Below are 288358 nucleotides of genomic sequence, written 5' to 3'. Positions count from 1 at the left end.
AGGTGGGGAGTGACCACAGCAGAGTATAAGGGAATAATTACCTCTCTTGATCTAAATTCAATGCTTGTCTTGATACATCCCAGAATTTTGATAGCCTTTTAGCTGCAGCACCACACTGTTGGCTTAGGTTGAATCTATGATTTACTATTCAACATGAGCCAACAGTATGATGGTAGTCCAGCTAAAAAGGCTAACAAATTTCCTAGATGCCTCTAATACACTAACCCTTCTCCAGCAGCTCTCCCAACACGAATTGCACTTAAGAATGGTATTATTAGAGGATACAATACACTTGAATTATCCCTGAAATAGACGTTTGTCTTAACGTAGCAGCAGTAAGGAATGTAAGGCAATAATCCCTTCCTTAATACCTCTATTACACTATCTCTTCTCTACCAGCTCTTCCTTCACTAATTGCAGCTAAGAGTGGTATTATTGGAGAATAGAATAGATTTGAATTGGCCCTGAAAAGGTCTTTGGGTTACATAGCAGCAGCAAGGTCTGTAAGGGCATAATCCCTTGCCTACATGACTCTAATACACTGCCCCTTCTCCAGCAGCTTACCCTATACTAAATGCAAATAAGAGCGGTATTATTATAGAATAGAATAGATTTTTTTATGTTGCAGCAGCAAGGTCTGTAAGGCTAGAATCCCTGCCAACATGCCTCTAATACATTATCCTTTCTCCATCAGCTTGCCCTACACTAAATGCAAATAAGAGTGGTATTATGGAATAGGATAGATTTTTTACGTTGCAGCAGCAAGGACTGTAAAGCCTGCTTTACATGAGACGATAGATTGTGCGATAGCACAATCGATCGTACCCGCCCCCGTCGTTTTTGCGTCACGGGCAATTAGTTACCCATGGCGCACAAACTCGTTTACCCCCCGTCACACGTACTTACCTTCCGGACGACCTCGCTGTGGGCGACGAACATCCACTTCCTGGAGTGGGCGGGATGTTTGGCGTCACAGCGACGTCACACGGCAGGCGGCCAATAGAAGCGGAGGGGCGGAGATGAGCGGGATGTAAACATCCCGCCCACCTCCTTCCTTCCATTAAGCCGTCGGGTGCCGCGGGAGGCAGGTAAAGCTGTTGTTCATCGTTCCCATGGTGTCACACGGAGCAACGTGTGATGCTACGTCAACGATGAACAACCATTTTAATTAAACAATTTTATGAAACCTAGCGACGAGTACACGACTCACGATTTGTGAGCGTTACTGCATCGCTAGGAGGTGTCACACGAGACGACGTCGTGCGGTATGCCAGATGTGCGTCACGAAAACCGTGACCCTGTTGACATATCGCACAATTTATTGCCTCGTGTAAAGCCCGCTTAAGGCTAGAATCACTCTAATACACTATCTCTTCTTCGTCAGCTCTAGCTACACTATTTCCTGGGTAGAGTGAGCCGAGCGATGCGTCACTAGGTCTTATATAGACCCAATGATGCGATGCGGCTGGCCAGTCACAGATATGCCAATAGCCAACATGGCTACGACATTACTGTCATTGACAGGCAATCCCCTCATGTTTAGTGGCTGTAAACAGCATCGAAACATGTGTGACAGGAACTCAAGCATGGTGCCCGAGCACAAGGATACTTGATCGAGTACCGAGCGTGTCGAGCACCCTGATGCTCAATCAAGTGCTGAGAATGCTCGCTCATCACTATACACAATATATCTTTGCCACTAGTATATACCCATTGACAAGATATTTTTTTATCCATGCTATCTCTACTCATAGCCAAATTGCATAAAATGTGTTTTATTTGTTCTAACATAGAATTTAAGATACAACATAAAAACAATATTCCCAAGATAACAATGGTAATCAGAAGGAACCGATTCTGTGCCCACATCCCTTCATCTCTGCTGAGTCACATTAGCTCAGGAAGCAAACGAGCTGTTTCTTGATTACTGTAATTGCAGATTTTGCATGATGAAGCTGGGAGCAATTGTCTGTAATCTGAGCTTTTTGCATGCTCCTTTGGGACTCTTTGGTGATGATCCTTTGTTACTTTCTTCACAGAAATGTATGTAGCAACTAAGGGAACCTGACAGGTCCTACATGCCCTCCAATCCGCTAGCAATTGTCTATTCCTTTAGAAATACCCTGCAGAAGAAAACCTTTGTAGTGTTAGACATATTAACAGATCTTTCAAAAAAGTATTTTTACAGTCCATTTTTAATATTCAAATTAACTATTTTACTAGTCGATGGGGCGTTTGTTTCCCCAGGCGTTGTCGTCCCCCTCAACATGTTATCATGCCCCTGTCAGCGTGATAACATGATTTTCAAGAGCCAGCATTATCACCAGCTCTCTGAACATCTTGCGTATGCCGGTGGTTTTCTTTCCCACAGGTCATTGCACCTCTGAAGCTGAGTGTTGAAGTCAAGCTTCTTCTTGGCTTCCAAATATGCACAGTGTGTCACTGAAGCCAGGTAGCGTACACTCGGCTTCAGAGGTGCAATGATCTGTGGGGAGGAAAGTCACAGGCATGCACAAGGTTCTCAGATAGCTGTCGATGACGTTCCAGATGCAACACTGCTAATTATGTGTACTCTTTTTTTTTTTTTTGTTTTGTTTCAACGCGGTTTTAGTGGCAAAACAGGTTTTCGTGATTTTTGTTTGTTTCTTTGTTGCGTTTTTTTTTATTTACATATTTTTTTACACTTTTTTAACTTTCCCTTAGTGTCTACTTAGTGGGCATGAATATTTTTCCCTTTGATGGGTGGTCCCATGCACTGCTGTACTTGTGTACAGCAGCATATGAGATCTGTCAGTGATTCACTTATACAGCCTGTAAGACCCTGCTTATTGCTGAATCTTACAGCACAGTGACCCTGAGGTCATCAGATGACCTCAGGGTACCATGGCAACAAATGGCACTAATGATTACCATCGCAGGGGGCCAATGCTGCCAAAGGAGGTCTTTTAACTCCCTTTTAACCTCTTAGGTACAGCTGTCGCAATTGACCGTGGTATTTAAGGTTAATCAGCCCCAATTGGTTCCAAAACCAGTCAAGGCCAATGCTCATGGGTGTCATCTGTCATGTACAACTGTCACCTATAGGATTTTCACCCACGTGTCAACACTATTTTCTTATTCCTTAGTGCCATATTAAAACGACGGTAAGGAATAAGCATACGCTGTTTTAAAATGTATTGGCAGTCGTTAAGGGGTTAAACATCTTTTAATTCCAAAAGCTATAACTTTTTTATTTTTTGATATACATCTGTGAGGGCTTGATTTTTTCGGGATGAGTTTGGAAAGACACCGTTATATCATATAATGTAATGATAAGTTGGAACAAAAATCCCAGTTTGGCAAAATAGGAAAAAAAAAGTGAAATTCTGCTATTGTGTTTTGTTTTAGTTCTTTTTTTGTTTTGTTTTTTTTCGGGTGTTAGTTATCTTCAGAGTTGATTTCACCATAAAACTTTCCTGGCAGTATGATTCTACAGTTCGGTACGAGTACGTAGATACCAAACATGTATCGTTTTTGTTTTATTTAGATGGTGAAAAAAGTGTCTAATGTCGCGACATTCTGAGAGCTCTAAATGTTTGGATATAGAGCTCTGTGGGGGGCTTGTTTTTTTGCACTCTGACCTGATGTATTTATTGACATTATTTGGGGGTATGTATGATATTTTGATTGCCTTTTTATTACATTTTCTCTGTTGTTGTGGTTGCCAAAAAACTGCAATTCTTTGTTTTTTTTTCTTGTTGCGCTGTTTAGCGCAACGGGTTGATCTGAACGTTCATTTTTTTTATATTTTTTTCTCTTTAGTACTGTATTTAATTGTCCCCTTAGGGGACTTGAACCTGCAATAGTCTGATCACTTTTTCTATATACAGCAATACCCCAGCATTGTTGAATATAGAAGAAATCACAGTCTCCTATGAATAACAAGACAAAACAATCACTGATCTCGGGGAGACCAGCCAGAGAAAACACTGCCGGCAGCCAACGAGGGCGCTCAACACAGTGAAATCCTAGGTGCATTGCCCCCTGGGAAATATGCAACTCAAAAAAGTCTGTGGAACCTCTGTTAGGAGTCTCAACAAAGAAACTAGGCAGATATCCCTCCGGGAAGGACCTAGCCAAGGAGTGGCTCTTTTTAGGAGACCACCATAACCACCATATTAAGTGGCCCTTTTAGTCAATATCCAACTCTTTGACATGTTTAAAGATATGACAAGGGGAATACCAAGACCAGGTAGCCATCCACAGAAAGCTGTTTCGGGGTATTGCCCCTCATCAGTGTGGAGTAGGATTCTGGCCAGGTGGGAGCAATGCCTAGTAGACCAACAAGACAAAACAATCACTGATCTCAGGGAGACAAGCCAGAGAATACACTGCCGGCAGCCAACGAGGGCGCTCAACACAGTGAAATCCTAGGTGCATTGCCCCCTGGGAAATATGCAACTCAAAAAAGTCTGTGGAGCCTCTGTTAGGAGTCTCGACAAAGAAACTAGCCAGATATTGCTCCGGGAAGGACCTAGCCAAGGAGTGGCTCTTTTTAGGAGACCACCATAACCACCATATTAAGTGGCCCTTTTAGTCAATATCCAACTCTTTGACAAGGGGAACACCAAGACCAGGTAGCCATCCACAGAAAGCTGTTTCGGGGTATTGCCCCTCATCAGTGTGGAGTAGGATTCTGGCCAGGTGGGAGCAATGCCTAGTAGACCAACAAGACAGAACAATCACTGATCTTGGGGAGACCAGCCAGAGAAAACACCTCCGGAGGGATATCTGGCTAGTTTCTGTGTCGAGACTCCTAACAGAGGCTCCACGGACTTTTTTGAGTTGCATATTTCCCAGGGGGCAATGCACCCAGGATTTCACTGTGTTGAGCGCCCTCGTTGGCTGCTGGCAGTGTTTTCTCTGGCTGGTCTCCCCGAGATCAGTGATGGTTTTGTCTTGTTGGCCTAGTAGGCATTGCTCCCACCTGGCCAGAATCCTACTCCACGCTGATGAGGGGCTATACCCCAAAACAGCTGTCTGTGGATGGATACCTGGCCTTGGTATTCCCCTTGTCATATCTTTTAACTTGTCAAAGAGTTGGATATTGACTAAAAGGGCCACTTAATATGGTGGTTATGGTGGTCTCCTAAAAAGAGCCACTCCTTGGCTAGGTCCTTCCCGGAGGGATATCTGGCTAGTTTCTGTGTTGAGACTCCTAACAGAGGCTCCACGGACTTTTTTGAGTTGCAGTCTCCTATGAATGGCAGACATGGGCTTGATTTCATAGGAGTACTGAGATGACAGAGGCAAGTATTGTCAGCTGACCCTTGGCTATCATTACAACGCATAGGCATCTATGGGTTGCTCAGAACAGGGCGCCCTTATGTCGGCGCACGTTAAATGCTGCTGTTAGAGATTGATAGCTGCATCTAACAGGTTAACAGCCGTGGTTAACACAGGTTAACAGCCCACAGCTGTTAGAGGCACATGTTGGCTGATTAAATCAGCCGACATGTGGAGGGAAAGATGCAGGCTCAATGTGTGAGCCCACATCAAAGACAGGGAAACGACCCATGATATACATAGCATGTCATAAAGAATAATATAGTGCATAACAATGGAGAAAATATTCACCTGCGTGTAGCTGTTTGTTCACAGGGCAATATTACACAGGCCTATAAGTAGGATGCACTCTAGGTGCATATTAGGTGAATATTACCTAAGTAGTTAATATAACAAACACATGTCGTCTGTGTTCTTGTGTTGTTTATTTTTCTCTAATTTTAGTTTACATATTTAAATTTACTTTTAAATTACTGCAACCTGTGTCCCATGTGTTAGTGGCATGTGTGAGGCTTGTGCCCACTGTGAGAATAGCATGTGTCCTTTGTGTGAATGGCGTTTCTGGGGCTTGTGTCCCATGTGTGAGTGCTGTATGTGCAGCTTATGTCTTGTGTGTATAGCTTGTGTCCCATGGCTTGTGTGAGTAGTTTTTATGCGGCTTGTGCTTCATGTGTCAGCAGTGTCCTTGTGGCTTGTGTTCTGTGTGAGTAATGTGTGAAAATGTCCAGTATGAGCAATCTATTTGTGCAGCAGTGTAAAGGGGGCTTTACACGCTACGAAATCGTTAATGTTTTATCGTCGGGGTCACATTGTTAGTGATGCACATCCGGAGTCATTAACGATATCGCAGCGTGTGATACTTACCAGCGACCTTAAGCAACCTCAAAAATGGTGAAAATCGTTCACCATGGAGAGGTCGTCCCAAAACAAAAAATCGGTAATGGTTGATTATCGATGTGGTTCGTCGCTCCTGCGGCAGCAGACATCGCTGAATGTGACACCGCAGGAGCGAGGAACGTCTCCTTTCCTGCCGCCGGCCACAATGCGGAAGGAAGGAGGTGGGCGGGATGTTACGTCCCGCTCATCTCGGCCCCTCTGCTTTGATTGGCCGGCCGCTTAGTGACGTCGCGGTGACGTCGCTGTGATGCCGAACGTCCCTCCCCCTTGAGGGAGGGATTGTTCGGCAGTCACAGCGACGACGCCGACCAGGTAAGTGCGTGTGACGCTGCCATAGCGATAATGTTCGCGATGTCGTAGCGTGTAAAGCCCACTTTACTAGAGTATAATGGGCCCCAATGCAAGATTTGAACCTGCCCCCCCCAAGTTGGTCAGACGTATGGACCCTTGTAACGTCTAAATCCTATAAAAACTATTTGTGCTGCCCCTCCTCCTCTTCATTATGTAGTAATGGTAGTAATGTCCACCATCATGTACTAATGACCCCATCCTAGGCCCCTTCCAGGCATATATGACCTCCATCCTGGCATATACTGTATATCCCCTATCCTGGTATATATGTCCTCCATTCTAGGCCCCTTACAGGTATATAGATCCCCAATCCTGAGCCCCATTCTGGCATATATGTGCCACATCCTGGTATATATGTCCCTCATCCTGGTATATATGTCCCCATCGTAGAATATATGCCCTCTATCCCGAGCCCTATCTTCTTGCATGTGTCTCCTATCCTAGTATATATGTCCCCCATCCTAGTATATATAACCACCATCCTGGGTCCCTTCCTGGTATATATGTTTGCTAATGCATTAAAAAAAATCCTCTCACCTTCCTCCTCTCCTATGGCACACAGAATCCATTTCTGTACCAGGCACAGATGGCAACACATGTCGTCACTGCTATGCAACATCAATTCCTGGCACACCGACATCAGCTGCCAGCCGCTGATTGGCCGCCAGTGTGTATTGCAGTGCAGAGACCTGATAGGCTTCTGCATCGCAGAACACTTCAGCTGAATGTGCGTCCTCGAGTCCTGTGTAAGTTGTGTGTGTAGTGTCTGTGTTTTGTATGTGAGTGGTATGTGTGCTGCTTGTGTATTGTGTGTTAGTGGTGTGTGCATGGCCTGTGTTCTGTGTGTGAGTGGTGTGTGCTGTTTGTGTCTTGTCTGTGATTGATGTGAGTGTAGCATGTGACACGTGTGTGTGAGTTGTATCCTGAGTGGGAGTGGTATATGATGAAAGTGTCCTACATATGAGTGATGTGTCTGAAGTTAGTGTCCCACAAGAGTGATGTGTGAAGCTTGTTTACTGTGTGTGCGACTTTTGTCCTGTGTGTGAACGGTGTTGAAAGCTTGTGTCCCATGTGTGAGTAGCTCATGTTTCATGTGTGAGTAGTGTTTGTGTTGCTTGTGTAACGCCCTGGGCAAGCCAGGGGTCACAGGTCATAACACCACCACACCCTACACCCCAGCTAGGAACACCAAGGCTAACCAAAAATCCTTGTTGCCTTCCTCCAGGGGCTGATGTCCACACCAGGGGGTGGGCCAGGCGGTTGGCTCCGCCCACCGAGGAGTTCACAGCCCTGGAGGTGGGGAAACCAGGCAGTCAAGCTAGGGAGGAGGAAATAGAAGGAAGTGAAGTGGTACAGGAGCTTAAGAGAGGAGTTAAAGTGGAAGACTAAGTGAGAGTAGTGACAGAAAAAGGAACAGTTAAGAAAGCCTGAAGTTGGTCCGGGTGTGTGCCCCGGACTGAGACAGCAAGGTCAGCAGACGGCGGTGACTGTCTGCAGGGGAGGCTGCTTGGAAGTTGCCGGAAGGACCGTGGACGGGTGGTGGCCCGGCGGTACCGGAGCGGTATACGAAGAGCAGTCAGCACCATTGGCAGGGGCCTTTCGGATCCCGGCAAGGCTAGCAGTCGCCGTGAATTTGCCAAATCCGTCAGTGAAAGGGACCTCTGGGTCTCCCAACAACCAAGTCCCGATTGAAGGCAACAGTCCAACCGTTGTAGAGAGACACCGCCACCGCCAAGGCACCAATTTCTCAGGGCCAGCACCTGTCATCGCTCCTGGGATCCCCATAAAGAGCAGCGGTGGTGTCCACATAATCACCACAACCGTGGGTGGCGTCACGGACAATAAACTATCCCAAAAACCAATCCCCTTTCACTCACGGGCGACGAGTGCCGCTCGAGTCCCCGGGATCCGGCCCATTGCTCGAGCCACCGAGCAGCAGCAGGCCGCAGCAGCCGCGGCAGCTGGACCCGAGCAGTGGGAGAGTGCGGCGTCCCCTCCTCCGCCCGCGACAACTTGGCGTCACGAACAGGATCTTACCGCTCTGCCGTTGGGTAGAGGTGCGCCTTGTTACCGCCGGAGGTGTCCGGCCAGAAAATTTCAGAAGCCGCCATCTTTGGCGCGAAAAGTTCCCGCTCGAGCGTCTTCTCGAGTAGCGGAGGCGCGAAGGCCAAAACCCCGCCCCGATAGAGGAGGGGCCGGAAAGAGGCTAAGGGGGACGGAAACAAGATGTCTGCGCCCGACGGAGCCGCTGGAGGAGCGGTGGTCGCAGCCGCAGTGGCACCCGTGGATGGGAATGGGCCTGCCCAGGTCCCGGCCGTGCTGGCAGGAGGTGCCGCGGCCCCCGCTCTCGCTCAGGTGATGCCGTTCTCCTTGCCCTATGCGCCCGGAGCTACCTGGCTACCGCAGTTTGACGGGAAACCTGATGCTTTACAGGTCTTCCGGAAAAAGCTTAATCCGTTGCTAGAACTGTACCCCCTGACTGATAAGCAACATGCATCGGTAGTGCTGGGCCAGCTAACCGGCGCGGCTGAGCAGTAGGCGGAGACCTGGGCCGAGGGGGACCGGTTCTCTGTAGCCACCATCTTTGAGAAGCTACAGACTGCCTTTGAGACCCGTACCGAAGCTGAGCTGAGGATGCAGTTTTACCAGTGCCGGCAACGGTCTGTGGATAGCATTCGGGACTATGCTTTACGTCTGCAAACCACCCTCCGCACGCTAAAGCGGGTGGACACTATCAATGAGGCAGACAGCAACAAGATGTTAGTAGAGCAATTTGTGCAGGGGATGGGGTCCTCTGAGGATCGCAAACAGCTCCGGCTGTGGGCCCTGGAACACCCTGATGTGGACTTTGCCGTGTTAAAGGAACGGGCCATCAAGGCACTGCAACACCCAGCTTCAGAAATCTTGGAGCCAGCCCCGTGGCCCATTGAGACGGCCCCTGTCGTGGTGGCCCCTGCCCTGCCAACCTCTTCAATACCTACAGCCCCAAGCAGCACGATGGAAGAAGTGGCAGCTCAGGTCCGCCGCATGGACGGAGACCTCGCCAAGATCCTTCCTGCACTCCAACCTTTGACCAGATCCCAGCCTCGAGCACAAATACAGCTTGCCGACAGCCCTGAGGATGTTCCCTGGATGCAGCGGAGGAGTGCTAACAACTCGCGGAACAGACCTCCAACCTGTTACAAGTGCAGTAAGCCTGGCCATTAATTCCGACAGTGCCCGTTAAACGAGCAACCCCTGGGGCCCCGTGCCAATCCTCAGGAGTAGAACCCCGTGGCCCCCAGACTGGCGGGACCGGTATATCGGGGCCCGACCCATCATCCCCGTGGCTGTGGACGGCATACTGGTGATGGCTCTCTTGGACACTGATTCTCAGGTAACCACCATACCATACACATTGTACCAGCGGTATTGGGGGATAGACGAGCTGGCACCCCCAGATACTAGTATAACACTGATTGCTGCTAATGGACTCCCATTGACCCAAGTGGGGTATAAGCAGGTGGCTATGACAGTGGGGCAAGCTGAACTGCAACACCAGGGTATGATTGTGATCATGAATGAACCCAGTGATCATAACCCGAAGATAGTGCTAGGAACCAATGTGATGGAGCACTGTATGGGTGATGTGTTGGCCCTACTGCAGCAGCTGGCCGCCACGGCGGCGGGGAGCCAACAGAGAGCTGTGCAGCGTGAGATCCGAGCCTTGATGTACCGCCAGCATGTAAACTCAACAGGGGGAGAGATTGGTCGAGTGAGAGTGATGGATGTTGCTCCGTTGATTGTGCCCCCTAGGAGTGAGATGATGATTTGGTGTAGGGCAGCAGTAGGGCCTCAGGGGCGTGACTACCCTGCCATAATGGAGCCCATGCCCTCCGAGCACTGGCCCACTGTAATGGCCACCCGAGGGGTGGTAGACGTAAAGAAGGGGAGAGTGCCCGTGAGGGTACTGAACTGTGGGGAGGAAGAAGTCAGGCTTCCCCGGTATGCCACCCTTGCCAAGCTGCTCACCCTAGATCCCCACACCATCCATGAGGCCACTCCCTCAGTTTCCCCACCTACTACCAGCACTCCCCCGCCCCAAGGGGAGGTGAATGAGTGGCACCAACAGCTACATGTGGGCACTGACGATACCCCTACACATCACAAAGCAGGGGTATACAGGGTGGTGCGGGAGTATGAACAAGTTTTCAGCAAACATCCACTAGACTTTGGGCAGATCAAAGGGGTCCAACACCACATCCCCACCGGTGAGCACCCCCCTATCAAAGAGAGGTACAGGCCTATTCCCCCTGCACATTACCAGTGTGCCAAAGATATGTTGAGGAACATGAAGGAGGCAGGGGTTATTCGGGATAGCTGTAGTCCCTGGGCCGCTCCGTTGGTACTGGTCAAGAAGAAGGATGGCACCATGCGGATGTGTGTGGACTACCGGAAGATTAATCAGATAACGCATAAAGATGCCTACCCACTGCCCCGTATTGAAGAGTCTTTGGCCGCACTGAGAACCGCAAATTACTTCTCTACCCTTGACCTCACCAGTGGGTACTGGCAAGTGGCAGTGGCCCCGGAGGACCGGGAGAAGACCGCCTTCACCACCCCAATGGGGCTCTGTGAATTCAATAGTATGCCGTTTGGGCTGTGCAATGCCCCTGGAACCTTCCAACGGCTGATGGAGTGCTGTCTGGGACATCTAAACTTCGAGACCGTCCTATTATACCTGGATGATATGATCGTGTACTCTCAGACGTATGAAGCCCATCTGGAGCACCTAGCCGAGATGAAGTTGAAGCCCTCTAAGTGTCACCTGCTGAAACCCAGAGTGCAGTACCTGGGGCATGTGGTGAGTGCGGAAGGTGTCGCCCCCGACCCTGAGAAGATCACTGCCATCCAGGACTGGCCAAGACCAACCACCGTGAGGGAAGTAAGGCAGGTTTTGGGTCTGGTGGGGTACTACCGACGCTTCATCAAGGGGTACACGAAGATGGCTGCTCCCATGCAAGACCTCCTCGTGGGACAGACCAAAGGTGGTAGACCCATCGGAGCCCCACTGGTGTGGGAGGACAGGCATGAGGAATCCATCCGCCAGCTGAAAGCGGCCTTGACTGGAGAAGAGGTCCTAGCGTACCCTGACTACGGCTGCCCATTCATCTTCTACACAGACGCCAGCAATGTGGGTTTGGGGGCAGTCCTGTCCCAGGTCCAGGATGGAAAGGAGAAAGTGATTGCCTATGCTAGCCGAAAACTCCGGCCGACTGAAAGGAACCCTGAGAACTACAGCTCCTTCAAGCTCGAGCTCCTGGCGCTGGTGTGGGCTATCACCGAGCGGTTCCGCCACTACTTGGCCGCAGCAAAATTCACCGCTTTCACGGATAACAATCCGTTGACTCACCTGGACACGGCCAAGTTGGGCGCGTTGGAGCAGCGGTGGGTGGCCAGACTAGCCAACTATGACTTCACAATCAAATACAGGGCCGGTCGTGTCAACATTAATGCTGATGCATTCTCTTGGATGCCCCACTTGTCAGAAGGAGGGTGCGAGGATGATGACCTCGAAGAGATCGAGTTGCCTGCATTTCACCAGCCACCAACTGAGAAGGTACATGTCCACCAACAAGGGGTGAACCTGGATCCGCTGCCCAGTCAGGAGTGGCAGGAAGCTCAAAATCAGGAGCCCGCTGTCTGCCTAGTCAAGACCCTGGTGGAGCAAGGCGCTGCTGGGATGGACCCTGCCGCCCCAGCTGAAGCCCAACGCTTGTGGAAGGAACGGACCTGGCTGTATCTACATCAAGGGAAGTTGTACCGTGAGCTGATCAACCCGAAGACTCATGAGAAGATCCGCCAGTTGGTTATTCCCCAAGCTGATGTACCCACTGTTCTGCAGGCATACCATGATGGTGCCGGACACTTCGGATGGAAGAAGCTGGAGATGCTGTTGAGGGAGCGATTCTATTGGAGTGGGATGCGGGAGTCTGTGGAGGCCTGGTGTCGAGAGTGCGGTCCTTGTACGTTGAGGAGGAAGGACGAAGCTAGCCAGAAGGCTCCCCTACGCCCGATCATTACACATCAACCGCTGGAGCTGGTCGCCTTGGACCATGTAAAGCTCACCCCCAGCCGAAGTGGGTACACTTACGCTCTGACCATAGTAGATCATTACTCCCGGTTCATGGTGGTTGTCCCGGTCAAAGACCTAACCGGCCGTACCGCCGCTAGAGCGTTCCAAGCTTACTTCTGTCGACCCCATGGATACCCTGAGAAGGTGCTTACCGACTAAGGCCCAGCCTTTGAGGCGGAGGTGTTCCATGAGTTCTGTTAGCTGTACGGCTGCAAGAAGATCCGGACCACACCTTACCATGCCCAGACCAACGGTATGTGTGAGAAGATGAACCATTTGGTCCTTGGCCTCCTCAAAACGTTGCCGTTGGAAGAGCGGAACCTGTGGCCGGAGAAGCTGCCTGACTTGGTCGATATGTACAACAATATCCCGTCTAGCTCAACGAAGTGCACCCCAGCGTATCTGATGAGGGCTCGGCCCGGCCGACTGCCGGTGGACCTGGAAATGGGACTGGAAGCCCCAGAGACACTCCCCTCGACAGCTGAATGGGACACCCGGCGGAGGGTGCAGTACCGACAGATTCAGGAGTATGTGGAGAAGAATCTAAGTCGGAGTCGAGAACAACAGGAGCGGCGCCTCAATCAGAAAGCGTCTGCAGGCCCTTTCCAGCCTGGAGATGTGGTGTTAAAGCGGAAGAGGAAGACCCACAAGCTGGATGATCAATGGGAGCAAACCCCATACGTCATACAGCCCACAGGATGGGAGGATGGGAAGGCCTACCAGATCAGTCGTGACCAAGGGGGCACTTTGGCCACGGTTTCTTGAGACCATCTGAAAAGGTGCCCACCAGCATTGAGGGCAACGCCTGAAGTACCGGTTCCTCCACCAGCAGAGAAGGCAAAAGAGGTGATCCACACTGTGATGGGTGACTTCCCAGCAGATTGGCCTACACAGAACGGCGCGGTGATTCTTCCAGTGATACTGTTCCCACAACCTGTGGATGAAGAAGTGATGGAGGCGGTCAACCGTGAGCCAGAACCAGTGCCAGTGCCCAGGGATGAACCTGTACCCAGCTCCCCTATGCCTCCGCCTGCCCCACACGATAGCAGGGAGGAGGAACTGATTGTTCCCTCTGCCCCACTGCCTAGCCCCACTTACACCGGACCCCGGAGGTCCACCCGTCCCAACCTAGGTAGACCCCCACGTAGGTACAGAGAAACCGTCCTTTAAAAGGGGGAGGAAGTCTGAGTGCATTTGAAAGTTTTAAAAAGTTTGCCAAAGAATAAAAATGAGAAAATGATTACCGTGAAAGTAACCTGATTGTCTACCGTGATTTGGAAACCGGCCGTTGCCGGCACCGTTGTCCCCGTGGGGACCATCTAGCTGCATAGGAACTCCTATGGACAAGCCCGTGAACTTGCAGGGCAACCACAAACTTAGTGGCTTGTAAATAAATCTGTTGTTGCAGCTAACCGTTACCGCCTCCGGAGAGGCAGGTTGGAGGGAGGGCCCGCAGTGGAGCAGGCTGGGGTCCAGCCACCACAGGAACCGGTGGCTACCCTCTGGAGGGGAAGGACAGATCCCGCTCGGGTAACTGGTTCAGGACTGGGGTCAAGGGGTGCTGCCTGGGTTTTAGGGGCAGCATCAGGGCCAGGTTACTTGGGTGGGAGAGAGCGGCAGCCGCAACCGTTTTAATGTTACCGTTTTGCAACGTTTAAGTACCGAACCTCCCGATGTGGGATGATGTTTTTCTATTTGTATGTGTGTTATTCTTTTTATATCTTTTCAGAAAATAAAACCAGTGTTGGACGGGCAGCCCGCGGACGGTCTGCATTTTGCTAAGGGGGAATGTGACGCCCTGGGCAAGCCAGTGGTCACAGGTCATAACACCACCACACCCTACACCCCAGCTAGGAACACCAAGGCTAACCAAAAATCCTTGTTGCCTTCCTCCAGGGGCTGATGTCCACACCAGGGGGTGGGCCAGGCGGTTGGCTCCGCCCACCGAGGAGTTCACAGCCCTGGAGGCGGGGAAACCAGGCAGTCAAGCTAGGGAGGAGGAAGTAGAAGGAAGTGAAGTGGTAGAGGAGCTTGAGAGAGGAGTTAAAGTGGAAGACTAAGTGAGAGTAGTAACAGAAAAAGGAACAGTTAAGAAAGCCTGAAGTTGGTCCGGGTGTGTGCCCCGGACTGAGACAGCAAGGTCAGCAGACGGCGGTGACTGTCTGCAGGGGAGGCTGCTTGGAGGTTGCCGGAAGGACCGTGGACGGGTGGTGGCCCGGCGGTACCGGAGTGGTATACGAAGAGCAGTCAGCACCATTGGCAGGGGCCTTTCGGATCCCGGCAAGGCTAGGAGTCACCGTGAATTTGCCAAATCCGTCAGTGAAGGGGACCTCTGGGTCTCCCAACAACAAAGTCCCGATTGAAGGCAACAGTCCAACCGTTGTAGAGAGACACCGCCACCGCCAAGGCACCAGTGTCTCAGGGCCAGCGCCTGCGGGCAAAGTAGGGCTCCTCCGGCCCATAACCAAGTCGGGGAGCGGGTTACCGGTGGGAACCCATCGCTAGCATCATCATCTCAGGTGCAGGAAAAGGGACCGTCACCGTCAACTACTGGGGAAAAGCAAGTGCAGCCGTCCGTGGGAACCGTCTTTCCAGCCGTGTGTTTTACCGAGAACTGTGTCACCGTCTCAGGCTGAGTGAGTACCACAGTGCCGTGAGGCACAGCGCTGCCCCCGCGTCCCTGCACCCCGTCCAGCCCTGCACCGGCCCCACCATCCCTCATCACCCACCTCATCACTGGGACCCGGGACAACTACCCCCTACCCACGGAGGGGAGAACCAACAACTTTGCTGCTCCCTGTCATCGCTCCCGGGATCCCCATAAAGAGCAGCGGTGGTGTCCACATAATCACCACAACCGTGGGTGGCGTCACGGACAATAAACTATCCCAAAAACCAATCCCCTTTCACTCACGGGCGAGGAGCGCCGCTCGAGTCCCCGGCATCCGGCCCATTGCTCGAGCCACCGAGCAGCAGCAGGCCGCAGCAGCCGCGGCAGCCGGACCCGAGCAGTGGGAGAGCGCGGCGTCCCCTCCTCCGCCCGCGACACTTGTGTTTTTCAGCAGTGTATGTGTGGTTTGTGTCCTGTGTGAGTGGTGTGTTTGCCAAATGTCATGTGCCCTATGTGTGAGTAGAGTGTATGCTACCTGTTTCCAATTTGTGCGTGATGTGTGTATGACTTTTGTCCCATGTGAGTGGCTTGTATTTTTTGTGTGAATAGTGAATAGTGTTAGTGCAGCCTGCGTTCAATGTTTCAGCAGTGTTTGTGTGGTTTGTGTCCTGTGCGAATGTTATATGTATGGCTTGTATTCTGTATGAGCACTGTATGTGTAGCTTATGTCCTGTGTGAGTGGTATATGTGCAATGAGTAAGTGGCTTGATTCCCATGTCTGAGTGGTATTGTTAGGGTGAACACTAGCTATGTTCCCGAGTTGCCTGCTCCTGACGTAATGGATATGGATCAAGTACATGCGTGAAAGAATTGACACCAGACAAATAATCAGATGTGAATCTCTCCTTGATCAGAGAAAGGCATGGCTTCAACAGACTTTATATCATTAGAGCACTGACTTATATAAACAAGGAGAAGGGGGCGTGGTCGTCTCTACAGTGGGCATGCTCAGATGTGTCCATTGGTGGTCAGTGGATTAGTCAATGAGGTCACCAGTGGGTTGGTCCATGAGCTTATAAGTGGGTTGGTCCATGAGGTCATCTATGGGTTGGTCATCTATCTGGATATTCCTTGCATACGAGGGCAGGGAGTGGCGGACAGGATGGAGCAGCAATTTTAAATGTGTGTCACATGGTGATATATCTTACCTGACTTGTGTAAGGAGAAACGATTTTATCGGACATTTTCCCACAATCCCCTACATCTCAAGGTTAAGTATTTGATCGAATGGCCCTCCTTAACAATATATGCAATGTTTGTGTTTCGTGTGTGAATGGGTGGTGTGTATGTGTGAGGCTGGCATCCTGTGTGTGAGTAGAGAGTACGCAGCTGATGTCACCAGTGTGAATGGTAATTACAGCCTGTGTTCCCTGTCTGTGTGGTGTATGCGTAGCTTGATTCTTATGTGTGAGTGGTGTGTGCGGGTCGTGCCCATGTGTGAGTGACCTTTGTGTAGCATGTATGTACAGTATATATGTGCTTTAGTCTAACATTGTTGTCATTGGTGCAGAGGAACCATTGCTTTCAGGGTCGGATCCTACATAACATCTACTATCTAGTGTTGTTAAGTAGAAAAAATGTATGTGTTCCTTAATTCACTAATTTAGACAATTCCTGTAGTATGTGATAATATGGGTGTATGTGAATTTCATGCTGCTCCTCAACAATTTTGTGGATAGTGAATGTCTTTTAATATATGTAGCGCCCCTGACACCTTCAGGGCACTACAGGGAACTGCATCCTCTTGGGAATGCAGGACCCTTCCCCTGGGACATTAAACCAAAAAAGAGGATACAGATCCATATCATATCTATGTTTATATTTAGAGCAAATCTCACTAATTAATGCATATACCCCGACAAGGAAAGAGCGCTGCTCATGAAAATGTCACAATAATATATCGGGCACATGTGTGATTATAAGATTTTTTTTATTTTTATATCATATTTTGTTTCTCCAAAAGATAACATTACATAAAGTGCTGGTGCTCACAAACTATAAAATTCCCTACCCCATGAAACCATCCAGAACCAACCTGGTGTGTTGTGGAACAATTGTAGTTCAAATATCAGTGTGTTTATATAAATATATCTGGGTATCAAAAATTCATAATAAAACCTCAATTACCTCCCACAGCATAAATAAAGTGCATATGCATTCACATCATGATGTAATCAGCCAATACAAACCCCACAGACTATGGCTTATTTGAATAGCAGAAGAATTAAACAATTGATATTTCACAAAGTAAGTATGTCATCATATATATATCACTCATAAAGCTCATAGAGTAGGGCGTTTGGCCTAATACCTGGGTAACCAATGAAGTTACCGTTTTGGCTGGAGGGTAAACTGAGGAGAAAAATTGTAATAAGTAGAAATCCAGAGTAGTGAACCACAATGTCCAGCACCTCGACGCGCGTTTCGCCTCTCGCTTCGTCAGGACCTGGGGTACCAGTGCCGATACCACTAAAACACGACCAAAATCCTAGTTCTCCACTCCAAACTGGGCATGTAAGAGGATGGTCGTCATGGGAACGAGTTCCTGTGTTTAGCCAGCCTGGTGGGAGGGGTCAGCAGTCAGTCAGTAGGAGTTGAGAGAGAATAGCACACAGAAGAGGTGTGCGGACGTGCCTGAGCTGGGTCCGTGTAACTGTGACCCGGGGGCACAGGAGAGAGGTCGCCAGGACTGGTACCGGAGATACCGCTGGAACCGAAGCACACACTGGGCACAGAGCCCTAGGTCAAGCATCAGTTTCAAACGGTTTGATAAATACCTACCCGGTGAGGACACCTTCACAGACTTAACCGAATCAAATTATCTGGGGGCATCAGCAGTAAACTAGGATCTGAGTTCGGACACTTACCTCCCCACAGGGTCCACACTGTCCGCCGTACGGAGAAGGCGATGTGACGCCCTGGTCTATCAGGTCATCACAGGGTATTGTGCAATTTGCCCTTCTGCACAGTATCCAACCCTCCTTGGTTACGGGTCCTGGTCCTTTAGTGTTGCTAACAGCTTAGCCAGTCAAAATCCTAGGAACACTTTGCACCATACCCACCAGACACACCATTGAGGGGCCTGAAGGGAATAGGGCCGCCCATAGGGGGGTTGGTAGGGGAAAGTGACAAGGTGAAAGAGGAGAAGAGAGTTGTGTGGTAACTCTCAAGAGGAGAGGTCACAGGTTAGGAGCTGGGCTCCTTGAGTACTAGGTGGCAGACGTTGGTCCGGGCCTGGTAGGAGCTGGAACCCCAGTCACAGGGGATCGTGTCAAGGGGCACGGATTGCCGAGGAGGGCAGCCAGCGGCCTTGAGCCATCTTCGGGCAGGGGCCAGGGCACGACGGGGTACGCGGACCCTAGGCCGGGAAGTAGCTTCAAGCATCCTCGTAATTTAGCCGACGGGGGTGAAGCCTTCAAGATTCATCCCTCACCCGCTCCAAAATTGGGGTACTAGCGCACCGATGGGATAGGACTTTCCCTGACACAGTCCACAGAAATCCCGAGTGTGAACCCTGAGTGCAAGCTCACTCCGTTAGCCATACGGGTGAGCAGGACCCGACTAGTTCCATACTACAGGGTACAAACAATGAACAAGGTGCCACAGAAAAGGCCACAGGCTAACCAGCAACACCATGGGCCCGGACCCAGCGTTCTCCCTCCTTGCTGCAGCGGTGCTCAGAATTCTGTTTTACAAGCTGTCGGTGTCAGTATTCTTGGACTGAGTGAGTACGCAGAAAACCTTCCTTTTCCTAACGGCACCCCCACTCCTTCACCACAATCACTGGGCCCCGGGTCACAAACCCTCTACCCACGGAGGGGTTAAACACCTTGCTGCCGTACCATCGCCACCGGGCTCCCCCTCTCCCCAACCGCAGCGGTAGTATCTCATCTTACCATGCACCGTGGGTGGCGTCACGAACTTCTAACTCCCCTGTACATACTCCCCTTTTCAAACTCGAGTGTCCGCACAAAACCCTCGCGTCCGGAGACCCCTTGAGCCACCGCGGCTCCGGATCCGAGCGGCTCGGCTGCTGGCACAGGGACGGTACAGAGACTGTACCCCAAAAGAGACAGTCGGGGCCCCCAAACGCTCCACGTTATGCGGACCCAATTAACTGAGAGTGCTGGGGATAGAGCAGCCTGGGTCACTACATTGGCACTGGTCCTCCAAGGGACCTGAACCAGCAACCTCTGGGTCCAAGGTGAGTAGAGACTATTAAAGAAAACCTGGTGTGTTCTCCGTTATTACCCCCGCTACATCTCCCAGGCACGGCCCTGCCTGCGGAGGGCCTAACACCATTGCTGCAAACACCACCAGCCCTGGGGGCACCCATATTCAGCAGCGGCAGTTCTCCATCCTTAACTACAACCCGCAGGTGGCGTCACATGACAAAAAAACTCTTATCTCTCCTGTAAATACTCCCATTACAAAAGAAGCCTCAGGGCACAGGACCGAGCAACGGCCACCAGAGTGACATTTGCATTTGCAGCCAACTGGGACAGAGTACCCCCTTCCCTGGGCGATACATATACAATTTGTTACAGTTCTTATAAAATGGCTCATTCAGTTCCTTGCTATAGGTTGTTATGCTGGTTTGGAAAAAAAGACCACACCTTTGAGTACAGTATAAAACATAGAACACATGTTATGGTCATTTACAGTTTTCTTAGCAATTTCCACCTTACAATACAGAAAAACCTTTTATATACATATAAACATTGTTTGCTATATATTCATGGACCTATTTTATGAGTTATGATCTTTCTCCTAATGCAGTAATGTATGTTCAAGCCATTTATTTTGTTTCAAGACTAATGGTCTGCATTGCTCAAAGGAGGGTCTAACCATTATGCAGCATTTGGACATAGAAAAGTGGTAAGGGTCTACTTTTCGAGCAATCACAGACAGATAGCAGATGTTCCTCAGCATGAACTCATAGAATTGGACTACAATAGCTGTCAAACATGTAAATAAATTACTTTAATTATATAGCTTTTAAGAATTAACAGATCATAAAGGTCTAGTTTCAGTTAGCTAATATTCTTAAAGGGGTTGTCCACGACTATTATAATGATGACTTATAGTTAGGGCTGGTCATCAATATCTAAGTGGTAAGGTGTTTGCAGCTATTGTGACAGCTGGAAGTGAACAGTGTGTGGTGCAAAACAGCACAACTCCATTCACTGTGTAGTGGCTGGTCTCAGATGCTACAGTTCAGTTCCTACAGACAGAGCTTAGCTGCAGTACTCAAAATAGCCACAACAGAGTGCATGTTGCGCTTCTGTACACTGTTTACTTTGGTTGCCATGGGAACAGCAAACTGTTGATAGATAGGAGTGCCGGGTGTCAGATGCTCACCAGGGGCTTAATGATCATTATCTCAGGAGGCGCGACCACGATCATGCCCGTTAGCACCCAATTCAGCTGGATGTACTTCCGAGGTCACACATTCAATTGAAATGTGCTGTGATGCAGAGACACGCCAGGTCCCTGTGCTGTAATACACAACATTGCCAATCAAAGGCCAGCAGCTGATATCGGTATGCCAGTCACAGACACAAAGCAGTGACGTCATGCATCGCCCATGGCAGGCACGCTAATGTCATCTACCGGCCTCTGCCAGCCATCTGTAGTATTAGGTCTATGTATATTAGTATTTAGGTGTTTTTTTCCAAACACATTTCTCATTCAAAGAATTATTGTCTTTCCAGATTTAAAAAATAAAGGTCAAGCATTTAGTGTCATCAAGGTATTGAGACTAATAAACTATAAATTTTTGTTCAGTGAACCTGTTTTTTACTTGTTTATCCTCCATAACAACAGGACCTCCTTCCTGATCTGTTTCCCTGCACTCTCTGCATAGTGTTGACTGCCCCCACAAACACATTATTATTATTATTATTATTATTATTATTATTATTATTATTATAGCACCATTTATTCCATGGCACTTTACAAGTGAAAAAAAGGGGTATACGTAATAAAAATAAGTGCAATAATCATGAACAATACAAGACACAGACTGGTACAGGAGGAGAGAGGACCCTGCCCGCGAGACCTCACAGTCTACAGGGGATAGGTGAGGATATAGAAGGTGAGGGTAGAGATGGTCATGCAGTGGTATAGTGGACTGAGGGTTATTGCAGATTGTAGGCTTGTTGGAAGAGGTAGGTCTTCAGGTTCCTTTTTATCCACAGTAGGTGAGAGTCTGATATGTTGTGGTAGAGAGGCGCAGAAGAAATCTTGTATGCAATTGTGGGAAGAGGAGATAAGATGGGAGTATAGAAGGAGATGATGTGATGATCAGAGGTTGTGTGCAGCTAGGTACCAGGAGACTAGGTCATAAATGTATGATGGAGATAGGTTGTGTATGGCTTGGTATATCAAGGATAGGGTTTTGAGCTATAGTTTTTGGTCAATTGGAAGACAGTGAAGAGATTAGCAGAGTGAAGAGGTGGATTAATCAGGCGGCAGAGTTTAGGATAGATTGGAGAGGTGGAAGAGTGTTAGAAGGAAGTCCTTAAGCCTGCTTTACACGTTGCAATTTCGATATCGTATGCGATTTGCAATGCCCCCATCGTATGTGTGGCAAGTTCAATTTGTTGAACGTGCCGCACAAACAATTAACCCTCGTCACACGCACTTACCCGTCCATACGACCTCGATGTGGCCGGCGAACGTCCACTTCCTGGAGTGGGAGGGACGTTCGGCGTCACAGCGACGTCACGCCAATAGAAGCGGAGGGGCGGAGCTGAGCATGACGTAAACATCCCGCCCCCCCTTCCTTCCGCATTACCGGCCGTGAGCCGCAAGACGCAGGTAAGATCTGTTCATCGTTCCCGGGGTGTCACACACTGCGATGTGTGCTACCCCGGGTACGATGAACAATCTGATGTTCAATTCATGAGGAATGAATGACGTGCGTGCGATGAACGTTTTACCGTTCAATCGCAATCGCACGTAGCTGTTACACACTGCAATGTACCTTACGATGCCGGATGTGCGTCACTTACGACGTGACCCCGCCGACACATTGTAAGATACATTGCAGCGTGTAAAGCTGGCTTTAGAGCAGGAGGTTGCAGTAGTCAAGACGGGAGAAGATGAGGGCATGCACTAGTGTTTTTGCAGAATCTTAGTAAAGGAATGTACGGATTCAGGAAATATTTTTATGTTGAAGTCGGCAGGAGGTAGAAAGGGCTTCAATATGTGGCTTGAAGGAGAGAGAAGAGCCAAGGGTTATCCCAAGGAAGCAAGCTGTGGTGCTGGGGACTCTGATGGATAAGTCAGCTAGGGGGTGTTACGAATTGGCCCCGCCATAGCCGCAAACACCCTGCTGCTGTTCCTGTTGCGCCCAGGCGCCGGCTGCCGTTTTTGGCCGTGAATCGAGTCGTCCAGCTGGCTGCTTCCTCCTCCACGTCTAAGTGTGGAGAGGCAACTAGTGCGCATGCACACGTCGATTTACCCCAGCCAGAGCCTAAGTCCAGTGTTTCGCCTAGTGAGCATGCCCAGCCTGATAGTGCCATATCTGAGGCTAAGTCCTCGGTTCAAGCTACTGAGCATGCTCCTACACTTAGTGCGGAAAGCTCTTTGCACAGGTACTTGGACATTGTGCCGTGTCTAAGTCCTGTGTTGTGCCTACTGAGCATGCTCAGGCAGTCTCTTTTCTGAGACTGTTGTTCAGGCTACTGAGCATGCTCAGGCACTTAGTGCATCAGAGGTCAGGTCCGGTAAGGACCTCACTGGGCATGTCCATGAGGTGGCAGGCTCTGATAGGCCGACACACATCAGGTGTCCTGCTGATGTGGCCACTCCGGACTGGCTCGCGGAGGCCCACCCCTATGAAACGGTACCTCACCATTGGTCGTCAGATGATGACTGGTGAGGTGTTTGGGGCGTGACAGGCATGAGGTCATCAGTGACGTGGCGGTGCTGGGTAGGCCGTTGGTGATGTCGCTGATGACGTGGCACTCCGCTATTGGACCCTGGAGGTGCCATTGTGGTCCACCCTGGGTTTGGGGTGGACCCAGGTTATAAAAGGGGCTGGAGACAACATGGAGGTGCGCAATCTTCTCATATGCTTGTTGTGAGCACACCTCTATGTATAGAACCCATTGCGGCATAAGCCTTTGTTTGGAAGCGGTAGGTAGGGTTAGGCGTCCGGTGCTTGCCACGCCAAGACACTCGTGGCTCAGCACGTTAGGGTCAGGCCGGGCTTCCACCTCCTACCATCCAGTCCTGCTAGTGCAGCCTAGTGGTGTTTACTGGGCTGCGGCTGCTGTGCCACCTGTCCGGTTATGCCCCCTACGCACACGGACAGCATACCCCAGGACCCCTGTGGTGTTAACAGTGAGTTTCTGGGCTTGGTGTGTGGACCCTGTTCCCTCGTATCGCCTTCCCAGTCAACGCTGCCGGTGTGACCACCTGGCCAGACATGTCCTTCACACACATGGCCAGTCGAGAGGTGACCAGAAACGCTAATCGGGGGACCGCCCGGTCTGACGTGTCCTACACATGTGGCCAACAGGGCGCTTTTGCGGCGGTCTTCCGGTCAACGCTACCTAGTCACCACCCGGCCTGACGTGTTCCCTGCACACGTGGTAGGTGTAGCACCAGGTACACCGAAACGCTAACTGGGTTGTCGTCCGGTCTGACGTGTCCCTACACACGTGACCAATTCCCAGGTCTCCTGAGTTATCTCAGAGCCACCCAGCTCTGTATTCTCCACCTAATCTTCGGGTTGTCAGCAGCTCCTTTGTCATCTGGAACACGGTGGGCCCCGACTGGCGATTGGGATATTTTCCACCTTATCCTGATCTGCCAGCCCCCCCGTAACAGAGGGTTGCGTGAGATGGGCGAAAAATTATGAATTCTATTTTGTCCAGGATAAGTTTTAGAAATGGATAGTAAAAAAAGGATGGTGAGATTCTGGTTAGTAAGGAGGTGAAATTGGGTCCAGAGAGTTAATCTGTGTATCATCAGCATAGAAATGATACTGAAAGCCGTAGAACTCTATGAACTGTCCCAGGCTGAAGGTGTAGATGGAGAAGAAGAGGGGTCCAAGAGCTGAACCTTGGGGGACACTGACAGATAGGGGGCAAGATGAGAAGGTAGTGGGAGACACTGAATGTCCGGTCAGTTAGGTACGAAGAGATCCAAAATAAGGTCCAGTTTGTGATGCCAAGAGATGAGAGAATCTGTAATAGAAGGAAATGGTCCACTGGGTCAAAGGCAGAGGACAGGTCCAGGAGGAGGAGAACATTGTAATGTCATTTGGCTTTGGCAATTACTAGGTCATTGGTGACCTTAGTTAGGGCAGGTTAAGTTGAATGGTGCAGTCGCAAGCTAGATTGCAACCAGTCAAAGAGGAAGAAAGGTGGGAGGACAGTTCAAGATAGACATGCTTTTACATGTAGATTTGAGGCACAGGGGAGAAGTTATATGGGGCGATAGCTAAACACAGAGGTTGGTTTAAGGGATGGCTTTTTGAGGAAGGATGTGATCTGGGTATATTTAAAGCATGAGGGGAATACACTAGTTGTTAGTGACAGGATGAAGAGATGAGTTAGGGTTGGGATGAAGACCGTGGTGAGATTGAGGATGAGGTGGGATGGAATCAGGGCAAGTGCACAGGTGGTGAGATGTGATCTGAAGAGTAGAGAGTAAAGTTTCTCTTCTGTAATGGTGGAGAAGCTGGTTTTGAAGGAAAAAGGCTGAGTATTTAGGAGGAGTGGCTGTGGGGACTGTAAGACAAAGCTATCTCTGATATAGATAATCTTCTGCTTGAAGAATGTGGCAAAGTCTTCAGCTGAGATGAGACTAGACTGAGGAGGTGTCAGGAGACAGAGGAGAGAATTGAACATGTTGAATAGCTGTTTAGGGTTGTGTGACAGGAAAGGTAAGAGAGATGAGAAGTTAGTTTGTTTTGTAGCAGTGAGTGTGGACTTGAAAGGGGTGAGGAAGTGTTTGTATGCAATGAAGTGCTTGTAGGAATGGGATCTTTTCCATCTCTGCTCAGCAATCCTGGAAGCCAGTCTTAGTTCTTTAGTCAGGCTTGTGTACCAGGGTTGCTTGTTGATTGTGCAAGTTTCGGTAAGCGTGAGGGTTGCTACCAATTCTAGAACTGCAGCTATTGTGTGAATTATATAAAGAGGCATCAGCATCTGCATCGTGTAGGGAACCTATGTCTGTGAGAGAGAAAAGGGTCTCAGAAACTCAGTGTAAAACAAGGTGTTTGAAATTTCTGTAAGGGTGTGTACGTTTTCAGGGTGGGGATTGTGTACTTGGAAAGCAGAGGGAAGAGAATGTAAGTAGGTAGTGGTCAAAGGGGGAGAGCCGAGTTAGGGAGATTAGATAGGGAACAGAGGCAGGTGAAGATGAGGTCCTGTGTGTGGCCTGAACTGAATGAATTCACCTGAGGTAAGGTCACTAAGTTCAATGAGGTCACCTGAGGTCAGTTTACCTGCAGTCACAGGTGGGGTACCATGGGAACCTCCAGCTCTGACCACAGATAAACTCAATGGCATCATCACTCACAGTTGCAGCTCAGTCAGTTTCTGCCTGAAGTTAAGCGGGCAGTCATGTTTTTTAATGTGCCCGCGTGCAGTGACTTTAGCCTGTAGCAGAGCCAGGATCATTGTGGGACCTCATGTGGATTACATCAGAATTGGGTGTTTTGGCTTAATAAATTGGAGAAAGACAGCATTTTATTTGTATTTTATTTTAATTAATTTTTACAGTGTTTGTGTTTATTTATTTTCACTTACAGGATTAGTAATTGGGGGGTACTCATAACTAATCTAGGGTTTAGTGGCAGCTGTGAGTTGTCATTAACTCTTAATATCACCCAGATTACCATAGCACCAGGGCAATCAGAATGAGCTGAGTAAAGTGCCAAGAATGTCCCATCTAATGGATGCTCAATTCTGTATGCCTGCAGGCTGCTATTTTTAGGCTGGGGACCCAATAACCATGGGCCTCCCCAGCTTGAGAATACCAGATCCCAGCTCTACGATGCCTGTAACAGGCATAAGGATCAGAGAAGCAAGAACTAGAGAAAAGAGGATGCTGCTCTGACGAAGGATGAACATGCACTGATGTTGGGATAGCAGACATGCCCCCGTGACCTTATCAAATATCCATAGTCAATACACAGCCAATTACAAAATACACATAAATACAACCTTCATATTACTGTTATTTAATGGCCTTCAGCTCAATTTCAATCTCAAGCCATGGCGACTTGATGGATGAACACTCTGTAGAAAGATCAATCTTGTGCAAGCCTAGATAGGTCCACTAGGATCTTTTCCGATGTTATCTTGACTGTATCAAGCTATCGGTTTACTGGTATTCCTCTTCGCCTTGTTCCTTCTATTCTTCCAATCATTATTTTCTTCTCCAGTGATTGCTCTCTTCATATGATGTGTCCAAAGTGGGTAAGTCGTAACTTTGCGATCCTTACTTTTATCGACATGTCTGGCTTGATTTTTTCCAAAATTGATAGCACCACATTTCGAAGGCATTGATTTTTGTTCTGTCTTGTTTCTTCATCGTACAGGTTTCGCATCCATATGTTATTACAGAAAAGACCAGACTATGTACGAGCCATGTCTTCGATGCAAGTCACATATTCCTTGATTTGAAGACTTGTATAGTGATTTCATTGTTGATTTGCCCATAGCTATTCTCTTGTTGACTTCTAATGTCACTGTTGCATCTTATGTGATCATTGATCTGAGCAGTTTGAAGTCCTTTACAACTTCCAGTTTGTTGCCATCCATCTCAAATGTGTCCCAGTCATACCTAGCAGTAGTCGATATCTGTGCCTTCTTTTGAATTGAGTAGGAGTCCCATGTTCAAGCTTTCCATCTTGACATTCCACAACAAGTCCTACATTCCATATACACTTGTTGCTATCAATGTTGTGTCGTCTATTTAATATTGTTGATGATTCGTCTAGCAACTTTGATCCCTTCTTCTTTTTGGCAGTTCCAGAATTCTTGAAAATAGCTTCTGCATATAAATTGAAGAGAAATGTGACAGGATGCAGCCTTGTCTGACACCTCATTCTACTTTAAATCATGCCATGTCACCGTGTTCTGTTCAGACTGTTGCTTCTTGGTTAATATAAAGGTTCCTAATGATGCTGATCAGATGGTTCCAATTTTGATTTGACCAACATGCCTGAAGTTTTTTGGAATGGTCTGCGCAACCGATTTAAATCACTGGACACGGATGAAAGAAAGTTTGAGGAGTTATGCAAATTGTCTCTCCAGTAAAGGAGACAAACTCTAGCACAGCGCCACCTATTGGAAGTAGCGATCCTAAAAGTCACAAGTGGATTTTCAACAATCCTTTGCAATATGACTCAGGATATATAAGCCAGATCAGAATCCAAATTTGCAGACACGGTGTTTCGGGGTGCTTGCCCCTCGTCAGTGCAAAGTATGGGGGTGTCTGATCTGGCTCATGAGAAAGCTATGTGGGGACCACGGGGGAACACTATTCTCCTTAAGGAGACTTTGCAAGCCAGTCTGGCTGCCAGGTAAGGGGACTTATAGCTGCCACGCCCCTCTAAGAAATATGGGCATATATAAGGACTATTTTTACTGAAAAGCCAGAAAGACCATAAACAAGAGGCAGAAGAGATAGAAGAGAACCTAAAGATCAACGAATTACAAAAGCAAAAGGTAACAGTCAGGAAGCAGATAACATCAGTAAAACACTAACGAGAGCAATTCGAGCAGACAAAGAAGATTTATTACCAAAAGATATGTACAGAGATAGAAAACAAACATCTGAGTGGCAGGACCAGAAAGGCATATCAAAAGATCAAAGTGATGCGACTAAAGCAACCCTCATGCAGATGAAGAAATTGATAGGGGTGGCAGTATGGCAGGGGCAGAAAACTGTAAAATATGGTCATGAAGTCGATTTTAAAAGAATTATAAAATTGTTGGGGCTTTTACTTGATGCAATAAAAAAATAAAAATGACAGTTACTCTTCAAGACCAAAGGTTACATTAAGAACACGTTCATCTCCAAACTTTTCTATGTAAATTGTAAATTCTCTTGGTCATCTATGGTCAAAAATAATAATTAATCACAATGTATAAGTGATTTTGTTTTTCGTCTTGACATCCTAGCACCAGCTCTAACCTGTATTGTTTAGGAATTGCCTAGCTGTGGTCCTGGTAAGGATATTTATCACTGCTGCAGAAAATATATGGATTGGCTAAACTGAAGAAATTGGCGTAGTCCTAGTCAGTATTAGATCTCATTAATTGATTCAGTGATTTATTCAGCAATATTGATTGAATAGTATGTCTAGGATTAAAAAAAAAATAGGTTATGCAAGGAAAAGCTGAAAGATGTATTAAAAAACATTCATCTGTTTAACCTCTTCGCTCCCGGGCGATTTTCCATGTTTTCCTCCCTTTCTTCCAAGAGACATACAGCAGTATGAGGGCTTGTTTTTTGTGGGACAAGTTGTACTTTTGAATGACACCATTCATTTTGCCACATATTATACTGCAAAATAGGAGAAAAAATCCAAGTGTGGTGAAATTGCAAAAAAAGTGCAATTCCACAATGCTTTTTTTTGTGTTTCTATTTACCATGTTAACTATATGGTAAAATTGCCCTGGCAATGATTCCCCAGGTCAGTACGAGTATGTTTATTCAAAATATGTATAGGTTTTTTTTTAATTTAAATAGGTTTTCCCACAAACAAGGTTCATTTTAAAGTTTATTTTAATCAATAGATCTTATTAATAATAATAATAATAATAATTTATACAAATAGATATATTTAAAAGAAATGATCTAGTGCTGAGATAATCTTATATATGTGTCCCTTCTATGTACTATGTAATGGCTGTGTTTAGCCTGCACAGAACACGGTCTGATCACACTACATTTCGGGTCGGGAAGGAAGTAGTAAGGTACACAAACATTACAGCTTGGGATTGCAAATTAATTTTTTCTATGAGGTAAAATTGAGCTGCGCCTCTGCTCTAGAACACACTACCAAGAGCAATCCGATTAATTCCTAACATCCACACCTTTAAGCGGGCCCTAAAAACTCATTTCTTTAGACTAGCCTATCACCTCACTGCCCTGATCTAATCTAGTCCCTTTCTGCCCTTCCCAAAAATGTACTTCCAATTCTTGTGTGAAGCCCCACAGGTGTTGTGTCGGTGCATTACCTTCAGGGACTCCATGTGGCGGGACGGTTCTGGTCACAGGTAGGGAACCTTCTTGAGATTGTCGTGACGCCACTCTCAGAATTGCGGTCAATGGGGACCGCCACTGCAGATTAAGGGATGCCTGGGGCTGATGGTGGGTGCAGTCAGTTGTAATAGCCTCCTGAGAGTCAGGCAAGCCCCAGGGCCCTGTGTAGGGGTGTGGAACCACAAGTCGCAGAATGACTCACACGCAAAAGCAGAATGTCTTTCAGGGGTTTTACTCACTGATGGTGGCAGGGTGAGTAACCCGGGCGTAGCTGGGATGAACAAGGCTGGAACCAGGTGTCCTTCCAGCTGACTGGTGAGGGTGGCTACTGACTTGCCTTCCTTAGCCCTTTGGTGGTTTGTGGTAACTCCGACTTGCAGTCCCTACGGGGGTCACCCAGGGAAGTTACTGCTCCCCTCGTTTCGGCCCGTTTGCTTGTAACCTGGACCAGGTCACTCCGGCTGCTTGCCTCCTGTGAGCTATGGGCCCTCACTCTGCTACATGGCTGCGGACTCTGTGGTGTTGTCTTGGGGGTTTGAAGTGCCCCCTCAGGCAGGTTTGGCAGTAGAAAGGTGGATCTATCTCTGCACTGGGACCTGTTACCCATTTGGGCCTGGTTACTCCCTGGCAGTCCCCTTACTTTGCCACCCCGTTGCTCTCTCTAGTCATGGGTGGATTTCGGGCGGCACTACCAGGAGACCGGTCTCCCCCGTCAGTAGTCACTGCATGGACGCTGTTGGACTGCAACAGCTCCAGGGTCTGCTTCTGCTCTCCCTGAGCTGCACACTAAACCGGCTCACTCATGGGACCTGCACATCTGCTCTCTCCGCTGTCTTCTCACTAACTGCCTAACTCCTCTTTTCTTCCTTTCCCCACTCGTGCCTGCCTACGCCACCTAGCAACCAGACTCTCTTCCACACCCCTTGAGTGGATATGTAGGCCATGCCCCCTCCTGGAAGTCTCAGGAGTCCTCCCAAAGGTACATGTGTGAGACCTGATTACTATGCGCCTGTGTAGTAACACCTCGGTCAGCCTTCTGGATTACCTGTATTGTACTGCCCCCAGCATAAGTGCAATACTCAGTGGTGCTTGACCAGGTCAGGGGCACCACATTCCCCCTTAGTTATCACCAGCACGTCCTCGGGCTGCAAGACAACATTTTAAAATGCATAAAACATTAAAACATTGTGAAACATTTTAAAACCACCAGGTACCATACATCAGCACCCTCCATCCACAAGTCCGTTAACCCACCCAAAACCCTCTCAGGAGGCAGGTCACCGGTCCTTCTGGTAACCAGGTCTGGGCCATCCGCTTCCCCAGACCTTTCCTCCAATCTTCCTCTCCCGTTGGTCGCGCCTTCAGCCACTTCTGGCAGGATGTAGAGGCGGCTTTTGTGGTCTGGTGGTTTTCAGGGTATACCTGGCCTGGTGGAGCCGCACCTTCAGCCTCTTCTGGCAGGATGTAGAGGCGGCCTCCACAGTTGGTGCTGACCAGGTACCCTCTTTGTGATGGAGAGCCAGGCCCCATAAACAGGCGTGCTCCCTGGTTGCATGCGAGCCAGGCCCCTAAACAGGCTGGCTCTGGTGGTGGTACCTCTGGGGTAACTATTTACACTGCGAGAGTTTGTGGCTATAGCCAGTTCATAGCCTTAAGGTTCATAGGTTAAAGTGCACAAGGGTTTCTCACATAAGTTCATGTGGGCACGTGCTTAAACTTGTGAACGTTGCAAAACTCTACTTTAACTTGCTGTACTTCTTACTTTACTTTACATGGACTTCGCTCCTTCTTCCTCCTCACCAGGGCTTGGGCCTGTAGGGCTGTGGCACCTGTCGTCATCATCTGTAGTGGTTTCATCAATGGGTTCTTTGTCTTTTCTTTCCTCTTCTTCTGTGTCTGTTTCTTTTTCTGTTTCTTTATCTTGTAGTGTTGAGACAGCAGGGTTACTGTAGGGATTTCTGGGGCATGGTGTAACATCTAGTGCGTACCGTCCGCATTCTCCTTGGTGTTTGGTGAATTCCACCAGGTCTCCCATATACAGATTTCTTCCTTGATGTCCTCTAGGCAAGTGTGCTCTAATGTCTCTCCTGCTTACAAAGATGCCTTCTTTCATACCAGGTACAACTATGAAGCCATATCCTGATTTCAAACTAAAGTCTTCCACAACCCCACGACAAAGGGGTCCTCTGACCTGGGATTTAGCTCTCCTTAATGACTGCTTCTCCTCCAAGTCTCTGGCTGTTACTTCGTCTTTTCTATCTGGAGATTGCTGTGCAGGGAAAAACTTTGTTCTGCTACGGCGCCGTGTCTTGCGGGCTGGATTCTACTGGGTTGCTACTTCACTGCTTGCAGGCTCCCAGGTGATGTATTTACTGGTCATGTAGAGAGTCCGCTCTTCTTCAGTAGAGGGTGTCGGGCTCTCCTCCCAGCGAGAATACGGCAGCATTTCTGGCTCTGGGCATGGATCCACTGCTGATGGCTCTGGGGTCAGCTTCTCAGCCTTCTGGCCTCCCCTCCCCCTTAGTTCTTCTGAGCACTCCTCTTGTGGCAGCGCTGGGGATGGATTTTCATCAGCAGGCCAGGGCGGTGGGCTCTTTGCCGCAGACATCACTGAGGACACTCTGGGTGAGCGCCAGGGGAGCAGATAGCGGTCCACCATCTCTTTGGGGAACCGTGCCTCCAAGTCCGCTTTAAACTTCAGGTACTCTGGACTTGCTCTTCCCGGCAGAGACGTGGGACCCGGTTCCTTAGACTGGGGAGCGGTGTCTGCTCTGGCCTTACAGGCCAGGGTAGATAGCTGTACAGCCTTGTCTTGGCGGGCCGCACTCTGTGTGGCGGTGGCCTGGTCTTGGCGGGCCGCGCCCAGCATGGCGGTGGCCTGGTCTTGGTGGGCCGAGCAGGGCATCGCTGCTGCGGCCTGGTCTGTGCGGGCGAAGCCTGGCATGGCGGCGGCCTGGATCAGCATCGCTGTTACGGCCGGTTCTTGGTGGGCCGGGCAGGGCATCGCCGTTGCGGTCTTAATCAGGGTCACAGTCAAAGTCTCAGCGGCCATCACTGCTGTGGCTGGTACTTGGCGGGCCGGGCGGGGCATCACTGCGTCGGCCTGGGCTTGGCGGGCCGCACCTGGCGTGGCTGCGACCTGGTTCAGCGTTGCCGCGCCGGGCGTCTCCCCAGGGACCGCAGGCATAGCAGCGGGGGTCGGGACACTCGAGCGGGTAGGGGCAACACAAGACTCACCCATCAGTAGCATCATCGAGGTCTGAGTCGTCGCCGCCCGGTGTGGCACTCGTCGTGCGGTTCCCTTCTCGTAGGCCTGAACCACTGCAGCCATCTCCAGAAGCTCCGTGCGTCCCTCTCTGATCTGCCGTACGATCCTGGCCTCCAGTCGGTCGCAGAACTGGGCAAGCTCCCGATACCACCAGGCAGCGGAGCCTGGCTCTGGGTCTCTGCGTTCAGACGCCATCTCCTCTGATTTTTCCTGTAGCTTTTCTCTCAATAGCAGACTTTTACTTCTTCTTGCAGCGCTGCTTCTTCCCGCCGTCTCAGGACAGATCCGCCTCTCATCCTCTCTTGCAAGGTCAGCACACTGCAGGGGTTCTCTCTCTGCTTCTCGCCACACCTCTTCGTGGGCAGTAACGTGGGTTTCTGTTGTTTTTCAGCGCGCTTTTCATGGTGGCAATATGGCGGCGCTTCCAATTTTTCAAGCGGACCACCCAGGCACATGGTCACCTGTCTGTACAAATCTAGTCCTATCCTGTTCGTGACGCCAGATGTGAAGCCCCACAGGTGCGGTGTAGCGGTGCATTACCTTCAGGGACTCCATGTGGATGGAACGGTCTGGTCACAGGTAGGGAACCTTCTTGGGATTGTCGTGACGCCACTCTTAGAATTGCGGTCAATGGGTGCAGATTAAGGGTTTCCTGGGGCTGATGGTGGGTGCAGTCAGTTGTAATAGCCTCCTGAAAGTGAGGCAAGCCCCAGGGCCCTGCGTAGGGGTGTGGAAACACAAGTCACAGAATGACTCACACACACAAGCAGAATGTCTTTCAGGGGTTTTACTCAGTGATGGTGGCAGGGTGAGTAGCTGGGATGAACCAGGCTGGAACCAGGTGTCCTTCCGGTTGACTGGTGAGGGTGGCTACTGACTCGCCTTCCTTAGCCCTTTGGTGGTTTGTGGTAACCCCGACTTGCAGTCCCTACGGGGGTCACCCAGGGAAGTTACTGCTCCCCTCGTTTCGGCCCGTTTGCTTGTAGCCTGAACCAGGTCCCTCCGGCTGCTTACCTCCTGTGAGCTATAGGCCCTCACTCTGCTACGTGGCTGCGGACTCTGTGGTGTTGTCTTGGGGGTTTGAAGTGCCCCCTCAGGCAGGTTTGGCAGAAGAAAGGTGGATCTATCTCTGCACTGGGACCTGTTACCCGTTTGGGCCTGGTTACTCCCTGGCAGTCCCCTTACTTTGCCACCCCATTGCTCTCTCTAGCCATGGGTGGATTTCGGGCGGCACTACCAGGTGACCGGTCTCCGCCGTCAGTAGTCACTGCGCGGACGCTGTTGGACTGCAACAGCTCCAGGGTCTGCTTCTGCTCTCCCTGAGCTGCACACTAAACCGGCTCACTCATGGGACCTGCACATCTGTTCTCTCCGCTGTTTTCTCACTAACTGCCTAACTCCTCTTTTCTTCCTTTCCCCACTCGTGCCTGCCTACGCCACCTAGCAACCAGACTCTCTACCACACCCCTTGAGTAGACATGTAGGCCACGCCCCCTCCTGGAAGTCTCAGGAGTCCTCCCAAAGGTACATGTGTGACACCTGATTACTATGCGCCTGTGTCACCTCGGTCAGCCTTCTGAATTACCTGTATTGTACTGCCCCCAACATGGGTGCAGTACTCAGTGGTGCCTGACCAGGTCAGGGGCGCCACACTTGTCCCCTGTATCTGTATAAATTCTGGCCAATGACGCGTTCATGCAGCTGCTTTTGAACCCCTATTAAATCGATGGCTGGACCATATATAACAAGCGTTTCTCCCCCCCATTCACTTTTTGTGCCTCCCCTATTTCCTCATAGACTGTAAGCTTACGAGCAGGGCCTTCACTCCTCCTGGTATCTTAATGTTGTTATTTTGTATTGTCTCATATTGTCTGTACATGTCCCCTCTGAATTGTAAAGCGCTGCAGAATATGTTGGCGCTATATAAATAAAAATTATTATGAATATTATGAATATTATATTATTTTTTAAAACAGGCAGGGAAATGCTTTACCTAAATTAAAAAAAGGAATTCGCTGTGATCCCATGCTGTAATGTCTGTATACTCTCTTTTACTCCCTCCCTCCCCCGCCCAGGAGCTGTGGTATGATCAGACCATGTCCCTGTACGATCAGACACAGCCATTACACATTATATTGCAGGTGCACATTTATAAGATTATCTCAGGACAGGAATATTTTTTTAAACATCCAATTGTGGAGATTATTATTATTATAAAATCTATTGATTAAAATCAACTTTGAAATTAACTTTATTTGTGAGAAAACCCCTTTAAGAGGTGGAAAATAATCTGAAATTTGTCAAAAACAAAAAGAATTTTGTTTTTGTCGCCTTTTTCCAACACTCAGAACATTTTCATTTTTTGGGATCTGAGACTGTGTTTGGGCTTTTTTTTTGTGCCCTGAGCTGACATTTTTAATTATACCATTTTGGGGTCGAAATCATGTTTTTATTGCCATTTATTGCAATGTTGAGGAGACTAAAAAAACGTAATTCTGGAGTTTTGATTTTTTTCTTGTTATGCTGTCTACCGATCAGATTAATTTATTTTATATTTTGATAGATCGGACATTTCTGAAAGTAGCGATTTCAAATATGTATATTTTGGTAATTGTTTTATTTTTAATGGGGGAAAACAAGGGGGTGATATGAACTTTTGTGTTGATTTTAGATTTTTAAAACTTTTTTTTACTTGTTACAGTATTTGCTAGTCCCATTAGAGGACTTGAAGTTGTGATCGTCTGATCGCCTGTGCTTTACAGAGCAGTGCTTCAGCACTGCTCTGTATAGCAAAAATCACGATCGCCTATGAATGCCGGCATTTACAGGAGGATCATGGTGACAGGCACTGAGATTATCTGTGCCCCGCGAACATGTGACAGTGGTGCCGATTGGCTGGATTAGTGACCTGATTCCTGTCATAGTGGGTTAAATGCCGCTGTCAGAGATTGACAGTGGCATTTAACTGGTTAGCAGCCGGGGGTGGATCTCGGATCCACCCGTGGCTGTTAAAGGCACTCGATGGCTGATTAAATGGAAAGATATGGGCTCAGCGTGTGAGCTCGCAGTATGCGAAACCACATGGCAGCCAAGTGTCGCGGGCGGGGAGGAGGGTGTGTCAGCACACCACGCTCACCCCTTCTGCTCGGGTCCGGCGGCTGCTGCTCAGTGGTGGCTCGAGCGGTGGGCCGGATCCCGGGGGCTTCTCGAGCGGCACTCCTCGCCCATGAGTGAAAGGGGTTTGTTGGGTGTGGGAAGTATTTATTGTCCGTGACGCCACCCACGGTTGTGGTGATTTCACCACCGCTGCTCAATATGGGGATCCCGGGGATGGTGATGCGGAGCAGCCAGGTGTTGCGTTGCCCCTCCGTGGGTAGGGGTTGGTGATCCCGGGGCCCGGTGATGGTGAGGGAGGTGCAGGGCCTGGTGGGCGCAGGGACGCGGGGGCAGCGCGGTGCCTTGCGGCACTGTGGTACTCACTCAGCCTGAGACGTTGACACAGTTTTTACGGTAAACCAAACGGCTGGATAGACGGTCCCACGGATGTCTGCACTTGCTCTCCAGTAGGTGACGGTGATGTCCCTCTTCCTTGCACCTTTGTGTACTTGTTGGTTGCGATGGGTTCCCACCGGTAACCCGCTCCCCGGCTTCAAGCTGGACCGGGGGAGCTCTACTCTTTGCCCGCAGGTGCTGGCCCTAAGAAACTGGTGCCTTGGCGGTGGCGGTGTCTCTTCTACTCTGGTTGGGCTGTTGCCTTCAATCGGGACTTGGTTGTTGGGGGATCTACGTCCCCGTCACTGACGGATTTTGCAAATTATGGCGACTCCAAGCCTTGCCGGGGTCCGAGAGGCCCCTGCCCTGGTGCTGACTGTCCTTCGGAACACTGCTCCAGACCGCCGGGCACACAGCCTCCGGGGTCCTTCCAGGAACTTCCAAACGGTCCCCCTCCAGACAGTCACCGCCGTTGCTGACCTTGCTGACCTGTCCTGCACACAGCTGGACTACTTCAGGCTGTACTCAACTGCCACTTTGCACTTCCTCTACTTTCACTTCTCTGTCACTTCAGCTTTCTTCTTCAGCTCCACTACACTTCACTTCCTTCCACTTCCTCCTCCCTGGCTGAACTGCCTGGTTTCTCCCCGCCTCCAGAGCTGTGAACTCCTCGGTGGGCGGAGCCAACCGCCTTGCCCACCCCCTGGTGTGAATCATCAGCCTCTGGAGGAAGGCAACAAGGATTTTTGGTTAGCTGTGGTGTTCCTAGCTGGGATGTAGGGTGTGGTGGTGTGTGACCTGTGTCCCCTGGCTTGCCCAGGGCGACACATTCCCCCTTAGCAAAATGCAGACCGTCCGCGGACTGCCGTCCAACACCGGTTTTATTTTTCTGTAAAAGATAACATGGTAAAATAACATATGTACATTTTTAATAAATCTTCCCTTAACGGGAGGCACATTTCTTAAACGTTGCATAACGGTTTACGGTTACGGTTTCCGCTCTCTCCCACCCAAGCAACCTGGCCCTGATGCTGCCCCTAAAGCCCAGGCAGCACCCCTTGACCCACAGTCCAGCACAAGTTACCCGAGCGAGATCTGTCCTTTCCCTCCAGAGGGTAGCCACCGGTTCCTTTGGTGGCTGGGCCCCAGCCTGCTCTGCTCAGGGCCCTCCCTCCAACCTGCCTCTCCGGAGGCGGCATTGCGGAAACGGTAATGGCAAACAACTTATTTACAAGCCACTTAACGTTTGTGGTTGCCCTGCAAGTTCACGGGCTTGTCCATGGATAGTCCTCCATGCAAACAACTTTTTAAACGGTCCCCACAGGGACAACGGTGTCGGCTCCAGCCGGTTGCAAATCACACAGACAATCAGGTGAAACTTCGGTAATCATTTTCTTATCATTTTTCAAACTTTTCAACTTCAAACAAAATGGTGGTCCCAACGGGGACTGGTGCAGCGGGCATCCACCGCCCTACTCGTACTTTTCTGCTGAGGCGGACCCGTCCTCTGCCACCGGCACATCAAACATGCACTGACATGCCTGCGGTGACAGGGGCATCCGGTACCCATTTCCACCGGCACGCGGGGTATGGACAACCACGGGGTCTCCTACATAGCGGGAACGCTCACTTGCCTCTTCAAACTCAGCAGCAGACCCGGGACTAGGGCCAGAGTCGTCATCTCGTGTTTCTGCGTCAGGCGGGTTGCCGCCAGCTGTCGCAGCCTCTTGGCCTCCAACATCCAGCACTTCAGCCCCTTCTGCGGTAGCACGGAGCAGCAGATTAGGCGAGCTGACATTAAGGCGCCTCATAAGTAATGGCAAGGGTGATGCATAGGCCGAGACTAGGCCGGGCCCCTCAGCCGCAGCGGCCGGTCCAGGCAGGACATAGGGACGTGGGTCACCAGTCGGTTCTGCTACATCCATTCCCCCTCCGTACCTCGGGGCAGTTGTAAGCAGCTCCTCCACCTCGTTGGTCCACTGCTCCATCATCCGGAAGATCTGATCCTGCTGACGCTGGTGGAACTGCATCACCCGGGCCTTCATCCAGGCCACGGTCTCGGGCTCAGGGTCTGGCACAGTCATAGTTTCATAGTCTTTAAGGTTGAAGGTAGACTCTAAGTCTATCTAGTTCAACCCGTAGCCTAACATGTTGATCCAGAGGAAGGCAAAAAAAACCCAATGTGTCAAATAAGCTCCAATGGGGAAAAAAATTCCTTCCTGACTCCACATATGGCAATCAGACTAGTTCCCTGGATCAACACCCTGTCATAAAATCTAATATACATAACTGGTAATATTATATTTTTCAAGAAATGCGTTCAGGCTCTGCTTAAATTTTACTAGTGAATCCCTCATTACAACATCATACGGCAGAGAGCTCCATAGTCTCACTGCTCGTACAGTAAAGAATCCTCATCTGTGATTATGAATAAACATTCTTTCCTCAAGACGTAGCGGATGCCCCCGTGTTCCAGTCGCAGGCCTAGGTGTAAAGAGATCTTTGGAAAGGTCTCTGTACTGTCCCCTCATATGTTTATACATTGTGATTAGATCCCCCTAAGCCTTTGTTTTTCCTAACTAACTAACCCCAAGTTTAATAACCTGTCTTGGTATTGCAGCCCCCCCCATTCCTCTAATAATCTAGGTCGCTCTTCTATCTACCTGTAAGATTATGCTATATATAACCTTCTATACTTTTGCTAACAAGAAATGCATCCATTCCTCTCTTAAATTCATTCAGTGAGTTGGCCATCACCACTTCCTCAGGAAGAGAGTTCCAGAGCCTCACTGCTCTTACCGTGAAGAACCCTCTTCTATGCTGATGTAGGAATTTTCTTTCCTCCAATCGAAAAGAATGCCCCCTTGTTCTTGTCATAGTCCTTGGTACAAACAGATCATGGGAGAGATCTCTATATGGCCCTCTGATATATTTGTACATATTTATTAGGTCTCCCCTAAGTCTTCTCTTTTCTAGAGTAAATAGACCTAATTTTGATAACCTTTCCGTGTATTGTAATGCACCCATTCCATTTATTATTTTAGTAGCCCGCCTCTGAACCCTTTCAAGTTCAGTAATGTCTTCCTTCAGCACCGGCGCCCAAAATTGCACACAATACTCCAAGTGTGGTCTGACTAGTGATTTGTACAGAGGGAGAATGATGTTTTCATCTCGTGCCCCCAGACCTCTTCTAATGCATCCCATCACCCTATTTGCTTTGGTGGCTGCTGCCTGACACTGGGCACTCCAATTTAGATTCTTATTCACTAAGATGCCTAAGTCTTTTTCCATGTCTCTACTGGGACTTCCGGCACCATGCTGTTAAGGGGTCGCAGTTCCAGCGGTTCCCCCTGGTATACTTCAGGGACGTCCCGGATGTCTGCAGCCGGCTGGTCCGCCGGAGCGGCTGGGCAGGGTATCGCTACCGGTTGGGTAGGTAGCGGGCCTAATGGTGGGGCGGCAGCAGCTATTGCGGGTAGCAGGGAGAGAGGTAGGGTGAGCGGAAGCCGGCCGGGCCCCTCAGCTCCAACGGCCGATCCCTCAGGAATACAGGGGCGTGGGTCGCTTACCCGCTCCTCCAATTCCTCTTCTGCCTCGCGTCTCCACATAGCAGCCACCACATCCGCCATGTCGGTCTCCCACTCCTCCAGGAGGAGTTGCATATGGGCCTGCAGACGATTACTCAGCGGGACAGTCCGGTCCCTCAACCACGTCGCCGTGCCAGGCGCGGGGGCTTCCTCGTTGTGAGCAGGGTTTTGCATCTTGATAACGAGGTCTTCCAGGAACCCAATATCACTGCAGAGTCCTGGCGTCCCTGCTTTTATAGCTGCAGCTACATGCAGCCAGCCGCCATCGCGTTCCCCTTAGCTCTTTCCGGCCCCTCCTCTCTCGGGGCGGGGTTTTGGCCTTCGCGCCTCTACTACTCGAGAAGACGCTCGAGCGGGAACTTTTCGCGCCAAAGATGGCGGCTTCTGAAATTTTTCTGCCGGATACCTCCGGCGGGTAACAAGGCGCACCTCTACCAGACGGCAGAGCGGTAAGATCCTGTTCGTGACGCCAAGTTGTCGCGGGCGGGGAGGAGGGTGTGTCAGCACACCACGCTCACCCCTTCTGCTCGGGTCCGGCGGCTGCTGCTCAGTGGTGGCTCGAGCGGTGGGCCGGATCCCGGGGGCTTCTCGAGCAGCACTCCTCGCCCGTGAGTGAAAGGGGTTTGTTGGGTGTGGGAAGTATTTATTGTCCGTGACGCCACCCACGGTTGTGGTGATTTCACCACCGCTGCTCAATATGGGGATCCCGGGGATGGTGATGCGGAGCAGCCAGGTGTTGCATTGCCCCTCCGTGGGCAGGGGTTGGTGATCCCGGGGCCCGGTGATGGTGAGGGAGGTGCAGGGCCTGGTGGGCGCAGGGACGCGGGGGCAGCGCTGTGCCTTGCGGCACTGTGGTACTCACTCAGCCTGAGACGTTGACACAGTTTTTACGGTAAACCAAACGGCTGGATAGACGGTCCCACGGACGTCTGCACTTGCTCTCCAGTAGGTGACGGTGATGTCCCTCTTCCTTGCACCTTTGTGTACTTGTTGGTTGCGATGGGTTCCCACCAGTAACCCGCTCCCTGGCTTCAAGCTGGACCGGGGGAGCTCTACTCTTTGCCCGCAGGCGCTGGCTCTAAGAAACTGGTGCCTTGGCAGTGGCGGTGTCTCTTCTACTCTGGTTGGGCTGTTGCCTTCAATCGGGACTTGGTTGTTGGGGGATCTACGTCCCCGTCACTGACGGATTTTGCAAATTATGGCGACTCCAAGCCTTGCCGGGGTCCGAGAGGCCCCTGCCCTGGTGCTGACTGTCCTTCGGAACACTGCTCCAGACCGCCGGGCACACAGCCTCCGGGGTCCTTCCAGGAACTTCCAAACGGTCCCCCTCCAGACAGTCACCGCTGTTGCTGACCTTGCTGACCTGTCCTGCACACAGCTGGACTACTTCAGGCTGTACTCAACTGCCACTTTGCACTTCCTCTACTTTCACTTCTCTGTCACTTCAGCTTTCTTCTTCAGCTCCACTACACTTCCCTTCCTTCCACTTCCTCCTCCCTGGCTGAACTGCTTGGTTTCTCCCCGCCTCCAGAGCTGTGAACTCCTCGGTGGGCGGAGCCAACCGCCTTGCCCACCCCCTGGTGTGAATCATCAGCCTCTGGAGGAAGGCAACAAGGATTTTTGGTTAGCTGTGGTGTTCCTAGCTGGGATGTAGGGTGTGGTGGTGTGTGACCTGTGTCCCCTGGCTTGCCCAGGGCGACACACAAGCACCCCAGTAAGTGGGCAGAACACCAGGGTACCAAGTTTGTATTTGCGGGTCAAACCACTGCCATGTCGCCTGTGCTATGTCTTTCACAATCTGCTGTCCAGTAATCAGGCGTTCATACATCCTGCACACAAGGTGCAATTGCACAGACAAAACAAACATCAACCACATCTACTTCCTTGTCCCAGGGAAGTGTCCAGTTTTCCATGCCTGAGATCTTGAAAAGGAAACGTAAATACCCAGCCACGCACCTACAGGCACAAAACTTAAACTCGCACATTGCCAAATTGCTAGCCATGAAGATGTTGCCATTTAGGCTTGTGGGAACACAGTGTTTCCATGGTCTCTTGGATGTGGCTGCCCCATGATACAGTGTTCCAAGCTGCCACTATTTTGCCCGTTGTGCCGTTCCCGCACTACAGAAGCACATGTTAAACAATCTCAATCTTGATTTTGACTGACCAATGCTGTAACTGGAAATGTCCACCTAACAACAGAAATGTGGACAAGCATTTGTGGACAGGGATGATACATATCTGTCATGGCACACTGGGTGAATCTTGTGGAACCTTGGACAAACTCGCAAACTGAAACATCACACATCCTACCCACACCAAGAATAGCAGGCCCAACTTCTACCAGTGTATCCGCCTCATCATATGTCACTTCCTGTCTCTCCTCCTCCTCCTCCTCCTGCTCCTCATCCTCTGCTGGATTACCCTCTCCATCACTGCCAAGCTGGGAGCTGTGCAGCAGCGCATCGGCAAAGCGGCAATATGCTCTATTGAAGCTGATCTGTTTAGGTCACAAACCACACACTGCAGCAGAGCTGTGGCAAGGTATAAAGGAGCAGATCGATCATTGTCTCTCCCCGCCGCACCTCCAATCCGGCCTGGTTGTTTGTGACAATGGACGTAACCTGGTGGCGGCTTTAAAGGTTGGCAAGCTGGTACACGTGCCATGCATGGCTCACGTGCTGAACCCAGTTGTTCGCAACAAGTTACACAACATGATCAAGGGGTATTTAAGTGACCATACCTGCGTACTTTCTGACGCTTCAGTTCCCTTTAATTATTGTTTATCCAAGCTGAACACTTGGTCCGACCTCTCCTTATACGCCTTCGAGGTGCTGGCCTGCCTGGCTGCTAGTGTGATGTCAGAGCGTGTTTCAGTTCTGCTCCCGCCTCTCCACAGAAAATGCAGACAGACTTACTCTGATTAAATTCAACAAGGACTGGATTTCTCCACAGTTTGCAATCCCTCCAGATGAGAGCAAGCCAAACTAAATTCCCCTAAAATGTTGATTTTGACTACTGTTGCTAACATCCACCCCTTGCCATATAAAGCCATTTCTTATCTGCGTCAACCATGACTCGGGCCATAGGGCTAATGTTTGTAAACACTATTCACATTGTGCAGTGGCGAACAAACCAGGACAGTACTCCCACTCCAGCCTAACTACTATTTGTCATCGGAGGCCCTTGTGATGGGGACTTCCTATGTCAACCATGACTTGTGTGCTCATGATGTCACCGCTAATCACAGCCTCGGGCCGCCCGTGAGACTTGATGTGAGAACCCAGTGTCAGGGAAGTCAGTGATGAGCGCTCACGTCATATGTTCAGTGGAGATCATCACAACAGGTAATGATCTGAGCTAACCTCCTGATGTCGGCGCTCGTCATCCCGCAGCTGCTCGCACACTGCTGTGTGAGTCACTGCAGGGCTGGCCAGGGCCATAGACTGCATGGGTACCGATAGACTAAGGGGCACTTTGCACACTGCGACATCGCAGGTGCGATGTCGGTGGGGTCAAATTGAAAATGACGCACTTCCGGCATCGCATGCGACATCGCAGTGTGTAAAGGCTGGATGATACGATTAACGAGCGCAAAAGCGTCGTAATCGTATCATCGGTGCAGCGTCGGCGTAATCCATGATTACGCTGACGCGACGGTCCGATGTTGTTCCTCGCTCCTGCGGCTGCACACATCGCTGTGTGTGAAGTCGCAGGAGCGAGGAACGTCTCCTACCGGCCTCACTGCGGCTTCCGTAGGATATGCGGAAGGAAGGAGGTGGGCAGGATGTTGACATCCTGCTCATCTCCGCCCCTCCGCTCTGATTGGCCGCCTGCCGTGTGACGTCGCAGTGACGCCGCACGACCCGCCCCCTTAACAAGGAGGCGGGTCGCCGGCCACAGGGACGTCGCACGGCAGGTGAGTGTGTGTGTGAAGCTGGCGTAGCGATAACTTTCGCTACGCCAGCTATCACCACATATCGCTGCTGCGACGGGGGCGGGCACTATCGCACTCGGCATTGCAGCATCGGCCTGCGATGTCGCAGTGTGCAAAGTGCCCCTTAGGCTACATGGAAGCTCTTCCGTGTGGCTTTAGGGGATCCCAGAAACCATACGAGTCAGAAATGCATGCATGCATATTCTCCAGGCTCTCCCCATTCAGTTGCATCACTTTCTCATCCATTTCAGCCTTTTCTTCAGGCCCCCAGAACTCTGTTGTGTCCAGTAGAAAATTACTCACATTTCCCATTGACTTCAGAATGAATATGTGAGTATTACAAAGTACTCGTTACGAGTGTAGCAATTATGAATATTACGGTACTCGCTTATCTCTAATGGAGATGCTTTTGCAGAATATTTTGATTGTAACTATCATCATTATATTGCTAATATGTAAGTGTACTTGGCGGTAGATATAAATAACTTACAATCCTTAGGATTTATTATTAGTGTTGAGCGAGTAGTAAATTATTCGTACTCGCTATTGTGTTAGTGAGTACTGTCCGCTACTCACATTTCGTTACGATTAGCGGGCGCAATGTAAGTCAATGGGAAATACTCCCTAAGTAGCGAAAAACCCAAAAGCCGTACTTTTTGTGCGAGTAGGGAATTGTACGGCTTTCAGGTTACTCGCTACTTAGCAAATATTTCCCATTGATTTACATGGCGCCTGCTACTCGTTACGAATATGCGACTAGCGCCCAGTACTTGCTAATAGCATAGCGCCTATGAATAGTTAACTACTCACTCAACACTATTTATTATATTTCTTCATAATAGATATTAGCCGCATTTGACTTTTTGATAAGTCATCCAGAAGAAGAAAAATCTTGTTTTCGAAACCATGTAAGTAAAGATTGTGTGTACAAAACAACAAAAACAAATTGAGGTTAGTGATTGGCTGCAGCGGTCTTGTGACTATGCATGACACATTCAATACATGTGAGGAAGACTGAAAAGACAAAAGGCACTAATAGGGTACTAATGTTAAAAAAAACGTTTGTAGGAAATATTATCCACAAGGCTATATATCGCTTCCACTGCATAGTGCAACCATGTACATTTGTGATTTATCTGAGGAAGGAGATGTGATCTCTGAAATGCATAATAAAATCACCATTTAACCATTACTGCTGACTGTTTCATTACGACAGTGCGGGAGTCCACTTCTATTTGATCTTTTGACATTCAATACATGGAAAAAGATGTCCTCACACATCGGCAGGAGGTTCCTTTAAAGTAAAATTAAGTCTGGTCATTAAGGGGTAAGAGAGGAATTGACCTAGTCCTACCTTCAACTCCCTAAACAAAATGTCTATAGCACTTTTTACTGGAAGTCTCGGTATATAGACCCTCAGACTAATTTTGTTGTCAGATATAAATTTAGGTATCCAAAATGCATCTTTGGTTCAGCCACATGGATAGAGCATAACATTTCCTTTAATGAATATTGAGTAAAAACATGTTATAACAGAGTAACGTCATAAATGAGGTATATATATCCCTACGCGTTTTGAGTCGTTTTCATGCTCTTAATCATGGCATAATATTTAGGTAACTTTTCCTTTAGGAAATCGATAATTCTGAAAATTGAAAATGAGTAGTACATTTTTGTTTAGCTATATTGTACAGTTTATGAAAGTTACCTCCACTTCATATGTTTCTTAGGACACAAGGTGTTTGGCTATGATGAATGAATTCAGTGATCTGTATCAAACAATCAAGGATAATTAAACATAGAAGCTATTGCAAATGGAAGTTAGAAATGGGGTCTTTCTTCCTTCTTTATCAGATGTCCCCATGTATGTAGATTTAGAAGGTCTAAGTGTTAATATTATTCTGTTTTCATTGGAATTGATCGAAGGAAACAACCAACCATGGAGAAAATTATGTTTTATTCAGTGCAATCCAACATTAGTACAAAACAGTGCTCAGGAGGTTAAAACCGTTCCAATGTTTACCTCACACATCTATTAAAGTGTTCCGAATATAAAGGCCAAAGTGTACTGTACATCTCAGATGACATTAGCAGCAGAAATGAAAGGTAATAGAAACAACTGCACTAATGGAATTCATCCATATTCAATCCTGGATGCAATTAAGCGGATTAGTCAACATTTCCTCAATGAAAATTCATTGTGGATCATTAGAAGCTGCATGTGCTGGATTTCAATAAGTAACTGTTTTACACAGTCATTTAAAAGGAAGCATTGAAAGATCTGATGCCAGAAATAAAGTCAAAGGTATGTTGTGTAACAAATGGAGTAAACATTAAGGTAATGCTGTTTGAAATGAGATGGATTTAGTCCCATGCTATAAAATAATTAGCTATAAGTCATATGTTAAACAGGTCTTCTGTGGCGGGGTATTGCCTCTTTTACTGTTAATCAGCTGTATATTGACTATAGACACTGTATAATCAGACTGTAGGGATAATGTCTCAGGCCTAGTATTAGGACTAGTAATGGACGAACCCGCAGATATCAGGGATCGGCAGGTCCAACCAGATTTAAAAAAAAACCTCGGTTTGGACCTTGAATTAATCTCGGATGTCTGCCTGGACGCCAATTCCCAGATAATCTATGGAGACCCAAGTAATGGACTTTAAAATGGTGATAGAACAGGCTTGTTATATGTACCAGTCTCCGTGTGACTGTAATACTACTAGGGTCCCACATTATCCCTCATATATATATGCACTACTTCTCCTGCTCACTGGCAGTTCTGACATCTGTGATTGGCAGCAGTCAGACCGTGCCCCACCCTGTGTAACAGCATGTCTGACTGCTTGGAATCCCAAACGCTGTGCACGTGTCTATAGTGGTGTAAAAACAAATATACAAATTAAAAAAGTGGCGTAGCGTAGCGTAGTAAAAATCCACAGGACACTAAACCTGAAGCCTCAAAAGCAGGTAGAATTCAAAAGAGGAGACAGCTCAAGACAGTGTCAACCAGTAGGTGAACAACATATAATTGAAAAAGTATCAGAATCGGCACAGAGTAACACTAAATAACACAGCCTCCTCAGAGTAACGCGCCGCCTTCCCAGGGGAAGGCGTCGCGTTACTCTGAGGAGGCCGTGCTTTCTTACCTATTAGGTGAATATACCATTATACCACTATTTAGTGTTACTCTGTGTGCCGATTCTGACACTTTTTCAATTATATGTTTTTCCCCTACTGGTTGACATTGTCTTGAGCCGTCTCCTCTTTTGAATTCTACCTGCTTTTGAGGCTTCAGGTTTTGTGTCCTGTGGATTTTTACTATGATGGTTACCCTGCTGGTTACTATCAGCTGAATAATCTTCAGCTGATCTTACTCTAATTCTTGTGGCATGACCTTTGGCCACAACTTCTTAGCACTTGACACTTTAGTTGTGTATTGTGTTTACTTATTTATTCATCCTGTTTGAATCCTTTTACACTAACCCCTTTGCCTCATATATTTTGTACCATATTTATACATGCTATGCAGGTTTTTGACGCCCTTTTTTCAAGTCAATAGCTGTGTTTTATTATGTGGGCATTTTAATCATCTATATATATAATTGCCTTATTCTGTCTGTCTGTCTGTCTGTCTGTCATGCACCAAAATTGTGTCCTTACGGTGACACAAAGCTGATTGGCCGCTGGGCTCGCCATGGCCCCGCCCCCCCCCCACGGATTGGCCTCTCGCCCCGGCTCTCTGCAGGCCCCGCCCCCCTCACGCAATGCACGCTCGCTCTGGCCCAACTGACACGGAGCTCCGACTCCCAGGTGAGTACACACACACACACATCACACTCACTCTCACACACACCTCACACATCACATCCACACACTCACAACATCCTGGGATATCGCTTGCTTCTACACCAGCTCCGTCACGATCCCAGCAGCGTCAGACATAACCTTGCGATGCTGGGATCTTGACGGAGGCTGTGAACGCTGGTAACCATTATACACATCGGGTAACTAAGGTCCCTTGGTTACCCGATGTGTATCATAGTTACCAGTGTACACCGGCTCACACTCACTCTCACACACACCTCACACATACATCACATTGCATCCACACACTCACAGCATGCGGCGATATCGCTTGCTTCTCGGCCTCGATACTGTGCTGTTGTGACCTTCCAGGACCTGCCGGAGGATCACATGGCCAGAAGCATGTGGTATCTCCGGATGTTGTGAGTATGAGTGCGTATGTGCAATATCGTCAATGTGTGTGTGCGTGAGTGTATGCGATCGGGTGTGTGTGAGTGTATGCGATCGGGTGTGTGTGGGTGTGTGTGAGTGTATGCGATCGGATCTGTGAGTGTCGGCAGAGGAGCATGGCATGCTGGAGGAGGCTGGGAGGAGAGAGGCTGATCCTGGGGAAGGCTGGGATGGAGAGGCTGATGCTGGGAACAGAGAGGCTGATGCTGGGGACAGAGAGGCTGATGCTGGGGACAGAGAGGCTGATGCTGGGGACAGAGAGGCTGATGCTGCGGGGAGAGAGGCTGATGCTGGGGACAGAGAGGCTGATGCTGCGGGGAGAGAGGCTGATGCTGGGGACAGAGAGGCTGATGCTGGGGACAGAGAGGCTGATGCTGCGGGGAGAGAGGCTGATGCTGGGGACAGAGAGGCTGATGCTGGGGACAGAGAGGCTGATGCTGGGGACAGAGAGGCTGATGCTGGGGACAGAGAGGCTGATGCGGCGAGAGAGGCTGATGCTGGGGACAGAGAGGCTGATGCTGCGGGGAGAGAGGCTGATGCTGGGGACAGAGAGGCTGATGCTGGGGACAGAGAGGCTGATGCTGCGGGGAGAGAGGCTGATGCTGGGGACAGAGAGGCTGATGCTGGGGACAGAGAGGCTGATGCTGGGGACAGAGAGGCTGATGCTGCGGACAGAGAGGCTGATGCTGGGGACAGAGAGGCTGATGCTGGGGACAGAGAGGCTGATGCTGCGGGCAGAAAGGCTGATGCTGGGGACAGAGAGGCTGATGCTGGGGACAGAGAGGCTGATGCTGGGGACAGAGAGGCTGATGCTGCGGGGAGAGAGGCTGATGCTGGGGACAGAGAGGCTGATGCTGGGGACAGAGAGGCTAATGCTGCGGGGAGAGAGGCTGATGCTGGGAGGAGAGAGGCTGATGCTGCGTGCAGAGAGGCTGATGCTGCGGGTAGCGAGGCTGATGCTGGCGCAGCATGGCGGATGGAGCACGTTTGGGAGTGCGCAGCATGGCGGATGGAGCACGTTTGGGAGTGCGCAGCATGGCGGATGGAGCACGTTTGGGAGTGCGCAGCATGGGAGATGGAGCATGATGGGGAGTGCGCAGCATGGCGGATGGAGCACGTTTGGGAGTGCGCAGCATGGCGGATGGAGCACGTTTGGGAGTGCGCAGCATGGCGGATGGAGCACATTTGGGAGTGCGCAGCATGGGAGATGGAGCACGATGGGGAGTGCGCAGCATGGCGGATGGAGCACGTTTGGGAGTGCGCAGCATGGGGGATGGAGCACGATGGAGTTTGGGAGTGCGCAGGATGGGAGATGGAGCACGATGGGGGGTGCGCAGCATAGGGGATGGAGCACGATGGGGAGTGCGCTGCATGGGGGATGGAGCACGATGGGGAGTGCGCTGCATGGGGGATGGAGCACGATGGGAAGTGCACACCTCCCCCCAACACACACACACGCGCGCGCACTGCACAACACACCACACACACACACTGGGAACCACAAACAACTGCCCTACACAGACACCCACACACAGACAACGCTGCACACACAAATATACGCACATACCGCACAACACACACATTGCACAAAACATACCTCCCCCCAAAACACACCACACACACACAAACCACGCAACACACACACAACGCTACAGACACACAGCACTCCAAAAAAAACGCAACACACAAACAACACCGCTCTCACCCCCATCACACCCAGACAACACCCAGAACATGTACAGCGCCCTACACAAACACTTGGTAACTACACACAACAACATCTATATATATAACAAAAATCATACATGAACTACACAATACGTAAATTCTAGAATACCCGATGCGTAGAATCGGGCCACCTTCTAGTGTATTAATAAAGATATAATATTGAGTGACTCTTTTGTTTGGTTTTTCTTTTTTGGTATAGTACTTTAGTTCCGAATGGTCCTATTGATCCTATATAGCCACACTTTGAGAAAATATTTATTGATTTTTATATTTAATATCTAATATTTATTAATGGTCTTAGTGTGGTATGGATTTCATCCTCTAACTATTGGTGTTTCAACATTGGTAATGTGGAGTTCCTTCGCATGGGCACAATGCACACCAGTTGGGTGATTTGGCACTTGCGAGCACTGATGCAGCACTGCCAGACCAGCGGCTGCTGTAGCTGATTTGCAGAAATGGGCGCACATGCGAGGTACCTTCACAAGTAGCTCAGACAAAGCTGGGTAGGTTTTCAGAAACCACAGAATCACTAAGTTTAGCATGTTGGTCAAGTATAGTACGAGTGTGAGCTTTCCAAGCTTCAGAGCTGCCACCAGGTTACAGCCATTATCACACACGATCGTGCTTGGTTGTAAGTTCAGCGGTGAGAGCTACAGATAAGAGTAGTCTGCTGTAGCTTTCAACAATGTGTTGTGCAATGCGTTGGGCTGTTTGTCACCTAAACAAATTAGTTTCAGCAGAGGGCTTCATACTGACCATTCTTTAGTAAAACCGCTGCTACCTGCATTCATTATAGGGAAAGCTGGTGGAGGAGGGATAGCTTAGGGTTAGAGGCATATAAGCAATAGCCAACATAGCTACGGCATTACCATGTATGGCAGGCAATCCCCGCATGTTGATTGGCTGTCTAAAGGCCACAAAACATTTGGGGGGCGAGGACTTGAGCATGGCGCTCGAGCACCTGCAATGCTTGATTGAGTAACTAAGCATCTCGAGCACCCTGATGCTCGATTGAGTATTGAGTAGTGGCGAGCATGCTCACTCATCACTAGTAGGCACTAGCATTGGAATTAATTGCTAGGTAAATATATTATATAGATATATATAGCCATTCAATAATATAATAAAAAGCTGTGCAATATATTTTTGAAAAATGCCATGTAAGGTGTTCTCCAGGACTAAAATAAATAAAATGTCATTATGAATAAATTCCTAAATTACTTTAATTAGCAAATGACAGTTATTTTGCCTAGGTAGGTACTATGGTACATCAGAATGACAACTATTTTTTTACAGTGACAGAAACCTATCCTAAAATGTTAGAACTGGTGCTTTTGTGTTTGTGCAGAAGGAAGCACCTCTGGTGTGACCTGGAGACAACCTACGGTATATCATCTACTAACTGTCATGCTGTGGATTTGATCTGGCTGCCTCCTGTTCTGTGGTCCCTTTCCCTCTGCACTGGACCACAGTCAGGTTTGATTGCTGTCCTGAACAATTTGTCTAGGTGTTTGCATGTGTTGTATTCATTGCTTTTCTGCCAAGTGTCTTCTATTTTGTATTTTGGTCTGCCTCATCACCCAGAGGATGTAACCATTTAAATGGTGATGGGCAATCCCCCAGATGTTCGGGATCGGGAGCCACGCTCTATCGTTTTGTAAAGATCGAGATCAGGATCGAGATAACGCGAACTTGCATCCGATCACTGAACTCGAGCTTTACAGTTATGGGATGGTGCGGGGGGGGGGGGGGGGCTGTAAAATAAAGAATATAGTTAATAATAACCATTGTCATTATACTTACAGGTACTGCGACGCGTCATGCAGACTCTGTCTCCCGGCGGATTCTGCTTTCGCGTCCGATCATTGCTGTGCCGCCGGTAACCAGCACTGACTTACAGGACCTTCAATGAAGTCATAGCCATGTGACCAATCTGGTGTGAATGTTCTACAGATATTGGCTTACAGACTGCTCACATTACTATGATATCATCGAAGGTCCTGTTAACTGAACTGTGACTGTCACTGTGCGAGTGTCGCATCGCATCACCCGGTACGGCTGCACACTTTCGTGATAGGAGCGGTCAGCTGCATGTATTTCCATGCAGCTGAGGTGCTCATATCCGGAGAGAGTAAGGCCGTACAAGCTGATACCAATGTGAGACGCAAGTGGAATCATCCCCTCACTGTCAGCCTGCTTCTCGCTCTGTACAGAGTGATGTAGCAGAGTTGTCATGGCTTTCCCTGCTTCTCTCTCTGTAGTGCCACTTGTCTTTACAGAGTGATGAAGCAGAGTTGACATTGCTGTCCCTGTGGACTATGTCAGAGCTGACCCGCTCTTGTCAGTAGATTGTGCGCAATGATGTGATGCAACACTCGCACAGTGCCAGTCAAAGTTCAGTTAACAGGACCTTTGATGACATCATAGTTATGTGACTAGTCTGTAAGCCAATGTCTGTACAACATTCACACCAGACTGGTCACATGGCTATGACGTTATGGAAGGTCCTTTAGGCAGTGGTGCTTACCGGGGGGCACAGCAATGTTCGGACGCGGAAGCAGAAGCGGCCAAGGAGACAGTGTTTGCAGGACGCGTTGTGGGACCTGTAAGTATAATCATAATATTTTTTAATAATGGGCTTTTTCTTACAGCCCCTGGACCCGAACTGGACCCAAACTGTAATACGAGATTCCCAGGAAAGCCCGTTATCGGGATCATGTACATGATCACTATGTGATCAGTACAATCCCCGAATTTTACAGTTAGGGATCGCCCATCACTACAATTAATCCCTCCCCAGGCTTCCATTCCTGGTGATATTTTTAAACTATGATAAAGGAAAATCCAACGCAATCCTCAGGGTGTAATAAAAGTCCAAAATTTATTTAAAGATTTCCATAAAAATGTAGCGGTTTAGCAGATTAGTAAAGTTGGTATATACCCCATTGAACTAAGCGTTTCGACACATAGTCTTAGTCCTGTTCAAATGAGGGTTAGAATGTCGGTTACCTTAAAGGAAACACTCACACCCATGCTAATCACTATCATGTGTGTGATTTTACAAAGGTTCCTAATAAGGAAATCACATAAGAATAAAATGAGAAGAGTGCAAATGAATACAATACAATATAGAAAAAATAGTGGGTAAAAATTATTAATAACCAAAAGTGGTATAAATAATTATTGTTAGATCTGCGGTTTTTACTGATTCCATATTTAATTCAAAAATTACTATAATATTCTATATAGTTATTTATATATATAAAGTTGGTATTATTTACTATTATTTATTATTCATTATTATTTATTATTCATTTTTATTCATATTAAAGTTGGATTAATTATTAATTATGTAAATAATTTTATTAGTATAAATTACATATAGGAGTTGGTATGCATATAAAAAAATATAAAAACTGTAGATCTGTACAGAAAACTACATGTGTTAATAGTAATCATGATAAAATATACTGAACATTGTAATGATATCATTCAGGTATTATGCTGTTGGGGGGAACATTACCAAGGAGCAAAGGAGTTAGATATTTATATTCATGAGACTTTGTCTGCACCATGACAAGTATGCACCATATAGGTATGATCTATTGAATTAGGCCAGAGATATTATTATGATGCACTTGGTAATCTATCATCTACCATCACTTCTCTGCCATCATCTAATCACCATGTCTATCTTCCCACAGGTATGTTAATTCATCCACCCTACTTTCCCATGAACTGAACTGATCTCCCCTTCTCTCTGCTGTGTGTGCTAATACATGGTATGTTAATTCATCCACCCTACTTTCCCATGAACTGAACTGATCTCCCCTTCTCTCTGCTGTGTGTGCTAATTCATGGTATGTCAATTCATCCATCCAACATTTCCAATATATCTGACCTGTTCTCTCTTTGCTTCAATATCTCCCTGGCATGCTCCCGCATCTCATTGTGACCTCTCCCCCCTGTTCCCCACATTCCTTTTATGACCTTTGTTTACTCTGCCTATGTGATGCTGCATCTTGCTTCTTTGATTGAGTGATCAAGAGGTTCTTGTTGCACCCCACCCCTTCACAGATGATTGCACTTGTATATGTATATATTGGGGCAACTAAATGTCTGCACAAGACTTTGTCTGCACCATGACAAGTATGCACCATATAAGTATGATGCATTGAATTAGGCCAGAATTGGGCCGAACGTGACCGGAAGGTAACTGGTTACATAGTCACTGTAAACAATGTTTGTGTTTACCTTCACTTTCACTCCTATAATACTTCACTTTCTACTGCACCCTCTGATCCCTAAACCTAGCAATGAACTTTTCATCTCTCCCTCCATCCTCCCCAGACATCTCACCTTCCCCTCAGATATTTTCCTCCACATTTCACTCAGTGTCTCCAGACACACATGGCCACCTCATGGCCTCTCCTGCTCCCACCTACTAACACTCTCACTGCTTCTCCTCACTGCTGGGGATATCTCTCCTAATCCTGGTCCTCCAGTCACCACATCCCAATTGTCACTTCAAACCCTCATCCACAACCTATCACACATTTCCGCAACCTCTCTAACCTCATACCCATCCACCCAGCCCCCGCTTCCCCAGTCCCACTAACAGGAACTCTATGGAACGCTCGCTCTGTCTGCAACAAACTATCCTACATTCATGATCTTTTCATCACTAATAAACTTTCCTTCCTCGCCATCACAGAAACCTGGCTCACCCCCTCTAACACAGCTTCTCCTGCTGCACTTTCTTATGGCGGTCTCCAACTCTCTCACACCCCCCGCCCCAGCAACAAGCATGGTGGAGGAGTTGGTTGCTCCTGTCCGACCAATGCGCCTTTACACCAATTCTACTACCACCCTCTGTTACTCTCCCATCTTTTGAGGTGCACTCCGTAAGCATCTACGCCCCCTCCAGCCTTCAACTCTCTGTCATTTACCGCCCTCCAGGGCCAGCCACTGCCTTTTTTTACTATTTCATCACCTGGCTACTACACTTCCTTTCCACCGACATCCCCACCATCATCATGGTTGATTTCAATATCCCCATTGACACTTCCCACTCATCTGTCTCCAAACTTCTTACACTCGCTTCCTCCTTCGGCCTCACCCAATGGTCTTCTGCAGCAACTGACAAAGATGGCCACACGTTGGACCTAATCTTCACTCGTTCCCTATCTAACCTCTCTAACTCACCTCTCCCCCTGTTTGACCACAAACTACTCACATTCTCTTCCCTCTCTTCTCCAAGTACGCAACCCCCCGTCCACAAACTTTCACACCTTCGCAGAAATATCAACCACCTTTATTTACACGCACTTTCACAGTCCCTTCTCCCTCTCACAGACATTGCATTTTTATACGATAGAGATGCTGCTGCAACTTTATACAACACTACAATCTCTGCAGCTCTTGAATCAGCTGCCCCCCTCACACACACCAAAACCCGCACAATCAACAGGCAACCTTGGCACACGAGGCAGACTAAAGAACTGAGACGGGCTTCCAGAATTGCTGAGCGCAGATGGAAGAAGTCTCATTCCACTGAGCACTTCATTGCATATAAAGAGTCCCTCACCACTTTCAAGTCCACACTCACTGCTGCAAAACAAACCTACTTCTCATCCCTCATATCCTCTCTCTCTCACAACCCTGAACAGCTATTCAACACTTTCAATTCTCTCCTCTGTCCTCCAGCACCACTTCCCTCTCCTCTCATCTCAGCTGAAGACTTTGCCTCTTTCTTCAAGCAGAAGATTGACAACATCAAAGCAAGCTTTGGCCCACAATCACCACGGCCCCTCATCATAGCTACTCAGCCCTCTTCCTCCAAATCCAGCTTCTCCACCATAACAGAAAACAATCTTTCCACTCTACTCTCAAGATCACATCTAACCACCTGTGCACTGGACCTGCTCCCATCGCACCTCATCCCCAACATCACCGCAGTCCTCATCCCAGCCCTAACCCATCTCTTCAACCTATCACTGACAAGTGGTGTATTCCCCTCATGCTTTAAACATGCCTCCATTACACCCATCCTCAAAAAGCCCTCCCTTGACCCATCCTCTTTGTCAAACTATCGCCCCATATCCCTTCTCCCCTATGCCTCAAAACTACTGGAACAGCATATCCATCTTGAACTGTCCTCATACCTCTCCTCCTGCTCCCTCTTTGACCAGCTACATTTTTGCTTCTGACCACATCACTCTACTGAAACTGCCCTAACCAAAGTCACCAATGATCTACTACCCGCCAAAGCCAAGCGACACTACTCTATCCTCCTCCTCCTGGACCTGTCCTGTGCCTTCGACACAGTAGACCATTCCCATCTACTACAGATTCTCTCATCTCTGGGCATCACAGACTTGGCCCTATCTTGGATCTCCTCATACCTAACCGACCGAACTTTCAGCGTCTCCCATTCTCACACCACTTCCTCATCTCACCCCCTATCTGTCGGTGTCCCCCAAGGCTCAGTTCTTGGACCCCTGCTGTTCTCCATCTACACCTTCGGCCTGGGACAGCTCATAGAGTCCCACGGCTTTCAGTATCATCTCTATGCCGATGACACACAGATCTACTCTCTGGACCTGACATTACCTCTCTACTAACCAAAATTCCACAATGTCTGTCTGCTATTTCATCCTTCTTCTCTGCGTGATTCCTAAAACTTAACATGAACAAAACAGAGTTTATTGTCTTTCCTCCTCCTCACTCATTTCCCCCAACAAGCCTTTCCATCAAACTTGATGGTTGCTCACTCTCTCCAGTCTCACAAGCTCGTTGCCTTGGAGTAACCCTCGACTCTGCTCTATCCTTTAAGCCACACATCCAAGCCCACTTCACCTCATGCAGACTACAACTCAAAAATATCTCCCGGATCCGTGCTTTCCTTAACCAAGAATCAGCAAAAACATTAGTGCATGCCCTCATCATCTCCCGCCTCGACTACTGCAACCTCCTGCTCTCTGGCCTCCCTTCCAACACTCTTGCACCCCTCCAATCTATCCTAAACTCTGCGGCCCGCTTAATCCACCTCTCTCCTCGCTATTCCCCAGCCTCGCCACTCTACCAATCCCTTCACTGGCTTCCCATCGCCCAACGACTCTAGTTCAAAACATTAACCATGACATACAAAGCCATCCACAACCTGTCTCCTCCTTACATCTGTGACCTAGCCTCTTGGTACCTACCTGCACGCAACCTCAGATCCTCACAAGATCTCCTTCTCTACTCCTTTCTTATCTCCTCTTCCCACAATCGCGTACAAGATTTCTCCCGTGCCTCCCCCATACTCTGGAACACTCTACCTCAGCATATCAGACTCTCCCCTACCGTGGAAAGCTTCAAGAGGAACCTCAAGATCCACCTCTTCCAACAAGCCTACAACCTACAATAGCCCTCAGTCCAGTACAGCACTGCGCAACCAGCTCTGTCCTCACCTATTGTACCATCACCCATTCCCTGTAGACTGTGAGCCCTCGCGGGCAGGGTCCCCTCTCCTGCTATAGCAGTCTCTTTTGTACTGTTAATGATTGTTGTACGTATACCCTCTTTCACTTGTAAAGCGCCATGGAATAAATGGCGCTATATTAATAAATAATAATAATAATAATAATAATGAGATGCAGTCTACATACAGTAAGCTGTTTTAATATCAACATCGGAAAAATATCTCCTGAATGGAGAAAAGTATATACAGTACAATAATTTCAATCAATGTTTTTATTGTTATAATATGTTAGGACTGTATCCCATGAATGAAAGAATAAATGGGGAGGATATATAAAAAAGGCATAGTCAGTAATGTAAAATGAGATCTTGTCGGTTATTAATGCCATATGGATATCTACACTCCAAGGTGAGGATCCAATATGTGTCTCTATTAAGTAATTTACTCTTGTAGTCCCCACCCCAGATTGGTTTATGTACTTTTTCTATCCCCAGAAAACAGAAACCTTGAAGGTCTCCACCATGTATTTTTTGGAAGTGTTTAGAAACCGCTGAAATCTATGTTGCCAAAGGGTTAACTGCAACTGATAGATGTCGTCGGATTCTATTTTTAAGTGGTCCTGTAGTACATCCCGTATACTAAACATTACAAATATTACAGGTGATAAGATAGACCACATGGTCCGTATTGCAGTTAATTAATTTGTTAATTTTTAAACTACAGCCTGCTAGATTTGTGGTTTTCCTTGTTCATTATTACTTTTGGTTTACCTTGTTTTACTCTGCACCTACCACCGGTTTCTTAAGCAGGTACGTTCAACCCTCGATGGCTGCTTTTGGAGCAATTGATCCGAGTGGTCATCTGAGCGGTTTAGGGTGGTTGCAGTCTGTGCAGGGACCATTAGGGACTACACAGCTGGGCCTTGTAGTCTGTAAAAGAACTGGGTGACTCAGGTGTAGTAGTCTTAGCTAAAACCTTACTTTTTCATTATTTACCATATGTGCAGCTAAGCGTGCATAACACTAACTAGCAATTTCCAGGTCACAGCTTCAAAAGGCATCATGTACATCAATCTTATTAGCCTCTACTTACCTCAGCGTATCAGGATTTTCCAGTATTAGAAATGTGAACAGCGTCTTCCTATTTGAGCAGTGTGGACATCCTCTAGTTATCTCATCAGTGCCCATAGTATATTTAGTATTCAGTCAGAAAGATGGCGGACAGGAGTATGACTGGCCTTTTCTCACTTCAGCACCCCTGACCCTGCTACCTATAGTATTAGATCAGAAAGACCACATGGACAGCAGTGTGAACAGCCTCTTCTTACCTCAGCACGCTTAGTATTTCTAGTAAAAGATTGTATATTGTACAAAGAGTGGACAGCAGTGTGATCAGCTTCTCTTTACCTTAGTACTCCTGGTATCTCCACTTTAATATAAAAAAAAGACAGGGTGGACAGCAATCAGAGCAGCTTCTTACCTCAGCACCTCTGGTACTTTCTTGCCTGTTAAATGTTTAAGTCAGCAGGTTCTCTCTCACACCTCTCGCCCTTGTCTATTTTCCACGCAATTACAGGCTTTCCAGCATTGAGATTCGTGCAAATGTATTCACCAAATATTAAATTTTGGGGGAAAATTTTGTGAAGGCGGCAAGCTTGGATTTCAAAATATCTGCTCATCTATTGTCAGCACCTTTGAAAACACTAGTATTACATCAGAAAGACAGGTGTTGATGGTAGTGTGAGCAGCCTCATTTTACCTCAGCATCCCTGCCATCTTCAATATATAATCAGAAAAACAGGGTGGACAGCAGTGTGAGCAGCCTTTTCTTATGTTAGCATTTTTTGTATGTCCAGTAACAGACCACTTAGCAAATGTAGACTGCAGTGTGAGCAGCCTCTCTTTACTTTAGCACTACTGATAACTCCAGTTTTACATGAAAAAGACAAGGTAGGCAGCAGTGTAAGTGACCTCTTATAACCTTAGCACCCCTGGTAACTCAATTATTACATCAAAAAGACAGCAAATAAAGCAATGTGAGCAGTCTTTTCCTACCTCAACATTTCTGTTTTTTCCAGTATTAGATTAGAAAGGAGTGTGAGCAACCTCTTTTTACCTCAGCACCCCTCCTATTTCTAGTATTAGATCATATACACAGAGTGGACAGCAGTATGAACAGTATGTGCTTTGCTCAACAATCCTAGTATCTCCAGTTTTTTATAGAACAGACAGGGTTAGATGTGGTGTGCGTTTTCATACCTGTAATCCCTGGCATCGTCAATATTAGATCAAATACATAGAATAGGGTGGACAGCAGTCAGAGCAGATTCTTCTTACCTCAGAACCACTAGTATATAAAATTTTAGATCACAAGAACATGGTGGACAGATGTGTGTGTGTGTGTCTGTGTGTGTGTGTGTGTGTGTGTGCCCTTTTCCTACCTCGACACCAATGGTTTTTCAAGTTTTAGATCATAGAAGCAGGGTGGAGAACAGTGTCAGTAGCTTTTTCATATTTGAACACTTCTGCTCTCTCCAGTATTAAATCAGAAAGACAATATGAGCAGCCTCTTCTTTTCCGAGCACTGCTAATATTTCCAGTTTTATCTCAAAAAAGCAGTGTGGTTTTCTCACTATCTCTGCTATATCTAGTATTAGATCAAAAAGACTTGGTGAGCAGCAGTGTTAAGGTACCGTCACACTAAGCAACATCGCTAGCAACATCGCTGCTGAGGCACAACTTGCTAGCGATGTTGCTTAGTGTGACATCCAGCAACAACCTGGCCTCTGCTGTGAGGTCGTTGGTTGTTGCTGAATGTCCTGGGCCATTTTTTAGTTATTGCTCTCCCGCTGTGAAGCGCACATCACTGTGTGTGACAGCGACACAGCAACAACTAAATGTGCAGGCAGCAGAAGCCGGCTTCTGCGGACGCTGGTAACCACGGTAAACAGCGGGTAACCAAGAAGCCCTTAGCTTGGTTACCCGATATTTACCTTCGTTACCAGCGTCCGCCGCTCTCAGCTGTCAGTGCCGGCTCCTGCTCCTTGCACACATAAAAACAAAAAAGTGAGCCGGAGTATGAGATGGTATACATGGTACTTGTGAGACCATGTTCACACTGGCCATGAGACAAAGAGAAACCAAGGAAAAAATTGTGAAAACATACCCTGCTGTAACTAAATAAAAGCATAGTGCATATAAACATAGGGTACTTAGTAAACACTGTTTTTGATCAAAAAAAGCATAAAGCTATCCCACCAACGCCAAGGTGTACCCAGTTGGGATAGCACCTACACTCTCTAATATTAAAACCTTACCATGGGTCTAAAATAGGCCTCAATGTGGCTAAGGGCTGAGAGCGACCGGGTCCCAACAGGACCTCTCTTTGTCTCATGGCCAGTGTGAACATGGTCTCACAAGTACCATGTATACCATCTCATACTCCGGCTCACTTTTTTGTTTTTATGTAGTTTTTTTGTATTCAGTACAAACAGGGAGTGGCCCCCTTCTCAGCGAGCTGGACATTTCATTCTGTGAATCCCCCTGACTGTGTGTGTCCTGTTGGGACCCGGTCGCTCTCAGCCCTTAGCCACATTGAGACCTATTTTAGACCCATGGTAAGGTTTTAATATTAGAGAGTGTAGGTACTATCCCAACTGGGTACACCTTGACGTTGGTGGGATAGCTTTATGCTTTTTTTGATCAAAAACAGTGTTTACTAAGTACCCTATGTTTATATGAACTATGCTTTTATTTAGTTACAGCAGGGTATGTTTTCACAATTTTTTCCTTGGTTTCTCCTTGCACACATAGCCAGACTACACATCGGGTAATTAACCCGATGTGTACTGTGGCTAGGAGTGCATGGAGCAGGAGCCGGCACTGACAGCTGAGAGCGGCGGACGCTGGTAACGAAGGTAAATATCGGGTAACCAAGGTAAGGGCTTCTTGGTTACCCGCTGTTTACCGTGGTTACCAGCGTCCGCAGAAGCCGGCTCCTGCTGCCTGCACACGTAGCAGAGTACACATCGGGTAATTAACCCGATGTGTACTGTGGCTAGGTGTGCAGGGAGCCAGCGCTAAGCGGTGTGCACTGGTAGCCAAGGTAAATATCGGGTTGGTTACCTGATATTTACCTTAGTTACCAAGTGCAGCATGCTTCCACGTGTAGCGATGCTCCAGCGATCCCTGCCAGGTCAGGTTGCTGGTGGGATCGCTGGAGTGTCGCTTAGTGTGACATCTCACCAGCGACCTCCTAGCAACTTACCAGCGATCCCTATCAGGTTGTATCGTTGTTGGGATCGCTGGTAAGTTGTTTAGTGTGACTGGGCCTTTAGAAGCCTCTTTTTACCACAGAAACCTTGTTTTTTCTAGTATCACTAGAAGTGAGCAACCACATCTTACCACAGGAATCCTGGTTTCTCCAGTATATGATTAGAAAGACAGTGTGGACAGTAGTATTAAATCAGAATATCCACTGTGATTACATCTTATTACACATGAAGGGTGGGTGAGGAGCTTACTACTCTACATACTCAATAGCAGCTGATCTATAGTGATACCACTCACGACTCAGTGATTTTGCAACATACTGTGCCAATTCTTGTCCTTATGTCACATACAACAACTTTAGTTTAGTTGTTTCCAAAAATAAAACTTGCCTGGCACTTTTTCCCACACTACTGCATCAAAGAGTGGGCTTTTTTTTTTTTTGCATGGCCACAAGGGCCTCCCATAATGACCTGTGGCTATGACACCTAGTGGATTATTATACCTTGTAGAGTGGTGGTCAGTACCTGGGCCATCACAGATCAGTGGTTCCCAGTGGAGCACATGGATGGCAGTTATTTTCCATCTCCAGAGTCACTGGGTAAGTTTCTTCTGTAGAGTGTAAGCTCTTATGGTCAACAGGGTCCTCTTTCTCCTATATAGTGTAAGCTCTTATAGTCAGCAGGGTCCTTTCTCTCTCTCCTATATAGTGTAAGCTCTTATAGTCAGCAGGGTCCTCTCTCTCCTATATAGTGTAAGCTCTTATAGTCAGCAGGGTCCTCTCTCTCCTATATAGTATAAGCTCTTATAGTCAGCAGGGTCCTCTCTCTCTCCTATATAGTGTAAGCTCTTATAGTCAGCAGGGTCCTCTCTCTCCTATATAGTGTAAGCTCTTATAATCAGCAGGGTCCTCCCTCTCTCCTATATAGCGTAAGCTCTTATAGTCAGCAGGGTCCTTTCTCTCTCTCCTATATAGTGTAAGCTCTTATAGTCAGCAGGGTCCTCTCTCTCCTATATAGTGTAAGCTCTTATAATCAGCAGGGTCCTCCCTCTCTCCTATATAGCGTAAGCTCTTATAGTCAGCAGGGTCCTTTCTCTCTCTCCTATATAGTGTAAGCTCTTATAGTCAGCAGGGTCCTCTCTCTCCTATATAGCATAAGCTCTTATAGTCAGCAGGGTCCTCTCTCTCTCCTATATAGTGTAAGCTCTTATAGTCAGCAGGGTCCTCTCTCGATCCTATATAGTGTAAGCTCTTATAATCAGCAGGGTCCTCCCTCTCTCCTATATAGTGTAAGCTCTTATAGTCAGCAGGGTCCTTTCTCTCTCTCCTATATAGTGTAAGCTCTTATAGTCAGCAGGGTCCTCTCTCTCTCCTATATAGTATAAGCTCTTATAGTCAGCAGGGTCCTCTTTCTCTCCTATATAGTGTAAGCTCTTATAGTCAGCAGGGTCCTTTCTCTCTCTCCTATGTAGTGTAAGCTCTTATAGTCAGCAGGGTCCTCTCTCTCTCCTATATAGTGTAAGCTCTTATAGTCAGCAGGGTCCTTTCTCTCTCTCCTATATAGTCTAAGCTCTTATAGTCAGCAGGGTCCTCTCTCTCTCCTATATAGTATAAGCTCTTATAGTCAGCAGGGTCCTCTCTCGATCCTATATAGTATAAGCTCTTATAGTCAGCAGGGTCCTCTCTCTTTCCTATATAGTGTAAGTGTGACGCCCTGGCAAAACCAGGTAGTCACAGATACATCTAATCCTCCTTGGTAATTTGATCCCACATTGGTACAGTTCTATAGACACACCCCTCCCCCTAGAGTAAGAGCTAAACTGAGCAGCAGGGGAGGGGCTGGTGCAGAGTGTGAGAGGAGAGGGAGGAGAGCAGACCGGGGTGTGGAAGCTCCCGGCTGCTGTGGAGTGTGGAGCGAGCTCCAGGAGTGCAAGAAGGAGTCATGGTGGCCAGGGCAGGGTAGTGGCTCGCCTGCATAGTAATCAGGCTCCGGATTGTCACTGGGGAGTGGGCTCCCCGTTCCAAGCTGAGGAGTTGAGGAGGCTTCGTATAGTAGTGGACACAGAGAGAAAGGGCCCTGCTGTACCGAGTGTGGATCCGAACACCCTCCGTACCAAAGGCTATGGACACCGGCAATTTCTGGTTAATCCCTGACTGTGTGAGTTTTCTTGCAAAGCGAACTGTGAGTAACAACATCCCCCGGTCCAACCGGGCACACAGCTCTCAGACGGCCACCCATCTCCCTGCACAACAAAGCCCTCGGGCTCCCGGGACCATCACTCCCCTACCCACGGAGGGGTCAACACCAAGCTTCGCAACACCATCCCCGGGAAATCTAGTCAACGGCAGCGGTGGTGTCCATCCATTCACCACAACCCGTGGGTGGCGTCACGAACTTATATCCCTTACGAACCACCGCGGCCCCGGCCGTGGAACTCTGCACCGAAGTCCTTGCGTGTAGCGCCAGCCCCCTTGCAGAGCGACGTGACCCCCGGGTCCGTGAGGAGCTCAAGCCACCCACCGTACGAACACGGATCCGAGTGGCTCGGCAGCCAGCCGAGCCCGCGGGGCGGTACATAAGCTCTTATAGTCAGCAGGGTCCTCTCTCTCTCCTATATAGTGTAATCTCTTATTGTCAGCAGTGTCCTCTCTCTCTCCTATATAGTGTAAGCTCTTATGTTTAACAGGGTCCTCTCTCTCTCCTATATAGTATAAGCTATTATTGTCAGCAGTGTCCTCTCTCTCTCCTATATAGCGTAAGATCTTATAGTCAGCAGGGTTCTCTCTCTCCTATATATTGTAAGCTCTTATGGTCAGCAGGGTCCTCTCTCGCTCCTATGTAGTGTAAGCTCTTATAGTCAGCAGGGTTCTCTCTCTCCTATATATTGTAAGCGCTTAGAAACAGCAGGGTCCTCTCTCTCTCCTATATAGTGAAAGGTCTTATGGTCAACAGGGTTCTCTCTCCCTCCTATAGAGTGTAAGCTCTTATAGTCAGCAGTGTCCGCTCTAACTCCTATAGATTGTAAGCTCTTATGATCACTTTGATCCTTTCTCTCTCCTAGACCATGTAAGCTCTTATGGTCAGTGGTGTTCTCTTTCTCTCTCTCACTCCTCTTCCCCACATGTATTTGCTGAGTAATTACAAGTTTTAACAATATTGTGATTTACATGAATTTATGTTCCACAAATTTAATTTGTGTTGAAAATTTGGCAGAGCCGATTAATTCAACTTTTGAAAGATTTCCTCAACTCTAATTGCATGGAGCAGCCACCTCTCCATGTTCTTGTGTCTTACTATTGGTATGGAGTTACAGTCACGATACACTGCATTGTGGCTTTTGTTAATTTCTTGCACTCTTCTTTCCAGTAAAAAGTTGAACATGATGGACGTATTAGAAATCAATAGAGGAGAGCAAATGGATAATAGATCAATCATGAATCCTGTAAAAAAATAAGTCATGATGACAGTTTAACCCCTTAACGACCGCCGATACGCCTTTTAACGGCGACAAATTAGGGTACTTCTTCCAAACCGCCGCTTTTTAACGGCGGTCGGAAAAAAGGATCTAGCGCCCCCCAGAGTTGGACAATTTCTGGGGTCTCAGCTACCGGGGGTAGCTGAGACCCTGGAGATCATGATTCAGGCCGGTTTTTCCGGTCCCCGCTCATGTGATCACCGGAACACACCGTTTACCGATGATCACCTTACCATAAATGACCGCGCCGGTAAAAAATCATTTATCTCCCATCTGGCATAAACAAACATGTCAGATGTGAGATAAATCTCATCCCCGGTCCTCTCCGGTCCCCCGGTGTCACCAAAGTGTCCCCCCCGACCCCCCCTTCCTCCCGAAAATCCAACATGGCGCCGCACACACCGGCGCGCACAGCAGCGCGACGGCCGCATTTACCCTTTTCCTCTGGTTTCTGTCGCATGTGCTATGACACATACGACAGAAAACTGCTCCCCAGGCCCTGCCGGGTCACCCCCTATATCCCCCCAGTGTTCCCCGGTGTCCTTTTCCAGCCTTCATCCACCGCGATCCCCCCTCCTTCACAGCAGACGCTGGTCAAAGGTGCAGAGCGCGGCTGTCAGCTCAGCTTCCTGGTTTGCTTTCAGAGACGCTGGCTGCTGCTGCTCGGCACACTGCAGCTGTGACCCGGGGAGGGTAGGGGCAAATTCTTTGCACCCACTCTCCTCACATGGAGGGTCTGCACTCCTAGAAAATGGGGGATACGTTCCCTGAACGTGCCCCCCATATTCTAGAAGGTCCAGAATCGCAGCGGGACTTCAAAAATGGATTACTGCAGACCCGATTTTTTTTTTCTTTTCAATAAATTGGTGAAAGAGGAAATGTTTTTGGGGAGTGTTTTTTCCAAATAATTTTTTTTTTTGTTGTCAATTTTTTTTTTATTACTGTCAATTAGTTATGTCGGGTATCTGATAGACGCGTGACATCACTAATTGCTGGGCTTGATGCCAGGTGACATTACACATCTGGTGTCAACCCCATTTATTACCCCATTTGCCACCACACCAGGGCAACGGGATGAGTTGGGGCGAAGCGCCAGGATTGGCATATCTAATGGATGCACCACTTCTGGGGCGGCTGCTGCCTGCTATTTTTAGGCTGGGAAGCGTCCAATAACCATGGCTCTTCCCACCCTGAGAATACCAAACCCCAGCTGTCAGCTTCACCTTGGCTGGTGATCTAATTTGGGGGGACCCTACGTTTGTTTTTTTTTTAATTATTTATTTATAAATAATTAAAAAAAAACAACAGCTTGGGGAGCCCTCCAAATTGATCACCAGCCAAGGTGAAGCTGTAAGCTGTGGTTTGCAGGCTACAGCTGTCTGCTTTACCCTAGCTGGCTATCAAAAATAGGGGGGACCCCATGTCATTTATTTTAATTATTTTTTTTCTATTTGGGCTAAATACAAGGCTAGGCACCCTTTAGTGCCACATGAAAGGCACTAAAGGGTGCCAGCTTAGAATATGCAGGGGGTGGGACGTTATATATGTTTGACATCTATCCATTCATCCATTGTAGCATTTTAGGCTATGTGCCCACAATCAGGGTTTGCAGCATTTTGGGCGCAGAGTGTTTTCCCTGTATCCATAACGCTACGTTGTGCAGTAGAAGCACAGTGGAAGGATTTTTAGAAAGCTCATGCCCACTGTGCTTCTTTTCTCCACAGCATAAACCGACCTGTGGCGCAGCTTCCCAAGCCTCAGCATGTCAATTTATGCTGCGGAGATGAGTGTTCTCTGCAGGTAGAATAGAACTAAAGTCCACAGCAGCCTGAACCCAAATCGTGGGCATGGGCAGCTGCGTTCTCCCGTGGACAACACTCACATCTCTGCAGGAAGGCTGACACTGGGTACTAGATGCCGTGTCACTGGATCATGACCACATAGCCTAACAGTGAGAATATTGTTGCTACAGCAACATTTTTGTGAAGTACCTGTGGATTCAAAATTCTTACTATACTCCTGAATAAAATCCTTCAGGGTTCAAGTTTCCAAAATGGGGTCACTTGTGGGGGGTTTCTAATGTATAGGTACCCAAAGGGCCCTGCTGTGACATGGTGCGCACAATTTATTTAAACTTTTCCAAAATTCAAATGGTGCTCCTTTCATTCCAAGCCCTCCCATGTATCCAAACAGAGGTTTTTGGCCACATATGGGGTATCCCTGCGCTCACAAGAAATTGGATAACAACCTGTGGGGTCCACATTTTGTTGTTGCCTCTTGAAAAAGTGAGAAATGTGATGCTAAAGAAACATTTTTGTGAAAAAAATGAAAATTTTCAATATGGCAACCTAAGCTTATCAAATTCTGTGAAGTATTCATGGATTCAAAATGCTCAATATACACCTAGATAAAAGCCTTGAGGTGTCTTGTTTCCAGAATGGGGTCACTTGTGGGGGACCTCCACTGTTTAGGCACCTTAGGGGCTTTCCAAATGCGACATAGGGTCCACTAATTATTCCAGCCAAATGTTCAGTCAAAAGGCACTTTTTCCCTTCCGAGCCCTGCTGTGCACCTAAACAGTTGATTTCCACCACACATAAGGTATCAGCATACTCAGGAGAAATTGCACAATAAATTTTATGCTGCTTTTTTTCCTTTTACTCTTGTTAAAAAAAAGCTATGTGGTTGAAGTAACAATTTTGTGGTAAAAATGTATTTTTTTTATTTTCACAGCTCAACATTATAAACTTCTGTGAAGCACCTGGCGGTTCAGGGTACTCACCAAACATCTAGATAAATTCCTTGAGGGGTCTATTTTCCAGAATGGGGTCACTTGTGGGGGACCTCCACTGCTTAGGCACCTCAGGGGCTCTCCTAATGCAACATGATGTCCGCTATTGATTCCAGCCAATTTTGCAGTCAAATTGCACTCCTTCCATTTCAAGACCTGCCGTGTGCCCAAACAGTTGATTTCCACCACATATAAGATATCACCAAACTCAGGAGAAATTGCACAATAAATTTCATGGTGATTTTTTTCCTGTTACCCTTGTGAAAAAAAGCTACCTGGTTGACGTAACAATTTTGTGGTAAAATTTTATTTTTTTATTTTCATGGCTCTACGTTATAAACTTCTGTGAAGCACCTGGGGGTTCAGGGTACTCACCAAACATCTAGATAAATTCCTTGAGAGGCTTAGTTTCCAATATGGGGTCACTTCTGGTGTTTTTTTGCTGTTTACGTACCTTAAGGGTCCTTCAAATGCGACATGGTGCCCGCAGTCTTTTTCAGCCAAATTTCTTTTCCAAAATTCAAATATTGCTCCTTTCGTTCCAAGGCCTCCCATTTGTCCATACAAAGGTTTCAGACCACATGTGAGGTATCACCGCACTCATAAAAATGTGGGTAACAAACATTTGGGTCAAATTTTTGGAATTACCTCTTGAAAAAGTGAGAGAATTGATGCTAAAGCAACATTTTTGAGAAAAAAAATGACAATTTTCAATATGACAACGTAACGTTATCAAAATCTGTGAAGTACCTGTGTGTCCAAAATGCTCACTATACCCCTCAATAGAAGCCTTAAGGGGTCTAGTTTCCAAAATAAGGTCACTTGAGGGGGGGTTCCTGCTGTTTAGGTACCTTAGGGGATCTGTAAATGCAACATGGTGCCCGCAATCTGTTTCAGCCAACTTTGCTTTCCAAAATTCAAATATTGCTCCTTTCGTTCCAAGCCCTCCCATTTACCCAAACAAAGGTTTCTGACCACATGTGGGGTATTGGCGCGCTCATAAGAAAGTGGGTAACAAAGTGTAAGGTCCAATTTTTGGTGTTACCTCTTGAAAAAGTAAGAAAATTAGTGCTAAAGCACCATTTTTAGATAAAATGTTAATTTTTATTTTTTTTCATTCCACATTACTTTAGTTCCTGTGAAGCACCTGAAGGGTTAATAAACTTCTTGGATGTGGTTTTGAGTACCTTGAGGGATGAAGGTTTTAGAATGGTGTCACTTTTGGATATTGTCTGTCACCTAGGCCTCTCAAAGTCACTTCAAATGGGATGTGGTCCCTAAAAAAATTGTTTTGTAAATTTTGTTGAAAAAATGGGAAATTGCTGATGAACTTTGAACCATTCTAACTTCCTAATCCCAAAAAAATTTGTTTCAAAAATTGCGCTGATCTAAAGTAGACAAGTGAGAAATGTTATTTATTAACTATTTTGTATGACATAACTCTCTGGTTTATGGGCATAATAATTAAAAGTTTGAAAATTTGCAAAATTTTTAATTTTTTTGTCAAATTTCAGATTTTTTCACAAATAAAATAAAAAAATAGCATCCTCAATTTACCTCTAACATGGAGCCCAATATGTCATGAAAAAACAATCTCAGAATCACCGGGATCCATTGAAGCGTTCCAGAGTTATAACCTTATAAAGTGACACTGGTCAAAATTGCAAAAAATGGCCTGGGCATTAAGTACAAAACTGGCTTCGTCCTTAAGGGGTTAAATAAGTATATACAAATAACATAAGTAAAAACAAAAAAACAATAGTTTCATTTAAATATATATAGTAAAAATAAATGCAAAGTGCATAGACAACTAGCGCTTTAGTGTTTTATGTTCTTTATTAGAAATGTTATTTCAAAACAATGGAAACCATGCATACAGAACATGATCTAGAATGCTTCTACACTTTCTTTGCTGTCTTTAACCATTTCATTTCCACAATATATAGTATACAAAGTACAAAATACATGAAAAATAAGTACAGTGAATGAAGTGTTACACTGGTACAGCCATAATACTCAATACCATTGAATTAAAAAGATGGAGCGGAAGACTTCTATTAATCTAATGTTGTTCACTGTTCAGACAATAACATGATACATACAAATTGTTCGTGTTTTATACACTGTTATCCTCCTTATAGTCTTGTTTTCCTGAATTTACCATGCTAAACCCTGCATTTGACAATCACTGGCCATTCATTGGGGATGAATCCCAGCTGTCCTATCTTCTGTATTAGGTAGAAACTGTGTTTATGAGATGCACATATACACAGTATACAAATGTGTGGCATTGCTATCTATGTGTTAGCACATACACTAATGTAACACTAAAAATCTGGTTGATTTGTCTTTATTTGGTTACTTAGCATTGGTTAAAGGGGTATTTTGGCTTAGCGACAAGCTTCAGAGCTTTATCATTGTGAATAAAAGGAATTCTATGCAACATTCTAATTCCGTGTTTCTGCCCAGCAACTCAATGACCTGTTAGGTTACAAAGAATTAACAGGATTACAGAGCGATTTCCCAGCTTATATCCATGCATATGTCTGTAACATATGTCATGTATCGGGAAATGCCTGCAGAATTTATTACATTTTTCCAAAAGCTATGATGATTAATGCAATGTTAATTCAGCGTGTATTATAAATCTGGAAATAATAACTGTATTATGCCGTCTTCAGGGTGGAGACCTCCTTAGATCATCTTTAAAATACTTAAGTGCTATATACTGTATATAAGGGGATCCTCCCTGTAACCCATAGCCAAACGACAGCTCATTTTGTAGATCCACTATGTAAAAGGGTAATACAACCTAAAGCTCCGTTCTGTATTACCATCCATTCTTCATTCAGGGTTTTCTCTCTTTTCAAGCTCACCAATTTGAAATATACTATATTTACTATAAATTATGCCAGATCTTGGTGTAAATTATAATAAACCTACTGTTGAGGTTCTCCAGACCGCTCTTGCTAAGCTTTGCCTACATTTTACAAAGGCATTTGCCTGTGTACAGCGTTGTTATATAGCATCTGAAAATTCATTTTTTTTCAATATATGTCGAAGAGTAAAATCTTCTGTATGAAATATGAAACATAGAGATTCAATAGTGCTCTACAGATGTCTCTGGTTGCTATATCACAGCTCCATACCTTTTGGAGGTTATACAAAACCAACTATACAATCCACTAGGAGTTTGTGACACTGGTGGAATATAAAATATAGAGGTGCATTTTGTATAGCAGCCTTGATCCAGGGCAGGATTGCCAACTGTCAAGAAATTCATGGACAGTCTGTAAATATGGGGCACTTTTTTCCCCTATCCATAAAGTAAATTTGATGTGTATGGGATTTTTTTTTAAGTTGGAGAAACTTGTACTCATATATCTGACAGTATTTATTATCCTTCACAGTTCACAGTGAATCCAGGTAACAACTTCATATAGGATTTACGGTCTGCAGACATGAATCACTTATAATCTTAATGATTTATTATGCTTTTTTAACTTGTCCATAAAAAATATTGTCTGTCTGTGATTTTTTTTTAAAGCTGTCCAGAAAAAAATAACAGAAAAAGTTGTCAACCCTGATCCATGGTGCGCTCGGCAAAAAGGTATACACCTCTATAAAGGGAATCTGTCAGGTGATTTTCTAGTACAATACTAATTTTATCCTTAAATAGGGCTTAAGGAGACCTTTCAGGAGCAGTAAGTTTTATTGCTTTACATTATCCTGTTATCTTGTTATAAGCTTTGTAGAATTCAGTGTTATGTAGTAACTAGTCAAGGATATGTAAACACAAATTGTATATGCACTGCTCTCCCCCCTCCCACCTCTCAGTGCTGGCATCAGTGATAGTAAATCTGAACTGAATTTGTACTGCTGCCCCTATCCATACTCCCTCTTAAGGTGGTGTCACACATAGCGATGACGACAACGACGTCGCTGCTAAGTCACCATTTTCTATGACGTAGCGGCGACGTCCCGTCGCTGTGTGTGACATCCAGCAATGACCTGGCCCCTGCTTTGAGGTCGCCGGTCGTTGCTGAATGTCCTGCTTCATTTTTTGGACGTTGCTCTGCCGCTGTGAAGCACACATCGCTGTGTGTGACAGCGAGAGAGCGACGAACTGAAGCGAGCAGGGAGCCGGCGTCTGGCAGCCTGCGGTAAGCTGTAACCATGGTAAACATTGGGTAACCAAGCAGCCCTTTCCTTGGTTACCCGATATTTACCTTAGTTACTAGCGTCCGCCACTCTCACGCTGCCAGTGCCGGCTCCCTGCTCCCTGCACACATAGCTGGAGTACACATTGGGTAATTAACCCAATGTGTACTCTGGCTAGGAGTGCCGTGAACAGGGAGCCGGCACTGGCAGCGTGAGAGTGGCGGACACTCGTAACTAAGGTAAATATCGGGTAACCAAGAGAAGTGCTTTCCTTGGTTACCCGATATTTACCTTAGTTACGCTTCCACGCGTCGCTGCTGGCTGGGGGCTGGTCACTGGTCACTGGTGAGATCTGCCTGTTTGACAGCTCACCAGCGACCATGTAACGACGCAGCAGCAATCCTGATAAGGTCAGATTGCTGGTCGTAATCGCTGCTGCGTCGCTATGTGTGACACCACCATTAGCTCTCAGCAGTGATAGTGAAGGCACTATGAGGGGAGTGGGGGGAACAGTGAACATGCAAACTATATTTAAATACACTTGACTAGCGTGCACAAGACATTGAACGCTACAGAGCTTACAGCAAGATAACAGGCATAAGGTAGGACAATAAAACTTACTGATCCTGAAAGGTCTTCTTAAGCCCTAGTTAAAGACAACATTAGTATTATACTGCAAAATCACCTGACATATTCTCTTTAAAGGGTTATTCCTATCTCCAAGATCCTATCATAATATGAAGTACGTGTAATAATAATATTAGCAAATACCTTAAATTAGAAATGTAGTATAGTTCTCCTGATTAGCTTTGTCACTTACCTCATGTCCAGGGCATTGCAGTTTAGATATCCATGGCTACATCCACTCATAGATACAGTTAGTTAGACAGACGTTTATGGTCATAACCATGAATACCTAAGCTGCAAAGACCTGCATATGAGGTAAGTGAGATGGGTATATCAGAAGGACTATACTACATTTTTAATTGGAGATAATTGTTAATAATATTATTAATAATAATAATATTATTATTATTATTATTATTATTATTATTATTATACCTCCTATATATTGGGATAGAATCATGGAGCTGGGAATAACCCTTTAACTGAAAATGTCAGGAAGTTTAGCCTTCTCACCTTAACCATTTAAATGCTCACGTAGGTCATCGAAGAGTTAAATGCATTGATACCTTTCTGCTGGCTGTCTGTTACATTATTGTAGATAAAGTCATGATTTTACAAATATGCAAACGAAGCATTAGGTGATCTGGGCAGAATTAAGCACCCAATGAAAGTCTGTCTCCCGAAGTAATGTACATGCTTATCGCCTGCCGCCCTACGTTGGCTGATTGCTGACTGCAGGTGTCAGGCAGAAAATTTTGCAGCATTGATGGGCAGTGTATGTGTAGTAACACAATGAAACCAGTGCCCTCAGGGGCTGCGGCACTATGAGCAGGCCCGACATTTCCTGTCCAATGCCTGATGTTAATTGTCAATCAACATAGGGATGCAGGAGGTAAGGTTGTAGCTAACCTAGGGAGACAGACTGTGTCAGGTGCTTTTGGCGGAACAAAACACTTAAAGGGTTATTCCGATCTCCAAGAACCTATCTCTTTATGTAGTAAGTGTAGTAATAATAATAATAGCAAATACCTCCAATTAGAAATGTAGTATAGTTCTCCTGATTAGCTTTGTCACTTACCTCATGTTCAGGGCATGGCAGGACCTTAGGTATCCATAGTTATGACCACTAGCAACTAACTAACTTTTGACTGTATGTGTGGTTGTAACCATAGATACCTAAGGTCCTGCAATGCTCTGAACATGAGGTAAGTGACATAGCGATTCAGGAGTACTTTACTACATTTCTAATTGGAGGTATTTGCTATTATTATTATTATTATTATTATTATTACTATTATTCTACTACATATTGGGATAGGATTTTGGAGATGGGACTACCCCTTTAATATCTTATTTGCATATTGATAAACTTGTAGAATAACGCAACAGATAACAAATTGAAAGGTGTTAAGAGGTGTTAAACTTGCTGCCAGATTCCCTTTAATAAGTTTGGCGTATGCCAGCGTTTATATTTTTGTCTTAATTTATGCAATTCTTGCAGCGTCAGTTATGATGAAGTTGCACACCCATGCCTCATCCCCATGACTATGAGTTGAGATGAGAACTATTTCACGCAGTTTTATGTCATATTTCTTCAACAAAATGTTTGATGAATTTGCCCAATTCACACAAAATGTACATATAGGGGAGATTTATAAAATATTCCTAAAGGAAACAGCAACCAATCACAGTGCAGTTTTCACTTTTTTTAACTGCTCCTAAAAAATGAAAGCTGTGTTGTGATTGGTTGTTATAGTAAACAAAGACAGTTTTTCTTTTAGACAGCCTTATAATTTTCCCCAAATTGTAATCAGATTTTGGCAATACCACTACTGTTATGTGTACCATGCTTTGTGCCTTATACTCATGTGCTGAAAACCATTAGGGTGAGTGTTTGCAGCGTTTTGGACGGAGCATGCTTGAGCTGCGTCCAAAACACTGGGATGTACAGCACAAGTATAGTGGATGGATTTCTAGAAATCCCGTGCCCACTGTGCTTGTTGTTTCCGCGGTAAACACTGATCTGTAGTGCGTCTTTCCAGACCGCAGCATGTCAATTGTTTGCTGTGGATTCGCATGTGTCCTCCATAGGGAGAACACAAGCAAGAGACCGCAGCGCACAGAACCCTGATCATGGGACAGGCAGCTGCGGTCTCCTGCGTTCTCCTATGAAGGAGACTCATGGCCCCGCAGGTCAGGACCTGCTGCATACAGGACGCAGTGAGTCCTGATCATGGGCACATACCCTTATTGTTATTTTCCCATCCTATAAAAGGGGGTCATTGTACATTTTAGATGAATTGCCTTGGAGTGAATTATGAAAGAAATGTCAAATCTAATTGTAGACAATTTATAGGTCTTTATTTTGGTTGCGCTCACTAAGATGAATATAAGATAATGCGAAAAACAAGAGTTCTTTCCATTATGTTTGTATCTAAATTTATGTAGCCGTCTTATGGTAAGTGATGAATGCCTCGGGAGACATTGGCTACTCAAGTGCTCGATCAATAAGTGCTGCAGTGATCATAAATAAAGGCTGCACATCGCTTCGGGTACTCTATATCACTTTCACTCATCAGAATGCATTGTATGACCTCATGTGCAACAATATATACCCTCACCCAATCAATAATAACCATTGATTAGCTGTTTCCTGATATAAAGTTCACCGTGTTATGACAACCATGTATAATCGCCTATATTAGGACTGTGGACATGCATTCTTCCCATTCACACACTCACATCTCCTAATCCTTCCAGGAAGATTGAATTAGGAATGATAAAGGGTTTATTTTTATTTTACTTAGTGTATATCTGATTGTACAGCGCTGCAAATAAAACAGTAATTTTTAAGTCCATGATAATTTACATGCTGGTTGCTAAATTTATAAGGGCAGGATATTATTTGTTTATGCATTTGTATATTACAAAATATATTGTTTAATATATTATGTTTTTATATTTGTGCCAAGTATTAAAATGGGTGATAATAAAGTATTAACTATTAAGGTATCTGTGACATTTATATATTGCAAAGAAGAGAAGACAGATGTGCCTAGTGTATGTTTCCCTCTCCACCTCCTTTAAGTGACCCTTAAAGGGTAATTCCCATCTCTAAGATCCTATCCCAATATATATTATCATAGTATCATAGTATCATAGTTTTTAAGGTTGAAGGGAGACTCTAAGTCCATCTAGTTCAACCCGTAGCCTAACATGTTGATCCAGAGGAAGGCAAAAAAAACCCCAATGTGGCAAACAAGTTCCAATGGGGAAAAAATTTCCTTCCTGACTCCACATCCGGCAATCAGACTAGTTCCCTGGATCAATACCCTGTCATAAAATCTAATATACATAACTGGTAATATTAAATTTTTCAAGAAAGGCATCCAGGCTCTGCTTAAATGTTAGTAGTGAATCACTCATTACAACATCATGCGGCAGAGAGTTCCATAGTCTCACTGCTCGTACAGTAAAGAATCCTCGTCTGTGATTATGATTAAACCTTCTTTCCTCAAGACGTAGCGGATGCCCCCGTGTTCCAGTCGCAGGCCTAGGTGTAAAAAGATCTTTGGAAAGGTCTCTGTGCTGTCCCCTCATATTTATACATTGTGATTAGATCCCCCCTAAGCCTTCGTTTTTTCCAAACTAAATAACCCCAAGTTTAATAACCTGTCTTGGTATTGCAGCCCACCCATTCCTCTAATAATCTTGGTGGCTCTTCTCTGCACCCTCTCCAGTTCAGCTATGTCCTTCTTATATATCGGTGACCAGAATTGTACACAGTATTCTAAGTGCGGTCGCACTAGTGACTTGTACAGAGGTAGAACTATATTTTTTTCATGAACACTTATACCTCTTTTAATACATCCCATTATTTTATTAGCCCTGGCAGCAGCTGCCTGACACTGTCCACTAAAGTGAAGTTTACCATCCACCCATACACCCAAGTCTTTTTCTGTGTCTGTTTTACCCAGTGTTCTACAATTAAGTACATAATCATAAATGTTATTTCCTCTACCCAAGTGCATGACCTTACATTTATCTACATTAAACTTCAATTGCCACTTCTCAGCCCAATCCTCCAATTTACGTAAATCTCCCTGTAATATAAAATAATCCTCCTCTGTATTGATTACCCTGCAGAGTTTAGTATCATCTGCAAATATTGAAATTCTACTCCGCATGCCCCCAACAAGGTCATTTATAAATATGTTGAAAAGAACAGGTGTAATTAGGTGTAATAATAATAATAAAATTAGCAAATTAGAAACGTAGTATAGTTCTCCTGATTAGCTATGTCCCTCTCCTTATATGCAGGGCATTGCAGTAGCTTAGGTATCGATAGTTACAGCCACTCATATAGTGAAAGGTAGTTAATTAGTTAGTTGCTAGTGGTCATAACCATGTATACCTATTCTATTCCAATGGTCTACACATGAGGTAAATTCAGTTCGAAGAAAGAAATCAGGTCGGCATTCACCCATGCCAATACATAGTCGGTGTAACAATAATAATAATATTAACAATTAGCTCCAATTAGAAATGTAGTATAGTTCTTCTGATTAGCTATGTTGCTTAACTCATGTGCAAGGTAAGTGTGTTAGACTGCAGGGTATGTGGGCACCAAGCGGATGATGGCCTTTTCGCGCCTTGTAACGCTTCAACGGTTCCTTAAAGCACTATGAGGTGTGAAATGGCCCACACCCCCTGCACACCTATACCGGATCTTGTAATATGAAGATTCAATAAAGAGGAAGTGTTTTGCATCATTGAGTGCCCCTATGATTTATTTCTTCAATCTGTATTTGTGTCTTAACGATCCTGAGAGGGTTAAACACCACCATCAGTCTAACACGTACTCTGCACCTTCGGGTATATCATACTACAGAGGCAAAGAAGGAGTCCTTGGTGCGGTTCCGTTCCACTACCTTTACCCTACACATGAGGTAAGTGACATAGCTAATCAGGAGAACTATACTACATTTCTAATTGGAGGTAATTGCTAATATTATTATTATTATTATTATTATTATTATTATAGGATCTTGGAGATGGGAATACCCCTTTAAGTCAACTCACTAACAACTTCTTCTGGAAAGTGAAGTCTTAAGGGTGCTTTACACGCTGCAACATCGCTAACGATATATCGTCGGGGTCACATAGTTAGTGACGCACATCCGGCGCTGTTAGCGACATCGCAGAGTGTGACAACAAGGAGCGACGATCAACGAGCGCAAAAACGTGAAAAATCGTTGCTCATTGACACTTCGCTCCTTTTCAAAATATCGTTGCTGCTGCAGGTACGATGTTGTTCGTCGTTCGTGGGGCAGCACACATCGCTATGTATGACACCGCAGGAATGACGAACATCTCCTTACCTGCGTCCACCGGCAATGCCGAAGGAAGTAGGTGGGTGGCATGTTCCGGCCGCTCATCTCCGCCCCTCCTCTTCTATTGGATGGCCGTTTTGTGATGTCGCTGTGACGCCGAACGCACCTTCCCCTTGAAGGAGGGATTGTGCGGTGTCTCCAGCGACGTCGCCCAGCAGGTATGTGCGTGTGATGCTGCCGTAGCGATAATGTTCGCTACGGCAGCGATCACCACATATCGCACCAACGACGGTGGCGTGTGCGATTGCTTGCGACATCACTAGCAATCGCTAGCGATGTTGCAGCGTGTAAAGCACCCTTTAGTGTCCCCATAATTATTAGGGTTGACCAAACCGGCAGATTTCAGCAGGAGCGGCCAGCCATCTAATGTGTACTGCAATCTAAAATCTGTTCCCCGACAGATTATGGATCAGGCAGTTGGAATTAAAATGCCCAATATCTTTGTTTGTTAGGACCACTCCTGTATATAGAGAAGTCAGGTGAGATAGCTGTCAGCCAAGCAATTGTTTAGCGATGGCTATCTAATGTGTACAGCCAGCTTTATTCACATACTAGCCCCCAAATAGCAAAAGGGGCTCAAGCCAACCAGAACTAAAAGGGACCATAGCACCTGGCTCTCTATGGCATATAAGTCCTTACGGTCTATTATGAAGGTCGGAGAAGATACAAAAATATTTAGTCAACTGTTTTTGTTATAAGCTGTTTTCCATATAAATATAACGGTCTACAAGAGTGTACAGAATGTATTGCAACCTGCAGTCTCTAAATATACTCTGTTTAGATATATGCTCATGTCAAATAAATATAATGGACTAAGTGTGTTCCCTGTAGATGATAATAGTCCTATAATGCAGTGTATACTGGCCACAGTCACGTAATAAAAGGAGGATAGGGCTCTTCTAGCATTTAGATCTATAACAGACCCCTTTCATGCATTATTATCTATAGATCCCCTGCTGTATTGTGATGGTGCATTGTAATGTTTATGAATAATTGCCTCTTGCAAGACTTTAAAAAAGTCAAAGCGCACAAATGACAGCAGATGCGGAGAGACGGTCTGTGATCTACTATCAGTGTGGTATCAGTTTTCTGTGTCTGGTTTTCAATAGACTGAAACCTAAAAGCTGTCTAAAAACAACGTGCCTGCTCGCCTGCCAAAACCTGAATGTCAAGGCTAAAATCAAAGAACTTCTAAGCCTACTTAAGAAATCCAAAGACCCTTTATAATTCTTATTTGTCAGTGTCTTAGGATATGAATATGTTTGATCACTGCTTTGTTCTGAATATTTGGATTCAATGCATTATTTTATAATAGTATATTAAGTCAGATTTCACTGTTTCTCCGAATACTCTATAGTCATCTATGGATATCAGCCATTCTAGATAACTACACAGAAGTTGTTTTCAACAATTTTAATAATGTAATGGATTTAATCATTAATACTTCTGTTCACATTTCCCACTCTAATATAGGGAAAAGAAAGAAATATTGAAAATGTCCTAAATACCTCTAAATAGCAAATCATACTTGTTTGTCTAGCAATATAATCACTGTAGAACATCATAATGAACGTTAAGGACAGGTGCCTGTGACATGTGCAGAGGGAAAACTTCCCTCACCGGTCATACTGGAAACGCCAGGGTTGCTGAAGTAAGAAGAGGCTGCTCACACTGCTGTCCACCCTGTCTATCTGAATGGGGAGCAGCTGCTGTGACCTGGGGATACCTTGACCACAAGTGGTATAGGTTATTTCCAGTTCACAACAAGTAAGCTTCCTACTGCACATGCTCAAAGGCACCTGTCTTATCTACCTCTCTATCCAAATCAAGTGCAATTTACTAAATAAAGGGAACCTGTCACCAGGTTTTTCCCTTATGAGCTGTAGCCACCACCAGTGAGACCTTATATACAACATTCCAGAATACTATATGTAAGCGCCCAGGCCGCTATTTATAATGTAAAAAATACTTTTATAATACTCACCTGGGCGGTCATCCGGTCTTGCTGGTCTCGATTCGGTGCCTTCTCCATCTTATGCGATCACCGTCCTCCTGCTCAGCTCCGTTGGCATGATACGTCTATAGAGGCCTCTATTGTGGTCCTGTGCACTTTGATCAAAGGGCAGATCAAAGTATTGTAGTGCGCATGCGCAGGCGGTTTTTGATCTTACCTCACGCCTGCGCATTAAAGTAGGGAAGATCAAAGTGCGCAGAGGCGCAATGGAGACCTCTGTGTCAATAATGCAGGACGTTTCACACCGATGGGGCTGGGCAGGAGGATGGCAATTTTCTAAGATGGAGGAGGTGCTAAATCCGAGAGCAGTGACACTCATTGGACTGGACCGCCACCATGGTGAGTATAATACAGGTCTTTTTTTTACGTTATACAGAGCGGCCTGGGCTCTTATATACAGTATTCTAGAATGCTATATATAAGGGCTTACTGGTGGTGGCCGCAGCTCATAAGGGGAAAACCTGGTGACAGGTTCCCTTTAAAGTTATGTAGAAAATATTATCAATAAATTACTATCTTTCTTACTTCCTTTCTTTTTATTCTTTTCTTTCGCAGATCCTTTTTAATGTGAGGAATCTTAGGTAGTAAATATAATCAAAAATGTTTTTTTGGACACCAGTCATCAGGAATCTGCAAATCAGGCAGAGCAGTCGACCCAAGTTGGTTGTATTTTCTGATATTTCATCTGAAACTAACTTTTTGGTGGCACAAAACATTCACATCCATACCACGATGTTTTTGATTTCCCCATTATTTTTCCCCACAATGTTTTTGATTTCCCCATTATTTTTCCCCACAATGTTTTTGATGTCCCCATTATTTTTCTTTCACACTTTTCTTCATTCTACAAATCATATTACCAATTCTTGCAACACAAAACAATTTTAGTTTTTAGGATAAGCCTGACTTATATAGTCTCATGGCTGACTGTGACTTTTGACTTTATCATAACCGGGTTTTTTGATTGTATGTTATTATAATCATGAAATAAAGTGTTACGGTAAATCCAAGAAATAATATAAGAGTAAAAAAACAGAATAAATGACATTTAATATGAATATTTTGTGGAACAGAATAATACCCAGAGAAGAAAAGTGAAACTTGTTTAAGGTCACATTTTAGGAGGTGTTAATGCAGAACTGGATTCTGCAAAGGAAACACAATCTACTCTACCAACTGCGGCCAAGAAAAGGAAAGATAATTCTGCCAGAGATGAAATCGGCGCACAGTTGTTATAATTTACAATGACACCATTAGGCCACAAATATACATATTTATTATTATAAAATGTGAAATAACAGAAATATGTCAGAATAATATTAATAATGGAATTAAATACAGCTGTCTACATTAAAGCAAAACAAAGTGAGGTCTAATTTAACACGGCTGGCCAGAGAACTGGACCTGGACCACAATAAAATGTGTCTCAATCCTCCAGGTTAGTACATATCAGAAATGTTTATGTTCATGCTCCATATTATACACCTTTTAACAGGTTGGATAATTCTAAGTTATTCAATTCTACCGTAAGAATATGAATTAGGCTTCCCTAATACTGTGGGGAAAAAAGGTATTTAGTCAGCCACCAATTGTGCAAGTTCTCCCACTTAAAAGATGAGAGAGGCCTGTAATTGACATCATAGGTAAACCACAACTATGAAGGCTGCTTTACACCAGACAATCTATCGTGCGATAGATCGTCGGGGTCACGGTTTTTGTGACGCACATCCGGCATCGCTGGCGATGCCGGCCTGTGTGACACCTCCTAGCGACGCAGTATCGCTCACAAATCGTGAGTCGGGTACTGCTCGCTAGGTTCCATAATATCGTTTAATTTAGTTGACCATCATTTCTGTGGTAGCACACGCCGCTCCGTGTGACACCACGGGAACGATGAGCAGCTCACCTGCCTCCCGCGGCCGCCGCCGGCTCTATGTGGAAGGAAGGAGGTGGGCGGGATGTTTACGTCCCGCTCATCTCCGCCCCTCCGCTTCTATTGGCCGGCGGCCGTGTGACGTCGCTGATGCCGAACGTCCCTCCCACTCCAGGAAGTGGACGTTCGCCGCCCACAGCGAGGTCGCACGAGAGGTATGTGTGACGGGGGTTACTGAATTTGTGCGACACGGGCAGCGATTTGCCCGTGACGCAAAAAGGACGGGGGCGGGTACGATCGATTGTGAAATCGCACAATCGGTCGTACCGTGTAAAGCAGCCTTGAGAGACAACATGAGAAAAGATATCCAGAAAATTACCGCGTCTGATTTGGTAAGATGTTTTTTTTTTTTTTTGCAAATTATGGTGGAAAGTAAGTATTTGGCCAATAACAAAAGTTCAATTCAATATTTTTTTTATCTATTCTTTGTTAGCAATGACAGAGGTGAAATGTTTTCTGTAAGTCTTCATAAGGTTGGCACACACTGTTAGTGGTATGTTGGCCCATTCCTTCATGCAGATCTCCTCTAGAGCAGTGATGTTTTGGGCCTGTCATTGGGCGACACAGACTTTCAACTCCCTCCAAAGGTTTTCTATGGGGATGAGATCTGGAGACTGGATAGGCCACTGCAGGACCTTCATAAGCTTCTTACAAAGCCACTCCTTCACTGCCCTGGCAGTGTGCTTGGGATCATTATCATGCTGAAACAAGACACAGCCACATTTAATCTTCAGTGCCCTTGCTGATGGAAGGAGGTTTGCACTCAAAATCTCACGATACATGGCCCTATTCATTCTTTCATGTACACGGATCAGTTGTCCTGGTCCCTTTGCAGATAAACAGGACCAAAGCATTATGCTGCCACCCCCATTCTTCACAGTGGGTATGGTGCTCTTTGGATGCAACTCCGCATTCTGACTTTTCAAACACGACAAGTTGTGTTCCCACCAAACAGTTCTACTTTGGTTTCAACAGACCATATAACATTCTCCCAATACTCTTCTGGATAATGCTCTCTAGAAAACTTCAGACGGGCCCAGACATGTACTGGCTTAAGCAGGGAAACACGCCTGGCACTGCAAGATCTGAGTCTCTGGCGGCGTAGTGTGTTACTGATGGTAGCCTTTGTTACGGTGGTTCCAGCTCTATGCAGGTCATTCACTGGGTGCCCTCGTGTGGTTCTGGGATGTTTGCTCACTGTTCTTGTGATCATTTTGACCCCACGGGGTGTGATCTTGTGTGGAGCCCCAGATCGAGGGAGATTATCAGTGGTCTTGTATGTCTTCCATTTATTTTCTTATTATTGCTCTCTCAGTTGCTTTTATCACACCAAGCTGCTTGCCTATTGCAGATTCAGTCTTCGCAGCCTGGTGCCGGGCTACAGTTTTGTTTCTGTTGTCCTTCGACAGCTATTGGTCTTTACCATAGTGAAGTTTGGAGTGTGAAGCTGGGTTTACACACTGCAACATCTCAAACGACATCGCTGTAACGTCACCGGTTTTGTGACGCAATAGCGATGTTGTTTGCGATGTTGCAGTGTGTGAAACCTATCAGCGACCCGGCCCCTGCTGTGAAGTTGTAATCGTTACAAATCGTTCAGGACCATTCCTAGGTCCTTTGTTTCCCGCTGTGCAGCAAGCATCGCTGGAAAGTTTCAGTGTGTGAAAGACTTTGCAGCGACTTTGTTAGCAACTTCCCTTTCAAAAGGCTGCTTATCAACGTCCCCAACAACCAGCTAGGTCGCTCTGCAGGTCCAGATCGCTGTTGCGTTGTTGGCCAGGTTTGCCTGTTTGACTGCTCACCAGCGACTTAGCAGAGACTTAGGGAGGTCGCTGTTACGTCACAAAACCGGTGACGTTACAGCGATTTCCTTTGCGATGTTGCAGTGTGTAAACCCAGCTTTACTGTTTGAGATTGTGGACAGGTGTCTTTTATACTGATAACAAGTTCATACAGGTGCCATTACTACAAGTAATGAGTGGAGGAAAAAGGAGCCTCTTAAAGAAGAAGTTACAGGTCTGTGAGAGACAGAAATCTTGCATGTTTTTAGGTGACTAAATACTTATTTTCCAACATAATATGCAAAAAAAATCTTGTCAAATCAGACAAAGTGATTTTCTGGATTTGTTTTCTCATTTTGTCTCTCATAGTTGTGGTCTACCTGTGATGTCAGCTACAGGCCTCTCTCATCTGTTTAAGTGGGAGAACTTGCACAATTGGTGGCTGACTAAATATTTATTTTCCCCACAGTATGTATTAGCCATTCAATAGCAATATTATCCATTTCCTAGACATATAGATTCACAAAATGGAAATAACCTTGCTATCTCATATACACTGACACCATTTATTCTCTAAGGTAAAGACACTAAAACACTTTCAACATTTATTCTCATGTTCTTTAATGGATAACATTGCTAATGCCTGTAAAAAAAGGCAACTTTGTAAATTATTAAAAATCATCTCTATTCTCATTATAGTTATTTTCAATTTAAATCTTTATAGCTTGTTGCCTAGTAATTAGCCAGCTCTGCAGTAAATCAGCAGTGGTTGAACATGCGCAGTGCTTACAATATATTTTCAATAAAGCTTGTAAGCGGGGCTCTGAAGCAATTTCAGCCAAGGTGCGCTCCTCCGATGTTACCAAGGCAGAGCTGCCATTGCTTATAGGATATGAGAGCACACAGTTGAAGGCAACATCATAACGATGCTGATGTTCTGAACTATCAATCAAGAATGGGTGTATCGTCCCCATTTATCAGGAAGCCAGGAGGCTGGGGGGTGACTTAAATTGTGGAGATTTATACAAAGCAACACATACTCTATAACTTTGGATTTTGATACTAGAGTTGAAAAGTTAATCAATAATAATCAATAATTTGGAGTTTGGAGGGCGGGGGGGGGAGTGTAATGTGAAATTCACAACCTTGGTCTTCAATAGTGGAATGAGCATTTAAAATCTTATAAAAAGTATATAGTCATACACTGAATACAGACAGACATGCTATATCATCAAGTGGACAAATCACATTTTACCAGAGACCGATATAAAAAATGTTAATCTTCAGTACTATTAACGGCTGTATTTCCACAAACCTTTATGAACTAGAGACAAAATATACTAGTAAATCCCTCTAATAAACCGATACCAGCAAATAGCTATCACCGTTATATATATACTCTCTAGCTGCACATTACCGCCCTACATTCACCATTAGTCACCTTCAAGACACCATTTGGTTTTCCTTCACATAAACCAAACAATAGTGATAATATTTCATGATGTTTGTTTTTCACTATTCCACCACAATTACAGAGTACAATACCAAAGCATATACCATTAACGGTCATGTCTTCATAAAACATCATCCTATACATCAATATCATGATCCATTTCTTCATGTCCATTTTATTTTTGTGTTTTTCAATCCAAAAATGCTATTCTGCGTTACAGATGCCAAAATATGTGTATCTTTGACTAGTATGTATATATACAATTATACAAACTAACAGCTTGCAATGGTGAGGTAGCCGAGAAGTGAAAAAATTTAGTTTTCTTTATTTTTTATGGGAAACATTTAAATAACACAACCCCTTGGGGTATGAAACACATAATTGGGAGGTAGAAAGAAGGAATGATTGTCATGGCCATTGCTCCCAAAGATATGATATTTATAACCTGTACAGTATTCAGTAAATTAGGTCTCCAAATATATATTTCACTTTTTTCCTATTAATAACTGTAATGAAATGTCTATTTAAATTCTTGTAATTAATTATTGCTTGAAATGCGTGTCTCAGAAAAGTCTACCCTGTTCTGTAAATCTTAGCAAAGAAGAGCAATTAAATAAGTAATTTCATTATATCCCTGCATGATGTAGAACATTATCATTCTGGGAAAGAGAATAGTGTGATTTTATATTGTGATTTTGTATTGTACTGCACATGGTGATATCTACACAAGTCAATTGGAAGAGAAAAATAATCAGACTAAAGCTACTGTGAATTTAATCAAACCATGTACCATAAGTAGAGATGAGTGAACCCATACTGTAAAGTTTGGAGTTCGCACTGAAAAAGGACTTTAAAAAAAATCATTGTTCGAGTTCGAACGCTGTACATATGCTAACCACTCAATTAAGCATTCCTGTGCTCGGGTATGCTCAGTGCTTGGCCCAGTGTGAGCTGCTTGCAGTCTCTAAATGGCTCACTGTGGGTAAAAAAAATTTCGGATGTAGTGTGTCACTCAAAAAATAACTACACACTCCTTCCCCCAGAAGTGCTCTGATTATAGCTGGCTGTATATGGCTGGAGAGCCAAACTGCCCAATCATTGACTTCCATTGGGGTTCAAGTCATATCCGGATCCCGAACTAAACATGTCCGGCTGAATCGGCAAACTTAAACTGATATGGGTCCATTTATCTCTAACCATAAGTGCTTTCAACCCTTAGGTTCCCTAAGGCAATAGAGAGTCTAGTAGACTTCTCCATTTTCAAGCTCTGCAACTTTCAGAGCTCCCCAAAAAGAGCTAATCATGCCCAATCCCTTCTATGAGGCTCCCTTTCCATAGATAGAGAGGGTTCCCAGCGGTGGAACCTGCATCTATCAGACATTATTTCATGTTCATATGCCATAAATATCGCAGATTGGAAATTACACCTTCATACTTCAAAACTGTAAGAAAAAAATACCCACTTTCTCACTATATGGTATGTAGTATACAATATACACCTACAATGACTAAACTATGGAAATGACCCCTTAGTCAGTGGTCGGTCTCGTAATGGCTTATGTTTCTTTTGTAAAGAATCTAACTATGTCGGACAGCCCTACAGTCATGAGAGTACGGTTGGGTAAACTCTTCTTGGTGGAGACGATAAATGGATGATAACAGACCAGAGTCTACTGCCGGGACACCCAGTAATTAGCAGGGATCTCTGATAAGTTACTCTACGGTGCCACTGTAAGGAAGATGCAGTATTATAATGCGTCCTTTAGCAGAATTAAACACAAATTCAACATAAAACCTTTTTTAACTTGCTAAGTTTTCAAGGTCGCTTATTTACTGAATCATTCTAGCAGAAGATTTTGACTGAGGATTCAGAACTTGTTTTCTGATACTTGTTTAACTACACCCACAACTAATGCAATGGAGATCGACTGTGTTTTTTAGCAATAGTGGTCTCAAAGTAATTTTACAGGGCTTTTACCTGAAAAGTTAGGATAATAAATAGTTGTATTATGCCAGAACTTCTATACTTATCCTGTGTAATGAATCTTTCCATGCCTCGGTAAATGCATTTAATATGACCCAAAATCTCCATGCAGCGAATAATACAGTCTTTTATTGGTATTTATGTATATATTCTATTCCTATAACCTTTTTTATTTGAAAATTCATTTACTTTCTATTTTTATTTTAGCATTTTTGGGACGCCTCCTATTGCTAGACCAATTATAATCTTTTACTTTAGAATGGTAGACTATTCATTTATTACTATAAAGCAATAGGCACATGTATGAATTTATGTGGAAATTAATATCCTAAGCACAATTGTTAAAACTAAACATAGTCCATTATTTCATCAACAAGTACAGACTACTGCCTATATCGCAATAGATGGTAGTGTTCACCTAAGAGCGTAATGATCATTCATATGTTGTGCCTAACCAAGTGCATCCCTTTATATCTCATTTATCTTTAAAGTGATGGAATATTGCTGGGACCATCATTTTATGATAAGAGGGAGTCGCCTAAGAATGAAGGAGGTGCAGCATTGGTATATGTCCTTTTTCCCTCCAGTATTTTATGGATCGTCCCAAAAGTCAACTCCCCACCATAGCAGTGACATACTCTGACACTTTGCTCTTTTTACAGAGAATCTTTCACAAGTGGATTACCACCTAATCTAAAAGTAGTATAATGTAGAGGCAAACCCCCTGATTCCATCAATGTCACTTACTGGGCTGCTTGCTGCAGTTTTTTTTTTTAGAAATTCAGTTTTTTTCGTCAAGAGATCATCAGTAGAGGACTAGTAAACCTGCTGCCATGTAGTCCTTCATATTAATTATTAATTAGCTGTGTATAACCCCTCCTCCAACACTGATTGGCAGCTTTCTGCCAATGCACAGAAAGCTACCAATCAGTGGTGTGGGGCAGGGTTATACAGAGCCCAGCAGTCAGAGCACTGGTAGAACTGCAGCAGATAAAACAGTAATTGTATCAAAACAACAACAACCAGCCCACTAAGTGATACATTACTACAATCAGGGTCTTGGTCTGTACATCATGCTGTTCTCAGATGAGATAGCAAAAACTAGTGATAAATTCTCTTTAAGTTCTAATGGAATAGGCCAGGAATACCAATGTTTAATGCAATTGAACTGAAAAGAATAGATATGTTTCTTCTTTGGAAGAAGCGAACAGTAGTGTGTATCTAGCACGCCAGGATAAAGCAGTCATAAGATGATATATTAATTCATTCACATTTTGTCGCTGTCATTTTTGTTGGCTGCTATCAAATCATACAATGGCTTAGAAAGTACTTCTATTTTTATTTATATATTTTTCTTGTTGATGCGTGTTATAATGTATCATTCAATATTGTATAATGGCAACCATGAAATAACCATGGATGAATAAAATGACCAGCCAATGAAGTCACCAAACAGGAAAGAGTTGAAGAAATTATCCTAGCAATAAATATTAATTCATGTTCGCCAAATGGTCTTTCAGTTTATAGCCATCTCTCTCTCGAATACCCCCTACATATGAATGTGTGTGTTTTCAGTAGGAATAAATCTGTGCTTATCTCACACAGATCAAAAATATCTGGTAGTCGAAACCCAAGTGCCCAATATCTGTTGTCAGGGGAGAGTTGGGATGAATCTATACATATTATAGGAGTTTGGCTGATTTACATCCAATGTGTATGACTAGCTTCATAATCTAAGTGACTGAAGATGTATGACTCCTCAGTGCGCAGTGTGCTGGATTCTCCAGTGCCGGCTCCAGGAGCAGGCGGGCATGTGACCGCAAGTTTGTAATTTGCATACATGTGATCACATGCCAACTAGACATCCGTAGCCTCGCTCAATACAAGTGAACTTATCGAGGCCAGAGATGACTAGTTGGAATGTGGCCGGATGTATGCAAATCGCGTACTTACGGTCACACACCCGACTGCCCCAGGTGACGGGGAGTACTGACAGCGTTGAATGTTTTTGATCTCATGTTGAACCTTAGCAATGTCTGATAAGTAGCTTATATTTATTTTTGGGAAAGTTGTAGTAAAAGTCAGTCTATTAAAGGGTTCTCCTGTTTGGACAGACCCAACTCAAATACAATGATTGTGTAGGTCTGAGGGAGTTGCTGTGATTTTTTTTTAAATTTTCTTTAAATATACAGGACACTAATTATTAATGTGCGTCCTATTTATAGTAATGTCTCATCATGGGGATGACCAAATTTCTATAAATTCAATAGGATAAAATTGAAGTTTACATGCCCTATAAATTTTACCTCTTCACAAAAAAAGAAGTGTTTTGAATGCTCATGTGAATGAATCTAGTTATTTCCTAACACGGGTATACAGACACTTATAATATAAACAATATCATATGGCAATTATGTTATAAAATAAAAGTTAATGCCAAATAAACGTAAAAAAGGAAATTACAGAATGAACAAAAACAACAAGCCACTTTTTGTACGACTGTGCATAAAAAGTACTTTTATTAAATGGAGAAACCATAAAACTAAAAATGAAAATCTAAAATTATATAAAAATGAAATAGTATACATTGCATAAATCTTAATATGAAAGGACTCGTTATAACACAAAAAAAATGAAAATGTAAGTAATACATGCAAAAAAAAATTACAAATTATAACTATACAAATGACTCCTAACTTAGGATTGCTTTATTATTTTTACAAAAACATCTTAAACTGCAAAATTATAACTTTTATCACCCAAAAAGGCAGAAATTCAAGGATATATGCAAAAAATTCAAGTTTATATCAAAAGTATACAGGTATACTGTACAGTGCTGATGAGTATGTATAGAAGAGGGATTTGGCTTTATTGAATTTGTATATATTGGGGAGTTACATTTGTATAAAAAGGAGGGGATTTAACTAAATTTTCACATGTTTTATTAGACCTTGATTAGTAAAAAATTGAAGATTTTTTCTACATTGATTCCCCAGTAACAATGGGTCCCAAGTGTAAAAATAATTCATTTGGCTTTATTAATTTCTAGAATAATGCCCATATGTGTAAAGAAATTCATATTGTATGTAATGTAATAATTTTTTTTACTTATGTTGTCCAGAAATGAATGAATCCTATTTTAAGTGTGTTAGTTTGGTTCATTGTTACTGTTGTTCACGGTGATTTTGTCTTGTGGTAGCCACCATTTCATAGTCAACTGTAGCTGGGATGGAAAGAGTCACGTTACGGTCTACAAAGGATCAGACCGTCTACATACAAAGTCATATATAGTTATCCCTCATATATTTAAATCTAGTGCCTCTTTGGTCCCATCTCTCAGGTCAGTTCGACTTTATGGATATCATCCAGTGGAAGAATATTCCTGAAAATATTCAGTGAAGTAAAATATGTATCAAGTTATTGCGATCATTTAACCTTCGTGTCATCTAAGTTTAAAGTGAATCATGGCAGCCTGTGTGTACATTGCATAGAGAAAATAAAGGCAGTCATAAATAGGCAGTATCCTGTTGATGGATGCTTCAGATTGCCGATGGGAAATACCCGGTAGACCTAGGTTGCTCCCATATGTAACTGAACTGATTCCTATTACAATATATTGGGGTTTTACCTAACAACTCTGAAATGACCATGGCATCCTAACACTAAAACCAGTGGCCTTATACTTGACTTTAAAGCTTTTTCTTGCAATTTCTTTTTTTTTCTTAATACACTTAAAATCTGCTTGATTGTCCACAAATTTGTGCATTTTTTTACCTTTTTACCACTAGCTGTAAATATCACCATAAGCTTATTAGCCAAGGTTTTCAGGATTATAATTAAACCTTTTATTTACTTTTTTTTACATGTAGAATAATTAAATATATTTAAAAGGGTTGTCTCATCTTCTTATATGGGTAAAATTACAAAGTGCTTGTAAATATAAAATAAACATTGGCACTTTACCACTTATCAAACACCCTCTCATTAATTATATAGGTTACTGCTTGTATCCTAGGTAACTGGCCTCCTTTAGAGTCTATCAGTTGTGGCTCCTTTAGGCAAGGAGTGCAGCACTTACAAGCCCTATGCTATAGAACTTGCAAATGCTGCTCTGGAGCTGGCCAGATCGCTGAATCCAGCTAGCTTCAACATCTCTGTACTTCTCTGATGCAGCATCAGAGAGGCAACCGTTCAGATCAGCGGTTAAAGCTTTGGTGCAAACTGTCAGTACTTACGAGCCACCATCCCCTGGCAAGTAGGAAGTTGGGAGGAGGGCATCCGTTTGTTCCTGAAGACTAAAGACAGAACAAACTCTTAATGTAACCCTTAAAGCATTTTGATATGCATATTTACAATGCTATCAGGATTGCTGCTTTGCAGATATATTAATGAATTGCTTATTAAACATGGAATTACTCTCATTAGATGTACAAGACATAAGATCCCCATTCTCATTAGACTAATGTCATACACACATCCACCGATAGCAACAGGTTCGGCCCACACTCTAATGTTCATTGGGGTGCTGGCCAACTGATCGTTGAGGAAGATCTTGATCAGCCATGTCTGATTTCGGACTGCTGATCCCATTGTGTTACCATAGTTAAGCCGTTGGCAGAGATGTCTTTTGTCAGCTTTCTCAAACAGAACACAGGAGCGCTCCTGCATATGGGAGAGACGGCCATCGGCTGATTGATTGGCCAAAACATTGTTCGGCCAACAGCCATCTAATGTGCATAGCTGCCTTTAAGGTGAACCTGACATGTTGAGGTATTTTTCATCTGTAGTCTGACCTCATTCCCAAATTTGCAAATTGTGCAATATGTAATACACTCACGGGCATAGTTGTAGGAGGCGCAGAAGCAGAGGCTCCAACCAGTAATGTAGCCTAATGAATCCTTTCGGCTGAGTGTCACATAGGTAGACACCAATATTACATACGACACATGATGGCTTTGAAAACAGACATTTTATGCATTGGGCCTTCAAATGTCTGGTTATATCTTTGTAGGTTTATCCGCTCTATAACATACTGCCCACTTTTAGAACAGCATTATTAATGGGCAGCACGGTGGCTCAGTGGTTAGCACTTCAGTCTTGCAGCGCTGGGGTCCTGGGTTGAAATCCCCCCAAGAACATCTGAAAGGAGTTTGTATGTTATCCCCGTGTTTACATGGGTTTATTTCTTTTTATTATTATTATGGGTTTACTTTATTGGATTTCTAAGGGAAGTTCGAATTACCATGGCTTCCCTGAGAATTCATGAACACACTACAGATAGGATGGCCAGTTGATGGATAGCAGAGCATAATCAGGGAACATGATTAAGGCCTGGATCTAAATTGGATCGCTCAAACAGCTAATGAGAATTACTCAGCAATTCTATAATATAGTCTCAAAATATAGAAAAAGCAACCAGAATGGGGAAACCCCAAAACACTGTTATCAAAGTACCTCACAGGGATAAGGAATAGATATAGCAAACTGTGATTAAAACTTAACCTTTAATAAACCCTTAAAAACCAAGTGTAAACAAAGTGTAAACACTTGAGGTGATTAAAAAAACACACAAAATATGTAAAGCATACACAGCATTGATTTTCATATGGCATATAGTTGCTCTGTAAACACCTAAAGAAATGACAAACATACAAAGTACATGATCCAAGGATATATGACCACTGATAGGACCTTCTATTTTCATACCCAGTGGGGCTAAACATGTATAAATCAGGGCCTACAACAAAAAGGGGGGCATAAAGAGACCACACTCACAATGAAAATACAAAAATGGATTGATCTCACCCATATAAACATCAATGCTGTGTATGGTTTACATATTTTGTGTGGTATTTTAGTCACCTTGAGTGTTGTTTACACTTTGTTTACACTCGGTTTTTAAGAGTTTATTAAAGGTTACGTTTTAATCACAGTTTGCCATAATATAGTCTCCTAACTAGAAGTACATTCTGTGTACTCATTGTATGTGTGAAGAACAAGGAGTTTAATTCAAGTGATGATTCTTCAATTTATGATATTCTGCTAAATAGCCCATATATATTTGGTCCTTAAAGGGGCTGTCTGCCCTTATGATATTGATGATCTATCTTATGGCTCCATTCACTGTGTAGTGGCCGTTTATAAGAACTGCAGCTCAGCTCTTAATCAATTTAGTAGGAGCTAAGCTGAGCAATGGCCACTAAACAGTGAACAGAGCCACACTATTCTGCCACTGTTCACTGTCTACATCCAGCCAGAACTTAAAACAGCTGATCGGTGGGGATGCCAGGAGTCAGACCGTCACTGATTTGTTACTGAGTGATGACCTATCCCATGGATAGGAAATCAATATCATAAGGCTGGGCAACACTTTTAAGAAAGTTTACAGAACTGCTTCCAGAGATCTTATTATATTGCTATGGACAGCTGTTGGGCATTCAGCCTCAGTACTGAAGTTAGATCCACAGTTATACCGGTAGGGACTACAAAATCAACGGCAGAAGAAAGGGCTGGTATTGTGAAGCCTTCAATTACATTTTATAGAGACGAGGATTGATATTATTGTGCTTTTTAGAGAGTTCTTTAGGTCGCGTTTTTCCCCTAAAAATGAGACTATAACTTGGGGGAGTTACCATAATTAGGATTTCTGACCTTTCATGTCATGAGTAAAACTGATTTGTGTCTATAATTTAGTCTTTTTTTACTGTATTTAGTTTCTTCTATCTCAGAAGGATTATAGCAGATTTATAGTATGGAGTGAATCTATTCTGAAAAGAGGGCATCTATTAGATGCTATAATTAATACAAGGCAGACACAGTCCCTCAGTAAATATATATATATATATATAGATATATTATTTTGGTCCACGTGGACCCGAGTAGCGCTAACTGTATTATAGACAAATCTCAAATATGTATGAGAGTGTCCACTGGCTCTGCCAATCTCTTACAGTGGCATAACAATATGGAGTACAGAGATTTCACTCATCCCCAAGGCTCCTAGGCCTGGTAGGCCTACAAGGCCCCTTGCTACATAACAGAACAGTAGTACTTTAAGTGGGTGGTGTAGTCCCTGAAAAAAATGGATTTGTTAGTGATAAAACAAGTTCTAGAAATGTGTACAACATTGTGCTGAAAAACCCTATTTTTCAAGAGCTATGGAAACCAGAAGGAAGATGTGCTGAAGGTTTCTCAACATCTCCAAGTAAACACTATATACATGGTATAACCAAAGATATGAGACATTGTATTGATGTACTTGAATTATATTCAATGTATCATCACAAAACAATTAATAAACTGTAGATGTCTGTTGTGTTTAGACATGGTAATAAAGGGATATATTGACGACACTTTTTTCAATGAGTGTCATCTTCAGGTCTCTGTAGCCTGCACCCTCAATTCTACAACAGTAGTCAATCGGACTATCAATTTCTTTGTGGCAACAGATATGTTGTAAGTGAGACCAAAAATAGAGATTGAGTGAATGACTAGTTCCAAAAGGTGGATGCTCCATAATTTACAGTATGATTGGAGCATGTCGTATTTTTTATTTTTTTTACATGGGACATCAATGTTGTGTTCCTATCAGCCCCACGGGATTTTTTTCGTTACAGCCCCATCGCCCATCGTGAGTTTTTTTCAGATCACGCCACGGCAACTGTTGAAATCAGTCCGATTACTTTCTAGAGACCTGCCGATAAAATGTCTGTCTGCTTTAACTAACAGGTCCCTATCACCTATGCATGCCCTAACGGCATTTATGTAGAGGGGTGGTTTCTTTTGTAGATAACCCCTTGAAGATATCATTTCATTTCATCTATGAAGGATCTTTTTTTTCTTCTTGAGTAATATTGCACTTATGGATTTCTTAGAAAATATCACATTAGACTGTTTATCCTCAATAGGATGAATGCATGGATCAATCTATCGTCGTGGTATGATTACCATCAAGCTATATACACATCCTATATAAGTATTAATTTGTCATTATCCGATAGAAAAACAGGTAGATTTCTAAAAATTACCTATATATTTCACAAACATTTCTGATGACATTTAACATTACTGTGCCTACTGCAAACAATGCTTTATTTTTCTTACAGATTTATATAATGCAAAACTACAAGCCTTTCAAGACAGTCACTGACGACCTAAATAAGAGGAATGCCTTTTACTATATATATGTATCAACCCAAACTAGAACATGAACAAAAAAAGAAACCTAAAATGCTACACATGCGGCTTCAATGCAAAACTAAAATCCGAATATTGTTGATGCCTTAAAGTAAGTACTTACTAAAAAAAATTATTAATAATAATAATACACAAGTATACATATATTTTCCCTGCATGCAATATTCCCTGTCTGTTGGAATGTCATATAGCCACATACATTTTGCTACCACCATGGTTCATCGCTTTAGACAGACCTAACAGCTCCCTTTTAAAGAGACAAAACAAACGTAAACCGTTAACAGGAGAAATACTGCTGGAAAAAAAACAAACAAAATAGTAACTTAAAATAAATCACAAAGAAACAAAAATAGTCACAAAAAATCAACAGAAAGTAAAACCACAGCAACTTATCTTATAATAAAACAATCTGTATTATAAGGAAGGGTTAGTAAGATCGAGATTGCACAAAATGCCTGCTTTGATAAATATAAAAGGAACCTGAATGCCCAAATATAAAGTCTATGGAATGCTAGGTATCAATGCCCTAATATTGGTTAATTATTGTTTCTTTGTAAAATATCTCTTTAGAATTGCTTTATATACGTAAAATGGCCACTCTGCAGAACATTTCACTTTGAAAGGAAAAAAAAAAGGTTATACATACTTTACAACATATATTGACAGACTCGGCATGCAAATTATGTTGTCTTACTTGTAAAATATACATTTTTACCCTCTAAGGACCCTTTAAGAGCAGCATTTATTCAAATAAAGCGGCAATACTCAATGAATAAAGAAATCAAGGTAAACCTATAATCGGATTATTACCGCCAATGCCTATATCTATTTCCAGTGCTCAAAAGAGCAATTTTTGAAAAAATGCTGGTCCAAAAAAGCCCCAATCTTGGTGTCACAAGGGGATTTTTCACTTTTACATTACAAATTTTTCATGTTTTGTTTGTATTTAACAATATCTTCCCTGTGACATGAGGGATAGCACGTAGTTAAGTTCACATGATGTCTATTTGCTATCTTGTACATGCATAGAACAAATATGGTGAAATTTTATTAGACAAAACTCGTGGCTTTATTAATACAAACCATGTTGGGTGCACCCAAAAGATACATCTAGAAATAAGTTTAGATTTTTGTTTTCATTTTCTGACTAACTCATTTTTTGCTTTACAGTAAATAGGTAGAACAAATGTATTTTGAAGGCTAAGCCAGTTTTAAGAAGTAAAAAAAATGGACTGAGGTTAACCAGAAAAATTACACTGAGAAAAAGTGAAACACCATAAAGTACGTTTCACCTAGAAAGTTTAGATTTTTGTTTTCATTTTCTGATGAACTAATTTTTTGCTTTACAATAAATAGGAAGCACAACTGTATTTCGAGGGCTAAGCCAGTTTTAAGAAGTAAAAAAATGGACTGAGGTTTACCAGAAAAATTAAACTGAGAAAAAGTGAAACATCATAAAGTACAATGTTTCACTCTTGGTTTAGCCTCCAAATACATTATTTACCTGTAGCGTAAAATACTAATAATTTATCACAAAAACTAGATTCATCCAATCTAGTTCTAGATCCATGAATGACAATTTTATTTCCAGTGTTGCTACATTTCATTTCAAAGCCATATTGATACAGTTGATGTAAATTTTAACTTTTCCGGAAGTGTACCGCAAACGTAGGGCTTAAACACAATGTGTAAACCCAGTTTGTCCATCACTTTGCTAGCACAGTATGTTCAGATTGTAGTAAGTTACAGGAGACCAGCGAGACTGATAACTGTAATATATTGGTGCCCAATAAGATTTATAAAGGGAATGTTTACATTGAGCTTTCCCAGGAGTTTTTCCCGCTTACAAAAGCCTCTTCAAAAACTGCTTGTAAAATCCTGCTATTCATTTCTGTAAGTTCATATGTGGAGTATTTTGAGCAATTTGTATCATGAAGAGGTTTTAAAAAAATGCTTATTGGAAAAAAAAAATAATCTCACTTCTCGGAAGTAGATTCCTGATGGAATCTGTTCCAACTTGGAACGGTCTAATCAAAAAAGGCTGCAGGAAAAAAAAAACTGATCCAAAAGCTTCAGGAAAGGAAAAACTCCTAAAACTCCCCCCAAAAATAAAGATGTTCCCTGGAGTATTTTTCAGTTAAAAACCAACCGGATTTGTGTGTGAACATAGCCATAGAGAGCAGTTGGATTTTTGGATATCTAAAAGTTGATGGTCTCCTGTTATATTTGGGTGTGTATAAAACATTAGGCATGAATTAAATCGACCAAGAGCTTTGCCAAAATTTCTAACTGTAAATGATGTCAGGTATGTACAAGCATGGGGTTTCTTATTAATTCTGAAATATGGTACTGACAAAAAGGAAATTATTGCAAAATGTTTGAGATTACATTGAATGAGCATGTTCTAGTATTGTTACTATTATTGTCGTATTGTTAAAATAATACTAAGTGAGAAAATCTAAGGCAAATGTAGGTTAAGGTAGGTCTGGTATTCCAAACTCTTTTATTTTTTTTGTCTCAAGCATTGCAGATAATAAACCCCCATACCTGTATATAAAAAATATTCAATCAAGTAGAAGACGGGTAATTGTGTAAAATATCTCTTAATAACCAGTTAAGACTCTTCGAAAAATCTTTTGTTTTTTATTCTTTTTGTTGGTAATCCACTTTAAAAGGTTTATTTCCAGAATCAGACATTATCCCATATCCATATAGAGGATAACTTACTAAATTCTGGGGGAGGGTCTGATTCTGGGACCACCATAATCCGTAGAAGAGGGCTCTGCTGAGAAAGCCTAGTTCAGCGCTTAGCTATTTCTGGCAGTGTTGGGACAACTGAGCGCCTCCGGATCAATGATGGTCCAAGGGGACGGACCCGCAGGGATAACTGTAGACTTTGAAAATACACCTTTAAGAATATCCTTAATATTTGCTATAGTAAACGTCCATTTCTTTTCTGTGCGACTATCTGTATAGTCTTGGTGATGACGTAGTAGTATGTACAATAATGGTGAAACGAACATTTTATATACGATAATATGCGTTCCCTGCACCCAATGCACAAGTCACAAACAGATTACCAACAATAAGACATTAAGGCTCTAAGCATTTCACATGATCTATAGTTTTTTTTTTACTTTTTCTACCACATTATAAAACAAACATAAAGTAAGCTCATGATTTGTTAGACTACAGAGTGGTAAAATGCAACAGGGTAAGTGAAAACCAGAAAATTCAAAGTGTGGCTTCATAGATCCTGCTACAAAGCCATATTGCAGTTTACTGTTGTATAGATATGTATAGATTTATATAGATTTATATATATTTATATAGAAACACACAAACACACTCAAAAGCCCAAAGTGCAATACCTATTAGTAGTGAAGCTGAAGCAGTTAAATGCATATAAACCATTTGATACAGATGTGATCAGCCCTATACTAGTCTGTAAGACCCGAGGTACACGGCTCGTTCCGGACCGGAGTTGTGGGAGGTTAGGATCTAGTCATTCACATCCAACCATAAGATGTGATTGATAACCGGATGAATGTGATATTTTAGGCATCTACAGATGGGGCGTCCCACTGTGCAGTACCAGCTGCCACCTGATGCCATGAAAACATGTAGCCCGGGTCTAGTCCAAAATAATAATGCCAAACCTTGGATAAGGATGCACCCACCATAGGAGCACCAGCTTCCTAGACACGTTTGATCAAACTTGTGAGTAAGCAGCAATACCTTGTAAGATATTCTCATACCAATCAGCTTCTGTGCAGTTTTCTAAATGACTGGCATATACAGGAATCCAACTTAACACCCAATCCGACAACAGCAGGCGGCAGGGCATAAAATTCAGACTAACCTTATTGCCGTGTTCGTTGGATCGATAGGATTGGTCACTAAGGCCCTGCTCACACTTAGCATTTTTGCTGCATTTTTTCGTGCACCCAAAAAAAGTAAATTCCAAATAAATGAGATTTCTAAAATTTTTCACGTGGTGAAATGTATGCGGCGTTTTTCCTACCACCACTATGTATTTTTCATGTGTAAACAAAATGCTGCAAAAAAGCATTGTGTGAATTTATTCTTAGAGGGAACATGTGACTCACTGAGAACAGCATAAAGTAGTGGCAGCCACTCCGAGTTTGGCGTCATGTCTCTTAAGTGCTAATTTTAGTGATGGGCGAATATGGTAGTAACTATTCGTGCTCGGATAATGCTTACTAAAGAGCCTAGTACTATTCCAGTATTTGTCTCGGCAAGAGAAATGCTCGGGTTCCCCATTGACTTGCATTAGGTTCGTTATTTGTGACGAATACCGGAATAGCATTTTGGGATTCGTTACAAATAATCCAAACACGGATAGTTACTATTCACCCATCACTAACTAATTTCAAGTAGTTTTAAGTACAGTAGATTACTTCTTAAAGGGAATGTGTCACCAGATTTTGTTATGGAATCTGATGGCAACATGAGGTAGAGAAAGGGAGCCCGACTCAAGCGATGTGTTATTTACTGGGCTTCTTGGTGCAGGTTTGATAGAATCCTTGCTTGTTTGATGTAGATCTAGCAGTGATCAGAATACTGAGCCCTGTTTAGCCCCACTCACACTGCTGACTGACAACTTCCTGAACACACTCTTAGTTGTCAGCAACCTGCCAATCAGTGGTAGGGGTGTGGTTACACAGATTAGCCTGACTGGTCTGTTTGTGACATGTATTCAGGCAAAGATAATCTCCTGCTGATAAAACACCGATTGTATTGGAACCACAGCACACAGCCTAATAAGTGACAAGGCCATGGAATAAGGCTCTCTGTCTCTACACTATACTTCTCTAAAGTTAAATAGCAAAAACCTGCTGACAGATTTCCCTTTAATCCTTGCAGTGCATGACCAGATAAAATTAATTCTTAAGCTACCACTCAAGCGACAGTACATGGATAAGTGTGACTCTTCTCTGTCAGTGTGCTGCAAGTATTAAAGAGAGTAGGTGCTCTAAAAATACTTAATGGAAGTCTGTCAGCACAAAATGACTGTTCAAAGCAAGCACAGGTGCCCAGTGCTCCCCTGGGTGGTTGAAGAGTTCAGTGAACCTTCCCATTTGTGTCTTTTCCATCTATATCAACCCTTCTATGGCTCCTGTAAAGTCAGAACTGTCAATGAAGGAAAAGGGAGGTGGAGATAGTTGGAAAAGTAGGTGGGAAGGTGCCCTGAAGTGTTTGGCCAGTCTGCAGGCGTGATCATCTGTGCTTGGCTTGTACAGTCATTGTGTGCTGACAACAGTAATACATAAGTGACAGGTCACTGAAATCAGACAGATTGCCTGTCACTCCTTTATGCTGCTCTAATTAGGGAGTCCATTTAAAAACAAAATTCTGTCACATTTTAATTTTGATGTGATCTAGTAGAATTGACTATTCTTGCCAATTTCAGTGTTGCCAGAGCAACAATTACTCATTAATCATTGTAAAATTAAAAGTTCTGAACTTTCCAAAAGAATTTTTCTATTCTTTCCCATTTTCAAGATTTTTGCTTGCAGTTAGTGACAGAAATCACCATTTACATGAAGAGGCTGAAAACCTGTCTTGTCTGAGCTATTCACTGCAGTCCAGGCAATCCTGTGTAAAGCCCCCCCAATACACATTAGACCAGTGTCAGCTTTAAGCCGCCGATATTGACGGGTATAGGCCAACACTCTAATAAGCATGGGGGGGCTGGACAACTGCCGGTGGAGATCTCGATTGGACATGTCCCATTTTGGACTGCTGATTGTATTGCTTCCCTGGAGATAACCCACTGGCAGAGTTGTCCAACAGCGGCTATCTCATAGAGAACACACGAGCTTGGCTGAGAAAGTGCTCCTGTGTATTGAAGATCCAACTGAGCATCGTTGGGCTGACCGCTATTTAATGTGTATGGGGTGCTGGATGATCTTGATCGGGTATGTCTGATTTTGGACTGCTGATTGTATTTATTCCATGGCAAAGTTGTCTGGCAGTGGCTATCTCATAGAGAACACAGGAGCTTGGCTGAACGAACGCTCCTATGCATGGAAAAGCCAGGCAAGCATCGTTGGGCTGACCGCCATCTAATGTGTATGGGGGCGCTGGACGATCTCAATCGGGCATGTTTGATTTTGGGCTGCTGATTGTATTGCTTCCCTGGCAGCGGCCATAGAGAACACATGAGTTTGACTGAACGAGTACTCCCAAGGATGGAAGAGACAGCCGAGTATGGTGAGGCTGAACGCCATCTTATGTGTACGGCAACTTTAAGCCAAGCATAACAATGGCACAAGTCTTTCCAGTAAAAGACTTTAGGTTTGTAGTTATTACCCTGTAACAAGCGGCAGCTATGTGAAAGTAGGCCGCGATGGACGTTATTGTTCTACATGCAAGCAATGAAGTTTACATTTACTGGCAGCAAGCAGATATCTTAAAATGGTGATCTGTTGAAGCACAAAAGTGAATTAGAAAGTTGAAAAATGTATTAATAAAACTTGACTATGCTTTATTCATATAATATTGGGCAACTTTTTTTATTTTTAGACACAAATACAATGGAACCTCTCCGAAAGACCACCTAGACCAAATTTTTAGTTTCATTAATTAAAGCATACAGACCATCTTCTTTGATGAGGCCAGGGCTCTAGAAGACCATTTTCAGATGCAATAAATGGTGGTTGTCTCCGAAAGGTTTCACTGCATTTATAACCATATGAAAAAAAAGTTTTAAAAACATAGTGGTGCATGATCGGGATGATCATATGCAGATCCACTGGTGGGGTGCTGATGGCCAGCAACCACGGAAGCATTCCCACTGGCAGTGCTGCTTTCTCAGGCACTTATCACTAGTGACTTGGTAAGAGGCTCTATTTCTTTATGACTTAGTGAAAAGAAAAAAAGTGCTTGGAATCTATAGAAGAAACTGTAAAACATAATGCTCGTGTCGAGATTACAGTACAGCCCTTGAGCATTAAGATTCAGTCTTTGTAGAAAAAATTCAACTGAGACCAATAACTATACACTGAACAAAATCCTCCACACAGGGGACATACATGGGTGTAACGTGTGGACATGGCTAGGAGGAACATACACATCGGAGTCAGAAAACGGTGATCTAAGACAAAACCAGAATTACCACCACACAAAATGGGCACGGTATCCTACCACTGGCACTTCCCATTTGTGCACATATACAAAATGAAAATCTAAGTGCAAAAAAAAAAAGTAGGACCTCACATAGTATAAGGCTGTAGTAAAGGTGTGACTTCATTGTACTCTTAAAACCGATGGACAATCCCTGAGAGGGGGCAATATTGAAGAAGAGAGTCAACATTGTAGAACTGCAAGCTGTGGACCAACACTCTTGTGCAAGTTTTCGGAGTCCTGAGGTGAAGAAAATCATTTCATATACCATTCTTTGTCCTTATGGAAGAATATATTCATCTTTTGATGAATTTCAGACAAACATGAGATATAGCAGGTAGGAATGTGGGTTGTAAGAAATGGGCTTTGGAGATATTCCAAGTAGAAAATGAAAAAAAAAAAAAAAATGGAGTTCAGGACTGGTAAAGAGACTCATAGTGGTGGACACAGAGAAGGATGAGAGTATAGGTTCATAGAGGTAAGATTATAGTATAGAAAATTTATGGAAATCTGGAGGTAGACAACTGAGGAAGTACTGAATTCTGAAGATCCAGGACAGAGAAACCTGTATAATTCTGGAGATCCAAAACAGATTTGTTAAGAGAATTTTGGAAATCCAAGAGAAAGGCAGCCAAGAATGTTTGGAAAGGTAAGAGTAAGGAAATCTGGAAGTTTATCCTTAGACTGGTAACTGGGATTTGTTCTAGTCATCTCAATTAAGCCATCTTCAAACCACTTATAAATGGACAAACAAAAAATAATAATACAAAAAAAAAAGTAAAATGTTGGTAAGAAAAAGTTCATTTCCCAAAGTGTCCTACATTAGCAGAAGCAAAGTGCTAATGTCCAGTGCAAGTAGTTTTAAGGGGAGCTTGCTGGGCTTATAGCAGGGCTGGATGCATCGGAACGGCTGTAGTCGCTGACAGAGCCATTTCTGGAGCTGATACCACCTCGCCCCTTAAGCATGCTGGGCTGGAAGTTGGCGTGGCGCCGGGCATGCTTAGTCAGGTGGTCACTTCGCATGAAGCGCTTTTCACAGATAGGACAGCCAAACTTCTTCTCTCCAGTATGAGTGCGGTAGTGTCTGGCGAGTTCATCGGACCTGGCAAATTTCTTGTTGCACTCTTCCCAGCTGCACTCAAAGGGCCTTTCACCTGAGGAAACAAGTAGTAAGGAGGTCATTACTATACAAAAACACTATCAGGCTCATTCTATATAATGACATGCAAAATTGCACATTACACATTCAACTGAATTCACAAAATTCTGATCAGTCATCATCAATCAACCAACCAAGATTTAAGTATCAGACATGATGGGCACATCGGCACAGGCTGCAAACTACCCTCTCATAAAGGGTTCATGATGTTCAGAGCCTAGCATACAAGTAGTCCACTTCAGAATGCAAAGAATGGGATAAAAAGGAAAACTACTATCCTTAGGGATGGCCTATCACTTCCCGAGCCTCTACTTTCTGCTGCACAGAACATTCCATTAAAGGGACATGTGACTGCTGCAGTCAATCACTGGCTTCAGCGGTGACCCAACAGCCAGTGCTTAGCTGCTGCAGTGATCACATGTTCCTGTGATGAAATTTCATTGCTGCAGCAGGAAGCATAGACTGGCGGGGCACTAGGCAACACTGGAACGAGAGTGGCAGGGGATCAGTAAAGTAAAAAAAAAAAGAGAAAAGGGACAAGCACCCATAGGGTGACACTGTGTGGTAGAATAAGGGTGGGGTGAGATGTTGCTCACCTGATGGAGCTGTGAATATCACAACTCCAATAAAATCCTGTGCAATCCGCCAACAGGTAGAAGGATCCCTTCTTCTACACACTTGTGAATAAAGATTAGAGAATAGGCGTTTGAGGATGACTGAGCTGCTATAAAGGATGAAAGATTCCACACTCCCGGTAGATTTGCATTTCTAGCTCCAACCAACCCCAAGACCCAAATTGATAAAGAAGTTCTCTTCTCCTAAGGATAGGTGATATCTTCCAAACTCGAGAATAGTTTGGAATAGACAGGCTCACTCTACTCACAGTAATATACAATTGTGGATAATGTTATGTAGTAAAATTGTGCCATAGTGATTAGCATGCCGTGAACATTTCGGAGCACTTTACTGTCATCATTTATTATAGCCATAGACTAAATAAAACATGATTTACCGTATTTTTAACTTTGGAGCTCATGCCATGCCACAAGTGTACACGAACACACCTTAAGCAAACAACTTCATCTGCTGACTGTACATTTTGCCCTTTCTAATGACCATGAATACATCTCTTGGTAACACCTAAGCAAACACATTATGTAGTCTTGGGTAACTCCTATCCGGTTCTGTTCAGTTAGATTTGTAAACATAGGTGAGATGCCAGGAAAGTAGATAATTAGGTGGCATTTCAGAAATATGTCAGATCCTCTGCATTCACAGCACCCGTGTGATTTCCTATAATGGTGCAGATAGCACTGACTGACTTTAAAAAAGGATGTGGTTTCAGTTTACTATCAAAGTTGTTTCTATGTTTCCCCATATCACTAACTGTAATTGCTACAATTGAAAGAGAAATAAAAAGTAGAGATGCCACTCAAATGCAATAGGCTTAACCCCTTCACCCCCTGGTGATTTTTGTTTTTATTGTTTTTTCCTCCCCTTCTTCCAAAAGCCATACATTTTTTACTTTTCCGTCTATATAGCCAAATGAGAGCTTGTTATTTTGTGGGATGAGTTGTACTTTTGAATGACACCATTCATTCTGTCCCCTATTGTACTGGAAAAACGGAAAAAAAAATCTAAGTGTGGTGAAATTGCAAAAACAAGTGCAATTCTATGATTGTTTTTTTCTTTTTTTTTTTTATTTACCATGTTTACTCTATGGTAAAACTGACCTGGCATTATTATTCCCCAGATCAGCATGAGTTCGTACATACCAAGTATGTATAGATTATTTTCTTTTTAAGTGGTGAATAAAAAAATCATAAATTTGTAAAATAAATGAGGAAAAAGGTGGGTGATTTGAACTTGTGTTTTTTTTTTTAGTTTTTCATATTTTTAAAAACTTTTTTTTTTACATTATGATTTTTACTTGTCTCCTTAGGGGACATGAAGGTCACACTGTCCAATTGCTTCCGCTGTTCAGAACAATGTTCCCTGCCGACACGTGTTAATTTCCATTGTCAAAGATTGACCAAGGGATTTAACTAGTTAACAGGCATGGGTGGATCATAGATCCACCCGCGACTATTAGGTGCACATTGGCTGATCAGATCAGTCGACATGTGGGGAGAAACATAGAATTATAGAATGGTAGAGTTGGAAGAGACCTCAAGTGCCATTGGCTCGACCAGTAGTTTTCACGGAGCCCTTGGATAATTGGACAAACCTTTTAGAGTCTAGCATCTACAAAGGCCAGGCAGCTGACAGGGGCGGGAATAGATAGCAAAGCCCCAACCACATATTAGTTATTGGGCAGCTGCTGCCAATCACAAAGCAGTCCATTTCTTTAATTAACTTTACTTGCCTGTATTTCAAAAACTATATATCCAATCTGACAACTAAAGGTATGTATAGAATCAGTCTGATAGCGCCAATATAGCATTCACTTTAGTTTATATAGGAAAATCCTGGTGATTGGTTCACTTTAAGTTGGGGTTAGGGCTAAATTTCAGTTGGCTAAATATTTGCTTCAATAAATAAAATCATTACCCATGACAACCAATCAGATTCCAGCTCTTACAATTCAGAGGCCATTTGGAATCTAAGACCTGCAACCTAACTGGTCGCTCTGGATAACTCCTCCACTTGGGCTCCTGACTACGCAGGAGAATTTTAAAGCCAGACCAAAGTCATAGCTGCTCCAAAATCTTAAGAACAGTAAATGATTATATATTAATAGGGCAAGAGGCAGACAATGTTTAGGACATGATCCGAGACACAACTGTTGTATCCTTCAACTAAACTTCCATTTTTTTCTACTAAATCGAAATTGGTGGAACTCATAGACCATGTCAATTAGCGAGAATGCAGCTGTTTCTATCATCAATTCCAGTAGCCGTTTGGAGGCCATGAAATATACATTAAACAGAATTCATGACTATTCCATTATCCATGTGATATAATGATGCCATAACTGTGTCAAGAAGATTTATTTGCTGGACAAGCTCACAGTGGCAACGATACAGTGATATCATTTCTATCTGAAACTCTTTGGCAGAAGTAAAGGCTTGGCAACTTAATTAGTTCTCCTCCGGCCTTAGGCATCTTAGGAGACAATAGCTCCTTATTTGGGAGATTTGCTGCTGCAATTATGTATCAACTTGCTATGTCTATAGGGCTACAGTATAATCTGCAAATGCACAGCTGGTAAAGCAATATTACACCATTTTCATAAAAATCTAAGTGCACAACCCGCAGGCTTTTAGTTTGTATTTCGGAAAACTACAGAGAAATTGACAAATGTGTTAGTTTAGTGGTTGTACAGCTAAAAACGTAACAGCTAATAAGACACTGGTGATGTTCTATCCAAGGGCGACAATCAGAGATCCCAAAATTTTGAGGATTCAAAAGAAAGCATATCTATGAAGGCGGATCATTCTCATATTGGAAGACTTTGCCAGGCCGATGGGTTTTCCGACTTGAGCTCACTGCTTTATATATTGATATATGCCAATGAAGCAGTGCGCTCAGGTTGGGCTGGTTCTTCTAATGAGAGACTGGTCCATGGATGTGTGAAACTGGACTAATAGGAAAATACCAATTTCGTTAATCAATTATCAAAAATGTTCTCCAGTTTTAGAAAACTTTTGACATGTCATAATGACAAGTTAGAAGTCTTGACCAGTGAGAGTTGAGTGTTGGAACAGATAGATACCACAAAGGGGCAAAAGTGTGCCACTTAGTGCTGTGCTCCTTTTGGTTCTGCCTGTCACCCCTCCGAGAAACATGGTAAGAGATGTGTGATGATGATTAGAGATGAGCGGACCTGGTGAAGTTCGGGTTTGCCGGGTTCAGTTGGACTTTAGATAAAGTTCAGGTCTGGACCCGGACTTGACGTGAACTTCTTTGGTCAGTTCGCCCTCATACAGCCCTCATACCGCCAGCCATAAACAGTGCACTTCTGGGGGTGGGAAGGCAGGTTTTTTCCTTTTTAATGTGGGACACACTACATCTGAAAACGTTTATTTAACCCCCAGTGTAAGCTATTCAGACACTGCAAAAGGCTTGCACTGGGCCAAGCACCGAGCGTACCCAAGCACAGCGATGCTTGATCAAGTGGTTAGATACGTAATGCACTTGAACTCCGACACTAGCCGGCGCCCGGCTACATGATTGCAGCCAGATATATTATTCTCTGAAATGCTCTGACATTTCAGAAACTATATACTTTAAAGATCTCAGACCAGACTCGTCCAGCTTCATCACCGGACAGCTCTCCTAGGTGATTGACAGGTCTCTCCCTATTATATAGCGGTCATGCAGCCAGGCTGTGATTCATGCTGCCTGCAGTTTGGGCATAATCAACCACTAGACAGGTTCCCTTTTAAATATGCTTCATATCCCAAGTCATGTGGCAAGGCCTTTAAAAGGGCCAATATTGACTTTTAGGATTGCTACTTTCAATAGGTGGCACAAGAGGTCAGGTCAACTTCCACCATGAAGAGGGTGCTAGTGTAAGCAATTCAGATTGACATAAAATGACACAATCATCTTCAGTTGTGACACACAATGCAGTACAACATGGTGAGAAGAGAATATCCAGCTTTGGAACCTATAGAGAGCTGCCGCAATTGGCTACAATGGTCCGTAAATCCAACTCAATTGTATTACTTATAAGTGTAGGAAGAATAAGCGCTGTCCCTATGTGACACCAAGTCAGCACATTTTTTAAATCAGTCCACATGTAACTTCAGAGTGTGCGGAATATGTCTGTATAGCCCTCGCCATTTCAAGTGGCTGGAAAGTGCACTTAATGAAGCCGTTATTGTGTATCAGGCACCGGGTGAGTCTTGGCAGACGTTCAGATGTGAGATAATATGAAATCATTCTCTGATGTAGGGAACTTTGTTACCAGCAATCTCTGAGGGAGCGGATTATCATGGAATTTGTATCCTAGACGTATCTCTATATAAAGAGTGAGTATCTAAGATTTAAGTTCTATTCTATATCTAAAATTTTACATAAATGCATCAATTTATTTTTCTAAAGGGCTTGATCAATTTACTTTTATTAAAGGGGTTGTTCAGTACCGGACAAGCCCTTCTCAATAGCACCTGCCTGCAGATAATTGTAATTCAATGCACACTCACCTCCCAGACATGTGGTAACATGACATTGATATTTCACATGACCGCTGCACTCAGTCAGTGGTCACTGATTGCTTGCAGAGGTCAATTGACATGACAAGAAGAGACAGCAGTCAGATTACAGGAGCAACACCAGTCCTTGATGTACTTTTTTGTTGTTGTTCTACAGGATGCTGGTATTGAGAATAGTTTGTCCAGTAGTGGACAACCTCTTTAAAAAGGTTGTGAGGTGTAATATAACAAATCTGCAGTCACTCTGTGACCTCACATCTCACACACTGTGTGCTATGAAGATTCTCCAGTGTCAGAGCTGAGAACAGCGGTCATGTGACATCAAGTCTGTGTTATGCATAATCCCGGCCAGAATGGGAACCGCCTTTTGAGCGAGGCCAGGTATATCTAGTCGGATTGTTGCCGGGATTATGCATAACGCATACTCGCGGCCATGTGACCGCCGTTCCTGGCTCTGACACCACAGACTCTCCACAGTGCACAGTGTGCGAGATGTGAGGAGTCACAAGTCTGCAGTCACCTAGAGGTACACACAGTAACTGCAAGCTTGTCATTTTAGACTAGATAACCTCTTTGAATGTTCAAACCAAGAATAAGCACTCGTGCATCATGGCGGGGCCAATCAATTAAATACACTCTTTTACCTGCCTCTTTTCCCGCAATCTCAACCCGCCCTTCTTTGTTTGCCTGTCCAGCTTCATAGGGCAAGAGAAGGGCGGAGGTAGTAGGAAGACAAGCAGGTGGGAAGGTGGATTTACATGATTGGCCCCGTCATGATTCACAGAGTTCTTGTACTTGGTTTGAACAGTCATTCTGTGTTGACAGAGGCCCTATAAGGTCGGAGCCAAGAATTTCTATTCGAAGCTCTGAAATATTTTTGCACCCTTCATGCAGCCAACATGTATAGAAGAAATGACTTCAGGGATCATTTAAAAGTATCCTGGTAATTTATTATTATATTTTAGGGCAGTGATACCCAAACTTTTCCCCTCATTACCGAATGCTATTTATAAGAAAGTAAAAAGTTTTGCTCCTGTAATCTGCTAGGAGCCGGTAGGGTCCTCAGCTGCCATGTTTTCCTCCATTGTGTCGATGCTGTTCCAGCGGTGTTGGCACTCGCATTACCAGGGCTCACATGAGGTTGTTATGTCGCATTACCAGGGCTCACATGAGGTTGTTACGTCGCATTACCAGGGCTCACATGAGGTTGTTACGTCGCATTACCAGGGCTCACATGAGGTTGTTACATCGCATTACCAGGGCTCACATGAGGTTGTTACGTCGCATTACCAGGGCTCACATGAGGTTGTTACGTCACATTACCAGGGCTTACATGAGGTTGTTACATCACGAGAGTCCAGCGCCCAGTCACCACCAATTTCTCTCCCCTTCTTCAGGCGTATGAGTAGTCATCAGGAAGTGAGCGACTAGCCGTAACTCTGACTTTCTGTGCATTATTTAAACGTCTGAAGATAGGGACAGTGATTGGGCACATGTGACATAAACTTCATGTGTCCCCTGAGAAAGCGACTGCTGTCACTGCTGGGACAGCTCCTGCACCGCTGGAACAACACCCGCATGGGAGGTGAGTATACACTTTTTTATTTTAACAAGTGCAAACATGGGGAATGAGAATGAGTTTTCTTAGTAGAGGACAACTCCTTTAGTAAAAAAAAAAATAAAAAAAAAAGCCTTGGAGAAATATTAAAAAAACACAAAATATAAAACATGATACGTCAGTGATGGCTAATTCTGAAATTAGTCAAAATGAGTGACCAATTACAAAATACAAGTAACAATTGTTCCTATATTTAGTTCTAGGTACACAACAAGTCTGGATATTGTTTGCTTAATCTTGTGGTGAATTATAAAAAAAAAATAACAGAAATAAAAAAATAATGTAGCTGCAATTAAGCTGTTGTCCAGTGATACATTGTGGATCTCAGGATTTTCACAGAATGCTGAAGGTTGTGGCCCAACAAGAGCAGTGCAGTAATGGAGCTGGCGCGTTTTAGGCTGTTAAGTGCCATGAAGCTCACATGAAGCATGTGGTCTTTTTATTGCCCTTTTTATGCTCATGGAGCAGTGATTGATGTTCCTCACACATTTGCTTCATTTATGGAATGCTTTATTGTGGAGCTAAGCATACATCATGTGCCTAGTTCAACGCCAATAATCTCAGGCTTAGTGTGAACTCTATTAATAAGTATATAAAATAAAAAAGTCATTGTCACAGGGACTCAAATCTCCTGGTGAAAAGTAAGTTTTCATTATTGGTTAGCCGCCTGCACACTACAGAACTTGTTCAGACAAGAGCCTGAGCCGCAGGGAAGAAACAACACAGGAGACCAAGTTACCAACTGAGCGAATACTGCACAGTCCACATATCGGTAACAACCTCGGCATGTGTCTATACACAACTCCTTCAGGTTTTAGAAACAGCACCCATGCATGAATAGTACGCCTAGGCCATACTTTTATACTTTTAAGCCTCAAAGGGGGTAGTTCTCGTATTCGTAAGTTGTTAAAGTGCTTGTCAAAATAAGCACCTTTGCAATTTACGTGTCATTTAATGGAGGAATTGTTCATTCTATAGTTTAAAAAGGACAATATATGGGTCCTTTTAAGTCCATTAACTCATCAAAATGCAAATGGACCCCTTACCTCTTGGACCCATATGTGGCTGCATAGGTTGCAAAAATGATATTTCTATCCTGCATTACTCAAAAGCCGTCATGTTCAGTAGACCCACCCAGCTTCAGGTGACACGGGTTGTCAATCATCATGACATCAGCAGAGACGCCCAGTCAACAGAGCAGAGAGGAAGAGAAGCAGCTGCTCTGTCAGAGTTTGCGGCAGAATCACCATCAAGAGCAGTCTGTGACCACTCTGAGCTGGCAAATACAAGGGGCTGCTATTAAGTTTTTGGCTTTGTGATTTTTTTTGTTTGTATGGTAACGAATGTTACATCACAAAAAGCCTTATATGTCTAATATACAGTATGTTTTCAAAATTCTGTGTTTGTTGCTTATGGCAACAGTGTTTTATGCACACGGGAAAACAAAATGGCGGCGTCTAATGCGATATTCACAGCAACTGAGAGCAGAGGACTGATAAAGTTCTTGTTTCTGCAAGGAAAGTCTGCAAAGATTATTCATGGTGATATGTCGTAGGCATTGGAGGATCAATGCCCTTCATATTCCACAGTTAAGAACTGGGTTGCCAAATTTAAAACGGGCCACTTCAGCACCAATGATGAGGAACGTCCTGGACGACCGAGAGTGGTTGTTGTTCCGGAGATCATCGATGCTGTGCACAACCTCATACTGGAGAATCGACAAATTTCAGCTAAAGCAATAGCAGACATCATGGGGATTTCCCGTGAACGTGTTTGTGTCATTATCCATGAACATTTGGACATGAGGAAGGTATCTGCAAAGTGGGTCCCCAAATGTTTGACAACAGATCAGAGAAACATGCGAGTGAAAACTTCCCAGTCCATTTGTCAGCGTTTCCGGACTGATAAGAACTTTCTAGATCGACTGGTCACTATGGATGAGACCTGGATTTATTTGTATGACCCTGAAAAGAAGGAGCAGTCAAAAGAGTGGAGGCACAGTGGTTCTCCTCATCCAAAGTTCAGGGTGCAAAAATCAGCCACTAAGGTGATGGCATCTGTGTTCTGGGATAAGGAGGGCGTGCTGCTAGTGGACTACCTTCAAAAGGGTTCCACCATCAATGCAAGGTATTGCATTGAACTTTTGGACCAATTGAAGGCACCTCTGAAGGCCAAAAGGTGCGGCAAGCTGTCCAAAGGAATCTTGTTCCTGCAAGACAATGCCTCCGCTCACACTGCACAAGCGACCACAGCAAAAGTGTAAGAGCTGGACTTCCAGCTGGTTGACCACCCACCTTATTCACCAGATCTAGCTCCCTCCGACTATCATCTGTCTCCAAACCTGAAGAAGGTACCAAATTTCACACCATTTCTGATGCCATGGCTGCTACGGATGAGTGGTTTGAGGCACAACCGAAATCCTTCTTGTTGCTAGGCTTACAGAACTTGGAATACCGATGTAAGAAGTGTGTTGACATCAGTGGAAAGTATGTGGAATAAATGTAAAGTTTCATCATCCTATCTCGTTTCTTTCTTGGTAAAGCCAAAGACTTATCAGCAGCCCCTCGTGTGCTTCTAGCAGATCATCAGCAAGTACTTTACTACTTCTTAACCCATAAAAAAAATACTAAGTCTCAGATAACCCCATTAAGTGATGCTTTTGGAGCCAACCTGATCCAAATCTACCTGACAGCAACGTAGTGTGAACAGACCCTAACTGTTCGAAGCCTTAGCAGTAACTTTATGCTGTGAGTTTGCTTCAATTGTAAAAGCTGTGGAATTACAGAAGAGCTTTGTGTAGCTCCTGTCCAGCCGATAATACTGCAAAAATGTGAAAAATTTTATCTTTGTAATGCGGCCTCAGCAATGTCACTAAGAGCAGTAGAGAGTTAATTTTTACACTAGCACAACTTTTTTTAAGGAGGGGGAAAACTAGCAGTACTACAGTGATGGACACATTATATCAACACAGGGTAGATCCAGCTCCCATTCAGGGCTAGACAGACAGATGGGACAGTGAGAATAACTGCAGAGGGTGGGGGAGGGTTAAACAGACAAGGGCGGGGCGCCTTTCCTCTAAAAGCGAAATGCTTCAACCAAGAAGAAAAAAGAGAAAGAACAAGCTGCTGTCTGATTTCAGAGCCCCGGGACTGTGGTTTGCATGAGTCAATAGTGTGTCAACAGGGCCCTTATTGTGCAAAACCCATACATACTCCAAAGAACATGACTAACAATATACGCGGAGAAAAGAAGTATACAGCAGCTGGTTCCTAGCACGGAGACATGGACGTAAATCCATTACTAACTGGAAGTTACTGTATACCGCCTACTTATCTGCTACAGATATCCTTGTAAAGGGGGCTTTACACGTAGCGAGATCGCTAGCGATGTCGCTGGTGAAAGCACCCGCCCCCGTCGTCTGCGAGACACGGGCAAATCACACAATATCGTTAGGAGCCGTCACACATACTTACCTTCCTAGTGATGTTGCTGTGATGCCGCACGAACCGCCCCCTTAGAAAAGAGGCTATTCGCTGGCCGGCGAACAGCCTCTTTTTTAAGGGGGCGGTTCGTGTAGCGTCACAGCGACGTCACACGGCAGGCACCCAATAGAAGCGGAGGGGCGGAGAGCAGCCGCAGAAAGTCACGCCCACCTCGTTGCCGGAGGACACAGGTATGGTGTTGTTCGTCGTTCCTGGGGTGTCACACGTAGCGATGTGTGCTGCCTCAGGAACGATGAACAACCTGCGTCCAGCACGAGCAATGACATCTGGGAAATGGATGACGCGTCAACAATCAACGATTTGGTGAGTATTTTACATCGCTTTGCGGTCGCTCGTACGTGTCGCAATGACGTCGCTAACGAGGTCGGATGTGCGTCACGAATTCCGTGACTCCCAACGACATCTCGCTAGCGATGTCGTTGCGTGTAACGGGGCCTTTAGGGTCACATGATGGTAGAAAAAAATCAGTACGATTTTCATCCAGAAAAGTTGCACGATTTTTTTTTCCCACTTGTCATCCGTGTGTAATGTTTGTTTTTTTTTACAGTAACTGTAATTAATAACTGACAGGAGCATTTAGGCTGTGTGCGCACAATGCGTTTTTGATTCAGATTTGGTGCAGATTTTGACATAAATCTGCATGTCTCTCTTCCTTAATTTACAAGTCACTAACTGGGACCTTCGTAACTGCTACAGTGGAAAACCACCCCTTTAACTATGTAACTCAACGACAATGTGGCATTTTTCCAATAAAAACATAATTTTTATTAATACAATCAGACACACATGATTAAAATAAATACAAGCAAGATGTGCACAACAAGGGGGGTGAAGTTAAGGACAGAGCTTTAAGTGACAATATTGCATGTTCCTATAGACTATATGGGCAGGGCTAGTTGATTAACATACCCCCACGGCAAAGTGGTGAATCTTTCCAGTTAATGACCACCTAAACGGCGCCTGTTTAAATGCCTCTCTATACCTCCACATGCAATAGTGAATACATTGACAGTGCAACAAAATTCAAGGTTACTAACCAGTATAAACTGTCCATAACAGCGCCACCCCGGACGTCCCGACGTGCGTTTCACCTTCTTCCTCAGGGAACGTGTAGTCTACAGAAAATAATCTGCAGCATGTCAATTTTTGGTGCGTTTTTGCCTGTGTTTTTTAGCCCTTTCATCCATTGATTTCATTAAGAAAAATGTATGGCACAAAAATGCACCGAAAACGTATGCATTTTTTAGCGTGTTTTTCTGCCAGAAGGTGCAGATTTGAAGCAGAGAAAATCTGCAATGTGTGCACATAGCCTTATAGTTTCCTCTGTTATAGAATTGTAATGTATCCATACTATTAGAATGCTATAGTGACCTCATTGAACTGAATGACCTCAGGTGAGGTTACCTGCAATCACAGCTGCAGGACCATGGGAACCTCCAGCTGTGACTGAAAATAACCTGAGTGACGTCCCCGCTCATCACGCAGCTCAGTCTTTGCGTGAAGCTCACAGCGGGTGATCATGTTCTATGCCTGCGCGCTGTCACTTTAGATGTAGCAGAGCTGGAATCGTCATGGGACCTCGTGTGGATTATGTCGGACTTGGGTGTTTTTTGGGCTTAATAAAGTGGTGAAAGTGTGTGGGGTGTTTTGTTTTTTATTTAAAATAAAGGATTTTTTCAGTGTTTATTTTCACTTACATATTAGTAATGGGGGGCCACAGATATGTCTACCATTACTAATCTAGGGCTTAGTGGCAGCTGTGAGCTGTTATTAACCCCTTATTACCCTGATTGCCACCGCACCAGGGCAATTGGGATGAGCCCGGTAAAGTTCCGGGACTGTTGCATCAAATGGATGTGACAATCTTGGGTGGCTGCAGGCTGCTGTTTTTAGGCTGGGGGGGGCAATAACCATGGGCCTCCCCAGCCTGAGAATACAAGTTCTCAGCTGTCAGCTTAATCATGTCTGGGTATCCAAATCAGGGGGGACCGCACGCCATTTAAATTATTTATTTAAATAAATAATAATAATAATAATAAAAAAAAAAAAGCTGCATGCGGTTTCTCTTATTTTGATACACAGCCAAGATAACACATATGGCTGGGGGCTGCAGCCTGTAGCCGTATGATTTATCTGTGCTAGGTATCATAATATGGTGGGACCCTATGCCAATGTTTTTATTCATTTTTACAGCAATAGAGGTACACACGGCATCTCTAATTGGCTGCAGTCAAACACACTGTCACACAGGATGGGGGCGCATCTGACTGCAACCAATAAGAGACTCGGGGGACTGCCACTGGAAGGGGAAAGCAGTCAAGATGTATAAAGGATGAGCGGCCCAGGAAGTAGTGTTAGAGCCTTGCGGAGACTCTCAAGCTCCAATCCTCCTATCTCTTCTACCACCATTTTAAAACGCTGGATTCTGGTCCCCATAGACATATAGGGACCAATGTCCGGACAGATATCTGGGATTAATCCAGGTGCCTGAACCAGTTTTTTTTTAACCAGGTTGGACCCGCTGATTCTGGGTATCTGCAAGTACGCCCAGCAATTAATTAAGCATTACAACATTATGTGGCAGAGAGTTCCATAGAATCTGAGTCTGGTAATGATTAAACCTTCTCTACCCTAGACATAGTGGATGCCCCCTTGTCCTTGTCCCCTCATTGTGTTTTGTGTGCATTTTTTACATTTATTGTTTTTGGGTTTTTTTTTTACATTTTTTGTTTAGGACGCTGCGGTTTTTGTCTCTTCTTGGAATGTCATGCTTTAAATAGAGCTGCTTTGCTTCTGGTACTTCCTGGTATTTGGTTTTGAAAAAACTTTATTGATCTACTTAGGTGAGGATTATATGCATTGTTGTTGTTGCGTTTGTCCAGTGGAAATGCACAAAAAATGCATATGAGTTTTTTATTTGCGGATTTTCCGCATCTAATCCAAGTCTATAGGGAAAATCTGCATGGAAAACGCAGTGTACCCGCATGTGAAATTGCAGATTTGAAACATGCACGCAGGTGACTTTACGCTGAACACATCATAGAAGAAGAAACAGCCATTAACAATACAAAATCAGAATACCAATGCACTAGCGGGATGCAGCAGACCCCCATGATAAAGGTGGGGGAAGCACAGGTGCAAAATACTCCTGAAACAACTACTAACAACCTACCATATCAGGCTGCTAGTATTAGACATGTACACAGATGAGGTTTTCATAGGGCGCCAGCCACAGAGGTACGTGTGATGCAGTGTATGGCTTAGGGTCAGCACATAAGGACATACGGCGAGTAATAGAAAGCGAGTGGAATGCGATAAAAAAAATCACATTACACTCGGACCAATATTACTTTATGGTGCAGCTCCTATGAGCGATCATTTTCTCAGACCTAATCAGACCGAGAAAACAATCGCAGCATGCTGCAGGTGCAATGCGATCCTGTTTCTCTCGCACACATTCAAGTCTATGGGGCGAGAGAAACACCGCATTGCTCTCGCGTTACACCAGTGTAACGCGAGAGCAGTGTGATTCTTGCATCAGCTGGCAACGGAGGAGAGAAGGAGATAAATCCCCCCCTCTCCTCCACAGTGCCGGCCCTCCACTCCGCAGTGCTGGACCTCCCCTCCGCAACTGTGGTCTGATTGCACGATCGGACCACAGTCGCATGACACTCGTATGACAACCGGCCCCCGTTGTGCTGCAAGCGTGTGCAGAGTGTCATGCAAGCACTCGCATTAATCCCCATGTGGCCTCAGCCTTACAGCCTAATCATGATGCCCATACTATTAGATCAGGGAGGGCCCCAAAGACAGAAATAACCCCATACACAGTGAATCACTTAGAAAGTGCCCTCGTCAGAGGGTTCCCCTGTATACAGTGTACAAATAGAGTGCAAAAATCAGAAAATAACCTCAAACACAGAGACCCCCAACAAATAACTTAGTGCCTCCGTCAATGGGTTCCCCTGTAAAAAGTACCCCCATACAGAGTGCAAAAGACGAAATAACCCCAAACACAGAGACCCCCACCACACAACAAATAATTTAGAGTGCCTCAATCAATGGGTTCCCCTGTACATAGTGCCTTTAGACAAAGTGAAAAAGACAGAAATAAGCCCAAACACAGAGATACCATACACAGTAAATCACTTAGAGTGCCCCCATCAGAGAATTCCCCTGTAGACCATGCCCCCATACAGAGTGCAGAAGACTGAAAATAACCCAAATTTCAGAGATCCCATACACAATGTGTCACCTAGAGTCACCGGTCAGAGGGTTCCCCTGTACACAGTGTCCCCATAAACTGCTACAGTCATTAAGAAACCTCACACACAGATACCCCAATACATAATGAACCGGAGAACAACCAGAGTGCGTCTATACACCATGCCGCAGCCAATGTGAAAATATAAGAAACAACACTTTTTTTCGTGGTAACAATGTATCCTATACTCTCCCCTTGCTGTATTCTTCTCCGGTAGATGACTATTCTTTTTCCGGGAGGTAAAGTTCTACTTTCTTATTTAAGTGTTATGATTTTCACTTTGATTTATTTAAAGTAGATGTGATTGATGTTGATGGCATAAAATCCTTCATAAGATACTTGTAGACTGTAACGTTCTGTTCCAAAAACACGGGTTACCATGCCAAAATGGCAAAATAATGTTTTTGAAGAGACTTTGGTTTTTCATTTGTCATAAACCAGAATGTTTTGGAAACGTATTAAATTCAGATGTGGTTAACCAGGCAGAAAGTGAAGTTCTTCTTGACTTCATGGCGGTGTGTGATCACTTTGTATGCCGCCTTATACCATAGCACTGAAGCCTCCCACACATAACTGCTTTCTGCATTCTAGGTTTACACGGCACCATATAATTACATCAATCTGACTACAACATCATTTTTCCTAAGTAAATAGTTAAATGTTAAACTATATGTACATACCCCTCCCCCAATCGAACACCCACCCAATAATGCTTTACCTAATGCTCCCAGCTTTGCATTTACATTCAGAGATTTTGCAGGACAGTAAATTTGTTTCTTTCACATAAAAATATATTTCTTTTTGATTCTACTGCACCCTCATCATCACTACAGCTAGTCCCTCGCACCATATAAACTCCACACCTGGTACTGCTGAACTGTCATCAACACCACACGACCCCTGGGACCTATTATAGAGGACCTTTCACTGGATTTTTCCATTTATACTGAGTGCCTCCTACAATTGGTGCTGTTCTACTGATTCTGGAAGTTTTTCTTTTTTTCCCCATGATTTTCAGCTCTAAATTTATGCCTCTTGGTAATACAGGTGCAAGTTTTGCCTTCAACCAACCGGGTGTATAGCACAGAACGTCTTTATTGATTAGGCTGTGTGTCATACAATATTACAGTATTCAAAATGGGAGTTCCTGGAGCTCCTGACACCCACACAGTGCCGAATGTGCAAACCACATCGGAGGTGAAGTCATGTATCCAGAACGTGTGGCTACTACTCTAGATGGCTGCAAGACCTTTCTACTGATAGCCTATCCCTAAGATAGTTTATTAATAGCGAGAAGCGAACAGTTCAGTATTCGGTGCTCTTAATGAGTAGTTGATGCAAGGATGGGGTGACTTGAGTACCTGAATATAATGGAAGTCAATGGGAACTCGAACATTTTTCCAGAAAACTTTCCCCTATTGACTTTTATTATACCCAGGTACTTGAGTTGCGCCCATCTGAGCATCTAACTGCTATAGAGCACATGAATACTCAACTGTTTGCACTAGTCATTAATAAAAAAGTAAAAATGGTGGTGGTTCCACTTAGCTCCCCCCCCAATCACATGATGGAAGGAGCCTCAGCTAAGCTGATAGAAAGAAGGGTTGGGAATTGTGTTCCTAACTGATATTGAGGTCCTACCTGGAGGATATATCAAGCCCTAACTGCTTTAGGACAATTCCAGGGAAAATATATCAAAAAGACTGACCCGCAAATCCAACTGGTGTGAAGAGGTGCCAGCTCAAAACACATTATAACTAGAAAACACATACAGCTGTCAGCTTGATGCTGACTTATGGATCTTGTATGTTCTAATGGCTATTCCTTAAAACACATTGAGGAAATAAAACTATTTCATGTCTTTTCCCCTCAAATACAAAACACATACAGCTGCACGCTTAAATGCTAACAATGAATTAGGAAACTCTGGAATTGTATCACTGAGATAGGAATATTTGAAAAAAAAGAGATATTTAGCATTTGTATCAGCCAATGCATGTGAGCCCGGTCACCACGGCAAGGTATATCTCTATATATATTGGGAAACTAATTTGAAATGTCTCTATCTTGGTTAAAGGGAACCAATCCCCAGGATTTTATAGTGATTCCCTCCGTTAGAATTAGCATAAGCATTAAACAAACAATTCACTTTGCCTCTTGCAGGACCTGTGTGAGGTCATACCCATGTGACTAGAAGGGGCGGAGCCTCAGCCAACAAAGCTGGAAACCAGATCACATGGGTATGACCTCACACAGGTCATGCAAGAGGCAAAGTGAATCATTTGTATAATACTTATGCTAATTCTAACAGGGGGAGGGGGTAACTATGCATACCCCCCAGATATTATCTGACCCTCAGCTGCTGTCACTCAACAAGCAGCTAATTTTATAAACTTTACTTTTTTGGATTTGAAAACCTATACATCCGAGCTGACCACTACAGGTATGTATAGAATCAGCCTGATAATGCCAGTATAGTAAAATCCTGGTGATTGGTTCCCTTTAAAAACCTACATGTCTTAGCAGCTAGGCTCCAGCTTTAACCAGGAAAGAACACAGCCTGGTTACAGGGCAGATTTTAGCGTGCAACTGTATGTGTTTTGTAGTTATAATGTGTTTACAGCTATCACCTGTTCACACCTGTTGGATGTGCGGGTCAGTCTTTTTGATATATTTGTAGGGCATTTTGTTCTGATTGAGAACTCCGCCCTGTAACCAGGCTGCGTTCATTCCCCTTTATAGCTGGAGCCTAGCTGCCCAGACATGTAGGTTTTTAACCCAGATAGAGGCATTTCAAGTTAGGCTCCTGGTATATAGAGATCACCTTGCCGTGGTGACCGGGCTTACATGCATTAGCCAATACATAAGCTAAATATCTCTTTTGTCAAATATTCCTATAGCAGTAATGGAATACCAGAGTTCCCTTATACATTGTTAGCATATTAGCGTGCAGCTATATGTGTTTTGTACTTGAGGGGAAAAGACATGAAATAGTTTTAGTTCCTCAATTTGTTTTAATGAATGGCCATGAGAACATACAAGATCCATAAGTCAGCATCTTCCTTACTTAAGTACAAGGCTGTGGCAGTGCTGATATGACGTATGAATGTGCATCACTAGCCTATATGCAACACGTCAGCGGCAGCTGCAATGCCACAAAACCATAGGAATGATCTGATTCTGAAAGTCTACCATGCTTTGTTCCACATGGGAAGTTGTTCCTTGTTTTTACGTAGCAATGCTATAATTGTAGCACTAAAGATAAATGACTGATAACGGCTTATAGGTGTTACGTACATGGGTAATGCATACAAAAAGCTCTGAAAAATCCACAAGCTGCAAGGAGCTATAGATTGGGGCCATAGTGCAGTTACGCATGTGTCTAATTTCACATGGACACATTGCACAAACTGGGCAACATTTAATCTTTTGCCATACTTCTTCCCCTAGCCTAGGAAAAGATATTCCCCATCATACGAGCTAAGGGTCCACTTATATCCACCAGCCGGCAGCGCTAAACGTCTGCTGTTCTTTAATAGGCTGTTTACATAGGCAGATCATGGCTCTGATATTTATGATATAGAAGACATGATTAATAGTGCTGTTTCTGTTTTTACATATAAAACACACTACCAGTACATAGTATATTGCAGTCTATAGAAAAAGCTGAGTTGGACAAACTGAATGTTGGAGCATCCACTGGACAGATGAGGTTCAATCTAGATAAATGTAAAGTTATGCACCCGGACATTATAAAATGCGGGCATTATATGTTGTGGAGTAAATAAACTAGGAGAGTCACCAGTAGAGAAGAATCTTCGATCACAGATAAATAACAGCATACAATATTAATCCGCTTATTCTAAGGCGTCTACGTCATACACACTCGCCGACATTGAGGTCCTGCGCAGGCGCACTACAATACTTTGATCTGCCCTGAGCAGGGTAGATCACAGTGCGCCTCTGCAGGACCTCAATGCCGGCGAGTGTGTATGACGTAGACGCGCTATGCACTGCGGCTTCAGAATAAGGAAGATCAAGATGGCCGAAAGGAGAGGCGCCGGCCCCAGAGAACGGCGCCACTCATTCGACCGTTGTGCACCGGAGCGACCTTCTAGATGAGTATTATAAAGTGTTTTTTTATGTTATATCCAGCATGTTAGAATGCTGTATATAAGAGCCCACTGGTGGTGGCCGCAGCTTATAGGTCAAAAAACTGGTGACAGGTTCCCTTTAACAGAAATCAAAAGAAATAAATGGAAGAAATGACCAAGGGAGGACATGATTAACTTATACAAGTACATAAATGGCTCACACAGAAAGTATGGTCAAAAGTTATTTTATGTAAAGAGTAAGACCCCTCAAAAAACAAAAGGCACTCCCTCCGCCTTGAGAAAGAAAGATTCAATCTCTAGAGGAGACAAGCCTTCTTTTCCATAACAACTATTAATCTGGGAATAATCTTCGCCAGGAGCTGGTCACAGCCGGAGCTGATGATGGCTTCAGAAAAGGATTGGATGCGATTTTAGAAGAAAGTAACACAAATGTTTATGTAAATGTGTAAAGTTATTTTCTGAAGATTTGGTCCAGTAGGTCAACAATTGGGATCAGAAGAGAGAAGTGACCTCTTTTAGGGCAGACTGGATCATGTGTTATGGTTTTACATCTACCTCTTCCCAATATCATTTCCCATCCCTCAGTTGAACTTGACGGACGTATGTCTTTTTTCAATCGTATTAACTATATCGCTATGTAAGATGTGCACTGAACAGGTTCTGTTTACACAGGATTATGTGCCGCCAAGACTGATGGTCTTTGTGAAAAGCAAAAAATCATTTTACCTGAAGAACAAAAGTATTGTTCATTTGTTGAGTGATCGGTAGCCAGTTTGAAATAAGTATTTATAGGGACACTCATTGGAGATAATTGTACAGTGTAAATTGACCTCTGCTCACATTAGCCGACAGGTGGCACTAAATGACCACTCACTTCTTGCTTGCTGGTTGGTGGTAACCTAAATGCTGGAGTGGTGCTTTAAGTGTTTTTTTCCAGCGCCGGAGTGGCGCTTTAAATCTAAGCCCCCTGCGGCCGGCATTATACTCATCCTCTGGTGTTTGCATGCTTTTTCAGAGCTGCTCCAGTCCCGCAGCGCCAGCTTGCAACTTTAACTTCTGACTGGCTGGAAGTCAGAAGTTACTGCACATTCTTCCAATATATCTCTATGACAGCCAGAACGAGGCCAGAGTGAGTCTCTCATAGACTTGTACTGAGTTGTGACCTCCGCCGCGCTCCATGAAACACTGGAGCTACAGGCAGGTCACAAATCAACTGAGCATGACGGAAGCGATGCTGGAAAAAATGAAGATGGCCAAATCACTGATGGGAACTGCGATGATAACAGATGAAGACTGTGGCAGGTGAGTAAGAAAAAGGAGGCAGGGGACTTCAATTTAAAGCACCACTCCAGCAGTGAAAAAAAAAAAACCTGCTGAAGTGGTGCTTATAATCTAAGACATTTACTCACTTTCCAGTGGCTTAACATTTTACCAACACCATTCCGGTCCTGCGGCGCCATCTTGTGACAGTAACTTCTGGTTGGCCAGAAGTCAGAAGTTATGTCACAAGCTCTCAATGCAACTCTATGAGAGCCAGAACAAGGCTCTCATAGACTTGTATTAAGTTGTTACCTCCGACATGCTCCATGAAACACTGGAGCTACCGGCAGGTCACAAATCACCTGAGCCCAACTGGAGCAATGCTGGAAAAAAATGAAGATGCCCAAAGGTGAGTATAATGCAGGGGTCAGGGGATTAACATTTAAAGCACTACTCCAGCTATGCAATAAAAAACCACGCTGTAGTGGTGCTTTAATAGCTTGTTTACATAGGCAGACTCTACTTCAAGAGATGCACTGGATGATCATTCAAAGGGCAAAACCTGCCATTTTTTAGTAGCATGAGCCCAATTTACACAAAGGGTGCTTTACACGAGACGATCTATCGTGCGATAGATCGTCGGGGTCACGTTTTTTGTAACGTACATCCGGCATCGCTTACGATGTCGGGCTGTGTGACGCCTCCGAGCGACGCAGTATCGCTCACAAATCGTGAGTCGTGTACTCGTCGCTCGGTTTCATAATCTCGTTTAATTAAAATGGCGCCGGTTGCTCATCGTTGCGAACGATGAACAGCAGCTTACCTCCGTCCCGCGGCACCCACCGGCTATGCGGAAGGAAGGAGGCGGGCGGGATGTTTACGTCCCGCTGCTCTCCGCCCCTCCGCTTCTATTGGCCGGCCGCTGTGTGACGTCGCTGTGACGCCGAACGTCCCTCCCCCTTCAGGAAGAGGATGTTCGCCGCCCACAGCGATGTCGCACAGCAGGTAAGTGCGTGTGACGGAGGTTAACGCCTTTGTGCGCCACGGGCAACTAATTGCCCGTGATGCACAAACGACGGGGGCAGGTACGATCGATCGTGAAATTGCACGATAGATCGTACCATGTAAAGCAGGCTTAAGATAATGCACTGATGAGGATGATGATGTTTTCTGAAGCACAAAAGATCATTTCACCCGACGAACAAGCATTTTTGTTCATTTGTCGGATGTTTTGCAGCTGGTTCATACTGCACGATCATCATAAAACAGAGCACGTGAGAGGCGCTCATTCCTGAAAATCATGCTGTGTAAATGTACATTAAGCCTATGTCAGGCTCTGCAATGGTGTAATACATTGTCAGCAATCTGACCTATCCCACAGTCATAAAGATAATTGTCCTTTTTGAGAATTGGCTTTTGTTAAACCAGTAGTAAAAAAAAAGATCTAAATGAGGGTTTAAGTAGAACAATTCCAAGTTTTATGGTCAAAACGAATTCTTTGCTGTGCCTAAACCTCCGCGTGCTTCACATTGCGGGAGGCTGTCTTGCCTATAGGGACCTACATGCATAACCTGTAGCCATTACCTATTACATAACGTCCTTCAAGTTCATGAAAATAGACTGTTTTCCTAGAACAGCTGTTGGGTTATATTTGACTACTGCGGCATGGTAAATAGTGCACATTTGTAGGAATAATCATTGCCAGATGGGGCAGTTAAAAAGCCATGGAGAATGGAAGCTGGAGGGGCGATGCCTGGGAACGTAGGGAGGGCTAGGTATGTGATGGGGGGGAGGGGGTTACTTTGTACAGTATTTTGCCTGTGTGACATTTCAGGAACAAGGTTGTTAACAATTAGTTTCTCCGCTTGCCGAAATTACATTTCACCAGCTTATACAAGCAATCTATACATAAAGAACGCGAAAGGGCTTGTTTTCACATCCATAATGAATGCCACATGTACAGGTATCAAAAGGCTACTAAGGAAGGCCGGTGATCATAACCATAATAATAACCATAACGTGGGTTTACTTTATAGCTATCATAACAAGCAACTCACATTCACGTGAACGCAGATCACTGGATCCTTCACTCAGTCTGACTAAACCTCCCCTACTCGGACCCGTGTGATGGCTATCCATGTCAATGTTTGTAAAAGGAACAGAAATTGCTACCTCTTTTTTGTGGACCTTATTTTAAACTCCACTATAAGTAATTTTATCACTACGCAAAATCACCTCGTGCTCCAAAGCCTTGATAATAAAAAAAATGTTATTAAAAATCAATACTAAACTTCTAAATACTTTATTTAATTATCCCCAGGCATTGTAAAGTTATGGATTTCTGTTATACATCACCTTATTTTGTGCCTTCTCTCCCAAAAGCTATGCCACAGTGCTGTTTCAATGCTCAGTTCGTGCTCCTTTAGAAGCTCCTTTCAACTGCTGCCCAGCAAACATCCATACCGTACATTCAGAGTATGGGAATACCCCTATTTGATGCGGGTTAGGGACCAAAGAGTAGAGACGAGCGAATGTGAGGCTCGAGGTTCGGAAACAGACTTTAAAAAAAAAATAAGGTTCGGGTTCGATTTTCGAGCAAGCAACGAATACTGCTTATGGACCATTACCAAAACACTTCTGGGGCAGGGTGGGCGGGGCTTATCATTTTATTTTTTATTTTTTGGAGGGGAGTGTTTGTGTGTGTACACTACACCTGATCACGTGGATTTTGCCCCAAATGTGAGCCGATAAAACACTGCAGGCGGCTCGCACAGGGCTGTGCATCACTCATACCCAAGCACAGCGCTGCTCACTTGAGTGGTTCATACTCGTCACTCATTCAAACCTCGGACCCAAACCTTCCTTTCCTACGTGTATAGCAAACGTGAGGAGGTATCTCTAATACTAGTCATAGGACGCGCCTTAATTTATCTAATAATAAAAATAATCTTTATTTCTATAGCGCCAACATATTCTGCCGCGCTTTACAATTTAGCAGGATCATATACAAACAAGTAACAGTTATAGAAAATACAATATTTAAAGGGAAAAAAAGACAACCCTGCTCGTGAGAGCTTATTACAATCTACAATGAGATATGGGGGGGGGGGGGCAAGGTACAAGTGCTTATTTACAATGACAATCCAGCCATCTCAAGGCAATGGAGGATAGATAATGGCTTCCTGGACCAGTTGGCCAGAACCTTGAGATGCATTTGGGTGCCATGGAGTTTGACGTGGGGTTATTTTCTAGAAGTTGTGGAGGGATTATGTGAACTTAGTTCGGCTAGGGAGTGTGATAGGCCGCCCTAAAAAGATGCGTTTTTAGGGTGCGTCTGAAGCTGAGTAAGTTGTGATTCATCCTAACCTCTTGGGCTGGAGCGTTCCAGAGGGTTGGTGCAGCTCGGAAGAAGTCTTGGATTCGGGAGTGGAAGGGTCAGATTAGTGTGGATGTTAGTCGAAAGTCATTTGCAGAGCGTAGAGAACGGGTGGGGTGATAGACAGAGAGAAGGGTGGAGATGTAGGGGGGTGCCGCACTGTGGAGAGCTTTGTGGGTGACAACAAGCAGTTTGAATTGGATCCTTATCTCTTTAGAAGAGAGGACATCACGACTGATGATCTTATGTGGATTTCTCAAGTTTTCTTCAGAGAGGTCAAGCATCAGAGGGCAGTAATAATTTACGTGAAACCAAGGCTGTAATGATCAGGGATAAGGAGATGGAATTGCTGTCCCAAGGTGACTCAGATTCCAGTGTGCTGTGAATTACTGGGCCTCAATATGAAGATCTTGGCATATTTCACTCCCTTAGTCCTAGCAAAACATGACATTTGCGATCGGTGAGGAGAGCAGGACGTGTCTTGACTGCACGCCCCTCCTGGAGCTCGGCTTTTGTTTGGTCTCGGACAGGTAGGCCTGTTTTCTTTGGGTTCCGGGTTAAGCAATAACAGAGCATTTTATGAAATATTGCATAACTTATCCTTTTCTTCTTAATAAAACATTGACTATTTAGTATTTTAAAGCACAATGTTCACATTCACAACATGCAGTTTAGTCAGGGCTGTATTTTGCCTTCATGCTGCCCTAGGCACTTTGAGTGGTCGCGCCCCTTAGTGACAACGTAAAACTGAGTTTTCGCACACGACATCTGTTTAAGGCAGATCTACTCTGTAGCACACTATAAAAAAGTATCAATAAGAAACTAACCCCCCCCCCCAATGGGAATCACCACAGGCACATCAAAACATAGCATGAGTATAAAATATTCCCACCATCCCCACTTATATACTGTGACTGTGACACTGCCCCTAATAAACTAAAACACCACTCTGCCCTCCCTTATAAACTACTGTATATCCACCACACCTTCCTCGATTATGAAATATGATCTGTACATTGTGAGGAGGGAGCAGCATGATGTGAGGACAATGTCCCATGCATGCTGCCCCCTCCTCACAATGTCCCATGCATGCTGCCCCCTCCTCACAGTGTCCCATGCATGCTGTCCCCTCCTCACAATGTCCCATGCATGCTGCCCCCTCTTCACAATGTCCCATGCATGCTGCCCCCTGCTCACAATGTCCCATGCATGCTGCCCCCTCCTCACAATGTCCCATGCATGCTGTCCCTCTCCATGAGCTCCTAATGCTGCCTTCCTCTTTTCCATAATGAGACCTTCATGTTGCCCCACTCATGCTAAGACCCCCACACTAACGCTTATGCTGAGACCCCCCACACACACACTACCCCACTCTTGATATTGACTCCCCTACATTGCTCCACTCCATACTGATCCCACACATGCTGCCCCTTCTTCATAATGAGCTCCCAATGCTGCCCCCTTCTTATTCTGAGTCCTTACACTCCCCCCACCCAATCGATTTTGTCATTGCACTATCCCTCATCCCTTGTCCTCTGTCTCTAGCATTAGCCCCTCTCTCCCACTCCCCCAGCATCAGCTTCTCTCCCCCAGCATCAGCCTCTATCTTCCCCCAGTCTCAGCCTTTGCCTCCCCCCAGCCTCAGCCTCCCTCCAGCCTCCCCCCAGTCTCCACCTCAGCCTCCCTCCAGCCTCCTCCCAGTCTCCGCCTCAGCCTCCCTCCAGCCTTCCCCCAGTCTCAGCCTCAGTTTCCCTCCAGCCTCCCCCCAGTCTCAGCCTCTACCTCCCCCAGTCTTAGCCTCTGCCTCCCTCCAGCCTCCCCCCAGTCTCAGCCTCTGCCTCCCTCCAGCCTCCCCCAGATTCAGCCTCTGCCTCCCTCCAGCCTCCCCCCAGTCTCAGCCTCTGCACCCTCCAGCCTCCCTCCAGTCTCAGCCTCAGCCTCCCTCAAGTCTCAGCCTCAGCCTCCATCCAGTCTCAGCCTCAGTCTCCCTCCAGCCTCCCCCCAGTCTCAGCCTCCCTCCAGTCTCAGCTTCTGCCTCCCTCCAGCCTCCCCCTAGTCTCAGCCTCCCTCCAGCCTCCCCCCAGTCTCAGCCTCCCTCCAACCTCCCCCCAGTCTCTGCCTCTGCCTCCCTCTAGCCTCCCCCCAGTCTCAGCCTCTGCCTCTCTCCAGCCTCCCCACAGTCTCAGCCTCTGCCTCCCTCCAGCCTCCCCCCAGTCTCTGCCATTGCCTCCCTCCAGCCTCCCCCCAGTCTCTGCCTCCCTCCAGCCTCCCCCCAGTCTCTGCCTCTGCCTCCCTCCAGCCTCCCCCAGTCTCTGCCTCTGCCTCCCTCCAGCCTCCCCCCCAGTCTCTGCCTCTGCCTCCCTCCAGCCTCCCCCCAGTCTCTGCCTCTGCCTCTCTCCAGCCTCCCCCCAGTCTCTGCCTCTGCCTCCCTCCAGCCTCCCCCCCAGTCTCTGCCTCTGCCTCCCCCCAGTCTCTGCCTCTGCCTCCCTCCAGCCTCCCCCCAGTCTCTGCCTCTGCCTCCCTCCAGCCTCCCCCCAGTCTCAGCCTCTGCCTCCCTCCAGCCTCCCCCAGTCTCTGACTCTGCATCCCTCCAACCTCCCCCCAGTCTCTGCCTCTGCCTCCCTCCAGCCTCCCCACAGTCTCAGCCTCTGCCTCCCTCCAGCCTCCCTACAGTCTCAGCCTCTGCCTCTCTCCAGCCTCCCCCCAGTCTCAGCCTCTGCCTCCCTCCAGCCTCCCCCCAGTCTCTGCCTCTGCCTCCCTCCAGCCTCCTCCCAGTCTCTGCCTCCCTCCAGCCTCCTCCCAGTCTCAGCCTCTGCCTCCCTCCAGCCTCCCTACAGTCTCAGCCTCTGCCTCCCTCCAGTCTCAGCCTCTGCCTCCCTCCAGCCTCCCCCCAGTCTCAGCCTCTGCCTCCCTCCAGTCTCAGCCTCTGCCTCCCTCCAGCCTCCCCCCAGTCTCAGCCTCTGCCTCCCCCCAGTCTCAGCCTCTGCCTCCCTCCAGCCTCCCCCCAGTCTCAGCCTCTGCCTCCCTCCAGCCTCCCCCCAGTCTCAGCCTCTGCCTCCATCCAGTATCAGCCTTTGCCGTCTTTCCCCCCCCCGCATGCGCAGATCTCCGGTCTGCATTAGAGACACTCCCACGCTCCTTATGAATCCACTTACCTGCTCCAGTGCCTGCCGCCATCTTCCTGGCTCACGTATCCTCTTCTGACACCGGCTTCCATCACGGCGTCCTCTGCGGCGTCCTGCTGTGAGCTCTGCATGTGACGTCCACACAGCAGTGGACACAGCACAGAGGAAGGAGCTGATTGGCGCGCACCTGTGACCCCGGAAGTGCAGGCGCCGGCAGTTCCGGGGTCAATCAGCTCCCTGTGCTCGGCAGCCGCAGAAAAAAAAATGTAAAAAAAAATTTTTATTTTTTTTTGCTGCCAGAAGGTGCTGCCCCTCACAACCTGCCGCCCTAGGCACCGGACCCCGGGTGCCTAATGGTAAATACGGCCCTGAGTTTAGTACAGAATTAACAGCCCAACTGGGATCTTTTCTGTATTTTTACAAAAGAAACTTGAACCTATGAGTCATCCGGTCCGGCACCCAGGCAACTTTGAAACCACGCGGATCCAAACTTTCACAGTCCCGGTCCACCCAGCCCTACCTATGACATCTGATGAAGTACGAAGCTACAGAGCAATTCTTATTGAAATAAACTGCCTCTTAAAGGGGTATGCTTACTTCTTCCTCTCCGTTTCCTGCCTGCCTGAGGACTGACCGTTCAGACCATTGGCATGGTGGAGCTTCCGGAGCACTGAAATCAGCTAGATCCAAATAGCTTACAAGTGCGCACTCCTTACCTAAGAAAGCCTCCACTGCCACTCTGGTACAATACAGTATGATCGGTAACCTAGGCAGCAAGCTGAAAACAATAGAATTTAAAATCCCCTTGTTCTTGAGAACAGAAAGTATTTTTAATAATAAAATTGCAGATTTGCTTGTTTTCACAAACACTTTGAAATGTTAACCATTATAGAACATGAGACAACCTTTTAAAACACCTCGTAAAGAAAATATCAATTACTATTTCATATGTATTTTGAAGGGGTGCCTTAAGAGCTGGCTTATTTTGACATTTCCATAAGGTTTATTTGGGAATTAAACGTACCCAGAGGACTCATCCCATTGACCCTCCAGTGCATGTTTTCAGGATTTCCTTACTATTGCACAGATGATACATTAATCTCCTGCACTTGAGATAATTCCATGACTTGTGCAATGCTAAGGAAATCCTGAAAACATGGACTGTTGGTGGCTCTTGAGGACTGGAGTTGGGGAACACTGCTCCGGGGTATCATGCTACAGGTGAGCCACTGTTAGAGATTTTCTATCAAAGCTTACTGTATCATTGTAAGAGATATCAAAGTTTATACCTGTTTAGCTTGTGTGGCTGTGTTCACATGTTTATTTGCATTTCCATTTTTACCATCCGTTTCAGTTACGGGACCCATTTTTAGATTTATTAAAATGCCATTCATTTGCTACCTTTCAATTTGCTATCTTTTTTCTGGATGGATAAAAAATACAGTCTGCAGACTTTTTTGTTTCTGTGTGTGGCATGATGGGGCTAAGTGCCAGGATGGGCCGTGATGGGGCCATTAACCTGGAGGGGCTATGATGATAGCCAAGTACCAGGATGGGGACAAATATACCATGAGGGGCTATAATGAGGGCCATGTACCATGATGAGGCCATGATGAGGGACATGCATCAAAATGGAGACAAATAAACCAGAAGATGCCAAGGATGTGGACTATATAACCAGAATGGGGACAAATATACCAGGAGGGGACAAGGATGCAAGGAATAGGAAAAATATACCAGGATGGGGACATATATACCAAGAGGGGGGTCATAGTTACTAGTAAGTGGCCCAGGATGGGGACAAATATACCAGGATGGGGACAAATATACCAGGGGGCCTAGGATGTGGAAATATATACCAGGATGGAAACATATATACGAGGAGGGCCCAAAATGGAGACATATACCAGGATGGGACAAGTATAGGGATAAATATACCAGGATGGGGACAAATATACTAGATTGGGCAAAGCATGGGGACAAATATGCCAGGATGGGGACAAATATACCAGGAAGCACTCAGTATGTGGACATATTTTCAAGGATGGGGTACATATTAATCAGGAAGTGGACCACAATGCGTGACATTAGTAGAGGATAGGGAACATTATTACATAATGAAGATGTCATTCTAGGATTTAGAATTCTACAATGACCCATACAGCTGACCATCATGCAAGGGGATGGGCCCAAACTTTGCACCGGGGCCCTTCAGACTCTAGTTATGCCACTAGGTAACAGGTTCCCTTTACAAACAAATCATAGTAATAATAATGGACATCCAGCTGTCTTCTTTGTTTGGGGACATGGCAAGCTGCACCATGTATTATGGCCCATGAAACAATGTTTTATAGAACAATGCATTATGGCATGATGTATAATGGCACGTGGCACAATGTATTATGGCACAATGTTTTACGGCATCATGTATTATGGCACATGGCAAAATTGTATTTTGGCACAATGCATTATAGCTTGATGTGTAATGGCACGATCTTTTATGGCACATTGTTTTATGGCATGATATATAATGGCACATAACACAAAGTACTATGGCTTGATGTATAATAGCACATGGTACGATGTATTCTGGAACTTTTGTTTCAGGGCAATCTCTTTCTTGGACAATGTTTGGCCTCTAACATGCGTGCCCTGATTTAAGAACATCTGTTGAATATTTACCTCTTTCTTTGGTGGGGGGCATTCAGACTTTAGCTATGGGCACCATGATTTCAATTTATGCCCCTGATTGTAACACAAATGACTGGTGGATGTCTAAATGAGGCCCAGCGGATATAGCCCCTTTAAAATCACACCTAATTTTCTACTCCCTTTTTTAGAAACTGCCATTTTATCAAATGTGCTAATTATGGTGCTACGTGGACCTAGGATAATGCAAAACTACATTTTGGAAACTTTGCACTGGGAGGTTAATCCACATCAGGGGTGCACGTATTTGATTAAACTTCACTGAACATCAAAGGCAGCGATAAGACCGAAGGGGCGATTTTTGTAGGGGATTTAACCCCTACAAGACTATGTGCTCAGTCTGTACTGTCAGATTTGGCTGGAAGGTTCACACAAGCGTATAAAAAAAATTGTTCAGTTTCATCCAGAAAATTGGGATGTTTTTATTTTCATTAGTCATCTGTGCGCAGTCTGTTTTATTTACAGCAACAGCAATTCATTTACTGTTGCCTATGTTACAGAATTGGATCCGATTTTTGTTTGTGTACCCATTAACTTGAATGGGCAAGTTTCATCTAATTTATGGAAGAAACTAGTGCATGTTGCGTTTTTTTTTGTCACACTCAGAGAAAATAATCGGTCATCTGCACTACTCCACCGAATAACATTGGTCCGAGTTCGGTCCACCTTTCATGGATAGCTTTCAGACCGCAAGTACAGTAATGTGAACGAGCCAGCAAAATGAACTCTATTTCAGTAATAATGTTTACATTAATATTTAAATATTATATTTTTTACTGTTAAACTTAATATGACTGCACAAAGTACAGTACGCTATAAAAGAGAAATCTAAATCATATAATAATGGAGAAAAAGACATGGGTCGCACATCCCAAAAATACATTGATCTAAAGCCGCTAGGCAAAAATTTAAATGGAACGTGAGGTTCTTAGTTACCATTCTGATCAGACTGTATTAAGCCCACTGCCACGTCACGGCGAACCTCTAGAGTGGGTCCCTATCCTAAGCCTTTGTGGTGTGGCACTGTGCACCAACCACTGCTGCAGCGACACTATTTGGTATGTCCACCTTTTGCCTTTAGAGTAGCATCCATTCTTCTAGGCACACTTGTATACAGTTTTTGAAGGACACAGCAGGGAGGTTGTTCCAAACATCTCGGAGAACTAATTCCAGATCTTCCCTGGTTGGAGGTTTGTGCAAAACCTTCTTCGTGTATTCCCAGACAGACTCGATGTTGCGATCAGAGCTTTGTGGAGCGATATCATCACTTCCAGGACTCCTTTTTCTTCTTTAGCTCAAGATGGTTGTTAATGGCATTGGCTGCATGTTTGGGGGTCGTTGTGTGGCTTCAGAGTAAATATGCAGCTAATTGGACACCTCCCTGATATACTGAATAATGGATAAGTATCTGCCTGTATTTCTCAGCACTGAGGACATAATCCTTATCAAATCCCCAACTCCCATTTTCTGAAATGAAGCCCCATCATGTGTCACTGTTTCCTGCAGACACTCATTATTGTACCACTCTCCAGCCCTTCCATGAACAAACTGACTTCTGTAACAGACAAATATTTCACATATTGACTCCTCAGTCTAGAGCACCTGCTGCCATTTTTCTGCACCCCAGTTCCTGTGTTCATGCATAGTTGCGTCACTTTACCCAGTTTCCATGCCAAAGATATAGGATTTTGAATGCAAGTCTTCCATGAAAACCACCTTCCAGACAGAATTCTCAACCAGTAGATGGGTGTAGCTGGCTTGCTGCCAGGTCTGAGTTGATGGCACTGCTGGACACCAGAAGACTTATAAACACTAGTACGTGCCATAATTATCTCCCAGCTGGACTATCGGTACTGTAGTGCCCTATATATGAGTCTCTCATTGCCTTCAGTTACTCCAAAATGCCACAATTAACTTAAGATTCAATCAACCTCGTCATGCTCCTAAGAATATCAATTCTCCACATACTGCACTTGCTGAAGAGAAAATAAAAAATGAGGAATACGTTTTAAAATTTGCCCTATCACCTTTAAAGTCAATAAAGGGAAGCTGTCACCAGTTTTTCGGGCTATAAGATGCGGCCACCACCAGTGGGCTCTTATATACAGCATTCTAACATGCTGTATATAGGAGCCCAGGCCGCTGTGTAGAACATAAAAATAACTTTATAATACTCGCCTAACAGTCGCTGCAGTGGATGAGTCAAATGGGCATCTCCATTGTCCGGTGCCAGCGCCACCTCTTTCAGCCATCTTTTTCATCCTTCTTCTGAAGCCGGGGCGCATGACGCGTCCTTTGTCATCCACACTCACCGGCATTGAGGTCCTGCGCAGGCGCACTTTGATCTGCCCTAGGCAGATCAAAGTATTGTAGTGCGCCTGCGCAGGACCGGCGAGTGTGTATGACGTAGGATGTGTCATGTACACAGGCTTCAGAAGGAGGACAAAGATGGCTGAAAGAGGAGGCGCCAGCACCGGACAACGGAGACACCCATCTGACTAAAATCCACCGCAGCGCGACCGTTAGGTAAGTATTATAAAGTGCTTTTTATATTCTACACAGCGGCCTGGAATACTGTTTATAAGAGCCCACTGGTGGTGGCCGCAGCTTATAGTCACCAAAACAGTGACAGGTTCCCTTTAACAGCTTGTGTCCCAGCTATTTGAAGGATCCACTGAAATCTTCCACACTCCATGCTGACTGTTCTGATCAGCAGGGAGCAATAAACTATCCATGCCCAGGATCCAGCGTACATTGGAAGGAGAATCTTTTGTTACACAGCCCCCACTTTTCTGGAACTTACATCAATTGGAGAGATATCATCACAGGACACATTTAAATCACGACTCAAGACATATTTGTTGACTTCCCTGGCTCTTTACATTGGACATTACACAAAATTGACTTGATTCCTCTCCAAATGCACTTTGAGTTCATTGTGAATAAAGCGAAATACAGATATCTGGTGATGTTGTTGACTTCTGATTTTGAAGGGAAATAAGCATGCTGTATCTTTCATCTGCTCCACTACTTCTTCAAAAGAGCGTGGACACCACATCTTGAAACTCCAGTCTGCTTTGGAATCTTTTCCTGGGGGAGACTTTGCTGATGCAGCATAACTACCTTGTGTCTTGTTGCTGTGCTCAAAATAAAGTAACAGGACAGCATCCCAGGGGTATCTTCCATGTCCTTTATTCCATCAAGTCATATACAACATTTCACCCTACAACTGAGCTTTATTACACTTGATAAAGCCCAGTTTCGGGGCGAAACGTTGTATATGTCTTATGGAATAAAGAACATAGAACATTCCCCTGGGATGCTGTCCATTACTTTTTTATGTACTATTGAAGCCAAGTGGATGCCTTAGACCTGACATGCGTCCCTATTCTTTTTGAGGGAGGAATCTACCGAAGGTGCTGCAAACAACCCTTGCTTGCTGTTGTTGCTGTGCTCAGTCTTGCCATGGTGTATGACCTATAACATGAAGCTGTCTTCCATAACCTCACCACAGTAGGATATTTTGGCTGTACCTCACCTCCTTTTAAGCTTCATACACAAATGTTTCTGTTTCAGTTAATGACTGTGTTTCAACCTATATCTGATGCACAATAAAAAAATATATTGTGGTACTGTGTTAGCCAGAAAAATCGATGTAAATACTTTTATGGTTAAAAAAGACAAAAGTATTCTAGGAGTGATACCTTTTGAATAACCAGAAATAATATATTTTCAGGCCTTCAGAGCACAAAGAAGGTTTATAAATGAAAATGATGATCATTATAACCTACTTGGTAAAATTGGATATTCATACACCTAAGTATAATCCCTGACTATGTACAAGTGTACCTAGAAGAACTGATGCTGTTTTGGAGGCAAAAGTTGGTAAAAGCAAATATTAATCTGATTTCTTCTGTTCTTTCATTTAGCATCTTTCTTAAGCCCGCTTTACACGCTACAAGATATCTTACGATGTGTCGGCGGGGTCACGTCGAAAGTGACGCACATCCGGCATTCTAAGGTATGTTGTAGCGTGTGACAGCGATGTGCAATTGCGATTCAACGAAAAAACGTTCATCGCATGCACATCGTTCATTCCTGACGAATTGAACGTCAGATTGTTCATCGTACCCGGGGTAGCACACATTGCAGTGTGTGACACCCCGGGAACGATAAACAGATCTCACCTGCCTCCTGCGGCTCCCGGCCCACAATGAGGAAGGAAGGAGGTGGGCGGGATGTTTACGTCCCGCTCAGCTCCGCCCCTCTGCTTCTATTGGCCGGCTGCCGCGTGACGTCGATGTGACGCCAAACGTCCCTCCCACTCCAGGAAGTGGACGTTCGCCGCCTACAGCGAGGTCGTATGGAAGGTAAGTATGTGTGATGGGGGATAATCGTTTGTGCGGCACGTTCAACAAATTGAACATGCTGCACATACGATGGGGGCGATGCAAATCGCATACGATATCGTATGCGAAATTGCAACGTGTAAAGCAGGCTTAAATTGATAAAAGTAAGCAATTAACAACTCTATTTTGTAAAACATACTTTCTTTGCAATATTATCAACCCCTCCTAAAACTTTTGCACACCACTGTATATTCGTCTTTCAGTAATCCTACAGGACTGGGAAAGGGATATGGACAACACAAGCCACTCCTGTATCTGTACATTCATGAACGGTATCCACGTAGCTTCAACTATGGGAAACGCATAAAACTAATTCATAACGTATGTCCTTTCGTGCCTGCTACAATGCAGCTCATTATCTCTTCTCCTTACGCTCCTCTGTATATCTCAGACGTTAAATATATATTACGATTTGTTCGTTTTGGCCATATGACACCAACATCTGTGGTGAAATTGTGGTTTTCCTTCCCCAAAATCTACCCTTTGAGCTTAGCAGGTGTAAAGTGCCAACTTCCAGACAGCCCAGCTGTTTAAATAAAATGCTATAATATTGGAACAGGGTGGAAAAATGGGTTCATGTAAGGTAAAACTCGAGTCGTTACTTTGATTTCCACAGCTTATTTCCTTTGGCAAAGAAGAAGAAATATTGGGGTCTTTACGTTAAGGCAAATGTTGTTGCAGAGAATGTTGCCAAATGTTACTCGAGCCTTTCTCAATGGAGCATGTGTGTGTAAAAGTATGTATTTCGAGGTAAAATAAAAACCTAAACAACTGCTAAAGAAATCAAACCAAATCATTAGGAACGTCTGAAAAAACAAACACCAATAACACCCTCCATCCATCCATATGGAAAAGCTCTTCATTTATCACCCGTTGGATTACCAGAGTTAGTTACTAGGGATGATGGAATACCTCAAATATTCGGCTTCACGAATATTTGCCGAATAGGTCGCTGCTATTCGACTACTCGCGAATATTCGATGCGCAATGTAAGTCTATGGGAAACCCGAACAACAACTATTCGGAGCTATTCGGGCTTCCCATAGACTAAAGGCCCATTTACACACAATATCGCTAACGAGATATCGTCGGGGTCACGGTGTTGTTGACGCACATCTGTTTTTTTTAGCGATGTCGTTGTGTGTGACGCCTCAGTAACGATCGCAAAAAGGTGTCAAATCGTTCGTCGTGTACACGTTGTTCATTTTTAAAAAAATTGTTCCTCGTTTGGAAGGCAGGTTGTTTGTCGTTCCTACGGCAGCACACATCGCTATGTGTGACACCGCAGGAACGAGGAACAACTTCGTACCTGCGGCCGCTGGCAATGAGGAAGGAAGGAGGTGGGCGGGCTGTTCTGGCAGCTCATCTCCGCCCCTCTGCTTCTATTGGGTGGCCGCTTAGTGACGCCGAAGGAACCTCCCCCTTAAAGGAGAGATTGTTCGGTGTCTCCAGAGACGTTGGTGAACAGGTAATTGCGTGTGACGCTGCCGTAGCGATATTGTTTGCTACGGCAGCGATCACCCCGTGACGCACCACCGAAGTGGGCGGGTGCTATCGCTCGCAACAACGCTAGCGGTGTCACAGCGTGTAAAGCCTGCTTTACATTGCGCATCGAATATTCGCATAGCGGCGAGTTATTCGTCGAATATTCGCGAAGCCGAATATTTGAGGTATTCGATCATCCCTATTAGTTACATATCAAAAATCAAGATAGATTTCTGCGTAAATTTGTATTTGTACATTTACAAAACAAATTTTTATTGGGTTATAACTTTTTTGCATGATCAATCCCCAAATGTATAAAGTCTATTCAACTATTTTAACAAAAAAAAAAGTAAAAATCTGTGGGGCATTTTATGGCTGATTGTACTGAGATTTTTTCATTTTGCAAGATTTGTGTGAAATTCTGTGGTTTTAGTGGATGTGCGAATAAAAGTACACAAAATCCTTACATCGAATATACATACGGCTATAGACCACTTTGGAAAATACGACAAGTGATTAATAAAAAGAAACATTAAAGGGGTGGTTCACTAGTTAGCATTACTGGCTACATTCATATAATGTTGAGAAACAAGGCTTCTCTCAAATACCTTGTATTGGCAATAGTACCTGTGAGCGGCACTATTGTGGTCCGCTCATCCCCATCGCGTGACCCCGAGCTCCGTGACCTCTGATGTCCGGTGATGTCACGTCAACTTCCAGTTCATCTGACATCACTGCGGTTGGCCCCAGTCTCCATTAGTGACTGGTCTGTGGGCGGAATTTCACATCTCGTCACAGCCCAGCATCACAGTCCGGCTCTCTCCTTCACTGCAGAGCGCCGCAAACAGGAGCGATGCTGGGCTGTGATGAGCAGTGAAACTCCGCCCACAGCCCAGTCACTCACCGAGACTAGGTCCCTCCTCGGTGATGATAGGTCAACTGGAAGACCTTGATGTGGCTTGGAAAACTAAGCAGTGAACTACCTCTTTGACGTGGCCCTCCACCGCGGTGCTATAAATTTCTCATGTATAGCCACTAGTGATTAAGCGAGCACTACCATGCTCGGGTGTTCGGTACTTGTAATGAGCAGTTGGACAATTGGTTTTATGCCACTCGTGTACCTAGTATAATGGGAGTCAATGAGAAACTCGAGCATTTTCCCAGAAGATCTGCAAATGATGAATCAGAACCTGAAAAATTAGACAGACCTAACCTTATCATCAATGCAGGTTAGCTACATGAGAACTACTTACAGGCAAGTTCCTGAACTTCATACAATTGTAATATTATGATGCCGTTTATAAAGACTCGGGTTATATGATGTCCTGGTATTCTGATCTGGAATGTTTTCAGCCACACAACGTTTCTACTTGCCATATAAATTATTAGAAAGATAAAAATGGAAACATCCAGAAAACTATAGAAGACTACTAGCTCCATTCATTATTGCATTTGCATCTTTTTTGCCTACTTTGTCATCTATTTTTGATTTGCACTGAATTCTTTTAATTTGAGCCTTTTTGTAAGTCTATTTTCTATATGTTCGCTTGCCTTTTTAAGGGCCATTTACACGCTGCAACATCGCTAACGATACATTGTCGGGGTGACGGTGTTTGTGATGCACATCTGGCGTAGTTAGCGATGTCGCAGCAACTAACACCTGTGAGCAACCTTAAACGATCGCAAAAGGGGCAAAAATTGTTGGTATGTGAGACGTCGTTCACTTACCAAAAATCGTTGCCTATTCAGTAGCGATGTTGTTTGTTGTACCTGCGGCCGCACACATCGCTGTGTGTGACACCGCAGGAACGAGGAACAACTTTGTACCTGCAGCCGGCCGCAATGAGGAATGAAGGAGGTGGGCGGGATGTTACGTCCCGCTCATCTCCGCCCCTCCTCTGCTATTGGACGGCTGCCGTGTGACGTCGCTGTGACGCCGAACGCACCTCCCCCATAGAAATAAGGCGGTTCGCTGGCAACAGCGACGTCGCAGTGAAGGTAAGTCCGTGTGACGGGTCTAAGCGATGTTGTGCACCATGGGCAGCGATTTGCCCGTGACGCACAACCAACGGGGGCGGGTACGCTCGCTAGCGATATCGGCACCGATATCGCAGCGTGTAAAGTACCCTTTACTGTTCGCCAATGTGGGCCTGGTTTTTTGTTTTCCCACATATTTGCCGATAGTTCACCATTTGCAACATTTAAACTGTTTGCCCATATGAAACACTGTCTTGCCTTGGTGAGATTTTATGTATGTCTGAATTTTTCTTGCACATGATGTTACATTTTAGCAGAAGATGCAACTTTTTGCTCTAACAAGGCACAAATGTTTACATTTTGTGCAATATCATGAACCACGTGCACCATTTAGTAGAAATTTGGCTCAAAAAGTGACAACAAATAATGCTAGACAACGAAAAATAACTTTAAAAAATTAATAAATTGCAAAGTATGGAGCCAATTCATCAAGACGTCTGACACCTTCAGCCTACCAGTATAGCAGAATCTGAAACCTTTGCCAACTGTGAGCTGGAGTAGTTTTCTTAATTAAACTATAATGGATGTGTTGGGCCTTTGCTGACCATGCTCTTTCAATATTCTCTGGAAAAGTGCCAAGGTTGGTTCAAAAAGGCATAAAGAGCCCAATTCATCAAAGCTTTTTCACCAATAAGTTGCAAAACTTTGGCGCAACCAATAGCTGTGTTAAAACTATGTGACTTCTGGCGTTCCCATTTTGTCCGGCTTCAACAGAGTGGGCAGTGCTGGGGAAAGGCTGGGACTTGGCAACATTTGTATGTTATGTGACTTTTGGTGCCCCCATCTTCGTTCTGCTTCGACAGAGTTGGCAGAGCTGGGGTGAGGCTGGGGCTTGGCAACAGCCGCTTCTTATGTGACTTTTGGTGCTCCCTTTTTTGTCCAGCTTCGACAGAGATGTGGCTGGGCCAGGGTTCTGCAACAGCCGCTCGTTATGTGACTTTTGCTGCTCTCTTTTTTCCAGCTTCAACAGAATGGGCAGAGATGGGGCAGGGTCAGGGTTTGGCAACAGCTGCTCGTAATGTGACTTTTGCTGCTCTCTTTTTTCCAGCTTCAACAGAATGGGCAGAGATGGGGCAGGGTCAGGGTTTGGCAACAGCTGCTCGTAATGTGACTTTTAGTGCTCCCTTTTTCTTCCACCTCCAACAGAGTGGGCTTAGCTTGTGTAGACTTGGGGCTTGGCAACAGTCGCTCATTATGTGACTTTTGGTGCTCCCTTTTTGACCCACCTCCTACAGAGTCGGCAGAGCTGGGTCAACAGCCACTCGTCAAATTCATGACAAGCACCGGCATTGGATACACAACTTACTCCTGCAAGCACTGGAGTAGATTTTATAGCAAGGTACATACAAAGGTGTAGACCACTCATGCAACACTCCTGATTTATGAAGAGGTACAGTATATGCCTCTTCAACAATCAGTAGTGTTTGACCTCTCATCAAGGTCTTCATGTATAGGGCCCAAAGTAGTAAAATTAATAGGAAAAAAAAAAGGTTTAAAGAAAAGAGCAAAAGACAGTGCATAATGAATTGCCAACTGTATGTATAATTTCTTCCCCCTTTGGATGTAATCAGAAAGAGGGGAGTTATGCCATTTTTTCCCCCTGTGACTCTCCAGGTATTGAAAAACCAGTTTTGAATAATTCCCTTTCAAATAATGTTTGGCCCTGGGTGCAGTTTGATGAAAACCACCTTCCCTAGGTCCACCGGTGGGAGTCTGGCATTGGCTGTGGTGTTGTCGACATGACATCAGCACCACAACCAATGCCAGACACCACAACCAATGCCAGACAACCAATGCCAGACACCGGAAGCTGCAGCGGATCCTCACCGGTGGCCCCAGGGAAGGTGAGTACAGCGCTGTATAATTTAGGCTGCTTTCACACATCCGGTTTTTGCTGAGCGGCACAATACGGCGCTTTGCAGAAAAAGCGCAACAGTTTTTTTTTGCCGCTGATTGCGTTTTTTCAGCATAGACTTGCATTAGCGCCGTATTGTGCCGCATGGCCTTGCGTTGCGTCCGTTTTTTGCCGGATGCGGCATATTTAGTCCATGCGGCGGCCGGATTGAACGTTGCCTGGCACGTTTTTTTGTGTGGCGAAAAAACCACATGGCGCCGGATCCGGCGCGATTTACCATGCAAGCATATGGACGCCGGATGTGGTTTTTTGAACTGCACATGATTAGTATCAAGCCGCATCCGTCAAAAAACTGACGGACCGCATAGAAAAATGTATGCAACGGATCCGGTTTTTTCACCGCATCCGTTGCATAGGTTTTTAGCCGGATTGAGCCGCACTGCAAAAACCGGATGTGTGAAAGCAGCCTAATCAACAAACTGCAACCAGGGCCGAATATTATCTGAAAGGGATCAGGCCTTTAAGCTCTTTTAATATTTTTCTAGTTTTTTTTAACTGTAAACTCAGTTCCTAACAATTACTGCGTTACTTTCTTGGGGGAAGAATGTGTGAAGCGTTTAACATTTTTTGGGGAGAATTTTCTAATGGTTGTATTTTCCAACATAAGTTGGATGGGATTTTTTCAGTATTTTTTCAGCAAGGCCACATACTGTATATTTCCAACTCTCAAATTCTGAGATACACATGTTCTTTTAGGGCACAGAGGTTTCTTTGTTGAAGAGCTATGTAAACTGACATTGTGAGTTAACGTCTATGTGACAGGCTGTTAACAAAGGTGGCTGCCTTCAGTAATTGTATAAATGCATGGGCCTGATGGGCAGATTTATTGAAAAGCGCTAGCAAAGGAAAAATGTTTGAGTTCTCAATCAAGACTCTGAATTCCTTCCTTACAATAAGATCCAGAGCTCCAGTGAGCACTCCTGTGACTAACAACCCAATGTAACACACAGGCCAGAGGCTCATCCATGTTACTCAAGAACGCCATACACGCACATAGCATACCTCCCAACCGTCCCGGATTCTGCGGGACTTGCACGATTTATCAGGGCTGTCCCGCACTCCCGCGGCTCACAGCTGATGTCCCGGCTCCTCCCCTCAGTGGAGTGAATAAATTAAATTAAATTATCATCGGCTCTGGATTTTCGGGGCGGCCGGGACGCGAACTCGTGGAGCTGTGAGTTCATTGTTTCAAAGGCAGCAGCTCTAACCACTGAGCTACTTCCTCTATTGAAAGCAATAGGAAGATTTTGTTATCTTGACCTCTATACTGCAGGGGAGACACCAGAAGCAGGTTATTCAGCTGCAAAGATGGAGGGATGAAAGGAGGGATAGAGGGATGAAAGGAGGGATAGAGGGAGGGATGGATGAATGGAGGGATAGAGGGATGAAAGGAGGGATAGAGGGAGGGATGGATGAATGATAGAGGGATGAATAGAGGGATGAATGGAGGGATGAATGGAGGGATAGAGGGATGAAAAGAGGGATAGAGGGAGGGATGGATGGATGATAGAGGGATGAATGGAGGGATAGAGGGATGAAAGGAGGGATAGAGGGAGGGATGGATGAATGATAGAGGGATGAATACAGGGATGAATGGAGTGATAGAAGGAGGGATGAATGGAGGGATAGAGGGATGGATGGATGATAGAGGGATGAATGGAGGGATAGAGGGAGGGATGGATGATAGAGGGATGAATGGAGGGATAGAAGGAGGGATGAATGGAGGGATAGAGGGATGGATGGATGATAGAGGGATGAATGGAGGAATGAATGGAGGGATAGAGGGAGGGATGGATGCATGGATGATAGAGGGATGAATGGAGGGATAGAGGGATGGATGGATGGATGGATGATAGAGGGATGAATGGAGGGATAGAGGGATGGATGGATGATAGAGGGATGAATGGAGGGATAGAGGGAGGGATGAATGGAGGGATAGAGGCAGGGATGGATGGATGATAGCGGGATGAATGGAGGGATGAATGGAGGGATAGAGGGAGGGATGGATGGATGATAGAGGGATGAATGGAGGGATAGAGGGATGAAAGTAGGGATAGAGAGAGGGATGGATGGATGATAGAGGGATGAATGGAGGGATAGAGGGAGGGATGGATGGATGATAGAGGGATGAATGGAGGGATAGAAGGAGGGATTAATGGAGGGATAGAGGGATGAAAGGAGGGATAGAGGGAGGGATGGATGGATGATAGAGGGATGAATGGAGGGATGAATGGAGGGATAGAGGGAGGGATGGATGCATGGATGATAGAGGGATGAATGGAGGGATAGAGGGATGGATGGATGGATGCTAGAGGGATGAATGGAGGGATAGAGGGATGAAAGGAGGGATAGAGGGAGGGATGGATGAATGGAGGGATAGAGGGATGAAAGGAGGGATAGAGGGAGGGATGGATGGATGATAGAGGGATGAATGGAGGGATGAATGGAGGGATAGAGGGATGAAAAGAGGGATAGAGGGAGGGATGGATGGATGATAGAGGGATGAATGGAGGGATAGAGGGATGAAAGGAGGGATAGAGGGAGGGATGGATGAATGATAGAGGGATGAATAGAGGGATGAATGGAGGGATAGAAGGAGGGATGAATGGAGGGATAGAGGGATGGATGGATGGATGATAGAGGGATGAATGGAGGGATAGAGGGAGGGATGGGTGGATGAATGGAGGGATGAATGGAGGGATAGAGGGAGGGTTAGAGGGATGAATGGAGGGATGAATGGAGAGATGAATGGAGAGATAGAGGGAGGGATGGATGATAGAGGGAGGGATGGATGATAGTGGGATGGATGGATGATAGAGGGATGGATGATAGAGGGATATATAGATACACGACAGATAATAGATAGAGATAGAATCATAGATAGATAGATAGATAGAGGGATAGAGATAGATAGATAGATAGATAGATAGATAAATACTGTATCTCAATGTTGGTGAAAGAGTCAGATTCATTTGTTCCCATAAAACTACTATAAAGAAATGAGGAAAAAAATACAAACACAATTTTTTTATTTTTTTTTTATCTTCACCACCTTGGATTCAAACCAGCAACGTTCAAAACTTGTGTCCAGCAACCTCCTGGCTTTCCTAGCTGCTCTAGCTGTTGAGCCACTAGGATTGATGATGTCAGAGGGAGGATTTCACATAAATGAACCTACAATGCAGCCATCTCTATGTCCTGTATTCTAGAGGGAGAGGAAAAGAGGATTTTTTTTCTTCTAATAAAGTTACTAAAAATAATAAAAAAAAATAGAATAATGTAATTTTATTGCACTTTTTTATAAAATAATAAACATCACAAATCAGCAAATAAAAGGGACATACTTGGTGTCCCTGTAATCGTAATGACCTGAACAACACAGCGATCAGGATTATTTATGGGGATCGGTAAATGGCGGGAAAAAAAGGCGCAATTTATTATTTTTCTTTATTAAAACCCATAAAAAATGTAATAAAAATGGATCACTGAGGCCGTGTTCACACATACCGTAAATGCTGCATTTTTTTCTGCAGGTGTCCGCGCCACGAGTGCAATAACAATGTTCTCTGATTATTGCGTGTTTGCGGTATTTTTTATACATTGTCCCCCTTATTTGATACATATTTGTTGCTGATGTGAATCCTGAAGCTTATAAAGAAAGAAACACCAAATCCGCACAGTTCAGCGGCGTCTTTCCACGCACCAGGGGCGGAGATTTCAGGACGTCTCATCCACTTTGCTTGGACAATTAGTCCATATTCACATGTAGTGTAAATCCTGCATATTTTTCTGCTGTTTTTTTGCACATTTATTCTGCTGTGTTTAATTGTCCAAGTAAAGTGTATGTGGTTCCATGAAAAGACGCCGCTGAACTCTGCGGTTTTCGGGGGGGGGGGGGGTTTCTCTGGAGGTTTCTATGTGGAGCTTAAAAAATGGAGGAAAAAGCTTCTCTGTACAATAAAAACACTTAAAAATGCAGATTCACATCTGAACCAAAAACGCATTAAATAATGGAGAAAAGGCAGAAAAAATGCAGCAAAAATGGAAAAAACAGAGAAGATTGTTATTGTGTAGTTTGGTGCAGACAGTAACAAAAAGAAACAGAATTTATGCAACGTGTGAACACAGATTGATAGGCACAAATAAGCAACATGTCATATAGTGACACAGAAATATAAAAACATTCTGACTGCTGTAAATATGAATGAACAGTCCGGGGCATCTGCTGAATGACCCTTACTGCCAAATGGGTGTGGCTAGGGGTGTGGCTAGGGGCGTGGTCAAAATTTGCCGCGGCGCGCTGTGCGCGCCGCATACTTTGTCCCTCTTTCCTTTCTTGAAAAGTTGGGAGGTATGACATAGCTGTACATAAAATGCCGTAAAGGGGAAAAGATCTATCGCTAATTGTTTCGCAAACAAGCCTTGCAAGCCAATTATATGTTTTTGGGGTTTTTAATGACAATTTTATGCAAGCAGTGGACAGTCCTTGCCAGTCATCATTAGCATTGCCTGGCTAGTGAAAACCAACCCCTGAGTCTGCGATCTCTGTCCATTGAGTAAAATGTTTATACCTCCGTAGGTATCAGGACTTGGGGCAGAATTTACTTAGAGAACCTGTCAATACAATTTAATAAAGTAAAATAAAGACATGGCCATGATTACATTGTTATACTGATTATATTCATAGCTTTGGTGAAAAAATTTACTTTATCATTTGCAGTTTTCTTCTAAGACCGAGGACACGACGCGTAAAATCAGAAGAGTGGAATGTGATAAAAAAAATCGCATTCCACTTGGACCAATATAACTCTATGGGGCATTTTTTTTCTCAGCCCTAATCGGACTGACGAAACAATCACAGCATGCTGTGAGTCTCAGTCAGAGACGTATCACTCGCACCCATAGAAATTTATGGGTGCGGGCGAAACATCGGACTGCATACGGATGACATCCAAGTGCAGTGCGATCACATGCACAGGCTGACAATGGAGGCAATGAAGAAATTGCTCTCTCCCTCTCCTCTGCAGCTGTGATCCAATAGATCAGATCACAGTGTAATGACACTAGGCTCATGCTTGCAGCAGAGCCGAAGGTCAGTAGCATATCTTATCCGATGCTCTCACATTGCATACTATACACTCAGGTGGCCCTAGCCTAATGGCCAGGCGGAACGGTGGCTCAGTGGTTAGCCCTGCAGTCTTGCAGAACTGGTATCCTAGGTTCAAATCTCACCATGGACAACATCTGTAAGGAGTTTGTATATTCTCCCCATGTTTACATGGTTTTCCTTTGGGTTCTCTGGTTTCCTCCCACACTCCAAAAACCATACAGATAGGGAATTTAGATTGTGAGCCGCAATGGGGACAGTGTTGCCAATGTATGTAAAGGACTGTGGAATTAATAGCGCTATATAAATGAATAAATATTATTTTTAATGAGATGTATTTATTAAGCTGAGATCTCATTCTGTGCATGCGCAGACTCCGGCTCCATTTTATTGAAGACCAGCCATGAAATCAAACTGAGCATATGCCAATCACACCAGTGACGGTGGTGGAACAAGACCTCAAACAGTAGGCGGTTTACTAAAAAAAAAAAATCAGTGACCTGTTATTCAAAGACCGGACACAGGCAACGCTGGGGCAGGAGGAAAAAACCCTACACCCCTGTGCCCCGAAATCTCCTCAAAAGAAAACTTCAAATGAAACTAGAAAATGCTGATTACACTACAACCACAAAGCCGTTTTATTCACTAAAGGTATCAATTTAATCAATATTATGCCATTATGGCCATGTGTTTACCTTACATTACTAAATTGTCTTGACAGGTTTTCTTTGGGTTGCCAAAAATAGAAGACAAATATCAGTTAGAAGCTTTAATATTTTTTGTTTATTTTTTTTATTCTTTAAGGGGTTGTCTATTACTAGGATAACCCCTTCTAATTCCACTTGTGTCCCTCAATAACAATAAAAGACCCTGTACTCACCTCCCGTTCTGGTGCTGTCGACCAGCGCAGTTGGTAATTGCGGTTCGGGGCACACGTAACATCACGCAATCCCCGCGTCCAATCACCACCGCCTTCTCTCACCACGCCTTCAGACACAGGAGCAATCAACAGGAAGTGAGTGGCAGCCGCAGAGTCACTTCCTGTTGATTAACTCATTTGATCGGAAGGTGGGGAGAGAAATGGTGCAGATGATTGGACATGGGGCTCATGTGAAGTCACAATGTCACGTGAGCCCAGAACCGTGATTACCGACCGTGCTGGAACGGCATCAGAACAAGAGGTCAGTACAGGGTCTTTTAACTGGGGGAAACAAGTGGAATCAGGAGGGGTTGTCCTAGTAATGGACAACCTCTTTAAGGAGTATCTATAGTTTTAATTTTTGTTCCATAAATCAATATTACACCCTCTTGGGATGATCTTTCATTTTTAGTTCATAAGTAAAATCTGTATTTAGTGATGAGATAGAACAGGAAATTGGTTCTCATAACATTTTATGAAGAGGGAAGGGAGAGGCGATAGAGGCAAAAACAGACTAGTTCCATAGAACATTATGAGCACCAATTTTGATCTCTTATCTCAGTAAGGCTGCTTTCACACCTCCGTTTTTTCCTGTGCGGCACAATCCGACGCTTTGCAGAAAAACCGCAACCGTTTTTTTTTTTGCACCCGGTTGCCTTTTTTTTGCATAGACTTTCATTAGTGCCGGATTGTGCCACATGGGTTTGCGTTCGGTCCGGTTTTTGCCGCATGCGGCAGATTTAGCCGATGCGGTGGCCGGATGAAACGCTGCCTGGCACGTTTTTTTGTCCAGCAAAAAAAACCCGCATCGCGCCGCATCTGGCCGTTGCAATGCATGCCTATGGACGCCGCATGCAGCGTCCTGCGGCAAACACCACATTCGGTCACCGCATGCGGTTTTTCCCACTGCGCATGCTCAGTAGCATGCCGCAAGCGGCAAAAACTGGACGGGCCGCATGTCAAAAACGTATGCAAAGGATGCGGTTTTGTCGCCACATCCGTTGCATAGGTTTTAGAGCCGGATTGGCCGGCTCTGCTAAAACCGGAGGTGTGAAAGCAGCCTAATAGGAAAATCTGTACTCACTGAAGACTAGTTTTACTTATGAATTGAGAATTTTGAGAATGAAATATCTATTCATAGCATGTCTAACATTTATAGACCTGATTTCCTGGCAATAAAAGGCCTTTTACTCTCAACAATTTTGATAAAAATGTTTGTAATATCTAGTAAAATATCAATCATTGAGATATTGCTTATTTGTCAATGAATGAATATTTTACGATTGCCTAAAAATTATTTTTTATAGGCATTACATCTCTGTAAAAAGGGAGCTGCGGGTCTTTAGCTGTGGAGACCGAAGTAATTGCTCCATGGTGGAAAGACAACTCAAAAGTGATCAAAATTACCAAACAAAATCATGAGATTATCGTTACATACAAGCGCATGTCTTTTAAGGGTAAGGGCTGGTTCACACTAAGCGACAGCGACAACGAGGTCGCTGTTACGTCACCATTTTCTGTGACGTAACAGCGACCTTGTAAGTCGCTGTTATGATCGCTGCTTAGCTGTCAAACACAGCGACGCAGCAGCGATCATAACCGCGAGAGCAGGGAGCCGCGCACACTGCTTAGCGCTGGCTCCTTGCTCTCCTAGCTACAGTACACATCGGGTTAATTAACCCGATGTGTAATGCAGCTACATGTGCAGAGAGCAGGGAGCCGCGCACACTGCTTAGCGCTGGCTCCTTGCTCTCCTAGCTACAGTACACATCGGGTTAATTAACCCGATGTGTACTGCAGCTACATGTGCAGAGAGCCGGAGCCGGCAGCACAGGCAGCGTGAGAGCTGCGGAGGCTGGTAACTAAGGTAAATATCGGGTAACCACCTTGGTTACCCGATGTTTACCCTGGTTACAGCTTACCGCAGCTGCCAGATGCCGGCTCCTGCTCCCTGCTCGCTTCATTTCGTCGCTCTCTCGCTGTCACACACAGCGATCTGTGTGTCACAGTGGGAGAGCGCCTTTGAAGAAAACGAACCAGGGCTGTGTGTAACGAGCAGCGATCTCACAGCAGGGGCCAGATCGCTGCTCAGTGTCACACACAGCGAGATCGCTAATGAGGTCACTACTGCGTCACAAAAACCGTGCCGTAGTAGCGATTTCGGTAGCGATCTCGCTATGTGTGAAGCACCCCTTAGAGACTTATATTGACGAAAAGCACTGCATTTAAAAGTATATATTCATATGAGGATCCCATACACATTACGTTAATATTTTTGTATTATTTTACATCCAGTCTACAGGTCCAGAGATATTGACCGTTTTATTTATTGCTACGTTTTATGGTATATACCATAATTACAGCATGCAGAACAGTCTAAAAACCACGTCTCGCTAAGCGACATCACGGTTTTTGTGACGCAACAGCGATCTCGCTAGTGATCTCGTTATGTGTGAGGTCGCCGGTCGTTGCTGAATGTCCTGGAGCATTTTCTTCAAAGGCGATGTCTTGCTGGGCAGGACCCATCGCTGTGTTTGACACTGTGTGACCGGGTCCCAATGACAGCAGAGATCGTTATACAGATCGCTACTGCAACCTGTATCGTTACTGAGTCGTTGGTAAGATCTGACTGTGTGACATCTCACCTGCGACCTCCCAGCGACTTACCAGCGATCGTCGCATCGTTTTCGGGATCGCTGGTAAGTCGCTAAATGTGACGGGGGCTTAAAGAATCGCCCTCCCCAAAAAAATCCTGTGACTCGCGCCCCTATTAGCACTAAGTAAAAAGGCTCGGATCTCTGGAACCATATGGCGTATTTTAAAGAAAAAAAAGTGAATACACGGGAGCAGCGGTAATAAATAAGAGCAGAAACTGCCCCCTGTTTTACCTCTCACAGACAGTCATCATGTAGAATAAAGTGAGCTTGGCTTTTGAAAGTTGGATGAAAAATCACTCATTCAAAAAAAAAAAAAAAAAAAGCTTTCATTAAAAGAATATTTCCAGATTGTTCATTCATTATCCAGTGTATGCCATATGGACTAACATGAGCGTCCTGGCTACTTTTCCAGATGTATTACTTATCAAAGGACTTTCTCAGGATCATCAAAAGTACGGTATGTGAATAGAGTTCCCATGTTGTCTACTTTTCAAAAATGGTTGATATTAAAATCATCTTAGCATTTGTTTGAAGCGCACCAATCACTAGGATTTTCCTATATAACCTAAAGCCAGTGCTATACTGGCACTATCCTGCTGATTCTATACATAACTTTAGTTTTGTTGTTTTTGAAATACAGGGAAGTAAAGTTACAGAAATGTACAGCTTTTTGATTGGCAGCAGCTGCCGAATAGCTCATATGTGGGTGGGGTTTTGCTATCTATTCCCGCCCCTGTCTGCTGCCTGGCCTTCATAGATGCTAGACTGTATGGGCTCCTTCCAGGTATGAGTTATTTCTGTCACGTAATAGGGGCGTGTTAGGCTAAGTTCACATTTCCGTTGATTTGTATCAGTCACATGCGTCGCTTGACGCATGTGACTGATGCGCTGTTCAACGCTGTACAACGGATGACAAAGAACAGAATTCTTTGTCGGATTCCGTTGTGTGCGGGGGGCGGAGTTCGGGGGGGGCGCCGAGCGGGGCCGTGGCACTGAGGACGTCAGCCGAGCCGAGCGGGGGGCGGGGCCAGGCGCTGAGGATGTCAGTGGAAGTGCTGCGGTCTGCATGGCTGGGGACAGGTGAGTGTATGTGTGTATGTGCATGTATGTATGTATGTATGTATGTATGTATGTATGTATGTGTGTGTGCACATGCAAAGTGCGGGAGGGGGCGGAGCCGAGCGGGGGGCGGGGCCAGACGAGGGTGTCAGTGGCAGTGCTTGTCTGCATGGCTGGGGACAGGTGTGTGTGTGTGTGTGTGTGTACATACATGTGCGGAGTGCGGGAGGGGGCGGGGCCGAGCGGGGAAGTGTCGGCCTCCCTGCACACGTAACCAGCCTAAATATCGGGTAACAGCAAAGCACCCGATGTTTGCCTTGGTTACCCGATATTTACCTTGGTTACGGGCCTACACCGCTTAGCGCTGGCTCCTTGCACCGTAACCAGGGTAAATATCGGGTAACCAACCAAAGCTGGTGATGTGTGCAGGGAGCCAGAGAGCATGCGCAGCGAAATCCGACGGATCTCGCTGCTCAAAAAACGTTACATGCTGCGTTCCCCCCGCCCGGCGGTCAGTCGTTCCACGACTGATCAGTCGGGCGGAGGGTGCAACGCAGCATCATCAGTCACAATCCGCTGCTCATACAAGTCTATGGGAGCAGCGGAATCCGCTAAACGGATTCCGTTGTTTACAAGAGCAGCGGATTGTGACTGATAGATTTTAGCGGAAATGTGAACTTAGCCTTAGATATGCAGCCCATACAGTCTAACATAAACAGAGGCCAGGGGGCAGACAGGGGTGGGAATGGATAGCAAAACCTGACCCACATATTCCCACCCCTATCTGCTGCCTGGCCTCTATAGGTGTAGACTGTATGAGCTGCATTTCTAACATGCCTCTATCATGTGACAGAAATTATTCATACCTGGAAAGAGCCCATACTGTCTAGCATCTACAAAGGCCAGGGAGGCAGACAGGGGTAGGAAAAGACAGCAAAACCCCACCCACATATGAGCTATTCGGCAGCTGCTGCCAATCAACAAGCTGTTCATTCCTGTAACTTTACTTGCCTGAATTTCAAAAACTACATCCAATCTGACCACTAAAGGTATGTATAGAATCAGCCTGATAGTGCCAGTATAGCACTGGCTTTAGGTTATATAGGAAAATCCTGGTGATTGGTGCGCTTTAAAGAAGGGCTTCGGTGTCAGTTCTCTAATGGTTATAATGCTTAGCTATAAGCAGCCACAAAACTATAGTATACGTTGTCCTACAATGATTATGTTGCTCAATAATGAAAAGTGGTCAAAGATGACAAATGTTTGTATATGTCTGTCATGTCTGTTAACCACATTAACAGATCATAACAATCAGCAAATTGACACAATGACTATAGGATGGCGGTGAAGCAGGGCTCCTAAGCTGTTCCTCAAGCAAGGGGTCCCTATGCTATCCCTAATCTCAGGGATACTCCTGATGGTGGAGAGGCTTGCGTTTTCTTCCTGGCCTTGCTTCTGACCAGTCCAGAACTGATTCCGCCTCCTCCTACCACCAGGGAGGGATGGGACAGGAGTATGATGAAACACCCAGATAAAGACAGACAAGTGAAAGACAAAACTCTGTCATACAGCACACACACAAAGGTAAAGACAATAAGAGGTTCAGGACGAAAAAAAAAAGAGCAATATGGAAGTTACAAAACAACAGGGGTAAACTTCACAATCGCTCCAAGCAAAGAGCACAACTTATTCAGTAAGTCTGGGACACCACACCTCACACACCAACATAGAATAAACTATAGCTGGCACAGGTGGAAGGTTTTAACCAGCATAAATAGGAGGGGATCAGATGTGATAGGCCTCTCGACAACATGTGACTAAAGAAGCAAGCAGACCAGCAGAGATTAACTCTTGTTAGCCTGCCTATGAATCAGTTCACAGCAGGCTGATGCCCGAGTCTCCCTGTCTTGATGCCAGACACCAGAGAAACCACTGGGCATAGTGTCAGAATCTGCAATCTGAACAGTGCCCAATGCAACCATGACAGTTGGCAAAGTTTGTGCAAAACTCTGTGACACAAATTACACAATTTCTCACGCTGCTCAACTAGAAACAAGTGTTTGGCTGTAGAAGCGTTACATGCACTACAGTCATATAAAAGCACTTGAGTGCATCTGTGTGAAGATATCAGCCTTATTATCAGAATGCCTCAAAAATTATTTTTGTAGAAATTTAGCAGTCATATTGCTATTGCATTATCATTGAGATGTTTTCCTTAGGACAAAAATCAAGATAAATGTATTTATATACCTAAAAATGAGCATTGTCATGAATATGGGTGATCCTTTGTATAGTACAGTAAATTGTTCTCAAGAACAATCAAATTATCAACAGGACCAACTAAACTGGTAAATAAGGGTTAGGATTAAAACCATTGTCTTGCTCATGCCGCATTCACCTGATTATGCCAAATATGTGTGGTTTGAGTATTCAATGGTTCAAAAAATCCAGCCGGAAAGATCACAATTTTGTCAGGCAACAGTCTAGTGTCAGTCACTTCAAATGATCATGTGTGTTACATTTCACAATGATGGTCAGTGGAAATGATCAAAATTGGAGTCTATAGGCCTTACACGCTGCAACATTGCTCAAGCGATCTCGTTGGGGTCACAGAATTTGTGAGCACATCCGGTCGCTTTGAAAAAAAACGTGCAAAATCGCTCATCGGTGACATGGGGGTCCATTCTCAAATATCGTTGCTGCAGCAGTAACGATGTTGCTCCTCGTTCCTGCGGCAGAACACATCGGTACGTGCGACATCGCAGGAATGAGGAACCTCTCCTTACCTGCCTCCCGCCCGCAATGCGGTAGGAAGGAGGTGGGCGGGATGTTCGTCCCGCTCATCTCCGCCCCTCCGCTTCTATTGGGGGGTGGTTCAGTAAGGTAGCTGTGACGTCGCTGTGACGCTGAACGAACCGCCCTCTTAGAACGGAGGCGGTTCGCCGGTCACAGCGACGTCGCAGGGCGGGTAAGTAGTGTGACGGGTCTGGGCGATGTTGTGCGCCACGGGCAGCGATTTGCCCATGTCGCACAACCGATGGGAGCAGATATCCACGCTAGCGATATCGGTCACGATATCGCAGCATGTAAAGCGGCCTTATGAGTATGAGCAGTTCAAGAGCTATAAATAAAAAGGAAAGATGTATGAAGAAGTCTATACACATCAGACAGAAGTCTGCAGACCCTATAGATTGCAGCAGACTCACTCAGTCAATTTTCGAATGTGTAGAAGAGCCATCAGATATACTTTCTAACCGTAGATGTCTGGGTAAAAAGGTATCAGGCAGAGGGATCTGTCAACACCTTATTCACGTCTCACTGTTTTGGGAGAAATAATGTTAGCCAAACGGCAGACAGTTAAGTGTTCAGGGAAAAGGTCCTAAAGCACCAAGATCTGCCTGCCTAAAAAAAGGTTTATATGCTACAAAGATGAAGTGTGAGATGGGATTCTTGTCACAACTGAAAATGACTGTAGCATTGATCAGAGAAAAAAAAAAGTGACAAAACAGGTACAGTGGAACTTCGGTTTACGAGTAACCCGATTTGTGAGCATTTCGCAATGCAAGAAAAGCTTGCTGTAAATTTGTAACTCAGTTTACGAGCAAGCTTTGCCGTATGAGCAAATACTCACCGCACACACTTCTGGTTCCGTACTTTGACCACGTTCTGACCCACTCTTGCACTCCGCACAAACACACACAAACACGCAAACACGCGCACACACACGCACAAACACGCACACACACGCACACACACGCACGCACGCACGCACACACACACACACACACACACACAATGCTCACCTTACCTTCCGTTCCATCGCCGGCCTCATGGTTCTTGTAGTTTGCCGATACAGGATGTGTATTGGTCAGAACAGAGAACAAAGAGTAGAAATGCTTCAAATTCATAATTTATTTGTACAAAAATTCATACACATAGAAAATACAAGGTCAAAAGGCCAGGATAAATAAGGCACAAGGGGTGACAAGAGATGAAATAGGCAAAAAAAACGGAAATCTGCACTTCCATGAAGCTCTGACACAATCAAGTACCCAGTAGGCCACATGGGAGTAAGACAATACAATAGCGTATTTGAAATCAGCATATAAAATTTATCAGAACCATGTGGATCATACCAGGAAGAATAGAGTAAACAGGCAGTGCTGTCAAGACACATGCATCATGTTCCTGTATAATATAAGTAAAACCTGAACCAAATGTTCAATAGATTAAGCAATTTAAAGGATAGGAAACCAATGCATGCGTACTTAACAAAACACCAACCTGCAGCTCTATGCAGATGAAGTACTGCACATGGATATGCAGATAAGTCCGGAGGTGACGAGAGGGGTGAACCCCCAAGATAAAACTCCAACGTACGTTTCACGTGGATGTTATGTTCGCTTCATCAGGGATCCCTGATGAAGCGAACATAACATCCACGTGAAACGTACGTTGGAGTTTTATCTTGGGGGTTCACCCCTCTCGTCACCTCCGGACTTATCTGCATATCCATGTGCAGTACTTCATCTGCATAGAGCTGCAGGTTGGTGTTTTGTTAAGTACGCATGCATTGGTTTCCTATCCTTTAAATTGCTTAATCTATTGAACATTTGGTTCAGGTTTTACTTATATTATACAGGAACATGATGCATGTGTCTTGACAGCACTGCCTGTTTACTCTATTCTTCCTGGTATGATCCACATGGTTCTGATAAATTTTATATGCTGATTTCAGATACGCTATTGTATTGTCTTACTCCCATGTGGCCTACTGGGTACTTGATTGTGTCAGAGCTTCATGGAAGTGCAGATTTCCGGTTTTTTTGCCTATTTCATCTCTTGTCACCCCTTGTGCCTTATTTATCCTGGCCTTTTGACCTTGTATTTTCTATGTGTATGAATTTTTGTACAAATAAATTATGAATTTGAAGCATTTCTACTCTTTGTTCTCTGTTCTGATCATGCTATTGGAGTAGCTCTGCAGTGGTGTGGCGATTTATATATGACCCACCTCACTGTAATTCTATGTACATGGACATTTTGAGTTTAAGGATGTGTATTGGGTAACCATTGCGACGATGGAGGAACTTCCGCTGTCAGCCGCTACTCAAAGGCAGCGCGCTGGCCAATCAGAGGCAAGCGGCTCCTGCCTTTGACGTCTGCGCTCTAGGGCATCGGTCGCGATGGTTACCCGATACACATCCTGTACCGGAGAACTACAAGAACCGGGAGGCCGGCGATGGAACGGAAGGTACGGTGAGCATAATATGTGTGTGTACGTGTTTGTGTGTGTTTGTGCGTGTGTGGAATGGCACAATAGGGGACCAGGATGGGACGTTGAACAAGTTGTGGAACAAATTGTCTGAGCTTGCATTATTTCCTATGGGAAATTTTGCTTTCCTAGACGAGTAACTTGGTTTACAAGCACACTCCCAGAACTGATTATGCTCGTAAAACAAGGTTCCACTGTATATAGAGTGTGATGTCAGATTAATTGAAAACTCTCTATTCTAGTCAAGTTAAGGTCCAGTCACACATAACGAGATCGTGAACGAGATCGCTACTACGTCACAGTTCCCGGATCGTTGCTGAGTCGTTGGTGAAATCGTATGGGAGGTGTCACACACACCGACTTTAGGAACGAGCATGCGACCCGTATAACGATCTTGTAAATCGTCGGGACCCTGTCACACAACAGCTGTGGTAACGATTCCGATCTCGATTAGGGGCGTAGTGAAACGCAGTGAGCCACGTAGGCATGCATTTGCGTTGCCTTTTCCACACCCCTCCACTCCAATTGGTGGCCAATACTGCATTCTGATTGGGTGGGTGGGCGGGCCTAAAAGGTAACTTTTGTATCGCGTCATCCTTTGTCACTTCTTTTGAGCTTTGCTTTGAGAATAGAACCTGCGACTCCACCCTGATTCATTCGTACTTTGTACCCAGTTGCTTGCTTGCTTTTCCGATCGAAGCTGCATCTGCACCCGGATTCATCCCTCCTTCATTCCCGAGTGTTTATCAGCACCAACCAATCGGTGCAGAGGGGGCGCGGAAACAGGGACGCAACTACACGCCTACGTGCCACACTAAAGTTCTAATCTAGGTTGTTAACGAAATCGTAGGTAGGTGTCAAACATACAGATCCATCCTGCCCAGCAGGACTCCAACGAGCCAAAAATGGCCCAGGCTGTTCAGCATCGACCAACGATTTCACAGCAGGGAGCGGATCGTTGGTACGTGTCAAACATGATGAGATCGCTAGTAAAGTCGTTGTTGCGTCACAGAAACTGTGACGTAGCAACGATCTCGTTCGCGATCTCGTTATGTGTGAAGTGGCCTTTAGGCATGATTTGCTAACAATCTGGAGTCTTTGATGAAAGACAATCTGTTCCCCATTGTTCCTTGTCAGATGATTCAGTAAAGCCACCTAAGGAACATTATACATTAGCCTAATATCGGCCAACCTGCCAATATAAACGAGTTCGGTCGACATTTTAATGTTAATGGGGGCACTGGGCAACATTACAATCTAATTTGAGACTGTCAATCATATTGTATCCTGGAGATAAGCTGCCACCAGAGATGTCTGTTGACAGAGGCGCTTGGCCAGGAGCATGCCCCTGTGTATGAGAGAGATAGTGAAGATAGCTGTTGGCCGAACGACCAGTCAGCCATTGTTCAGTAGTCAGAATGATAATGTTATGGGGGACAGGTTGGCTTATTGTTATGTATCACTTGACATGTGCTATATGGTCCTTGTAGTTCCAAGGACAAGGGGGTTACAAGGAGGTAGTTGTTGATCGATTAGGTGGAACAAGACATTTTATATCTATGCCTTGTTAAAAGTCTTAGGAAATGCTGCAATGAAAATTTAAAGGCATCTGTCTGTATGGTACAAGATACAAAGAAGCAAACTAATGCTTGTACAGAATGCTGATTACAGGGGTCATCTAGAGCTGGGGACAAGGAAGTTTGCTGGTGTAAGTCAGTCGGAATACCTTGTCTTAATCATCTTATGTAAGGCTCTTTGTGGAACACAGATGAAAGTAAGCCATAACTATGCAGAGTAATGACTACCTACGAAGGAAAAAAGACTAAGCTAAACTTTTAATTTAGAAGATATTATGCTTCTATTCCAGACAAAAAGGTGTATGAGCTGTATAGAAAAGAAGGGGAAAATGGTACTGCGCAACTACCGGCTAAAATGGAAAAATCTTCATTGGAACATCTTTAAAACAAATGGATCTGTCCATAAACCATGTTAAAAACATGACCAATTTCTGGCACAATAAATGCCCTTACTAATGGTATACGGTATGGAATCATGGAAGTCTCATTTTAAACTGTTTAGAATAAGACTCCCATGATTCCCTGCCACATACTACAATTGAGGGTATTTGCAAGAAGTGCATTAATGGTTTTTCGATGGATCCATTTGTTTTAAAGATGTTCCAATAAAGATTTTTTTTATTTTTCTGATTCTGTTTAATCTCTTTATTAAGGACCTTGTGGATGAGATTGAGAGTAAGATGTCAGTATTTTCTGATGACACCAAACTATGTAGGATATTAACAGCTGACCTTGAGTATTAAAAAACAATATGGAAAGATGTCGGAATCAGCAGATACTTGGCAAATGAGATTTAATGTTAATAAATGTAAAGTAATGCACCTAGAACAGAGTAATCCTATAACTGCGTATACATTAAATGGAAGTAAACTCGGGACTACAGAACAGGAGAAGGACTTGGAAATTCTGGTTACAAATAAGCTGAGCAGCAGCACTCAATGTCAAGCAGCAGCTGCTAAAGCAAACAAGGTTTTGGGGTGTATAAAAAGAGAATATATCCCGTGATCCCAACGTATTGTTACCCCTCTATAAATCACTTGTAAGGCCACATCTAGAATATGGGATCCAGTTTTGGGCTCCACATTTTATAAAGGATATTGAGAAGTTAGAGTCAGTTCAAAGGTGGGTAACTAGACTATTACAAGGAATGGAAGGCCTCCCATATGACAGGTTGGAGAAGTTGGATTTGTTTAGCTTAGAAAAAAAACGTCTCAGAGGAGATCTCATTTTATATGTATAAATTCATGTGTGGTCAATATAAAGGACTGGCACATGACTTATTCTTTTCAAAGACAATACTAAGGACCAGGGGGCATACACTGCGAGTGGAAGAAAAGCGATTCCGACAGCTAAATAGGAAAGGGTTCTTTACAGTTAGAGCAGTCAGACTGTGGAATACACTACCACAAGAGGTAGTAATGGCAGATATTATAACAACTTTTCAAAAAGGGCTGGATGATTTCCTCAGTACACACAACACTGTCGGTCATAAGTGACTTAATGACAAAATGTATAATTGGTGGAGGAAGATTGAACTAGATAGACCTAGGTCTTTTTTCAACTTATGTAACTGGGTGGTTGTGCCATACCACTTTCCCCATCTTTTCTGTATGCTTACCTGCGCTCTACACCAGCCTGATCTGGTCTCCACCAGCATCAGTATGCTCAGATTTAAAGGGAACCTGTCACCTGAATTTTCGCTATGAAGCTAAAAGAATCCCCTTCTGCAGCTCCTGGGCTGCATTCTACTGGCCCCCCTTTCAGACCTATATAAACACTTTATAAAATCTTACCTTTTGGTATGCTAATGAGCTTTGCTGGCCACGGGGGCGGGCTGTATTTCTTCCGTTATTCCCCCTCCTGCCGCTGTTCGCTGTCCCCCCGTGTTGTTTTCCATTGATGAGGCCGCCGCTCTCATGTTACGCAGTGCTCCTGAAGTCTCGCGCATGCCCAGTGGCACGATCGCGGGACTGAGCGCTGTTCAAATCGCGAGCGCCGGTGATGTAATTGTGCAGGAGATTATGGGCTGCGCTGTGAATGTCATCACCAGCGTCATCCAAGTACCTGCCCATAATCTCGTGCCCGCGCTTTTCCCTCTGCCTCCACCGTTATGCGCCAGCGCTGGCCATATCGTCCACGTTACCTATTACCGAGGGCACGAGATTATGGGCGGGTTTTATGTCCATACAACTAGCGCTTAACAGAGGAGTGGCACCAGCAAAAGGGAGCTGGTGCCATCTTGGAATTTGAGCAGACCGTGCTTAGTAGAGGAGTCAGTGCCAAAACAAGAAGCGAGTGCCATTTTGAAATTGAGGGGACGTAGTCAGCAAAAACTTAATTAAAGGGATGTCATAAGCACAGGGGGCAGGTTCTATCTTTCAACCTTTAAAAATCAGTGTGGAGGCAGCCAGTACTTTATTATGGGGTCCAGCTAAAGCAAAGGGAACAGGTTTGTTCTTTGATTTAGAGCAGATGCAGCCAATACTTAGCATAGGGAGCAATCTGCTTTGGACTCTGAGGTCTGGAATGTGCCCTTAGCCCTTCAACTCATGGACACCGTCCTTGGCCCCACAATGCGGGGACAGCGTTCTTAAATCTACAACCCAGGGACAGCACCCTTAGCTCTACAACCAGGGACAGTGCTCTTAGTTCTACAACCAAGGACAGTGCCCTTAGCCCTGCAACCCAGGGACAACATCCTCTGCCCCACAACTCAGGGACAACATCCTTTGCCCTACAACCAAGTGACTGTGCCCTTAACCTAACAACCCGGGGACAGCACCCTTAGCCCAGAAACCCAGGGACAACACCCTGTGCCATACTGCCTATGGACAGCACCTCTATCTCTACAACCCAGGGACAACACCCTTAGCTTTACAACCAGGAACAGCACCCTTAACCTTACAACAGCGCCTTTAACCCTACAACAGCACCTGTAGCCCTGCAACGCAGGGACAGCACCCCTAGCCCTACAAAGCAGGGACAGCATCCTTAGCCCTACTATCCAGGGACAACTCTCTTAACCCTACTACCTAAGAAAAGCGCTCTTAGCCTTATTACACAGGGACATCTCTTATAGCCCTATTAACCAGGGACAAATCTCTTAAAACTCTACTACCCACCGACAGTGGTCGTATAGCCCTACTACCCCAGCCCTAGTACACAGGGACAGCTCTCGTATAGTCCTACTACTCAGGGACGGCTGTTGTATACTCCTACTACCCAGGGAGACAGCTCTCGTATAGTCTTAGTACCCAGGAACAGCTCTAGTATAGCCCTACAACCCAGGGACAGCTCACTTATAGACCCTGACAAGTTTTTACATTGCTCATACAGTGTTGCATGGAGATCCATATGAAGCCTTACAATTCAAAGTGACCCTTTGAGGGCAACCATAATGCTGATGTGGCCCTGAATGAAAATGAGTTTGACACCCCTGCTCTATGTCTAAAGGAAAGAACGTTTAATCATCATCACATACGCAGATTCTTTACTGTAAGAGCAGTGAGACAAAGTACCTCTCTGCCACATGATATTGCAATGGTTCATTCACTTTAAAAGTACAGAGACGACCTGGATGCCTTTCCTGTGAAATATATTACAGGTTATGGGCGCTAGATTCTGTGATGCGCATGCAGGTGCGTTCTTTGACCTTTCCCTTTTGCGCTGTTCTCAGCAGGGCAGAGAGAAGAGCGAGGACGCAGGAGTGCCGTGGAGGACACTGTGTGGATGACCTGGGACATGTCATCCACACGGAGCAGGAAAGAGGATTGTGATAGCAAGAAGAGAGGAGGCGCTGGACTGAGACCAGTGACGGCCATCGGACTGGACCACCCTGCAGGTGAGTATAATAAAAGCTGTTTTTTTATGTTATACATAGCGGCCTGGGCTCTAATATACCGTATTCTAGAATGCTATATATAAGGGCTTATTGGTGGTGGCCGCAGCTTATAAGGGACAAATCTGGTGACAAATTAAGTCAAATTAAGGTAATTTACCTGAAGGGTCCATATGGGCATACATAGGTTATGTGTACAGGGAGGTACACGTTAGGCTACTTTCACACTTGCGTTGGACGGCTTCCGTTGCTATCCGCAGCCTTGAGGAATTACGGTAACCGTTGCAGGAAACCGTTATATTCCTCATAGACTTCTATTAGCTACGGATAGCAACGGATACTCTTGCGTTGCATCCACTGCACGACGCAGCGTCATTATTTTGACGCTGCGTCGGCGGAAGAAACGCAGCATGTAACTTTTTTTGAGCGGCGCAAACCTTTATTTTTCACTGCGCATGCTCATTTTTTTTTTTTTTTTATATCACAGAAACTTTATTTTGTGTCTCGGTGGCCGAACGTTCAGCTGAGCGCCCGGCCGCCGGCTATTGAAAGCGCTCAGCTGAGCGCCCGGCTGCCGGCATGTGTAAAACTGTAAAGAAGAAAAAAAAAATTTAAAAAAATGTAAAAAAAACCTGCTTTCCGTTGTTTTGTACGATCCGTTGCATCCGTTGTGCCATTGTATGCAACGCAACCGTCACACAACGCAATGCAACGGACGCCGTTCAACGCAAGTGTGAAAGTAGCCTTACTGAGGTGAAATAGCTGCAGGTATATAGTCGCCTGCCAGGTGCCATTATCACATACCATCTCTGCAGGCTTCTCACAGATCAGCAGTATGCTCACATTGCTCACAGCCACAACATCATGTCTGAGATGATTCTACAGGGCAGGAATTCACAATACTCCAACTAGACGCCTGGCTGAATCCTTAATATGAAAGGAGAGCAAAGGTCAATTAGAGGGGATAAGTAATCACTTGGCCTGATGAGACATCTTGAAGATTGACTCTCCCTGGACTTAGATGCACTTTGTTTTGGGCAGCTGCTTTGCACACATTCTAAGCTTTAGCTTTGTACATGGAATCCTGGGTCCTGTGGTTTCTAGAGGGGAGGTGTTCCATGTATTTAGGCCTCCTGTAGACCTGCAAACATTTGGCTTTATTTAAACTGGGATTTGTACTGGACAGAGGAGATGTGCTTCATGTCGGCTGCGTGCACACAATGCATTTTTGACGTTACAAATTTTCAAAAACAGTTCCAGCAAAGTGGATGTGACTTTGGGAAATCTCCTGCCCGCTGTGCTCCTTTATTACTCAGCGTAAACTGTCTGCGGTGCGTTTATCCAATCCGCAGCATGTCAATTTCTCTTGTGGGTACGGTGAGTTTTGTGTGCGGATCTTCTCCTTAGACTTAAGGCCGCTTTACACGCTGCGACATCGCTCAAGCGATCTCGTTGGGGTCACGGAATTTGTGACGCACATCCGGTCGCTTTAGCGATGCCGTTGCGTGTGACACCTATTAGCGATTTTGCATCATCGCAAAAACGTGCAAAATCACTCATTGGTGACATGGGGGTCCATTCTCTAATATCGTTGCTGCTGCAGTAACGATGTAGTTCCTCCTTCCTGCGGCAGCACACATCGCTATGTGTGACGCCGCAAGAACGAGGAACCTCTCCTTACCTGCATCCTGCCCGCAATGCGGAAGGAAGGGGGTGGGCGGGATGTTCGTCCCGCTCATCTCCACCCCTCCGCTTCTATTGGGCAGCGGTTCAGTGACACTGCTGTGACGCCGAACGAAGCGCCCCCTTAGAAAGGAGGCGGTTCGCCAGTCACAGCGAAGTCGCAGGGCAGGCAAGTAGTGTGACGGGTGCGCGCGATGTTGTGCGCCACGGGCAGCGATTTGCCCGTGTCGCACAACCGATGGGGGCGGGTACCCATGCTAGCGATTTCGGTCACGATATCGCAGCATGTAAAGCGGCCTTTACATTAGATGCACAGAATCCGCAGGTAAAAATGCACATGCGTTATTAGTGTGTTTTCATTGTGTAAAAACGCATGTAATCTGCACATCAATTTATCAAAGTTTTGTCAAAGCCAAGCATCAAAAATAAAGCAGCTTTAATTAACGTGAACCTCTCAGGTGCAATATGCACTCAGAACCATGAGCAGTTCTAGGTGCATTTTGCTAATCCCTGCCTAATCGTTCCTGTATCTAGTAGCATAGATAAAGGGATCTTTACAAAAAGTATTTCTAAAGATCCCTATCATATGCTAATGAGGCCAGCATCTAGTCCCCTGGGCGTTAGTTCCCCTGGCTAGTCGGCCGCTTAGCATGTAAGCATGCCCCTGTGGGTGTACTAACATGCTAATTAATGCACAGCGTCAGAGGATGGTCACAATCACCTTTCTGCTGCTACTGTACCCGACTCCTGGATTTCAGCTCAGTGCGCATGATCCCCGGACTTTCGGTCATGCGCACTATAAACCCGGGTGTACGAGTCCTGGCTTCAAACTTGTGTAGTCCGCATGACCGAAAGTCTGGGATCATGCGCACTGAGCCGAAATCCACGAGTTGGGCGCGGTAGCAGCAGAGAGGTGAGTGAGATCATCCTCTGACTCTGCGCATTCATTTTCATGTTAGCACGCCCACAAGGCCGTGCTTACATGCTAAGGGGACCGACTAGCCAAGGAAACTAATGCCCTTGCGACTAGTCCCTGCCCTCATTAGCATATGATAAGGGATCTTTAGAAATACTTTTTCTAAAGATCTCTTTATCTATGCTAGTGTATACAGTCATGGCCAAAAGTTTTGAGAATGACACCAAAATTATATTTTCACATGATCTGTTGCCCTCTGGTTTTTAATTGTGTTTGTCTGATGTTTACATCACATACAGAAATATAATTGCAATCATATTATGAGTACCAAAAGGTTATATTGACAGTTAGAATGAGTTAATGCAGTAAGTCAATATTTGCAGTGTTGACCCTTCTTCTTCAGGACCTCTGCAATTCTCCCTGGCATGCTCTCAATCAACTTCTGGACCAAATCCTGACTGATAGATGTCAATTCTTGCATAAGCAATGCTTGCATTTTGCCAGAATTTGTTGGTTTTTGTTTGTCCACCCGTCTCTTGATGATTGCCCACAAGTTCTCAATGGGATTAAGATCTGGGGAGTTTCCAGGCCATGGACCCAAAATCTCTATGTTTTGTTCCATGAGCCATTTAGTGATCACCTTTGCTTTATGGCAAGGTGCTCCATCATGCTGGAAAAGGCATTGTTGGGCGCCAAACTGCTCTTGAACAGTTGGGAGAAGTTGCTCTTGGAGGACATTCTGGTGCCATTCTTTATTCATGGCTGTGTTTTTAGGCAAGATTGTGAGTGAGCCGATTCCCTTGGCTGAGAAGCAACCCCACACATGAATCGTTTCAGGATGCTTAACAGTTGGCATGAGACAAGACTGGTGGTAGCGCTCACCTCTTCTTCTCCTAATAAGCTGTTTTCCAGATGTCCCAAACAATCGAAAAGGGGATTCATCTGAGAAAATTACTTTACCCCAGTCCTCAGCAGTCCACTCCCTGTACCTTTTGCAGAATATCAGTCGGTCACTGATGTTTTTTCTGGAGAGAAGTGGCTTCTTTGCTGCCCTCCTTGAAACCAGGCCTTGCTCAAAGAGTCTCCGCCTCACAGTGCGTGCAGAAGCACTCACACCAGCCTGCTGCCATTGCTGAGCTAGCTCGGCACTGCTGGTAGTCCGATCCCGCAGCTGAAACAGTTTTAAGATACAGTCCTGGCGTTTGCTGGTCCTTCTTGGGTGCCCTGGAGCCTTTTTGGCAACAATGGAAGCTCTCTCCTTGAAGTTCTTGATGATGCGATAGATTGTTGACTGAGGTGCAATCTTTATAGCTGCGATATTCTTCCCTGTTAGGCCATTTTTGTGCAGAGCAATGATGGCTGCACGTGTTTCTTTAGAGATAACCATGGTTAACTGAAGAGAAACAATGATACCAAGCACCAGCCTCCTTTTAAAGTGTCCAGTGGTGTCATTCTTACTTAATCATGACTGATTGATCTCCAGCCCTGTCCTCATCAACACCCACACCTGTGTTAATGGAACAATCACTAAAACAATGTTAGCTGCTCCTTTTAAGGCAGGAATGCAATGATGTTGAAATGTGTTTTGGGGGTTGAAGTTCATTTTCTTAGCCAATATTGACTTTGCAAGTAATTGCTGTTAAGCTGATCACTCTTTATGACATTCTGGAGTATATGCAAATTGCCATTAGAAAAACTTAAGCAGTAGACTTTGTAAAAATTAATATTTGTAGCATTCTCAAAACTTTTGGCCATGACTGTACAGGGACGGTTAGGCAGGGATTAGCATCATACACACAGAACTGCTCGTGGTTCTGGGTGCATATTGCACCTCACAGGTTCCCTTTAAAACATGACATACCAACAAGAGACAAAAACAGTGTCAAAAACACAATTAAAACAACATATAGAAAAATTGCAAGTAACCTAATTTATATAATAGATGCAGAAATGCTGCAACTTCAAAATCTCATCAAAAGCTGATTGTGGGCACGTAGCCTAAGGCCCTGTGTGCACAGTGCAGTTTTTGATGTGTTTTTGGTGCAGTATCCTTATCCCAGTAAAGTCTATGAGAAACCAGAAATGCTGTGCTCACGTTGGTTGCTTGTTTTTCTCTTGCCGTTTTTGATGTCAGTTGTTGGTCCGTTTTTTACACTAAGGGGCACTTTGCACACTACGACATCGCAAGCCGATGCTGCGATGCCGAGCGCGATATTCCCCGCCCCGTCGCAGCTGCGATATCATGGTGATAGCTGGCGTAGCGAACATTATCGCTACGCCAGCTTCACATGCACTCACAGGCTCTGCGACGTCGCTCTGGCCGATGACCCGCCTCCTTATTAAGGGAGCGGGTCGTGCGGCGTCATAGCGACGTCACAGGGCAGGTGGCCAATAGAAGCGGAGGGGCGGAGATAAGCGGGACGTAAACATCCCGCCCACCTTCTTCCTTCCGCATAGCTGGCGTGAGCCGCAGGACGCAGGTAGGAGATGTTCCTCACTCCTGCGGCTTTACACACAGAGATGTGTGCTGCCGCAGGAACGAGGAACAACATCGTAACATCAGTCCTTCCCAATTCATGGAAATGACCGAGGCTACACCGATGATACGATAACGACACTTTTGCGCTCGTTAATCGTATCAAAAATGCTTTACACACTACGATATCGCCTGCGACGCCGGATGTGCGTCACTTTCAATTTTAACCCACCGACATCACACCTGCGATGTCGTAGTGTGCAAAGTGCCCCTAAGGGGTACTATGCACGTTGCGACATCGCTACTGCGATCTCGTCGGGGTCAAAATGAAAGTGATCCGGCGCCGGTAACGACGTCACACGTGCAAAGCCTAGATGAACCGATAAACAATCGCAAAAGCGTCGAAAATCGGTGATCTGTGTAGTGTCGGTAATTTCCATAATTTCGCTGCAGCGACAGGTACGATGTTGTTCCTCGCTCTTGCGGCAGCACGCATCGCTGTGTGTGAAGCCGTAGGAGCGAGGAACATCTCCTACCTGCGTCCCGGCTGCAATGAGGAAGGAAGGAGGTGGGCAGGATGTTTACGTCCCGCTCATCTCCGCCCCTCTGCTTCTATTGGCCGCCTGCCGTCGCTGTGACGCCGCACAACCCGCCCCCTTAGGAAGGAGGCGGGTTGCCGGCCAGAGCGACGTCGCAGGGCAGGTGAGTGCATGTGAAGCTGCCGTAGTGATAATGTTCACTACGGCAGCTATCACAAGATATCGCATCTGCGACGGGGGCGGGGACCATCATGCTCGGCATCGCTACAATCGGCTAGCGATGTCGCAGCGTGCAAAGTACCCCTAAGGCTACGTCCACATTAACCTGACGTGCTGCAGCATATCCCCAAAGGATCACCCATTTCTGCAGCTCAGGAGTCCTGCGCAGGCAGCCACTCACCCGTTCCTGTACCCACCTCACTAGTCGACACTTGGACAAAGCTATTCTCATCATATCCCTGAAAAGATGAGATTTTAACCCATTTAAGCCTTCTTCCAAGAGCCATAACTTATTTTCTGTTGACATAGCCGTATGAGGGCTTGTGTTTTTGAGAGACGACTTGTAGTTTTGAATAACACCATTAATTTTACCATATAATATACTGTAAAAACAAAAAACGTTTTTTTTTTATGTGCATTCTATGGTAAAAATGACCCTGAAACAAGATCTGCAGGTCAGTATAATTACTTAAAAAAAATGTATGTAAGTGGTTAAAAAACAATTCTAAAGTTTTTAAGATAAATTAAAATAAAATGTGGTTGATGTCTCTTTTCTGGGACCCGTAACATTTTTATTTTTCCATCGCTTGTCTTTTTTGTGGCAAGCTGATAGTTTTACTGGTACCAATTTGGAGGTCCATACAATTGTGATTGCTTTTCATTGCATTTTTACAGGGTAGAAGGGTAACAAAAATAAATGAAGTCCTTTTTATTTCTTTCATCTTTTAATGTATGAATTAGTTCATTTAATATTTTGATTAACTGATTCAAGTTTTCATATTTTATTTTTTTAAAACTTTTTACCTTATTTTTTAGTCCCCTTAGACGAATTATAGCACCATGCTAGAGGGTTTTTTTTCCAGCGGTGGAGTGATGTTTTAAATGTAAGACCTCTGCCCCCTATCAAATACTCAGATTCCAGCGGCTGCATCATTTTTCAGCACCGCTCCCGTCCCACGGCACCATCTTGTGCCCATAACTCCTGACTGGCCAGAAGTCATAAGTTATGTCACAAGCGCTCAATACAAGCCAGAACGAGGCTCTCATAGACTTGCATTGAGTTGTGAGCTGTGGAGCTCTCCATGAAAAAGTGGAGCTGCTGGCAGGTCACAAATCACTGGAGACCGACCAGAGCAATGGTGATGATGGTGCCGGAAGGTGAGCATCAGACAGGTGTCAGGTGACTTAGATTTAAAGCACCACTCCAGTGTTGCAATAAAAAAAAAACAAAAAACGCTGGAGTGGTGCTTTAAATTTGGCGATCATCTGTTTGTTGCTTATAACGTACAGTATTGCAGTATATAGTGAAAATATCGGTCTCCTATGACACAACACATTTGGCTTAGCTTCCCAAGAGTACCAAGCGAGGGCACAACGAGGGGGCCCTCATCAAGTCCTTTGTTTCCATAGTAGGCTATTGTTGATCCACAGTCATATCATGGGAGACTGATGGGAATCAGTACATTTGTCATTGGCAAGCGTTCCATTTAAGCACCACTGAGATTTACAGAGACATTTAAATGATTGACAGCAGTGATTGGAGCTCAGCTATGGCCCATGCTCTTAGACACAAATGCCAGTTATGAAGAATAGACGGCGTCAACCGCAGGTGAAAAGGGCTGAGCTCCTGAGCCTTTCCCACACGCGGTCACCCCCACAATCATGTACACGAACGTGATTATGCATTAAGGTGTTAGAGGGGTTTTCTACTTTCAAGAAACTAAAGCATCATTGGGCAAAATATCACAGATAACACTCATACTCCTCAGGGTCACTGCCTGCTCTCTGCTCTGGGCTCATTACTAAAGTGCACATCACCACTGCAGCCAATTACTGAGCTCAGCAGCTGTGATTTGTTGATGTATATGGCATGAGCTGCTGAGCTCAGTGATTGGCTGCAGTGGTTAAGTGTGCTGTAGTTGTGATGTCACCGCTACGGCCGATACAAAGGTACTGATGCTGCAGCAGGGAGTCAGCGCCGGACCCGTGGAGGACAGGACTATGTGTTTGATGTTTACAAGGATGCAATTGTTTGCACTCTAGATACAGTGTATGCCATAACTTGTAGTTAATCGCTTAACGATTTATGACATGCTATGTACATCATTAATCGTCTCCCTGTCTTTCATGCGGGTGCACATGTTGTGCCTGCATTTTCCACAACCACAGAAAAAAAAATGTATTAACAGGCAATCAAAACATGGTATATACCCCAAAATGATGTCAATAAAAACATAGGCTCAGGTGGAGGGAGGGGGGGGCGGCAAAAAAAACAAGCACTCATACAGCTCCATGTCCTAAAATTTGAGAATGTTGCAGCTGTCGGAAAGTCATGACACAAGCAAGATTATTTTTTCAAAATTTCAGAATTTTTTTCATTATTTAAAACAAAAACTGTACATTTAGGGTATGTACATATTCACACGGACCTGGAGAATCATACTGCTAAGTCAGTTTTATGGTAAAATACAGTGCCTTGCAAAAGTACAGGGCCCCTTTACTTTCAGGGCAGCAAACTCACTCCAGAAGTTCATTGAGGATCTCTGAATGATCCAATGTTGTCCTAAATGACTGATGATGATAAATGTAATCCACCTGTGTGTAATGAAGTCTCTGTATAAATGCACCTGCTCTGTGATAGTCTCGGTGTTCTGTTTAAAGCAGATAACAGAGAGCATGAGAGAGGGGTGTTTGATACTGCGCCAAAAGATCACTGGAACAGATGTTTAGATTAATGTATCTTTATTTCATCCAGGTCTACGCATTTCAGGAGCCACTGCCCCCTTCCTCAGGACCGTCAGGAAAGACACAACATCAAATCTGTCCTGGTGGACACCAGCATACAGATAAATAGTTGTGTCCACCAGGACAGATTTGATGTTGTGTCTTTCCTGACGGTCCTGAGGAAGGGGGCAGTGGCTCCTGAAATGCGTAGACCTGGATGAAATAAAGATACATTAATCTAAACATCTGTTCCAGTGATCTTTTGGCGCAGTATCAAACACCCCTCTCTCATGCTCTCTGTTATCTGCCGTTTCGGGTGGCTGCAGCCTTTGATCAGATTCTACATGCGACTACAGTTGTGACTTTCACAACGATATCTGGTAAGTAGTTTCACCCTCCTCCCACCCCTTATATACTGGGGTAAGACCCTATATGCACTTTTTTTCCACAGCTTTCTTGTCTGTTCTGTTTAAAGCACAAAGAGCATCATGAAGACCAAGGAACACAAAAGGCAGGTCCGTGATACTGTTGTGGAGACGTTTAAAGCCGGATTTGTTTGCAAAAAGATTTCCAAAACTTTAAACATCCCAAGAAGCACTGTGCAAGCAATCATATTGAAATGGAAGGAGTATCATACCACTGCTAATCTACCAAGACCCGGACATCCCTCAAAACTTTCATCTGAAACAAGGAGAAGACTGATCAGAGATGAAGCCAAGAGGCCCATGACCACTCTGGATGAACTGCAGAGATCTACAGCTGAGGTGGGAGAGTCTGTGCATAGGACAACAATCAGTAATACACTGCACAAATCTGGCCTTTATGGAAGAGTGGCAAGGAGAAAGCCATTTCTCAAAGATATCCATAAAAAGTGTTGTTTAAAGTTTGCCACAAGCCACCTGGGAGATACACCAAATATGTGGAGGACGGTGCTCTGGTCAGATGAAACCAAAATTGAACTTTTTGGGCAAAATGTCAAACAATATGTTTGGCGTAAAAGCAACACGGCTCATCACCCTGAACACACCATCCCCACTGTCAAACATGGTGGTGGCAGCATCATGGTTTGGGCCTGCTTTGCTTCAGCAGGGACAGGGAAGGTGATTATAATTGATCAAAACTTGGATGGAGCCAAATACAGGACCATACTTGAAGAAAACCTGTTGCAGTCTGCAACAGACCTATCAACAAGACAATGATCCCAAACATAAAGCAAAATCTACAATGGAATGGTTCACAAATAAAGGTATCCAGGTGTTAGAATGGCCAAGTCAAAGTCCAGACCTGAATCGAATTGAGAATCTGTGGAAAGAGCTGAAAACTGCTGTTAACAAACGCTCTCCATCCAACCTCACTCAGCTCGAGCTGTTTACAAAGGAAGAATGGGCAAGAATTTCAGTCTCTCGATGTGCAAAACTGATAGACACATACCCCAAGCGACTTGTAGCTGTAATCGCAGGAAAAAGTGGCGCTACAAAGTATTAACTTAAAGGGGCCGAATAATATTGCACGCCGCAATTTTTATTTTTTTATTTTTTACAAAAATTAAAAATAAGCAATAAATATTGTTCAACTTCACAATTGTGTCTCACTTGTTGATTCTTCACCATAACAATAACATTTTTATCTTTATGTTTGAAGCCTGAAATGTGGGAAAAGGTTGAAAAATTCAAGGGAGACGAATACTTTCACAAGGCACTGTAAATGATAAAATGGATGGTGTAGTTTAAAAGTAGTACTCATCCTGCAAAAAACAAGCCCTCAAATGGCTATATTGATGGAAGTTAAAAGTTATGGCTCTTGGAATAAGGGGATGAAAAATGGAAGCACAAAAACAAAAAAAATCGCCCGATCCTTGAGGGGTCAAAGGCGTTATTTAGCTGAGGGTCCTCTAAGGACACGTAAATGGTATCATGTAATACGGTATAAAATATATGGCCAAAGATTCCCATAGCGGTAAAAGCAAAGTTTTGTTTCCCTTTACCTCTGTAATATAACATCACAGCCTTCAGAAATGAACAAGTCCTTGCACAGTGCTGTCACAATTCACAATGTGCTGCTGAAATAAAGTAACTTCAGTAACTAAGATAATATAATGTCTGCAAAGAACCAGCGCGCCGTGCGTGTCTGAAGGATTCATTGTTTCCAAATAAGCACTCGAGGGAAATTTAAAAGGAGTGTTCAGCATGGGTTCATAAAGAGGTGTCCTGAAATAACCTGCCGGCGAGAAGGAGGACCAGCCTGGAGAACGGTTCACATTTCCATATGTGCTGTACATTTGCTTTCACGGAGGGTGTGTGTATCTGGCCAAAGGCAGACCAAAAACCGGGCAAAATTACTTTGACAGATTTTATTTTTTAATCATTTTCCTCAACAATTATTGACCAATTTAAAAAAAAGCTAAACTGTAATTTTACCGTAGTAAATAGGAATCACCCCCTCGAAAAACACAGTAAAAGCAATTGTGGGACTTCTAAAACATTATTTTTATTAATAAAACTGCTCTAAGCAACATAATAAGTGCACAAGTGTTATTTATATGCAGTTTATTACTTTATTGCTATTCCCTAAATATAGATAATGGGTAAATAACAATAGGCTGCCGAGCTGCCAGGATGTGGGCGGCCGCGCTGCTAAACATCCAGACTCGAGGTGGATCATTACTGCACCACTCCAAATTCCACAAAGAGATTTGTTAAACTTGCCATATATCATGGTAAACTATTTCTACTAGGGTCAACAGTCATTTTTTGTAACAAATATTACGGTCTCTCAGGCATATTTGCGGTCTGTGGTTTTCTGAGTACATTGATTTTTTTTTCTATGATGCTTTAGTACATGTAGAAGAATTCATGGGGCGCACTTGGAACTGCACATTTTACCTTGCAGAATAGTTCATAATAACATCCGATGGCTCATGATATCACCTGACGCTCAGTACGCGATCGACTATCTTGCAGGTGCCATGTTCGACCTCTCCGGAAAATGCACGTTTCCCATTGACTTCTATTATGCTTGGTATTCGAGCTGAGCACTTCAGAGCATCAGCCTTCTCGATTCAAGTACAGAGTACTTGAGCATTTTAGTGCTCGCCCATCATTGGTACCGAGCATTTTAGTGCTCGCCTATCATGGGTACCTAGCATTTGAGCATTTTAGTGCTCGCCCATCATTGGTACTGAGCACCTGAGCATTTTAGTGCTCACCCATTATTACTATCAAGCACTCAAGCATTTTAGTGCTTGCCCATCATTAATACCAAGCCCATCATTGGTACCGAGGATTTTAGTGCTCGTCCATCATTAGTGCTGACCACTCAAGCAATTTAGTGCTAGCCCATGATAAGAACCGAACGCTCAAGCATTTTAGAGCCTGCCCATCATTAGTACTGAGCACTCGAGCATTTTAGTGTTCGCCCATCATTAGTACTGAGCACTCGAGCATTTTAGAGATCGCCATCATCAGTATTGAGCACCCGAGCATTTAAGTGTTTCCTCTTCACTTCTGATTAAGGCTCCATTGCTTATTTCCATTACCGAGTTACCCAATGACTTCCATTATGCTTGGTATTCGAGTTGAACACTTCAGAGCGTCCAGCCTGCTTAATTCAAGTACAGAGCACTAGAGCATTTTAGTGCTCACCCATCATTAGTACTGAGCACGTGAGCATTTTAGTGATCGGCCATCATTAGTACTTAGCACTCAAGTACTTTAGTGCTTGCCTATCGTTACTACTGAGCAGCCGAGCACTTAAGTCCTTGCTCATCACTTCTGATTAAGGCCCGTTTCACACATCCGGCATTTTGCCGGTACAGTGCAATACTGTACAATGGCATTGCGGCAAGCACTGGTGACATGCTGTCATGTAACCGAAGCTTGCCGCGATGCCATTGTACTGTATTACACTGTACTGGAGTGTGCCGGATCCGGCAATCAGGCGAAATGCCAGACCCGGCAATCAGGCGAAATACCGGATGTGTGAAACAGGCCTTAGGCTCCATTGGTTATTTCCATTATCCTGCTTCATCATAGATGCAGATCCAGGATCTCTAAAGGATTAATAGAATCTGAGAGCGAGGATCCAACACAATTGTGAATATTAGTTACTTGTTATATCTTGGGGTAAAATGGTAAAAATTGTTTAACCCTTTTACAACCTGCCAATTTTTCATTTTTTCCTCCCCCTCTTCCACCTCTTTTTTTAACTTTCTATGGATATAGCAGCATGATGACTTATTTTTTTTTGTTTTTTTGGGGGAGGTAGGGGCAAACAAGTTTAGTTTAGAATAGCGGTGGGCAATTAATTTTCCCATGGGGCCGCGTGAGAAATTGGGATGGTTTTAGAGGGGCGGACTTATATATTAACTAAGTTCTACCCAATACTGTATATAGTATATATACTATCCCTTCATAAACAAACAGTAAGTTAAACAATACAAAGATTCAATGAAAATATGGAGGTCAGTAAGGGTGCTTTCACACATCCGGATTTTTGCTCTGCGGCACAATACGGCGTTCTGCAGAAAAACCACCACCGGCTTTTGTAACGCCGGTGGCGTTTTTTTTTGCATAGACTTACATTAGTGCCGTATTGTGCCGCAGGGGCTTGCGTTCGGTCCGGTTTTGGCCGCATGCGGCAGATTTAGCCGATGCGGCGGCCGGATCGAACGTCCCCTGCAACGTTTTTTGCTCCGGCGAAAAACACCGCATCGCGCCGCATCCGGCCGCTGCGGCGCATTTTTCAATGCATACCTATGGAGGCCGGATGCGGCGCGATGCGGAAAAAAACGCATCCGGTCGCCGCATGCGTTTTTTTCCACTGCGCATGCTCAGTAGCATGCCGCAACCGGAAAAAAACGGACGGGCCGCATGTAAAAACTTATGCAAAGGATGCGGTGTTTTCGCCACATCCGTTGCATAGTTTTCACAGCCGGATTGAGCCGCAGGGCTCAAACCGGAGGTGTGAAAGTAGCCTAAGTGGCATAGACATTACTGGGGTCAGTGAGGGGCATGCATATTACTGGGATCAGTGGGGGGCATGCACATTACTGAGGTCAGTAAGTGGCATAGACATTACGGTACTGTGGTCAGTGGGGGGGGGCATACGCATTACTGGGGTCAGTAAGTGGCAGACATTACTGGGGCATACACATTACTGGGGTCAGTGGGGGGGCATAAACATTACTGGGGTCAGTGGGTGGGCATAGAAATTACTCGGATCAGTAAGTGGCATAGACATTACTGGGGTCAGTGGGGGGCATACACATTACTGGGGTCAGTAAGTGGCATAGAAATTACTGGGGTCAGTAGGGGACATACATATTACTGGGGTCAGTAGGGGGCATACACAGTACTGGGATCAGTAGGGGGCATACACATTACTGGGCTCAGTAGGGGGCATACACATTACTGGGGTCAGTAGGGGGCATACACATTACTGGGGGGCATACACATTACTGGGGGGCATACACATTACTGGGGGGCATACACATTACTGGGGGGCATACACATTACTGGGGGGCATACACATTACTGGGGCCTGAGGAGCATACATAGTGGCCCTGGTGGCCTGTGGTATACATACTGACAGTGGTGGCCTTTGGGGCATACATACTGGCCCTGGGGACGCTAAGGGAACAGGCAGGCAGCACTGCAGCAGCAGAGCTTGAGGGCTCATCTGGCTGCCTTCTCTGAGTCCCCTGTGTGTCTGCTTCTTCTATTGCAGGCACATGGTTGACCTGAAAAGACACAAGTGCTGGACTTCCCCTTCTCTCCCCTCCTGCAGGCACACTGCTCTCCCCTCCTGCAGCCACACTGCTCTCTCTACCTGCTGTTATTGGTGCACATTACCTCAGTTGCAGAACAGACATTTTTGAAGTGGCCGCTGTGGAGATGAGCTGGTCACGTGAGGATCCTGGGTAGGCAAAGAGGTCGTGGCCAACAGCGAGAGAGCAGCAAGAGGGGACAAGGAAGGCATCCGAGGAGTGTGTGTGGACGACAGCAAAAGGGATGTGGCCAGCAGCATAGGTGCCATAGAAGGCATCCAGAGGGGGCATGACTGGCAGCATGAGGGGGCGTGGTCGGCAGAGTGCAGGGGCGTGGCAGCTGCTTATCACTGCACTGCGAGATACAGAGCTCCCGACCGTGAAAGCGGGGCTGAGGCATAAAATCGAAGATCAGGCCACGCCTCCAACTCTGAGCTAAGACGGGTGGGCTGATCACAGACAGTAGGCGGGTCGGATGTGGCACATGGGCCGCCCTTTGCCCAGGTCTGGTTTAGAATGACACTTCATATTACTGTATTATGTAATTAAAAATGTGTTCAAAATTACAATTACAGTAAAGCTGGGAAAAAAATGGCAATTCTGATATTGTTTTTCATTTTTTTATAAAGTTTTATAAAGTTCATTTTCTGATAAATTACTAGGCAAAAATTTCTTCTTTTCGAGTCCCAAAACATTTTTTGTTTTTACATTGATGGAGCAGTGTGAGCACTTATTTTTTTGCATGCAAAGTTGTGGTTTTCATTTATACCATCTTGCGGCATATTTATCCTTTTTTTATAAAACATTTCGGAGGTAACTGTAACGACTAAAAACCAGCAAATTTGGCGTTCATCGTATGTTTTAAACAATTTTATGTTTTGATACACCGTAATTTTATGAATGTGGCAATACCCATTTTGATTATTTAGAGAAAAAAAAACTGGGAAAAAGGGGATATTTAAATATTTTTCTATTTATTTTCAAAAAAGTTTTATTTTTTATTCATTTGGGATCGTTATATGACTTGCACTATATACTGCATTACTACACTACTGTATTTCAGTATATATAGCCTATAGCTAAACTAAGGAATACCACGATTGTGGTGATGGCGGGCTTTCAGCAGAAACCCAGCTGCCATGTAAACCCATCGTGTTGTGGAGGGACAAATGCAGAACACACACTGAAGATTGCGCTATGTAAATTCCACTGTTAACTACTTATAGCTACATTTAAATAGCTAGACAGCAGCGATAGGGGCTTGCACAGATTACTGCTGTTTAGGAAGATGGTACCTATGTATTACAGCTGGCATCTGCAAAGTATGACGTGGGCTCAGATCCTGAACTTGCACTATACACTTTTGCGGTGATTTACAGCAAGGTCCGAAAAGGAGTTAAACATAAAGTTTATTAGGCAGGGAACAGCTTGTAAGATTGGATTCACATTCACAAATCAGTTTGATCAGTATAATGAATGTGGCTCCCTGCTGTGGTCTTCAAGTTATATTATCTTATAGAGTAAGTGCATGTTTACATTATTATTTTTTTTAATAAATCAACAGTACAAGCAAAGATAAGAAACATTGTAATGTATCTCATTACAGAGAAAATCCTGTCTCCAATTAGGCACTCCTGGATGATCATTCGCTTTTAATAAGTGCTCAAATCTGTCTACAGTAGAGGTGAATGGATCAATTCTCAGGACACCGTCCAAGTCAGTGATACCTGGCAGCTAGCGGGAGCCCGAGAATCTCTTACCTTTCCACATCCCCGGGAATCTCTTACCTTTCCACATCCCGAGAATCTCTTACCTTTCCACATCCCCGGGAATGTCTTACCGTTTCACATCCTCGCGAATCTCTTACCGTTTCACATCCCCGGGAATCTCTTACCGTTCCACATCCCCGGGAATCTCTTACCGTTCCACATCCCCGGGAATATCTTACCTTTCCACATCCCCGGGAATCTCTTACCTTTCCACATCCCCGGGAATCTCTTACCTTTCCACATCCCCGGGAATCTCTTACCATTCCACATCCCCGGGAATCTCTTACCTTTCCACATCCCGAGAATCTCTTACCTTTCCACATCCCCGGGAATGTCTTACCGTTTCACATCCTCGCGAATCTCTTACCGTTTCACATCCCCGGGAATCTCTTACCGTTCCACATCCCCGGGAATCTCTTACCATTCCACATCCCCGGGAATCTCTTACCTTTCCACATCCCCGGGAATCTCTTACCAGTCCACATCCCCGGGAATCTCTTACCTTTCCACATCCCCGGGAATCTCTTACCGTTCCACATCCCCGGGAATCTCTTTCCTTTCGACATTCCGGGAATCTCTTACCTTTCGACATCCCCGGGAATCTCTTACCTTTCCACATCCCTGGGAATCTCTTACCTTTCCACATCCCCGGGAATCTCTTACCTTTCGACATCCCTGGGAATCGCTTACCTTTTGACATTTCACTAGCACAGATGACGTTGCAATGGCCCTGATAAATCTGATGCCGCACCGGTGACGCTGGAAAGCAAGAGATTCACGGGTCTCCGATCTAGCTGTCAATAACCACTGACTTGGCCCAAAGTCCCGCAAATTGATCTGCTCTGCTCATCTTTGGGCTAAAGTTCTATCTTCACTGAGGGATCACATTACACCTGCTACCTACAGAAGTCTACTGAGAGGGGAAGAAGCTCGAGGGAGATAAAATCTGAAGATATAGAGAAGCTGATGTAATCTGTCAAAAAATATGGGACACAACTCATTTAATGGCCGAAATAGTGTTATTCATCATGTATACACGTATATACACTTGACAGCTTATTCTGAAACTACAGAGAAATGTATTTGTGCTTAGTAAATGACCAAGCCAATAATTATAATAGTAGCATGTGTATTAGATACATTCACCCGTAGATGTTCAAGGACATGACGCAATCCGTCGTCACGAAATGAAAAGCAGTGCTTAGTAAGTAATCTAAGAGATTATGTCCGGAAATTAGGGCACATCAAGGTCTCATTTCAGCTTCACTGATTTGAAGGAGTTGTCCTTTTTCCTAGACGGACAGGAAAAAAAGTTCAGTTGCACAAGAACCTTATTATTTCGATGTCCCCATGATTCTTGTTTACTGAGTAACATTACTGCAAGTTGTTGGTGGCCTGAATATTTGAGAAAGGAAGGTGCAAGGACTTTTTTTTTTTCAAGGTTGTTTGCAGCCTCCTGTTAACTATAGTAATTTTGGGACACTCTGAAACCCCATTCATCCATTCATATCTGTATTCAGCTTCATTTTCCCCGCCATGTTTCTCACAGTTTCCAAGGACCTGTTGCTAAGAAAGGCGATCCCCAAATTGTATATCCTCCCTTACTAGCAATTCTTTGATGTAATGGGTCATCTCTACACTATAAGGTACTCTGCTGTTGCATAATGCTCACATTTCTACCTTCTAAGGAGTTCCTCAGTTCAGTCACAAGACTTTTAGCTTAGTTAATAAGGGCCCAAATCTGCCCTAATTTTATGGCATGGTACATATGATGTCATAGCACCATTATCCCATTATAACAGTGTTACCCCATGGACCGCACCCAGTGGTGTATGGAAACTTGTGGGGCACAGCTGTTTTCAGTTACATGTAGGAAGATTGAGAGTACACAACCACCAGACTGTTTTCATTTTTTCTTCAGCTAATTACAATTTGTTCTGTGACTCGTGTACATACTGACTCTTCATATCCATTCTAGAGGTATGCGGAAAGCAGAGCTGGTACTTTGCCTATATTTTCTCTTTTTACTGATTAGAAAAATGCGTATTTAGTAGGAATGCTATTTCAACAAGTTTTGTGCAAGCTGTCCTATTATAAAGTCTGTACATTCATATCTGAGACTTGTACAAAGGATTCACAAACGTTCTGGTAACAAAATTAACCTAAATTGCATTATTGAGTGTTTAGGGTACGTGCCCACGATCAGTGTTAGCAGCGTTTTGGACGCTGCATGTTTCAGCTGCGTCCAAAACACTGTGTTGTACAGTACAGGCACAATGGATGGGATTTCTACAACTGTGCGTGTGTGGCCAACAGCAAAAACTGACCTGCGGTGCGGCTTTCCTGAGCCGCAAGCATGTCAATTCTTTGCTGCAGATGTGCAAGCCTTCTCCGTAGGGAGAACATAAGGGAGAGACTGCAGCGCACCAAACCCTTGATCGTGGGCACGAGCAGCTGCGTTCTCCTGCGGAGGAGCCTTGTGGCCCCGCACGTCAGGACATGCCGCGTTCAGGACACAGTGGGTCATGATCGTGGGCACGCACCCTTATAATAGTATGTTCTGGAAAAAAACAGATCACCATCCAATGTAGAAAATTGGCCCTGATGACTACATTTTTCTCCCTCCTCTTCGTGGTCAGCTCTCTCTTTAGAGGCGATGATAGACCGCTCCTACCAGACAGAGAAGTACATGATGGCTGACAGCAGACACATGCACATACTGTTCCCGTGAAAATAAGACCTACCTAGAAAAAAAAGCCCTAGCATGATTTTACAGGGTTTTTGGAGTTTGCTTGAAATATAAGCCCTACTCCAAAACAATCCCTAGTTACAGTCAGGACCAGAGTTAGAGGGGAGTCAAACTGCTCAATTTCTAAGGGCTCCACTCTCTTTGGGACCCCAACAGTTGTACTCCAAGGTTAAAATTGTTTGTTTAAGGATCTTTGATGAGTTCAGTTATGTTGCATGATGTAATCAAAGGTCTCTTAATTGCAGGAGAGAAAGAAAAAGAAAGAAAAAAAGAGAAAGAGAGAGATCCATGCGGCTTTGTGTGGGGCGCATTAAGTCTGCTCCTTTTTGTCTCTGGACTACTACAAATTTGCAGCCACATTATCTGAAAAATCAGAGCAGTTACTAGTAGCAGTGCAGATCCTACTCCATTGTGTATCATTGCTGGCTCCTAAGTTGGGGTCTCGCTGGTAGGCATAAAGTAAGGCTGCGTTTGCACTAAAACACAATCTTGACAGAGAATTCTGAAGAACGCTTCTTTCACAATAACCTTCCCATGTAAACAGGCTGCCAATCACCTGAAAAAAGAGCAAAACATTTGCTCATCTGGAGAAATGATTCTTTATACAGTGCAAATCATCATGGTTCTCAGCGGTGCATGGTCCTGTATAAACTGGACTCGCCCTATATCATGAACAGTGGCAGCCTATGTATTCTGAGCGATCTACTACAAACTGCCTGTGTAAACAGGCTATTAAATAGTTGCCTATCACTAAAGCTTTAAGGTACTGTCACACATAACGAGATCGCTAGCGAGATCGCTGCTGAGTCACTGTTTCTGTGACGCAGTAGGGATCCCGTTAGCGATCTCGTTATGTGTGACACCTACCAGCGATTAGGCCCCTGCTGTGAGATCTCTAGTCATTGCCGAATGGTCCAGGCCATTTTCTTCAAAGGCGATGTCCTGCTGGGCAGGACACATCGCTGTGTTTGACACCGTGTGACAGGGTCACAGTGACTGCTGAGATCGTTCCTGCATCGTTGGTAAGGTCTGACTGTGTGACGTCTCACCAGCGACCTCCCAGCGACTTACCTGCGATTCCTATCAGGTCACATCGTTTTCGGGATCGCTGGTAAGTCGTTGTGTGTGACTGGGCCTTTACTGATTGATGGTCGTTTAGTGCTGCTAGTGAGTCAGTGTAAAACAGATCTTAAGATTTATCCAGACCTCGATATGAAATGCACACAAAATGCATAGAAAACACACTTTTTGGGCTCATAAATCTATATTTGTTTGTTGCTGTGTACTACTAGACCCTAGTGTTTTAAAAGTGTTGTTTCAGGAGATCCCTATTAAGACATAAGGAGATAGCAGAATAGGGGGTTGTGTCTCCTGTTTGGTACATTGAAAACAAACTGCAAAAAGTAGCTCCTGCCTTTGCAGATCTGATATTTATGGCGGCTTCTCACTTGCGAGTTTCTCGCAGTAGAGCAATGCGAAAAAATCTTGCATTGGAATCGGACATGTTAGTGAATGATCAAAAACACCAAAAAACTGAGCTGTGACAAATGTTCAATAAACATGCAACATTACAAGCATGTGAATTGCAGCCTCAAGACTAGAAAAATTTTCTCCTTGTTTTTTTTCTAGTCTTGAGGCTGCAATTCACATGCTTGTAATGTTGCATGTTTATTGAACATTTGTCACAGCTCAGTTTTTTGGTGTTTTTTGTCTGTTATCTTGCTTTAATGCAAGTTGGGGGTGCAGCCCTCCTGATACTGAGGCTGAACAATTACCTGCTTCTCACTTTTTGCTGTGTATTTAATCTGGGACCCAGCTAACCACTTTACCATCCATATTGAAGTTTTGACATGACACTAGTCAGGTACAGAATATGTTTTTAACTTTAGTAGGTTAGGGACTGTCTCAGATGGGTACACCGTGACGAGGTGAGACAGCTTCTTACCTTTTTGCAAAAATGTATATACTAAGTACCCTGTTTATTAAGCACTTGCAATTTATTTATTTATAGTCAGGGTATTTTTTCTACAATTTTCTCCTTGGTTATGTTAGTGAATGATTCAGCTCTCATCTGCGATTTTTTTCTCAGTACAAATCGGACCGAGAAAAAAATCGCAGCATGCTGCTTTTTTGCGAGTTTCTCACGCCATTTTTCTCAATGATTTCCTATGGAAGCGTGTTTAAAGAAGGATCACACACGCGTACAAGCGTTCCAATTTGCGAGTGTGGCAGTAACTTCGCTCATTCATTATTCAACAGATGAATGTGACATCAGATTTCCAAAGGTTAATTATCTGACACATGTGTAATCGAATTAATTTTGTTAAGATGTTGCAGGAAACATGCATCTCAATCGCATCACACACGCGAGTCAAATCATTACATTATTCAAAAAAAGCATCGCACTTGCGTTGCACTCTGACCTAACGTGAACAAAAATCAGCCGAGTTTTTCCAGCCTAGTTGGACCGATTTTACACACATAGGTGTGTTTCCACCCTTACAAAAACACCCAGAAGACCCCAGATTGACCATGTGCCCAGTGTTATAAGAATTTCAATGGCTTAGGTGTTGGCAGCCGATGAGGTGGCACATCGGGCTACCTGGCTTCTTCTAGGTTATGTCTGGTGCTTGGATAACCATTAAGAGGGAAACTAACAGGGCTCTGCCGTAGCGGTCAATAGGCTTTTATTTACACCCCGATGTTATAGCTTTAGTTGTGTTGTCTCCATTGTGACTTTCTCACCATCTGTCTGACTGCACTAAACAGATATTTTCACACACTCAGAGCTGAAAAGAAGCTTCTCATTTTGGAAAGGACAGTGTGAAACGCTAAATGCTCTTCATACCATCAATTATTCACTGTGACATTTATGATAAATCACTGCTAATGAATTTTAATGAATAATTTTTTTTTTCTAAATAATGATCTGCATTAAAAACCAACAAACTGACATCTGAATCTTCTCGGAAATGATCTTGTATCTGCACGATTCTGTCATTGGTAGAGGACACAAAAGAGAAAAGGCAAAGAAAAAAATACTTAAGAGTTGTATTGTAGAGGCACAGGGGAGAACAAATACCGAGGTCAGCAGAAATGAACAATACTTGTGAAACCTGCATTGCGTAGGATCTGATGGAAAAGCCAAAAATGAACAAACACAAGAAAGAGGAACCAGTAGTCATGAGAAAATCGGTGCCAGGAAATCTAATAGGAAGTCTACTGGATTTCAAAGCATTGTCCCCTTATGTACGGAATAGTGAACAAAGCAAAGTGAGACTGTCTAGAATTTACACTGTATTCTTCTCTGCTTGTCTAAAGGGTGCTTTACATGCTGCGATATCGGTAATGATATATCGTCGGGGTCACGTCGGTAGTGACGCACATCCGGCGCCGTTACCGACATCGCAGCGTGTAACACAAATGAGCGACGATCAACAAGCGCAAAAACGTGAAAAATCATTGCTCGTTGACACGTTGTTCATTTCCTTAACCCCTTAACGACCGCGGGCCGTAAAATTACGTCCTAAATGACATAATCTTACTGCCCGCGGTCCTCCGGCGGCAGCATGCCGCGATCGGCACACATCTCAGCTGATTTTCACAGCTGAGATGTGTGCCTGCTAGGCACGAGCAGAATCGTTATCTGCTCGTGCCGATTAACCCCTTATAATGGCGCTGTCAATACATGACAGCGCCATTATAAGCGCAATCGCGGTAAAGTTTTACTTACCGCCGAAACCGGAAGTCACGTGACGCGATCACGTGACTCCCGATAGTTGTCATGGTAGTACAGGGTCATGTGATGACTCCTGTACTACACATGAATTGGTTTCACTTTCGCTGTGCCCGGGGCACAGCAAAAGAGAAAGACAGCGTATCTGCTGTTTACAGCCTTCCAGCTGTGATCAGCAGATACTGCAGAGCGATCGGAATGCTGATCGCAATAGCCCCCTAGGGGGACTAGTAAAAAAAAAAAAAAAGTAAAAAAATAAGTTTTAAAAAATTAAAAAAAAACAAAAAAACCTAAAAGTTCAAATCACCCCCCATTCGCCCCATTAAAAATTAAAGGGTTAAAAAAATAAAAAATATACACACATTTGGTATCGCCGCGTTCAGAAACGCCCGATCTATCAAAATATAAAATCAATTAATCTGATCAGTAAACGGCGTAGCGGCAAAAAAATTCCAAACGCCAAAACGACGTTTTTTTGTCGCCACAACTTTTGCGCAAAATGCAATAAGAGGCGATCAAAACGTAGCATCTGCGCAAAAATGGTACCGTTAAAAACGTCAGCTCGAGACGCAAAAAATAAGCCGTCATTGAGCCTAAGATCCCGAAAAATGAGAACGCTACGGGTCACGGAATATGGCGTAAAACGTGCGCCACTTTTTTCGGACAAACTTCCGATTTTTTTTTAACCCCTTATATAAAAGTAAACCTATACATGTTTGGTGTCTACGAACTCGCACTGACCTGAGGCATCACACCCACACATCAGTTTTACCATATAGTGAACACAGTGAATAGAATATCTCAAAAACCATAGTGCTATCGCACTTTTTTTGCAATTTTTCAGCATTTGGAATTTTTTTGCCATTTTCTAGTACACAATATGGTAAAACTGATGGTTTCATTTAAAAGTACAGCTCGTTCCGCAAAAAATGAGCCCTCACATGACCATATTGACTGAAAAATAAAAAAGTTACGTCTCTCAGAAAAAGAATGGCGAAAAAAAAAAACGGAAAGCGAAAAATCGGCCGGTCGTGAAAGGGTTAATATCGCTGCTGCCACAGGTACGATGTTGTTCGTCGTTCTTGCGGCAGCACACATCGCTATGTGTGACACCGCAGGAGCGACGAACATCTCCTTACCTGCCTCCACCGGCAATGAGGAAGGAAGGAGGTGGGCAGGATTTTATGTCCCGCTCATCTCCGCTCCTCCGCTTCTATTGGCCGGTCGCTCAGTGGCGCGGCAGTGACGTCGCTATGACGCCGAACGCACCTCCCCCTTGAAGGAGGGTTTGTTCGGCAGTCACAGCGACGTCGCGGACAAGGTATGTGCGTGTGACGCTGCCGTAGCGATAATGTTCGCTACGGCAGCAATCACCACATATCGTGCAATCGACGGGGGAGGCTGCTATCGCGCTCGACATCGCTAGCAAACGCTAGCGATGTCACAGCATGTAAAGCACCCTTTAGGCACATTACTCTGCCGAAACCATTACACGGTTTAATTTAGAAAAAAAAAAAATCTATTTTAAAACGAAGCCTGTCATCCCTATAAATGTGATTAATATGTAGGAAAATAGAGCTAAAAAAGCACTGGCTAACAGGAAGTGTGGCTACATGGAGAAAATGAAGTTATATTCTCCCTGCACCTACTTGCTTTTTGTCATCGTTATAGTCACCGATCACTATACAGTGAGTGCGCTGTAATCGCTCCCCAGCACCATGATTGACAGCCCCGCATTGCGCTCTGCACACACACGCTTCAGGGCAGAATGTCCATCATTGTGCCAGGGAATGATTCCAGCATGTTTTCAGTAATCGCTCACTATATACTCCCTGCACCGCCCTGATGACTAGAAGTAAGCGGCTGCAGGGAGATTCCCCTTGTAGCCGTGCTTCTAGTAAGCCTGACAAATATGATTTAAATTCTACTTACCTGCGGATTACCAATATATTTAAAGGCAAATAGCTTTTCTGGAGATGACAGGTTCCCTTTAAGACCATTTTCTAAATAAAGCGATTTCAACTGCCCATTAGAGTTGAGCGGATTGCTAATAATCCTGGTCCGGTGGATCCGTCGCGGGTTGTCACAGAAGTCCGGATCCGAATCGGAATCCGGCCCAATGTAAGTCAATGGGGGAGCGGATCCGGGACGAGAGAGGAGAGAGAGAAGAGAGGGAGAGAGGAGAGAGAGAGAGAGAGAACAAAAAACCATCAAAATCCCGAACCTGGATCGTGCAGTCGGATTTCCGGGTCCAGGTCGGACCCGGATCGGACCCTGAAACCGCGCGGATACGAACTTTTACAGTTCGGGTCCGCTCAACAGTACTGCCCATATACACTAGATAAAGTCTCAGTAAAGGTTTATTTAAACGTCTGATGAGTACATTCCAAAGACTTGAATACTAGTTGGCTTAGAGGGAATGTATCAAGACTGCAATTAATACATATATCCACAGCTATAACCCCCTTCCATACTCAGAATGGAGGTACTGAATTTCCTCATTATATACATGAACAGTGCACGTACACCACTGCCACACCATACTAAAGCCCCCCATACACATTAGACTAATGTTGGCTGAGCCAGCTGAGATTGATGGATTGGCCCACCATCCAATATATATGGGAGCCACAGACAAATGATTGTTAAGGATCCGGCATGTCCAATTTTAGATTATTAATCCTTTTGTTCTGTGTGAGATAAGCCATGGTTGGGGAGGATCTCTCATGGGGAACATAGGAGCACTCAGCTAAACGAGTACTCCTGTGTATGGGAGAGCCAGCCAAGAAGGCTAATGGCCAAATGTTTGGCTGAAGCATAATCCAGGCGACATCAATCTCAAGAGGACGGCTGGATTTAGTCCATGCGACTCACAGAGGGAGCTGGGCACTGTACTTGGCAATTTTCATTTTCCAGCAGCCATTTCTCCCCAACTCCTGATAAAATGGTAATAAGCTGCTGCGAGAACTTCTCTCCCGCAAGAACAAAGGATTTTGCATGTTGAAATCTAAAATGCTTGATGCCTATCTGCTCTCAGGAGAATGTTGGCCAACAGATGCTAAACCTTCTGATTATGGTGGAATTGGCTACCTTATCTAATGACCCCAGAAGAAGTAGTAATCACATTTGTTTTTTATCAGTATGTCTCTAGAATGTGGGTGGAAAATGGAGTACTTAAGCTGGGTTTACACACTGCAACATCTCAAACGACATCGCTGTAACGTCACCGGTTTGGTGACGCAATAGCGATGTTGTTTGCGATGTTGCAGTGTGTGAAACCTATTAGCGACCCGGCCCCTGCTGTGAAGTTGTAATTGTTACAAATCGTTCAGGACCATTCCTAGGTCCTTTGTTTCCCGCTGTGCAGCATGAAGTTTCAGTGTGTGAAGACTTTGCAGCGACTTTGTTAGCAACTTCCCTTTCAAAAGGCTGCTTATCAACGTCCCCAAACAACCAGCTAGGTCGCTCTGCAGGTCCGGATCGCTGTTGAGTTGTTGGCCAGGTTTGCCTGTTTGAACGCTCACCAGAGACTTAGCAGAGACTTAGGGAGGTCGCTATTGCGTCACCAAACCGGTGACGTTACAGCGATGTCCTTTGCGATGTTGCAGTGTGTAAACCCAGCTTTTGAGAAAACACAAAAGCGTGAGGAGAATAGTCAAACTCCATGCAGATGTTGTCCTTGCTTAGATTTGAATCTGGGAGCCAAGGCCTGCAAATCAATACTACGCCTGCACTGCCCCAAAATAACACTAAAAAATATTGGGTTACTAACAGAATATACAGCTTGGGAAAAAAAAGGCCAAAAAACCCCCCACACAGCAAGCTGGATAGATGCAGAGGTTTTCATTCAACTCTATGTACACGGTTAAGTGAAATCCAACATGTCAAGTCCCTCTTCCGCCAAATCTTTATATATAATCATTAGCCTAAGAAAGCTAGAATATACATTGAGCAATAAAAAGCACATAACAAAAGAAATAATAATTGACATTTTCAGAAATTCTCTGTACCTCTTCAATAATCCCTCTTAAAGGGAACCTGTCACCAGGTTTTTCCCCTATAAGCTGCGGCCAGCACCAGTAAGTTCTTATATACAGTATACTAGAATACTGTATATAAGAGCCCAGGCCGCTCTGTATAATGTGAAAAAGACCTTTTTATTATACTTACCTGCGGGGTGGTCGGGTCCGATGGGTATCACTGGTCTCGGTCCGGCGCCTCCTATGTTCCTTCTATCGCTGTCCTCCTTCATGTGGATGATATGTCCTACGTCATCCACACAGAGACCTCCATTTTGCTCCTGCGCATGCGCACTTTGATCTGCCCTGCTGACAGCAGAGCAAAGTATTGTAATGCGCAGATGAGGGGAAAGGACAAAAGCCGCCTGAGGATGCGCAAGTGCTTATGCACAAGACTGCAATGGAGGCCTCAGTGTGGATGACGTAGGACGTGTCATCCACATGAAGCAGGGAAAGAGGACGCCCATCAGACTCTACCTCCCTGCAGATGAGTACGATAAAGGTATTTTTATGTTATACAGAGCCGCCTGAGCACTTATATACAGTAATCTAGAATGTTGTATATAAGGGCTCACTGATGGTGGCCGCAGCTTATAGGTGAACATCCTGGTGAGAGGTTCCCATTAAGTTATGTCTGTTTCTTCAAAATGAGGTATCATTCAGAATTTTGAGTGGCTCAATGAGGTTCTAGAACTGAACAAGGACTTGGTATGTTCTCATTGCATTTTTCTATCGGATTTCTTAAGATAACTTGAGTTTCCTGCCACGTCAAAAACATAATCAGGGGTTAATTGTCCGTCTATAAAAATTAGCCCTCACACATTCATGTTTCACGGGCTGTACACAGACCACAATGAACGGACTTGACCATAGGTCTTCAAACTGAACTTACAGTCTTGTAGACAAATATAAGGCTATAAGTTTATGTTGGGAGACATTGCAGTCAGTATACACTTGTGTGAAACTGCCTTTAGTGTGTTTGGCAACACAGATTTGTGAGTTCCACTAAGGGGTACTTTGCACACTACGACATCGCAAGACGATGCTTGCGATGCCGAGCACGATAGTCCCCGCCCCCGTCGCACATACGATATTGTGTTATAGCTGCCGTAGAGAACATTATCGCTACGGCAGCTTCACATGCACTTATCTGCCCTGCGACGTCGCTCTGGCCGGCAAACCGCCTCCTTCCTAAGGGGGCGAGTCGTGCGGCATCACAGCGACGTCACACGGCAGGCGGCCAATAGACGCGGAGGGGCGGAGATGAGCGGGACGTAAACATCCCGCCCACCTCCTTCCTTCCGCATAGCCGGCGTGAGCCGCAGGACGCAGGTAGGAGATGTTCCTCGCTCCTGCAGCTTCACACACAGAGATGTGTGCTGCCGCAGGAACGAGGAACAACATCGTAACATCGGTCCTTCCGAAATTATGGAAATGTCGGACGCTACACCGATGATACGATTTCGACGCTTTTGCGCTCGTTAATCGTATCAAAAACGATTTCCACACTCCAATATCGACAATATAAACCTCGGACCTATATCATCTCCCTTATTAACAAGTAAATACTATTTCAGTAACATTGTCATGTTTTTAAGAAATTGAGAAAGAGTGCAAGTCACAAAAAGATTACAAAATCTTATCTTAAGCAATATGACCACAAACTGAGTGAATCTGTGGGAAAATATGCTTGTATATTCTACACTGCCAACACCTGGGTATCACAACGGACTGTGTCATCCTCTATGATGGGAGGTCAGCAAATGGCACAACTAATGTGTAAGATCCAGAAGGACTGCATTCATCAAACTCCATTAGGTCTCAGCCATCTTGCCTGTAACTACCATTCATGTCAATAGGATTTACAGCCACATTAACACGTAACCCAGTTTGATGAATCTCTCCCACTGGAAAAGAATGCCATTTTCTAAGTTGGCTGTGGTTTTTCTATTGCAATAGAAGGCGGGATTCTATTACGACTTGATTTATGAGCCATCTGATATACTGGCACTAAAAGGATTACGATTTTTTGTAACTCTTCATAAGAAGAAAAAAAAATAAATAAATAAAAGAGTGATTTTGAGAATTTCACCTGCGGAACACATTGTGGTGTGAGATATATAAAGGAGGCAACGTCACAATGGCTGCATCTCTAGTATTAGATATCTGGCAGACTATTTGACACGGTGCCAGAGTGGAGTAAACCCTAATCCTCCATTTAATCTAAGATGAGGTCTGCTTTCAGTAAGACTCAACAGATAATAGAGAAATAGGAAGCAAACTTGGCAGCTCACATACTTGGCAGAAAAACAGTGTCTTCAGTTGACCCATATTACGAAAAAAGGGCTGGCAAAACAGTGTATGGAAGCAAGAAACCTGTCCGAGCCCTTAACTTCTAATATTAATATAGACTCAGGATTTCTTAATTGAATAAATCCTCAATGGGACGATAATTAACATTTTAACTCATCGGAACAGCGGCGTTTTTCCCCAGGACATTCACAATCGTTCGTTCAAACAGCGCCACTTACAAAACATAAGTACATCCGCTAAACACGTTGGCAGTGTGTACACAGACTCAGAGTTTTGTCATTTGTCAAATATCAGCCATGGTGGATTGAGGCTTTTTGGACACCTTTGGGGACATTTTGTTGTTGTTTAATTATAATGTATAGAATTTTGCCTAAAAATCATTTTTGCAAAGAATTTTCATTAAAAAAGTTGAAGCATTTGGCTTCAGCAGCTTCCTTGTATCACAATCCATAGCAAGCTGCAGAATGCTGTTGACTATCAAATTTGTCAGTCAGGGTCTGACAACACCCGTGTTATAAATGATAATCTGAACTCAGTTATGAAAAATTAAAGTTGAATATTCGATTATAAATTGACCTTAGATGCTGGTTCAGAAGGAGTTGCTAGGAATCGAGCAGCCAAGATGTGACAGTGAACAGCATTCTGCAGCCAGCTATGTATTATGATATATGGTAACTGCAGAAGGCAATCAGGTTAAAAACATTTATGAATGCAAAACTGATTTTCTTCTCTTTGGGCATCTTCATGAGGATCACACCCTAACAAATACTAGGTTTACATACAACAAAGAGGGAGTCATATCATGGAAACAAAGAACTATAGGAACAAAAAAGGAAACAAAACAAAAAAGAAAAACAACAATGCCATATTCAGAAGGACTGCATGTAGACCAGGCAAAGAAATTACATATTAATGGCAAGAGACTAGTCTTTTAAGGCCAGTTTCACACATCCTTCTTTTTGCCGGTTTCGCGGATCCGGCGTGCTCCCGTACAGTGAATACAGTACAATGACAGCGCAACAAGCGCCAGTCACGTGCTGTCATGTGACCGGCGCGTGTGACCCGGAAGTTACAGCGCTGTCATTGTACTGTATTCACTGTACGGGAGCGCGCCGGATCCGCGAAACAGGCAAAAAGAAGGATGTGTGAAACTGGCCTTAGAGGGAACCTATCAGCTTTTCTACTTTGTGTAAATACTTGTATAACCCAATTCTAGAGTCACCTATAATTCTGTATTGTATCATTCCTTTTCTATTTCTCGTACAAACCTATGAATAAATTGACAATTGGGTGTTACCGGTTAGGGGTGTGTCCTTGTGCACTGTCCAATCAGTACTGATAATGGCAGATTGTGCAGGCAAACGCCTATTTGTCAATTTATTCACAAATTTATATGAAAATCAACAACACAATTACACAACACTGAGTTCTGAGAAATGATGTTTCAGAATTGTCATTTCATGGGAAAGACAATGATTTACTGACATATCAAGAGAGTACCGTAGGTCCTTTAAGTAGATGGAAGCAACATTTCTTAACATCCATAGCATAGGCAATAAATATATGATTTCTGACTATTTTCACACTTGGGACCCACATGTATGCAGTATTCTCCATAAACAATGAATAGCAAGCATGTGTTGACCATTGTCACTTTTAAATGGGGGATATGGGATCCCAATTCTAGTAAACGTAAAGCAAAACAGTGCTAAACTCATTTTTATTCCAAATAATAGTATGTGTGAAATCATTGTTAGGGCTCTTCTCCACTTGCGATTTCCATGTGCGAGTGCGATCCGATAAAAAATCGGATCGCACTCGCACCAATGTTAAGCTATGAGGCATTGTCCACTAGCTTAATTTTATACGATACGACTCGTGCTCTCGGAGAAATCGCAGCATACTGCGATTTGCACCGAGTCTCAGCTCTCGCACCCCCATGCAAGCATATGGGAACGAGAAAAAAAATCAGAATACGGGTGGCATGTGCATGTCATACAGATGGCATACGCATGTCACACGGATCCTTGACACTTGCATACCGCATCAGACTGGCTACCGGAGGAATCTCCTGTAAGACCAGTCCTGGCCGCGGTTACATGCAATGAACTCCGGAGCTGTCACCTGAGCTCCGGAGTGCAGCCTGGACTGAACAGCGAGCGCCGAGTGATTGATTCCCCGGCGATTGCGGTTCAGTTCAGCACAGCTGCAAACAGATCGGGCTGAACTCCGGAGCTCAGGAGACAGCTCCGGGGTTCAGTGCAGGTAACCGCGGCCAGGCCTGGGATTACTGGAGATTCATCCGGTAGCCAGTCTGATGCGGTATGCATAAACACTCACATAGCACTCACATGACGCTCGCATGTCATACGGATGCTATGTGAGGAAAAAAAACACACCATACGCAGATCATACACAGGACACTCGACTCACATTTGTATCCGAGTATCGCAGTGATTTTTTTAACGCAAGTGGAGAAGAGCCCTTAAAGGGATTATATCAAGTTTGGGGATAACTTCTCGTTCACAAGGGGTTTGACAGCTGGAACCCCCATCAAGCCCAAGAACAGGACTCTGGAAGCCTTGTGTGAATAGAGCAGAGGCGTGGACACCTTTCCATTCATTTTCAATGCACCACCGGAGATAGCCAAATTCTACGTAAAGAACGGCACTGATCTAGTAATGAATCTACTTTCCTAATGAGAAATTTGGTAAGATTTCTGCCGACTGTGGATGTATAACACAGTACATTCCCAATTTCTCTCCCCTAGTCGCCCCCACCATCTGTTCAAACACAGATGCATTGCGGCACTTTCCAGCACCTGTGCACAATGAACACTTTGCAGTGTGTAAGCTAAAATAACAGTGTCCAGGCTGACATACAACTTGTCATTCCTCCCATGTATGCACAAGCTGCACAACTGGCCGAGCCTTTGGCATAGTAGTCAGATTGCCGACCAGAATGAGCCTCTTCTGCATAACAGGGAAGAATACTGATCTTTTATTGTGATCCTCCCAGGCCGTATCCAATGTAAACCCCTCATGTCTGACTCTGTAATTGGGATTGTCAGTGGGACTGCATCTTCTATAAGAGAGGGGAGCTATGATTTATTGCATCTCATAATAATATATTATCTGCAGCGGCCGCGCCATACTGAAGGAGCAGTGCAGTAGATGTAATGTACAAGCTGGTCCCAGGCTTCATGTAGAAAATCTAAAGGAAGCTTTACACGCTACGAGATCGCTAAAGTGATCTCATTGGGGTCACGGAATTTGTGACGCACAACTGGCCGCGTTAGCGATGTCGTTGCGTGTGACATCTATTAGCGATTTTCAATCGTTGCAAAAACATTCAAAATCGCTAATCGGTGACATGCCCCCCTCTTCCCAAATATCGTTGCTGCTGCAGTAACGATGTTGTTCCTCGTTTCTGCGGCAGCACACATCGCTACGTGTGACACCGCCGGAATGAGGAACCTCTCCTTACCTTAGTCCCGCCAGCAATGAGGAAGGAAGGAGGTGGGCAGGATGTTCGTCCCGCTCAGCTACGCCCCTCCGCTTTGATTGGGCGGCCGCTTAGTGACGTCGCTGTGACGCTGAATTAACCGCCCCCTTAGAAAGGAGGCGGTTTGCCGGTCACAGCGACGTCGCAGAGCAGGTAAGTGTCTGTGAAGCTGCCGTAGCGATAATGTTCGCTACGGCAGCGATCACCACATATTGGCCGTATGATGGGGGCGGGTGATATCACGCTCGACATCGCTAGCATCGGCTAACGATGTTGCAGCGTGTAAAGCGGCCTTAACTGTGTAAATCCCTTATTGCAACCTTCACAATATTCTTAATGCTGTGCATCACCGGATTGTACAGCTATACAAGCATTATTTTTTTATTTTCTCTTTAAGGGTCCGTGCCCACGATCAGTGTTTGCAGCGTTTTGAATGTAGTGTGTTTTCGCTGCGTCCAAAATGCTGCGTTGTACAGTACAAGCACAGTGGATAGGATTTCTAGAAATCCCGTGCCCACTGTGCGTGCACGGCCCGCAGTGAAAAATGACCTGCGGTGCGGCTTTTGGAGACGCAAGCATGTCAATTCTTTGCTCCGTAGGGAAAACAAAAGAGACCGTAAAGGCCGCTTTACACGCTACGACATCACTAATGCAAACTCGTTGGGGTCACGGAATTGGTGACGCACATCCGGCCGCATTAGCGATGCCGTTGCGTGTGACACCTATGAGCGTTTTTGCATCGTTGCAAAAACATGCAAAATCGCTCATCGGTGACATGGGGGTCCATTCTCAAAAATCATTACTGCAGCAGTAACGAGGTTGTTCCTCGTTCCTGCGGCAGAACACATCGCTCCGTGTGACATCGCAGGAACGAGGAAGCTCTCTTACTTGCCTCCCGGCCACAATGCGGAAGAAAGGAGGTGGGCGGGATGTTACGTCCCGCTCATCTCCGCCCCTCCGCTTCTATTGGGTGGCCGCTCACTGACGTCGCTGTGACGCCGCACGGACCGCCCCCTTAGAAAGGAGGCGGTTCGCCGGTCACAGCGACGTCGCCGGGCAGGTATGTGTGACAGGTCTTGGCGATGTTGTGCGGCACGGGCAGCAATTTGCCCGTGTCGCACAACAGATGGGGGCGGGTACCCACGCTAGCGATATCGGGACCGATATCGCAGTGTGTAAAGCCCGCTTAACTGCTTGAGCCCGGATCGTGGGCATGAGGATCTGCAGTCTCCTGCGGTGAAAACTGTGTTTTTTGCCGCGGATTTGCCACGGTTTTGCTGCATGAATTGCTGCGGAAAATGTTCAGTGTGCGCACACTGCGCTTTTTCCCTACAGGTTTTGCTGCCATATTTCTGCAGCAAAAAGAATGAGCATGTCACTTCTTTTCTGCAGGTACCTGCGGTTTTTGCCATAGATAATGGTAAAAAAAAACGCAGGGGAAAAACCGCGGCAAAAACGCAGGTGCGGGTTTTATCGCGTTTTTTGCCGCGGATGTTGTATTCTACCAGAGGGTGCGGATTTTTCTTATGAAAAGTCCATTTTCTAGTGCGCACATAGCCTAGTAGCCACTTCACACAGAATAAAGTCCGAAGTGACAGCTGCAGAGCACTTTCAGAAAGGAATGTACAGTACACGTATGCTGCATTGTTTTTTGAAGACAACCATTGTTTCATTTTTTTTCCCCATAAATCTATCATAAAAGTGAAAATAAAGAAACCTGGTTTTAACCATCTCTATCTTATTAGAGAAATCTGCTTTTTTCCTACGGAATAATTTACGTTCATTTCACTAAATTTCAACTCAATGACGGATGAGATGACTGTTCATGAAATTCTATGGAAAAAGGAGAAGACAGACGGAGCTGAGCGGAGACAAAATCTTGGCAGTAAAAAAAACTGCAATTTTTTTATGCAATTTTGGTGTGTCATTTGTCTACAGTACATATTTAAATAAAATTAGTTTTTTTGACCAAAAACACACCAAAATACATTCCTGTGTTTTTTCACTCTTCATTGCTTTCAATGGTGGGAAAAAAAGCTGCAAAAATACTGAAAGAATTGACATGTTGCTTCCTTTAAAAACGCAGCATTTTGCCATTTCAATCACGAAAAAAAAAACAAGTGTCTGTCTGTGTGTATGAGATGTCTGGCATCTCATAGGTTTTGCTGGTACTGTAAAAAAAGTTGCGTATTATTAGCATGTATTTACATATAACCAATGAGAAATAAACATGGAAAAAACACAACAAAAGCGCTCAGACGATTTCAGCACCAAATGTGCACCTACTGGCAAAAAACTGTGGCAAAAATCGCAGAAAAATAACCGCGGCAAAAAAATGCGTCAAAACAGCGCAGTTTTTTGCCAGGAGGTGTAGATTGGATGCAGGAATATGGTGTTAAAATTTCAGCACCAAATTTGCATCCCTTGGCCCAAAAATAAAAAAAATCTGCCAGCAAGTGGAAATTTGCAGATGACTTCAGCACCAAAATGTGCACCTCCTGGCAAAAAACCTCAGCAAAAATCACGGAAAAATAACCACGGCAAAAAACGCGGCAAAAAAATGCATCAAAACACCGCGGTTTTTTTGCCAGGAGGTGTAGATTGGATACAGGAATATGGTGTAAAAATTTCAGCACAAAATCTACATCTCTTAGCCAAAAAAAAGTGATTTTTCTGCTAGGAGATGCAGGTCTGTGAACTCCGTGACCTCCCCGTGAGGTTGTTACCTGCGATCACAGATGAAGGACCGTGGGAACCTCCAGCTGTGACCGCAAATGACCTGAGTGACGTCACCGCTCAATGTGCAGCTCATTCATTCTCTGGAGCTCACAGAGAGCGGTCGGTTGTGCCCCTCTCTGTGATATTCAAATGTAGCAGAGCTGAAGCGGCATGGGACTTCGTGTGGATTAGGTCAGAGCTGCATGGTGTTGGGAGGTTAATAAAGTGGTGAAGGCGGGGGTGTTTGTATTTTATTTCAAATAAAGGATTTTTCTCTTTGTATTTATTTACATTCACTTACAGGTTTGTGTGATGCAGGTATCTGATAGACGCCTGTGCCATCACAACCTAGGGTTTAGTAGCAGCTGTGCGCTGTTATTAACCCCTGCTATTACCCCCGATTGGCACCGCATCACGCCACCGGGAAGGGCCGGTATCGCACCGGGATTGTCACATCTAATACAGTTAGGTCCAGAAATATTTGGACAGTGACACAATTTTCGCGAGTTGGGCTCTGCATGCCACCACATTGGATTTGAAATGAAACCTCTACAACAGAATTCAAGTGCAGATTGTAACGTTTAATTTGAAGGTTTGAACAAAAATATCTGATAGAAATTGTAGGAATTGTACACATTTCTTTACAAACACTCCACATTTTAGGAGGTCAAAAGTAATTGGACAAATAAACCAAACCCAAACAAAATATTTTTATTTTCAATATTTTGTTGCGAATTCTTTGGAGGCAATCACTGCCTTAAGTCTGGAACCCATGGACATCACCAAACGCTGGGTTTCCTCCTTCTTAATGCTTTGCCAGGCCTTTACAGCCGCAGCCTTCAGGTCTTGCTTGTTTGTGGGTCTTTCCGTCTTAAGTCTGGATTTGAGCAAGTGAAATGCATGCTCAATTGGGTTAAGATCTGGTGATTGACTTGGCCATTGCAGAATGCTCCACTTTTTTGCACTCATGAACTCCTGGGTAGCTTTGGCTGTATGCTTGGGGTCATTGTCCATCTGTACTATGAAGCGCCGTCCGATCAACTTTGCGGCATTTGGCTGAATCTGGGCTGAAAGTATATCCCGGTACACTTCAGAATTCATCCGGCTACTCTTGTCTGCTGTTATGTCATCAATAAACACAAGTGACCCAGTGCCATTGAAAGCCATGCATGCCCATGCCATCACGTTGCCTCCACCATGTTTTACAGAGGATGTGGTGTGCCTTGGATCATGTGCCGTTCCCTTTCTTCTCCAAACTTTTCTCTTCCCATCATTCTGGTACAGGTTGATCTTTGTCTCATCTGTCCATAGAATACTTTTCCAGAACTGAGCTGGCTTCATGAGGTGTTTTTCAGCAAATTTAACTCTGGCCTGTCTATTTTTGGAATTGATGAATGGTTTGCATCTAGATGTGAACCCTTTGTATTTACTTTCATGGAGTCTTCTCTTTACTGTTGACTTAGAGACAGATACACCTACTTCACTGAGAGTGTTCTGGACTTCAGTTGATGTTGTGAACGGGTTCTTCTTCACCAAAGAAAGTATGCGGCGATCATCCACCACTGTTGTCATCCGTGGACGCCCAGGCCTTTTTGAGTTCCCAAGCTCACCAGTCAATTCCTTTTTTCTCAGAATGTACCCGACTGTTGATTTTGCTACTCCAAGCATGTCTGCCATCTCTCTGATGGATTTTTTCTTTTTTTTCAGCCTCAGGATGTTCTGCTTCACCTCAATTGAGAGTTCCTTAGACCGCATGTTGTCTGGTCACAGCAACAGCTTCCAAATGCAAAACCACACACCTGTAATCAACCCCAGACCTTTTAACTACTTCATTGATTACAGGTTAACGAGGGAGATGCCTTCAGAGTTAATTGCAGCCCTTAGAGTCCCTTGTCCAATTACTTTTGGTCCCTTGAAAAAGAGGAGGCTATGCATTACAGAGCTATGATTCCTAAACCCTTTCTCCGATTTGGATGTGAAAACTCTCATATTGCAGCTGGGAGTGTGCACTTTCAGCCCATATTATATATATAAATGTATTTCTCAACATGTTTTTGTAAACAGCTAAAATAACAAAACTTGTGTCACTGTCCAAATATTTCTGGACCTAACTGTAGATGCGGTAATACTGGGCGGTTGCGGGCTGGAATACCAGCCCCCAGACAGTGTTATCTTGGCTGGGGATGAAAATTAGGGGGAACCGCACGTCGGGTTTTTTTTAAATTATTTATTTAAATGAAAAAAAAAAAGCCGCATGCTGTTTCACCGGAATCACACATGCGAGGGACTCACGCGAATCTGCCATGGCATCACCCGGCAAAGCCTCGCACGTGTGACTCTGGGCACTGGATACACAGCACAGATACAGCCAGACAGCTGGGGCTGCAGCGCGAGCTATATTTGTGCTGCCAATTGTTTATTTTTTACCACCATGCTGACCGGCAGACACTTGCACTGTTTTCCCCACCAAACTGGCGCCTGTTATTGGTTGCAGTCAGCTGACACGCTGCCACTCAGGATGGGGGCGTGTCTAGCTGCAACCAATTACACGCGCCGGTGGGTGGGCTAAACAATGAATATTGAATTGTCGGCTCCGGAAGGGAATAGCGTGACCCGGAAGGAGTGTGCCGCCATGACAGCGCCTCGGTGAGTATGCCGCCCTCGCTCCTACCCACCTATCGCCTCCACAAACGTTTTTAACCTCCGGATTCAGGTCCCCATTGACTTATATGGGCACCGTATTCCGGAGCGGATCAGACTCTTTTTAAAATCTGGCAGTGATTCGCAGGTACCGGATTTTTGGCCGTTCGATCAGCTCTAATAAGAACACCTTCACATTAAGATGGTCTGTTGGCCAGTCCCTTCAAAATCAAGGGGTTCGGCCTACATTCACCTAATCTGTTTACTATCCTGTTGGCATGGCCACATTTAGTTTATGCTTAATGCACAGAAGAAAATAAGCCAAAAATATGAAAAAAAGCATCACGTGTGCAAAGATCTAACTTATCAGACCCTCTTTTACCCTTAGCCCCCCTGATATCTGCCTTTGGGGAGAGTCTAGCTTCTATTGGCTGCTTATTATCTTCTCCCTCTTAAGCACAAGTCAAATTCTGGCACACAGGCAAATTTTATGTGGTCCGTGATGCTATTCTGTATGAAGAGCTGGGGGGGAAGGTTCGTTATTCTATCTGCAGGACTATGTGGGGCCCATTAAGCTGTATGGAGAACTATATGAGGCCTGCTACTCTGTATGCAGAACTATGGGGGGGAGGGTCATTATTCTGTATGGAGGACTATGTGGGGCACATTATTTTGTATTTAGGGCTGTGTGGGGCCCATAATACTATATGGAGCGCTATGTGGTGCACATTATTCTGTATGGCGGTCTATGTGGAGCCTATTATTTTGCTTGGAGGACTATGTGGTGCACATTATTCTGAATGGAGGTCTATGTGGAGCCTATTATTTTGCTTGGAGGACTATGTGGTGCACATTATTCTGAATGGAGGTCTATGTGGGGGCCTATTATTTTGCTTGGAGGACTATGTGGTGCACATTATTCTGTATGGAGGTCTATGTGGAGCCTATTATTTTGCTTGGAGGACTATGTGTGGCACATTATTCTGTATTTAGGGCTTTGTGGGGCCCATAATACTATAAGGAGCTCTATGTGGTGCACATTATTCTGTATGAAAGGCTATGTAGGGCACATTATTCTACATGGATGACTATTTGGGGTTTATTAATCTGTATGGAGGGCTATTTGGGGTCCATTATTCTGAATGGAGGACTATTTGGTGCTCACTATTCTGTATGGAGGAATATGTGGTGTCCATTAATCTGTATGGAGGACTATTTGGTGTCCATTAATCTGTATGGAGGACTATTTGGTGTCCATTAATCTGTATGGAGGACTATTTGGGGTCCATTATTCTGTATGGAGGACTATTTGGGGCCCATTATTCTGTATGGAGGGCTATTTTGGAGCCCATTATTCTGTATGGAGGACTATGTTGGGCCTGCGACTAGGTTAGCCTGCAACTTTGTCCAAGCTTTTAATTTTGTCCCTCTGTGTATGTGAGTTTGACATCTCTGCTCTTAAGAGTGCATGGCTTCACTAAACTGCGGATGCATATATCATAATGAAGGGTCTGCAGGCATATTAGTGTTCAGGTCGATGGCTAGGAAAGCATATGGCAACCTTTGCTCTGCATAGCTTTACTGCTATATGCTATACATCGGTAAGCAATTGTCTGCTTTCCAAGATTTGCAGCAGTAAACAGATGAGATCACTGTATGGGAAAGCCATTGAATCTCCGTGTGTGCTCCTAATGGAAGTTCGGAGGGACTTGCTGAGTGTGCAGAGCAGGATGTGAGTGTCTGCACTCCGTTTTCACTCAAATGACCTCCATTGTTTGCTAACAATGCACGGCTCCTATCTGGTGTCCTGTGATTTCAGCAAACTGCGAAAAAAAAGTCTAACAACACAAAGGCAAAAAAAATAGTAAAGAAAACAAACCCCGCCGCTCCATATTTAACAAATGTATCTAAATTTGGAGAGTGAAATAAGGTTTCTGGCATCGTAAGACGTTTCCACTTTCCCAAAACAGCTGATTTACAACTGGAAAAAAAAGAAAAACACATGGCTTCAGACTAAAAACAGAACCAAAACCACAGGGCACGTCGGCTGGACTTCCAAGTTTATTTTTGACTTGTTGGAGATCCTATACTTTCTCTGTAGCCAAGTAATAATACACTGTAATCCTCATATTTTATAATGTATACCTCATGGCTAGAAAAAGGCCCGTCAAGGCCAAAAATAGAAAAAAAAAGAGAATGAAATGACTATTCATGAAGGAAACAGTGTTACTTTATGTATATGGATAGTGAGCCATTTTGTAAAATGAATTTACGTTGCTCATTCCGAGTGTCTTGAAGGACAGACCCCTATTGTACTGTACTTGTGTTTGTTTTCCTATAGTCGGGCAATTGGGAATTGACAAACAGAATAGAAAGTGTGCCCGTGCGGGTAACAATGTGCAGCCCTGTTCTTCATAGTTTACACTATATCAGAGAGGAGTAATATGAGCATGGCGGAGGTGGGGAGCAAACCAATATGGGGCCAGCAACCTCAACAGGACTCTTATGCCAAGACCCATTTAGGGTTTTTTTTCCAATCAGTGTTTAAAGTGTATTTTCATATCACGTGGGGAGTCTGGATTTGGTCGGACACCAGATGAAACCAAACTAATATTCCTGTTAACTAAGGTTACGCATGAGCAGGAGGCGGCACTGTGTGAGGTCTCTGCGATCTGAGGAACCTGAGCTGATATTGTGCTATGAACACTCGTAGGCACGCAACGTCTTCTTCAGGGAAACTCCTCTCCGCAGAAGTGCTAACTAAAGGCTCCAAAGAAAGAACATATGTAAAAACGACTTTCTGTGCATATGTTCCGTCTATTGAGGGTACTTTAACCACTTCAGCTTTTACAACATGCCAAGCTGTTAAAAGAAAGGAGCTAAAATTCTTCAGGCATTTTCCACTCTGAAGAACCTCTATACTTTACAATGGAGGTCAAAGGGAAAAGAAGCCTTGAAGACACATGGGCATCTTAATGAACCCTTTGGCAGATCAAAGTATTGTAGTGTGCCTGACCGGGACCTCAATGCCGGCCTATGACGTAGGACGCGTCATGCACCCAGGCTTCAGAAGAACGAGGACAAAGATGGCCGAAAGAGGAGGCGCCGGACCTGGAGAACGGAGACACCCACCTGATCCATTTGCACCGCACCGACCGTTTAGGTGAGTATTATAAAGTGATTTTTACATGCTACACAGCGGCCTGGGCTCTTATATACTGTACAGCATGTTAGAATGCTGTATATAAGAGCCCACTGGAGGTGGTCGCAGCTTATAGTCACCAGGCAGCACGGTGGCTCAGTGGTTAGCACTACAGTCTTGCAGCGCTGTGGTCCTGGGTTCGAATCCCACCAAGGACACCATCTGCAAGGAGTTTGCATGTTCTCCCTGTGTTTGCGTGGGTTTCCTCTGGGTACCACGGTTTCCTCCCACACTCCAAAGACATATAGATAGGGAATTTAGATTGTGAGCCCCAATGGGGACAGTATTCCTGATGTATGTAAAGCACTGCGGAATATGTTAGAGCTATATAAAAATAAAGATTTATTTAATAAAGATTTATAGTCACCAAATCTGGTGACAGGTTTGCTTTAAAATAACTAGGCTGCCTCGTGCTTTCAGATGGGCATAAGACCATAGTCAACTATGGAAGGCATCAAAGCATTGCTGAATGCAGTGTGTACCAAGCCTTAGTGATCAGGTTCCTGTATGTGTGGCCTCCAGCCCTTATGAAATCAAGGCAGGGTTTTCTGTCTAAGGGCTCGCTCACACCTGCATATAACTCGGATGAGGGCTATCCTGTTTTATAGGATAGCACTCGGTTCAGGGTTCTATTATTGGGCAGTGCCAACTTATGGGGGGTTTTTTCACGCCGATTCTGCATGAGAAAAAAGTTGCACTATGTTGCATTTCCACTGCCCTTAGATGTAATCCAAGGGCAGTGCGATATATGCCAACACCGTCAATGGAGAAGAAGGAGAAATTACGTTCTCCGTGTCCTCCGCATCTGTGATCCAAATCTCACATGTGAGAGATTGGATCACTGTAAACTGACACTCACCTTAAATTCTGATCAGTCTGAGCAGTGTCATTAACATAATCGGCCCGATTTTTTCACATGAGAGAACATATACCATCATGTGAACAAGCCCTAAAGCAAACCAGGATCGGTCATATATTGAAAAATTAGCATTGACAGTAAGAAAGGTTATCTCCACACATAGCAGATGCCTGCTGTGTTATACAGACAGCACCCGCTGCCTACAGCAGAACTAGCTCCGATCACTGCTGTTTAATACCTTTGTCCACTTTAATTTGACACACTATTGTTTGGGTATCAGTTTTTCTGCTATGCGATAAAAACAAACTATAAAGGCCCCGTCACACTAAGCAACATCGCTGGTAACGAACAACTTTTGTGACGTTGCTAGCGATGTTGCTGTGTGTGACATCCAGCAACAACCTGGCCCCTGCTGTGAGGTCGTTGGTTGTTGCTGAATGTCCTGGGCCATTTTTTAGTTGTTGCTGTCCCGCTGTGAAGCACAGATCGCTGTGTGTGACAGCGAGACAGCAACAACTAAATGTGCAGGCAGCAGGAGCCGGCTTCTGCAGAGGCTGGTAACCAATGTAAACATCGGGTAACCAAGAAGCCCTGTCCTTGGTTACCCGATATTTACCTTTGATACCAGCCTCCTCCGCTCTCACTGTCAGTGCCGGCTCCTGCTCTGTGCACATGTAGCTGCAGCACACATCAGGTAATTAACCCGATGTGTGCTGCAGCTAGGAGAGCAAGGAGCCAGCACTAAGCAGTGTGCGCTGCTCCCTGCTCTGTGCACATTTAGCTGCAGCACACATCGGGTTAATTAACCTGATGTGTGCTGTAACTAGGAGACTGGGGGCTGGTCACTGGTTGCTGGTGAGCTCACCAGCAACTCGTGTAGCCACGCTCCAGCGATCCCTGCCAGGTCAGGTTGCTGGTGGGATCGCTGGAGCGTCGCAGTGTGACATCTCACCAGCAACCTCCTAGCAACTTACCAGCGATCCCTATCGTTGTTGGGATCGCTGGTAAGTTGCTTAGTGTGACGGGGCCTTAAGGCCTTGTGTGCACGCTTGTTTTTTTGGTGCAATTTGTGTCCTAAACTGAATGTATGGCCTTCCCCAGCAAAGTCTATGAGAAATCCAGAAGGCTGTGCGCACGTTGCTTGTTTTTTTCCTGCAGCTTTGCTTGCAGAAAAAAGAAGCAGCATGTCACTTCTTTTCTGCGTTGTGCCATTGACAACGTTAAAAAAACGCAGGGGCAAAAACACACCAAAACACACCGAAAATATAGATGGTATCCGAATGCTGTCCAATTCTTTTCACAAACTCAGAGTTGCAATGAGGAGTTTCTTATGTTACTGGGATCAAACTCATACATATCCCTGTGATTTGGTGGGGGCGTCTCAGTCCGCAAAAATACCTGAACAATGTGAATAGCTCCATAAACTACAGCAGGTACAAGCTGTATCTGTGAGAAATATGAGTAGAAAGTGTAAAGCGAGCTTATTGCTGGCGATATACGCAAAAGCACCCGCCCCTGTCGTGCATGCGATTTCATGTGATCGCTACCGCAGCGAACAGTATCGCTGCAGCAGCGTCACACGCACTTACCTGGTCAGCGGCGTCGCTGTGACCGCCGAACAATCCCTCCCTCAAGGGGGAGGGACTTTCGGCATCACAGCGACGTCACCGCAACGTCACTAAGCGGCCGGCCAATCAAAGCGGAGGGGCGGAGATGAGCGGGACGTAACATCCCGCCCACCTCCTTCCTTCCGCATTGCCGCCGGTGGCAGGTAAGGAGATGTTCCTCGCTCCTGCGGTGTCACATACAGCGATGTGTGCTACCGCAGGAGCAACGAACCACATCGATAATCAACCATTACCGATTTTTGGTTTTGGGACGACCTCTCCATGGTGAACGATTTTCACCATTTTTGAGGTCGCTTAAGGTCACTGGTAAGTATCACACGCTGCGATATCGTTAATGACGCCAGATGTGCGTCACTAACAACGTGACCCCAACGATAAAACATGAACGATATCGTAGTGTGTAAAGCCCCCTTTAGGCTGGGGCCACACGGGGCACTACTGCGATGCTCGCATGACACTCGGCTTGCATGAGTGTAATGTTAGTATCCCTGCGACTATGGTCCGGGTGTGCGAGCGGACCTCAGCTGCGGGGGGCGGGCTGGCTCTCAGGAGGGGCGGGCCAGCGCTGCGGGGGGGGCGGGCCGACACGGAGGAGGGGAGGGAGGGATTTATCTGCTATAGGCTGCCATCTTTGTGCTCATATAAAGCTCGGAGCCAAGTTGTGCCTCAAGTAACCATAAATCCCTGGCCTAAAGCCTGCTTTACATGTTACGATTGTGCATACAATATCGTATGCGATTTGCAACGCCCCCATCGTATGTGCGGCACGTTCAATTTTGTTGAATGTGCCGCACAAACGATTAACCTCCATCACACGTACTTACCCGTCCATACGACCTCGCTGTGGGCGGCGAACATCCATTTCATGGAGTGGGAGGGACATTCGGCGTCACATCGACGTCACACGGCAGGCGGCCAATAGAAGCGGAGGGGCGGAGCTGAGCGGGACGTAAACATCCCGCCCACCTCCTTCCTTCCGCATTGTGGGCCGGGAGCCGCAGGACGCAGGTAAGATCTGTTCATCGTTCCTGGGGTGTCACACACTGCGATGTGTGCTACCCCGGGTACGATGAACAATCTGACGTGCAATTCATGAGAAATGAACGACGTGCGTGCGATGAACGTTTTACCATTCAATCGCAATCGCACGTAGCTGTTACACACTGCAATGTACCTTACAATGCCGGATGTGCGTCACTTACGACGTGACCCCGCCAACACATTGTAAGATACATTGCAGCGTGTAAAGCGGGCTTAAGGGTATGTGCGCACGTTGCTTTTTACCTGCTTTTTTGCTGCTTTTTCTTCTGCGCTGTTTAATGCCAAAATGGATGTGTTCTTCTATTCAAGCAAAGTCTATGGGAATTTGGGTTTCTTGTTCACACTGTTGTTCAAAATGCTGCCTTTTTGTGGCAGAACTTTGGTCAAAAACTCAGCTTTGCAGTGCAAAACCCAAATGGCAAAAACAATTGACATGTTGCTTCTTTGAAAAGCTGAGTTTTTGACCAAAGTTCTGCCACAAAAAGGCAGCATTTTGAACAACAGTGTGAACAAGAAACCCAAATTCCCATAGACTTTGCTTGAATAGAAGAACACATCCATTTTGGCATTAAACAGCGCAGAAGAAAAAGCAGCAAAAAAGTGGGTAAAAAGCAGGTAAAAAGCAACGTGCGCACATACCCTAAATGTCACTAGGAAAGGTCAGAAATTGTAATAAATAAGGACTGAAGCATTATGTCATTAGGCAGGGACTAGACGGCCATTTCTTCCTGCCAAAGAAGTCATTTCTGTAAAGTAATTAAAGAAAATTAAAAGTAATTAAAGGAGAGGTACACAGATCTGTTACCGAATTTTCTAACACCTAAAACTCTTTTGCACATGTGAGCAGCCCTCCTGCAGCTGGTGCATGGGTGTGTTCAGATACACGTGACAGGCACAGACATGGCTGCAACTAATCTGTGGTGTGTGAACTTCCACCTAGGCGAGTCACAAGCACACAGTGAATCCTGTGGAAAGGGCAGATCTGCTGAAGCCAGCATGGTGGATGTGATCAGCCACGTGCTGCTGAAAAGATCCGCTATCTACAGCGACCGGCTTCTCAATGCATCCCTCAGATTGTCACTGTGGATTTCACGGTTTGGTGTGTTTTTTAGAACACTGCAGAAAGTCTGCAGCAGATGAGTCCCATGTGGATGTATCCCCCACCTTCCTTCCCTTTTCTCAGAAAAGACCCTCCTTGTAATGCACCACCCACACATCATGTTTTGAAGGGCTGAGCACTGGAGGCCCCTCTGTGGGGGCATCTATCCCTTCACTGGGAGTGAAGCACTCAGAAGAGGCCAGGAATGAGCAGAAGAGCAATACTGTAGCCCCTTATAGGCAGCAAAACCAGCAGCACCCTACAGCACCCAAACATCAGCGCCATAACGGGAACCAAAAACGAATGCCAATCCAAGGCGCGACCCCTTCAGGTGGATCCGTGCTACACAGCGTGCACTGTCTGTACCATAAGGACCGGCCGCACCTCTACAGACCTGAGCGATAGGACACTGGAGTTCAGGAGACCCAGGACTCGGAGTGTGATACATGGCTGTGCGCGACTAGCCCAAGCCACACAGTGCCCACATACAGAGAATATGACAACAGGGAGGTGAGCTCAGCAGGACAACACATATTGAGACCGATTCCACAAAATAGTGGGGTCCCAAGGGTTGGAGCCCCATCAATCAGCTATTGGTCATTTGGATAGGCGATAACTCTACACTCTGGCAATAACCCTTTAAATTCATGGTCGGTGCTGCCTTAGGCTGCTTTACACATCAGTATTTTTGCAACCAGGCACAATCCGGCACTTTGCAGAAAAAACGCTTCCTTTTTTTGCCGCCGGATGCGTTTTTTTCCTCATAAACTTGCATTAGTGCCGGATTGTGCGCATTGCCTTGCGTTGCGTCTGGTTTTTGCCAGATGCGGCATATTTAGCCAATGCAGCGGCCGGATGGAGCGTTGCTTGCAGCATTTTTTGTCTGCCAGAAAAACCGCATTGCGACAGATCCGGCGCGATTTACATTGCAAGCCTATGGACGACGGATACGGCGTCCTGCGGCAAAAAACCGCATCCGGCGGCCAGATGCGTTTTTTTGAACTGCGCATGCTCAGTATCAAACCGGATCCATAAAAAAAAAACGGATAGGCCACATGGAAAAACTTATGCAACGGATCAGTTTTTTTTCGCCGCATCCGTTGCATAGGTTTTTGAGCCAGATTGTGCCGCACTGCAAAAAAATGTATGTGTGAAAGCAGCCTAAGGCTATGTCCGCACGTTGCTTTTTACCTGCTTTTTACCTGCTTTTTTGCTGCTTTTTCAACTGCAGCGTTTAATGCCAAAATCGATGTGTTCTGCTTTTCAAGCAAAGTCTATGGGAATTTGGGTTTCTTGTCCGCACTATGCAGTTCAAACTGCAGCCTTTTTGTTGCAGAACTTTGGTCAAAAACTCAGCTTTGCACTGCAAAACCCAAATGGCAAAAACAATTGACAGGTCAATTGTTTTTGCCATTTGGGTTTTGCACTGCAAAGCTGAGTTTTTGACCAAAGTTCTGCAACAAAAAGGCTGCAGTTTGAACTGCATAGTGCGGACAAGAAACCCAAATTCCCATAGACTTTGCTTGAAAAGCAGAACACAACCATTTTGGCATTAAACGCTGCAGTTGAAAAAGCAGCAAAAAAGCAGGTAAAAAGCAGGTAAAAAGCAACGTGCGGACATAGCCTTAGGTGGAGAGCTGGGGTCTCCCGACCCAGTGTTGGGGGGGCATGTGTCCAGGTACCAACTGCCTGAAAAGATCCGCTCCGAGCGGTCTCAGTGCACACCTCAGGTTATGGAGCACTGGACACCCCAACTTTACCAAGCATTGTACTCCCAAATACCCCTGTATTGTTACCAACCCTCTGTTATTCCTCCTGGAAATGTATGAATAACTTACTGGACTATCCACTTTTCTTGTCAAAGGGGCGTGTCCCTGCTTTCTCTGCTACCGTCACCACTCATTGGCCCATGACAGTGGAGTCACACCCAGTTGGCAATTTATTAATATACTTTTCAAAGGAATGACAGAGGGGGACATATTGCAAAGAAGGAACAGTAGAAAAATTATATCTTATTATTTTTTCTGTGTATATCAAACACGACAGAACTTTCTGCAAACAAATCAGCAATGTGTAAACATGAGCACACTGGGAAACCGTGGAGCGACGCAGCGCCTCCCCATAATCAGCTGCGCCGATCACCAGCACAGTCCTGCAGCCGGAGCATCGCGCTATCAGTGTGCAGCTACCTGTCCTCGGCACCAGGACACCTGCTGACGGCCGGGCACACACTACCTAGTCTGCGATCTGTTAGTCATGTCTGTTGCTGGCCAAAAGAGTACGCTGCCCCGCACAGGGCGAGGTCGTGTGACTGAGGGGGAGGGAATACTGAGTGAAGGGTGGGATGGGCGTGGCCGAGAGGCGGGGCGCGCCCGTATAACAAAGAGCTCTCCGGCTTGTGTCATGCCTCACCTGCCGTGCCCGCACTGTGACACCTGGCGGCCGGCGCGGTGCAGGGTGGCGGCACACGGCATGAGATGGCTGCCAGGGGTCATCTGAGGTGCCGGCCTTCTGTGCCCGGGACACGCTCCTCCCAATTCTCCACACTACTCTCCTACATGCACAGCACATACGACTGCCCTAATCCACGGAGCAGCTGCAGTCTCACACCCACCCTGGAAACACTGACATGCAGAGCTGCACCCACCCGAGGAACTGCACCATGCTGTCACACAGTGCCCCCTCCACCAACGCTACATCACACAGTGCCCCCTCCACTAACGCTACATCACACAGTGCCCCCTCCACCAATGCTACATCACACCTGCCTGGCACACAGTGCCCCCTCCACCAATGCTACATCACACCTGCCTGGCACACAGTGCCCCCTCCACCAATGCTACATCACACCTGCCTGGCACACAGTGCCCCCTCCACCAATGCTACATCACACCTGCCTGGCACACAGTGCCCCCTCCACCAATGCTACATCACACCTGCCTGGCACACAGTGCCCCCTCCACCAATGCTACATCACACCTGCCTGGCACACAGTGCCCCCTCCACCAATGCTACATCACACCTGCCTGGCACACAGTGCCCCCTCCACCAATGCTACATCACACCTGCCTGGCACACAGTGCCCCCTCCACCAATGCTACATCACACCTGCCTGGCACACAGTGCCCCCTCCACCAATGCTACATCACACCTGCCTGGCACACAGTGCCCCCTCCACCAATGCTACATCACACCTGCCTGGCACACAGTGCCCCCTCCACCAATGCTACATCACACCTGCCTGGCACACAGTGCAACCTCCACCAATGCTACATCACACCTGCCTGGTACACAGTGCCCCCTCCACCAACGCTACATCACACAGTGCCCCCTCCACCAACGCTACATCACACCTGCCTGGCACACAGTGCAACCTCCACCAATGCTACATCACACCTGCCTGGCACACAGTGCCCCCTCCACCAACGCTACATCACACAGTGCCCCCTCCACCAACGCTACATCACACCTGCCTGGTACACAGTGCCCCCTCCACCAATGCTACATCACACCTGCCTGGCACACAGTGCCCCCTCCACCAATGCTACATCACACCTGCCTGGCACACAGTGCAACCTCCACCAATGCTACATCACACCTGCCTGGTACACAGTGCCCCCTCCACCAACGCTACATCACACAGTGCCCCCTCCACCAACGCTACATCACACCTGCCTGGCACACAGTGCCCCCTCCACCAACGCTACATCACACAGTGCCCCCTCCACCAACGCTACATCACACGTGCCTGGTACACAGTGCCCCCTCCACCAACGCTACATCACACCTGCCTGGCACACAGTGCCCCCTCCACCAATGCTACATCACACCTGCCTGGTACACAGTGCCCCCTCCACCAACGCTACATCACACCTGCCTGGCACACAGTGCCCCCTCCACCAATGCTACATCACACCTGCCTGGTACACAGTGCCACCACCACCAACGCTACATCACACCTGCCTGGCACACAGTGCCCCCTCCACCAACGCTAGACCACACCTGCCTGGCACACAGTGCCCCCTCCACCAACGCTAGACCACACCTGCCTGGCACACAGTGCCCCCTCCACCAACGCTAGACCACACCTGCCTGGCACACAGTGCCCCCTCCACCAACGCTAGACCACACCTGCCTGGCACACAGTGCCCCCTCCACCAACGCTAGACCACACCTGCCTGGCACACAGTGCCCCCTCCACCAACGCTAGATCACACCTGCCTGGCACACAGTGCCCCCTCCACCAATGCTAGATCACACCTGCCTGGCACACAGTGCCACCTCCACCAATGCTAGATCACACCTGCCTGGCACACAGTGCCACCTCCACCAATGCTAGATCACACCTGCCTGGTACACCGTGCCATCTCCAGCAATGCTACATCACACCTCCCTGGCACACAGTGTCCCCTCTACTGACAGTGCCCGGTCACACCTACCTAGCACACAATGCCATCTCCACTGACAGTGAACAATCACACCTCTCTGGCACACAGTGCCACCTCCACTGTCATGTGCGCTATTATACCTGCCTGGCACGCAGTACCACTTCAACTCGTGTCCGATCACACCTCCCTGACACACACAGTGCCACCTCTGCTGACAGTGCTCTATCACACCTCTCTGGCACACAGTGCCACCTCCACTGACATGTGCCCTATCATACCTGCCTTGCACACAGTGCCGCCTCCACTGACAATGCCCGATCACACCTGGTATGCACCTCCACTCGTGCCCGATCACACCTCCCTGGCACCTCCACTCGTGCTCGATCACTCCTCCCTGGCACCTCCACTCGTGCTCGATCACACCTCCCTGGCACCTCCACTCGTGCTCGATCACTCCTCCCTGGCACCTCCACTCGTGCTCGATCACTCCTCCCTGGCACCTCCACTCGTGCTCGATCACACCTCCCTGGCACCTCCACTCGTGCTCGATCACACCTCCCTGGCACCTCCACTCGTGCCCGATCACACCTCCCTGGCACCTCCACTCGTGCTCGATCACACCTCCCTGGCACCTCCACTCGTGCTCGATCACACCTCCCTGGCACCTCCACTCGTGCCCGATCACACCTCCCTGGCACCTCCACTCGTGCTCGATCACACCTCCCTGGCACCTCCACTCGTGCCCGATCACCCTCTCTGCAGGCATAGTGCCACCTCCACTCGTGCCCGATCACACCTCCCTGGTACTCCCACTCGTGCCCGATCACCCTCTCTGCAGGCATAGTGCCACCTCCACTCGTGCCCAATCACACCTCCCTGGTACCTCCACTCGTGCCCGATCACCCCCTCTGCAGGCATAGTGCCACCTCCACTCGTGCCCGATCACACCTCCTTGATACCTCCACTCGTGCCCGATCACACCTCCCTGGTACTCCCACTCGTGCCCGATCACCCTCTCTGCAGGCATAGTGCCACCTCCACTCGTGCCCGATCACACCTCCCTGGTACCTCCACTCGTGCCCGATCACCCCCTCTGCAGGTATAGTGCCACCTCCACTCGTGCCCGATCACACCTCCTTGATACCTCCACTCGTGCCCGATCACACCTCCCTGGTACTCCCACTCGCCCGATCACCCCCTCTGCACGCATAGTGCCAGCTCCACTCGTGCCCGATCACACCTGCCCGGCAGGCAGGAGGGGTGGGTGCGATCCCAGCCGTCCTCGCTTTGTCTGCCCTCTTCCCTGCCTGGCACTGACCTGTGTGTGTCCTCAGATGAGCCTTCAGATGGGAGGACTTGCCGTAGACTTTCTCGCAGCCCGGGTAGGGGCACTTGTGCTTCTTCAGGGGTGACTCGGGGTCACCTCTGCTTTTCCCACGTCTGCCTCTTTGTCTGCCAGTGGGCTCCGGCAGGAGGGGAGCCGTGAGCGCCCTGTCTCCACGCTTCCCGGCCCCACTGTCGCCTCCGGCCGTCACCCCGGGGCTTTCCTCGCCCTCCTCCTCCGCATGATCGGGCACTTGTTGGTTGAAATCGGCCAGGATCCGGGCGACCACGAACAGGGAGGCGTTCTCCCGGCCAGACCTGTCTTCCGTGGGGGACGCGGGCGCCGGGACCTCCGCCTTGTGCCCGCTGCTGTGTACAATAGCCCGGCTGGACATGGACACCAGGCACTCTGCCGCGAAGTGATCCACGTAGGCCACTGTGGACATCTTCCTGAGCGGGATTCCTTCACGTCTCAGGCCGGGGATCTGGAGATCGAGCTGCTTAGCTGACAGATTGCACTTGGTCCATACAGATCACGCCCAAGTTGCATAGAGATCCATGTGAGAGGCGGAGGGAGGCTCCTGACACTGACAGCTGCCCACAGACCCTGAGACCCAGGATCGCCCTCTTCTCCCGGGATCTACATGGCGTGGACGTGCCCGCTCTCCCGTGTTCTCTCTGCAGCAGGAGCCGCGCGGTGTGTTCCACGTGGGGGCGTGGCGTGGAGAAACATCTGTGAGTGACGTCACAAGAAGCCACATCCTGGGCAGATCGCCCCTCTGAGGGTCCTCATCTGCAGCACCCATGGGTCCTGGCAGGGGCCACCCATACCCGCCTGGCAGAGGCACCAGCCTGGAGCCCCACCACCCTCATCAGCCTGGATTCAGCATTCACAATGGGCACAAATCCCTGCCAGGAAGATTTTCCACTCTGCACTCTGTGTGACAATAGATTACTGGGGGTCTCCACATTCCACCAGTGGGCTTACCAGTTCTACATAATGTGATTAGAAGTTGCTGCCCAGGGATCACTGCGGATAATGGAGCAGATGCCTCCTGCCCAGCTCTCTGCAGCTTTGTTCCTTCTGATCTCTCCCAGATACAGGGGGATTCGCCATAATGATATTTTCCAGTCTGTACCCCATAATGGCACAAATAATACCCCGTACGCTGGCTGTTTGTAGCCATAGGCAAGTGCTGTAAACTTCCTGCACAATGTATATCTTATTTCTCCGCTATGCATCAATTACTCAGAAGAGCTGAAATCAGAAAGGAAATATTATGGGTAGTGAGTAAATATCTAGAATCCTATCATATCCAGCTTAATACCAGCCATACACAAAGGGCGCCTGTCAGAGCTCCCAAAATGTCTGGAATATGTAAAGGCCCCATCACACGCAGCGATATCGCTGGTGAAAGCCCCCGTCATTTGTGCGTCACGGGCAAATCGCTGCCCGTGGCGCACAATATCGTTAGGAGCGATCACGTTACTTACCTGCCTAGCGACGTCGCTGTTGCCAGTGAACCGCCTCCTTTCTAAGGGGGCGGTTCGTGCGGTGTCACAGCGGCGTCACTATACAGCCGCCCAATAGAAGCAGAGGGGCGGAGATCAGCGGCCGTAACATCCCGCCCACCTCCTTCCTTCCTCATTGCCGGCGTCCGCAGGTAAGCTGTAGTTCGTCGTTCCTGAGGTGTCACACGTAGCGATGTGTGCTGCCTCGGGAACGACGAACAACCTGCGTCCTCTGCAATCAACGATTTTATGAAAATGAACGACGTGTCAACGATGGATGATTTGGTGAGTATTTTCTATCGTTAACGGTTGCTCGTTGGTGTCACACGCAATAACGTCGCTAACGATGCCGGATGTGCGTCACGGAATCCGTGACCCCGGCGATATATCGTTAGATACGTCGTTGCGTGTAACGGGGCCTTAAGGCTATGTGCGCATGCATGTGGTGACCACAAAGATGCAACGTTTTTGGCAAAAATGCATCCAAAGAATGCATGAGTTTTGATGCGTTTTTACCACATTTTTGCCAAATGCATTTGTTAAGTCAAATGTATTGATTGGAAGGGCTCACAAACTCTGGCAGAAAACACAAAGAATTGACATGTTGAAACTTTGTGGTCACCATAAAGATGCAGCCAAAAAAAATTGCAATGTGCACAGCAATACTGAAGTCTCATAGACTTTGCAGGGGAAGGAAATTCAGACAGTTTTGAGATCAAAACTGCACCCGAAAAACGCAGCAAAAAACACAGCGTACGCACAAGGCCTTACAGTTCTGGAGCATCATTTCTTGCAGCTGTTATGTCTGTGAAGTTTGTAGGTCTAATGCCATGGTCCATCAGAGCTGACTGTGCAGGGACACAGACGGAAGAGGGCCCCTGTGCAAGAACAATACATGGGTCCTCACTGTCGGAAACACACGGAAGAAGGCCCCTGTGCAAGAACAGTACATGGGTCCTCACTGACAGGCACAGGTGGAAGAGGGCCTCTGTGCAGGATCAGTACATGGGTTCCCACTGGTGGACACTGATGGAAGAGGGCCCCTGTGCAAGTACAGTACAAGGGCCCCCACTGGTGGACACAGATGAAAGGGGGCCTCTGTGCAAGTACAGTACAAGGGCCCCCAATGGCAGACCCAGACGGAAGAAGGCCCCTGTGCAGGATCAGTACATGGGCCCCCACTGGTCGACACAGATGGAAGAGGACCCCTGTGCAGGAACAGTACATGGGCCCCCACTGGTGGAAACAGATGAAAGAGGGCCCCTGTGCAAGTACAGTACAAGGGCCCCCAATGGCAGACACAGATGGAAGAGGGCCCCTGTGCAGGAACAGTACATGGGGCCCCACTGGTCGACACAGATGGAAGAGGACCCCTGTGCAGGAACAGTACATGGGCCCCCACTGGTGGACACAGATTGAAGAGGGCCCCTGTGCAGGAACAGTACATGGGCCCCCACTGGTGGAAAAGGATGAAAGAGGGCCCCTGTGCAAGTACAGTACAAGGGCCCCCAATGGCAGACATAGATGGAAGAAGGCCCCTGTGCAGGATCAGTACATGGGCCCCCACTAATGGACACAGATGGAAGAGGGCCCCTGTGCAGGAACAGTACATGGGCCCCCACTGGTGGACACAGATTGAAGAGGGCCCCTGTGCAGGAACAGTACATGAGCCCCTACTGACGGACACTGATGGTAGAGGGCCCCTGTGCAAGTACAGTACAAGGGCCCCCAATGGCGGACACAGATGGAAAAAGGTCCCCCTGCAAGAACAGTACATGGGTTCTCATTGGCGGGCACCGATGGAAGAAGCCTCTGTGCAGGAATAGTACATGGGCCCCCACTGGTGGACACTGATGATTGAGGGCCCCTGTGCAAGAATAGCATATGGGCCCCCATTAGTGGACACAGATGGAAGAGGGCCCCTGTGCAGGAATAGTACATGGGCCCCCACTGGTGGACACCGACGGAGAAGGGCCCTTATGCAAGAACAGTACATGAGCCCCCACTGGTGGACAAAGACGGAAGAGAGCCCCTATACAAGAACAGCATATGGGCCCCTCTTTGTGTCTGTGATAGGTCCTGCTTATGTACCGCCCCGCGGCCTCGGCTGCGACCGCCGAGCCGCTCGGATCCGTGCTCGTTCTGCGGTCGGTGGCTCGAGCCTCTCACGGACCCGAGGGTCACTTCGCTCTGTAAGGGAGGCTGGCGCCTAGGGGGATGCGGGGATTTTGGGTGTCGGGGTGATTGCTCGTGATGCCACCCACGGGTCGTGGGAATAGTGGACACCACCGCTGCAGTACAGGTGAGGGACTCCCGGGAGCGGTGTCAGGGCGCAGCTTTGGTGTTAACCCCTCCGTGGGTAGGGGCGGTGTGTCCCGGGGCCCGGTTGCGAGGAGCTGGTGCAGGGCGCAATGCTGCGGTGCGGCGCGGTGCCGGATGGCACAGTTGTACTCACGATTAAGTCACACAGAGTCACTGGTAAACCAAACGTGGTGATTGACGGGAGGCCCGTAGCCGGTTGTAGTCCACTAAACGGGTTGGCAGAGTCCACCTTTCTCTTGCACCTAAGTGTAAATGGACTACAGTGCCTAAGCACGGGTGGTCCGCTCCCCGGCGGGTGTGTCGAAGGAGCTGCTTTGCCCGCAGGTGCTGGCCCTTGGATCTCTGGCCTCTGGAGGTGGCTACTATCCGGTCGGGTTGGGCTGTTGCCTTCAACCGGGACTTTGGTGGGAAAGAAGCCCGGGAGGTCCAGATCCTCAATCAGTGAATTTGACTATGGTGGTGGCCTACGGCCTAGTCAGGGTCTGAGTACCCGTCCTGGTGCTCCGGTATACTGTTGGCTCCCCGGTTCGGTTCCGGCGGGCTCCAACCCTGTCCTGGTCCCTACGGTTCCACCGGTTGTGTTCCCGGCACCTGCAGGCGGCCCCTGCCGTCTGCCTGCCTGACTGTTTGGGGGTCCTAAGCTCCAACCCAGGCCCCGCGCAGAACTGCACTTCACTCCACTACTCCTCAACTGTACTCTCCCTTATGCACTCTGGGCAGAACTCAACTCAACTCCCTCTGTTTTCCTGCCTCAGGCCAGCAGACTCCTCGGTGGGCGTGTCTTTCCGCCTGACTCTGCCCACCTGGTGTGCTTGTCCAACACTGAGGGAGGCAATCAGGTCTTTGCGGTTGACGGGTGTTACCTGCCTAGTGTGGGGGTGTGGGGGGGGGTGTAGTGACCTGTGACCCCTGGGGTGTCCAGGGCATCACACTTACTGATTTGAATATGAAAGTGGCCCCCTCACCTTTTGGGCCTCTGTGCAGCTGCACCTGTTGCACCAATGATATGTCCGCCCCTGTAGACTGTGAGCCCTCGCGGGCAGGGTCCTCTCCCCTTCTGTACTTGTCTGTCCCTTGTATTGTTCATGATTATTGTACTTGATTTTATTATGTATACCCCTTGTAAAGCTCTGTAGAATAAATGGCGCTATAATAAATAATATGTCCGCCCCAGATGTTATTTTACGCATACATTACTAGGAGGAATAAGGCTATGTTCTCACAATGAGTTTTCGATGAGTTTTTGATGCTGTGTATTTTCGGTGTCACTTACAGTTCCAGCAAAGTGAAGGGGATTAATAGAAATCTCCTGCCCACTGTGCTTTTTTTTACTTGACATGTGTGTGTTTGAAGTCCACAAAATGTCAATTTCTCTTCTGACTATACTGAGATTTCTGTGCAGATTTTCCCCATAGACTTACTTGAATCAGATGCGGAAAATCCACAAGAAATAGACGCATGTGCCGCCCCCGCGTCAGCAGCCAGGCTGCTCGGATCCGGATCCGCGGTGGCTCAAGGGATCTCCAGACCCGGGGGTTGGGGTCGTGTGGCCACTCAAATAAAAGGGAGGGTATTTACATGGGGCTGTATGGTTAAAGTTCGTGATGCCACCCGTGGTGCGTGGTAAGATGGAGTACCACCGCTGCGATTGGGAGTACCCGGTGGTGATGGTGTGGGCAGCTAGGTGTTTAACCCCTCTATGGGTAGGGGGAATGCCCCGGGACTCGGTGATGGTGACGGGGAGGTGCCGTTGGGATGGTAAGGGTCACTTGCGCTGACACCGATAACTGTAGTTAACCAAAGTTCTGGACACCGCTGCCGCTGAGAGGGAGCACCCCTGGTTCCCGTGCCCATTGGTGTTGCCTGTTAGTCTGTGACCTTTGCCTTGGCACCTTGTCTTCTGTTTGGTCCCTCTAGTGTAATACTAATCGGGTCCCGCTCCCCAGTATGGCTAACTGGGTGAGCTTGCTCTCAGGGTTCACGCTTGGGATTTTCTGGACCGTATGTGTGGAAAGTCCTATCCCCCTCGTTGCGCTAGTACCCCGATTTTGGAGCGGGTGGAGAATGGATCTTGAAGGCTCCGTCCTCGTCAGGTAAATTGCCAGGACGCCTAAAGCTATTTCCTGGCCTAGGGTCCACGTACCCCTTCTTGCCCTGGCCCCTGCCCGGTGATGGCACAAGGCCGCAGGCTGTCCTCCTCGACAGTCCGTGCCCCTTGTCACAATTCCCTGCAACCGGGGTCCAGTTCCTACCAGGCCCAGACCAACGTCTGCCACCTAGTAGTCTCAAGGAGCCCAGCTCCTGACCTCTCCTCTCGAGAGTCACCACTCAAGTAACTGTCTCCTGACACTCCTGACCCCCCTTAATTAACCCCCCAAGTGGGCGACCCTATTCCACTCAGGTCGGCCACTGGTGGGTGTGATGCAGAGTGTTCCTTGGATTTTGATTAGAAACACCAATGGTTAGGGACCCTTAACCAAGGAGGAGGTGGATATTGCACAGAATGGTAGATTGCGCAATACCTTGTGACGACCTGATAGGCCAGGCCGTCACACGCACATACGTTTTTCAGTGCATTTCCGTGCCAAAAACACGCATGTAATCCACACCTACATATTAATAAAGTTTTGTCAAACCTGTATACCAGGCAGTATAAAAACCAAAGCAGCTTTATTTAAAACTTGACATACCCACAAGAGACAAAAACCGCAGCGTCAAAAATGCGATAAAAAAACGCATATGACCTAATTTACATGGGAGCAGAAATTCTGCAACATCAAAAACTGACGGAAAGCTGATCATGGGAACATAAGGTATGCACACCAGTGACTATGTAAGAGGAATACATGAAATAGCAGAAAATGCTGTCTGAATTCTGACTTGAAAAATCCAATAGCTATATGTAAGAGTGAAAATGTGAAAAATGGAATCTGCATTACTGCCATGAACATATGAATCAAGAGAAATTTAGCTACTGAATTGATCAATGCAATAGATCCCCAACACTACGCCAAAGTATTTCTCTACGTTGGGGTCCCTAGCTTGTGTGTGTCCTCTCATGCAGTTAAAAAAAACTTACCATGTATGGGACGCTGAGACCCAGGCTATATATGCGTATAATGTGGATTGGCAATAGGTGTGAGTGGGGAGGGTTCACAAACGAAAAACTACTAACAATAAGGAATAACGTTTGGAACACCATTCTAAGTCCGAACTGGGTGCAAAAACCTAAAAAAACATCACTATGGGGAGATAAGGTATGCACACCAGTGACTACGTAAGGGGAATACATGAAATAGCAGAAACTGCTGTGTGAATACTGACATGAAAAATTCAATAGCTATATGTAAGAGTGAAAATGTGAAAAATGGAATCTGCATTACTGCCATGGACATATGAATCAAGAGAAATTTAGCTACTGAATTGATCAATGCAATAGAGCCCCAACACTACGCCAAAGTATTTCTCTACGTTGGGGTCCCTAGCTTGTGTGTGTCCTCTCATGCAGTTAGAGTGAATACTGACTTGAAAAATCAAAAATGATGTTTTTTTAGGTTTTTGCACCCAGTTCAGACTTAGAATGGTGTTCCAAACGTTATTCCTTATTGTTAGTAGTTTTTCGTTTGTGAACCCTCCCCACTCACACCTATTGCCAATCCATATCATACGCATAAATAGCCTGGGTCTCAGCTTCCCATACACGGTAAGTTTTTTAACTGCATGAGAGGACACACACAAGCTAGGGACCCCAACGTAGAGAAATACTTTGGCGTAGTGTTGGGGCTCTATTGCATTGATCAATTCAGTAGCTAAATTTCTCTTGATTCATATGTTCATGGCAGTAATGCAGATTCCATTTTTCACATTTTCACTCTTACATATAGCTATTGGATTTTTCAAGTCAGTATTCACACAGCAGTTTCTGCTATTTCATGTATTCCCCTTACATAGTCACTGGTGTGCATACCTTATCTCCCCATAGTGATGTTTTTTTAGGTTTTTGCACCCAGTTCAGACTTAGAATGGTGTTCCAAACGTTATTCCTTATTGATCATGGGAACATAGTCTAACAGAGGAATGACACGAGGTAAATGATTGTTATAGATAGGTAGAATTGTTATTTCAAGGGGAAAGGAGGAATTTACTTCCACATACATGTCAGGGTGGGCTGGGGGCTGACAGGTACACTAATGCGGGCGTCACACGGTACAATATACCGTCGGGGTCACGTCGTAAGTGACGCACATCCGGCATCATTTGATGTATCGTAGCATGTGACAGCTATGAGCGACGGTGAACGAGCAAAAATACTCACCTTATCATTGCTCGTTGACACGTCGCTCATTTTCAAAAAGTCGTTCCTCCTTCTGTGCTCCGGTTCTCTGTGTGTGACACCCCGGGAACGATGAATACAGCTTACCTGCGTCCCGTCGGATGTTTACGTCCCGCTCATCTCCGCCCCTCCACGTCTATTGGCCGGCGACTGTGTGACGTCGCTGTGACACCGAACGTCCCTCCCCCTTCAGGAAGAGGCTGTTCACCGCCCACAGCGAGGTCGTCCGGGAGGTAAGTGCGTTTGATGGGGTTAACGCCTTTGTGCACGACGGGCAACTAATTGCCAGAGACGCACAAACGACGGGGGCGGGTACGATCGCTCGTGCGATCGCACGATAGATCGTCCCGTGTGACGCCCGCATAAGGCCATGTGCACACATTTAGTATTTGGTGAGTTTTTTACCTCAGTATTTATAGCCAAAATCAGAAGTGGGTGATACATACAGAAGTGGTGACGTGTTTCTATTCTACTTTTCCTCTGATTATCCCACTCCTGATTTTGTCTTATAAATATTGAGGTAAAAAACTCAACAAATACTCAATGTGTGCACATGGCCTTAAGGCCACTTTATACGTAGCGATCTCGCTAGCGAGATCGCTAGCGTGCGTTCCCGCCCCCGTCGGTTGTGCATCACGGGCAAATCGCTGCCCGTGGCGCACAACATCACTCGGACCCGTCACACTACTTACCTGCCTAGCGACGTCGCTGTGAGTGGCAAACCGCCTCCTTTCTAAGGGGGCGGTTCGTTCGGCGTCAGTGATGTCACTAAGCGGCCACCCAATAGAAGCGGAGGGGGCAGAGATGAGCGGGACGAACATCCCGCCCACCTCCTTCCTTTCTCATTGCGGGCGGCCGCAGGTACGATGTGGTTCCTCGTTCCTGCGGTGTCACACATAGCGATGTGTGCTGCCGCAGGAACGACAAATAACCTGCATCCTGCAACAGCAACGATATTTGGGAACTGGACAGCGTGTCAACGATCAACGATAAGGTGAGTATTTTTGATCGTTAGCAGTCGCTCGTACGTGCATGTGACACGTACGTGTGACACGTACGAGGTCGCTAACGAGAACAGATGTGCGTCACGAATTCCATGACCCCAACGACATCGCGTTAGCGATGTTGTTGTCTGTAAAGCGGCCTTTAGTGTACCTGTCAACCCCCAGCCCACCCTGACATGTAAGTGGAAGTAAATTCTTCCGTCCTCTTTGAATTATGAATTCTACCTGGCTTTAAAGGTAATCTGTCACCAGATTTCTAACACCTAATCTGAGAGCAGCATAATGTAGGGGCAGAGATCCTGATTCTACCGATGTGTCAGTTACTGGGCTGCTAAGTGTAGTTTTGATAAAAATCACTTTTTTATAAGCAGTAGATTATGATTAGAGGACTACTTGTCCTGCTGCCAGGTAGTCCAGCATATTCATGAGCTCTGTATAACTTGTAGATCTGCATCAGAGAAAACATTGACTTTATCAAAATGACAGCAAACAGCTCAGTAAGTGACACAACGCTGGAATCAGGGTCTCTGTCTCTACGTTAGCTGCTTTCAGATGAGATAGAAAAAACCTAGTGACAGATTCCCTTTAAACATCATTTGTAATAACTCTATTGTGTCGTTCCTCTTTTAGGCTATATTCCCGTGATGAGCTTTTGGTAAGTTTTTGATGTTGCAGAATTTCTGCACAATTTTTGTCACTATTATGAACATATGGTTCCATGTGTTTAATATCATGTTTTTGATGCTGTGGTTTTTGTCTTTTTTTGTTATGTCATGTTTTAAATAAGCAAGACAAAACAATCAATGATCTCGGGGAGACCAGCCAGAGAAAACACTGCCAGCAGCCATCAAAGGCGCACAACACAGTGAAATCCTAGGTGCATTGCCCCCTGGGAAGTATGCAAATCAAAAAAGGTCAGTGGAGCCTCTGTTAGGAGTCACGACACAGAAACCAACCAGATATCCCTCCGGGAAGGACCTAGCCAAGGAGTGGCTCTTTTTAGGAGACCACCATAACCACCATATTAAGTGGCCCTTTTAGTCAATATCCATCTCTTTGACAAGTTTAAAGATATGACAAGGGAAGTACCAAGGCCAGATATCCATCCACAGACAGCTGTTTCGGGATATTGCCCCTCATCAGTGTGGAGTAGGATTCTGGCTAGGTGGGAGCAATGCCTAGTAGACCAACAAGACAAAACAATCACTGATCTCGGGGAGACCAGCCAGAGAAAACACTGCCGGCAGCCAGCAAAGGCGCTCAACACAGTGAAATCCTAGGTGCATTGCCCCCTGGGAAGTATGCAAATCAAAAAGGTTTGTGGAGCCTCTGTTAGGAGTCTCGACACAGAAAATGTTTTAAATAAAGCTGCTTTGTTTTTGACGCTTCCTGCTATTTGACTTTGGAAAAACTTTATTAACAGTTATGTGCAGATTACGTGTTTTTAGTGCTTTTCCACAGTGGAAACACAATAAAACTACAATACCATTTTTTATTTGAGAATTTTCCGCTTCTAATGCAAGTGTATGGGGAAAATCCCCACAAAAACAGCATACCCCCAAGTGAAGTTGACATATTGCAGATTTCAATCAGGAACTACAGTTTAAGCTGCATTAAAAAGCACAGTGGGCATGAGATTTCTATTAATCCCTGTTACGAGTGTGTCACATTCCAGGTTACATCATATATTGGAGTGGATTTACTTTCTTTTGATGGGACCTTGTGTGGATTACGTTGGACCTGCAGGGGTCTTTTGGGGGTTAATAAAGTGGTGGAAGAGAGTGCTTTTTTGTCTTTTTTTTCAAATAAAGGATTTTTGGTTTATTTACTTTCACTTACAGATTAGTAATGGGGAGGGTCTCATAGACACCTCCCATTACTAATCTAAGCATTAGTGGCAGCTGTGGGCTGCCATTAACTCCTCATTACCCCAATTTCCACCGCACTAGGGCAATCGGGAAGAGCCGGGTAAATTGTCGGGACTATCGTATCTAATGGATGAGGCAATTCTGGGCAACTGCAGGCTGATATTTTTAGGATGAGCTGGCGCCCAATAAGTTTGGGTCTCCCCAGCCTGAGAATACCATCCCCCAGCTGTCGAGCTTTATCTTGGCTGGGTATCAAAACTGGGGGGACCGCACGCCATTTTTAAAAATGATTTACATAATTAAAAAAAAAATAAGCTGCATGCAGTTCCTCCTATTTTGATACCCAGCAAAGATAAGCATGCCTGGGGGCTGTAGCCTGTAGCTGTGGCTTTATCTGTGCTGGGTATCATAATATGGGGGGACCCTACACCAATTTATTTATTTATTTATTTTAATGTATGATATAGACCCGCCCACCGGCGTCTGTGATTGGAAGCATCAGACACGCTGTTACTCATCGTGGGGGTGCATGTGACTGCAACCAATCACAGACACTGGCAGGCGGGTGAAGCAGTGCATATTCAATGAAGTGAATGAGCGGCAGCACGAGCAGTGTGACAGCTGCGCCGGTGACTTGGTAATTAGGAAGCACTTGCTTCTACCCCTTTGCGCCAGATTCTGGTCCCCATAGACCTTATATGTGAAAAGGCATCTGGCCAGATACTAGGGATCAATCCTCCGCCAACTCCGAGTCAGCGAGGGATTGATTTGCTAGTCCTCCCATCACTAGTGAGAAATGCAGGGAAAAATCACAAAAATAATTGACATTATTATTATTATTATTATTATTATTATAGCGCCATTTATTCCATGGAGCTTTACAAGTGAAAGAGGGTATACATACAACAATCATTAACAATACAAAATAGACTGGTATAGGAGGAGAGAGGCCTTGCCCGCAAGGGCTCACAGTCTACAGGGAATGGGGGATGGTACAATAGGTGAGGACAGAGCTGGTTGCGCAGTGGTGTACTGGACTGAGGGTTATTGTAGGTTGTAGGCTTGTTGGAAGAGATGGGTCTTGAAGTTCCTCTTGAAGCTTTCCATGGTAGGGGAGAGTCTGATATGCTGAGGTAGAGCGTTCCAGAGTATGGGGGAGGCACGGGAGAAATCTTGTACGTGATTGTGGGAAGATGAGATAAGAGAGGAGTAGAGAAGAGATCTTGTGAGGATCAGAGGTAGCGTGCAGGTAGGTACCGGGAGACTAGTTCACAGATGTAAAGAGGAGACAGGTTGTGCATGGCTTTGTATGTCATGGTTAATGTTTTGAACTGGAGATATGCTGCATCTTGACTGCATCTTCCAAAACACAGCTAAAGAAAGATGCACTGTGCGGACAGCAAAATAGAAATCTCATAGACTTTGCTGGGGAAAGGAAATGTATGCATTTCAGTACATCTTTGTGACCACAAAGATGCACCAAAACTGCAGTTAGAGATGCAGTGTGTGGATGAGACCTTAAGGCTCCGTCACACACAGAGATAAATCTGTGGCAGATCTGTGGTTGCAGTGAAATCATGGACATATTGTTCCAATTGTACACAGCCACAAACCTGGCACTGATTGTCCACAATTTCACTGCAATCACAGATCTGCCGCAGATTTATCTATGTGTGTGACAGGGCCTTTAGCCTTAATTACAGCTACAGCATTTTGTCATACGCCCTTCTGCTATACATAGTCACTCCTGGCTTTACTCCATGTTGATGATAGATATTCTCTATACTGACCACATTGAAGGAGCTCGGCTCTGCATAGCTGTGGTGTCATTTCAGTTGCAGCTGCAAAGTTTCCTGCTCAATAAACCAAGGAGTACTTTTTGTTGTGTCTTTCAACACTCGTTTCTCTTACCTTCCTTGTGTTGTTTTATTGTAGTAGTAGTAGTAGTAGTAGTAGTAGGACTAGTGTCCCACTGGCCAAACACTAAAGCTGGGTTCACACATAGCGACAGCGACAACGACGTCGCTGTTACATCACCATTTTCTGTGACGCAACAGTGACCTTGTAAGTTGCTGTTATGATCGCTGCTTAGCTGTCAAACACAGCAGAAGCAGCAGCGATCATAACGACACCCGTAGCTGTGCTTCATGTGCAGAGAGCAGGGAGCCGCGCACACTGCTTAGCGCTGGCTCCCTGCACTCCTAGCTACAGTGCACATCGGGTTAATTACCCGATGTGTACTGCAGCTACATGTGCAGAGAGCAGGGAGCCGGCACTGGCAGCGAGAGCGACGGACGCTGGTAACGAAGGTAAATATCGGGTAACCAGGGAAAGATCTTCCCTTGGTTACCCGATGTTTACCGTCGTTACAGCTTACCGCAGCTGCCAGAAGCCAGCTCCTGCTCCCTGCTCGCTTCATTTTGTCGCTCTCTCACTGTCACACACAGCGATGTGTGCGTCACAGCGGGAGAGCGACGACCAAAAAATGAAGCTGGACATTCAGCAACGACAGGCTACCTCACAACAGGGGCCAGGTCGTTGCTGGATGTCACACACAGCGACAGCGACGGGACGTCACTGCAAGGTCACAGAAAATGGTGACGTAGCAGCGACGTTGTTGTCGTCGTCGCTGTGTGTGACACCACCCTAAGTCAGGGTAAGTTCAGGGCCTAAGCATGTGATGATGCACAGGGGGGAAGGGCACATCTTTGGCTTTGTGATATTTTTTTCTTTCTATGGTAATGAATGTTACATCACATGAAAGCCTTATGTGTCTAATATATGTTTTCAAACTGTTGTGTTTGTTGCTTATGGCAACAGTGTTCTACGCACGCAGTAAAACAAAATGGCGGAGTCTAATGTGATATTCACAGCAACTGAGACCAGAGGAGTGATAAAATTCTTGTTTCTGCAAAGAAAGTCCATTAAGGATATCCATGGCGATATGTCACAGAAATTGGGGGGTAAATGCCCTTCATATTCCACAGTTAAGAACTGGGTTGCCAAATTTAAAACGGGCCACTTCAGCACCAATGATGAGGAATGTCCTAGATGACCGAGAGTGGTTATTGTTCTGGAGATTGTTAATGCTGTGCACAACCTATCGACGAATTTCAGCTAAAGCAATAGCAGACATCATGGGGATATGCCGTGAACATGTTTGTGTCATTATCCATTAACATTTAGACATGAGGAAGCTATCTGCAAAGTGGGTCCCCAAATGTTTGACAACAGATCAGAGAAGTATGTGAGTGAAAACTTTCTGGTCCATTTGTCAGCGTTTCCAGACTGATAAGAACTTTCTGAATTGGCTCATCACTATGGATGAGATCTGGATTTATTTGTATGACCTTGAAAACAAGGAGCAGTCAAAAGAGTGGAGGCACAGTGGTTCTCCTCGTCCAAAGAAGTTTAGGGTGCAAAAATCAGTCACTAAGGTGATGGCGTCTGTTTTCTGGAATAAGGAGGACTGCTAGTGGACTACCTTCAAAAGGGTTCCACCATCAATGCAAGGTATTAAATTGAACTTTTGGACCAATTGAAAGCAGCTCTGAAGGCCAAAAGGTGCGGCAAACTGTCCAAAGAAATCTTGTTCCTGCAAGACAATGCACAAGCGACCACGGCAAAACAGGCAGAGCTGGGCTTCCAGCTGTTTGACCACCCACCTTATTCACCAAATCTAGCTCCCTCCGACTATCATCTGTTTCCAAACCTGAAGAAACACCTCAAGGGTACCAAATTTCACAACATTTCTGATGCCATGGCTGCTACTGATGCCTGGTTTGAGGCACAACCGAAATCCTTTTTTGTTACGTTTACAGAACTTGGAATACCGATGTAAGAAGTGTGCTGACATCAGTGGAGAGTATGTGGAATAAATGTAAAGTTTCATCATCCTATTTCGTTTCTTTCTGGGTAAAACCAAAGACTTATCAGCAGCCCCTCATATATATGAGATTACATGGGCAAGATATATAGTGCACCACCATGTCTGTACGAAATGTAATGTGGTGTGTGATGGTATATGTTTTTGTACCATCTGAATTCATGAAATTCACCACCCTCACCAAGTATGTGCAGGCCGAAAAATCTCCACATGATGTAAAACCCCCCAATTTGGGGCCAGTTTGTCCAAAAACATTATATGGTGGAGGAACATAGTGACTTCTAGTTAAGAGGTCCTTTAAGTTCTTGGACCTTTTCCATGTAATTGAGGGCTGTGTGGTCAGGTGAATCGACCTGTCCCTGTCTAAGAGGAGGATTTCCCAATGTTTCACCAACACTTTCTTAATATTGAACCACCAAGATTTCAATGTTCTGATAAATCTCACTGTTATTAGTGGAAATATCAAGTTTTTTTGACTAAATGACAGTTCTTCACGCGAGCCAAATTGTGCTCTTGTCAAGTGTATAAGGAGAGGCTCGGGGTTAGCTTTCTCATTTACCATCTGGGACCATACACTTTAAATGTAGTTTTTTCCTTTTGGCACATTTAGGGTTCATTCCTTCTTTGGTGCAACAGCAGACTTGCTCAGCTGTCAGCACGTAAACACTTCCGTCCAGGGTATGGTGCTGGTTATTCTATTCAGTTAGGAGCTAGCCTGGGTGGTTGCTGCTGTGCTGTCTGCTGCAGTTTCTGCAAGTTGTTTGTTTTTGTTCTACCTACTTTCCCTTATCATTCCTTATCCGTATTTCCTTGATTGTTCCTGGTGTAGATTTTTGGTGTGTATGAGGTTTTATTTACCCCTGTTTGTCTTACCTTGTTGGTGAGTTTTGGGGATCTCCGTCCTGGTCTATTCCCCGAGTAGTGGGGACATAGTCATCTGGGGCAGCACAGGAGACAGGGCCGCATTAGAGGATCGACACTGACTACCATTAAAGGGTGCTTTACACGCTGTGACATGTCGCACGCGATAGCACCCGCCCCCGTCGTTCGTGTGGCATTTGGTGATCGCTGCCGTAGCGAACATTATCGCTACGGCAGCGTCACATGCACATACCTGCTCTGCGACGTCGCTGTTGATGCCGAACAATCCCTCCTTCAAGGGTGAGATGCGTTCGGCGTCACAACGACATCACAAAACGGTCGTCCAATAGAAGAGGAGGGGCAGAGATGAGCGGCCGGAACATGCCGCCTACCTTCTTCCTTCCTCATTGCCGGTGGACGCAGGTAAGAAGATGTTTGTCGCTCCTGCGTTGTCAACACATAGCGATGTGTGATGCTGCAGGAACGACAAATGACAAATGACCTCGACACTGACCTGACAACGATTTTTGGTAAATGAACGACGTGTTACAGACCAACGATTTTTGACTCTTTTGTGATCGTTTAAGGTGGCTCCTTGGTGTCACACGTCGCTAACGACGCCGGATGTGCGTCACAAACACCGTGACCCCGACGATTTATCGTTAGCGATGTTGTAGCGTGTAAATGGCCCTTTAGTCTACTGTCTTGGGGTAGTAGGGTGGGGTGCAGATTCCATTTTATTTATCGTGGCCCAGCCTCCACGATTGTCTAAAAAGCATTCTCCACATAGTTCTTCTGGTATTCATGAGGAGACAGAGGAGGATCTTGATTGTTGGCCTGTCTTGATTTTATAATGTTGCCAATGATAAACTTAATTGTTCCGGAAATCCTGCAAATCTCTCTGATATTTGCGTATCTTTATATCTTGGCTCTCCTTCTCCCACTTAGTGGTATTTAAGTCCAATTCACTTTCAAACTTAACAGATTCATCAGCTGTAAGGTTTTCTTGTATTTTAATTTTTAATGTGTCAACCTTCTCCTCTATAAAATCAAGTGATTTGCAATCAGCTCCAATCAGGAGTTCTAAAAGAATACAAGAGCATTTGGTGAGCTATCTTCCCACCTCTCTATAAAATTTGGATCCAATATGTCCAACGTGGGGAAGACCTGCAGCCTTAAGGCCCCGTCACACACAGAGATAAATCTTTGGCAGATCTGTGGTTGCAGTGAAATCATGGACACATTGTTCCATTTGTACACAGCCACAAACCTGGCGCTGATTGTCCACAATTTCACTGCAACCACAGATCTGCCGCAGATTTATCTCTGTGTGTAAAGTGGACTTTAGACTTCTATTTATTTAGACTACTATTCATATTTTTCTGTAGTTTTCTACTACAATTTGATGCATTTTTTTTTAGAAGATTTTTAATTTTGAGCTTCAAATTCCTTATATTAGCCATCACTGTTTCAGTAACACCCTGCCACCAAACCACAAGCCTATTTGAGTGATCCATGTTTGGTCACGAGTCTGGAAATCCATGTATGCTTTATCTGAGGCATCTCAAACAGAAAAAACTAAGTACATAACCTACTAATGGGTGACACTATAAGAAGCAGGTGATTTAGCCCTCAATACACCTCCTGACGAAATTAACGCAAATGTGAAACGTGGTTCGAGGTGGACCACTACCTCACACTACACACATGGCTACAGGTATAAACCTTACAGTTATTGGGTGTGTTGTTATTTATTTATGACTATCGGTTTACATCTATTTTACCTTGCTGCACTATCTAAACATCAGTGTAAGGTACGGGTGCTATTGTACCGCCCCGGTGTTGGTCGGGCTGCTCGGATCCGGGATCGTGGTGGCTCGAGGGGCCCAAACCCAGCTTGGCGGACACTTTGATCCGTATAAAGGGGATATTTACAGGGGAGACGTTTGTGATGGTTGCGGTAATGGGAGTACCGCCTCTGCTGTAAGGAGTACTGGGGCAGATGGAGTTAAGTAACCTGATATTAGTCCCTCCACAGACAGGGAAGGCCCCGGGCTCAGGGTATTGGTAGTTATTTGGGAGCGCAGGGTGCAGAGGACCAAGGTATTCACTGTTGGTAGTTGTGGTGCTGGATGAGGTTTATAAAGGAGACACACACGCTGCAGATAAACCAAAGTCTCTGTGTGCCGCTGCCACTGCGAGGAGCCCGTCCAAGTACCCGGTCCCACTGGTGTCACATAGTAATCTGGAGCCTGCCTCTCTGCACAGTTTCGTATTCATGTGAGTCCCTATGGCTTGAAGCTGTAGGGTCGTGTTCTTCAGTTTTTAAGTGAAGACTTGCTCCCAAGGGCTGGCGCTTGGGTCTTTAGTGGGTTGCTTTCTCTGGAAAACCCTGTGCCCCGTGGTGTGCTGATGCCCTCAGTCTCTGAGCTCTCTGGGAAGGTCCCTGAAGTTCCCCTTTTTCTGCAGGTCAATTGTCAGGATGTTGAATCGGCTCCTGACCTAGGGTTCTGTACCTTGTCGTGCTCGGTACTGGTCAGTTCTTTTGGGCTTTCTGGTGCCAGCAGTCCTCCACGGCTATGTCCGTCATACCCTGTCCAAGGTTACTGCTACCGGTCCCCGACTCCTGTGGTCCCGGACCAGTGTCTGCGACCCAACCTCGGTACTTCTAGCTCCCCGGGAGCTAACACTCCAGCTCCTCTCACCTTGAAGGCTCTCACTAGACTCTCTTCCTTCCCTCCTACCAGTCTGCCTGACCTCTAGGTGGGTGGCCCTTTTCCAGCTAGACCAACCCACTGGTATGTCTAACAGGTCATGATGTGAGGTGTTCATTGGGATTTGTGGTGCTGATGGAGGTGACACCAGTTTCTGGGAACTTGGAACCATGGGGGGGTAGGTCCTGCACCCTGAGGGGAAAGGATGCAGTTCCCTGTAGCACCGTGATGTATTCAGGGGCGCTACACTATCCTAGGGCTATCATTTAGATGCTTTGGTAGTATGTGATTATCAATTATGCTGTTACACTAAGGGACAAATAGTTGGATTTATCATGTCCTGCAACAACCATAGGCCATACAGTATATATAGATTTGCATGGGGTTGATATGCTATATATAGATCATATTATAATTTATTCATATTGAATCACCTTTCTAGCTGTGCATGCCTCTGTAGGCTGTTCATATGACCATTTTTATATCACCTATATTGTGCATGTTATAGCATAGGGGCCTAGTGTAATATAAATATAAACAACTGATGTTATGATATAGCCCTGTGGTTTGTGGTGTGATACCTCATGATATCAGCCTTTTTCTGTCTCTGTGTTTTGTATTTCCTTCACCCCTTGAGGGAAACAAATATTACTTTATTTATATCTGATTATTTTGAATGTAATAAAAGTTTATTATTTTATTGACATTCTAATTTCTAAGGAAAATCTTTTTTTGGGGGGGACCTAACATTTTTAGGCACATGTTCTTTGGAATTGCTCTTGAGGACTCATCCAGACATAATTTTGACATAATAACTGTGTTATAGAGCAGGGATGTCAAACTCAAATACACAGGGGAACAAAATTATAAACTTGGACAAAGTCGCTGGCCAAACTAGTCACAGGCCCCACATAGCCCGCCATACAGAATAATGTGCTCCACATAGCCCTCCATACAGAATGTGCCTTACATAGCCTTCTATACAGAATAATGGGCCCCACATAGTCCTCCATACAGAATAATGGGCCTCGCATAGCCCTCCATACAGAATAATGGCCCCACATAGTCCTCCATACAGAATAATGGACTCCACATAGCCCGCCATACAGAATAATGGGCCTCACATAGCCCTCCATACAGAATAATGGCCCCACATAGTCCTCCATACAGAATAATGGACTCCACATAGCCCTCCATGCAGAATTTGCCTCACATAGCCCTCCATACAGAATAAGGGGCCCCACATAGTGCTCCATATAGTATTATGGGCCCCACATTTCCTTACATACAGAGTAATGAGCCCCACATAGTCCTCAGAACAGAATAATGTGCTCCAGATAGCCATCCATACAGAATAATGCGCTCCACATAGCCCTCCATACAGAATAATGCGCTCCACATAGTGCTCCATATACAGTTAGGTCCAGAAATATTTGGACAGTGACACAATTTTCGCGAGTTGGGCTCTGCATGCCACCACATTGGATTTGAAATGAAACCTCTACAACAGAATTCAAGTGCAGATTGTAACGTTTAATTTGAAGGTTTGAACAAAAAAATCTGATAGAAATTGTAGGAATTGTACACATTTCTTTACAAACACTCCACATTTTAGGAGGTCAAAAGTAATTGGACAAATAAACCAAACCCAAACAAAATATTTTTATTTTCAATATTTTGTTGTGAATCCTTTAGAGGCAATCACTGCCTTAAGTCTGGAACCCATGGACATCACCAAACGCTGGGTTTCCTCCTTCTTAATGCTTTGCCAGGCCTTTACAGCCACAGCCTTCAGGTCTTGCTTGTTTGTGGGTCTTTCCGTCTTAAGTCTGGATTTGAGCAAGTGAAATGCATGCTCAATTGGGTTAAGATCTGGTGATTGACTTGGCCATTGCAGAAGGTTCCACTTTTTTGCACTCATGAACTCCTGGGTAGCTTTGGCTGTATGCTTGGGGTCATTGTCCATCTGTACTATGAAGCGCCGTCCGATCAACTTTGCGGCATTTGGCTGAATCTGGGCTGAAAGTATATCCCGGTACACTTCAGAATTCATCCGGCTACTCTTGTCTGCTGTTATGTCATCAATAAACACAAGTGACCCAGTGCCATTGAAAGCCATGCATGCCCATGCCATCACGTTGCCTCCACCATGTTTTACAGAGGATGTGGTGTGCCTTGGATCATGTGCCGTTCCCTTTCTTCTCCAAACTTTTTTCTTCCCATCATTCTGGTACAGGTTGATCTTTGTCTCTTCTGTCCATAGAATACTTTTCCAGAACTGAGCTGGCTTCATGAGGTGTTTTTCAGCAAATTTAACTCTGGCCTGTCTATTTTTGGAATTGATGAATGGTTTGCATCTAGATGTGAACCCTTTGTATTTACTTTCATGGAGTCTTCTCTTTACTGTTGACTTAGAGACAGATACACCTACTTCACTGAGAGTGTTCTGGACTTCAGTTGATGTTGTGAACGGGTTCTTCTTCACCAAAGAAAGTATGCGGCGATCATCCACCACTGTTGTCATCCGTGGACGCCAAGGCCTTTTTGAGTTCCCAAGCTCACCAGTCAATTCCTTTTTTCTCAGAATGTACCCGACTGTTGATTTTGCTACTCCAAGCATGTCTGCTATCTCTCTGATGGATTTTTTCTTTATTTTCAGCCTCAGGATGTTCTGCTTCACCTCAATTGAGAGTTCCTTAGACCGCATGTTGTCTGGTCACAGCAACAGCTTCCAAATGCAAAACCACACACCTGTAATCAACCCCAGACCTTTTAACTACTTCATTGATTACAGGTTAACGAGGGAGACGCCTTCAGAGTTAATTGCAGCCCTTAGAATCCCTTGTCCAATTACTTTTGGTCCCTTGAAAAAGAGGAGGCTATGCATTACAGAGCTATGATTCCTAAACCCTTTCTCCGATTTGGATGTGAAAACTCTCATATTGCAGCAGGGAGTGTGCACTTTCAGCCCATATTATATATATAATTGTATTTCTGAACATGTTTTTGTAAACAGCTAAAATAACAAAACTTGTGTCACTGTCCAAATATTTCTGGACCTAACTGTAGTATTATGGGCCCCACATAGTCCTCCATACAGAACAATGGGCCCCACCTAATCCTCCACACAGTATAATGGGCCCACATAGTCCTCTATATAGTAATTTTTCCCCCACATAATCCTCCATATTGTATTATTGCAAAAAATAATAAATACTGTACCTCTCCTCTTTCCCCCGCTTCTCCAGACTCGGCAGCGAGCGGTCTGAAGCTCTCTACTGCTCGGCACAGCGGGAGCAAAATATTGACATCATTGCACCCGCTGCGCTGACACGTCAGAGGGATAATAATAGGGCGCAATACTGTTGAAAGTGTGATGTTGGGTGGAGGGAGGTGGCTGTGCCAACGCTCAGCATCAAGGGCCAAATCAGCCTGCTTGCCAGATTATGACATGTGTTATAAAGAAAGGAGAGCAGAATAGATTGATGTATAATTTGTCAGAAAAGATTCAGTATAACCTGTGTTTTACTTATTTAATCCTCTTCTCTTTCGTAGATTCCTGGTCCAGTGGGCGGTCCTAGCAGTGACTGACAGCTATTTCTGTATGCACACTTATATAAAGTAATCTGTCAGTCAAGGCTAGGACGAAATCCCAGAAAGTGCAGGTTTAAATGATGAAAACACGGGTTATACTAAATCATTTCTCACAAAATTATATATCAATGTACTCACCCCCTGCTCTACAAAATGATGTAACTTTCATGTAACCCAGTGTGGTCAGTGTTATGATTGATTTTGCATACCCAGTATATAAAAGATTTCTTATACACTTTGTTTACTCCAGCATTGTCCCTGTAGAACGAAGGCTCAGGGTATCATGGACAGACACCTTCCTCCTCTCGCACAGCCTGCTCCACCTGATCTGTTCCTATGACACAGACTGATCCCCATGGTCTCTTGCTTTCATAGACTGCTCTCTTGCCCCTTATCTCATACAGACTATTCCCCATGGTCCTTCTTGCACATAATTAGCTTCCACCTCTGACAGACTGCACCCAATAGTACCTTTCTAAGAGACTGCGCTCATGCCCCCCCTCTGGTATACAAGCTAATTAGCTCCGATTGTATCCAAATCTGCATTTTTCACGCATGTCTTGATGAGGATAGATGTGTGTCGCCATTTTGTGACGCCCTGGTCTATCAGGTCGTCACAGGGTATTGTGCAATCTGCCCTTCTGCACAGTATCCACCCTCCTTGGTTACGGGTCCTGGTCCTTTGGTGTTGCTAACTGCTTAGCCAATCAAAATCCTAGGAACACTTCCCACTTTAATCTACCAGACACACCATTGGGGGGCCTGAAGGGAATAGGGCCGCCCACATGGGGGTTTGGTGAGGGGAAAGTGAGGAAAGTGACAGTTGGAGTTGGAGTTTGGAGAGTGAAAGGAGAGGAAGTGGAGTGGTGACTCTCGTGAGGAGAGGCCACAGAGGAGAGCTCCTGTGTACTAGGTGGCAGACGTTTGTCTGGGCCTGGTAGGAGCTGGAACCCTGGTCGCAGGGGACAGTGTCAAGGGGCACGGACTGCCAAGGAGGGCGGCCAGCGGCCTTGAGCTATCACCGGGCAGGGGCCAGGGCACGACGGGGTACATGAACCCTAGACTGGAAAGTAGCTTCACGCGTTCCGGTAATTTACCCGATGGGGGTGAAGACTTCAAGTGTCATCCCCAACCCGCTCCAAAATCGGGGTACTAGCGCACCAATGGGTATGACTTTCCCAATACAGTCCAAAGAAATCCTACCGATGAACCCTGAGAGCAAGCTCACTCCGTTAGCCATACGGGTGAGCGGGACCTGAAGAGTTTTATACCCACTGGTCCAACAGAGACAGAGGTACCAAGGACAGGGCCACAGGCTAACAGCAACACCAAGGGCATGGACCGAAGCGTGCTCCCTACAAGCTGCAGTGGTGCTCAGAATTCTGGTTTACAAGCTGTCGGTGTGGTTATTCCTGGACTGAGTGAGTACACTGAAATACCCGTGTTCCTACCTCAGCGGCACCCATTAACCAACCATCCGACGGGCCCCAGAACACAACCCCCTACCCACGGAGGGGATAAACATTAGGCTGCCACACCATCGTCACCGGGCTCCCCAACCGCAGTGGTGGTCCCTCACATTACCATGCACCATTGGTGGCATCACAAACTTCTAATCCCCCTGTACATAGTCCCCCTTTCATTGAGTGGCCACGCGACCCCCGGCTCCAGAGACCCCTCGAGCCACCGTGGATCCGGATCTGAGCAGCAGCCCGGCTGCTGGCACGGGGGAGGCACACTGTGCTATTAGGGGGCGCAGTCCCAGGGATCAGTCACTCTGTCCCAGGCTTAACAGGTCACTGGTGGCGGTGCCCGGTCCTGTGCCCTGGGATGGCTCCACAATAAAAGGAGGATAGTTTAAGTGGGAAAGTTTGTGACGCCACCGACGGTAGTGTGGCCAGGTAGAATGGCCACTGCTGCTGTGTTTCATTCCTACGGGGGCTGGTGTTAGGAGCATCAGGTTGGCAAGCCCTCCGTGGGTAGAACTGGCCCCAGTGGAGGATGAGAGTAGTAGTCAGTGTAAATCTATGCACAAAAGTCACTGGGACAACACAGGGAAGTTGATTAAAGTCTTTTTACTCACTGGGAGTGTTGGTGGGGCCCGGTGGCTGGTCTTCACCAAAGTGGGCCTCAGGATCGCTCTCTCCTCAGGTTCCAACACCGGTATTCTCCCCTGCAGACTCTTCCCGCTTTATGTCCGTGTTTCCCCGAAAGTAAGGCCCTGTCTTACATTAATTTAACCCCCAAAAGTCCCACCCTGCCTTACTTTCGGGGGAGGCCTTACATTGGAAAAAAAATGACAATCCTCCCCCCTGCAGCCTCCCCATTGTTTGAGATCCGGCATCCACCCCTTCCTCCCCCCTCCAGCCTCCCCATTGTTTGAGATCCGGCATCCACCCCTTCCTCCCCCCTGCAGCCTCCCCATTGTTTGAGATCCGGCATCCACCCCTTCCTCCCCCCTGCAGCCTCCCCATTGTTTGAGATCCGGCATCCACCCCTTCCTCCCCCCTGCAGCCTCCCCATACAGTGGTTCTGCCCCCCACTCTGCCACCACACACACTGACACATACGGTACCGGTACAGCCCCACACGGCACCCACACACATATCGTACCGGTACCGTACACACACACACACTGACACATACAGCCCCATACACATACCGTACGTACACACACACACACACACACACACACACACGAGTTTCGGAACTTACCGAAATCGGAGCAAGCCTGCAGGCGGTGACGTCGCGGCTGATTTCGGCCAATCAGCTGCGAGCTGGCTGACTGGCCAATCGCAGCTCGAGCTGAGGGCCAATCAGCTGCGAGCCGGCTGACTGGCCAATCGCAGCTCGAGCTGAGGGCCAATCAGCTGCGAGCCGGCTGACTGGCCAATCGCAGCTCGAGCTGAGAGCCAATCAGCTGCGAGCCGGCTGACTGGCCAATCACAGCTCGAGCTGATGGCCAGCAGGGAGCCTTGCGGGGGCCATTCACCGGAGGCGGACCACGGGTGGCACGAGACTGGAGAAGGCCTGGATGGAGCGAGGGAACAGCGGCAGCGGTAAGTTCCTGTACTTTCCCCAGGGACCCCCACCCATATGCGGCCTTACATTACGCCGCGACCACCACCCATAGGCGGCCTTACATTCCCCGGCCCCCCCGCTACCCTGCCTTACAATCGGGGGGTGCCCTACATTGGCGGACCCCCCGAAACCCCCACCCTGCCTTACTTTCGAGTGGGTCCTACTTTCGGGGAAACACGGTAGTAATTTGGTTCTTGTCACCTGTGGTTCTTGGCGGACGCTTTCCTGCACTGGTCTTAGTACCAGCCTGTACACCTGCAGCAGGGAACCTCTCTGGGGTAGGCTTCCTCACTTCTCTACCCAAACTCACTCTCTTGGAGCTAGGGCTCAGGCTTCTGGTGGGGAAGATTCCGTTCTGTCCTTCTCTTCCACTTTGCGGATTTACCAGGGGCTTGGAACTTCTCCCTGGTTTAGGTTTCTGCACCTGGCACACACGATTCCGGGAGTCTTGTCTGACTTCCACCGGCAATCATTCACTTTCCTCCTCACAGTCCACAGAGATAGCCAGGAGAGCTCCTCACTGCTCGACCTCCAACCCTCAATTCTGTGTTTCTACTCTCCTCCCCCAAACTGACTCCTCTCCCTGGGCTTGGACAGGGGTGGGCAATTTAGTCTGGCTTGTGCATACCGGTGCTGGTCCCTTGAAGTTCAGGAAGACATTACACCTTAAGTGGGTTCAATGCCCATGAGGCCCATGCGCATGAGGTTGCAGGGGTGCCACAGATGCCTAAGTCAGAAACTATTGATTCATTAAAAGAAACACACACCTGTTAAACCCTTCATCCGTGGGCGATTTTTCGTTTTTGTTTTTTTTCTTCAACTTCACCTTCTTCCAAGAGCCATAATTTTTTTATTTTCTAATCCACATAGACTTTTTGTGGCTTGCTTTTTACGGTATGAGTTGTACATGTGAATGAGACCATTGATTTTATCATGTGATGCACTGGAAAGTGGGGGAAAAATTCCAAGTGCATTTAAATAGCAAAAATAAGTGAAATTTTTCAATTGTTTTCTTTTTCGATTTACCATGTTCACTATACAGAAAAACTGACCTTGCAATCTAATTCTCCAGGTCAGTACAATTCCAAAGAAGATACCATACATGCATACTGTAACTTTTTTTTTAAGTGATGAAAAAAAAATCTGAAAATTTGTCTGAAAAGCTAAAAAATGTATGTATGTATATATATATATATATATATATATATATATATATATATATATATATATATATATATATATAGGGTGATTTGAAATTTGGGGTTTTTTTATTTTTATTTTTTTTTTCACTTTTTACAAAACACTTTTTTTTTTTTTTTTTTACTGAATTTGTTAGTTCCATTAAGGGACTTGAAGCTGGAATCATCTGATCGCTGGTGCTATACATAGCAGTGCATCACCACTGCTTATGTATAGTGAAAATCATGATCTCCTATGAACACCAACTAAACGCTGGCTTTTATAGCAGTATCGAATGGCAGCCTTGCATTACTTCAAAATTTTGCCACATTTCAAAGCATTTTATACCAGAATTCTGTTGTAGAAGGTTTGATGAATCAGGCATACAGTGTTTTCCAAGGTGACAGGTTCTCTTTAAGCTGTACTGCCATGCTGTCATAAAGCTTAAAAGGGACAGGTGGCACTAGTACTTAGTTCTCAATCTTTCATTAAAGATTGGTTTTAGGATAAGACCGCACTTTGCGTTCTCCTACTTGCAGTTCTAAACACACGTTTTGGGCTTAATTGATTTGACCAAAGTTGCCTTTTTCAGAACTTTAGCGCTGAAAACGCATGCGTATTTACCGCGTTTTAGATGCATTTTCAGCGCCTTTTACATGCTTTTTCACCTGCGTTTTGACAGATGCATTTTGAACATCAAGACCAGAGATGAGCCACCCCCCTAGAGTTTGAGTTCGGTTCGGTTCGCCAAACGGTGCCCCGTTCGACGAGCCGTTCGACGAACCATTCGTCGAACTCTCGAACCCCATAGGAAACAATGGGAGGCAATCACAAACACATAAAAACACCTGGAAAACACCCTCAAAGTTGTCCAAAAGGTGCCAAACAACTCCCAAGACAACACAAACACATGGGAAAGTGACAAGGACAAATACTCATGCGAAAACTAAACAGCTGGACGAGGAAAAAGAGGAGGAGACACAGATATAGGCATGGCATGCCCTTCTAAAATCATGTAAAACACAGCAAGGGGACTCCAAGCAGACTCTCCCTTTTTTCACTTTCACTTCAGTGGCAGCACTTGTGCCCCAGTTGCAAACTGGACAGGTTGATTTGCATCAAACAGATTGAAAAATACGCCAGCTTTAACTGTCCCCAGGATGACACCGGGGTAGGTAGCAAAGTCTTTGCTGAACCATGACTTGTTCATCTTGGCTCATTTTTAAAAACACCGCAAGGGTTACCCCAAGCGGAGTCTCCTTTTTTCCAAAAATTGGGCCCCACAGACACCACTTGAGTGGCAAGACTTGTGCCCTAGTTGCAAACAGGATGTTTTGATTTGCATCAAGCACATTCCAAAATACGCCAGCCTTAGCTGTCGCCCAGATGACACCGGGGAAGGTCTAGCAAAGTCTTTGCTGATCCCAGATCTGTTCATCTTGGCTCATTTTTAAAAACACCGCAAGGGTTACTCAAAGCAGAGTCTCCCTTTTTTCCAAAAATTGGGCCCCACAGACACCCCTTCAGTGGCAGCACTTGTGCCCCAGTTGCAAACTTGACAGGTACATTTGCATCAAGCACATTCCAAATCCACAAGCATTTACTCTCCCCAGGATGACACAGGGGTAGTAAAGTCCTTGCGGATCCATGACTTGTTCATTTTGATGAACGTTAGTTTGTCCACATTGTCACTGGACAGACGCGTGCGCTTATCTGTCAGCACACACCCAGCAGCACTGAAGACACGTTCAGAGACAACACTGGCAGCTGGACACGACAAGATCTCCAAGGCGTAAGTGGCGAGCTCAGGCCATTTTTCAAGATTTGAAGCCCAAAATGAGCAAGGCTCCAGTTGCAAAGTCATGGCATCGATGCTCATTTGGAGATACTCCTGTATCATCCTCTGCTGCCGTTGACTATGTGTCAGACTTCTTGACTATGTGTCAGACTTCTTGTCTCTGTTGGCCTTGCAAAGGATGGTCTAAAAAAATTATGAAACGATTCAATAAAATTGCTGTTACCAGCACCAAATACGGTGCTGCTGGTACGGGTAGACTGTTGATGACGAGACCGTCCCATGTTTGTCAAGTTACAACTGGGAGATTCACTCCGTGCACCACTGGGGTTTGGTGGAAAAGCCGAGCTAAGATTGAGTAACAGCTTCTGCTGATCCTCCTGCATACGTGCGTCCCTTTGTATGGCTGGAATTATTTCACAAAATTTGGACTTGTACCGGGGATCTATTAGTGTGGCAAGCCAGTAGTCATCATCACTTCTAATTTTGACAATCCGAGGATCATGTTGTAGGTAGTGCAGCAAGAAGGCGCTCATGTGTCTTGAGCAGCCATGCGGACCAAATCCTTGCTGTGTTTGTGACATAGAGGTGCTAACCATTGTTTCTTCCTCTGACATCTCCCCCCAACCTCTTTCAACTGAAATGTGACCAAGGTCTCCCTCATCTGCTGAGTCTTCCATGTCCATGGACAGTTCGTCCTCCATTTCTTCATGTTCTCCTGCATCTTCCTCAACATTTTGCCTGCTACCATGCGCAATTGTTAATCCCTCTCCCCCACCGTCCCATGCCTGCCGCCTTGGTGATGATGAACGTCTGGACCTTGGTGATGTTGTTATCCCTTGCGCATATGAATCCTCATGTACTTCCTCCCCTTCCTGTTGAACCACGCCCTGACTCCGAATAGTGTTTAGCGTGTGCTCCAGCATGTAAATGACTGGAATTGTCATGCTGATAATGGCATTGTCAGCGCTAAACATATTCGTCGCCATGTCGAAACTGTGCAGAAGGGTACATAGGTCCTTGATCTGAGACCACTCCATCAGGGTGATCTGCCCCACCTCTGCATCTCATTGGCCCAGGCTATACGTCATGAGGTATTGCACCAGTGCTCGGCGGTGCTGCCACAGTCGCTGTAACATGTGGAGAGTCGAATTCCAGCGTGTTGGCACATCGCATTTCAGGCGATGAACCGGCAGGCCGAAAGACTTCTGGAGCGATGCAAGTCATTCAGCTGCGGCGCTTGAACGGCGGAAGTGAGCAGACAGTTTTCGTGCCCTGTGCCGAAGGCCATCTAGGCCGGGATAGTGTGTTAAAAATTGCTGGACAACAAGGTTCAACACGTGAGCCATACAAGGCACGTGTGTCACCTTGCCCAGGCAAAGGGCCGCACCCAGGTTTGCAGCATTGTCGCACATGGCCTTACCTGGCTGCAGGTTGAGTGGAGACAACCATTTATGAAACTCGGACAGCAGAGCTGCCCACAACTCAGGCACTGTGTGACTCTTATTTCCAAGACATTTCAAGCTAAAGACCGCCTGATGCTGTTGTGCTCTGCTGCCAACATAGTAAGGAGGTGTGCGTGATTCCTTGTGCGCAGTTACAACGCTGGTGGCCTGACCAGGCAGGCTTGGGGCGGAGGTGGAGGACCCAGGCGAGGTTGAGGAGGCAGAAGCGTTGGAGGAACTTATACATACAGAGGATTGACGCACAAGTTGTGGGGACGGCAAGACTTGTTCAGCAGACCCTTCTCTATCTATCACCATAGTTACCCAGTGCCCAGTCAATGACATGTAACGCCCCTGTCCATGCTTACTGGTCCAAGTATCGGTGGTGAAATGCACCCGTTCACACACAGAGTTTCTTAAGGAAGCGGTGATGTTGTGTGCGACATGCTGGTGTAGCGCAGGCACACCTTTCTTAGAGAAGTAGTGGCGACTGGGCATCTGGTACTAGGGCACTGTGACGGACATAAGATCTCGAAAATCCTCTGTGTCCACCAGGCGTAAAGGCAGCATTTCCGTAGCCAAGAGCTTACAGAGGGATAAAGTCAACCTCTTAGCTTTGTCATGGGTCGGAGGAAATGGCCTTTTATTTGTCCACATCTGAGGGACAGAGATCTGGCTGCTGTGTGTAGATGGTGGTGTGTAGGGTGTCCCTGGAAAAATGCAGGTTTGTGAGGAAAGTGCAGGCGTAGACATGATGTTGCCTTCCTTCAACTTTGGTGTTATCGATCTCTGAGAGAGCTGTACACACGCACTTGTTTCCCCTTCCAAAATAACTGACGACCAACCAAGCAAACTGCCTGTTGCGGTTACAGTGGTGGAAGCGTGGAAAACCAGGTGTGCTAGCTGTCCCCACAGTAATAGAAGATGAAGAGCGCGTCGATGCACTGGAAGGGGCAGGCAGTGGTTGGGCCGCTACGCTAGGCCGCATTGCAGCACAGTGAGCTTCCCACTGGGAATTATGCTTGGCATTTGTGTGACGATTCATGGAAGAAGTTGTCAAACTGGTGAGCTTTTTGCGTCTACTTATAGATTCCCGACAAATTTTACAGATCACATGATTTGGGAGATCCTTTGCAAGGTCAAAAAAGGACCAGGCTAGGCAAGGCTTAGAGGACATGCGACCCCCGACTTGTGCTCAGAGGCAGAGTGGTGGCTGAGGATGCAGTTGTAGACGTGCTACCAGTACTCCGACTCTGTCCAGGAAGGCGCAAGGTAACTTCGTCGTCAGTTGCATCCTCCTCCACCGCCTCTGTTGACCTCCTCAAGTGCCTGACTGTGGGTTGACAGTAAGTGAGATCTAGAACTTCATCATCAAGCGTTGTGTTTGCACTTCCCTCGCCCTCAGACCTAGCCTCTTCCTGCCCTGACCGAATATTTAAGTTGTCATCCCAATCTGGTATCTGCGTCTCATCGTCATCAGTATGTTCCTCATTGTCTCCACCAACAGGTGTTACAGTTTGAGAATGAGGGTCTACATTATGCTCAGAAACGTGGTCATCAGGGCCTGAATCTGAGTCACAAAGGTTCTGGGCATCACTGCAGACAATTTCCTGGTCTGTACTCACTGTAGCTTGGGAGCAGACCTCTGATTCCCAGGCTATAGTGTGACTGAACAGCTCTGCAGACTTAAGCAGGCTTTACACGCTACGAAATCGCTCAAGTGATCTCGTTGGTGTCACGGATTTTGTGACGCACATCCGGTCGCTTTAGCGATGCCGTTGCGTGTGACACCTATGAGCAATTTTGCATCGTCGCAAAAACGTGCAAAATCGCTCATCGGTGACATGGGGGTCCATTCTCAAATATCGTTACTGCAGCAGTAACAAAGTTGTTCCTCGTTCCTGCGGCAGCACACATCGCTCCGTGTGACACCGCAGGAACGAGGAACCTCACCTTACCTGCGTCCCGGCCACAATGCGAAAGGAAGGAGGTGGGCGGGATGTTACGTCCCGCTCATCTCCACCCTTCCACTTCCATTGGGCGGTAGTTCAGTGACGCTGCTGTGACGTCGCTGTGACGCTGAACGGACCGCCCCCTTGGAAAGGAGGCGGTTCGCCGGTCACAGCGATGTCGCAGGGAAGGTAAGTCCATGTGACGGGTCCGGGCGATGTTCTGCGACACTGGCAGCGATTGGCCCGTGTCGCACAACCGTTGGGGGCGGGTACACACGTTGGTGATATCAGTACCGATATCGCAGTGTGTAAAGCGGCCTTTAGCCATCTCTGGTACACCATACTGTGCAGGGCGGGTGGAGACTTGATAGCTGGGAGAAAGCAATTGTGATTGAGATGACAACTCAGAGGACTGTTTTTTTTGCATGTGGTAGTTGAGGTGGAGGAGAGGGCACTTGTTGGAGCACTTGAGATCCATTCAAGCATGTTCTTTTTTTGTGCATCATCTACCTTTCTTACAGTTGTTCGGGTCCGTAAAAAAGGGAGCCCATCGGATTGTCAACAGAAAGTAGTAGATATCTTACTTATGCTGGAAGATGGCTTATCTCCAGCCGATGTTAATTTAGCTTTGCCACCTTCCCCACGGACTCAAACTTTTTTTCCTTTTCCAACACGCCTGTTCCCCTTTCCACCAGCATCTGTCCTTTTGCCACTCATTTTGTTAGCGACAAGATTAGTCACTTAAAATGTGGTAGCTAAAATTGAGAGGTGGTGTAGATTGCAGAGGTGGTTTAACTTTATTGACAGCTGAAGAACCAACACTGACTATCCCTGACAATGCAACTATGGCCCTAAAACTGGCAGCACTGTGTGCTATAAAAATAGTGTAGCAAAATGTGCATCAGGGTTTAATGCAGAACTGCTGGAAAATGCTTGGCACCGGTGGGACACAAAATTAGTATAACAGCCACTGTTTGGATGCCACTTATATTCAGCACTGTTTGCTATAAAAATAGCATAGCAAAATGTGCATCAGGGTAGAATGCAGAGGTGGTGGGACTTGCTTGGCACAAGCCCTGAAAAGGGCTGAAATAAACTTCTGTCCCTAATCTGTAGAGCGCTGTGTGTATAGCGTACACAGCCGGATCGGCGCCAGGAGCTGCATGAGCGGTGACTGTCACCTACACACAGAAAGCAGATAATGGCGCCGTGAGGGAAAATGGCCGAATTTATAATGCAAGGACATGTGACATGGACAGCCTATGACAAATGCCCTTGCTTGTCTAACAAAAAAGACCACTTAGCTGTGTGTATGTCTGGGATGCTGGCCCACCCCACTGCACGCGCGCTTAGAAAAAAAAAAAAAAAAAGGTGATCGCCATTATCCCAGCAGCACTGATCTAAATGCGCCGCCCCCGCACACTATACGCTGAAATTAGATAATAGTGTGAATCACAGAGTGACTCACACTATTTCAGTGAAAAGCCAGCTAGTAAATAGCTAGGTTTTTTGCTGATCGAACCGTTCTCGAACGTAACTCGAGCTATCGAGCTTTTAGCATAAAGCTTGCATTCGCGTTCGATCTCGAGCCCCCCAAAATCACTCGAACATGAAATTGGCGAACCTCGAACATCGCTCAACTCTAATCAAGACACTGCTAAATAAAGATTAAATAGTCAAATAGTCAGCTGGATCCAGTGACAGCGGGTAACCTCAGTGACAGCTCAGCTGATCGCGCGGCTGTCTTCATTTGCTGCGTGGAGGTGACAGGAGCGGCAGTGTCTGCTGCAGCTCCGGTCACCTCCATGCAGCAGAGCTGGAAGCGATGCTGGAGCATCCTGGATTACGCCGGACATGGAGGGCTTTTTCGGGCTTATTAAAGTGGTGAACCAGGGTATATGTTTGTGTTTTTTATTTCTAATAAAGGATTTTTTCGGGTGTGTATGTTTATTTACTGTAATTTACAGATTAATCATGGAAGGCATCTCGGGGAGACGCCTGACATGATTAATCTAGGACTTATTGGCAGCTATGGGCTGCCAATAACTCCTTATTGCCCCGATTTGCCAACGCACCAGGGCAAATCGGGAAGAGCCGGGTACAGTCCCAGAACTGTCGCATCTAATGTATGCGGCAATTCTGGGCGGCTGCTGACTGATATTGTTATGCTGGGGGGTTCCCCATAATGTGGAGCTCCCCATCCTGAGAATACCAGCCTTCAGCCGTATGGCTTTATCTGGCTGGTTTTAAAATTGGGGGGGCCGCACACCGTTTTTTTAAATTATTTAATTATTTATTTTACTGCACAGTATAGATACGCCCACCGGCTGCTGTGATTGGGTGCAGTGAGACACCTGTCACTCAGCGTGGGGGCGTGTCTCACTGCAACCAATCATAGGTGCCGGTGGGCGGGGAAAGCAGGGAATACGAGATTGTTTAATGAGCGGCTGGCTTTTTCAAAATAGTAAAAGCCGCCTGAGCAGTGTGAATGCCGTGCAGCGCCGCGCCGGTGATTGGGGATCGGTGAGTATGAGAGAGGGGGTAAGAGGGATAGCCTGACATGGACAGAGAGAGAGGGACAGAGATAGTGACCGACTGACAGAGATCTGAACTTATATGACCCAGTTACCTGGCAGGGCATGCGCAGTAACTTTCTTCCCACGGTCTGAACTTATGTGACCTGGTCTGATCAATGCTCTATTATAGCGCTCGCTCCGGAGCTTTAAGTATAACACGGACTCATTATTATTTGTCTGTCTCTCTTCCTACTCCGTGGATCTAATACTTTTTCAGTATAAATCTTCTTGTTACAGGAAGTTCGTTTTTAATAAAGAGTTTTTAATGGTGTATGTTTTAATATATTTTTATAGTAAGTTTTAAATTAATTTTTTCTGGTCTTCGCTTTTAATGATCTATCAGGAATTTTTATATAAATATATTTTTTATGATACATATATATATATATATACATATTTTTTATGATACATATATTTGTCACGGGTTTTTGCACATTTAATTTTAGGTGTATACACATGTATATATAAATTAACATATTATTACTATATTTTTTTTTAAAAAAAAAATATATTTTTTCTTGCAAACACCCCTTCATACACACAAACATGCATTTTTCAGTATATGTTTTTCCTTGTGGCACTGGTGAACTCCTTGTTCTGTTCACTTCAAGTGTTCTAATCACCATTTGGAGACCCTAATAAAGAGGTCTGTCCGATTCACACTTCTTTTCGTTTCTTCTCCCTCTTGGTTCTTCTTTTCTTGTTCTTTTTTGTGGAACTATTGATGGTGATCACCACTAAAATGGTGACTTGGATTATAATTGTAGGGCTACCACCCACACAAGGGTTCTGGCTTGCAAAGTCTCCTTAAGGAGAATAGTGTTCCCCCGTGGTCCCCACATAGCTTTCTCATGAGCCAGATCAGACACCCCCATACTTTGCACTGACGAGGGGCAAGCACCCCGAAACACCGTGTCTGCAAATTGGGATTCTGATCTGGCTTATATATCCTGAGTCATATTGCAAAGGATTGTCGAAAATCCACTTGTGACTTTTAGGATCGCTACTTCCAATAGGTGGCGCTGTGCTAGAGTTTGTCTCCTTTACTGGAGAGACAATTTGAATATTTCCCAGAGGGGCATTGCAGCTATAAGTCCCCTTACCTGGCAGCCAGACTGGCTTGCAAAGTCTCCTTAAGGAGAATAGTGTTCCCCCGTGGAATTTTAGGGGCATTGCAGCTATAAGTCCCCTTACCTGGCAGCCAGACTGGCTTGCAAAGTCTCCTTAAGGAGAATAGTGTTCCCCCGTGGTCCCCACATAGCTTTCTCATGAGCCAGATCAGACACCCCCATACTTTGCACTGACGAGGGGCAAGCACCCCGAAACACCGTGTCTGCAAATTGGGATTCTGATCTGGCTTATATATCCTGAGTCATATTGCAAAGGATTGTCGAAAATCCACTTGTGACTTTTAGGATCGCTACTTCCAATAGGTGGCGCTGTGCTAGAGTTTGTCTCCTTTACTGGAGAGACAATTTGAATATTTCCCAGAGGGGCATTGCAGCTATAAGTCCCCTTACCTGGCAGCCAGACTGGCTTGCAAAGTCTCCTTAAGGAGAATAGTGTTCCCCCGTGGAATTTTAGGGGCATTGCAGCTATAAGTCCCCTTACCTGGCAGCCAGACTGGCTTGCAAAGTCTCCTTAAGGAGAATAGTGTTCCCCCGTGGTCCCCACATAGCTTTCTCATGAGCCAGATCAGACACCCCCATACTTTGCACTGACGAGGGGCAAGCACCCCGAAACACCGTGTCTGCAAATTGGGATTCTGATCTGGCTTATATATCCTGAGTCATATTGCAAAGGATTGTCGAAAATCCACTTGTGACTTTTAGGATCGCTACTTCCAATAGGTGGCGCTGTGCTAGAGTTTGTCTCCTTTACTGGAGAGACAATTTGAATATTTCCCAGAGGGGCATTGCAGCTATAAGTCCCCTTACCTGGCAGCCAGACTGGCTTGCAAAGTCTCCTTAAGGAGAATAGTGTTCCCCCGTGGAATTTTAGGGGCATTGCAGCTATAAGTCCCCTTACCTGGCAGCCAGACTGGCTTGCAAAGTCTCCTTAAGGAGAATAGTGTTCCCCCGTGGTCCCCACATAGCTTTCTCATGAGCCAGATCAGACACCCCCATACTTTGCACTGACGAGGGGCAAGCACCCCGAAACACCGTGTCTGCAAATTGGGATTCTGATCTGGCTTATATATCCTGAGTCATATTGCAAAGGATTGTCGAAAATCCACTTGTGACTTTTAGGATCGCTACTTCCAATAGGTGGCGCTGTGCTAGAGTTTGTCTCCTTTACTGGAGAGACAATTTGAATATTTCCCAGAGGGGCATTGCAGCTATAAGTCCCCTTACCTGGCAGCCAGACTGGCTTGCAAAGTCTCCTTAAGGAGAATAGTGTTCCCCCGTGGAATTTTAGGGGCATTGCAGCTATAAGTCCCCTTACCTGGCAGCCAGACTGGCTTGCAAAGTCTCCTTAAGGAGAATAGTGTTCCCCCGTGGTCCCCACATAGCTTTCTCATGAGCCAGATCAGACACCCCCATACTTTGCACTGACGAGGGGCAAGCACCCCGAAACACCGTGTCTGCAAATTGGGATTCTGATCTGGCTTATATATCCTGAGTCATATTGCAAAGGATTGTCGAAAATCCACTTGTGACTTTTAGGATCGCTACTTCCAATAGGTGGCGCTGTGCTAGAGTTTGTCTCCTTTACTGGAGAGACAATTTGAATATTTCCCAGAGGGGCATTGCAGCTATAAGTCCCCTTACCTGGCAGCCAGACTGGCTTGCAAAGTCTCCTTAAGGAGAATAGTGTTCCCCCGTGGAATTTTAGGGGCATTGCAGCTATAAGTCCCCTTACCTGGCAGCCAGACTGGCTTGCAAAGTCTCCTTAAGGAGAATAGTGTTCCCCCGTGGTCCCCACATAGCTTTCTCATGAGCCAGATCAGACACCCCCATACTTTGCACTGACGAGGGGCAAGCACCCCGAAACACCGTGTCTGCAAATTGGGATTCTGATCTGGCTTATATATCCTGAGTCATATTGCAAAGGATTGTCGAAAATCCACTTGTGACTTTTAGGATCGCTACTTCCAATAGGTGGCGCTGTGCTAGAGTTTGTCTCCTTTACTGGAGAGACAATTTGAATATTTCCCAGAGGGGCATTGCAGCTATAAGTCCCCTTACCTGGCAGCCAGACTGGCTTGCAAAGTCTCCTTAAGGAGAATAGTGTTCCCCCGTGGAATTTTAGGGGCATTGCAGCTATAAGTCCCCTTACCTGGCAGCCAGACTGGCTTGCAAAGTCTCCTTAAGGAGAATAGTGTTCCCCCGTGGTCCCCACATAGCTTTCTCATGAGCCAGATCAGACACCCCCATACTTTGCACTGACGAGGGGCAAGCACCCCGAAACACCGTGTCTGCAAATTGGGATTCTGATCTGGCTTATATATCCTGAGTCATATTGCAAAGGATTGTCGAAAATCCACTTGTGACTTTTAGGATCGCTACTTCCAATAGGTGGCGCTGTGCTAGAGTTTGTCTCCTTTACTGGAGAGACAATTTGAATATTTCCCAGAGGGGCATTGCAGCTATAAGTCCCCTTACCTGGCAGCCAGACTGGCTTGCAAAGTCTCCTTAAGGAGAATAGTGTTCCCCCGTGGAATTTTAGGGGCATTGCAGCTATAAGTCCCCTTACCTGGCAGCCAGACTGGCTTGCAAAGTCTCCTTAAGGAGAATAGTGTTCCCCCGTGGTCCCCACATAGCTTTCTCATGAGCCAGATCAGACACCCCCATACTTTGCACTGACGAGGGGCAAGCACCCCGAAACACCGTGTCTGCAAATTGGGATTCTGATCTGGCTTATATATCCTGAGTCATATTGCAAAGGATTGTCGAAAATCCACTTGTGACTTTTAGGATCGCTACTTCCAATAGGTGGCGCTGTGCTAGAGTTTGTCTCCTTTACTGGAGAGACAATTTGAATATTTCCCAGAGGGGCATTGCAGCTATAAGTCCCCTTACCTGGCAGCCAGACTGGCTTGCAAAGTCTCCTTAAGGAGAATAGTGTTCCCCCGTGGAATTTTAGGGGCATTGCAGCTATAAGTCCCCTTACCTGGCAGCCAGACTGGCTTGCAAAGTCTCCTTAAGGAGAATAGTGTTCCCCCGTGGTCCCCACATAGCTTTCTCATGAGCCAGATCAGACACCCCCATACTTTGCACTGACGAGGGGCAAGCACCCCGAAACACCGTGTCTGCAAATTGGGATTCTGATCTGGCTTATATATCCTGAGTCATATTGCAAAGGATTGTCGAAAATCCACTTGTGACTTTTAGGATCGCTACTTCCAATAGGTGGCGCTGTGCTAGAGTTTGTCTCCTTTACTGGAGAGACAATTTGAATATTTCCCAGAGGGGCATTGCAGCTATAAGTCCCCTTACCTGGCAGCCAGACTGGCTTGCAAAGTCTCCTTAAGGAGAATAGTGTTCCCCCGTGGAATTTTAGGGGCATTGCAGCTATAAGTCCCCTTACCTGGCAGCCAGACTGGCTTGCAAAGTCTCCTTAAGGAGAATAGTGTTCCCCCGTGGTCCCCACATAGCTTTCTCATGAGCCAGATCAGACACCCCCATACTTTGCACTGACGAGGGGCAAGCACCCCGAAACACCGTGTCTGCAAATTGGGATTCTGATCTGGCTTATATATCCTGAGTCATATTGCAAAGGATTGTCGAAAATCCACTTGTGACTTTTAGGATCGCTACTTCCAATAGGTGGCGCTGTGCTAGAGTTTGTCTCCTTTACTGGAGAGACAATTTGAATATTTCCCAGAGGGGCATTGCAGCTATAAGTCCCCTTACCTGGCAGCCAGACTGGCTTGCAAAGTCTCCTTAAGGAGAATAGTGTTCCCCCGTGGAATTTTAGGGGCATTGCAGCTATAAGTCCCCTTACCTGGCAGCCAGACTGGCTTGCAAAGTCTCCTTAAGGAGAATAGTGTTCCCCCGTGGTCCCCACATAGCTTTCTCATGAGCCAGATCAGACACCCCCATACTTTGCACTGACGAGGGGCAAGCACCCCGAAACACCGTGTCTGCAAATTGGGATTCTGATCTGGCTTATATATCCTGAGTCATATTGCAAAGGATTGTCGAAAATCCACTTGTGACTTTTAGGATCGCTACTTCCAATAGGTGGCGCTGTGCTAGAGTTTGTCTCCTTTACTGGAGAGACAATTTGAATATTTCCCAGAGGGGCATTGCAGCTATAAGTCCCCTTACCTGGCAGCCAGACTGGCTTGCAAAGTCTCCTTAAGGAGAATAGTGTTCCCCCGTGGAATTTTAGGGGCATTGCAGCTATAAGTCCCCTTACCTGGCAGCCAGACTGGCTTGCAAAGTCTCCTTAAGGAGAATAGTGTTCCCCCGTGGTCCCCACATAGCTTTCTCATGAGCCAGATCAGACACCCCCATACTTTGCACTGACGAGGGGCAAGCACCCCGAAACACCGTGTCTGCAAATTGGGATTCTGATCTGGCTTATATATCCTGAGTCATATTGCAAAGGATTGTCGAAAATCCACTTGTGACTTTTAGGATCGCTACTTCCAATAGGTGGCGCTGTGCTAGAGTTTGTCTCCTTTACTGGAGAGACAATTTGAATATTTCCCAGAGGGGCATTGCAGCTATAAGTCCCCTTACCTGGCAGCCAGACTGGCTTGCAAAGTCTCCTTAAGGAGAATAGTGTTCCCCCGTGGAATTTTAGGGGCATTGCAGCTATAAGTCCCCTTACCTGGCAGCCAGACTGGCTTGCAAAGTCTCCTTAAGGAGAATAGTGTTCCCCCGTGGTCCCCACATAGCTTTCTCATGAGCCAGATCAGACACCCCCATACTTTGCACTGACGAGGGGCAAGCACCCCGAAACACCGTGTCTGCAAATTGGGATTCTGATCTGGCTTATATATCCTGAGTCATATTGCAAAGGATTGTCGAAAATCCACTTGTGACTTTTAGGATCGCTACTTCCAATAGGTGGCGCTGTGCTAGAGTTTGTCTCCTTTACTGGAGAGACAATTTGAATATTTCCCAGAGGGGCATTGCAGCTATAAGTCCCCTTACCTGGCAGCCAGACTGGCTTGCAAAGTCTCCTTAAGGAGAATAGTGTTCCCCCGTGGAATTTTAGGGGCATTGCAGCTATAAGTCCCCTTACCTGGCAGCCAGACTGGCTTGCAAAGTCTCCTTAAGGAGAATAGTGTTCCCCCGTGGTCCCCACATAGCTTTCTCATGAGCCAGATCAGACACCCCCATACTTTGCACTGACGAGGGGCAAGCACCCCGAAACACCGTGTCTGCAAATTGGGATTCTGATCTGGCTTATATATCCTGAGTCATATTGCAAAGGATTGTCGAAAATCCACTTGTGACTTTTAGGATCGCTACTTCCAATAGGTGGCGCTGTGCTAGAGTTTGTCTCCTTTACTGGAGAGACAATTTGAATATTTCCCAGAGGGGCATTGCAGCTATAAGTCCCCTTACCTGGCAGCCAGACTGGCTTGCAAAGTCTCCTTAAGGAGAATAGTGTTCCCCCGTGGAATTTTAGGGGCATTGCAGCTATAAGTCCCCTTACCTGGCAGCCAGACTGGCTTGCAAAGTCTCCTTAAGGAGAATAGTGTTCCCCCGTGGTCCCCACATAGCTTTCTCATGAGCCAGATCAGACACCCCCATACTTTGCACTGACGAGGGGCAAGCACCCCGAAACACCGTGTCTGCAAATTGGGATTCTGATCTGGCTTATATATCCTGAGTCATATTGCAAAGGATTGTCGAAAATCCACTTGTGACTTTTAGGATCGCTACTTCCAATAGGTGGCGCTGTGCTAGAGTTTGTCTCCTTTACTGGAGAGACAATTTGAATATTTCCCAGAGGGGCATTGCAGCTATAAGTCCCCTTACCTGGCAGCCAGACTGGCTTGCAAAGTCTCCTTAAGGAGAATAGTGTTCCCCCGTGGAATTTTAGGGGCATTGCAGCTATAAGTCCCCTTACCTGGCAGCCAGACTGGCTTGCAAAGTCTCCTTAAGGAGAATAGTGTTCCCCCGTGGTCCCCACATAGCTTTCTCATGAGCCAGATCAGACACCCCCATACTTTGCACTGACGAGGGGCAAGCACCCCGAAACACCGTGTCTGCAAATTGGGATTCTGATCTGGCTTATATATCCTGAGTCATATTGCAAAGGATTGTCGAAAATCCACTTGTGACTTTTAGGATCGCTACTTCCAATAGGTGGCGCTGTGCTAGAGTTTGTCTCCTTTACTGGAGAGACAATTTGAATATTTCCCAGAGGGGCATTGCAGCTATAAGTCCCCTTACCTGGCAGCCAGACTGGCTTGCAAAGTCTCCTTAAGGAGAATAGTGTTCCCCCGTGGAATTTTAGGGGCATTGCAGCTATAAGTCCCCTTACCTGGCAGCCAGACTGGCTTGCAAAGTCTCCTTAAGGAGAATAGTGTTCCCCCGTGGTCCCCACATAGCTTTCTCATGAGCCAGATCAGACACCCCCATACTTTGCACTGACGAGGGGCAAGCACCCCGAAACACCGTGTCTGCAAATTGGGATTCTGATCTGGCTTATATATCCTGAGTCATATTGCAAAGGATTGTCGAAAATCCACTTGTGACTTTTAGGATCGCTACTTCCAATAGGTGGCGCTGTGCTAGAGTTTGTCTCCTTTACTGGAGAGACAATTTGAATATTTCCCAGAGGGGCATTGCAGCTATAAGTCCCCTTACCTGGCAGCCAGACTGGCTTGCAAAGTCTCCTTAAGGAGAATAGTGTTCCCCCGTGGAATTTTAGGGGCATTGCAGCTATAAGTCCCCTTACCTGGCAGCCAGACTGGCTTGCAAAGTCTCCTTAAGGAGAATAGTGTTCCCCCGTGGTCCCCACATAGCTTTCTCATGAGCCAGATCAGACACCCCCATACTTTGCACTGACGAGGGGCAAGCACCCCGAAACACCGTGTCTGCAAATTGGGATTCTGATCTGGCTTATATATCCTGAGTCATATTGCAAAGGATTGTCGAAAATCCACTTGTGACTTTTAGGATCGCTACTTCCAATAGGTGGCGCTGTGCTAGAGTTTGTCTCCTTTACTGGAGAGACAATTTGAATATTTCCCAGAGGGGCATTGCAGCTATAAGTCCCCTTACCTGGCAGCCAGACTGGCTTGCAAAGTCTCCTTAAGGAGAATAGTGTTCCCCCGTGGAATTTTAGGGGCATTGCAGCTATAAGTCCCCTTACCTGGCAGCCAGACTGGCTTGCAAAGTCTCCTTAAGGAGAATAGTGTTCCCCCGTGGTCCCCACATAGCTTTCTCATGAGCCAGATCAGACACCCCCATACTTTGCACTGACGAGGGGCAAGCACCCCGAAACACCGTGTCTGCAAATTGGGATTCTGATCTGGCTTATATATCCTGAGTCATATTGCAAAGGATTGTCGAAAATCCACTTGTGACTTTTAGGATCACTACTTCCAATAGGTGGCGCTGTGCTAGAGTTTGTCTCCTTTACTGGAGAGACAATTTGAATATTTCCCAGAGGGGCATTGCAGCTATAAGTCCCCTTACCTGGCAGCCAGACTGGCTTGCAAAGTCTCCTTAAGGAGAATAGTGTTCCCCCGTGGAATTTTAGGGGCATTGCAGCTATAAGTCCCCTTACCTGGCAGCCAGACTGGCTTGCAAAGTCTCCTTAAGGAGAATAGTGTTCCCCCGTGGTCCCCACATAGCTTTCTCATGAGCCAGATCAGACACCCCCATACTTTGCACTGACGAGGGGCAAGCACCCCGAAACACCGTGTCTGCAAATTGGGATTCTGATCTGGCTTATATATCCTGAGTCATATTGCAAAGGATTGTCGAAAATCCACTTGTGACTTTTAGGATCGCTACTTCCAATAGGTGGCGCTGTGCTAGAGTTTGTCTCCTTTACTGGAGAGACAATTTGAATATTTCCCAGAGGGGCATTGCAGCTATAAGTCCCCTTACCTGGCAGCCAGACTGGCTTGCAAAGTCTCCTTAAGGAGAATAGTGTTCCCCCGTGGAATTTTAGGGGCATTGCAGCTATAAGTCCCCTTACCTGGCAGCCAGACTGGCTTGCAAAGTCTCCTTAAGGAGAATAGTGTTCCCCCGTGGTCCCCACATAGCTTTCTCATGAGCCAGATCAGACACCCCCATACTTTGCACTGACGAGGGGCAAGCACCCCGAAACACCGTGTCTGCAAATTGGGATTCTGATCTGGCTTATATATCCTGAGTCATATTGCAAAGGATTGTCGAAAATCCACTTGTGACTTTTAGGATCGCTACTTCCAATAGGTGGCGCTGTGCTAGAGTTTGTCTCCTTTACTGGAGAGACAATTTGAATATTTCCCAGAGGGGCATTGCAGCTATAAGTCCCCTTACCTGGCAGCCAGACTGGCTTGCAAAGTCTCCTTAAGGAGAATAGTGTTCCCCCGTGGAATTTTAGGGGCATTGCAGCTATAAGTCCCCTTACCTGGCAGCCAGACTGGCTTGCAAAGTCTCCTTAAGGAGAATAGTGTTCCCCCGTGGTCCCCACATAGCTTTCTCATGAGCCAGATCAGACACCCCCATACTTTGCACTGACGAGGGGCAAGCACCCCGAAACACCGTGTCTGCAAATTGGGATTCTGATCTGGCTTATATATCCTGAGTCATATTGCAAAGGATTGTCGAAAATCCACTTGTGACTTTTAGGATCGCTACTTCCAATAGGTGGCGCTGTGCTAGAGTTTGTCTCCTTTACTGGAGAGACAATTTGAATATTTCCCAGAGGGGCATTGCAGCTATAAGTCCCCTTACCTGGCAGCCAGACTGGCTTGCAAAGTCTCCTTAAGGAGAATAGTGTTCCCCCGTGGAATTTTAGGGGCATTGCAGCTATAAGTCCCCTTACCTGGCAGCCAGACTGGCTTGCAAAGTCTCCTTAAGGAGAATAGTGTTCCCCCGTGGTCCCCACATAGCTTTCTCATGAGCCAGATCAGACACCCCCATACTTTGCACTGACGAGGGGCAAGCACCCCGAAACACCGTGTCTGCAAATTGGGATTCTGATCTGGCTTATATATCCTGAGTCATATTGCAAAGGATTGTCGAAAATCCACTTGTGACTTTTAGGATCGCTACTTCCAATAGGTGGCGCTGTGCTAGAGTTTGTCTCCTTTACTGGAGAGACAATTTGAATATTTCCCAGAGGGGCATTGCAGCTATAAGTCCCCTTACCTGGCAGCCAGACTGGCTTGCAAAGTCTCCTTAAGGAGAATAGTGTTCCCCCGTGGAATTTTAGGGGCATTGCAGCTATAAGTCCCCTTACCTGGCAGCCAGACTGGCTTGCAAAGTCTCCTTAAGGAGAATAGTGTTCCCCCGTGGTCCCCACATAGCTTTCTCATGAGCCAGATCAGACACCCCCATACTTTGCACTGACGAGGGGCAAGCACCCCGAAACACCGTGTCTGCAAATTGGGATTCTGATCTGGCTTATATATCCTGAGTCATATTGCAAAGGATTGTCGAAAATCCACTTGTGACTTTTAGGATCGCTACTTCCAATAGGTGGCGCTGTGCTAGAGTTTGTCTCCTTTACTGGAGAGACAATTTGAATATTTCCCAGAGGGGCATTGCAGCTATAAGTCCCCTTACCTGGCAGCCAGACTGGCTTGCAAAGTCTCCTTAAGGAGAATAGTGTTCCCCCGTGGAATTTTAGGGGCATTGCAGCTATAAGTCCCCTTACCTGGCAGCCAGACTGGCTTGCAAAGTCTCCTTAAGGAGAATAGTGTTCCCCCGTGGTCCCCACATAGCTTTCTCATGAGCCAGATCAGACACCCCCCATACTTTGCACTGACGAGGGGCAAGCACCCCGAAACACCGTGTCTGCAAATTGGGATTCTGATCTGGCTTATATATCCTGAGTCATATTGCAAAGGATTGTCGAAAATCCACTTGTGACTTTTAGGATCGCTACTTCCAATAGGTGGCGCTGTGCTAGAGTTTGTCTCCTTTACTGGAGAGACAATTTGAATATTTCCCAGAGGGGCATTGCAGCTATAAGTCCCCTTACCTGGCAGCCAGACTGGCTTGCAAAGTCTCCTTAAGGAGAATAGTGTTCCCCCGTGGAATTTTAGGGGCATTGCAGCTATAAGTCCCCTTACCTGGCAGCCAGACTGGCTTGCAAAGTCTCCTTAAGGAGAATAGTGTTCCCCCGTGGTCCCCACATAGCTTTCTCATGAGCCAGATCAGACACCCCCATACTTTGCACTGACGAGGGGCAAGCACCCCGAAACACCGTGTCTGCAAATTGGGATTCTGATCTGGCTTATATATCCTGAGTCATATTGCAAAGGATTGTCGAAAATCCACTTGTGACTTTTAGGATCGCTACTTCCAATAGGTGGCGCTGTGCTAGAGTTTGTCTCCTTTACTGGAGAGACAATTTGAATATTTCCCAGAGGGGCATTGCAGCTATAAGTCCCCTTACCTGGCAGCCAGACTGGCTTGCAAAGTCTCCTTAAGGAGAATAGTGTTCCCCCGTGGAATTTTAGGGGCATTGCAGCTATAAGTCCCCTTACCTGGCAGCCAGACTGGCTTGCAAAGTCTCCTTAAGGAGAATAGTGTTCCCCCGTGGTCCCCACATAGCTTTCTCATGAGCCAGATCAGACACCCCCATACTTTGCACTGACGAGGGGCAAGCACCCCGAAACACCGTGTCTGCAAATTGGGATTCTGATCTGGCTTATATATCCTGAGTCATATTGCAAAGGATTGTCGAAAATCCACTTGTGACTTTTAGGATCGCTACTTCCAATAGGTGGCGCTGTGCTAGAGTTTGTCTCCTTTACTGGAGAGACAATTTGAGTCTTTTTATAAACACACACATATACACTTTTGTTTTTTTTCCTTTCTTTATTATGTTTATAATTTTCTTTATTAACTTTTATAGATTTACTTTTTGCACAATAATATGTTATCCTTAAATATATGTGAATTTGATGTACTACTATGAATTTGCCATGTCATGCAGTTGGAAGATCCTCCCGCTGATTTTTTTCTTTCAGTAGGCGGTTCTTTTCACCAGTTGTGTGTATATATATCTGTCATATTCATGTATGCTGTACTTGTTGTTGATGCACTGGTCCTGAGGAAGAGGTTTTCACCTCGAAACGCGTAGACCTATGAAATAAAAGAATACTCATCTTCATCAACATTATACGTCTTCATTCGGCTGATGCGCGGCATTAACCCCTTCTCTACCCTATCTTGTATGCGCATCTAATTATGCAGCAATTCTGGGCGGCTGCTGACTGATATTGTTAGGCTGGGGGGCTCCCCATAACGTGGAGCTCCCCATCCTGAGAATACCAGCCTTCAGCCGTATGGCTTTATCTGGCTGGTTTTAAAATTGGGGGGGGGGCTAACGCCGTTTTTTTTAATTATTTAATTATTTATTTTACTGCACAGTATAGACACGCCCACCGGCTGCTGTGATTGGGTGCAGTGAGACACCTGTCACTCAGCGTGGGGGCGTGTCTCACTGCAACCAATCATAGGCGCCAGTGGGCGGGGAAAGCAGGGAATACGAGATTGTTTAATGAGCGGCCGGCTTTTTCAAAATAGTAAAAGCCGCCTGAGCAGTGTGAATGCCGTGCAGCGCCGCGCCGGTGATCGGGGATCGGTGAGTATGAGAGAGGGGTTAAGAGGGATAGACTGACATGGACAGAGAGAGAGGGACAGAGATAGTGACCGACTGACAGAGATTAGTGAATGATAGACATTGTGAGGCGCTTCAGAACGAAGCTTTTCAGCTGCGCTCTGAAGCGGACCTTTTTTAAGCTGCGGTGCAGAGCGCACACCTGCGCACATAGCCTCAGACATCAAAATCGTATGAGGGATGTCACACGTTTCAATTGACTAGGTTCATACAACAAAACGTCCAATGTATGAGGAATAAACGACGTGTATGCGATCACCGTATTTTCGTTCAATCTTGATTGCACGTAGGTGTCACACGCAAATACGTCACGAACGATGCAGGATGTGCGTCACTTACAATTTGACCCCGACGATGGATTGAAAGATTTATTGAAGCGTGTAAAGCAGGCATTAGCCTTAAAGGACTCTTTTAATCTGGAGAGTTCTTTCTCTAAAAGAGAATCCATTGGCAATAAGTGGATTTATCCAGGTCTTCAAACTGGAATCCCATGAGCAAATGTTACCAAGAAATCTGACGTCATATGGATAACCTCCTAATACATGGTCACACTGAGTACTCCTCTTCACTATGGGGACCCTTTCTATGACAGTTGTCACTATGAAATTGCAATTGAATCTGCAGACAGCATGTTGTAGAGCGGGGGACATGAGTAGGTTATATATAGTTTTGTGAGAAAAGATTCAGTATAACCTGTGTTTCCATCATTTAAAACTCTGCATTTTCTGTCATTTTCGGTCCAGTGGGCGGTCCAACCAGTGACTGACAGCTTCCTTTTTATAAATGCATAAAGAGGTAGCTGTCAGCCATTAATAAGACAACCTAGTGAACTGAAAATCCCAAAAAGAGCAGAGGTTTAGAGGAAAACACAGGTTAGGGCTCTTTTCCACTTGCGAGAACATCGGAAGCGATATGCTAATGACTCTTTGCTGCATGCGTCAGCCAAGGGTCATGCGACTGTGATGCGATCTTGCAATTGTATCACAGCCTCGGAGAAGAGGGAAGGAGCACTTTCTCTCATCTCCTCCGCTGTCTGTCTCTGCGTATTTTGCACTGCAGTCGCATAACTTGCAAGTGCAAGTGCGATGTTTCACACACTCCCATAGGCTTGCATGTGGGTGCATTAGCCGAGATTGCGTGCTGCGATTACACCGACAGCACGATTCGTGTTGAGAAATAACAGGAGAGAGGAAACTGCCTCATTGATTAACACTGGTGCGAGGGCAATTCGATGTTTTATCGGATTGCACTCGCACATAAAAATCGCAAGTGGAAAAGAGTCCTCATACTGAATGTTTTCTCACAAAACTATATATCAATCTGCTCCACTTCCCCTGCTTTATAACATGATCCCTGCAGACTTTACTGTATTTTTATGGTGACAGGTTCCCTTTAAGCTTTAATGTGTAAATGCCCTAGGCACTAGTTTTGACGGCAGCCTCTACATACCCTATAGTTATGTCTCCACTGTCTAGGTAACTCTTATCTGATGAGGTCAAATGACTGAACACCTCTGTCTCCCAGAATTTATTACATTGTTTTCGAAATAATTCAGCAATCTGACCATCTCTCAGGCTTTACTGCTAGGGGCTTGTTCACATATATACAGTAATCAGGTTCAGTTTCCTCCATCATTTAAAGGGAACCTTAAATCTTAACCAGCAGATTTGTGGCCTATAAGCTGAGGCCACCACCAGTGGGCTCTTATATACAGCATTCTAAAATGCTGTATATAAGAGCCCAGTCCGCTGTGTTGAACGTAAAAATCACTTTATAATACTTACGTAAATGGTCGCTGCGGTGGAGTTGGATGGGTGTCTCCATTCTCCTCCGGTGCCGGTGTCTCCTCTTTCGGCCATCTTCATCCTCCTTCTGAAGCCTGTGTGCATGACACGTCCTACGTCATACACACTCACCGGTACCGCGCAGGCATACTACAATACTTTGATCTGCCCTACTCAGGGCAGATCAAAGTGCGCCTGTGCAGGACCTCAATGCCGGTGCGTGTGGATGACATAGGACGCGTCATGCACCCTGGTTTCAGAACAAGGACGAGAAAGATGGCCGAAAGAGGAGGCGCCGGCACTGGAGAATGGAGACGCCCATATGACTCAACTACACCTCAGCGACCGTTTAGGTAAGTATTATATAGTGATTTTTACATTCTATACAGCAGCCTGCGCTCTTATATACTGCATGTTAGAATGCTGTACTGTATATAAGAGCCCACTGGTGGTGGCTGCAAGTTATAGGCCTCAAATCTGGTGACAGGTTCCCTTTAAGATAAAAGTCACAGTTAAACTGATAGCACATTTGGCAATATAATTTTCAAATAGTATCATTTGTGCCCTACTAAGCCACAAAAGTGGCATGTTTCATACGTTATTTGGGCTATTGGTGTTAATGCCTGGTTGATGGGACTGTGGGCATCACCATCTGTTCTGCGCATCCAAGAGTCTTTTTACAGAGGGAACCAAACTTTCATATGTTCCCTTATAATGAGATATTTGGGAACACTTTCACCATCTATATACAGTGTGCCTTGTAAAGAAACCTGAAACATCACATGTCTAGACATGTCCAGTGTATTCTGACCAAGCATTTTCCAAATACTTAGAAAACATCAGCCTACTGCTACACATGCTTACTGTGTGGAGGACATAGTGCATGGAGAAGCAGATTGTGATCATATGTGGAACTGTGCAGAGGAATGGTCACTCCAGTATATTATATTTTGGAAACTCAGCTCATGGTGGAGCTGTCACCCTCCTGACATGTCTACTTATATACCGTAATACTTGTATTCCCCATGAAATAATTCTAGAGGATCTACAGCACCTCTTCTATCCCTCCTGGAACAACCAAGTGTTACCATTCTTTGTTCAAAGATGTGTCCCTAAACTGGCACGGTCAGTACTGGTTGCACATTGTGAGATCATGCAGAACCCCACCCTCTCCTCGCGCCCCCAACTGGTAGTAACACTTAGTTTTCAATTTATGTATGCATATTATGGAGGTATAACAGAGGAATGGCACAACTACAGTATGACCTTCTTTTGTATTTCATTATTTGAAAATGTGGACATTGTAGAGGGGATTACATTTTTGCAAATTCCTGAACTTTGAAATCTGCATGTTAACATGTGAAATTACCATATAGTTTCCCAATACTCTGCTGCAGATACCTTGCTGTCTTTTTACTGCACTGATCTTCTATGGTGTTAATGGTATGTCTGACATCCTGTGGCTTTTGCAAGTAACACCATACTAAAGCACATAAATAGCAAAACATGTTGTCAAACCTTTAGTTGTAGTGGTCTGTAATAAATACCTTTCCAACATGACCTGTCATACAGTATGTGATTGACCTGCCTAGAAGGTAGATAAAAATGTTGTGAAAGAGAAGATGTCACCAGATGTGTTTTTATTATCTAGTTGTCTTCCCCATGAAATGATTCTGTGGCTTCTTTTCTATAATTCTGTGTTTTGCCTCCTATAAATTGACAATTGGGTATTACTAGAGATGAGTGAACATAAACATTTATGTTTGGTGTTCTTACCAAACACGGGCTTTACTAAAATATCATTGTTCGAGTTCAGCGTTCGGGGGCTTTACATGTTGACCAAGCATCTTTGTGCTCGGGTACACTCGGTGCTCAGCCCAGTGCGAACCACTTGCAGTGTTTGAATGGCTCACACTGGGGGTAACAACAGCATTATCGAATGTAGTATGCACCCCGCAAAAACTGGAAAAACCCTATCCAACCTCCCCCAGAAGTGAACTGTTTCTGGCTTGTTGCTTGTGGAGGGAGATCCAAACTGCCCTTTTAGTGATTTCTAATGGGGTTCAGTGCAGTCCATGTCGCAAAATGAACTTTATCTAAATTCCTGCTGACCCCGCTCAACCAAACTTCCACAGGTCTGCTCATCTCCAGGTATTACAGGTTGGGTTGTGACTAACAGTCCAATCAGTGCTGACTGTAGCCGACTGTATTAGGACTATGTAGGGACACACCCTTTTGACACTCTTTCACAAAATCTTCCAGGAAAATGCTCAAGTTCTCCATTGACTTCCATTATACTCGGTAAATGAGTTGAGCTCGTCCGAGCATCAAACTGCTCGTTACGAGTACCGAGCACCCGAGCATGGTATTGCTCACTCATCACTAGTTATAACAGCAGTACTGCTCTCCCACATTGCTTGGGAGAAGAGCGGTGATAAGCTGATAGCTGATTGGAACATCATTCTGGTCAGCGGAGAGAGATCTCCATCCAACTCCATCTCCATCCAACTGCAGAGGAAAGCTTCAGTCCAGGTGAACCACTCTTTTGGGTTGTCCACTCCATGGAGCAGTGCAGGAGTGTAAAAACAGCAGACCATGAGCTGCAGCCAGCAAACAATGCAAGTGCCTGGGCTCAATCCAGCCCTGAATATGTCAATTTCTCCATTAGACAAGACTAGTCTGAGTGAAGCAATGCCCCACTGGACTAGTACTGGCTCATCAGCATATAATCATTGCAATATAGAAATATTTGTTTATGACATCAATGTTGGAATGCATGGAAACGACAATTTAAATAATGTGATGGTGTGGCAGGTTATCTTCAAGAAATAATTGTGGGAACAGTGTAGCACACACTACATAGAAAAAATAGTCATACTTATGAGCTGCCATTCTGGGGAAGATAAACAGATAACATTGAGGTCTGCAATGTGAATTAAAGAGTTTTCCAACTTTTGAAAAAATGCAATAAAGAAGAGGGGAAGAAAATTAGCTTTTATTTCCCTGCAAATACAGCGCTGAAGGTCTGATGGTGCTGAAGCTCTCTGTGTATAAATGGTCAGCATGTGGCCGCTCGAGCATCAGCACTGGCTCTGCGAGGGAAGACAAACTGAGAATGATTTTTTTTATTTATTACATTTTGGAAAAAAATGTGAAAGTAAAATAACTCTGTTAAAATTTAACATTTTTAATAGAATCAACTATTACCAGAAGATATACAATTAATTTGCTTTAATTTCTTAAGTGAATTCATAGTTTAAATAGGTTGTGTAAAAAGTACACATGAGGTAAAGGTTACATTTAGTGATGAGCGAGTACTAAAAAGCTCGGGTGCTCGAGGCTCGGGCCGAGCATCCCAAGATACTCGTGTACTCGGCCCGAGCACCGAGCCCAATGTTATCCTATGGGAGACCCGAGTATTTTTGTGAAATGACCCCCGGCAGCATGTAGAAACCCTAAAAATGGCACAAAAGTCTCAGAAGAGTGCTCAAATGACATGGCAACAGCATGGGGAAGACCCCTTGAAGCATTTATCACTCAAAAGTCACAGCTGTGAACAATTTTGTCCGCGTTTTACGCCCTTTTTACGGACTCACCAGAAAACCTTCAAAAATGACACCAAAATGAATTTTCATGGCGGAAATGTTAAGGGCACATACCCAATAGTGAGATAGAGCTAATGTATGCTACTTTTTGAGATTAATACATGAAAGATTTTACGTAAAACATTGTGTGGCACTCCGATGTCCCTGAGAAGAGACGTACATAAAGGCCTCTGAGTCTAATGTGCCCATTTTGAGGAAGTGAGTCTTTGTAGTATTTTCCTTTGCCAGGGCAGTCCAAAATTGGGAGGTTCACCAATGCCCCTGCATACAGACGTGCATGAGGGCCTGTAAACCTGAAGTGCCCATTGTAAGGAAGTGGGTCTATTGTAGTATAGCCCTTAGGCAGGGCAGCCAAAAATTGGGAGGCTCCACGTTGTCCCTGGATAGAGACGTTCATGAGGGCCTGTAAACCTGAAGTGCCTATTGTAAGGAAGTGGGTCTATTGTAGTACAGCCCTTTGGCAGGGCAGCCAAAAATTGGGGGGCTCCACGTTGTCCCTGGATAGAGACGTGCATGAGGGCCTCTAAACCTGAAGTGCCTATTGTAAGGAAGTGGGTCTATTGTAGTATAGCCCTTTGGCAGGGCAGCCAAAAATTGGGAGGCTCCACGTTGTCCCTGGATAGAGACGTGCATGAGGGCCCCAAAACATTAAGTGTCCATTGTCAGGAAGTGGGTGTATTATAGTATAGCTCTTAGGCAGGGCAGCCAAAAATTGGGAGGCTTCACGTTGTCCCTGGATAGAGACGTGCATGAGGGCCTCAAAACATTAAGTGTCCATTGTCAGGAAGTGGGTGTATTATAGTATAGCCCTTAGGCAGGGCAGCCAAAAATTGGGAGGCTCCACGTTGTCCCTGGATAGAGACATGCATGAGGGCCTCAAAACATTAAGTGTCCATTGTCAGGAAGTGGGTGTATTATAGTATAGCCCTTAGGCAGGGCAGCCAAAAATTGGGAGGCTCCACGTTGTCCCTGGATAGAGACGTGCATGAGGGCCTCAAAACATTAAGTGTCCATTGTCAGGAAGTGGGTGTATTATAGTATAGCCCTTAGGCAGGGCAGCCAAAAATTGGGAGGCTCCACGTTGTCCCTGGATAGAGACGTGCATGAGGGCCTCAAAACATTAAGTGTCCATTGTCAGGAAGTGGGTGTATTATAGTATAGCCCTTAGGCAGGGCAGCCAAAAATTGGGAGGCTCCACGTTGTCCCTGGATAGAGACGTGCATGAGGGCCTCAAAACATTGTTCCCATTGCAAAGGAGCGGGTCTCCTGTCGTTGTAATGTCCATTCTGCAAAGAATGGGCGAAAAAATTTACCACTGGGGGTATACCTGAAACAAAGGCCTAACTATTGTAACGGTCATCATGGTGGCGCATGAGGAGAAGGAGGAGCAGTCCAGCGATTATCCAAAGTCCAGAAGTGTGTACCCATGGGTGAGTGGAGGTACATGGCAAATTCCCGTTACAAACTTTAAATTCCGCTCTCATTTGCTGGTGGTGTGGTGAAGTCTGGCCCAATCCAACCCTTGTTCATCTTGATCAGAGTCAGCCTGTCAGCATTTTCAGTTGACAGGCGGGTGCGTTTATCTGTAATGATTCCACCTGCGGCACTAAAAACACGCTCTGACAAAACGCTAGCGGCAGGGCAGGCCAGGACTTCCAAGGCGTAGAGAGCCAATTCATGCCACGTGTCCACCTTGGATACCCAATAATTGTAAGGCACAGAGGAATGTTGGAGTACAGTTGTTCGATCTGCAAGGTACTCCTTGAGCATCTGGGCAAACTTAGGATTTCTTGTGGCACTACCCCGCACCTCAGGGGCTGTGGTACGTGAGGGGCTGAGAAAACTGTCCCACATCTTAAAGACTGTTCCCCTACCTCTGGCGGATTGGACTTGTGCCTCTCTCGGCTGTACGCCTTGGTTGTCCACTGATTCCTGACCTATGCCGCTAGCGTTTTGTGAGGGGAATGCTTTGCCTACTTCCGTGACTATGGCCTTCCGGAACTGCTGCATTTTGGTTGACCTCTCCGCCTCGGGAATAAGAGACATAAAGTTCTCCTTGTAGCGTGGGTCTAACAGTGTTACCAACCAGTAATGATTGTCGGCCAAGATGTTCTTAATGCGAGGGTCACGAGACAGGCAGCTTACCATAAAGTCAGCCATGTGCGCCAGACTCTTAACAGCCAGGACTTCAGTAGCCTGACCAACACGATGACTGAACATGCTGTCCTCCTCCTCCTCCTCCTCCTCATCTACCCTGTCCTCTGGCCAGCCACGCTGAACCGAGGATATGACTGGTGTGCATGTCATATCCTCAATTTGGCCGGAGAGTTGCTCCATGTCTTCATCCTCCTCCTCGTCATAGTCCTCCACTGCACGTTGTGATGAGACGAGGCTGGGCTGTGTGTTATCAACCACACCCACTACTGTTTCTTGCTGCAACTCATCGCGCTCCGCCTGCAATGCATCATGTTTGTTTTTGAGCAGAGACCGTTTTAGAAGGCAGAGTAGCGGTATGGTGACGCTAATAATGGCGTCATCACCACTCACCATCTTGGTGGAGTCCTCAAAGTTTTGGAGGATGGTACATAGGTCGGACATCCATCTCCACTCCTCAGGTGTTATGTGTGGAGTTTGACCCATTTCCCGACGGTTTAGGTGATGCAGGTACTCAACAACTGCCCTCTTCTGCTCACATATCCTGACCAACATGTGCAGAGTTGAATTCCAACGCGTGGGGACATCACACACCAGTCTGTGAGCCGGAAGATGCAAACGGCGCTGAAAGCCGGCAAGGCCGGCTGAAGCAGTAGGTGACTTTCGAAAATGTGCAGACAGGCGGCGAACTTTTACCAGCAGATCAGACAGCTCTGGGTATGACTTTAGAAACCGCTGAACCACGAGGTTGAGCACATGGGCCACGCATGGAACATGTGTCAGCTGGCCTCGCCTCAAAGCCGCCACCAGGTTCCGGCCATTGTCACACACGACCTTTCCTGGCTTTAGGTTCAGAGGTGTGAGCCAGTGATCTGCCTGCTGTTTCAGAGCTGTCCACACCTCTTCTGCATTGTGGGGTTTGTCACCTATGCAGATTAGCTTCAGCACAGCCTGTTGCCGCTTCGCCGAGGCAGTGCTGCAGTGCTTCCAGCTTGGGACTGGTGTGGAGGGTAAAGTGGATGAGGAGGCGCAGGAGAAGGAGGAGGCTGAAGAGCATGACATTCCGGAGCTGTAGAGTGTGGGTGAAACCCTGACTGAGGTAGGGTCTGCAAACCTTGGTGTGGGAAGGACGTGTTCCGTCCCTCGCTCAGACTGGGTCCCAGCTTCCACAATATTAACCCAGTGTGCCGTCAACGAGATGTAGTGGCCTTGCCCACAAGCACTTGTCCACGTGTCTGTGGTTAGGTGGACTTTGGGTGAAACAGCGTTGTTCAGGGCACGTGTGATGTTTTGTGACACGTGGTTATGCAACGCGGGGACGGCACACCGGGAGAAATAGTGGCGGCTGGGGACCGAGTAACGTGGGACAGCTGCCGCCATCAGGTCGCGGAATGCTTCTGTCTCCACCAGCCTAAAAGGCAACATTTCCAGCGCAAGCAGTCGCGAAATGTTAGCATTTAGAACTGTGGCATGTGGGGCGTTGGCAGTGTATTTGTGCCTGCATTCAAAGGTTTGCTGAATGGATAACTGAACGCTGCGCTGGGACAAGGACGTGCTTGATGATGGTGTTATTTCTGCGTAGGCAACTGCAGGTGCAGGACCGGAGGAGGCTTGTTCGCAGGCAGCATGGACAGGGGATTGGCTCGCATGCACAACCAGCGAAGACGTAGCAGTGACATCAGCAAGCACTGCTCCTCGACTCTGTTGTACTTCCCACAAAGTCGGGTGCTTGGCTGATATGTGCCTGATCATGCTGGTGGTGGTCAGGCTGCTAGTTTTGGTACCCCTGCTGATGCTGGCACGGCAGGTGTTGCAAATGGCCTTTTTAGAATCATCTGGAGCCAACTTAAAAAACTGCCAGACTCGGGAAGACCTAACATTTGTACAGGCACCTTGTGTCGTGTTGTTGTTCCGGGGAACGGTTGCCTGACTTCTGCCTGGAGCCACCACCCTGCTTCTTACTGCCTGTTGGGATGCTACGCCTCCCTCCCCCTGTGCACTGCTGTCCTCGCTCTGCATATCCTCCTGCCAGGTTGGGTCAGTTACTGGATCATCCACCACATCGTCTTCCTCTTCCGCACCCTGCTCCTCCTCCTGACTTCCTGACAATTGTGTCTCATCATCGTCCACCCCTTGTTGAGACACGTTGCCAACTTCGTGAGAACGTGGCTGCTCAAATATTTGGGCATCTGTACATACGATCTCCTCATGACCCACTTCAACATGAGCTGGCGAGAGGCCAGAATGTGCGAATAGAAACGTGAACAGCTCTTCCGAGTGTCCAAGTGTGGGATCAGTAATGTCCGAGGACGTGTACTCAGCCTTGTGGTAGGAAGGAGGATCAGGTTCTGAAATGTGCGGTGCAGTATCACGGCTACTGACACTTGACCGTGTAGAAGACAGAGTGTTTGTGGTGGTGCCAATCTGACTGGAAGCATTATCCGCTATCCAACTAACAACCTGTTGACACTGGTCTTGGTTCAAGAGCGGTGTACTGCTGCGGTCCCCAAGAATTTGGGACAGGACGTGCGAGCGACTAGATGTGGCACTTTGTTGTGGCGAAATTAGAGCTTGCCCACGACCTCGGCCTCTGCCTGCACCACCATCACGTCCACTTCCTTGTTCCTTGCCAATGCCCTTGCGCATTTTGCAATGCTGTGCTGACGTGTATTCACTAGACTTGTGCGTTATATCCAAGTTTGTGCAAATCGTGCACCTGTACACTGCCACCGACAGGCACACACGTGCGGTTTTTAAATGCAAGCACGGACGCACTAAGAACCTAACAGGTTTTTAGGAGCGACAATTACTGAGAAGTCTGACACTATCAGCCACTGCTGACTGACGTGTATTATACACTACACTTGTGCGTTATATAATAGTTTGTGAAAAACGCACACAAGTGCAACTGTACGCTGCCACCGACAGGCACACACGTGCGGTTTTTAAATGCAAGCACGGACGCACTAAGAACCTAACAGGTTTTTAGGAGCGACAATTACTGAGAAGTCTGACACTATCAGCCACTGCTGACTGACGTGTATTATACACTACACTTGTGCGTTATATAATAGTTTGTGAAAAACGCACACAAGTGCACCTGTACGCTGCCACCGACAGGCACACACGTGCGGTTTTTAAATGCAAGCACGGACGCACTAAGAACCTAACAGGTTTTTAGGAGCGACAATTACTGAGAAGTCTGACACTATCAGCCACTGCTGACTGACGTGTATTATACACTACACTTGTGCGTTATATAATAGTTTGTGAAAAACGCATACAAGTGCACCTGTACGCTGCCACCGACAGGCACACATGTGCGGTTTTTAAATGCAAGCACGGACGCACTAAGAACCTAACAGGTTTTTAGGAGCGACAATTACTGAGAAGTCTGACACTATCTGGACTGTTTTAGACTGTGTACACCAGCCCCAGATATGATGAAGGCTGGTATACGGTCACCACTAGGAATGGCTATATACCCTGCCTGCCTGCCTGCCTGCCTGCCTGTATACTGCTACAATAGTCCTGACAAGGACTCTTCTGGTCACTAGCCTGTATTCCGACCTGGCTATACCCTGCCTGTATATAGCAACAATAGTCCTGAGAAGCACTCTGCTCCTGTACTCCGACCTGGCTTTACCCTGCCTGCCTGTATAGAACTACAATAGTCCTGAGAAGGACTTCTGGTCACACTGTTTGCAGCCCTGCTACGGAAATAACTATAAAGGGCCGCAAACCTTTCCCTGAAGCAGCAACCCTCTCCCTGCACTGACTGTCTGGATGGCTGTGAGCAGAGCACAGCGCGCCCGCCGGTATAAAGGCTTGGTCACGCTGTGCGGGCCGGCCAATCACTGCAATTCCACAACTAACAGGGCTGTGGCATTGCAGTGGTCTGCCAGCCAATCCCTGCATGAGGGCTGGCTCTCAAAAGAGCGCCAACATGCAGGGATGAAGACCACGAGTACAGCACGAGTATCGCGAGATTACTCGGTCCCCGCCGAGTAGCCCGAGTACAGTGATACTCGTGCGAGTACCGAGTAGTAACAAGCATACTCGCTCATCACTAGTTACATTCCATTTGGAACAACTCACTGGAATACAGTCATGAGCGAAAGTGTTGGCACCCCTGAAATTGTTCCAGAAAATTAACTATTTGTCACAAAAAAGTATTGCAATTAAACATGATTTGTTGAACATATTATTATTATTGTATTGGAACAACACAAAAAAACTGAGCAAACTTAAAAATGAGCCAAACAAAATTGTTGGAACCTTATCTAATATTTGGTTGCACACCCTTTTCAATAAATACATACAATCAATCAGGTCCTGTAACCATCAGCAAGCTTCTTACCCCTCGCATCTGTAATATTGGACCATTTTTTTTTGCAAACTTCTACACGTTTCTTATATTTGAAGGGTGCCTTCTTCCAATAGGAATTTTAAGATCTCTCCACAAGTGTTCAATTGTAAATCTAAAATTAAGAAGCACTAATAGTGTAACACCAGATGAACGAGTGCAGTATATAGGAGATATACACTCACCTAGTTTGGTTGTGAAAGTCACAACTACTAATAAGCATGAGATTATGGCATCTGCTGCAGCCCCACGTGGATGAGCGTTCAAAGAGAGGTGTAGAAGGGGTTAACGCCGCGCATCAGCCAAAATGAAACTGTAGAAGAGTTGATGAATAATATCTTTCTTTTTATTTCATCGGTCTATGCGTTTTGATTTCAAAAACCTCTTCCTCAGGACCAGTACATCAACAAAAAGCTTGAGATTGTTGATATTTTTCAACAATTTTGGTTCTCGGTCCTCAGACAGTTCTCTTTTCCTCTATTTGTTTTCCATGCTTACTGTGGCACACATAGTCACACAATGCAAAGATTGAGTCACCTTCTTCCCATTTCATCTGGTTTCAGGTGTGATTTTCATTTTGCCCACAACTGTTATTTGCCACAGGTGAGTTTGAACGGGCATCACATACTTGAAACAAACTTGTTTGACCACAATTTTGGAAAACTGCCAACATTGTCCTGCCCATTTTTTGGGTTTTGTGTAAAATTATGTCTAATTTGCTTTTTTTTTTTTTCAGTTTTGTTTGTGTTGTTGCAATCCACACAAAGGAAATAAACATGAGTATGGCACTGTGAGGCAAATCCCGGGATATGAAGATGAATTATGACTCCAGTCATAATCCCTCATCACTCCCTGGCAGTGCCCCCTCCCTTCTTGTTCTCAGTGTTCCACTTACACCTCCATGGCCATGTCCTGTGATATGGAAATGAGGTGGTGTGGGAACAATGGACACAGGATGACTCCCTGCCGTCACCCTGTAACAAGAGTTGTATCTCATTAGCAAGGCTATGGAAATAGCCAGACAGAACGACTCCAGTAAAAAATGGTTCATATCTCGCAAGCCATATTTCCGATAAATATGGCAACCATAAAAATGGTGTCTCCGCATGCGGACGATGCCGGCACACCCTTTTTATGGGAGCAGGACATTGGGAAATGCCCCAGGCGTGATATCAGCCAATGGGGAACTGGCAGACAGGTCATGAGTCCCCTCGTTCTGTAGCTAAATTCATAACTGTCACAATGAGAGCATTGGCGTCCGCCTACGACGCTCCCAGGCAAAGTTATGGCCCATATTCCATGTTGGGATATTGTCCATAACTCAAGCCAGGGGTGGAGCAGTGCTCCCTGTGAGGTCACTAAGGTAGGAGGGGACCTGGATCTGCCCAGGTTGATAACCCTACTTCGGCCATTTTCCAGGGTTCTTCTCGCTGGGGGCACGTGTAGGAAACATCTGTGGGAAGGATCCTAGAAACCTGGGTACAGCGCCCCCCTGTGGCCAGACGCAACAAGGTAACTGCTGGAACTGTGTATGCCTGTTTGTAACCCATGCTTTGATTGTAACTGTACTCTGACATATGTATATTCTGTAGATTCCCTATTGTATATATTGTAGTTCTAGTGTGCTTTAGGCTGATTAAATTATATAATTAATCTTGGGCTGTTCTGTTATCTCGATCTTGAATCCCACGTCTGTGTGTTCGGCTAATAGTTACCGTAAATCGGTTGGTGGCAGCGGATTGTGCCAAGGATTATTGTGGGGAGGCCAGTGAGATTCGGGGAGATTTTATATATTCCGCCCGCGGAGGTCGGGGGAATATATACCTTACTCTCACCGGGGACCCTTCAATAATCGGCATAAGTAGTATAGCGGCCTCCTTGCTTATGGTCGGGCAATTCCATAATTGGCCTGACTATAAGAGGGGCGCTAGAGAGCGCGTCACGTGCTCTGTCTGTCGGTCGGGAGGTATAAAGGAGGGGTGACCCCCACTTGTTACACCCCGATTGTGACGTACTGGTAGCCAGCGCGGGGGATTTCTGAGTGACCCCCCCCGGTGGTTTGTGACATATTGGTGGCATAGCGGTGGGATCGAGATAATAGTGTGTGTGAGTGTGAGACCCATACTCCCAGACACTAAAGACTGCCTGCAGCAGCTGTGGCTGCTGGGGTCTTCAGACTAGCTCAACACTAGAGTGTCAGAGTGCAGATACTGTAAGGTGTGTGGAGGCATCAGGTGTCAGTTCTGTATCAGTGACCAAAAGTCTGCAAGAATGGCTGATGGCACCAGGAGCAGAGCTATGCAACTGGCCAATGCTAAGGCAGGAGCCGAAGAGAGGGAGGACGGTGCTGTGGACAGCAATGAGGAGGTTGCCCACGAGTCCTCCAGGAGCTCGACGCCAGAAAACCGTTCTGCCGAGGACATTGCGCAACCTGGCACTGCTGGACAAGATGAGGAGGAGCTCACCCAAGGTTCCTCAACGAGCCAGATGCCAGCCCTCCGCTCTGAAAGGGACAGTGAATCGCCTAGCTCTGCAGCGTGCCGCAGATCACCACGTGCCATTCCACCGAGCCTGGGAGGCTCGGATAGCCTTCTTCAAATGGCTATGGCCCTTCTCCAGGCTGGAGACCAGAAGGGCTACAAGGAACTCCTGGCAGAGCGCAGGGCAGAGCGGCAGGCAGCGCGTGACGCTGAGGCTGCGGAGCGGCACGCAGAGCGTGAGGCTGCGGAGCGAGAGCGGCAGGCAGCGCGTGAAGAGCGAGAGCGACAGGCAGACCGTGACTACCAGCTGCAGCTAGCTCAGCTCCGGCCCTCATCAGCCACATGTGACCTTCGAGACACCAAACTTCCAAAGGTCCGTGTTGAGGACTTCCCAGTGCTGGAGAAGGATGGAGACTTGGACTCTTTCTTGACTGCTTTTGAACGGACTTGCTTGCAGCACCATCTGGACAAGGACCAGTGGGCCAAATACCTGACCCCGCGTTTAAGGGGTAAGGCCCTGGATATCCTTGGGGACTTGCCTGCTGAGGCAGATCAGGGCTACGACACCATCAAGCGGGCCCTGATCCAACAGTACAACCTCACTCCAGAGTCCTACCGCAAGAAGTTCCGGAGCCTACAGAAGGGACCAAAGGACTCCTGGGCTGACCACCGGCGGGCACTTGCCCGAGCTGCCGACCACTGGACCCAAGGCCTGCAGCTTTCCACCGGACCGGAGATCCTGGACTTGTTCATCACGGAGCAACTCTTGTGGAACTGCCCTGAGGATCTCCGCCAGTTCATCCGAGACCAGAAGCCAAAGGGGTCCACGGCTACAGCTGCCCTTGCCGATGACTACACCAACAACCGGGCCCCTGAGGCCAGGAGAGCGGCCACCAGCAGCACCTGGAGAGGGGGTAAGATGAATTCTGCGACTGCCCCACCTGCCCCTAGACTGCAGGGGGTGTCCCCCTCAACTCCCCTCTCCAGGCCCGTGGCAGAACCAAGACGGTGCCACCAGTGCAACCTACCTGGACACTTCAAGGCCATGTGCCCTCAGCGTCCCAAGGCCCCGGCTCCGTCCCCGTCCCAAGGGCCGCCCAAGGTGTATTGTGTGGGTGGGGGTGGTGGTAGGTCCCTGGACAGCTTCCAACCTGTCACCGTCGGCCGGTCTGTGACCATAGGACTGCGAGACAGCGCCTCGGAGGTGACTCTGGTGCGGCCTGAGATGGTGTCCCCCCAAGACTTGATCCCTGGAAAAACCCTCGCTGTCTCCGGGATTGGAGGCACTGACCCGGCGCTGCCTGTTGCTGACATTTATGTGGACTGGGGCGCAGGGCGAGGGGTGAGGGAGGTGGGGGTAACTGATCGGATCCCTGCAAACGTGCTACTTGGGACAGATTTGGGGCAGATAACCTCCCAGTTTGGGCCCCCACCAAGGGCTGAACCTTCAGCCCGTACTGACATGACTCCTGACAATGTTAATGTGTTATCTATGAATGATGTAAGGGAGGAGGGAGTGAACTCTGATATTTCTGCTTGCATAGACACCATAGACACACACACAGCTGCAGCTGTGACAGGAGGGGAGGGGGTCAGAGAAAGGTGTGACAATGCCTCTACAAGTAACCAGCCTGTGAGCTGGGATCTGTTGCCCTCTGCAGGGATAAGCAGAGAGCAGGGTGCTGCAGGGGGAGGACCAGTGTGTGGGGTGGGGGCTACCACAGCAAATGTGGGGTCCCCAGAGATTTCACAGCGGGGTTCTGTTGCTGCAGGAGGGGAACAGGCAGGTGAGATTGGGGCCGGTCCAGGAGCGGAAGTGCTCCCAGGTAAGATCTCGGTGCATGGTTCCCCCACAACCGGGGTGTCAGGAAGCCAGGTAGGTCTGCCTGAACCGGCGACTTGGTCAGGAACGGAGGAGGAGCAGGCACGACCCACGGTCGCAGCGGCTGTGGCCGCTGTCACCCGCAGTGGGAGTGCTGGAAGCCAAGGGGCCTCCCGGAGGTCCGATAGCTCTTCCCCTTCTGACCAAGTGGCAGCCGAGTCAGGTGGAGGCCAGGACACAGGTCCCGGGGTACTGACTGAAGATGTGACAGTCTCGTCGATTCTGGCCACATCTAGTCAGGGGTTTCAGGCAGCGTTAGAAGCTGACGACAGCCTGAAAGCTCTTAAGGAGCAGGCGGCACAGCCTCCCTCGGACTCGGACCCGGAGCGAGTGGTCTGGGACCAAGGACGGCTGTACCGGGCCACGGTCCAGCAGGGTTCACCGGAGGCGTGGCCCAGGGACCGACAGTTGGTGGTACCCTATCCGTTCCGGACGGAGTTGTTGCGGATCGCACATGAGATTCCGATGGCCGGACACCTAGGGATCACTAAGACCAAGGCCAGGTTAAACCAGCATTTCTACTGGCCAAAAATGGGGGCCGATGTGGCTGCCTACTGCCGTTCGTGTGAAACCTGTCAGAGAGTGGGGAAGGCGGGGCCACGCCCCAAAGCCCCACTGGTATCTCTGCCAATCATCGATGAGCCTTTCAGGAGGGTGGCTGTGGATCTGGTCGGCCCGCTGGCCATCCCCAGCAGCTCCGGGAAACGCTTCATACTGACGGTAGTGGACTATGCCACCCGGTACCCAGAAGCAGTGGCCTTGTCGTCCATTCGGGCTGACAAGGTGGCCACCGCATTGCTGGAGATTTTCTCCCGAGTGGGTTTTCCCCAGGAAATGCTCACTGACCGGGGGACCCAATTCATGTCCCAGCTGATGGAGGCCCTCTGTAAGCAAGTCCAGGTGCGACATCTGGTGGCCAGCCCGTACCATCCACAGACTAATGGCCTGTGCGAGCGGTTCAATGGCACCTTAAAGCAGATGCTTAAGATGTTGGTCGACTCCCATGGGCGTGACTGGGAGCGGTATCTCCCACACCTGTTATTTGCTTACCGGGAGGTTCCACAGGCCTCAACAGGATTCTCACCGTTTGAGCTCCTGTACGGGCGACGTGTGCGGGGCCCCCTGGCTCTGGTGAAAGAGGCTTGGGAAGGGGATTTGGCCACCCCTGGAGTGTCGGTTATCGAGTATGTCATGCGCTTCCGGGACAAAATGCAGGCCTTGACGCAACTGGTACACGACAATATGGCTCAAGCCCAGGCCGATCAGAAGCGTTGGTACGACCAGAACGCTTGTGAGAGGACCTACCAAGTGGGTCAAAAGGTGTGGGTACTGGTCCCCGTACCACAGGACAAGCTTCAGGCAGCCTGGGAAGGCCCATACCTCGTGTACCAGCAGCTCAACCCTGTAACGTACCTGGTCACCCTGGACCCTGCCCGTGGAAGGCGGAAGCCCTTCCATGTGAACATGATGAAGGCACATCATGAGCGGGAGGCATGTGCGCTCCCCGTGTGCAACCTGCCCGAGGAGGGAGAAGCGGAAACCCTCTTGGATATGCTAGCCCAGGTTAGGGCAGGCGGATCCATTGAGGATGTGGAGGTTGGCCACCAGCTCTTGGAAGACCAACGGTCCCAGCTGTGGGCCACCCTCCTCCCCTTCCGGGGGTTGTTTACCAACCAGCCCGGAAGGACTGACTTGGCTGTCCATCACGTGGACACTGGGGATCATCCCCCGATCCGGCGTTCAGCATATCGGGTCTCCCTGGAGGTGCAGCAACACATGCGCCAGGAGATTGACGAGATGCTGAAGCTGGGGGTGATCCAGGCATCCAACAGCGCTTGGGCCTCGCCTGTAGTCCTCGTCCCTAAGAAGGACCGAACCACTCGGTTCTGCGTGGACTACAGGGGGCTCAATGCGGTCACGGTCGCCGATGCGTACCCAATGCCACGCATCGATGACCTGCTCGATCAGTTGGCCGGGGCTCAGTACCTGACCATCATGGATCTGAGCCGAGGATATTGGCAGATCCCCCTGACTCGCAAGGCCAGGGAACGCTCTGCCTTTATTACCCCATTTGGACTGTACGAGTCCACGGTGATGCCATTCGGGATGAGGAATGCCCCTGCCACTTTCCAGCGGATGGTCAACACCCTGCTCAAGGGACTTGAAGGGTACGCGGCCGCGTACCTGGATGACATTGCCGTCTTCAGTCCCACCTGGGAGGACCACCTAGAGCATCTAGCACAGGTGCTCAGGCGGATCCACCGGGCAGGTTTGACCATCAAGCCGGGAAAGTGTCAGCTGGCCATGAGCGAGGTCCAGTACCTCGGTCACCGGGTAGGTGGGAGAACACTGAAGCCCGAGCCTGAGAAAGTGGAGGCCATCGCATCCTGGCCCACCCCCAGGACCAAGAAGCAGGTGATGTCCTTCTTGGGGACCGCTGGGTACTATAGGAGGTTTGTTCCATGCTATAGTAGCCTGGCAAAGCCCTTGACGGACCTCACCAAGAAGAAGCTGCCCTCTGCAGTCGATTGGACAATGGACTGCGAGACAGCCTTCCGGGCCCTAAAGGACGCCCTGTCCAGCCCGCCCGTGCTACAGGCAGCCGACTTCACGCGGCCGTTTGTAGTACAGACCGACGCCAGTGACTTCGGCCTCGGTGCGGTGCTCAGCCAGGTGGACTCTGCGAGCCAAGAGCACCCAGTCTTGTACCTGAGCAGGAAGCTGTTACCAAGGGAAGTTGCCTATTCCACGATGGAGAAGGAGTGCCTGGCCATAGTGTGGGCCCTGCAGCGTCTGCAACCCTATCTATACGGGCGCCACTTCATCGTGGAGACGGACCACAATCCCCTCAGCTGGTTGCACACCGTCTCTGGGACGAATGGGCGATTGTTGCGATGGAGCCTTGCGCTCCAGCAATACAACTTCACCATTCGCCACAAAAGGGGCCGTGACCACGGTAACGCAGACGGGCTGTCCCGACAAGGAGAGGTCGCGGACGGGCGCACGGGGGAACACCGGAGTGTGCTGCCCCCTAGCGCCCTCAAAAGGGGGGAGGTGTGAGGCAAATCCCGGGATATGAAGATGAATTATGACTCCAGTCATAATCCCTCATCACTCCCTGGCAGTGCCCCCTCCCTTCTTGTTCTCAGTGTTCCACTTACACCTCCATGGCCATGTCCTGTGATATGGAAATGAGGTGGTGTGGGAACAATGGACACAGGATGACTCCCTGCCGTCACCCTGTAACAAGAGTTGTATCTCATTAGCAAGGCTATGGAAATAGCCAGACAGAACGACTCCAGTAAAAAATGGTTCATATCTCGCAAGCCATATTTCCGATAAATATGGCAACCATAAAAATGGTGTCTCCGCATGCGGACGATGCCGGCACACCCTTTTTATGGGAGCAGGACATTGGGAAATGCCCCAGGCGTGATATCAGCCAATGGGGAACTGGCAGACAGGTCATGAGTCCCCTCGTTCTGTAGCTAAATTCATAACTGTCACAATGAGAGCATTGGCGTCCGCCTACGACGCTCCCAGGCAAAGTTATGGCCCATATTCCATGTTGGGATATTGTCCATAACTCAAGCCAGGGGTGGAGCAGTGCTCCCTGTGAGGTCACTAAGGTAGGAGGGGACCTGGATCTGCCCAGGTTGATAACCCTACTTCGGCCATTTTCCAGGGTTCTTCTCGCTGGGGGCACGTGTAGGAAACATCTGTGGGAAGGATCCTAGAAACCTGGGTACAGCGCCCCCCTGTGGCCAGACGCAACAAGGTAACTGCTGGAACTGTGTATGCCTGTTTGTAACCCATGCTTTGATTGTAACTGTACTCTGACATATGTATATTCTGTAGATTCCCTATTGTATATATTGTAGTTCTAGTGTGCTTTAGGCTGATTAAATTATATAATTAATCTTGGGCTGTTCTGTTATCTCGATCTTGAATCCCACGTCTGTGTGTTCGGCTAATAGTTACCGTAAATCGGTTGGTGGCAGCGGATTGTGCCAAGGATTATTGTGGGGAGGCCAGTGAGATTCGGGGAGATTTTATATATTCCGCCCGCGGAGGTCGGGGGAATATATACCTTACTCTCACCGGGGACCCTTCAATAATCGGCATAAGTAGTATAGCGGCCTCCTTGCTTATGGTCGGGCAATTCCATAATTGGCCTGACTATAAGAGGGGCGCTAGAGAGCGCGTCACGTGCTCTGTCTGTCGGTCGGGAGGTATAAAGGAGGGGTGACCCCCACTTGTTACACCCCGATTGTGACGTACTGGTAGCCAGCGCGGGGGATCTCTGAGTGACCCCCCCCGGTGGTTTGTGACAGGCACAATATGTGTAATTGCAATAATTTTCTGGCAGAAATACTTAACTTTCTGGAACGATTTCAACAGTGCTAACACTTTCAGCCATGATGGTATACAAGCCAGAACCCCTGGCTGAAAGCTTAAAGGGAACCTGTCATCAGAAATTTCGCCCAAAAGCTAAAAGATTCCCCCTCTGCAGCTCCTGGGCTGCATTCTAGGAAGATCCCTGTTATTATTGTGCCCCATGTGAGACCAAAATAAAGCCTTTATAAAGTTCTACCTTTTTGTATGCAGCTTCTGTAAATCCGTCCCGGGGGCGGGCTCTCTGCCGTCCGTTATTCTGCCTCCTGGTCCTGTATGCCGCCCCCATCGCTCCTTTCCATATCTGATGCACCGCCCACTGCTCCAGCCATCCCCGGGCATGCCCAGTTACAGTCTCACAGGACTGAGCACTGTGACTGCTGGTGATGTGTGCGCAGGCAAGTGATTATGGACGGGGCTGTGACTGTTATCAGCAAGTACCCGGCCATAATCTCTTGAGCGCGCAAACCTCTCCAGCGGTCACACTGTGCTCAGGATTTATGCTAGACTGTATGGGCTGCTTCCAGGGATGACGTCCCTTTGTCATGTGATAGGGGCGTGTTCGAAATACTATCACATGACAAAGGGACGTCATCCCTGAAAGCAGCCCATACAGTCTAGCATAAATCCTGAGCTCAGTGTGACGCTGGAGAGGTTTGCGCGCTCAAGAGATTATGGCCGGGTACTTGCTGATAACAGTCACAGCCCCGTCCATAATCACTTGCCTGCGCACACATCACCAGCAGTCACAGTGCTCAGTCCTGTGAGACTGGCACTGGGCATGCACGGGGATGGCTGGAGCAGTGGGCGGTGCATCAGATATGGAAAGGAGCGATGGGGGCGGCATACAGGACCAGGGGGCAGAATAACGGACGGCAGAGAGCCCGCCCCCGGGACGAATTTACAGAAGCTGCATACAAAAAGGTAGAACTTTATAAAGGCTTTATTTTGGTCTCACATGGGGCACAATAATAACAGGGACCTTCCTAGAATGCAGCCCAGGAGCTGCAGAGGGGGAATCTTTTAGCTTTTGGGCGAAATTTCTGATGACAGGTTCCCTTTAAGGTACTACATGGCTCATGCTGAGTCTTTTGAAGCAGGCAGTGTTCTTTGTAGTGCAGAAAGCCCCTCTTAATATCCATATATTCCCAAAAATTGGAAACAAAAAAGCTAACAGAAACAAAACTCCAACCATTCATTATATTATGATAAGTACATCTATCCCAAAACAAAGAACAGATTGACTGGAAATGATGTTTACTGTATAGTAATGTTGGGTGTATGAAATGACTTAGAAAGCTAGCGCCTATTATAAAATGCAATATTCCTGCCACAGAAAACTACTTTATTATGTCTACTCTGCTCCGCGTTCTACTGCGACCTACACTCCTGATATAAAAAACTATATGCAATTATGTTTCAGAACAAAAAGCTCTAATGGGCTTACTTACTAATTCTGAGTTGTCTATCAGATTTATGTACGTACGGAGTATCAGCTCACCGTTCTGATCGTCAGTTAACTTCAAAATCACACACAAGAAAATGATGTGGTGCTGATTGAAATTTTCAGGTTGTCTGCACCACGATACAGTCAGTCTGCAAATCCTGCGGTGTAACTGACTGCACAAGAAAGGTGGACATGTGGGAGGAAGGAGGAAAAGATGAGTGACATGGTAAGGATTTGCTTTATTTAAATACACCCAGTGCAGATTAGTAAATCATAAAACGTGAAACATTCATAGCGAAATGTGCATTAAACATCTTATGGGAGCAGCATAACACTGTATCAATTACTATCTATTTAGACAAGCAAGGCCCACTCATACTCAACATCAGTCAAAGCTTTGCTTTATGTCTTACATTTTTTTCCTATAAGGCTAGTTTCACACTTGCGTTCAGCGCATTCCGTCACTATGGAGAATAGTGTGGCGCCCTGGACAAGGCAGGGGCCACAGGTAACTACACCACCACACCCTACACCCTGGTTAGGCACATCTAAGCCAGACACAAAACCCTTGTTGCCTTCCTCCAGGGGCTGATGTCCACACCAGGGGGCAGAGCCAGGTGGTTGGTCTCCGCCCACCGAGGAGTTCACAGTCCTGGAGGCAGGAAAAGGAAGTTCAGTTAAGCTAGGGAAGTGAAGGAGTGAGGAGATTAGCTTGGACAGGGAAAGTGGAAGGAGGGAAAGTGAGGAGTAGTGAAGTGGCAAGAGAGCAGACTGAAGTGAGTCCGGGTGTGTGGCCCGGACGGAGCAGCAAGGTTGGCAGACGGTGGTGACCGTCTGCAGGAGTGGCCTATCGGAGTTTGCCGTAAGGACCGTGGACGGGCGGTGGCCCGGCGGTACCTGACCTGTACACAAGGAGAAGCCAGCACCATTGGCAGGGGCTTTTCGGACCCCGGCAAGGCTAGGAGTCGCCGTGAATTTGCCGAAGCCGTTAGTGAAGGGGACCTCCTGGGTTTCCAAACAGTCAAGTCCCGACAGAAGGCAACCATCCAACCGTGAAGGGGAGACACCGCCACCGCCAAGGGCAACCGTTTCCCAGGGCCAGCGCCTGCGGACAAAAGGGGCTCCTCCGGCCCACATCCAAGTCGGGGAGCGGGTTACCGGTGGGAACCCATCGGAATCAACATAGAACATAGGTGCAAGGAGAGACAGTCATCACTAACCTACGGGGAAGAAACAACCGCAGCCGTCTGGGGGACCCGTCCATCCAGCCGTGTGTTTTACCGAGAACTGTGTCATTGTCTCAGGCTGAGTGAGTACCCCCGTGCCATACGGCACAGCGCTGCCCCTGTGACCCTGCACCTCACCAGGCCCCGCAACTCGCCTGCCATCATCCCTACCTACCCCATCACCGGGCCCCGGGACAACCAACCCCCTACCCACGGAGGGGAGAAATAACAACTCAGCTGCTCCCTGTCACCGCTCCCGGGATCCCCGTTCAGAGCAGCGGTGGTGTCACCAAAATCACCACAACCGTGGGTGGCGTCACGGACAATATCCATAATCAAAACCCCCACAACAAATCATCCCCCCCTTTTCACTCACGGGCGAGGAGCGCCGCTCGATTCCCCGGGATCCGGCCCACCGCTCGAGCCACCACCGAGCAGCAGCCGCAGCAGCAGCGGCAGCCGGACCCGAGCAGTGGGAGAGCGCAGCGTCCCCTCCTCCGCCCGCGACAACTTGGCGTCACGAACAGGATCTTACCACTCTGCCGTCTGGTAGAGGTGCGCCTTGTTACCGCTGGAGGGGTCCGGCCGAAGGATTTCAGAAGCCGCCATCTTGGGCGCGAAAAGTTCCCGCTCGAGCGTCTCCTCGAGTAGTGGAGGCGCGAAGGCCAAAACCCCACCCCTGTAGAGGAGGAGCCGGAAAGAGGCTAAGGGGGACGAAATGGCGGCTGGTCGCATGTGAGCGCGGCTATAGAAGCAGGGACGCCAGGACCATGCGGCCATTGACTGGTTCCTGGAAGAGGCCACTGCTAAAGATGCTGAGTCCGACCGACAACACCGTGGTCCCCGCGCCTGGCCCCGCAGCGTGGGTGAAAGTCCGGACCGTCCAGCTAAGCAGCCGTCTGCAGGTCCGCATGCAGCTCCTCCTGGAGGAGTGGGAGGCCGACATGGCGGAAGTGGTGGCGGCCATATGGAGACGCGAGGTGGAGGGAGTCTTGGAAGGGAGGGTAAGTGACCCACGCCCCTGTACCCCTAGTGGGTCGGTCATCGCGGCTGAGGGACCCGGTCAATACCCGCTCACCCTGCTACCTCCCCCACTACCCGTGTTGGCTGCTGCTGCCCCGCCACTAGGCCCGCTACCACCACCACCGGTAGCGGTACCCTGCCATTCCGCCCCGGCGGACCGACCTGCAGCAGACGCTCGTGACCGCCCTGATCCGCTTCCATGGAAGAAGCCGAAGGCTGAAGCCATCAGCAAAGATGCACCAGAGGCACGGCGGGGATGCACCTGCCAGGAGGCAGAGCAGACCATGTCACAGCGGGGTCCCTCATTACTGAAGGTGCCGGTCGTAGCCGACACGGAGGGACTCTGGCTGGGTCCGTCCCCCGCACACGCTGAACCGGAGCAAACAGAAAGTGCTCCCGACTGGGAGCGGGGGCAACGGCAGCTGTGCAGAGAGATCGATGCCCGAGAGGGGTGTAGAGCGGATGTTCATGCCCGCATGTATATGGAGGAAGATCGCCTGCAGTGAGCTACCATCGGGGTCCAGAGCGGTGCACCATGTGAAGGTGGCACTAGAGCCCCACGAGTGAGAATGGACTGTTGAGCCGCAAAAGGCAGCGGTCCACCGCTGCAAATTGTCCCCGTTGGGACCACTAGCTGTGTGTGTTAAAAGTTTGAAAGTTTTGGAAAGTGATAAGTGAATGAAACAGAAGAAAGTTACCTGATTGACAAGCCTTGATTTGGAACCGGTCATAGCCGGCAGCTGGTCCCCGTTGGGACCCCCCTTCACCACTTTACATAGAAACTACTATGAACATGCCTGAGAACTTGCAAGGCAACCACAAACTTGTGGCCTGTAAATAATTATTTTGTTACAGCTACCACCGTTACCGCCTCCGGAGAGGCAGATTGGAGGAAGGGCCCGCAGTGGAGTAGGCTGGGGCCCAGCCACCACCGGAACCGGTGGCAATCCTCTGGGGGTTTCAGGGGCTCCCCATGGACGTGGGTCCCCTGAAAAGGACAGAACCCACTCGGGCAACTTGTGCAGGACTGGGGGTCAAGGGGTGCTGCCTGTTTGCTTAGGGGCAGCATCAGGGCCAGGTTGCTTGGGTGGGAGAGAGCGGAAGTTGTAACCGTTTACCGTTGCAACGTTTAAGTAAGAGTACCTCCCGATGTGGGAAGATGTTATTTTAATTGTATTGTGTGTTACCGTTTTTCTATTTATACAGTTAAAAAGAAAAATAAAACCGGTGATGGACGGGCAGCCCGCGGACGGTCTGCATTTTGCTAAGGGGGAATGTGGCGCCCTGGACAAGCCAGGGGCCACAGGTAACTACACCACCACACCCTACACCCCGGTTAGGCACATCTAAGCCAGACACAAAACCCTTGTTGCCTTCCTTCAGGGGCTGATGTCCACACCAGGGGGCGGAGCCAGGCGGTTGGTCTCCGCCCACCGAGGAGTTCACAGTCCTGGAGGCAGGAAAAGGAAGTTCAGTTAAGCTAGGGAAGTGAAGGAGTGAGGAGATTAGCTTGGACAGTGAAAGTGGAGGGAAAGTGAGGAGTAGTGAAGTGGCAAGAGAGCGGACTGAAGTGAGTCCGGGTGTGTGGCCCGGATGGAGCAGCAAGGTTGGCAGACGGTGGTGACCGTCTCCAGGATTGGCCTATCGGAGTTTGCCGTAAGGACCGTGGACGGGCGGTGGCCCGGCGGTACCGGACCGGTACACAAGGAGAAGCCAGCACCATTGGCAGGGGCTTTTCGGACCCCGGCAAGGCTAGGAGTCGCCGTGAATTTGCCGAATCCGTTAGTGAAGGGGACCTCCTGGGTTTCCAATCAGTCAAGTCCCGACAGAAGGCAACCGTCCAACCGTGAAGGGGAGACACCGCCACCGCCAAGGGCAACCGTTTCCCAGGGCCAGCGCCTGCGGGCAAAAGGGGCTCCTCCGGCCCACATCCAAGTCGGGGAGTGGGTTACCGGTGGGAAGCCATCGGAATCAACATAGAACATAGGTGCAGGGAGAGACAGTCATCATTAACCTACGGGGAAGAAACAACCGCAGCCGTCTGGGGGACCCGTCCATCCAGCCGTGTGTTTTACCGAGAACTGTGTCATCGTCTCAGGCTGAGTGAGTACCCCCGTGCCATACGGCACAGCGCTGCCCCTGCACCTCACCAGGCCCCGCAACCCGCCTGCCATCATCCCTACCCACCCCATCACCGGGCCCCGGGACAACCAACCCCCTACCCACGGAGGGGAGAAATAACAACTCAGCTGCTCCCTGTCACCGCTCCCGGGATCCCCGTTCAGAGCAGCGGTGGTGTCACCAAAATCACCACAACCGTGGGTGGCGTCACAGACAATATCCATAATCAAAACCCCCACAACCAATCATCCCCCCCTTTTCACTCACGGGCGAGGAGCGCCACTCGAGTCCCCGGGATCCGGCCCACCGCTCGAGCCACCACCGAGCAGCAGCAGCGGCCGCAGCAGCAGCGGCAGCCGGACCCGAGCAGTGGGAGAGTGCAGCGTCCCCTCCTCCGCCCGCGACAATAGCGCAGTCCGTTACACTAAATGTGCAGGCAGCAGGAGCCGGCTTCTGCGGACGCTGGTAACTACGGTAAACATCGGGTAACCAAGAAGCCCTTACCTTGGTTACCCGATATTTACCTTCGTTACCAGCGTCCGCCGCTCTCAGCT

General features: G+C 46.1%; 1 protein-coding gene across 1 annotated transcript; it reads right to left on the bottom strand.

The window, feature by feature from the left end:
- Positions 1 to 89810: 89810 nt before the first annotated feature.
- Positions 89811 to 215153, bottom strand: KLF13 (KLF transcription factor 13). The gene is made up of 2 exons (XM_075345681.1): positions 214436 to 215153; positions 89811 to 103719 (listed from the first exon to the last, which is right to left on the bottom strand). Exons 1-2 carry the CDS (start codon positions 214884 to 214886, stop codon positions 103427 to 103429), a joined length of 744 nt encoding a protein of 247 aa, XP_075201796.1. The 5' UTR covers positions 214887 to 215153; the 3' UTR covers positions 89811 to 103426.
- Positions 215154 to 288358: the final 73205 nt, after the last annotated feature.

This window comes from Anomaloglossus baeobatrachus, chromosome 4 (genome assembly GCF_048569485.1).
Source record: "Anomaloglossus baeobatrachus isolate aAnoBae1 chromosome 4, aAnoBae1.hap1, whole genome shotgun sequence".
In the NCBI taxonomy this organism is placed as follows: domain Eukaryota; kingdom Metazoa; phylum Chordata; class Amphibia; order Anura; family Aromobatidae; genus Anomaloglossus; species Anomaloglossus baeobatrachus.
The sequence above is the reverse complement of the archived record's forward strand: the minus strand, read 5'-3'. Positions and strand labels throughout refer to the sequence as shown.

Coding starts and splice junctions, on each gene's coding strand:
- KLF13 (XM_075345681.1), bottom strand. CDS start 214,886: ATGTCCACAGTGGCCTACGTGGATCACTTCGCGGCAGAGTGCCTGGTG. Junction 103,720..214,435: donor TCATCTGAGGACACACACAG/GTCAGTGCCAGG, acceptor TTGTTTCCTCAG/GTGAAAGGCCCTTTGAGTGC.